We start from the raw sequence: 288,358 nt of genomic DNA on the forward strand, positions 1-288,358 counted from the left end.
CTCAGATCAGGTGCTCTACACCCCAGGCAGAGGTGAGTGCATCCTGTCAGTCTGTCTGAAGCTTGGTTCTGCTCAGTGAAGCGTAACTCACGAGAGCCCCAGGTGTTGACGCTGAGATGGGAGGAGCCCAGAATGTCATTCCAGCTGGCTGCTCAGAGTCACATTGAATTATAAGTTAAAATGTGTGTTAATAACCATTACCTTCTGACATAGGCACATTAATATCTTCTGGGCTGCCTCTGGCAATGCTTGAAATACTGTGCGACGTATTTACAAGCCCCTTGCTCCACCCGTACGTTACTTTTCCCATGTTAAAAATGACAAAAAAGTGGCACAAGGGGCTTGTAAATAAGCCCCTGAGTTTGAAGGCAGGTCTCATAGCTGTCGTTGTATAATAGTCCATCATTGAACATTTCTCAGGAGTGTGTTCCCCAGAGATGGCTGCACTTCATTGCGATGAACGCTGAAACACCACCAAGGGCGTGGCTCAGATTTACTAATATTTAATGCAATGAAGTGCAGCTTCACACAGCAAAGTGCAGCATCTAAATTGACTCTGCTGCATTGTGCAAGGGGAAGAACACAGCTCTGCATCATATCTACAAGACTGGCCTGCTGCTGGTGTTGTCCCTTGCGTCAGCACTGAAGCAAGGCTGCCTTGCATGAGGCATAGCCTGCCACCATGGTGCAAAGGTGAGTGTGCGCTGTCTAGCATAGGATTTGTAGTGGAGGACTATCATTACAGTACATTTTTGTAAACATAGACAAGCTCAGAAGGTTCCCAGGCGTTGAACCTGTGCTATTGACTACAGCCCACATGCATCACTTTTTTTGCATTTGAACACATTTGTTTTTGTTTGAGTGTGCTGCCATTAGGTGTTAGTTGTGATTCAAAGCTTGGTCTGGCTGTCTTAGTAGTTCATGCTTTGCGTCAATACATAAGAATATTGGCGCTGTTCCATTCCAATATTGCCCCTTGACACAAACTAGTGTGAAGAGGTTTATGCACTGTGAAAAGTGCACTTTTCCGTTGCAAAATCTTTTGTACTCTGTATCAGTTCTTAATTTGAGCCAGTGGCTTCCGGTGCTCAGCACCAGCACTTAATCATCAACACTGGTACTTTTCATGAGCTCCAGTTAAGGACACATTTATTTATAGGGAGATTAAGTGATTTGCCCAGAATCACAGGATATTGAGCCAATGCCGAGACTCGAACCTGATTCCCCACGTGCAAAGTCTGCAGCTCTGGCCATTACACCACATCTTCTCCCCACTTTCATGGTTAGTAATTGGTTCTGTTTTAGGTGGCACTTACAGGAGAAATGGGCTGGTGCAAGCTACCTCCTGATGAAAGCCCTGGCACTTATTTATTTTACAAATTAACCACTGCTCTGAATAGAAATGAGCACGCTCGCCTTCGTGTCGCACTAACACCACCGGAAAGCGTTACTTATCTGGGCAAAGGATTAAAAACAAAGGGCTATTGATTACAGAGAGGTGTGAATGCACAAGATACACACCATCCTGCCTCGTTGCCTTAAAATACTACCTAGCCTAGCACTGTGACTAATGCAGAGACAAACTAAACGTCTTCAACCCATAACAACAAGCCATTGTCAAGCAGTCTGTGTTTGAACAGGCACACCTGTGGAAACCTCCTCCAGGCCCCGGATGCAAAGAGAAGCACTGAAAACTGCCAGCTCCTACAGGTGGTGACACCTTCTAATTACAGGGGTCTACTTCTGCCTGGGGAGAAACCGTGCATATGTTCTCTCTTTTAAGGCCTGCTGTACCTTCATCCTAACTTCTCCTCTTCCTCTCCTTTTTTTAGAGTTCTATATAGTGCGAACTAGACCCGAAGGTATCAGAGCGCTTTACATGAGCACCAGTTGCGTTACAGACAGGCACATTCATTTTTTTTGTTAGGCACGGGGAGATTACGTGATTTGTCCAGAATCACAGGATGTTGAGCATCCCTGCTGAGACTCGAACCCGGTTCCCCAGCTTTGAGGTTGACCACTCTAGCTGTTAGGCAACATCCTCTCCCTTGGCAGTCTGATTGTGACTGCTGCTCCAGACTAAGTTGTGTGCCTCTCAGCCTGTGGCTTCCGTCAACTGAAAAGGTAACAATATCTGGGCCATCACAGCAATCCTACCTGGTACTCATGGACTGTTCTGTAATTCTGATCTAAAAAAGTCCACATGCTAAGGTGCCGGCACCAGGGCCTGTAAAAAAGCATCAACTGTTCACTAATTTACCAACATTTGGTTCAGTATTGGAAACCTGGGGATGTTCTAGAATAAGCTGCCTTAAATGCAACAAATTTACTTTGTACACCAACAAAAAGTTTGTAGTTTCACAGAGAAAGCACTTCACTCCAGATGTTCTTGAGTTTGCACTTCTGGGGGCATAATATCCAAGTGCCCCAGGCAGCAACAGGCATATTCACCCGCATTGTGCCCCCTTCCCCAGGGTACTTTGGTGTCACAGTTGGGGCTGATGAAGTGTGTGCAGACCCTTCCGTAATACTGATACCGCTGGTACACATGTAGCACCAACGTAATCTCTTTATGGCATTACCTCATTTCCTCATTTGCATTGGGGTGTGGCCTCATACAAACGAGGGAGTCTCTGCCTTTGCGCCCAGGTCTTAATAAGGACGTGGAAGTAAAAGAAAGAATGAGGAGGTGCACTGAGAGTGTGCCACAAAAAAAAATGTGGTGCCCTCTGGAGGGGCCAAAGGTGGCCCCATGCATCCCCCAGACAACACTCTGCAAGCGGGAAGTCACTTGTTGCACCCGCTGGGAGCGGTATCTCTGTACCCGCTCTAAAGCACAGGTTGGTGCCGCCTGTACAGTGGAAAATGGAGCAGCTGATCACTGAATGCCCTTCCCCAAGGGCAGCCCCGGGTTCACGGTTGCCCTGAGGGCAGCACATTCATTGCAATCCAGCTCACTGTTCATGTTGACGCCTGTTCGCCTTTGTAAAGCCGCACCATGGTGCAAATATGAAGTGTGCCTGATATATAATATGGGCCCTAGTGTGGTCACCCTCAGGAATCGCGCGGACAAGGGGAGAAAAGTGAAATCCAGCACCGAAGGGACTGAGGGCATCAGCCCTTTTTTTAACCATCCAAGCACCCCATCTATCCACACCTCCTGGATGAGCATACATCTTTTTACTTCCCCTAAACCCCGGAGGAGAGGCATAGAAATAACCCCGTATGTCTGAGGAGAGGATGATTTACTACTCTAACTCCTGTCCCCAAATATTTGGGGTAAATGTTTGCGAGCACTGCCACACCTTCGCGAGATTGAAACGCTATCACATGGTTAATGGAGTCTTTAGGGTGCTCCCTACTGGGAGCATAAACAGAGGGAACACCAGCGCTGCTTCCTTCTGAGTGGTGGTACAAAAGGGGGTGGTGATGGGCGGAGCATCTGAACCAATCAAACACTCACACCCAGTCAACAGATCTGGGTTTAATCCATCACCGTTCTTTAGCCCACTCTGCCACCCCAGTTCAGACATGGCCATATGCAAATCAGTCTGACCCTGTGCCTCAAGGGAACAGTCCAGCCTGAACTGCCAAGCCATGCCTTCCCTGGACCGGAAACAAGCTTCCTAGGACCGGTTTCTGGCATTCCAGCCGTCTTCAGCCAGGTTTGCATGATTCCAGTGGCAAAGTGAGCAAGGGACTCACGTCTGAGCATACCCTGCCAACTTATGGCGAACAAAGCGGTACAAAAGGGGGCGGTGATGGACGGAGCATCTGAACCAATCAAACACCACCCCCTTTTGTACTCCTTCTGAGTGGTGGCTGCTTGGCTACTGGTGTCTAGCCATCTAGTTTACAAATTCCCAGCCCATGTCAGAGCCTACAACTGATAGTTAGCGCTTCAGTTCCACAAACAAACACCTTAGATGAGCTAGCAATATCTGGCATGTTGTAGACAAGTGGTTCTTAACCTGTGGTCCGCGAAGCCTCCTCAGGGGGCCCCTTACTGCTTAGAAAACTAAATAATATTAACAGATAAATAACGTGTATATAAACGAAAAAGCAAAGTGTGCAATTAAAACATTTTTTAGATGTTCAGTAATCTGAAATTAGAAGCTCAAAATTAAGTTATACTCCTCAGATTGATTTGTGGGTGCAGTTGCAAGTGCATCAAAAATATTATAGTATCGACGATTAGCGGCCACAATTGAATGCAGAAAAGCTCCAACCTTCCAATCAAAATAAAAAAAAATATTATTTGATATTTTTTCATGAATTAGATAAAATATGTAATCATTTGTGTATCCGTTTGATGAATGTTTGTTTCTATATATTTTGTGTTTTGTTTTGTGGTTCAAATCATTGAACATTTTTAAGTGGGGGTCTCTGGCTTCCAGTAATGATTAAGTAGGGGACTCCCGGATTCTTAAAATGATTCAGGGTGGGTCTCTGGATTCCAATAATGTTTAAGTGGGGGTCCACAGAAGTCAAATGGTTAAGAACCACTGTTCTAGATGGCACAATTGCATTTTTCTGGCTGCCTCCACACTTGTCCAAATGGGCAGAGAGACCTGTGCACCATCAGAAGTGGAGATAAAGGAAGGCCAGGAGGGCCTTATGCACTGAGGAATTAGGATAGCCTGGCATAGTCTCGCTTCTATACTACTGCATGCCCTGATCACCCCCCCCCCCTTGTTCAGAGGAATGTCTAAAACCCTGCTAACATTCTGCCTTTTACCTGAATGCAGTCCATCACCTCTCTTGTACCTGGACAGTGGCGGTTGGTGACGCACAAAAATGGTGGGTAGACATAAATAACTTTAGAAAACATAAAAACAAACATTTACATTTATAAATGGAAAAGAAGTTTCACTTTCCTTCTTAGCCTGCAGCACGTCCTCGGTGTTCTTCCGCCCTGGCTCCAGAATCCTCCAGCATGAGGTCTCACAGATCCCTACCCAATCCAAACACTTCTCTCATGTTGCATGAGACAACCATCTGGATTGGCTGGAGCAAGCGGTCTCAGAGCTAGAAAGAGCACTGAAGGCCTGTGCCTACTCTCCAACCTGGCAGTCTAAGACAGCGTAGTTGGAGAGTTTGAATTGTGCATGTCGATTTGGCCGTAGCAAGGTAGCCGGTCAAACCGACATGCGCACTTCATACTGAAGGGGCCACTCGTCATTACGGCCAATCAGCAGCAATGACGCACTGGTCCTGCCCTCTCCGTTCGGCAAAAAGCCGTCAAAATAAAATGGTAATATAGTTCTTTTATTATATGTTTCCAACTTGTGTGTGGGGGGGGGGGGCTCCTCCGATCCCATGGAGAAACAGCTGCTGTATCTGGGGTTTCTCTTCCGCCTGGCCTGCCCCTGTTTTAATGCTCCTCAAATGGATGAATTCTGGGTCCGATCCCATAAGCTGTTCATTAAGACAGTAACAGCCTGATTCATCATAGTGCCCTTTTGCGAGTTTGAAATAGCGAATCATAAGGAATCGCTATTCCAGACTCGCAAAACGGCATTCATGTAGGAACCGCAAAAACAAAAGTGATTCCTACATATTCCTTGTTTGTGATTAGCAAATTGCTAATCGCAAATAAGGAATAACTCCCCATTCATTCCTATGGGCCAAAAGGCCCATAGGAATGAATGGGGAGTATTCCTTATTTGCGATATAGGAATGAATGGGGAGTATTCCTTATTTGCGATTAGCAATTTGCTAATCGCAAATAAGATTGCGATTTAAAGGGTGCCAGGGGTGTCCAAAGGACACCCTGTAGCACCCCTGCATGGAAATGAACACAGGTGTTGCACACACACATGTCCAAAGGACATGTGTGTGTGCAACATGCAACTTAGAAAAATGCTTTTAAAAGCATTTTTCTAAGTTTTCGCTATTTACCACGAGGTTTGACCTCGCGGTAAATAGCGGGCCGAAATTGTGAATTCGCAATTTTAAAATGGATGATGAATTGCATTTAAGGAATCTCAAATTGAGATTCCTTAAATGTAATTCATCGCAAAATAGCGAAATCGCTATTACCGATTTTTGCATTTGGGATGATGAATCCCAAATGCAAAAATAGAGCTTGCAAAGGGCCAGATTCTCAGAATCTGGCCCTTTGCGAGCCCATTTCAGCTTGATGAATGAGGCTGTAAGTCCGTCCTTCACAAATCCAAAGCTGAGACCTCCAGGCCTCCCGTGCAGCAGATGACAGAAGCGGTGAGGTCTCTCTTTCTCCCTCTACAGATGAGAGAAACCGAGGTACCCCTGCTCCCTTGCAGAAGAAGCAAGAAGCACTGATCTCTCTGGCTCCCTTGAAGTAGAAAAGTGAAACTGTGGTCTCTCACCTCCAACTGGGGAAGTTAGAAACAGATCTTTCTCCCCCTCCCCCCTCAGCAGGGAGGTGGACGCAGGGATCTCTTTCTCCTTTGATCAGCTTCTTTTTGCCACCGCTGCACAGCAGTTACACTGTTCCAGGAGCCTTTCCACTTATATCTTGAGGGTCTAATAATGTCCTTTAGCATTACTGTGTGGTACATGAAGCTGCCTCACACACTCTTGCAATGGTCTTACCGTCCTGCGTTCCTTGCACTAAATAACAAATGCTAAGGTGCCTGTGGTACCCAGTGCTTTGCTAATCAATGCATTATGCATTTCTAGTGCTTGAAATGGAAAAGAGAAGGGGGAGGGGGGACTCTGTACCAGAGTAGCTGATTGTTTCTGAGAAGTTCTGGTACTCTCCAATTAAAGGTATTATGCCTCTCTTGAGAAGTGCATGTACTCTCCCTATCAAAATGAAAAAGTGCCGGTACTCGATACCAGTCCATTTAAAGCACTGTACATTTCACATCATTAGAAGAATAAAACATTTAGTGACTCTTGTCTAATCTTTGGTATGGGCAGATTAGTAAAACTCAGTAAACAGGGATCATGTATTTCTATCGTGGAGAAGTGTGGCTCACTGGTTAGAGGAGGCAGACCTGGAAGCAGAGGTCAGCCCGGGACCAGGGTTCAATTCCTGGCTCGGCGGGGTCTTGAGTCCTAAAATGTCCATGGACTCGACAATTCTCGCTCCGGTGCCTACTCGACTCACGGGTTCACACTCTGCGACTCTGGGCAATAGCTTGCTTAATCTCCACAACGGCCCCTCGCGGCGGGATGCCTGGCTTTCACCTTGCGGATACCCTGCCGGGGTTATCTCACAGGGGATACCCTGCCGGGGTTATCTCACAGGGGAATACCAGGACGGGTTCCCTAAGCAAGCGCTTAGAAACCAGTGGTGATTTGCGCTATATAAATTCCTGTACATTTACATTTACATTATGTAAATCCCAGTACTGTATAAAGGCAAGGATACCAATTTAAGTTACAGGACACAGACAGCAGTTTCGGGTTCTTCGATCACATCACCTATTAGGCCCATTACACAATTCATGTACACTTTCACAACAATCCCATCATTGATCTAATGTGCTTGCCTAGATTTACAAGGCCGCATAAAGTCACCCTGCGTGGCTTTTCGTGGCCTTGTAAATGTGTGCCGCTTTTATGCAATACTCTGTGTGAAAGGGCATTCCATGAGTGCTGCTCTGGGTGTTCCCACGCAACATCCATGGAACCTGACATATTCACAGATTTACAAAGATTTGTAAAGCAAGGAATGCATCAGAATCCTACGCCTCCCTATGGGAGGCATAGAGAGTGGCGCAACGAGGAGAAATACTTTTATTTCTCCTCGTTTTTTCCTCTTTCTATGTTTGCTGCATTCTGCAGGATGCATAGAAAGAGGTAAATACCATAAATTATTGCTTTTGTGCAGGAAGGTGTCCCTTCCTGCACAAAAACAATCATCCCCGCAATGCAGACACCCTTGCAACGCAAGGGTGCCTGCACGAGCGCAAAGCAGTCAATTGTGTGCCAGCGCAGGGGACAGCATACAGATGCGTCATATTGTTGTTGATACTATGCATCCCTGTGCTTTTAAAATGACACCGCTTGGCGCAGCAAATCGGCTTTTATTTATTTGATTTGTTTATTTAAGATTTGTAATGCGCATGACTGCCTCAGCAACGAGGCGTCCCAGCGCAACCAGAACCCAAAGACAGAAGCATGAAAGACCAACCTAATGATTAAACATCGGATAAAGGGAACAACCAGGTTTTTAGGGGATTTAAGGAACGCCAAAAGATTAGGAATATCTCATTTTTTTGTAAATAAGTTCAATAGTTTGTAAACAATTTTTCTAGGACCCAAGACAGAAATACCAATATTGCCTTATTTTATAAAAAAATAAATGCAGTAATATCTCTTAAGAATATGCAATTCATTAAATAAGAACTTGGCCTCAATAACGGGGGATTCCGTTCATTTTTTCTGTGGGCCTCCTCTAGGTATTAAAGGGTAACTCTATTGTACCTTTAATGGGTAACTTTTAAATCATGCAAGCAGACTTTCCTTGTAGGCTATGCCTAATGAATCACACATGCACACTTACAATGTGCAAGGACCCAGACTCATGGGGTTTAATTAAAGGTATATGTATGGATAGCGCCTTGGCTTGTGTTGCCTCCACTAACCCTATTCTCAAGAGTCAAAAATGCGGTGACAGGACCAGATCAGTTTGCTTTCTGTACTTCTCCTCCTTGCTCTTTCACTAGTCACTGAGAAGCAGATAAGAAGCGTTTAAGGGGCTGTTGAGGGGATTTGGGTGGAAGAAAGTGTCAAAACCATGATGTCGTCCAGGGGGTTGAAGACTGCATGGGCTCAATTCAGCTACCCCTGGCTTTCTGTTGAACTGATGTCCATGCCAGGGCTTGGATCAGGTCATTATCCACCCTGCCTGGGACTTAAGATATAAATTATTCCTGCTCCTAGACAGTACCCCCAGTTATCGCCTTTTTGAGGATGTTATGTTAAATGGTTTGTAAAGCGCCTTAAAAGGTGTCTTGGTGCTAGTGGCCATTACTGATGTATGTACGAAGAGCAGCACAATACCTCAGGTAACATATATTTATATATAATTACACCTCACAAACATTCTCCCTGCCCATTGCTAGGCTGCCTCTTTGTTTGGTCTTGCTTTCTGGTCTGCTAGAGGGCAACCAGACTTGCAAAGACTATGGCGACAGAGGAAGACAAGACTACTGAGTAACGACATGGAAATGCTAGATAACGGCATCTTTGAACACGCGGGACGCCAAAAGCAAAGCATGCACAATGACATGCAAATAAAGAAGGCAGGGCATGCACAGCCACGGACGGCCATGTTGGCTGATATGAGAATGGACTTAAAGGCATATAACCTGGAAACTGACACCCACAGAAGGACATCATGTCAATGCTTGTATAGGGACATGTAAGCATGAGGAGTTACAAAGATCTGCAATATACATCCAGACATGCGAAAAGTGCATGAACAACAACACAGCAGTAGCAACCCATGGAGAGCCGCTACCGCTGCAACGAAGTTTGTTTTATTTATTTTATTGTTTTCTTACCTCCAATCATCCATATTCTGGTGTTTCCTATCCCCCACCCTGTCCCTCCCCCGCCCCGCCTTACCGCCCCATGGAACTCCCTCCTCGGGCTGCTACTGCAACACAGACGTATAAGGTTTGGGCATTGTTGCTCATAATGGCACATGATTAGAGTATGGGTGAAAAGTAAACACAAACAAAGGATAAGCAGATGGGTATTGAGTTTGAAATACTGATATATAATCAGCATGGCGACGAGGACAGGGATAAGGGTCATGTCAGTCAGTAGGACATAGAGACTTATGATCCAAGTAGTGACGATGGCTGAAGAGTAGATGATCAGAGCATGCATTAGGACTGACGTCACGCAGTCCACATGATGATGATAACACCAAGATACGAGAAGGAGGATCACATGGTCAGAGTAGTGCAAACGACAGAGAGATATGAGCTCAGAGGATTTATAGAGTCCTAATAACAGGAATGACAAACAATATGAGGAAAGACAGTATTGTGGTTAGGCTCATTATGCCGACAGAGAGATGAGAGTTAAAGGATCTTGGGTTCTGAGGAATGAAGATGGCCGTGAGGTATAACAAAAGAGTGTTGCGTGGTCCGGGGAAAAACAACGACAGTGAGACGGCTCTCTCTATTAAACTCCAAGCTCAGCCCACTGCTGCAACCTGTTGTGGGCTCTTAAAATCATTAAGGAAATTTCTACAATATCTACCACTAGCCTCCTGTAAGGGGATTGCAATGCGTTAATCATCTTCAGGCTGGATTACACCAATGCACTCTATCTGGGAGATCCCCAGAATCTGCTGGCTCGGTTTCCACGCGTACGGAATGCTGCAGCTCGGCTCATCTTGAACATTCCAAAAAGACCCTCTATTAGGGAAGGACTCAAGCAACTTCATTGGCTACCGGTCAAACCCAGAATCAAATTTAAAGCACTCACGATCACACAGAGAGCGGTCGATCAGAAGGGCCCTAACTACATTCAAGACAAGCTGAGAAATATCTCCCTTATTGGGCACTCTGCTCAGCCAACCGTAACTTACTCTGTGTCCCTAAAATTTGGAGATCCAGATCTGGGGTTAGAGCTTTCTCCCTCCTAGCTCCCAGTATCTGGAATGCCCTATCATCTTACCATCGCTCTATCCATAGCAAAAGTCTGTTCAAGGCTCAGCTTAAGACCTTTTTGCCTTTTTGTTTGGTTAGGTGTAATTCAGCTCTTACTCTAACTTAAAGTGCCAGACACTTCTTATGAAGCAGCCGTCGTGATTTATAAATTTATTTTCATTCATACATTCATAGGAAGACCTATGGTCAAGAGCGTCCGAGTTACGACGGTGACATAGACATGATGACAGAGTCACAGGGTTCTAGTAATAATAACAATAACATTTTAGCATAGCTGAAAGTCGTGGCACGTTTTAAGATAGAGCGTCACATGGTCAAAGTACTATCAGTGACAGAGCAATAGGGTGACAGAGGGTCAAGGGGCCTGAGATATGACAGTAGCAGAGATATGAGGACAGGCCTGTGTTTCTAGTAATGACCAATGCCAGAAATGGTCAAGTCAAGCCGAGCCGTAAGACATAGGGTCATGTCGTAAAGGTATTGACAACAATAGCGAAACATGGTCATGCTGATGGGTATGAGATTTGATGCCAGAAGGTCACACATTCCAAGTAATGATGAACAGAGGGTTACATAGTCTAAGTGAAAATGATGAAAGAAATAAATGAATACATACAATAATGGGTTAAAAAAAGATAATAATAGGACATACTGCAACTAAAACCACCATCATCATCCTAAAATCTGAATTCGGTTGCACAAAGGAATGTATGACGATACTACGCGATAATGTTGATCGCTGTATCTTACAACAAGGGTTTTACAACGCAAGTCGTTTCAATGACTTGCGCTGGAGGGTGCTGGACTTAGGGACAGTACGATTTACTATTCCAACACCAGTCTACGTACAGTAGGGAAGGTGTTGGATAGTAAATCGTACTATTCCTTAGCTCACAGCGCCCTCCAGCGCAAGTCGTTGAAACGACTTGCGTTGTAAAATCAGCGGTGTAAACCTACAGCGGTGAAACTCCCGCGTAGTAAAGGTCGTCTCCCTGTACACAGCATCCATAAAACAGCAAAATAAAATATCCATAGTAACATGCAGATAAAGCACATATAGATTGGGTCCAACATAAGAATCCAAAATAGCCTGTATCACTCATTGCATTTATTATTTGGACTTTTCTTGTGTTTAAACTCCAATAAAACTATTTTAACACTAAAAAAAAGATTAAAAAAGAGACACCAGATACATAGACACAAGTTCATTCACAGACACATGATACAAAGGCCCTTTTTAGAGTTTGGCAGATTCTTTCACAGACTTGGCAACTGTCCTGTTTAGGAGCGTAACGGGGGGTCCTTGGAGTCCTCACTGTGCAGGGGGGTGGGGGCAGGGTTCCTTGTTTCGGAGGTGGCCCTGATGGAGCAAGGATTTGCACGTGAAGCGCCTTGCCCCGTGCAAGAACCTCGTCAAATGTATAACATTACTAAAAATCATTATTGTCGTGTATTTCACGTTTTTCCAAAACACACGGGTGTCCCCGGATGCTTGCCTGTATGTCTTTTCCATATTAACGAAGCTTGCGCTAAGGAAAATGGCTGCTTCGCTGAAATTCAGTCTGCGCATGCGTCGGTCATACCCATGTGATGTGACGCACTCGCATTCTGGAGGGAGTTCTGTGCACATGCGCATTGTTGCTAAAATGGCCGCTTGACTCTCACCACGCTCTCTGCTATTGCTGCTGCTTCAGCCTATCTGTCCTTTCGCACTAAAACAGTAACGCTATAGTCATTATAAAATAAGGGATGTTTAGAATTTCATCATGGTATACAGTGTGATCATTCTGGATGTGATATTAATTTGTTTTCGCTTACTTTTCATGTACCGCGTCTTTGTGGGCTGGGGCATACATGAGCAACGCCATGCTGAGGCTCCTCTGAACCCCGTCACGTGACTGGGGAAATTCCTAACTGCGCAGAAGCTGAAACCAGCCAGCTGGCTCCTGAAGCCCGATGCGCCTGGGAACCCGTCCCGAAGATGCAGTCTTGCACCTTGAACTATTATACACTGTTGCTATATGCTGTACACTTGTATTGTATTGTGTATTCCTATGCCTGGGAACGTGAACCCGGGGGGCGGGTATGCAAACCTGAATATTAATGCTGGGAAAGCTGAATTTAGGAGGTAGTAATGATCGCACCACCTCTCCTGACCAATCAAAATATGGGAAACTGTCACTTGCAACATTAGTGGGTGGTCTGAGGGTCCCCAGAACTGTATAATTACTCTAGTTTAGCTTATGGAAATTGTCCGACTTGTCCGAGTAGCAGACCTGTCACTGACCCTACGATCTCAATAGGTGTCCAAACTGAAAGTGCTGCGGAGCACTTTGTCCATATTTTCCACACGCTCCTAAGGGGTGGAAATTCCTAAGTGCTGGCGAAGCACTTTGCTGGGAGATTCGAAAATCCAATCGGGGTTTCTGGCGGATTACTTGCAGAAAGGGGTAACGCAGGCGTTGCTGGCCGAAGCTGTGGGTGTTGGTCGTTCCCTGGGAGGCCCAGTCCTTTGACCCGAACCTGAGGGGTATCCTGTCCTGATCTGTCCGTGGGTTGTACCTGTTCGCATTCTGGTGTTCCTTTTCCGAGGGTCCTTGTCCCCGTCTTCCCATCTGACCCGTGGCCAGGGTTAGACTTCAAATCTGAATTAGGTAAATATTGCTTGTGGGTTTGCGTATTTTCTGTAGACTGTTTTCTCTCTCTCTCTCTTCTCTCTTTCGTATGATCTATTAAAGCACTATTACCTGTGATATTGTTCTATTGCCATTGCTGATTTAGTTTGTTCCTTCTCTCTCCCCCTTCCATTAAGAGCTCATTGTGTTTATCATAAATAATAGTATGTTCCCGTTTTTCCCTTTCCTTTAGTTGATTGCAGTGAACTTAGAAAGAATAGGTTAAGAATTAAGTACATGTTTAGGTCCCAATCATATACCTCGTGTCCTAGTATAACGTTGCAGTGATTAGTTCTGTTTCAAACCCTACCTCTAGTCTTCCCATATATCTTAATGGTCGTGATTTTCTTTGTGCAAAGTTACCTTTTGATGTTGATATTAATGTTTGACATAGTGTTCTGCATATCACTAATTGTCTTGGCATCTTCCTTTTAAACTTTCTATAAAGAGTCAAAACTTCATCAGGTGTCTGTGGTCATTTTACAGAAAGTGGATAAAATATATGGAAGTAAAGAAATGTTTTAAGGTCCTGTCTACTATTTTCCCTTTTAGCTCCAGGTCCATCGAAAGTTTGTGCCTGTGGTAAGTCAGGTGCATGGTAAGCAGAGGTAATTCTGAACCATTTAATTACTCATAAGAGCGTGCCAGGATTTCACCCGGTTCACGAGAATCACTGATTGAAAACTAAAAAGGCACGCCAGGGCCCAGTGCGTGTAAGAAATTGGTGACCCGGGTGAACTGCGCGCTCTATCAGTAATTTTCTGGCAGCCAGAGGATGGTTTGGACTAGTTAGATTAGGTAGACAGGGAACAAACCGTGAAAATTAATGCACTGCTGACTTTTACTATATTGTTGGAAATTTTTTGAAATGTTTTAAATTTTTATATGTAAATGTATATGATTTTACATTGCTGCTATAAATGTTGAATTAACCCAGAAATTGTTTGTGAATGTTCAGTGTAGTCCGAATCCCCGGGGAAGTATTTTAGCTAACGGTGAGCAGAATCCGGTTAGCTGTTGAAGTCACTAGGGTCTGAAACGTTAGTGCAGGGTTAAATGAATAACTGGAAGCACTAATTAGGATCTTTGTTATATCTGAATAATTGATAGCTACGAGTCCGGTATAAAACTTTCATTGCGATATCACCTAGTAAGGGTCGCATACGGAAGGAGTAGTAGGGTCTCCGAGGCTTGTCTGGTAAGTAAAATAGTTCACTGGTGAAATCCCGGCTCAGTACATATCCCTGACGACAGTGGATGAGTCGGAAGAATAACGGGTTCTATATTACTCGAGTGTGAGGATAGGCAAAGAAGTCTACCCGGAGTGAATGAGAAGTAGACAGAAGTGGTTTACTTGCAGTGAGAGGAAGTCTTTCTATCTTTTTAGAACACTCAGACATAGTGGCAGATGTTGTGTGTTGGTAACTAAGTTTTTCAATCGCACTTTAGGAAAAGTTAAAAGTTTCCGTTACCTTGTAAAGGAGGGAGTCAGCCGGAGAGCTGCTCTGACGTCACTCCGTGCCGCGCTGGTATTGGTCAAGACAGCGGGCGTGTAGTGAAGCTGAATTTGTGAAGGAGGGGTGAGTGCCGCAGAGTGAGACTTTGTCTCGCGAAAAGGCCGCGCACCCATTGGCTAAGAGTTTTGTATTCACTGACCTGATTGGGTAGTGAGAAATAGAAGTCGCGCTAGCATTGGAAGCACAAAGGTAAACAAAATTAATCAAGCCGAGTTCGAAGAGAGTCCCGAAGATTATATGTGGTATCCAGATTTTATACCAAATCCAAAGTACCTAGGATTTTATAAGGATCAGCTTATGCGAGGTAGACCACACATGATGTACGGAATAAAGAGGAAATTGTCTTTTTCTGACAAAATAAAGAATTTTTTCAAAGCCGACAAACCCATTAGAACGAGGGAGGGTGTGCTCATTCCCCCACCAAATACCCCTGCTTCTTTCATGATGTTTGATAAAGGGTATCATACTTGTGTCTGGTTAGAAAATTGGGCAAAATATACAGTAGATGACGGAGTTCTAGCATTCCCTGCTGAAGGTACTTTTAATGGTCGGATCCTGTTTAACCTAAGGACCCGCATGAATGAATTGCACCCTAGACCTAGGTTGACCCAGTACGAAGCTCTGGAGGAATGGGAGATTGAGGCTGCAGAGCGAGATAAACCCAGGATGGATAAGGGAGTGAGTAAATGGTATCCTAAGCTTCCAACACCAACTAAAGAGCAGAAAATGAAACAGTGGAGGCAGTCTATGATAACTGAAGGGCTGTTCCCGATGATGGGGGTGGTTGAGGAAAGGAAAGGAAAATGCAAGGAAAAGACCCATCACCTAGCTCCTATGGGGGACTTGGATGATGACCACTTGGAAGATTTACTAATGAAAAATCCACCTCCCTATGATGCAGACTCAGAGCCTATGCCCTCTCGAAATCCCTTTGCAAAGTATCCCAGATGTAGGAGGGATAGTGATACGGATGGAACCGGGACAGACAGTAAAACCAGTGAAAGGGACGGGTTTTGCAGACCCAAACCTACAGTTCCGAATTATCAGCCGTTCGGAGAAGATCCTCCGCGACTGGTCACTCCGACCGCTCCGAATATTTATCCGTCCCTAGTACCCCAGGTATTGCATGACAAATCTACTGGAAAGATATTGGGAGAAAAAGAGAGAGAGGTCCTGACTAAACAGCGAGATGAATTAATTCGAACCATTACCCAAATGCAGCCCCATCCTGATTCCTTGACTATTCCAGTAACAATTGGTCCAGCTATTCCTCTGTATAAAAGTGACATGACCGGTCCCCAGCCTCCTGTTTTCCCCTCGATGCTGCCTACTTCTAGCATTTTGACGTCGAAAAAGGAGATATACATAGATGAAGATCAAGAGAGTGAGTGTGAATCGGGGAGTTTGATGGACCTGCCCATAAGGGAATCAAGGGCCAGCATAATAGGGACTAGAAGTCAACCCAGGCCAAAGGAGGTGGGAATTGAAAGTGCAACGGGAATTAGGAGTGCTACTTTAGTTTCCCCTGAAGAACTAGATAGATGGACAAAAGAGCTAGAGAAGGAGGCCACTCCCCAACCTAAAACATTGGAAATATATAAATTGAGAATAGAAATAGAAGAAATGATGGCTGGGAACGTAGGAGTTGAGCGCCTAAGCTCGTATAACGAAGAAGAGTTGCTGTTTATCAGTAAATATCTGACCCGGAATGCTAGGTCGCTCCATGAAAGGATAATGGATACAGCAGAAGAAATGGGAATAGATGTTAGTCGCTCCAAAATCCTTCAGAAACCTTACCGAGTGGATTTTTCAGACAAGGATTTAGAAAGCCTGAATGTAATGGGAAAACAGATCCAAGTCAAAGAATTGTTGAAACTCCTGCAGAAGTGGGGCGAGGTGGGGAAGTGGAGAACCCGGTGGGCAAAGAAAAAGGAAAGCAGCAGGGCTGGGTCAGTGACTTCGGAACTCTTATTAAAGGAAGTAACACCAGCCGAAAAATTGTGCCCCATGAGGGAGGTCCCGGGAGGAAAATATGTCCATGTCCCTTGGTCCCGACAGGATATTGTGTCATTTACAAATGACTTCCCGAAATTACGGGAGAAGCCTGTTGATTGGTACAGGCAGGTAGAGCGCTTCATAAAAGTTCAGAAATGTCTGCTGAAAGACTTGGATGGGTTTTTCGACATTGTGGTCCCTGTAGATCTGTGGACCGACTGTAAAATTGAAATTGATTGGCCCAGTGAGGAATTTCCCAGAGATGAGAAAACAGGTGCGCCTGCACCTGAAGTAATGAGGAAGTATGAACAAGTCATACAATATCTCAAGAAAAAGGTTCCCGCAAAGGAAACAGACTGGACCCGAATAGATAGAACCACCCAAGAACGTGATGAAACTGTTCACTCCTACTATGAAAGGTTACTACAAGTGTTTAAAACATACAGCGGTATCGACAATGTGGACCTGAAAGACATGACACATTTCAGTTACAGGTTTGTGCTAGGATTAAGGCCTGAAATTTCCCAATGGATTAGGGACAATAAAATCAGTTGGCAGGGAGAACCCATAGATGCTGTCCTGAAATATGCAAAGTATTGTGAAGATGAAATCGAAAACAAAAGAAAGGCCCTCAAAGAGAAAGTTATGTGGGCACAGGTGAAATTAGCCGAACAGCAAGAAAAGCAGTTAAGTAGATTGACTTCTGATAATAATGCTCAGAATGCCACTGCTGGGGGAGGAGGGAAGCCCCGCACTAAAATGAGTAGAGAAGAAGCCATGAAGAAATTCCCGTGCCATGGGTGCGGCCAGATAGGGCATTGGAGAGACGAGTGTCCACACCTGCAGGCCGGTAATGCCCCTGTAAATGGTTTAAATCCACAGGTGCCGAAAGAGGGGACGAGAAGGAACCAGCAACAGGTAAAGCTACCCCCAGTGCCTCGCGCTCCTAGACAGAATTTTAAGAATCAGGGTCAGCAGAATGAAAGGGCGGAAGTATGGGAAGTTGAGAGTGAAAGAAACGCAGTCATTCCACAGTATTTGCTAAATGATACGTTCCTTTGTGAAAATCAAGATTGACGGGGCCTGAGAGGGGAGGATGAGGAGTGTGTGCTTGGCGCCTCCTTACCGGTAGACCAGACTGGACCATACGTTGAAGGAAAGGTTGAAGGAAAAGATGTCACCTTTCTGTTGGACACTGGTGCTACCAGATCTACTGTGAGAACAGTGGATGTTCCTAACCTACCCCTCTCGGGAGAAGCAATCCAAGTAGTGGGAGTCTCAAATCAAATAATAAGTACTCCAGTAACTGAACCCATGGAAATTTCTATAGGGAATTTCAAGGAAATGCACAGATTTGTGGTCTGTGATTCCAGTCCTGTAAACCTGCTAGGACGTGATTTGTTGTGCAAGATGCGTTGTACCATCTATTGCACACCAAATGGTGTCGAAATTCAGACCCCCGATGAAGATGGCCTATACAAACTGATGTTAGTTAGACAAGATGCCGATATAAAGACTTTGACAATTGAAGATTTACCTGAAGAGCTCCAATTAAGAGTAGTACCAGAAGTGTGGGATTTCACAGGAAAAGATGTAGGCCTGATGGCAAATGTGGACCCAGTTAAAATAGCCATAAAAACGAATGCTATATACCCCAAAACCAGACAGTATAAGATGAGTGCAGAAGTGAAAGCAGGAGTGGCGACTGAAATTACCCGGCTGCTCGAAGCCGAAATCATAGAAGAAGTGATGAGCAGCCCCTGTAACTCGCCTATCATTGGGATCAAAAAGCCTAGTGGAAAGTACAGGGTAGTGCAAGATCTGCGCAAGGTAAACCAAATTGTCGTACCTTGCTGTCCTATTGTACCCAACCCTGCAGTCATTCTCTACCAGATTCCCTGGAATGCAGAATGGTTCACCGTCATTGATCTGTGCCACGCATTCTTTTCTATCCCATTGCATCCAGAAAGCAAATTCCTTTTCAGTTTTGAATTCGACAGCCATATCTATGTCTGGAATCGTGTCCCTCAGGGGTACACCGAGAGTCCCTCGATTTTCAACCAGATACTGAAAAAGTGCCTTGAATCCCTAGTGCTACCAAAGGAGTCTGTTCTGGTGCAGTACATAGATGACCTGTTAGTGGCATCTAAAACCCAAACTGACTGTGTCACTGACACCATTGCCTTGTTGAATCACCTAGGAAAGGGAGGACATAAAGTGTCGCCTGACAAATTACAGTTTTGTAAAAACTCAGTGAAGTATCTGGGGCACCAGATAGAAAAAGGAATCAGGAAAGTAACTACTGAAAGAATCAAAATAATTAGAGCAATGGAACTGCCCAAAACTCAGAAAGAAGTGAGAATGTTTCTAGGAGTTGTGGGTTACTGTAGACAATGGATTGTAGGATTTGCCGCACTGGCCAGGCCCCTGATAAACATGACCAAGAAAGGAGTAGAAGACCCCGTCAGCTGGGACAGAGAAAGCATGAATGCGTGGGTAACATTGAGAAATTGCCTATGTACCGCTCCTGCATTAGGTATGCCGGACTACTCTAAATCTTTTGAACTGTTCTGTGACACCAGAGAAAATTGTGCTCTTTCAGTTCTGACTCAGGAGCACGGATTAGTTAGACGCCCAGTGGCCTATTTTTCGGCCACCCTAGATCCGGTGGCTGCTGGATTACCGGGGTGTCTGAAGGCAGTTGCTGCTACTTGTGTCAGCCTGGAACAGAGTGAGAACATTGTCATGAAACATCACGTCACTGTATATGTTCCTCATTCTGTTGTAATCCTGCTAACTAGAACCAAGACTCAGTACCTCACACCTAGTCGGCTGACTAAGTATGAGAGAATCCTGATTGGTGCTGAAAATGTCACCATCTCCCGGTGCAATGTCCTAAACCCAGCGACACTGTTACCTGTCCCCCTGGATGTAGAATCAGAAGAAGAAGGGGACCATAATTGCGTTGATCTGACTGAGTTCAGTACAAAGCCCCGTCCAGACATTCGTGAAATAGCATTGCTTGATGGGGATGTGACCATGTTCGTGGATGGCTCATGTTTAAGACATGAGAATGGGGGCCTGAGTGCTGCCTATGCTGTGGTTACCTTGACAAAGACCATAGAGGCATCATACCTGAGCGCGGTGAAATCTGCACAGGTGGCAGAGCTCATCGCGTTAACTAGAGCCTGTAAGAGGGGGAAGAACAAGAGAATAACTGTATACACCGACAGCCAGTATTGTTACGGGGTTGTTCATGACTTCGGCCAGTTGTGGTTGCAAAGAGAATTCATGACTTCCTCCGGCACCCCTATCAGAAATGGAAAAGTGGTGCATAACCTACTGGAAGCTATCCAATTGCCCAAAGAATTGGCTGTGGTCAAGTGTGCGGCTCACAGGTCAGGAAATGATGATGTGACCGCCGGTAATAGATACGCTGACCAAATGGCACAGTTTTGTGCCCGACATCACATGTCTCTCCAAATTGCATTGTGGAGTGGAAACAGCTGCCAACTTATGTTGTTTGAGAATGTGTCAACGTGGGAAGAACTAAAGGAGTTGCAACAGGCTACAGACAGGCAAGAAAAAGGAAGGTGGGCAGCAAATGAATGCGAATTGAGAGAGGATGGTGTGGTGGTAAACTCGGCTGGGGTGCCTGTACTGCCTGATAGCTTGGTGGACCCCATGGTCAGAATGATACATGAACCAACACATATGGGAAGAGACGCTATGTGTCGGGTGTTTGAACAAGTGTTCTGTAACTCAAAGTTCAGGAACCAGGCGGAAAGGTTTTGCCAGAGGTGCCTAGTGTGTCAGCAATTTAATGCAGGCAAGAAGACTGTAGTAAAACAGAGTACCATTGGGAAGGCAGTAGGTCCCTTTGTAAGAATGCAGGCAGACTTTGTAACCATGCCAAATTGCAAGGGATATAGATACATCCTAGTCATAGTTTGTCTGTTCTCCAGGTGGGTGGAGGCTTACCCAGCAAAGAAAATTGATGCCTTAACTACAGCTAAGCTATTGCTTAGGGAATTGATACCTAGGTATGGAATCCCAGAGACTATCGAAACGGACCAAGGTGGGCATTTTGCCAACGATGTGCTAGAAGAACTCTGTAAAGCATTCAAAATGAAGAAAAGAATACATTGTGCCTACCATCCAGAGGCTTCTGGAGTAGTGGAGCAAATAAACGGCACCCTGAAGTCCAGGTTGGGGAAAATGTGTGATTCCACAAAAATGAACTGGATAGAGGCTTTACCCCTTGTGCTGATGAGTTTGAGAAGTATCCCGAACCGAAAGACTGGCCTGAGTCCCCATGAAGTGTTGATGGGAAGAGTGATGCGGCAGGCATGGGTACCCGGACACAAACTGCTAAGCATTTCTGATGATATGGTGCTAGAATACTGCAAGCAGCTGGGTGACCAAGTGCGTTCTCTCTCTCAGCAGATTGGAGAGACAGAAGACGAGTGGCCAAAGACTCCAGCACACAACTTGCGACCAGGAGATTGGGTGGCATTAAAGAAACACACCCGGAGCAGTTGCCTGAAACCCAGGTGGGGAAAGCCACGACAAGTGATCCTCGTCACTACCACTGCTGTAAAGTGTGCTGGTGTACCGAAGTGGATCCACGCCAGCCACACGAAGCGGGTAGCTGGAGAAGACGCGACTGTAGCTGAAGGCAGCTCAGCTGAGGAGGCTTCCGAAGAGGAGAGTCCAGAACTAGCTGACATCGAACTGCCGAGCACCAGTCGAGACGTTGAATGGTATCCCGCCGACGACCCGGTTCATGATCCAATACGAACCAGGAAGTATTCCTATTTAGACAGTGAGTGGGATAGTCCAGGTGAGCTAGAAATAGACGAAGCAGATCAGGTCCGCGAGAATCACATCACACCTGATCAGGAAGTAGGCCAAGTAGGGTCAGATCAAGGCATCGAGACTCCTCCTGGAACCCCGGAGTCTGGAAAGGGACAAATAGTAATTAGAGCTGACGTTCATGCAGAAGAAAACGAAGAGATCGAAGCGCATGAACAGGAACAGATAGAAATAGATCAATGTGCTCAGACATCGGAAATAAAATCGACTAAACAGAAAAAGAAAGTGCGGTTTGAATCTGAGCAGGGTCAGACTAGGGACCAGGCAGAAGAGATAGATGAAAGACCTGGAACTAGCCAGTCAGGTAGGGAAACAGAAGTGCCACAACAAAAAGTAAAAAGAGTGCACGAAGAAGGGCAAGTTTCCTCAACTACTGGGAGGAAAGGAGGCAGAAGTGCACCTCGATACGTGAAAAGGCTGAGGCTCAGACTAAAGACAGCCGCAGACAGCGACAAAGACCGAAAAAGGGCTCAAAGTGAAAGAAGGACAGCCCAAGGAAAATCGCTGAGAAAGAGCGACAGAATAAAGAAACAGAGCAAACAGTATCGAAGCCCTGAGTGGACTTACTATGTGTTGGAAGAAATAGACGAACCACACCACAGTGGCAACAGTGAAGACGAGTCCATTGCTGATCGGAGCTCTGACGAAGACCCTCCTTGAGAGAGCCCAGAAGTGAACCTTTGGTACAAGGAAACAAAGAGGGGTAGCGAAAGCCACCTGTAAGCTAAAATGTCTGATCCGAGTGTCTCTGGGAGATCCAGATGTGGGTGTCTAAAAACTTGCTGTAAAGTATGCTTATGTAGCGTAGCTGTGCTAATAGTTATATGGATAGGACTAACAATCTTCTTACCATTTATGATAAGTAAGAATCCTAACCTTTCCCCTACTGAACCTGAGGCAGTAGATGTAGGGGCTGACCCGACTGCAGAAACACCACGAAGCTTAGAAAGACGCGACAAGCTAGTAGGCTTGACACACACACGACCTAAATTAGAAGCATCAGATGAGGATGGACTACATTTTCACAAAATGAAAAACAGGACACATCTAAATGTCTTTGCTAACTTGTTAGTGCATTACGTAGAAGCTATGGAAATAGAAGACTGCTATGTCTGCATGAAGCTACCTACCTCAGTAGCTGAAGGTGTGACATATCATCACCTACCGTTAACCTATGGAATTTCCTGTAGTATTTTAGCTAGCTTGTTCTATAGAAGCACCTTGCAATATTATTATTCAAATGATGACGTAGTTTTTTCTGAACTTCCTGTTAGAAAACACTTGAACCGTGTACATACTACAAGTGACGTGACCCGTTATATGGGAGAATATTTTCTGACTATAGGTAATATAGACTTAAATGAGGCAAGAGAATCTAATCTGACCTGTTCTCTGCAAGAGCAGGAAAAGATGTTCATAAAGATGGCAGACAGAAGAAGAGAAAAGTTTCAAAAGAAAGCAAATGACGAGAAAGATAGAGTCCCTAGGTGGGCTGAACACATGGATAACACCTCGCAAGGCGAAGCTAATCCTGCCTTGTTGCTGGATTTTGAACGAAAAGGGAAACTTTGTATCCATAGGGAAAAGACAGAGTACTATAACAATGAATTCATCGGTTCCAGCGAGTGTGAACATAATTACAAGGTAATTGGAGGTTGGGGTTTCAAAAATGGGTCAGAACCTGTGTTTCCCGGAATATATTATATATGTGGGAACAAGGCGTATTTCAAATTGCCGGATCACTGGTATGGAAGCTGCTACTTTGGCATTGTTTTCCCGAAAATATACCATGTGAACAATGCAGCTGGAAGCGATGAAGAAACTAATGGCTTAGTGCGTAGTAAGCGCGAAAGTGTAGGTGAAGTTATAGGTGATATTTTCAGTGCACTGATACCTGGAATGGGGGTAGTTCTGAACACCCATAGAATCTGCAAATTGTCTACAGTAGTGGACCGGTTATCAACGGACACTGCTGCTGGATTCCTGCTGGTCAATACTGAAATGGTTGCGATCAGATCAATGGTTTTACAAAACCGTCTTGCCCTTGACACCCTATTAGCAAAAGAGGGCGGAGTCTGTAGAATGCTGAAAGCGCAACATTGTTGCACTTACATTCCAGATAAAAGTATCGAATTAAAACAATATGTGAAGAACATAACTAATTTGGAAAAGGAACTCAAACCATTGGAGGTTGACAGTGCCTGGACAAGACTGACTGGAGGTCTCTCCTCTATAGGTAGTTGGTTTGCTAACCTAGGTAGAAACCTGTTGTGGAAAATAGTGATGCCAATAATTGTGATAGGTGTAATTATATTGATTATTTTTATCTGCTGCAAATGTCAGAAGTGCAAAAGGAAATACACAGTAAATCAGAGAGGGGTGAAAAGAAATATTGATGAACTGGAATTAGAAGAGGTGAAGAATTCCATCTATAAAAAGGCGAAAAATCACCACTCTCATAGAGAAGCTGAAAGAAAACTGAACAATAAATTTATTGAAATTGACATGAGTGATGTGGATGAATGAGAAAAAAAGTTGACATCTGTTTCCATTATGTAGTGATGATAGTAAATATCATCAAAGAGGGGATTGATGGAGCAAGGATTTGCACGTGAAGCGCCTTGCCCCGTGCAAGAACCTCGTCAAATGTATAACATTACTAAAAATCATTATTGTCGTGTATTTCACGTTTTTCCAAAACACACGGGTGTCCCCGGATGCTTGCCTGTATGTCTTTTCCATATTAACGAAGCTTGCGCTAAGGAAAATGGCTGCTTCGCTGAAATTCAGTCTGCGCATGCGTCGGTCATACCCATGTGATGTGACGCACTCGCATTCTGGAGGGAGTTCTGTGCACATGCGCATTGTTGCTAAAATGGCCGCTTGACTCTCACCACGCTCTCTGCTATTGCTGCTGCTTCAGCCTATTTGTCCTTTCGCACTAAAACAGTAACGCTATAGTCATTATAAAATAAGGGATGTTTAGAATTTCATCATGGTATACAGTGTGATCATTCTGGATGTGATATTAATTTGTTTTCGCTTACTTTTCATGTACCGCGTCTTTGTGGGCTGGGGCATACATGAGCAACGCCATGCTGAGGCTCCTCTGAACCCCGTCACGTGACTGGGGAAATTCCTAACTGCGCAGAAGCTGAAACCAGCCAGCTGGCTCCTGAAGCCCGATGCGCCTGGGAACCCGTCCCGAAGATGCAGTCTTGCACCTTGAACTATTATACACTGTTGCTATATGCTGTACACTTGTATTGTATTGTGTATTCCTATGCCTGGGAACGTGAACCCGGGGGGCGGGTATGCAAACCTGAATATTAATGCTGGGAAAGCTGAATTTAGGAGGTAGTAATGATCGCACCACCTCTCCTGACCAATCAAAATATGGGAAACTGTCACTTGCAACATTAGTGGGTGGTCTGAGGGTCCCCAGAACTGTATAATTACTCTAGTTTAGCTTATGGAAATTGTCCGACTTGTCCGAGTAGCAGACCTGTCACTGACCCTACGATCTCAATAGGTGTCCAAACTGAAAGTGCTGCGGAGCACTTTGTCCATATTTTCCACACGCTCCTAAGGGGTGGAAATTCCTAAGTGCTGGCGAAGCACTTTGCTGGGAGATTCGAAAATCCAATCGGGGTTTCTGGCGGATTACTTGCAGAAAGGGGTAACGCAGGCGTTGCTGGCCGAAGCTGTGGGTGTTGGTCGTTCCCTGGGAGGCCCAGTCCTTTGACCCGAACCTGAGGGGTATCCTGTCCTGATCTGTCCGTGGGTTGTACCTGTTCGCATTCTGGTGTTCCTTTTCCGAGGGTCCTTGTCCCCGTCTTCCCATCTGACCCGTGGCCAGGGTTAGACTTCAAATCTGAATTAGGTAAATATTGCTTGTGGGTTTGCGTATTTTCTGTAGACTGTTTTCTCTCTCTCTCTCTTCTCTCTTTCGTATGATCTATTAAAGCACTATTACCTGTGATATTGTTCTATTGCCATTGCTGATTTAGTTTGTTCCTTCTCTCTCCCCCTTCCATTAAGAGCTCATTGTGTTTATCATAAATAATAGTATGTTCCCGTTTTTCCCTTTCCTTTAGTTGATTGCAGTGAACTTAGAAAGAATAGGTTAAGAATTAAGTACATGTTTAGGTCCCAATCATATACCTCGTGTCCTAGTATAACGTTGCAGTGATTAGTTCTGTTTCAAACCCTACCTCTAGTCTTCCCATATATCTTAATGGTCGTGATTTTCTTTGTGCAAAGTTACCTTTTGATGTTGATATTAATGTTTGACATAGTGTTCTGCATATCACTAATTGTCTTGGCATCTTCCTTTTAAACTTTCTATAAAGAGTCAAAACTTCATCAGGTGTCTGTGGTCATTTTACAGAAAGTGGATAAAATATATGGAAGTAAAGAAATGTTTTAAGGTCCTGTCTACTATTTTCCCTTTTAGCTCCAGGTCCATCGAAAGTTTGTGCCTGTGGTAAGTCAGGTGCATGGTAAGCAGAGGTAATTCTGAACCATTTAATTACTCATAAGAGCGTGCCAGGATTTCACCCGGTTCACGAGAATCACTGATTGAAAACTAAAAAGGCACGCCAGGGCCCAGTGCGTGTAAGAAATTGGTGACCCGGGTGAACTGCGCGCTCTATCAGCCCTCTCAGAACTTGAACCATGGCATTGCATACCTGGCAGAATGTGGGCAATGGCCTAGAAGTGCCTGGATACCCTCACGGGTGACAAGTAGCGCTCTACAAATCTACTGATAGAGTGATAGAATGAGAAATACTTAAATGCTCAGACAAGCCAATCTGCTTTCCAGAGCAGAGACAAACAAAAAAGCAATACTTTTAATTTATTATCGTGGGAAGACGGAGGACCAGCAAAAGGTACCCCATGTCCTTGATTGTCCATGGCAGGGTGTAATGCAGAACCCTTGGTGGCCCCCAACCCTTCAGTTGGCCAATGGGCCGGTGCCTAAGGATCACCAGGGGGCCGGTTTTTGTCAACTTGCCCACAGAGCCTTATTGTCTTCCCCACTAGGCCACTGTAATGGGGGGAGGGGGGGTGCAGCTTCATGAGCAAGGAGGCTCTGAGTGGGTTGCTTTCAGCAACTTTGCTAGGCCATCTGCAGACTTTATCTTGGCCTACCGTGGGGCCGGTGCAGACGCCCAGAAGCAATGTCTTACCCCCTGCTGTTGGCCATCATTACCTTGGCTCCCCTGCTTTTGTTCACCCCTCCCCTGCCAGGCCATCACCCTGAGGCTCCCTTTGGCTGGGCGGGGATGAAAAGGTGAATGGTGTTGCAGAGGGCCTTTGCTTGACACCTCCGCTACAGTGTCTTTCAGGCTTTGGTGGTGGTGGTGGGGGGGGGAGTAGTATCTTTGCATAAACCTCGCTATGAACACCTTTCCTGGAGAAGAAAATTTAGATAATATAATGTTAGGGTCAGAGCTGCTGAATGTGGAACTATGGAAATAAGTTTGAGTCCCAGCGTCACCACAACATCCTGTGATTCTGGGCAAGTGACTTAATTGCGCAAGGCCTAAAATAAAAATGAAGTTGATCTTCTGTAGTGTATCTGGTGCTCATATAATCGCGCCCTTTGGCCGAGTTTACGCTATATAGAACTACAATTAAAAAACATAACCTGTTTGCTCATTTTTTAAGAATCTGCAAAGGCTGGAACTTAATAACGAGAGAGGATTCTTTATTCAATAATAAAAAAGTCTGTTTTCCTTCTCAACATGAATTTTCTTCCTTTGTTTAATTTTAACTATGAGTCACGGACCATTAAGGAAGCTTTAGACCACATTTGTATCTGCTTTCCCCTTACGTACATATCGATCAGGGGAGAAAATACCAGTTTTAGGTGTTTTTATTCATTTTCGTACTGGCAAAGGCATAAAAATACTGGTAATGCTGGTTAAAAAACCGTGCAGGTGGCAAACATTCCCATATCAGGAGTTCTGGCATTTGGGCCACTTTATTTCACTTCGCCAGCCCCGCCAAAATGTAGTACTTCTAGTTTTCACCAATGTTTGTGGAGCTTTAAAATACATAATTTATCAAACATCTCTAAAAAAATTAGCCCTGTGAGACTAGCCAAATGCTGTTTCGTGAACGGGCGTGATCCAGGAATTTGGCCCACTTTTTTGGGAGTGCCTGGGCCGAATTGTGATCCCAATCCGACCCTGAGCACACCCGTCAGGCATGTACAAAGGTTAACGCAGCAGGACCAACAGTTCCGAGAGGAAGTCCTAATTTTGGAGTTACATTTCACAGTTTTTATATATTTGTTATCCTTCCTTCTGAGACATGCCTTTCAACGATATTGAATACGTGCCTGCTGTAACCCACAACGGGCCCCTCGCGATGATTTGCTGTTGAAAGGTGTGCCAGCATAGGAATGCATACCTTTTAACCGGAAATCCAAGGGCATAACCCGAGTGAGGTCACAACACACTCCAGGTGTCCACGTGCCTGAAGATGGAGCAGGTGAGGGCGAGGCTACGACACATCGGAACCAACCGTGGATAAAGGTAGGGTTCTTGAGAAGTATTTTTAGACTCGCCCACTCCCTCCCCTCCCGATGATACCGTCCCTTCAGCCCTGTTTACGCGCGCAGCCCGGCGGCTTTGAACACCTGGGGAGGGAGCGCTCAGCAGGTCACAATGATCACCCATTCCCAGGCACGCCCTCCAGCCCTGGGGCTGCACGTGCAGCCGAGCGTGCGCAGTAAGGCCCATCCCGGGCACTCCTGGAGGCTGCCCTGGGAGCCGCCCTGACACCAATCCGGGGCCATGTTGCTTGTTTAGTAAATGTGTGAACCTGCACCTCCTGCCAGCACCGAGCTAGCCCCTGAAACGTGAGAGCTGAGGGCCCCTGCTGCTCTGATGGGCCCGAGCAAGTCAGGGAATGCAGAGGCTGCAACGGGCATACCTAAAGATGCGCCAGCCAAAAGTGGTGCTTCTAAAGCTCAAGAGGAAAGCACCTTAATAGGGATTTATGACGCGGAGTTTGTAGAAAGTAGAAAAACGTGAAATGCAACGTTTGTGTGTATGTGTGTGTGTGTATGTGTGTGTATGAGTGTCTGTGTGCGTTGTTGGGTTTTTTTTTGCATTGGTGGTTCCACAATTAAGTTCTGAAAGAGCTGGATTATGCTCCACTCTGCTGATATCTCAACAATAAAAAAAATCCCTCTTTTACTGCTGCACCCAAGCAATCTGGATTTATGGAGCATCTTTGGTTTGTCAATTCTTGTGTAGTTCTGCATTGGCCCTTCTTAAGCAGTATCACGGATGCAGCCCAGCCAGCAGTGCTTAATGTGTAAAACAATAAGTGCTGGGGTCCATAGCTTTGATCAGAAGCCCGCGGCCGACGCTATCGAATGTCGGGTGGCAAATGCCAAAGCTGGTAGTCTTGATCCCAGCTGACGCCTTTTTAATCCGCCACCAGACACTATCTGTACTTTATCACATACTTTTAGGTTCTTTTGAGTTCCAGCTTTCTGTTTTTTTTTTTTTACTGTTTTCCAGTTTTCTTCTTCCTCCTTCTTTCTCCCATTTGCATTTTTCACTTTCTTGATCTGGGTTAAAGTCTGAAAAACTCCCAAAAAAGAGTGCCAGTGGGCCCCACCAGCAACCACCAGCTCAAATTAAGCTCCGCCAGCCTGTGACTAATAAAGGACATCAATCAATCAATCAATCAATCAGTGACACTTATAGAGCGCGCTACATACCCGTAGGGTCTCAAGGCGCTGGGGGGGGGGGGGGGGGGTGCCGCTACTGCTCGAACAGCCAGGTCTTCAGCTTCTTCCTGAAGGAGAGGTGGTCTTGGGTCAGGCGCAGGTCGGTCGGGAGGGAGTTCCAGGTCTTGGCGGCCAGGTAGGAGAAGGACCTTCCTCCTGTAGTCGCTCTTCGGATGCGGGGGACGGCGGCGAGGGCGTGGTTGGCTGATCGGAGGTGGCGTTTGGGAGCGTAGAAGTTGATCCGGCTGTTGAGGTAGCTCGGGCCTTGGTCGTGTAGGGCTTTGTGTGCGTGGGTAAGGAGGCGGACGGTGATTCTTTTGTTGACGGGGAGCCAGTGAAGGTCTCTCAGATGTCCGGTGATGTGGCTGGTTCGTGGGATGTCGAGGATGAGTCTGGCTGAGGCGTTCTGGATCCGCTGGAGTCTCTTCTGGAGCTTGGCGGTGGTACCGGCATAGAGGGCGTTGCCGTAGTCCAGTCGGCTGGTGACGAGGGCCTGGGTGACGGTCTTCCTGGTCTCGGTGGGGATCCACCGGAAGATCTTCCGTAGCATGCGTAGGATGTTGAAGCACGCCGAGGAGACGTTGTTGACTTGCCTGGTCATGGAGAGGTGAGGTTCCGTGACAATTGTAAGTGGTGTTTTCGACTCACACGAATATGGTCGAGTCTAGTATCTATGAACCGCAAATGACGAGTTTAGCAAGTGTGCGCAGTTTCGCTGTGCTAACTTAAACCGTTCGTTTGTTATGTGGGTTTGTCATCTGTACCCACGGGTTCCATCTTAGATACGGCATCCATTTTGTCTCTTGCCCTCAAGTAGCCAGCGAACGGACGCTGTCCGCTTCGCGACCCTGGGACTCCCAAGATATTTGCGGAAGACACATGTTCTTTGAAAGTGTCTTTATGACGAGGGGGATGCTACTGTAAGGCAGATGGCGCCGCTCGAGGCTCATCTTGCCGCACGGGCTTATTGTCTCAGCCGTGCATCTCATTAGGCACGTCCCTTTGATGCCTGTATCTCGTGCTTCTCGACACTCCCCTTTTACACCCTTTCCGATCTCCCCACTGTTTCCGTCTTCCTTTGCACCTGTCTTCGTTCCTATTTCGATCTACTTTACTGCTGATTGGAATTTGCTAATGGTGGGAAGATGGGTTTTTACAGTTGGGAACCGCCAAATGTTTCCGCACTTATGTTCCGGATCTTGTGTGTTTCAAAGTGATCTAAGCGACCCCTCTGAGAGCGACTTGTGGGAACCAGGTTGTAAACTATTGTGTATCATGTTATCCTATGGGTAGAAACTGTATAAAAGGAGCGATCCACAAATACAATTTGAAGCAGTCTCCCCGAACTACACTCGATGTACTTCTTGTGACTTCTGTGTTCCCTGCAGTAAATAAACCTTGACTCTTTGACGCCGAAGGAAGTGTCCCGTGTCTCTGTGATTTGTACGCCGGAGCAGGTTACCCACGAAGGTTTCAGGTGTTGTGCCCTGGCACCGCTGGGTCCAAAGAACCCAGTCCTTCAGTTGGCGCCCAACATGGGGCTGCATCAGTGGTACCGGTCCAAGCCTGACGATCGTGAGGAACTTCGTGTGAAATCTCCGAGGGAAGGTGCACCCCGCTTCATCGATCCTGTTGTCGAAATAAGTGGCCCGAAGACTTTTCCCGCGAAGATTCCCGCCTCCTAACGGCTGCGACGGACTGCTGCCCTGACTGTAGACCTGTTTTGGCGCCTGGCGTAGACCTTGGTATAGCGAGACGATTGACGGGCCTTCCTGAGGACGCCATTGATCTTTGAGTTAAGTATTTGTGGGTCGCTCCCAGAGTTCTTGGTTGTAGACACTTTAGCGAGTGTCTTTGTTGTAAACACTTTAGCGAGTGTTTTTGTTGTAGACACTTTAGCGGGTGTCTTTGTTGTACACGCTGTGTGAGTGTTTTTGTCGGTGACACTTTGCTAGCGTACTTTGTTGTTGTTGTATTTGTTTGACGACTGCAGCCGCCAAAGACCGAGGGTTTTGTTCTTGCTGGGACTTGGTAAATCCCGTAACCCTTGAAGTTTGTGAAACTCGGCTAGTGTGCAAGATGCCTGGTCGCAGTACTTTGTTCAGTTGCTTTAGACCTTGTGGTGCGGATTCCCTGCTGGAGGACTCGTGTCCGATACCTCCGGTTGGAACTCCTACATATGACTTATATAGCAAACATGGGCTAGGCCCGATTGCTTTTAACGATTATTGGATCAAATATACAAAGAAAGACGGCGATCTTCGTTGGCCACCTCACGGTAGCTTCGAAGCGTCGATCTTAGATAATTTGGAAATAAAGTTGTTCGAACGCAAATCTAGGCCGGCCATGTTTGATGCCTTTCGGTTCTGGCGCAAAGAAGCCCGACAGAAAGAGATCAGACAAAATAAACGTAGTCAGCGAGATACTGTTGCTACTATAGTGAAGAAAGCTGAGCAGTTTCAGCGTGATAAGGAGGATAAGGATAAGGAAGTGTTTGAGAGATTACAGCGTATGTCCATAGACAAATGCTATCCTGTTTTGCCTACGGAGTCGGATAAGAAGGAAGAGGCAGTTGAGGATTCTTTAATGTCCTATCTTATGAAGTCGCCACCTCCGTACGTACAGGGTACCGCACCTCCTGTGGTCCCTGCCGTACCTGTTCCACCAGTTCCTCAACCTGCACTTGCTCTTCCGACTGTTCCTGCTCCTTTGCCTCTTTCTATTCCTACTGCTCCTCCGCTTCCACATACTCCTGTTCCCGCTACTGCTCACGCTACTGCTCCTGTGTTGTTAACCCCTGTCGTTGCTAACGTCTCTACTCCTTCTCTTGTTAGTCCTGTGTCTTACTCTTCTCCCTCTACTCGTAATCGTGATTCTCCCCTTGCGACAAACTTCTTTCAGTCGCTCGGACCTGTTTTTGGGTCTGCAGGTTCTGATGGTCCACAGAGACGTAGCCAGCTTCCTGGTAATAGAGAACGTGTTGCGCTATACAATATGGCGATGGGTTGGATGATAAACCCTGTTAGAAATCCACCTCGTGTTGTCCTCGAAACGTTTGATCAATTCAACATACCTACTCAGAGATATGTGTTTGATGAAATGTGCAAGTTCTTACATGATCAGATAGCGGACAATGCGCCTGACGAGGTGCTGACCGCCCTGTCTGAACTCCGGCTTCAGTTCGCAACTGGACTGATAGTCGACACTAATGTCCGACGTGCTATTGAACGGTTGCTATCTCTTCGTCCCGCTCCTATTCCTCATGCATTGTTCGTTGAGGACATTGAACAACGAGATGGGTCTGGCCAATATCCTATGCGAGAAGTTCCGCCAGTTTGGGTACCCGCTGATAATACTAATGCTAATGCTCCAATACCAGCACATTTCCAGAGAGTGTAGATACACCTCCCTTGGAAACGATCGGAAGTGCTTCAGGTGAAACAAACTTTGCCTGATCCTCGCAAAAATCCTGCGGGGTATTACAAAGAATTATCGCAGCTCGTAGACGCTACGATAATGAATCTGGCCGATATCGACATGTTGTTTGGCAATGTCGTACCGCAACCGGTATGGGCCAAGATTCGTCACCAAGATCACGCGAATGAATTAGGTGGTGATTGGGCTGCCATTACAGCGGCAGACGCTGGACAAGTGGCTGCTACTAAACCCGATCAGTTGATTGAACTTCTTCCCCAGCGAATCATTACGTTAATGAAAACGCTTATGCCAGCTATGAGGGTAAATTGGGACAAGTTGTCAGCCTGTAAGCAGAAGAAAGATGAGAGTGTTTCAGACTTCTTTACGAGGTTCGAGGAAACATTCGTCGATCATAGTGGGCAGGATATGGGTACTGAGGGTGGACAGAGGTTGTTTGTGGATAAATTTGTATCGAACTTATTGCCCGACTTGTGCAATAAGTTGAAAAATTCAGAAAGTTCATGGGCCGTTTCTACCTCAGCTCAGATTCTGGCTACGGCACAATATTACGAAAATAGAGAAAAAGAGGAAAATGACCGTGCCGATAAAAAGACGAAAGAGCTGAAAACTAAAGTGTTGTTACAACAAGCATATCCGCCGCGTTCTAATCAGAATGCGCCTCAGCAGAATAGATCGCAGTCGCAATCGAATCGATCGCAGCCGCGTAATGATTCATCTTTTCAGAGATCTTCGTTGGGGTACAATCAATGTGCTTATTGTAGACAGGAGGGACACATTAAATTTGATTGTCCTGCTTTAAATGACCGTAGTGGTGGTAATTCGTCTAGAGGAGGTCGTGGTGGTTCACAGAACGCATCACGTGGTAGAGGTCGTGGTGCTCAGAACGACCGTTCTGATAACTCGTCAAATTCTAATAATTGTTTCGACCAACGTGGATCATCGCAAGGACGATCTGCGCAGTACAATGTAGACGATTATTACGTCGATCAGGGAACTGACGATAGTAATTACTAGGACAGCCAAAGACAAGGAGAGGGAGTGGTATCAGTTCCGGTTGATCAGAGAGGGCCTTACGTCGCAGTTGCTACATCGGGCGTCGTTGAGCCTTTTCTGTTGGACACTGGTGCAGCGAAAAGTTCTATCATGCATTCGAAACTCCCTGGCGCACCTTTGTCTGGCTTAACAAATGTATCCGTTGGATTCTCTGGCGCCCCCGTTAGCAATCCAGTTTCGCGCCCTTTGCCCCTTAAAATTGGGCCACGTGAGCTCGAAGCTCCATTGATTTTGTCTATTGGTTGTGGTGAAAATCTTTTGGGTCTGGATTTGCTTAAACGCTTGTATGCGACTTTGTATTGTTCTCCTGCGGGTATAAAGCTTACGTTAGGAGAGAGGGTAGTCTCTCCCATGTACTTGTCCCTCGATAAGCTTCCACCGGAATTGAGTTCTCTTCCTGCATCTTTGTGGGCGACGGGTCCAAACGACGTGGGCCTACTTGATATCTCCCCTTATGTTGTTCAGTTGAAATCGAATGTGCGATTGCCACGTATTCCCCAATATCGTATCTCCCTGGATGGTGAACGAGCTTTGTTAGCGATCATCTATGATTTGATCGAGAAAGATGTCATTGAAGAAACTCGGGGAAACGTGTGCAATAGTCCTGTACTGCCCATTCTTAAACGTACTGATCCTACCAAACCGCCTGTTTATCGTTTTGTTATCGATTTACGGGAGGTGAATCAAATTGTGGTTCCTCAATTCCCTGTTGTGCCTGACATTACGGCGCTACTGACTCTGATTCCAGCTACAGCTTCATGGTTTTCGGTGATTGATTTGAAAAATGCGTTTTTCAGCATCCCGATTGCCGAAGAGAGCAGGGACCTTTTCGGTTTCTCTCTTGGTGGACGTAGCTTCCGGTTCAAACGCGCTCCTCAGGGCTACTGTGAAAGTCCATCGATTTACAGTCAAGCTTTGAAGGGTCAACTAGATGCGTTTAGGTTGCCGGTTGGTGCGGCTTTAATCCAATACGTCGACGACTTATTGGTGGCTGCTGATACTCAGGACATTTGCAAACTTGCTACAGTGTCGTTGCTGCAACATCTCTGTGAGTTAAATCACAAGGTGTCACCTTCTAAACTCCAATATTGTTGTCAAGAAGTAACCTATCTAGGTCACTTATTGTCAAAGGAGGGAAGGAGATTGACCCCAGAGAGAATTGCAGCGATTGCGCGCATGGCTGTGCCACAAACCCAAAGAGATGTGCGTGCCTTTCTAGGTATCACATCGTACTGCAGGCAGTGGATTCCTAATTTTTCATTGCTAGCGAAACCATTGGTGGCTCTTACGTGCAAGGATGTTTCGACTCCTTTACCATGGACGGAAGAATGTCAGAAACGTTTTTCTGAATTACGTGATTCATTGTGTTCGGCCCCTGTGTTAGGTACCCCTGATTACAGCAAGCCGTTCACGTTATATGTTCACGAGAGGGAAGGTTGTGCTTTAAGCGTCTTAACGCAACCTTTTGGTGGTAAGCAACGTCCATGTGCATATTTTTCCTCGACCTTAGACCCAGTAGCTAGAGCATTGCCGAGTTGTTTGAGAGCAACTGCGGCAGCTGCGGTCTCCATCCGACAATCAGCAGGATTGGTCATGGATAATATGCTTACGGTGATGGTTCCGCATGCAGTCGATACTCTTTTGAATCGAACGAAAACTCAGCACTTGACGAGTGCGAGGTTATCTGGGTACGAATTGACGCTCTTGGCAAGCCACATTCAGATAAAACGTTGTAATGTCCTAAATCCGGCAACTTTGTTACCAATTAGTGCAGAGTCAGATGCAGTAACAGAACATGACTGTTACTTGCGTACAGAGGAGGAAACAAAAGGTCGTGTGGACCTTAAAAACACCCCATTGGAAGACCCGGATGGCACCCTGTATGTGGATGGGTCATGTTTTAAATTGCCGAATGGTGATGTGACTACTGCTTATGCTGTGGTGACATTGAATACTGTTGTTGAGACTGCGAGATTGAATCAGAATTCTGCCCAAGCTGCAGAGCTGATCGCTCTTACTAGAGCATGTGTATTAGCAAAAGGTAAACGTGTGAATGTGTACACCGATAGTCAGTATGCTTTCGGTGTAGCGCATAGTTTCGGACGATTGTGGCGAGAACGTGGTTTCTTGACGTCACATGGCACGAAAATACAGCATGGCCAGCTTGTGAACGATCTTTTGGATGCATTGACTTTGCCTGCTCAAGTTGCAATTGTTAAATGTAGTGCGCATCGTAAAGTGACGGATGATGTTGGTCGTGGTAATGCGTTTGCAGATGAGATTGCTAAGGAGACTGCCCGGAACCTTAGCACTCGAATGTATGTGACGAATTCGGTTAGGTGGCCTACAGAATCAAGTATGTGTGAGAATACTATAGAGAGTGTGAAAGCAATTCAGAATGAGGCCACCGACACTGAAAAGATGAAGTGGAAAGAAAGTACGGGAAGGTTGGATGTGAATGGTTGCTGGATTGATTTGTCAGATCAGAAAAGATGGATGTTGCCTGATGCGTATGTACTGGCCGTTGTGCAAATGGCACATGGGTTAGCACATATTAGCGCGAAAGGTATTTGCAAGTTGTTGGCTGATGTGTGGAAGAATGATGGAATTACTAAGTGTGCTGAACGTTTGGTGAAGAATTGTATGGTGTGTATAATGTACAATCCTGGCAAAGGAACCCCAACTCCCCCTGGCAGTTTTGCTCCTCCTTCGTATCCCTTTGAGGTGATCCAATTGGACTTCATCCATATGGAGCGATGCAATAACCTGAAATACGTTTTGGTTGTGGTTTGCGCATTCTCCCGATGGATCGAGGCCTATCCCCTCAAAGATAATACTGCCTTGTCTACTGCGAAAATCCTACTGAAGGAATACTTTCCTCGGTATGGAATGCCTAGAGTCGTGTGGTCAGATAACGGAAGTGAGTTTGTTGGAAGTGTGATGAGGAGTGTGTGTAAGGGCCTTGGAATTAATCAGAAATTCCATAGCGCCAATCATCCCCAGTCAGCTGGATTGGTTGAAGGGTACAATGGCACCCTTAAACTAAAATTAGCGAAGATCCAGGCTACGACTGGACTTTCGTGGCCTGACGCTTTGCCTCTAGCATTACTGTCAACTAGGGCGACTGTACACTCCCGAATAGGGCTTAGTCCCTATGAAATAGTGTTCGGCCGTCCTGCGAATGTGTGGGGGGTTCCTAGGCCAGGTATATTCGTTGATCTTGAGTACCCGATGTTGATTGACTACTTACATGACTTGACTGCTAAACTGAGGTTAATTCATCAACAGGTTTACGACGCCTTGCCGACGCAGACGGAGGGTCCAGGCCACCAGCTCCAGCCTGGTGATTGGGTTGTCACCCGAAATTTTTCGCGCAAGAAGAATCTGGACCCCCGCTTTGTTGGACCTCACCAGGTGCTTTTGGCCACGAGGACTGCCGTTCGTCTTGAGGGACGGAAGAACTGGGTACATGCTACCCATTGTAAGCGAGTCCCTATTCCTTTGCCGGCAGACCCGTGGGTGAGGAAAGGCATTGCGTCAACAGAAGCAGAGACATTGCCGGCGTTTGTACCTTTTAGTGACGCACAACTTGTTGGTGAACACTCAGCGCAGCAGAAAGCCATTGTTGGAACATTGTCAGCAAGAGACTCAAGACCAGACCAACGAACTGATCAGCAGGACGCTGTCTCTTCGACAGATCCTTTGTTTGACGAGCAGACACGTCCCGGGAAACATCGATATTCTTTGCGTTCTCATACTAAGGACAAATAAATTTTTTCTTGCTTTGCTGAAACTGATAACTGCAATATCTTCGTTTCCCCTGATCAACTGTGAACAATTCGTATCACTGAAAATTGTTTTGTACATATATCAAGATTTTTTTCTTGTATCTTTTTCCTTCCACAGCTGAATTATTTGTGCTAAATAAAATACATATTGTGTATTGAGGGCCGTAGGGCCGCGCGCGTACTTCCTTCTGGACAGTAGGTCTTGACGCTAGGTTAAAGGCCGTCGGTTCCTAGGAACTCCTGGGAATTGACTATTGCTGCACAGAACGAAGTGCGTCAAGAAACGTTGCGGACGGTCGTAGGGAAATGGCATTTTTGAAGCTGAACGATTTGGAAGGAACGCAGGCGTATAGAGTCAAACTGCAGAAACTTAGTCGTACTAAATGTTTTGTATTCCAATTGTTTGTACTGTTTTTAACTGCTTCTGCATTTTTGGCGGGTGGGGTGTATTACACTATGTCTCACTTCTTACTTCCTACCCCTACTCCTACTCCTTACCCTAACATTACTTCTACTGTTTCTCCTCATTCCTTTCATATGTTACCAGAACACGAACAGGCTAGACGTGTAGAATTCCGCAACAATTCCTTTATCCAGCTCCTCCATCAGCATCAGTTAGTGGTTAACACTACTAATTGTTGGGTGTGTGGGTTGATGCCACATACTACGGGTAAGGGAATTCCATATCTGGTGTTACCGTATAGTTCCCAAGGGTCAGCTCGAGCATACCAAACAATGCTTCGAAGCGCACTAGGTTTCCACCCCTCTCCAGAACGTTCCCCCAAACCGGGTCCTACCTCATGGCAGTGGGTGGTATCGATGATAATACAGGATTTGGAAGATGAGATCCATGATGCTTATCTCATCCCTAAGGCAGAGGTACAAGCCTATAGGGCACCGAATAGAGGGGAATATAGTACGTTCACTAATGAAAAGCAGCTTAAAAGCTCGTCTCCAATATGGGTCGTACCCCACACTGGTAATCTTTGTCTTGTGGGTCGTGGCTCGCAAGCCTCACTTGGAGTAAGTGCTTGCACTGAAAGTTACGTTCTGTCAATGTCCCCGATCCCTGTGCTTCTGGCTGCCAAGGGTACGTACTTCATCTGTCATGATCGTGCATACACATGGTTGCCCGCAGACTTCATGGGCTCATGTTTTGTTGCAAATCTGTTGCCTCCGACGTTCACTGTAGATGCCGATTACCACAAGACTAGAGTTGTACGAGGCGTAATTAGTGAAGAGGATACTGCCGGTCAAGAGGCAGGAGACTTTTTCAAGGGTTTCCTCCCGTTTTGGGGACCTATGGTTAATAGTAGGAACCTGAGACATTTGACTCGAGTGGTAGAATCGACAGCTAACATTACTGCCAGTGCCCTTGGTAATATCACCACAGAACTTCAGGCGGAGAGACTTATGACATTACAAAACCGTATGGTTTTAGATGTTGTCTTAGCAGATCGCGGTGGGGTATGTAAAGTGATCCATTCGAGCTGTTGCATTTTCATTCCAGATAATGCTCCTACTGTCTATCAAGCCATCTCGAAGTTGCACAAGATCTCCGAATCCATACACGTGGATATAGGGGATTGGACGCTACTTGGTTGGTTTTGGGGCCTGGTGTCGACTTGGGGTTGGAAGATTCTGACGATCATCGGGGTTGTGGTAGTGTTTCTGTTCACGTGTTGCCTTTGTGTGCAGTGTGGTCCTGCCTTATGTGGCCTCTGTGCTACAACGTGTATGAGACAACCATCTGTTACCAAGGGGACTCGGTTGGACAGAGCAATGCTACAACGACATCTTGATGGTCTGATGAATATCGAGTATGATTCCGACTAGTGCTTGCCTACATGAGGGCAAAAGGAGCGTCTGAGGTTCCGTGACAATTGTAAGTGGTGTTTTCGACTCACACGAATATGGTCGAGTCTAGTATCTATGAACCGCAAATGACGAGTTTAGCAAGTGTGCGCAGTTTCGCTGTGCTAACTTAAACCGTTCGTTTGTTATGTGGGTTTGTCATCTGTACCCACGGGTTCCATCTTAGATACGGCATCCATTTTGTCTCTTGCCCTCAAGTAGCCAGCGAACGGACGCTGTCCGCTTCGCGACCCTGGGACTCCCAAGATATTTGCGGAAGACACATGTTCTTTGAAAGTGTCTTTATGACGAGGGGGATGCTACTGTAAGGCAGATGGCGCCGCTCGAGGCTCATCTTGCCGCACGGGCTTATTGTCTCAGCCGTGCATCTCATTAGGCACGTCCCTTTGATGCCTGTATCTCGTGCTTCTCGACACTCCCCTTTTACACCCTTTCCGATCTCCCCACTGTTTCCGTCTTCCTTTGCACCTGTCTTCGTTCCTATTTCGATCTACTTTACTGCTGATTGGAATTTGCTAATGGTGGGAAGATGGGTTTTTACAGTTGGGAACCGCCAAATGTTTCCGCACTTATGTTCCGGATCTTGTGTGTTTCAAAGTGATCTAAGCGACCCCTCTGAGAGCGACTTGTGGGAACCAGGTTGTAAACTATTGTGTATCATGTTATCCTATGGGTAGAAACTGTATAAAAGGAGCGATCCACAAATACAATTTGAAGCAGTCTCCCCGAACTACACTCGATGTACTTCTTGTGACTTCTGTGTTCCCTGCAGTAAATAAACCTTGACTCTTTGACGCCGAAGGAAGTGTCCCGTGTCTCTGTGATTTGTACGCCGGAGCAGGTTACCCACGAAGGTTTCAGGTGTTGTGCCCTGGCACCGCTGGGTCCAAAGAACCCAGTCCTTCAGAGGGAGGAGTCCAGGATGAATCCCAGGTTGCGTGCATGGTCTGTCGGTTTGGGTGCGGTGCCCAGGGCGGGAGGCCACCAGGAGTCGTCCCAGGCGGAGGGGGAAGAGCCCAGGATGAGGACCTCCGTCTTGTCAGAGTTCAGTTTCAGGCGGCTGGTCGTCATCCACTCGGCTACCTCTTTCATCCCTTCGTGCAGGTTGGCTCTGGCGAAGGCAGGGTCGTTGGTCAGGGAGAGGATCAGCTGGGTGTCGTCGGCGTAGGAGATTATGCTGAGGTTGTGTTTGCGTACGATGGCCGCGAGGGGGCTCATGTAGACGTTGAAGAGGGTGGGGCTCAGAGATGATCCTTGAGGGACGCCGCAGATGACTTCGGAGGCCTCTGACTTGTACGGTGGTAGGCGGACTCTCTGTGTTCTTCCGTCGAGGAAGGAGATGATCCATTCCAGCGCTTTGTCCTGGATTCCGATGTTGCTGAGGCGCTTTACTAGGGTGCGGTGGCAGACCGTGTCGAATGCCGCGGAGAGGTCTAGGAGGATGAGGGCCGCTGTTTCTCCATTGTCCATCAGGGCTCGGATGTCATCGGTGGCGGCAATGAGGGCGGTCTCGGTGCTGTGGTTGGCTCGGAAGCCGGACTGTGAGGGGTCGAGGGATCCGTTCGTCTCGAGGAAGGCGGCCATCTGCTTGTTGACGGTCTTCTCGATGACTTTGGCTGGAAACGGGAGGAGCGAGATGGGGCGGTAGTTCTTGATTTCGGTGGGGTCCGCTGTTGGTTTCTTGAGCAGGGCGCTGAGTTCGGCGTGTTTCCAGCTCTCAGGGAAGGTGGCGGTGTCGAATGATGTGTTGCTGATGTCTCGCAGGTGGGGTGCGATGACAGCGTCGGCCTTGTTGAAGACGTGGTGAGGGCAGGGGTCGGTCGGTGATCCGGAGTGAATGGAGTTCATCGTGCGGATGGTGTCTTCGGTGCTGATCGGGGTCCAGGCGTGAAGGGTGGTGGTGGGGGGTGGTTGTTCGGTCATGGTGTGCGTTGGTTGGTTGTTGAAGCTGTTGTGTATGTCCGCGATCTTGTTGTGGAAGTATGAAGCGAGGGAATTGCAGAGGTCTTGCGATGGGGTGATGTCGTTGTTTCCTGCGCTGGGGTTGGAAAGCTCTTTCACGATGTTGAAGAGTTCCTTGCAGTTTTGTGCGTTGTTGTCCAACCGTTCCTTGAATGCTGTTTTCTTGGCGGCGCGGATCAGCTGGTGGTGCTTCCGGGTGGCAAGCTTGAAGGAGGTCCTGTTGTCCGGTGTGGGTTCCCTTCTCCAGACTTTCTCGAGGGCTCGGCAGTTCTTCTTGGAGCTCTTGAGTTCGTCGGTGAACCACGGGGCTTTCTTGCTTCCGGGTCTGCTGGGCGGGGTCCTCAGCGGGGCGAGCTCGTCCGCGCAGATGCTGATCCACTTCGTGAGGTTGTCGGCGGCCTGGCTGGGGTTCGCTGAGCTGGCAGGAGGGTGCTGGCTCAGGGAGGTGGCGAGCTGGTCTGCTGTGATCTTGTTCCAGCTTCTGCGGGCGGCCTGTTGCTGGTGGTGGTGGGACGTCGTTCTCTTGAAGGTGAAGTGGACGCAGCTGTGGTCCGTCCATTGGAGCTCTGTGGCGTGGCTGAAGTCGATGTCTGTGCTGGAAGAGAAGACTGCGTCGAGTGTGTGTCCGGCGAGGTGGGTGGGGGTGGACACCAGTTGCTTGAGTCCCAGGTTGGCGAGGTTGTCCAGCAGGGTGGTGGTGTTGCGGTCGTTGTTGTTCTCCAGGTGGAAGTTGAGGTCCCCCAGGAGGATGTAGTCAGCGGAGGGGAGGGCATGCGGGCTGACGAAGTCGGCGATGTCCTCGCTGAATTGTGTGCGTGGTCCAGGGGGTCGGTAGATCAGGGTGCCTCTGAGGGTAGTGTTCGGGGTGGTGTGGATCTGGAAATGCAGGTGTTCGGCGGTGGTCAGGGTGTTGTCGGTGCTGGTCGTGAGACGGATGGTGTTCTTGTGGATGATGGCGATGCCTCCTCCCATCTGGTTGGCGTTGCGGTCCCTCCGGACGATCTTGTAGCCCTCTGGGATAGCGATGGCGATGTCGGGAGCTGAAGAGGCGTTCATCCAGGTCTCCGTGAGGAAGGCAACGTCAGGGGCTGTGGCGTCTAGGAGGTTCCAGAGTTCGATGGCATGTCAGTGGACGGAGCGGGTGTTGAGCAGGATGCACTTGAGGTGGGTGCTTCTGGTGTTCGACTTGGCGGGTGCTGGTGCGAGGCAGGTCCGGATGCAGGTGAATTTGCAGGCGTGGCAGCTGAAAGGTCCGTGGGTGCGTCGTGGTGTGGCTTGATGGCATTCTGGGAGTCGGCCGGAGTTGAGAGCGATGAGGGTGGCGGCGGAGTACGTCAGGCGGGTCGGTCGGGGTCTTCGGGGGCCAGGGGTCCTGGCGCTGGTCGCGATCCGGTCGCGGACGGGCGCAGACGGGCTTACCTTTGGCGCGCCTTCGGCGCACAAACGGCGCGCCCGCTGCGCATGACCGCTGCGCGTGACCGCTGCGCGTTCGCACGGTCGCCATATAAAGGCGAAGTGCGCGGGTGGGCGGAGCAGCTGGGAGGCGGGAGCGGGGAGGGAACAGAAGGAAAAAAGGGGCGGGGTCTGCGGTGGTGGCGGGAAGCAGGGAGCGGGGAGGGAAGACGGAGGGCGGCGAGGTAGGCGGGCAAGCAGGAAGGACGCAAGCTAAGAAATAAACAAACAGGCACTAATGGGAGACAAAACAAAGAAAAAACGCTAACACGGGCAAGAATACAGTTGGACAAGCACAAATGTCGGACAAAACAAAAACAAAACAAACGGCAACGGAGTCAGCCGGCGGCGAGGCAGGCAGCGCGGCAGGGACAAGGCTGAGGGGCACACGCAGCAGCTGGTGGCCGTGCGGCGCGGGGGTGTCCCACAAGTGGGTCACACTTACCTGTGTCGCACGGTCGCCATATAAAGGCCAAGTGCGCGGGTGGGCGGAGCAGCTGGGAGGCGGGAGCGGGGAGGGAACAGAAGGAAAAAAGGGGCGGGGTCTGCGGTGGTGGCGGGAAGCGGGGAGCGGGGAGGGAAGACGGAGGGCGGCGAGGTAGGCGGGCAAGCAGGAAGGACGCAAGCTAAGAAATAAACAAACAGGCACTAATGGGAGACAAAACAAAGAAAAAACGCTAACACGGGCAAGAATACAGTTGGACAAGCACAAATGTCGGACAAAACAAAAACAAAACAAACGGCAACGGAGTCAGCCGGCGGCGAGGCAGGCAGCGCGGCAGGGACAAGGCTGAGGGGCACACGCAGCAGCTGGTGGCCGTGCGGCGCGGGGGTGTCCCACAAGTGGGTCACCATTGCTGCTTTTCTTCTCCTCCATAATTATTTATCGCTTTATTACCTTTTTCTATATTCTATCTAAAATATCTATCTAAAGGAAGTGATCACTGTTCTTGTTTTCTTTTCCTCATCTCAATTTCAGCATACAGAGCATGTGAAGTTATTCCAAGATCTCTCGACTTCCTTCGATACTGTGGAACACTGCTCCCCCAGCCCACAAAGCACACCCTAAAGTGTCAAATGAGATTCACAGGAATTATCCTTCACTGATTCTCCTCGGACCTATCCAACTTTGACCAGTTCCTACACATGGCCACCTCCAGGCACCAGAACATCAAGCTCACTTGAAGAGTTTCCAAGCGAGCCATCTAGACCCCTATCATCTTCAACCTCTACATGGAGCTTCACGGGGCTCTCAACACCGATCACTTAAAAATTCACCAATTCTCTGATGACACACAATTGTATTTCAAGGCCTCCTCTGGTCCAGATATGCAGTGCCTCAAACATTGCTTGTACCTCATATACACATATTCATCTTAACCCCGCCAAAATAGAATTCCTGCTGTGACCCATTAACCCCTTTACTGCGGGGCAGATTCCCCTGCTGTGCTGGGGGGCGCACGCGCACAGCGCCCCGGTGCTCAGCCACGGTTCTCGTGTGCTCATGACGAGCTGGGCTCCTCATGACCACGCCCGTTCCTTAGAACGCCCAGCACAGTAGGGGAATTAGCCCCGTGTGTGAGCGTTCTAACGGTTATGAAGAGCTGAGCTTGTCATGAGCACACGGGACCCGTGGCTCATGACGAGCTGAGCTCGTCATGAGCATGGGATGGGTTAACAAGTCAACAACTAGTGTAAACTTTGCTCAACACTTCCAAGTCTCTTGGATTCATCCTAGACCCCGATATCACACTCAAGCAACACGTTGCCAAGAAAACAAATACAGAGAGAAAATACATAAAAGTGCCACACAAAAAAAACAGGTCGTGAACTTTATAATTGCATCAGGAACAACATAAACACATCAGCATCACAATCACATGACATACACCATGTTATACAGGTGTAAATGAATACGCAACTAGAGGCTAGATGTACGTATAACTGGTCGCAAAATACTGGTTTTCAATTTGCAACTAGTATTTTTGCAGCCAGCATGGTAATTTGCAAAGCAACCTAAGTAGTGATAGGTCAGTTTGGAAATTACTGATTCGAACTGGGCCGCAATTTAACCTACCTCATGAATATTAATAAGGTGGCTCACAAATTGTGAACCAATAGGAATGGAAGCCATCACAGGGGTTGTGGCCTGCTGAGGTCAGCAGACCACCATGTATGTGACTGCCCCATCCAAATACCAAATTGGTATTTGGTCGCAAACTCAAATTTCTCTTTGGATTGGGGTTAAAAATCCTTTTTGCGTTTGCAAATGACCCAATTTTGCAAATCGGGCCGCGTGAGTCTGCAAAAAAGCTGGCCCTAGTTTATTCAAAAAATTTTAACTTGACCAATCACAACTTTCATGTAATGTTTTGTTAAATGTTATTTTTTTTTAAAGGGAACATGGTTTTCAGTAGCCTCAGCCGGCCACTTTAAGCTGGTCAATAAAATTCAATTACCATGAAAGTCAAATTGAATTGAAATGGTTCTGCAGATTCTGAATGTCTTGAAATACTGCCCATATTTTTATGTTTAGGTCAACAAAAAATTAACTCTCAGCACTGTGGTTCCTGCAGCATGTGCATATCTTGATCTGGGTGTCACCATTATTGGTTCTAGAATTTTTTTAAAGTTTTATATGAATATGTGAAATAATAATACACTCTACAGATGTCCCTGTTTCATGGATTCACAGGATTTAATTTGACCGTTAAATATTAACGAAATTAAAATCGAGATCCAGTAAGAGGTAAATTTACGAAGGCTGACAATGGCAGAATAGGTTCCCCTCTTGTTATAAACATAAGGCCAGTTTCATTAGTTCCATTGGCTGTACTCTGCGTGCTGTCAAGATGTTTTAACGTCCCAGGTCTTTAATTTTCAAATTGCACTCTTTTCTTTGACAGTGATGGCTTTTGCATATGGAATACAAAGGCATTTTTCAACATTCACTGGCATAGCCAATAGGTCTCACATTTAGAAGGCAAGCGCCTATCTAACAGCTTTGTCGAAGCTTGTTAGATTGGCTCTCAGTATGCATTTTCATTTTTACATTCTGTCATGGCCGTCAGCCATGTTGGAGTAGTAAAAGTAAAAATGGTGACAATGGCTACTGCCGATTGTGACATACGCGTGCACTTGCTATGTAGCACATAAGTCAGAGGTTGCGAAGCATTCTCATGCATGTGTCAGACATGGTTGCCATCATGTAACTATTATAAGATAGGTGCCATGTGCTCATGCATCTCGACATGTGTGTGTGCGTAGCACAACACTTCTGCATGTATATATCATGAAGTGCAGCAGTGCTTTTGCATTTTTTTACTTTACCATTCAAATGTGGCCAGCGGTCACAGCGGAACAGTAAGCAAAAAATACAGATGTTAAGCATTTATGGGGCATATGTATGAAGCCATTTTCCCGTTCGCAAATGGGCCGATTCCCTTAATCGGCTCGTTTGCGAACCGGAAAAAAGCCTTTTGGGATGTATCATCCCAAAAGGCCCTCGCATAATAGGATATTGCAAAATTTGCGATTCCCTATTCTGCGAATGCATTTCAGAATCGCAAATTGCGATTCCTTAAATGCAATTCAGGAAACACCCAAGTTGTGTGATTTTGCCTTTAGAAATTGCAAATTACCACCAACTTCAAGTTGGTGGTAATTTGCAATTTCTTTGAAAAAAATTTTTTTTTGCATTTTTCAAAGTGCCATGTGACACACATACATATCCTTAGGGCATGTATGTGTGCATCATATGCACACATGCTTATTTCAGGGGTGCAACAGGGTGTCCTTTTGACACCTTGCACCCTTGAAATTGAATTCGCAATTTGTGAGTACCTAATGGGTACTCGCAAATTGCGAATGTCTTCCCATTCATTCTCTAGGCCCATAGGAATTAATGGGAAGGTATTCCTTAATTGTGAATCAGAATTTGCGATTCTCAATTAAGGAATACGTAGAAATCGCAATTACTATTGCGAATCCTACCTACATACCTACCATAGTGCAAGGGTGTCTGTGTGCAAGGGAGGATTGTTTATGTACAGGAAGGTCCCCCTTCCTGTACATAAACAATCTATAAATGTCATTTCGTCTCTTCTATGTGTGCTTCTTACAGGCACATGCATCAAAGCTTTTTGCGATCGCAAACGGTGCGAATCGCAAAAATCGGCTGTTTGCAATCGCAAAATCAGCTTTTGGTATGCATGAAGGGTGAAGGCCCTCCCAATTTGAGAATTTGCAAATATTTGCGAATTCTCAAATTGCGATTGCATTTAAGGAATCGCATTTTGCGATTTCTTAAATGCAATGCCTGACACTTTAAAAAATAGCGACTTCGCACTTAGGGGGAGCAAATTACCCTGAGGTTGAACCGCATGGTAATTTGCGAAAACTTAGAAAAATGCACTTTTGTGCATTTTTCAAAGTTTCATGTTGTGCACACACATGCCCTTAGGGCATGTGTGTGCACAACATATGTGCACAGATTGATTTCAGGGGTGCAACAGGGTGTCCTTGGACACCCCTGCACCCTTGAAATTGCATTCTCAATTTGTGATTCGCTAATTGCTAATCGCAAATTGAGAATGTCTTCCCATTCATTCCTATGGGCCTCTAGGCCCATAGGAATGAATGGGGAGGTATTCCTTAATGGCGATTCGCAATTTGCAAGTCGCAATTAAGGAATTTTAAGAAATCGCGACTTTTCAGCGATTTTTTCATGCATAAGCTTTTGCGATTTCTTAATTGTGATTCCTTAAAAATAGCAATTAAGAAATCTCAAAAGCCAACAATGATGAATGTGCCTGTATGTGTGCAGGGTTAAAATCAATGGGTGTTGCGGTGGAACGCCCACCGCAACACCCACTGCCCCTACTTTCACGCTAAGCATAGCCTGAAAGGGGGCCTTATTTACAAGCAGGGCTAAGCCATGTTAAGTGGTTTAACACTGCCTTTTAAGTAAGACAATACACGTATCACCACCACAAAGTCGTAAAAAAGAACGCTGTGGTGGCGATAGGTGCTTGTATATATGCCCACTAATCTGGCTGGAGTTGAAACTCGAATTTTACTTATATATCAGGATGACATTATCACATTTTGCAGGAAGCATGAAACAACAATGGAAATTCATGAGCATAATCAAAAAACCCTTCTGATAACATTACTTTAAAAAGTGCCACATAACCAGGGGGACGATGAGCTGTTTTAAATCAAGGTGTTTATCAGGTGCATCTATAACTCATCCAGGCCAAAACTGAGGGGACAGAAATCTGGCCCACAATCCTGAGCCTATAAGCAGAAATGCCTAGCCAAAATTGATAACCACTCCTTTCCAAACATCTGTCCCTTTTCATAGATTGATGTCATGTTGTTAAATGACACTTCACTCCAATTCTTTTCAGCATAGTAGAAAAATACTGCATAATGAAATTAAATCCAGGCTTTCAAACAAGCCATAATCAAATTGGGTGATCACTCAAAGGCGACTTCTTGTCATCGAAGCATTTTCCATACTTTTTCATAATTTGGCGATGTCTATCCAGGTTCCTGCTCTGCAAATACACTATACATACATAAATAAATACATACACACATACAAACAGACTGTCTAGACCAGTAGCTGCGTTAAGAATGGCGTGAAGCAGACGTATATGCGATGGAAAGATATATGTTTGCATACACTTACTGTACTTATTTTACCATACTTACATCAGTTTATCTTATGTTGGCTGTGTAGTTAGAACTGGTGATGTTACAACCTTAGGAAAATAAATATTAGAGGTACATGGGTCCAAGGATCCACCCAGGAGCAGGTATGAGGACACACTAGAAAATCCAGAGACAACGCACGTTCATGGATATATGCGGCCCATCCATGTGGGCCCATGCTCAAATCCTAGTAGATCAAGAGACACCAGATATGTAGGTATCGGTATACAACCTTTACAACGCAACTTTTACGATGACCTACCATTACAACGCAACTTTTACAACGCAAAAACGTTTACAACGCATGTATTTACAACGCATTTTTTTACAACGCAGGTACCTTTACAACGCATACCATTACAATGTAAGTATTGGTAAGTATATAATTATATTTTAAATGTTATATGTTTGGGGTAAAGGGATATTTTTAGGGTTCAGGGTAAGTTTTTAGTTTTTGGGTAAAGGGGTATTTTTAGGGTTCAGGGTCAGTTTTTAGTTTTTGGGTAAAGGGGTATTTTGGGCGTTCAGGGTCAGTTTTTAGTTTTTGGGTAAAGGGGTATTTTTGGGGTTCAAGGTCAGTTTTTAGTTTTTGGGTAAAGGGGTATTTTTGGGGTTCAGGGTCAGTTTTTAGTTTTTGGGTAAAGGGGTATTTTTAGGGTTCAGGGTCAGTTTTTAGTTTTTGGGTAAAGGGGTATTTTTAGGGTTCAGGGTCAGTTTTTAGTTTTTGGGTAAAGGGGTATTTTTAGGGTTCAGGGTCAGTTTTTAGTTTTTGGGTAAAGGGGTATTTTTGGGGTTCAGGGTCAGTTTTTAGTTTTGGGGTAAAGGGGTATTTTTAGGGTTCAGGGTCAGTTTTTAGTTTTTGGGTAAAGGGGTATTTTTAGGGTTCAGGGTCAGTTTTTAGTTTTTGGGTAAAGGGGTATTTTTAGGGTTCAGGGTCAGTTTTTAGTTTTTGGGTAAAGGGGTATTTTTGGGGTTGAGGGTCAGTTTTTAGTTTTTGGGTAAAGGGGTATTTTTGGGGTTCTGGGTCAGTTTTTAGTTTTTGGGTAAAGGGGTATTTTTAGGGTCAGGGTCAGTTTTTAGTTTTTGGGTAAAGGGGTATTTTTGGGGTTCAGGGTCAGTTTTTAGTTTTTGGGTAAAGGGGTATTTTTGGGGTTCAGGGTCAGTTTTTAGTTTTAGGGTAAAGGGGTATTTTTGGGGTTCAGGGTCAGTTTTTAGTTTTTGGGTAAAGGGGTATTTTTTGGGTTCAGGGTCAGTTTTTAGTTTTGGGGTTAAGGGGTATTTTTGGGGTTCAGGGTCAGTTTTTAGATTTTGGGTAAAGGGTTTTTTTGTGGGTTCAGGGTCAGTTTTGGGGTTTGGGGGTACAGGGGTACAGGGTAAAAATAAATTAAAATTAAATTTAAATTAAATTACATTAAATTATATTTTTTTTTAATTAATTTACGATTATAAAATTAATATATACTTACCAATACTTACGTTGTAATGGTATGCGTTGTAAAGGTACCTGCGTTGTAAAAAAATGCGTTGTAAATGCATGCGTTGTAAACGTTTTTGCGTTGTAAAAGTTGCGTTGTAATGGTAGGTAGTTGTAAATGTATGCGTTGTAACGTCATACATCTATAGGATCAAAGCAGGAGCAGAGAAGCCGAACCCCAGGAAATCCAAAGACAACACACAGACATAGATCTATATGGTTGAACCAGCAGGGATCATGCTAAAGCTAATGGAGACCAAGAGACGCCACATATATGGGAATATAAAGGGTCAAATTAGGAGTAGCAATGCAGAAACCCTAGGAAATCCAAGGACGTATTCCCATGCATCTAAGGTGTCCACCAAGAAGGGACCGTGATCAAATCCTACGAGAAGAAGAGATAATACATATGTAGGGATCTAAAGGGTCAATCCAGGAGCAGAACCCCCAGGAAATCCAGAAACAACACGCACTCATAGATCTATAGGGTTCCCCCAGAAGGGAACACCTTGAAACTCTAGGGAACACCTTCAAACACTAGGAGAGATGAGAAAACTCACAGTGGTTTTTATTATTTGGAACTGGAATAATTTCCTGTCGAGCAGTAATCCTGTTGCAATAATGTGGCTGAAACAATGCTGTTATATTTACAAAGATGAGAGTGTAGAAAGGACGATTTAGAAGGAAGAAAATGCATGAAAGAATGGGGCAGGGGCTCGGCCCCCAGCCCCTCCCTGGTTGAATCTGTCCCAAGTAATGAAGATATCACAGGAAGACTGCTTTAAGCTCTCCACCAATACGCTTGATGAGATGTCTCAGTGGAAATATTACGTGATGGTTGGAACCAGCAGATTTTGATCTCTCATGATTATACTCATCATTGGTTGCCTTACTAACAGTACAGTATACAGTTGGTAATGAAGCTCCCAAGAGTGCAGCTAACCAGTCCCTTTGCTTCTACAAGGCCCAGCGACTGTCCCTCGAATGGGGAGAGCTGGCCTTGTGGCGTGTGCAGCATCGTCAGACGGGGCAAGATTGCGGGCTAGGAGGGAATAGCCTACTTGGTCCTGGACTGCCACCCTTCCTCACTGTACCTCTCCTCAAATTGTGATCTCACTATGGCTGGGGTTGGCGGGGGCGTCGTATCACCCACCGTCTGTAAAGGGCATGGCCGGATAGGGCATGGACTTTTTGGTCCTGCTGCCCTCACCGTGCCACCACTCCCAGCCACTGAGACCCGGCAGCCCCGAGCTAAAAGCCATTGCTGGTAGGAATCCTTTTTTTCCTGCTCCAGTATCTGCTGGATCCCACAGCTCCTGAGGCCTGTCCTTTCTGCCACAGCAGGGATCTCAAGCGGGCCCAGAAGACTTCTTGGCAGAAATCCACACAAGGGAGACTGCAAGCATTTTGTGCTTTTGTAAGTGTGGAGTACAGTGCATGCTGAAGGGCCTGGCTTGATTCTGTTTCACTGAAGCCCCTCGGTTGAGCTCGATGACCGGGCGCCCAGTAAATTGAGATTTTGGTGGTACGGGATGCAGCATGCACCGGGGTAGCAATTTTAAAAGTAATTCCTGGTTTTGGCCTGGGTTGTTAGCACACTTAAAACCCTTGTTGAACAGACAGAAGAGGAGCAAGGTTATTTAAAGAGGAGATTGTGCTGGGTCATGCTACAGTACTTGTTTCCCCAGGGCATCCAGCAATTGTAGTCCCCCTTACCCCTGTGGTCGTGCCACGTTGGAGGCTGCAGATATTTTCCTTGGACCATTCTTTATTAACACATCCCTGAATGTCCCCACCTGCTAGCCACCAATCAGTGCATAACCAGAGAAGGTAAGAAGTGGGGCTGTTTGAATAGTTTGGCTGTATTTCTTTTATGGATGGGTATAGTTGGTTGACGTTTTCAATTTTCTGTGGCATGCCACTCATTTTAAGGGTGTTTGTGGGGGGTTTGGTAGGTGTGGGTAGGTGTTGTCTGTCCTGCTTTACCAAGCAGCTATATCTTCCAAGGTAACTAAAAGGGAGGCAAGCTGCACTAGAATGAATCAGAATACAGAGAAATTCATGAATAGGATGGACTCAATGGAGAAATTGTTTGCTTTATCGAGGACTGCAAACCTGGCTAGAAAGGTTGGTGTGCTGCCCGCTACCACCGCGGTTGCAGACTAACCATAATGGATAGGGGTGCCCCCAAGGGCAGATTTCTTTCTTGTAGCAAAGAAGCACAAGCAAGGGCAGGCATCACCAGAGACTGGTGTTGTGCTCTAGACCAGAGGCGTAGCGTAGGGGGGTCCACAGGATTGGTTGCCCCGGGCGCAAAATTCTTAGGGGCACAACATTTTAAAAGCAAGTATTGTGGACCCTGGTCAGTGGACTGTTCGCTCTTTCTGAGCTAACGGTTCATGGGTTAGGGGGCACAATACTTTCTTTCAAAATGTTGCCCCAGGCGTTGGCAACCCATGCTATGCTGCCGCTCTAGACCTACAGGGCTTGTAGGTGGTCCTAGTAGAGCAAACTCTGGCATGATAGCAGAAGGGGAACAAGGCTCTAGGGTGGTCGTCTCTGCACAGTAAGTGGGCATAACCGGTGGACTGGTCTATTACTGATAGCATTGCAGAGAGTGACAATAGCTGCATAGATGTGAGAGGGATTGTTCCTTCTTCACGGGTGGTGCATGATGGTGTTGGGCAAGAAGTAGCCTCCACCTCAGCACCATAGTCTGATTAAGTAGCCAGTTTAGAAAGTGTCCTGCCATGTCTGTACAAGGGGGTGGTTGTCAGTGGCCCTCACAGGTGGTATGTCTTCATAGTTACCTGCGGAGGATAGCTTGGCAAAGGCTAGGAGATTGGTGACTCTTTATGGGAGCAGTGCTCATTGATTCCCCAGCTTACCGACACTCCAGGGATTGGGTCTACACTTGCGCCTGCACCTTAACAAGCATCTCAGGGGGTGGGATCAGGGGCAGGGGTTGGCTCTGCTTCTAGTGTGAAAACTGCTCTAGTTGTAGCTCCATTTCAGGTTATTGTGGCCAAGGAGGCGGGATTGAAAGGCATTGAAACTCCCTTGCTTAGTATGGGCCTTGGTTATGTGCGGTCCAAGTGGGATCAGTCCGGTGTGCCCTTATCGATGGAAAAGAACAAAAACACTGTAAAAAGCTCCTTCATTCAGATTGTTGACTTGCTTTTGGAACCCCCAATGGGGGACAATGCTAGGCGTTGTAAAGAGTGTTCACATCCTAGGGATTGTTCATAGAGGCAGCACAGATCCAAAGAAGATGAAACGTAGGCAGAAGCTTTTACATTTTTTCCATGCAGCATTTGTTGGGAATTGCCCGAACTGGTGCCGCAGCTGGCTTGTTATTAAAATAAGACTGCTTGTGTACATGAGGAATTTGGGGGTAGCTGTTGGAAGTAGTGAGATAGGGCCTTTGGGAGGAAGAAAACCACATGCCTGAGTTTATGTTGGGATTATGCTAATGTGAATGATTGGTAATGCCACAAATGCTGAAAGAAACAGACATCTCCCCACACAAGTCCTTCGAAGTGAGGTGGAGGAAGAAAAGAGAAGCATGTTGGGTACCCAATAAAAAGAAGTGCAGCAGGCCTTCAGGTACCTCGAAGTTCAACCACAATTATGGCTTTTTTTTCGCCCTCTCAATATGAATTTACATGTTTTAAAAAAAGGAAGAGATAAAAGTCCACAAAAGCACTAAGGAGCAACCTCTCTTCAAAAAAACTCTTTCCTGATTGGTTTGCAAATTTGTATCCATTGGTTGAGTAGCAATGACAATGTCCAGGAAAGAATATTGCTATATGATGGTTTCAGATTTGACTTCAGGATTCCAGCACAGGGCACCCACTGTTGGTTGTGCCAATGTGAAAGAACCAGCAGACCTTGCGGTTTAACAAGGATGTAGTCAGGCGATGGATTGAGATGGGAAAGAGTTTGTCAGAGAAGATAAAGTGAAATTTGTCAATCTGGGAGACCTTTTTAGAGGAATTCAATGGATCTGTAGTCAGGCCTGCTTCACCTAAATTCAGCCAAGAGTTCGGCCTATTCACATTTGCGGCTGGAAGTGTGGGTCTCGGAGCGAGCTTGGACCAGGAACGGTGTTCTCAGAAGTGGCCGTCTGGATGGTTTGCGTCTGGTTTGGTGAAGAATTTGGCTTCTTCTGGATTTGGTTCCCATTTTGGTAGCCATGACTCTATGGGCAACTCATTTTTGTGATCAAACAGTGATATTCTGGTCAGACAACATGGCAGTGGTAGAGTCCATAAACCAGCAGCACGCAAGTTGCAGGATGGTGCAGCTGGCGTGGTAAATCATAGGGGGTGCAAAGCAACCCAAAACGTTTGAGAGCAGGAAAAATGGTGTATCAAATACAAACCCTACTCAGCTCTAAATGACCTATGGAGCGGTCCATTGAAAGGCTAAAAAATTATGTCTCGGAAAATACCTGGGTCACTGGGCCAACGCTATACATAGCTAAACACAGTGAGAATATCAGTGGCATAGCTAGATCAACTTTGCCACTGGATTCAAGCTAGCCTGGCTGATGAGGGCTGTTAGCCCGAAACTGGTCCCAGGATGCTTGATTCCGGTCCAGAGAGGACCTGGCTTGGCAGTTCGGGCTGGACTGTTCCCATGATACACAGCACCACGACTGATTTGCATATGGCTGTGTCTGAACTGGGGTGGTGAAGTGAGCTAAAGAATGATGATGGATTCAACCCAGATCTGTGACTGGGGTGAGTGTCTGAAAAGGTTCAACACTCCGTCCATCATCTTCTTGTGTTTGCATAGCTAGAACAACTGCCACCCGGAACAGACCCTAACTTTTCCGCCCAGTGCAGGTAAGAGCGGGGTGGGGGTGGCATCTGATAAATGACGTTTTCCCACGGGGGTGGGGTGAGGGAGAGGGTAGTCTTGCGGCCGACTGACAACTTATTATTCGGGGGCAGGGGGATGGTGGTAGCTGACAGACACAACTTGCTCACCTTCGCTGCCCCCAAAAACATTGCCGCCCGGCGCACCACTGGAGAACATTGGACATTTATACTCTGCATCGCCTTCGTCAGTTTCTCCGCAAACAGGTTGACATATGGGATGGCAGTTCCTTTCACTGACATCTGATGCAATTACACTGCAGTCATGTTCTGGGGAATGAAAGGTTCATTTTAATGTGTGCGACGACTGTGTCAAACATTCTTCAATTAAATAGATATCACTCCAAACTGCAGCTGCCTGTCACGTGTATGATTGTGGGCAAACATGCAAAATGTGTTAATAAATGTGTTTGTAGTATTTTTTGCATGCCAGACATGTGCATATGACACCATTCGAACTGTGGAAGGGGTGTTATTCACAGCTCCTTATGGGGCTCTCATCAACATCATTAAAATCCACACAGATATGGTTGCAGTGGCAATAACTGGACACTTTTAGAGCAGTGTCCATCAGGCAATTGTTTTGGGTTGTCAAGTGATATCACAGACTCCTACTCAAAGTCCGTTGGCTCACACATCCACACAATCACTAAATATTACATTTGGAGAGCTGGTAAATTGTAAAATATCGGTACCTTAATTCACAATACTCAAAATCTAAATAAACTTGATTCGATTTTAACAAGAAATCCATAAAAGCATATGTTTAATGTCAGTTGTGGACAACCACATATATTGCATCAAATTTACAGCCAAATAACAAATACATAAAGCAGCATTGACATGTTTTACAAAGTGATGGAAGCCTTTGACTTAGAAAAGCAAAAAAGCAATGGGTGGAATTTGAGACACTAATAGGCCCGCATTCTAGTCCATCAGTTTTTGGTCGCTATGCCACACCTGACAGATATCAGCCCTGTGCTTAGCAGTCCCGGCCTGCATGGATTGCGGGTGGGGCTGTGGGGGAGGGGCGAGGTCATGTGCGGGGGTTAATTAAAAATATATATAATTATTATTTAAACTTACCTTGAGGGTGGGTCCTGCGTCTTCTCGGCTCCTGTTCTCCTGCCTCCGACAGTAGCAGGTAGTAGGCAGTCAGGCTCCCTCCCTTAAGCCAATCACAATGCACAAATGAAAATGGAAGACAGTGACACCTTCTGACAATACCAACAGTTGAGTTCTACAACTGGAATTTATCAATTTTGCAAATCTTTAGAGAACTCTTGGTGGTACAAATATCTCCTCCAACTTCATTGTGCGATGCTTATTGACTGGGCAAGAGTATCAAATATGCAAAAGAACTTTCACTTCAATGATTCACAACAAGTCTTGATGAGGCACCTCTTTGCACCACTGGTACCAAATTAGTCTAAATGGCCAAACCTAACATGCATGTTTTTTTCTTAGTAATTGACACCAAGCGCATCACATAGCACAAGGCCAGAAATACTATAAAAGCCTTGACAATGCAATGTGCAAGTTGATTTTGTACTTAATAATTTAAAAGAACTGCTCTGATTTAGAACAGGAAAACCATATGTTAACCTTGCTCTTAAAGGTGCGAAGGGAATTAAGGAGTCAATGCGATGTTTGGGGGTCCCACGAGTAGTGCTCCTGTGAGCGGGTGATCGCGTAAGAACCACACTCCACACTGTTACTTGAAGCGTAAAAGGCCATTTTATTAGGACAAGGTTGCAATCATTTAGTCTTTATTAAAACAGTACATAACTGCAATAAATATACTTTTCCCCACCCATACCGACTCATTCTTCATTCATCCTTCTCAAAACTATCTCACCTGTTTGACTCTTCCCCATTCACTCAGTGACCTCCTTCTTCTACCAATTCTCACCTTCACTTTCCCTCCAAACATCCTCTGTTGAATTTCATTCATTGCCTCCCACGCCCCGCTATCAGTCACCCGTGTACCGTTCTCAGCCCACCCCGAGGGGTCAAGTCAAGTCAAGTCATAACATTTATATAGCGCACTACATACCCAGAGGGTTTCAAGGCGCTTAGGAAGGGGAGGAGGATTATTTGTCAAATATCCACGTTTTAAGCTGCTTTCTGAACGCTAGGTGATTCTGGGTGAGGCGAAGGTAAGGGGGGAGTGAGTTCCATGTTTTGGCAGCCAGGTATGAGAAGGATCTGCCTCCCATGGTGGTCTTGTTGATGCGAGGTACAGTGGCGAAGGCTTGGCTGGAAGAGCGAAGTTGGCGGGAGGGGGTGTAGAAGGACAGTCGAGAGTTGAGGCAATCTGGTCCGATGTCGTAGAGTGATTTGTGTGCGTGGGTAAGCAGTCGGAAAGTAATCCTCTTATTGACGGGTAGCCAGTGGAGGTCTTTAAGGTGACCAGAGATGTGTTTGTTGCGTGGGATGTCTAATATGAGCCTGGCTGAAGCGTTCTGGATGCGTTGGAGTTTTTTCTGGAGTTTTGCGGTGGTACCTGCGTAGAGGGTGTTTCCGTAGTCCAGTCGGCTCGTGACTAGAGCGTGGGTGACTGTTTTCCTTGTTTCGGAGGGGATCCAGCGAAATGTTTTTCTGAGCATGCGAAGAATGTTAAAGCAGGAAGAGGATACGGCGCTGACTTGTCTGTTCATTGAGAGTGAAGAATCCAGGATGACGCCAAGGTTCCGTGCGTGGTCTGTCGGGATGGGTGCATTTCCGAGGGCTTCCGGCCACCAGGAGTCGTCCCATGCAGAGGGGGATTTACCCAAGATGAGGACTTCTGTTTTGTCTGAGTTCAGTTTCAGGCGGCTTTGTTTCATCCATTCGGCGACTTCTTTCATTCCTTCGTGTAGGTTAGTTTTGGCGGTGCTGGGGTCCTTGGTGAGAGATAGGATCAGTTGAGTGTCATCCGCGTAAGAGATGATGTTGAGGTTGTGTTGGCGGGCGATGGCCGCGAGGGGGCTCATGTATACTTTGAAGAGGGTGGGACTGAGTGAGGATCCTTGTGGTACGCCGCAGATGATTTCAGAGGCCTCGGACTTGAATGGTGGGAGGCGGACTCTCTGGGTTCTTCCGGTGAGGAACGAGGTGATCCATTCCAGTGCCTTTCCTCGGATTCCGATGTTTCTGAGGCCATGTAAAAGGGTGCTGTGGCTGACTGTGTCGAAGGCTGCAGAGAGGTCGAGGAGGATGAGTGCGACTGTGTCTCCATTGTCCAGTAGAGTTCGAATGTCGTCTGTTGCTGCGATGAGGGCGGTCTCAGTGCTGTGTTTGGCTCGGAAGCCAGATTGTGAGGGGTCGAGTGATTTGTTGGCTTCGAGGAAGGCGGCGAGCTGGTTGTTGACAGCTTTCTCGATGACTTTGGCCGGGAATGGAAGAAGCGAGATGGGGCGGTAGTTTTTGAGTTCGGTGGGGTCTGCTGTTGGTTTTTTCAGAAGGGCGGTGAGTTCAGCGTGTTTCCAGACTTCTGGGAAGGTAGCGGAGTTGAAGGAGCAGTTGATGACGTCTCGGAGGTGCGGAGCTATGACGGAGTCTGCTTTGTTGAAGATGTGGTGAGGGCATGGGTCTGTGGGGGATCCAGAGTGGATGGAATTCATCAGGCGGATGGTGTCCTCAGTGGAGATTGGGTTCCAGGCGTTAAGGGTGTTAACGGGGGGAAGATGGTCAGCTGATGGTAGGGTGGGTTGGCTTCCGGGTTGGTTGTCAAAGCTGTTGTGGATGTCAGCAATCTTGTTGTGGAAAAAAGAGGCTAGGGAATCGCAGAGGGTTTGAGAGGGGGTGATGTCGTTGGAGTTGGCCGAGGGGTTGGAAAATTCCTTGACGATGTTGAAAAGTTCCTTGCTGTTGTGGGCGTTGTTGTCAAGTCGATCTTTGAATGCTGTTTTCTTGGCTTTTCGGATCAGTTGGTGGTGAGTACGGATGGCGCTTTTGAAGGCGTCTTTGTTGCTGGTGGATGGGTCTTTTTTCCAGGCCTTTTCAAGGGAGCGGCACAGTTTCTTGGACTTCTTGAGGTCGTCGTTGAACCATGAGGCCTTCTTGATGCCAAGTTTGTGTTGACGTTTTTTCAGTGGTGCTAAGGTGTCGGCGGTGTTGGATAACCAAAGGGTGAGGTTGGAGGCGGCTTCGTTGGCGTTAGAAGAGAGGGCTGGGGAGGTTTGAAGGAGCGATGTGGAGATCTGCTCTGTGGTGATTTTGTTCCAGTTTCTTTGTAGAGTTGGTTGGAGGTGGATGATGGGTTTCGGCTTGTTGTAGGTGAAGTGAACGCAGCTGTGGTCAGTCCAGAGGAGATCCTTAGTGTGGCTGAAGGAGACATGGTTGCTGAATCCGCCCGTATGTGACTCACCACCCCTCCAAAGAAATGCTAACCAGGGAAACCCCCGTAGGGCGGTTCACTGCTTCACCCCCAGTTTCTTGGCACCTTTCGCTTCTGCGGCACCCGGTGGATGACCAATCCACCACCTAAATTCGTGTACCTTAGAAAGTGCTATCGTTGAGACAATCATTGGTCGCAAAAGGTGCCAACTCCTCCTGACACCTTATATCCCCCCCCAGCTTTTGCCCCTTTCTTTGCCTTTCTAATCCAAACCCCAACTTGTCCTTCCGGTCGTTGCAGGAATACCCCAGGGGAAGACTGGTCTGCGACCTTTACTTCCCCTGGGGGCCGCATTGTCGTTGGGGGGGCGTCAGTGTGAGAGACGTAGCCATGTTCTCTTCAGCAGCGAGCAGGAAGTAAAAGGCCCTTAAAATAGGGGCGAGATTTGGACGGAACTACCCTGGAATTACTTTAATGCTTCCGGGTCAATGCTCCACCTGGCCCAATCACTGCCGCCCTTACAATCGGGACCCAGGGTGAAAAACGCCCAGTCCGCTGCATGGCCATCTGTTAAACCCAGGCACACTAACTGCACTGAGCAAATGGTGAGACATCACCAAAACTTCCCTGTAGTTGGTACTCATCTCTATCTCCATGTCCAAACTATTAGCATTCATAGCCTGTCATAAAATATCCAATACAGACTGAAGCAAAGCATTCGTCCAACTAAACCTTCAGTTCCAATCTTTGGAATGCTAATGGTGTAGCTGGACTATCTTGCAGTCATTTGGGCCTGTTTGGGCTTTCAGTTTTGTTGATAACTCAAAATCGAGGTATTTTGCGAATGGTAGACGTGTAGTATGGGTAGTACTTAATGTGAGCCGATGGTTGCCGGTGGGGGGACCGGCACAATTTTTGGGGACCGTACTTATTGTTTTGCATCAGAGATCAAGAGACAGCAAAATTAACAAAGTGGAAAGACAGAAGAAGAGAAAAATGGAACACATGTAGTAAAGTGAGAAAACAGGAGCCTGTAAGAGGGAGATAAAGGGTCAGGGAGTGTCTGGCAGGAGAATAAAGAAGCCTGAGGTTGGTTCAAGACCAGCAGCCTTGGCATTCGATGTGCCGACATTTAATTTAGAGTCCGTGGGTTTCAAAGCAGAGTTGTGGGCACCAGCACGTATTCTGTTACAAATTAAGCACTGAACTGGACTAGGAGAAATTCATTAAACAAAAGCTGACACCGTTGTAACAGCTAAAGGGCAACATTTTTCACTTGTTGCAACCGGTGTATCCCACATGTGATGAACAGCTTATTTAAACTGTGCTTAATTTGTAAAACAATCAGTGCCTGTGCCCAAACGTTTTCTCAGAAGCCTATGGCCAGGACCACAGATTGTTGGGGCTGCCAAATCCCAAGGCTGCCTGGTCTCAATTTCACCTTATGTCTCTTTCTTCCTCCACCCTAGACTTCCTGCCATCCTTTAAATCTTCTCCTGAGATTTTCATCTCTCCTTTCTCCCTTTGTCACTGGTTTCCCGTCATTCACTCCCCCCGTTTCCCTCTTCTCTGCCATTCTCTCTCTTAATCTACATCAAACTCTGGTTATAAACATAAGTGTCAGGTCCAAAAATGAGTGCTGTTGGGCCCCGCTTGCATTCACCAGCTCATATCTAGCACTGCATTACTTGGCTATTTAAAATATTTATTTATTTATTTAAGAGTGAGAGAGCGCAATTTGAATGCAAAATACATCGTAACCATATTTAGACGTATATGTTGTAAATGTAGGAATGAAACGTATCTCGTAATGTAAAGTTGACAATTATAACATAAAAGCCAATGAATATGATAACATGCTATAGGAAATGTAAATGTATTCACATGTTAAAATGCATTAGATTTAGAAGGCCTGTATACATGATGGGTAATGTAGAAATGCTTATGAAATGTAGAACGTACACAGTAGAATTCGCGTATATGTGTAACTCTAAATAGGAGAAGCGGCGAGAAATGTAATGTGGAAAAGCATAAACGTAAAGAAATGTAGGGAACATATATGATAATGTAACCAAGGAGAATGCATAAGTTATATTCTATATATTATATATTTTGATGTAGAATGTATTCAAGTATAATTAGGGCGTTTGTTAAAAGTACGAATATATAAATGTAGGCCAAAGGTTATACTGTATAGAGAGTTTCTGTAGGAATGCTGGAAGAGTTTAGGTCATTTGTGTTTGTAACCTGACTGACCAAGAGTTCGAAGGAGCATAGTCACAAGAATGTAATTTAGAGGGTTTGTAAAAGTCGTAAATAGCTTGATGTGGACGTGAGAGCCGAGAAGTCTAGCACTTGTTAGATTTAAGGTGACAATGCCGGACGGAACTTGTTGCTCGAACGTGAGGAGAGGCATATGTTGAAGTGGACTATGTTTTGACAAGACCATTCACATGATCTAGAAGGTTAAGAAGTGTATAGATAAGTTAAGGCCTTGTCCAAGTTTCTATGACACTTGAGCCGAAAGAGTCAATAAATGTCAACGATGAGATGATGAAGATGACATCGAAAGGAGAAGGGTCAACTTGACGAACGACGCAAGGAATGGACCAATGGAAGAAGCAAGAAGTTGACATCATCGGGGGAAGTCCGTGGTGGGCGTCAAGGGGCGTTCCACCCACACTGTGATTGTGTATTTTAGGGACAGCACCCCGGGGAGGAGGAAGCAATCAGCGCAATCAGAGCAATCAGGGAAGAGCAATTTAGCAATTGGGAGATTAGGAACAGCGAGACGAATTGCTCAGAACAAGGGCGAAGGGTAGATGCCTTGAGCAGATGCGCAAGGACATCAGAGCGCAAGGGAGCAGTAGGCCGAGGACCCTTAGAGAGCGGATGGGTAGGCAGAGAGGGTACTGCTCCTGAAACTTAAGATTTCCTTTAGAGGCTAAAGAGAGTTTGAACTTCTTTGGAAGTCAAACTGCTGACACCTTTTTAGGGAAGAAACTTGCGAAGTAGGGTTGACATAGCATAGAGTAGGGACAGATTAACTTGATGATGTTTTTATCTTACTGCAGATGACGCAGAAGGAACCACTTCACACCGAAGCTTAAGAGGCTGATATTGAAACTGATTTTGTATTTTGTATACTTTGAGGTTTTATCCTGAGTGGATTGTATCGCATCCAAATTAATCTTTATATAAACTCTTAAAACTTTATCAGTTGTAAGTGGTTCTTCAGAGTGGCGTCAGTTAATGGGGTTTGTCTAACCAAGGCGGGGGTGGTCCTTTCCTCAATGACAGATACGAGCGGTCCAAAACAGATGAATGGGATTCTTTATTAAATTTATCATACTTATAAATTGATATCAAAATCTCATTCCCCGCAGTTGGTAGCAGAGGATGGTTATCTTCTTGAGGAAGACGACCTAGGCCATGTTAGTTTACCCCAAGGTCCCTAGTCATCGTCGACCAGAAGAAGAATCGCAGCCGAAGACGGTGCTGATGGTGCGTCGAGAGAAAAGCAGCAGAATCGGTCGAGAGTGAGTATAAGGGTCATGCGTTGTAAGATTGCGGTGTTTTATGTTGTTCCTGTGTTGTAATGTCAAGCGGAGTTGAATACCTGTAGTGTGAGTGGGGGAAGGTTGTGAGCGCGCGCAACCGGATGAAATCTTATGTCCAGAGGACTTAAGTGGTTCGGGTGTATCGAACACCCAGAGTAATTTGTCTACCATTTAATGGGGGTCATGAGGTACCATTGATCGCCCACAGACCGGTGATAGGGGGAGCGTTTGAGTGAGTGTATGAGTAAACGCATGCTGGTCGTACGTTTACTGTGTGTAAGTAACCTATCAGTTGAGGCAAGTGTCCGACCGTAAGAGGAAAGACGCTGTGCCAGTTGAGGTAGCAATTACAGTTAGACTGTGGCCGTACAGTCAGAGAAAAGTGATCGCTTGGACGGAAGTAGTCATTTTTCGGCGCATGAATGAAACGCATGTGATAACGTGAGATAAGTTGACAAACGAAGGTAACTGCTGTAGAGGGAACAAGTGACGTCAGCGTAAAGCGACGCTGAGATTGGTCGGTTAGCATAGAACTGTGCTGGGATAGGCGGATTAGCGAGAGTCGTACAGGGATTGGTGGTTGTTATCAAGACGCGAATAAGTAAGAAATATTATACGTGATCAAAATGAAGTGTTTCAAGGGTTTAGGAAAAATCTTTAAAAGAAAGAGGAGAAATTTGTATACCGGAGAAGAAGCTCCACCAGAAGGCACACCAGCATATCATATGGCAGTCAATGTAGGCTTACACTCGATATTATGGATTTCCGAGTGGCACAGGCTAACTGAAGGGCAAAAAGAACTGGCGTTCCCAAGATTTGGAACGTTTAAATTAGAAGTGTTGAATCAACTGAAGGCGACGATGCTTTCAATGAGACCTCTACCGAGGCCAACACAATTCGAAGCTCTTGGTGTGTGGTTTAGAACAGCACACGAAAGGGGCGTAAAGAGGCGCCAAGAAAGAGTGAGAAGATCGGTAAAGGCGGTGCAGGAAGCTAAATGGGACGATGAAGCTAAGAAATGGAGGGTGCAGAAGATAGAAGCAGATAAACTGTACCCGATGTTGGAAGTTGCGGGAGAAAAGAAACCTCTAGAACAGGAAGATGAGGAAAGCGAGTCGGAGGAGGAACTGCTAGAGAGGCTATTGACAGACAGACCACCTCCATACAGTGGGGAACTTGCGAGTCCCATATTACCGCAGACAGACGGAACTAGGTGGGGGGAATATAAGTCGATCCCAGTAACAGAGTGGGACGCTACCAAGGCTGAGGAGATACCCCAAATTAGTTCAGAACAGAGAGTAGTGGGAAGATTTGTGGTCCAGAAGGCTCCAGAGACGCAATGCGCTAGGTCGTACCAAATGCCGGACGCTTTACAGGTCCCGGTCACCATAGGCCCTATTGTGTCAATATACAACCCGGAAGGGGTCCAGCAGGATGAACAGGCACGATGGGACAGTGAAGGAGCAGAGAATAGGAATGCCACAATGAATACCCACAGGCAAATACGAGCACCAATCAGTCGGAGTACCCCATTAGATTCTGCAACGGGTCCCAGAGTAGAACAGCGAGGTCGAAGAGGGTCAATGGATTTGAGGGGTCCTAAACCGAAAACCCATAAGGAATTAAGGGAATACCTGAGAGAATGGGACGCTGCCGAAGAAGCGCGGAATAGAAGTTTAGAAACGGGATCCGAGTGGAGAGAGCAGGATAACAAGATTCTCTCTCATTGTGGAGCGGGTGAAAGCAGCCCCGAGTGGGAGAGAGGAAGTCAAGAAAGCAGAAGAGACATTTGTCCTACTGATAACAGCAATAGGCTAATATGCGAAGATAGAAGTACAGGGTGTGGCGAAGTGCCTCGCGTCACCTTCAGTGAAGGGGAACGTAGGACACAGGAGTACCGGAATACCTTTAGGTGCACACACCATGCCCCGGGTGAGGAGGCAAGACATTGGAGTCACGGAAACATGGAGAGTCGCGAAGCGTCTCGACATGCATCTGGTGATAGCGGACGGAGTCATGAAAAAATAGGGAGTCGCGAAACGTCTCGCCATCCATCCGGTGATCACGAAAGAGATCGCGGGAGCATGGGGAGCCATGAAGGTCCTTATCGTTTATTAAGCGACACCAGACAACCAGCAGGTTATAATGGGTTAGAGCAGAATGGTGAATCCTATCTCATAGCTGGAGGAACCGAGCCTAGAAGACGGAATGTAGGGTTGGAGGATAGAGCATTATTCCACCATACCCCACGTGAAGACGGAAAGGCTTGGGATCTCGAGGGGTGGGAACGAAGAGAAGGAAGCAGAGCTCCTTATAACTCACCTGTGCTCAGGCGTAGGGCGCATAGTGGAGGTGAGAGAGATATGAGAGAAGAACACAGAACTGAGATGCTGAAAGCGGAAATAAAAGCAAAACGACTTGACGTAATGAGTTTGAAGGCAGATCTGGATGAATTGATAGATGGTACAGTGTCATTAGAGAGATTAGCCTCGTATACACCAGATGAGATACTGTTCCTATCCAAAGATATTACTCGAAGAGCGAGGTCAGCTCATGAGAATTTATCTAATTTGGCAAACAGGTACATGGTAGACCTGTCACGAACTAGGGCTTTACAGAGCAACCATAGGCTAACATGCACGGATCAGGATTTGGATGACCGTAGAACGATCGCGCTGAAGGTACACATAAGGGAACTGATCATAAGCATCAGAATATGGAAAGATCTGGATAGATGGGAGGAAAGATGGTCCAAGAAGAGCTCTGTCAGACGGAGTGCACTTGGGAAGTCCCAGGATGCAGACTTGATGCGAATGGAAGCCTTCCCTTTGCGAGAAATCGCGAATGGAAGCTACGTTCATGTGCCCTGGAGTAGGGGGGATTTGGCGGCATTCACCAATTCCTTCCCAAAGCTTAGAGAAAATCCCGTCGAGTGGTACAAACAGGTAGAGAGATTCGTGAAAATCTCAAAGGTACTGTGGATCGATTTGAACACTCTGTTCGATATCGTAGTACCCGGAGATTTGTGGACGGCGTGCAAGCTTAGTGTTGACTGGCCCACTTGTGAGCCAACGAGAGAAGCCAGGACGAATGGTCCATCTCATAGAGTCATGGAAAAATACGAGAGGGTAATAACATGGCTAAAAGAGAAAGTGCCGGTGCAAGACATAGACTGGGTAAAGATAGATCGAACTACTCAGGAGCCGAAAGAGACAGTTCATGAGTTTTATGAGCGATTGCTGAAAGCATTCAAGCAGTACAGCGGGTTAGATGTGATGGATCCAAAGGACATTGGACAGTTTGTTTCAAAGTTTGTCCTCGGATTGAGACCAGAAATATGCCTAATGATCCAGCAGCATCTGATCTGTTGGCAAAACAAACCTTTAGACGAGATTTTGAGATACGCAAGGTATTGTAGTGACGAGATAGACTCTAAGGCAAAGAAGCTTAAGGAAAAGTTAATGCTAGTGCAAATGCAAGCTGCTGGGAAGGATAAACAGCGGCAGCAGGGAACAGGAACGCCGGCAAAGAAACAGAATAATCAGAGCAGAGATGAGGAAGAAAGACCAAGACCGAGAATGGATATCGCGACACTGAAAAAGACAACGAGATGCCATCAGTGTAATGAGGTGGGACACTGGCGACGCGAGTGTCCTTACAATGTTGAGTCAGGGGAATTAGAACAGGAGGAGGAGGAGGTTCAGCACAACGTGGTTAAGGGAGCCACAGTCCCGAAGGGCAAGTTTGTCAAAGGGGGGACTCAGACTCCTCGAGCCCCGTTTCCTCAACCACCTCGCATCTCAAACGGAGGGAAAACCTACAGACAGATGCCATTGTTTGTAGGAGGAGAGGAATGCTACTACGTTGATCCTCTTACAGGGCAGCGGGCGAGTAGGGAAGAAGACTGTACTCTAGGAGCCGCCCTGGAAGTAGATCAGAGAGGACCATACGTAGAGGCGGAAATAGCGGGATGTCCTACAACCTTTTTGGTGGATACAGGGGCCACCCGATCCACGTTAAGATCTGCGGTAGTCCCGGGTCTGCCAATATCGGGAGAAACGGTACAGGTGGTAGGAGTCGCGAACAAAAGGATGACAAATCCCTTGACCGAACCAGTGTCAGTAAGAATAGGGAATTACAGTGACGAACATCAGTTTGTGATCTGTGATTCTAGCCCTGTGTGTTTGTTAGGAAGAGATCTGTTGTGTAAACTGAATTGCACAATACATTGCACACCTGAAGGAGTAGAAGTACAGACCAACGATGAGGATGCTGATTTTAAAGTCATGAAGTCGCAGGAATGCGTGGAACTATATCCTACCTTAACAGTGGAGGAGCTTCCACAGGACTTGAGGGAGAAAGTGTCAGCTGAGGTGTGGGATTTTACTGGAGAAGAAATAGGACTGATCAAGGGGGTAGAACCAGTAAAGATCTTGGTAAGACTCAATGCTGAGTATCCAAGAACACCACAATACAAGTTGACACCGGAGACGATTGCAGGAATAAAGCCTGTGATCGAATCCATGATTAAGCAGGGAATACTGAAGGAGATCGTGGGTAGTCCATGTAACTCCCCGATCATGGGTTTGCAGAAACCTAGTGGAAAATACAGAATAGTACAGGATCTTCGGAAGATTAATAATATCGTTGTCTCATGTTGTCCAGTGGTACCGAATCCATCAGTGATATTATTTCAGATACCGTTCCAAGCCGAATGGTTTACCGTGATAGATTTGTGCCAGGCTTTCTTTTCGATACCGTTGGATGAAGAGAGCCAATATCTTTTCGCTTTCAAACTGGAAGATCGCGTCCTAACATGGTGTCGTATCCCTCAGGGGTATACAGAAAGCCCGTCGATCTTTAACCAGTTATTGAAACGAAATCTTGAGAGTCTAGTACTGCCCAAGAATTCAGTTCTGGTCCAGTACATAGACGACCTCCTGGTTGCGTCAGAAACTGAGGAAGCTTGCAGGGAAGACACCATCACCTTGTTAAATCACTTGGCCGAGAACGGACACAAGGTGTCTCCAGGTAAATTGCAATATTGTAAGACTGAGGTGCAATACTTGGGCCACAGGATTGAAAAGGGAAAGCGGAAGGTGTCTCCAGACAGAATAGAGGCGATTATGAAAATGAACGCGCCTACAACACAAAGAGAAGTCAGGATGTTTCTAGGCATGGTCGGTTATTGTCGACAGTGGATAGCAAACTTTTCACTGAAGGCTAAACCGTTATTACAACTGACGCACAAAGGAGTAAGTGATCCGGTACCATGGGACAAAGATTGTTTGATGGCATTTTTGCAGCTGAGGGAGGACTTATGTCGTGCCCCGGCTTTGGGGATGCCTGATTACACAAAACCGTTTTTGCTTTACTGCTGCGAGAGAGAGGGATGCGCTTTAGCGGTATTGGCACAGGTCCACGGAGATGCGCGCAGGCCAGTGGCTTACTTTTCGGCTACATTAGATCCAGTAGCCGCAGCGTTGCCCGGATGTCTCAAATCCGTAGCTGCAACGGGTGTCAGCATTGAAAGATCTGAGAGCGTAGTTATGGGTCATCAGTTAGAGGTGTATGTACCACATTCTGTAGAACTGTTAATGACCAGGACTAAGACTCAGCATCTGACGAATAGCAGGCTCACACGCTACGAGCAGGTCATACTGGCTGCCAAGAATGTGACCCTGAAGAGATGCTCTGTCTTGAATCCTGCAACTTTGATGCCACTTCCGAAGGATGTGGAAGATGAAAATTGTACAGAACATGACTGCCTCGATGTGACTGAACTATGTACCAAACCGAGACCTGATATCGTAGATGAGCCATTGACAGACCCAGACGAAATTTTCTTCGTTGATGGTTCATGCGTAAGAAACGATGTCGGTCAGCTGAGAGCAGCTTATGCAGTATGCACGATTACCAGAGTTATAGAAGCCGCTTGCCTGGAAGGAGTCCACTCCGCACAGGTAGCTGAAATTGTGGCTTTGACTCGTGCTTGCTTAGCAGGCGACAGACTTCGAGTCACTATATACACCGATAGCCAGTATGGTTTCGGCGTAGTTCATGATTACGGGCAGTTGTGGTCTCAAAGAGGTTATATGACCTCCTCGGGTTCTCCGATTAGGAATGGAGAATTCGTGAAACTTCTGTTAGAGGCTTTACAAAAACCTATGGCCATAGCTGTGGTCAAATGTGTAGCACACACAAAGAATACGGACTTTGTATCACTAGGAAACAAATATGCAGATGAGGTAGCGCGTTACTGCGCAGAGCAGGGATATTCTCACACTAATGCAAGAGTGGGGGGAATCCAGGAAAGAACTGAATTGACCATGTTGTTAGACACTGTAGATACGTGGGATGAATTGAGAGCAGTACAGGAAAATGCACCAGAGGATGAGAAAAAGGTCTGGGAAGCAGCAGGGTGCGAAAGGAGTGAGATGAACTTTTGGGTTTCTGCCGACGGAAGGGCAGTTTTACCAAATGAACTCATTAGTCCAATGGCAAGAAAATTGCATGGATCAGCACACATAGGAAGGGATGCTATGGTGAGAGTATTCAGACAAACGTGGTTCAATCCTAAGTTTAGAATAGCGGCAGAAGCAGTGTGTCAGCGATGTACGATCTGTCAGCAACTAAATGTGGGTAAGAGAACACCAGTTACCTTGAGTCATATAGGAAGGTCTGGGGGGCCTTTCAATAGGATGCAGATTGACTTCATAGAAATGCCTCCATGCAACAGACTCAGATACGTTTTAGTGATTGTCTGCATATTTTCTAGATGGGTTGAGGCTTACCCTACACGTAGGTGCGATACACTTACAGTAGCAAAATTGTTGCTTAGAGAGTTGATACCGAGGTTTGGGGTGCCATCCTCTTTGGAATCGGACAGAGGAACTCATTTCAATAGCGAAGTGGTGAAAATGCTGTGTTCAGCTTTGAATATTGATCAAAAGTTACACTGCAGCTATCGACCAGAAGCTTCAGGGATCGTAGAGCAAATTAACAGTACTATCAAGTCCAGACTGGCTAAAGTTTGTTCGTCGACATCCCTGAGTTGGCCAGACGCACTTCCAGTAGTTCTTATGAGCATACGTAGCACACCTGATAGAAGAACAGGCCTCTCTCCACATGAAGTGCTAATGGGGAGAGCCATGAGATTGCCATCGGTTCCGACTGCAGCGCTAGTGAACATCACAGACGATTTGATCTTGGACTACTGCAAGGGACTATCTGATGCCGTTAATTCTGTGTCCCTCCAGGTCCAGGCTGCAGAGGTTCCGTCAGTACAAGACTTGTGCCATGACCTGAGTCCAGGAGACTGGGTCCTGGTGAAGAAGCATGTCAGGAAGAACTGCTTAGACGTGCGTTGGCGAGGACCGTTTCAAGTCATACTTGTAACGAATACCGCAGTGAAGTGTGGAGGTCTGCCGAACTGGATACATGCCTCACACACCCGAAGAGTGCCAACACCTCCAGAAGACACAGCTCCTCTCTCGGATGAGAATCCGGCGGGAAGCGGAGAAGCCATAGAGGGGAAAAGCCAAGCTGTGGAGGTGATCGAAGAAGCTGAAACTGTGTTGGAACAGGACGACGAAGGTCAGGACACGAGTGGGACCGAAGTCGCCTCAGGAGAAGAAAGTAATTGGGAGTCCGACACAGACATCGAGCAAACTGAGAGTGACCAAGAGACGGGTCCTGGAACAAGGAGCGGAAAGACGGAAAGCGACAAAGCCGTTTGGCCGGAGAGAAGGAAAAGGCCAAATTCGGAAGGAAAGAACGAAAGAACTCTTGTTCCTGTCGCTGAAGAGTCGGATCAGGAGGAAGAAACGACAGATTCAGGAACTGAGAGTCCACGAAGATCAAGAAGGGTACGTGTGCCCTGCAGAAGGTACGCCACCCCAGAGTGGACTTATCTAGCAGATGTATTGGGGACAGAAATCTGGGAGAGTGAAGAGCGTGAAAGTAATCGATCTCGATCCATTTGTGGCAGTGGAGATATGGATGTTGGCACCTGGACTCGAGACTGAGGGGTTACTGACTTTCACACTTCCCATACCCCCACGTTTGAGTAAAATTCAAGATCTAGTGCTAAAAAGATTACAGTTTCCAACAGCTGGTCAACAAATGACAGAAGAAGAAGAAAAAGTTATTCGCTTTGAACTATTAATAATTGTTGTGAAAGCTGCAGGTCCGAGAATAATTGTTGATGCATAAAAGACTTTTGTACGTATGTTATAAAGAAGAAGATAACCTAGCACCGAGTGGAAAGAAGTATAAAATTAGGGATTACATTTAGAGGACGGAGAAGGGCTAGGGTTGTCTGCTGCTAAGAAGAGAAAAGACATTGTTGCGAAAAGATACCTGTTGATAAAAAGCACTTTAAAGACTGTGAAAAAAAAAAGCAACTGAAGAATGGACAGAGAGAACTTTTGCTAAAGAAGCGAGGTACGCTGTTTTGATAACATGGAGAACGGCAACCCAAACAGGAAAGCTAGATGTATAGTAGGTACACTTATAGCAATAGTGATATTCCTTATAATTTTAGTAGTAACGATATCCTACTTGACAGGACATGAGCATGATAAGGAATTAGCGAATCTAAAAATTGTAACGACTTTGAAACCTGCTCTTGTGGGAAAGAAGGAGGAGAGCACTGTTATACGTGAAAAGGCGTTACTTGCAGATGAAGCTCGTAGATTACATATAGACGAGTCACAGGGAAATTTTAGGTCAAATGCATATGCCAAATTATTGTACGAATATATCGATGCCATGGAGGCCAAAGATTGCTACGTTTGTATGCAGTTGCCGGCTTCTGTAGACGAAGGCATTAGGTATCACCATCTCCCATTGACTTATGGGATAACATGTAGTTTACTGCTTAGTATATTTTATGGTAGAGAAGGATTTGAGTACTACTTTTCAAATTATGATTCGGTACTGCCTGAAGTTCCGAATTATAAACAAATGAATAAGTGGGACTACTACAAAAAGGAGGATAGACTAGCTAAATTCTTTCTTCCTTGGGACACATTAGATACATCATATGCACGTAGAAATAATCTGACTTGCAAAGTATCAGAAGTGGAGAAAAGATTTATAGCACAAGTAGATGATCGATGCAGACGGCAGAAGATTCTAAAGATGTCAGGACAATGGAAAATAGACTGGACAGAAGAAGAGAAGGCACATAAAAAGAAAGGTAGCAATGGTCCAATAGCATTGGATAGAACGCAGAAAGGAAAGTTATGTTTAGCTCGAAGCAAGACGTATTACGAGAGTGAATTTGTAGGTGAAGTTAGTTGTGAGCACTCTTTTAAACTAGAGTATTACACGAAAGATTTTATGAAGGGAATGCAAGCTATTCCGAATGTGTATTTTGTATGTGGGAGAAATGCCTATGTAAAACTACCTGACAATTGGTATGGTTCGTGTTACTTGGCAATTGTCTTCCCCAAAATATATCATGCAAAGGATTTAGCGATTATAGAAGGAAAGGCTTCGAGGAGGACGAAAAGGGAAGCAGGAGATGCAGAAGTAGTAGGAGATGTATTTGGAGCGATGTTTCCATTGTTAGGTTTGATTCTTAACGATGTTAAGATTAGAAGGTTAGCGACAGTCGTGGATAGATTGTCTGCTAGTACTGCAAGATCATTAATGTTAGTAGAAGGTGAGATGCAGTCGATTAGAGCAATGGTTTTACAGAACAGACTTGCTTTAGATGTAATATTAGCAAAGGAAGGCGGAGTTTGTAAAGCTTTGAAAGTTCAGGAATGTTGTACTTATATTCCTGATAATTCAAAACCACTTGAGAAAGTCATACAGAACATTACACAGATTCATCAAGAAATTGAAGATTTATCAAAAATAAATGTTTGGGAAAAAGTAGGAAATGGAGTGGGAAAAGTTGGAAGTTGGTTTGCTAATCTAGGCAAAAGTATAGTTTGGTATATTTTAAAGCCTGTATTAATAGTATTAATTTGTATAATTACATTATTAGGATTAGTAAAACTGTATAAGTGGTATAGGTCGAACAAGTTACAAAGATCAATGAGAGACCAAGAGAGGAGACTAGCTGTCCTACAAGATCAGCAGTATAAAAGTCTGAGAACGCTTGAATCGATAAAAAGAGGAACTGATGTAACTAGTTCAGTATAAATGATGTATTCAAATTGCTTTTAGTGATGACTCCTAAAAGTCATCAAAGGGGGGAACTGAGAGAGCGCAATTTGAATGCAAAATACATCGTAACCATATTTAGACGTATATGTTGTAAATGTAGGAATGAAACGTATCTCGTAATGTAAAGTTGACAATTATAACATAAAAGCCAATGAATATGATAACATGCTATAGGAAATGTAAATGTATTCACATGTTAAAATGCATTAGATTTAGAAGGCCTGTATACATGATGGGTAATGTAGAAATGCTTATGAAATGTAGAACGTACACAGTAGAATTCGCGTATATGTGTAACTCTAAATAGGAGAAGCGGCGAGAAATGTAATGTGGAAAAGCATAAACGTAAAGAAATGTAGGGAACATATATGATAATGTAACCAAGGAGAATGCATAAGTTATATTCTATATATTATATATTTTGATGTAGAATGTATTCAAGTATAATTAGGGCGTTTGTTAAAAGTACGAATATATAAATGTAGGCCAAAGGTTATACTGTATAGAGAGTTTCTGTAGGAATGCTGGAAGAGTTTAGGTCATTTGTGTTTGTAACCTGACTGACCAAGAGTTCGAAGGAGCATAGTCACAAGAATGTAATTTAGAGGGTTTGTAAAAGTCGTAAATAGCTTGATGTGGACGTGAGAGCCGAGAAGTCTAGCACTTGTTAGATTTAAGGTGACAATGCCGGACGGAACTTGTTGCTCGAACGTGAGGAGAGGCATATGTTGAAGTGGACTATGTTTTGACAAGACCATTCACATGATCTAGAAGGTTAAGAAGTGTATAGATAAGTTAAGGCCTTGTCCAAGTTTCTATGACACTTGAGCCGAAAGAGTCAATAAATGTCAACGATGAGATGATGAAGATGACATCGAAAGGAGAAGGGTCAACTTGACGAACGACGCAAGGAATGGACCAATGGAAGAAGCAAGAAGTTGACATCATCGGGGGAAGTCCGTGGTGGGCGTCAAGGGGCGTTCCACCCACACTGTGATTGTGTATTTTAGGGACAGCACCCCGGGGAGGAGGAAGCAATCAGCGCAATCAGAGCAATCAGGGAAGAGCAATTTAGCAATTGGGAGATTAGGAACAGCGAGACGAATTGCTCAGAACAAGGGCGAAGGGTAGATGCCTTGAGCAGATGCGCAAGGACATCAGAGCGCAAGGGAGCAGTAGGCCGAGGACCCTTAGAGAGCGGATGGGTAGGCAGAGAGGGTACTGCTCCTGAAACTTAAGATTTCCTTTAGAGGCTAAAGAGAGTTTGAACTTCTTTGGAAGTCAAACTGCTGACACCTTTTTAGGGAAGAAACTTGCGAAGTAGGGTTGACATAGCATAGAGTAGGGACAGATTAACTTGATGATGTTTTTATCTTACTGCAGATGACGCAGAAGGAACCACTTCACACCGAAGCTTAAGAGGCTGATATTGAAACTGATTTTGTATTTTGTATACTTTGAGGTTTTATCCTGAGTGGATTGTATCGCATCCAAATTAATCTTTATATAAACTCTTAAAACTTTATCAGTTGTAAGTGGTTCTTCAGAGTGGCGTCAGTTAATGGGGTTTGTCTAACCAAGGCGGGGGTGGTCCTTTCCTCAATGACAGATACGAGCGGTCCAAAACAGATGAATGGGATTCTTTATTAAATTTATCATACTTATAAATTGATATCAAAATCTCATTCCCCGCAAGAGCTTTATATAGCGCTAGCTAGACCTGAGGGTATCAGAGCGCTTTACAACAGTAAATGTTCACATCAAAGATATCAAGTCTGTAGAGTCAACAATCTCGAAGAAGCTGTTCAGCGCTTGAAAGAGAACTTTTTTGTAGCAGGAACATAACAAACATATAGTTCCACACATGGTTACAGACTCCAAGATGTGATGGACATTGGAATCATTTTATATTGCATTTTTGTCCGAAATCCTCACACAGCAACACAGCACTATATGTACTGATGGCAGGGTCACTGGAATTATGCAATAAAGCACCCGTGGCACTTTGTGTGTATTTATAAATTTACCGTACTTGACACATATTTTTCTCTCTGCTGCTTAAGTTGAGGCTTCAACAAATTATGTTGTTTACAGTTTACGCGGATTAAGATTTCTTAATTTCAGTTGCTGATTGCTGTTTTCAGGTGTTAAAATCGTACTAATGGGGCGAAACTGTTGCCAGACAGTATTAACCAGTGCTTAATTTGAGCCTGTGCATTCCAGTGCTCAGCACTGGCACTTAACTGGTTTCTGGTGCTTGGCACCGCCACCTAGTTGTCAAAACTATTCTTAAAACAGTCCACCACATAGTGGCGCTGCTCATCTAATTTAGAGATGAACAGAGCAACAGTAGTTTAGGACTACAATATACATTAAAATTGCTAATACCTGCCTCCCCAGCCATTTCTTTAGCCAGTAGCGTCGGTGGTGGGAGTAGCTGCCGGGCGGTGATGTGGGGAGGGGGAGGAGCAGGGTGGGGGGTAGTAATCTATGGATTATGGAGGATTACAGGTAAGTAAACATATAAATAAATAAAACAAATTTCGTTGCTCGCACTGCATCCCCAAATGTGATGCATGGCACGCAACGAAATTCGTTTTATTTATCTATATGTTTACTTACCTGTAATCCTCCATAATCCATAGATTACTACCCCCCACCCTGCCCCTCCTGCTCCCCACATCACCGCCCGGCAGCTACTTCCACCACCGACAGCTACTGCCTTTAGCTTCGGAGACCTGGAATAATCTGAACTGTCGCATTTACATGCGAGAGAGATGGTTAGTAGTTGTTTTGGCAGCGATGACAAGGCCGATGGGAGGTGCAAGCTGCAGTGGCCTCCTGGTCTGAGCCCCGGCACTTAATATTTTACAAATTAAGCACAGGTATGAACATTCCCATTTGTTGGGCGGGGAAGAGCTTTTGGCTCAATCCTAAACAAAATATTTACATATTTAAATCTAATTCACAGATGGTGGAGACAATAATTTCTGCTTTGTCATGAAAAAGATTTAGGCACTTAATTATGAGGGCTTGCGCCGCTGTTGTGTCACTTTTTTGTGACATTGCAGCAGGATAAACAATGTGCCACACTGCGGCCTATTTACAAGATGGCGCATCTATGCAGATGTGTGACATTGTAAACCCATGCCGTACATTATACCTGCGTCAGGTATAATGTATGCAGTCTGGGCGTTCCCACATAAAAAGCCTCGTAGGAGTGGCGCAGTGACTCCGTCACAATCCTTACGCCTGCTTCAAGCAGGCGGAAGGATTGACACAGGGCCTTTTACATGGGACTCGTCCCATGTGTAATGACACATTGCTAGAATTGCGTCAGTGTACCGACACACTCCAGCAATGTGTCATTACTGTGCCATCAGATACGTCAGGATCAGGATTCCTGACGTATCTCTGTAATCCTTGCGACATCGAGCACTGTACTTTAAATATGCCGCATCCATAGTGTCGAAACGATGACGCAATGAAAAGTGCTGCATCGCTGCTTTTCCCCAACGCTGCAACACTTTTCATAAATAAATGAGGCCCATAGTTTCTTTATTTGTGCTAAATCGTGCACCCCAGATACTGTTCTCAGAGTATCAGTTATTTCAAGAGAGAAAGCCCAGTACTGAACAGGCATTGGTAATGCATCGGTTTCACCTATGTGATGAATACAGATCTGTTTTTATCAATCATCGTCCTGGACGAATGAAAGAGCTCCATGACATACAACACGGGAATGGAGAGGATGTGGCGCAGCAGCCAGAGCTCTTGACTCGAGAGCTGGGGATCCTGGATTGAGCCTCTGCTGCGCAACATCCTGTGATTCTATGCAAATCACTTAATATCTCTGAGTGATAAATTGTTATATAAATCTGCTGCAACAGTAAAAAGCAAAAAGAGGCAAAACTTTATGAAAAGATTGTTCCACCAAAGGGGATGCTAACAGTATTTTGGCTCCGGGAAACTGATAAGAGAAGCCGACGAGGAACAAGCATTGGTAAATGCAAGAAAATATGCTACAGCCAGTAGGACTGGAGGAAAAGCAAGTAGCACGCACAGGAACCAATGAGAAGCCAGGAAAGAGAGGAGGCCAGCTGTAAGCCCCTTTTAAGTTTATATTATAAACAATAGATTTCTCAAACAGGCAAAACCTAAAAATGACAATAATATTTTTTCTTTCCTGTTCAAGGTCTTCTGTCTTGAGTCTTACAGTGCCTCATATGGAGATATTGACCCCATCCTCTTTTAATGGGAAAACACTAAACCAGAAATTTAAGAAAACATAATTTGGAATTGCAGAATAAAAGGAGCACAGCTTTTATCACAAGAAGCGTGCTCACCTAGGCTTGCTGTTTGCTGAGAGCAGAAAACAAGTGCACATGTTCACACTTCTTGAAACACACACTATATTAATGTTGGAGTTAGCAGGCATGGTGTTAATAATATGGGGGCATATTAGCAAGGGCATTATCGCCACTTTAGCGGCGATTTTTTTTATCGCCCTATCAGCAACCTGTCACTAAGAGGCGTTAGCAACAGCTTTCTGTCGATAGTGGCAGGTTTTCCTATCGCCTTGCATGCCAGCGATGATTATCGCTAATGACATGCAAGGTAGGCGTTCCCAACTAGAAGCGACTGAAAACTGTCGCTAATACAACTTCCCCCTATTAGCAACGCAGGCGAAGCGATAAAAAAAGTCACGCTAAGCGCGACTATCGCTAGTATTTAACACCTGCTGAAAACCTGACTTACCTGTATCCTCAATGGGAGGTGGATTTTCAGGCTAAATCCGCCATGGTGTTAATGCGTGAATATCGTTGGATTTCCAGTGATATTCAGGCATTTTGCTGCTATCGCTGGATATTTTATCACAGTGGAGATAAACGTTGCTAATAGCATGTTTTCTCCGCTAGAACATCCAGCGATAGGCAGTGATAAAAATAAACGCGCTAAGCGCATTTTGCAATAAATATTGCAAGTTCTTGCTAATAACCCCCAAAGTGTCCTCAGCTTCCACACAAGACAGCCAGTGTTTGTTAATGAATTAAACATTTACAAAGGATCTGGTGAATGTATATATCCCCCCCCCCAGGAAAACTTTATATTTAGCTAAGAGTTTCATATTTTTTTATAATTTTTTGTTAACATAGTGAGATAATACTGTAATAGAATGTGCTGTATAATATTGTACAGTTTGCTTTTTATTGACTTATAATTTGCCTTTCTGACATCATAATTCAGATATCCTTGCCAAATAGTTTTATGCTCCATCGCCGCATAATTCTAGAGGCCCTGTTCACAGGGCAGAATGGTTCCACAGTGAGGCAGCAAAGTAAATCAATGAGGAAGTGTGCCAATATCACAAACAATAAATAGTGCATTACACAAATTTACAGTTTTAAGCACCGAGGGAAGCAACCACTAGCAAAGTAAATGCCTCGTGTGACACTTTGTGTTTTAGGGTTTCAGCAAAACTCAATTATAAAACACAAATGAAGCAAAATAAAAAATTGCTCAGACAAAGCAAACAGAACACAATTGATTTGAAACATTGATTTCTTATTCAAAAAGCTCCCTTAATCAGCCGGAATTCCGCTCGCTAATGTGTTGTTAACAAGTATTTGAGGCGATAAGATGCTTCGGAAATGGTTTTTATCTGGAGGCGGCTGCAAACAGCGCAACCGCTCCAGTCTTTGCGGACCGGGGGCACCGCCCGAATGACTAGCGGTGCACTCCTTTCCATTCTCTTGGTAAATCATCAGCCATTGATAACATTTGATTAAAAAAAAATACGCTCCCAATATCTCCGAAATAGATAAAGTTGCTACAGAACTTCCTGTCCTGTAATCAAGGTAATAAAGGCAGAAAGTCGTTTTTACTGTGTTTGCCTTCATTGCGGCGCACAGACAATTGCATACATTATGCTAATTGCCCTCCGACAGTTACATGGGCGGATCCCTCAATAGTGCAGCAGGTGCAGTGGCACCGAGGTCCCAGGATCTGATGGTCCTTGGATAATCCCAGGACTTTAAGTGGGCCGGGTCCTGCCGGTGCTCAGCACCAGCAGTTCTAAAAATCAGGTGCTGAGAGGGTCCCTATCGGGATCTACATTTTCGCCCTCAACCTTAGGGTGAGAAAAAAATCTTAACTCTGCAGCAGCGCCACCCTTCAGTGCCTTTGCGGTAACCTCAAAGTGAGTCGTTATAGTTCTTTCAGTCTCATCGCATCAGAACTGAAGCATTTTCAATATTATATACAACAAAGCCATAGTTGTTGCTTATTTATCTTATGCGACTAGCAACCATTGCCAAAGCCAATAGTCCTGGCTTGTTGTAGGTGTAATGTTACTTGTTGTTTCATATATCTGGATGCAAGGACAGAAGCAGCAAAGTACCAGTCCCGTGTCACACTGTGCTAAACACAGATTTTTAGCTTATGTTTTAAGCCACGCCCTAATTACATCACCCATGCAATTTGAGAGACTGTCCCCCACCCCCAATTTATTTCATCCTACTTAAAACCCTGGGTAATCTGATTATGGCTGTACCTAACCAATGGAAGGCGGCGAGGAGATGGGGTGAAGGGGGTAATTGGAGGGATGACAATATGTTCTTCACTGCATGGGCCCCTGACATATTCTCTATAGGCAGGGTCTCCCAAAACCAACTGCATGGAATGTTTGAGGTTAGACAGCTCAGTCCTGGATTAACATCTGAGACAACTATAAAGAGGGAGTAAGTAATGAATGTGTTAATGGGGGAGTAAGCACGGAAGGTAGGTAAAGCACTATGTCACACTACACCCCAGGCTTTAAGTGTGATAAAAAAGGTAGGGGCAGTCTCTACATGGGTTGTGGCCCAAGTAGCTATAGGCCTGCCTTAACCTCCTAAAATAAATGTCTGTGTTTTCTGCAGTGTGCTATGATGGTGTCTCTCTGAGCTTTCTGTTACTGCATTTAAATATATAACACAACAACTGACTTACAAAACCAGCCAGGATCATTGGCTTTATCAATGGTTGTTGTCTGTGTGCACTCTGCTGAGAGGCCAAGGATTGGATGATCATACATTCTGAACATCTTTTTGATGCACTGCGAAAAACTGGCGTTGCCTTCAGCCTCAACTCTAGACCTCTTAAGTATGGCCGCCTTAAACGCCTGGAGGCGTTTCAAAGCTGCAACTCGTGCTTTGGAAAGGACTAGGATTACAATTTCTGTTTTTTTGGCGTTAAAGGAAAATTGGTATGCTTGGGCAGTCCATCACCAGACTATCTGGTTATATGTAATGTGAAATGGTTACTTCATACTAGTTTTCATTGCAAATAGAGTATAATTTGGCTCTACAATTCTTACAGCTGGCACAGCACATACCACACCCTCCATGACTTTCCTTATAAAGATTATGGGGTCTATTACCAACAACTAGCGATAATTATCGCTATGTTGGTTTAGCAGCGATTTTTTTATCGCCGAGCTGCGGCGATTTTTATCGCTTAGGAACCTTGCTATTATCAGCCGAAATGCATGAATGTTGCTGAAAAGTCAGCGATATTCATGTATTACCGAGCTAATGCTCTTAGCCATGTTATCCACCTACCATTGGATAACATGGCTAAGAACGGCTCAGGGCAGGTGTTAGCTTTTGGAGATATTCGCGCTTAGCGCAAATATCTCCAAAAGTTGGTAATAGGAGATAACGATGTTATCGACTGTTTCCAGTTGCTAACATCTTGGCACGCCCACTTTGCATGTCATTAGTGATAAATATCACTGACATGCAAAGTGGGGCCCAAGATGGTCGCTATCTCCTACTAGCAGTCGCTAACTGGTGTTAGCGACAGCTAGGTAATAGGGAGATAATTTTAACTCTGCTTTCTTGGCTTTTAAAGCCAAAAAAGCGGAGATAAACCCCCTTGATAATATGCCCCTATGTTTTTATAGTTTGAAGGTTCCAGCAGGTCAGCCTCAAATTTTGGGGACAATATTGCTTGAAATAGATCAGTCGGTACTGCTCCCTTTGGAGTGAATCATTTATCATTTTTGTTACCTCTCAACCAAACGCATGAAAATGATATTTTGTTGATGACAGCCAGGCAGGAGTTATCTGGAATGTCTGAGGCTTTTAGCTGACCTGCTGGTTTGTGCACTTGCATGAGACTGGTGTTACAGATGGTAAAGGCAACATTTGTTGGCAGGAAGTTGATGCCCAAATACCTGAATCAGATCAGTTTCCTGGGGCTTATTAACCTCATATTTTCACATTGATGTCTGAGGTGACAGGGGTTGTATATAGCAGAGGTTGTCTTTAGCAGAACTGGCTCTGTAATTTCCGAGAATATTCTGAACACTTCTCAGGAGTTGCCTCAGTCATGACTGACTGAGGTTGCAAGAGTACACCTTCTTTGCCTTGGCTGCTCTGTGGTATTCCTTCATGTGGACTTTACACTTCTTTCTGTTGTCTACTGCTTGGCTTTTCCTACTTAGTCATTCCAATTTCCAACCCAGTATTTTCAGATTGGCCTGAGAGAAACTGAAGCATTTACTGGCAGATGAGTTACATTTTTGGATCTTCCTTGGGATAACTACTTCGATTGTTCTGGGTTTTTTGTGTCGCAGGTTGTTGAGCAGCACCACTGGGTTATCTTCAGCTGAGATAAAGGGAATATCAGAGGGGGGACAGTTCATGAGATCTGGTCAGCAAGGATTTCCTTTGGAGCCTGTTTTGGATTAGTTTGGTCTTGTGGCTGTTTTTTTTTTACTTGAGTGGTTGCACTCAGACTTTGTGAATGGTGCAATCAGTCCATCATTAGAACTTAACATGTATATCCTATCTTTCTGGTGAAAATAATTCTTCCACAACTAATGGTGAAGAACTGCTACAGCCATGATGTTAAAGAGGTGAATGTCAGGCTTTAGGAGAAGAATACCCCTCTGTCCATTTTTGTGGTGGTGGTGGTGGGGGGTACACCACCATATTGATCTTGAGGGGCTGGGGACAACTTGTGAGTGAATATAATGGAAGAGAAACATGACAAGAAAAGTCATACAAGTAGGACAGGTTGCGTCCCATTCTGAGGTGCAAAATAGCACTAGGAAAAGAAATACTGCTGGACGGATAATAATAATAAATAAATAAATATTTGTAGAGCACGCTAATCACCCCAAAGGGTATCCATGCCTGTATTCAGATTGATATATTCAGGCGGGGGAGGTAGGCCACAGAAGAGATAACATATGAGGAATGCTTGAGGGTAGAAAATCTTTGCAAAGTGTCTGCAATATGGTGAGAAGTTAAAGAATGAGTAACTTTTTCTTTTTTATTTCCCCAAAGATTCGTTTTATATGTTACCAAGCACTGCCAATGCCAATAGGTCTGCCTTCAGTCAGCGATATGTAAGAGTCGTCATATATGCATTCTGTCGGTCATCCCTGCAGTCAAGCATCCTTTCATCAAGCCACTGACTCATTGTTACATTCGCCCACTTACACAATCACAATTAAACACACACACACAACTCCCGCAACATAAAATAAAAGAATACAAGTAGAAAAAATAAAACATGCTGCTTGCAGGAATATGCTTGCAAAAACAAATAAAACTAAACAAAGCAGCAGGTGGCTTTCTGGAAATGGTATTGTGCAAAGTGTATCTTTGTTTCAATGTTCCAATATGGCCGCCACGCTTAGAACCAATGTGTTGTCCATCTTGGAATGGTGACACAACTATATTTATTTATTTATTTATTTATGGTATTTATAGAGCGCGACATTCATCCCAAGGGATATCAAGGCGCTAAAAAGAAAAGGGGACTGCTGAGGTTGTGCGGGGGAGTTAGTTTTTAAGGAAGAGGTGGGTTTTGAGTTTATGCTGGAATTGGAGGATGTTTGTAGTGTGTCTAAGATCCATAGGTAGTTCATTCCATCGTTTGGCCGCCAGGTGAGAAAAGGCTCGTCCACCTGTCCTTGTTTTGTAGATGCGCTTAGGTTTTGCTAGGGCTGAATTATTGGATCTTAAGTTCCTATTTGGAATATAGAACTCGATTTTCCCTTGTAGGATTGTAGGACCTGTTTTGTGGAGGGCTTTGTGCGTGTGACAGAGCAGTTTGAATGTGGCACGCTGGCGCATTGGCAGCCAGTGAAGTTGTTTCAGGCATGCTGATGCCGAGTCTCGTTTGCCTTTATTGCATACCAGTTTGGCTGCCTGGTTTTGAAGGACCTGTAGGCGGGAGAACAGTTGCTCGTTCATCCCTTCGAATAGGGCATTGCCATAATCCAGGCGGCTGACTAGGAGGGCCTGGGTAATCGTACGTCGGCAGTCCAGTGGGATCCAAGAGAAAATTTTGCCTAGGAGTTTCAGGATTGCAAATCCTTTACCCCAGAGTATGCGTACATGATCTTTCATGGACAGTGCGTCATCCATCATAATGCCAAGGTTTCTGGCGTACTGTTTCGGGGTGGGGGCTGTTCCCAGTGACGGTGGCCACCACGTATCGTTCCACGATAGTTTGGCTCCTCCGAACAGTAATATTTCCGATTTTCCGGCATTGAGCTTAAGGCAGTGGTTGCGCATCCAATCTGCCATTTCGGAGAGGCAGCTGTGTAGTTTGTTTTTGGTAGTTTCCGATCTTTCCGATCTTTCGTCCATAGTCACCATCAGCTGTGTATCGTCGGCATATGAACATATGCCGATGCCCCACTTTCTTCCAATGTCGGCCAGAGATGAAACGTAGACATTAAAGAGAGTGGGGCTTAGAGAGGCCCCTTGTGGGACTCCACAGCTGATGGGACGGGGTTTTGAATGGAATTGGCCCATGTGCACTGCTTGGGTGCGGTTGCTCAAGAAGGATGCAATCCATTGTAACGCCATGGCTTGTATTCCTTTGCTCCGGAGGATGTTTAGTAGGCATTCGTGCGACACCGTGTCGAACGCTGCCGACAGGTCTAACAGTATCAGAGCCACCGATCCCCCTTGGTCAGTGATGCATCTGACACTGTCCGACACTGCCAGCAGCGTAGCCTCGGTGCTGTTGTTGGATCTGAAGCCGGTTTGGGTGGGGTCCAGAAGCGAGTTGTCCTCCAGGTATTTGGACAATTGTAAGTTGACCATTTTCTCCAATGCCTTGGAGAGGTAGGGGAGCTGTGAGATTGGTCTATAGTTCTCGAGGTTGAGGATATCGGAACCGGCTTTCTTCAGGAGGGGGGTTACAGATGCGTGTTTCCAGCAGTCTGGAAAGGACGCGGAGGCGAGGGACTGGTTGAAGAGTTTGGTAATGAGGGGGCAGAGAGTCGGTGCAATTTCTGAGAACACAAAGTGCGGGCAGGGGTCTGCAGGAGAGCCGGATTTTATTGCTTTAAGAACTGCTAACACCTCTTCTTCGGAGAGTGGTTGGAAGTTGGTTAGACGTGGGGAGTTGGCTACGTCTAGGTGGACATTGTCTTTGTCGGGTGTAGATGGACATACATCAGAGTTGTCGTAAGGGGTATTGGGATGGGAGGGGGTGAAGGTGGAATAAATTTTGTTAATTTTTTCGGAAAAGAAAGTGCTAATCCGTTCGCATGCTTCTGTTGAGGGGGTGAGGGTTTGCGAAGTGCTAGATGGGTTGCTGAGCTCTTTCACGATTTTGAACAACTCCTTTGCGGAGTTGTGGTTTTCGAGAATTCGTTGCGTAAAAAATGCTTTTTTTGCCTCTCGAATGGCAAGGATGTATTGTTTCCTTTTGGCGGTATAGTTGGCTCTGGTTACGGAGTCTTTCGTTTGTCTCCATTGGTGTTCTGTTTTTTGGCATTCCCTTTTAAGGCTCTTGAGGGTGGGGGTGTACCATTTTTCGTTAGTAGTTGTTTTTTTCCTGACTTCTCGTAAGGGTGCTATTTTGTCCAACGTTTGGCGGATTCCGGTTTCTAGCCGGATGACGTTGTTACCAATAGATGCATTGTCTGGTAGGGAGACATCTGTTTCGTGAAAGTGATTTTGGAAGTTGGAGTCGTTGATTAGTCTCCAGGCTCTATTGGAGGTGAGGGGGGTGGGTCTGGTTTTTACGGGTTTGCCGAGAAATTTGAGCGAGAATGAGAGCATGAAGTGGTCGGACCATGACAGGGGGAGGATTTCCTTGAGGGTGGTCGACTCGATGTTCGTAAAAAGGAGATCCAGGGTGTGCCCTGCTATGTGCGTAGGGCCATCGACCAGCTGCTTAAGTTGGAGGATTTCCATGTCGTATTTGAGCTGTGTCGCTCCGGGGGCATTGGGATTTTCGTAATGGACGTTAAAGTCCCCAATGACCATGTAGTTTTTGTGCTTTAGGCACAAGGGGAGTAGTTGATTCAGGAGTTTGGCGCTGAGGTTGATTTGTTGTCCTGGTGGATTGTAGACAACTGCGCCCGCTAGCATAACGAAATTCTCAGCGAGAATTTTAAATGATAGTAGCTCATGTTCGGGATATGCATTAATTGTATCCGTGAGACATGTTAGGTGGTCCCTGAAAATCACAGCGACTCCACCTCCTTTTTTCTTGCTTTACACTATGAACAATGCCATCTCATGATGATCGTCTGGTTAAGATACAATGGTCGAGTGGGATGTGGTGCACTGCAGAGGAAGGGGTATCGAGGCGCTAGATACCGTGGGACGTGTTTTTTGTCTCGATGGGTTGTAACCTGCTTAGAGATGGTTAGGTCAAAATGGCGGACATTGAGGCTCTCAGATACCAACTAGGGTGCAAGGTGTTAATCAATAGACTCCTTGGCCTCGCAAAGCTTTCGTGCCACCCAAGTCCCACCATTGTCCTGGTATATTTTCTTTGAGGTCACAGAGTAACATTAGTTGGATGGGAGCTGGAGGTGAAAAAGCAGCGCATCCTTCTTTCAGGCATCACTTGGTTGGGCTTGGAGTTTGTTTCCTCTTCAGAATGACAGTGCTTCTGTGATGCTCTCTAGTTAAAAGATGCCTTTTCCAACCCACGCTCTGTCACCAAAGGTAATGTCACACAATGAAACGCATTAATGAAACATCTCGCAGTCTCAATGAATCAGGCTGAACTGAATGCTGGTAATTACTTTATGTCAGCCAGAGGGTGAGAGACAAAATGTATATTAGATGAGAGCTGTGCAAGCTACTTATTTTAAGAACACAAACCTGTACCATTTTATAGTGAATTTTGATATAGACTGCATGCTAAAACTGCATACTTCTTGAGAAGGCAAGCATAACATGTACTCTACTGGGAAAGCAATATATAAGACTTTATGGGCCAGATGTACAACCCTACATTGCAGTCGCAAACAGGCAATCAGCCCGTTTAAGTCTGCAATTTAGGGCATGGCCACGTACAAACCTCATTTTGCGAATCAGTAAATGTTACCAATTTGCAAAATGAGGTTTGTGACTCACTATTAAGGAGGGGCATGCCAAGGGCGTCCCTTCCTAATAGCGACTCACATTTATATGTATGAATGTTTTGAGACCGCAATTACGGTCGCAAAACACTCGCAATTTACCACCTACCTCAAGTAGGTGGTAACCCATTTGCAAACAGGAAGAGGTCCCCAGGGGAGCCCTTCCCATTTGTGAATAGGTCAAAAAATATTTTTTAAGGGCAGACGGTGGTCCCAGGGACCACTGCCTGACCGTAAAAAATTAAACAGAAATGTTAAATTTTTTCTTTTTTTTAAATTCATCCCGTTTTCCTTTAAGGAAAACAGGCTGCATTTTAAAAAAAACTGCTTTATTTAAAAGCAGTCACAGACATGGTGGTCTGTTGACCCCGGCAGACCACTGTGTGTGCTAGCCATTTCTAATGGGGTAGCAAATTGCACCTGCCTCATTAATATTCATGAGGCATGCAATTTGCGACCCCATTACTAATTGCACACAGTGTCTGAGACAGTGTTGTACATCCCAATTTGCGAGTCGCAAATTAGTGGGTCATACATCTGGCCCTTAGAGCAATAAAACAAAAAATACCTGCATTAAAAAATAGCTGTTACTTATAAAACTGTAATTTAGAAGGACATTTGCAGTCTAGCAGATTGGACACCAAACCACCAGTATAGTGGAGGCTCCGCCCCCGCAAGCCTCGCAGTCCCCCGCAATACGCCGCAGGACCCCACAGCACCATACACCCTGCTCAACAGAGATCTCTGCTGCTCTGGCAGGGAATTATTTGGCACACTCAAACCAACCAAGCCGACATTCAGTTTCAGACTTCCACCAAGGCAGCTGGATAATTCAGATTGATTCAGTGCACTCACATTGGCGGACGGACTCCATCATTTATATTTAATAAAATGCCTGAAAATCATTTCTACCACGTATTTACTTTGAAGTTAACTCATCCAACATTCATTGTCACCATTGAAAAGACTACAATGAATTTATGCTCCTTACACAAACCACTCTGACCAGATGAAGACCTTCAAAGGGCTAAAGGTTGAAACACCATCTACATATATTGAGCTTAAAGGCAAACTTGTTAAGAAAACAGTTTGCAGATAGTTTCTTGAGTGTACATTTATTTTCCCTATTAAATCTGACAACTTGTGACAGTCTATCAGTAAACTTCCTTGCTGCATTCACTTTCAGGCCACTTTCCTTCACTATTTCACTTCATGTTAATCTCTTTAGCACTAAGCACATATTAAAAAAAATTCAAATTCTATATTTATTTATACTTGAATGAAGTCATTTGCTGTTTAAACGATTCTTTATTTATTTGTGTTCACACGTATTACACTTTATAGGTATATAAACTATTTCATGTGATTCATAGAAAATACATAATTGAACCTCGTTGGAACACTCTTGAACTTTGTGATACCGTCTGACCCTGATTTCACAAGAGGTATATGGGTCTATCCCTGTACTCTCAGTACTGGCAGGGACTTATAGCAGAATGTTTCCCTGCCACCGGGCACCAGCACATTTAATAAAAATGTTAATGCCAGGCTGGGCTCAATGTCACTGCAGAGTGGTCGTCATTTACATTGTTTTGTATTTAATATTATATTTTATTACTTTTTGAGTTTTATATAGCGCTAGCTAGACCTGAGGGTATCAGAGCGCTTTACAAGTTGTGTGATTACATTTACAAGATGTACATGAGGGGATTCATAAGAGTCAAAGAAAAGTGCAATACGTCATTAGGTGGTTAGTCTCAACTGTATGATACAGGGATACATTAACCCCTTCACTGCAGCTGCAGCTGCTATTTTCCGCAGTGCTAAGGGGGCGGGGGGGCCGTGCGGTGGGTGCATGCTGGTGACGGAACCGCTCCGTCACCAGCCGCGGTTGCACTGTGCTCATGACGGAGCAGTTCCGTCACGGCCCCCCCTGCTCAATACAACGCTCAACGCATGCGCGGGATCCGCGCCGCGCAGGCGTTCCGAGCGGGCCGTGATGGAACTGCTCCTTCATCAGCACAGCGCAACCGCGGCTGATGACGGAGTGGTTCCGTCACCAGCAGGGGAGGGGTTAAGAAATGGCATTAGGGACAGAATAGGAGACTGAAAGAGTCATGCGGCCCTCTTGAGGGAGGCAGTCAGTGATGGAAACATAGAGCAGCTTGTGCGCATGTTGAAGTAGTTGTTGAGAAGATGAGATCCCAGGCAGAAAAATGTAAAGTGTCAGATCGCCCAACCTTAACCCCTTCGATGCTTGTGACGGAACCATTCAGTCACGGTTGAGCTGTGCTGATGACGGAATGGTTCCGTCACGACCACACCCAGTTATGGAATGTCCAGCACCGGGGGGAAATCGGGGCAGCACGCAAGGTGTTAAGAGACAGCTTTTTGACTCCGGAAAACGCCAGAGGCCCTGTGGCAGATGAGCACAGGTGATTAAAGTGAAGACAACAGATGTTATGCTGTTAGAATCTTAACTGTAACAGTAGAGGAGAACCGCAAGGCTGGAGGAAGATGCCAATGTATGGTAGATATCCCATTACCACATACTTCTAAAAGGATATCTTACTCTTTAAAGTTGATATTTTATGGATACATATGATAAGTGCTTGCATCTCAACTCCATCCTCTCCAAAGCACCATCAACTCCCCATTTTCTGCTAGTATTACCCACTCCCCAGTGTATCTTGGTTCCTCGATTCCCCTTCCAAGTCCTAACTTCTCCGTAGACCCCGACTCTCATTATTCCTTCCTATTCCTAAAACCCTCTGACCTACATAGCAGTTCTCCGACAATATCACCAACAATTATAAGCTGCCAAGCCCTCATCCCACAACAGAAAGAATAGATAACAACACCAACAGCGCTAAGGAGCTTTTCTCCGTTATAAATGAATTCACTGTGCCCATGGCCAGCTCCACCACCATCGCCCTCTCACGTCTGGGCATACCTTTCCCTCTTAGGGCGACATAAGCAAAAGGAACAATTGATGGCTGGAACGCTGACAATGCAAACATTCACCCTCGCCCTTAGTGGGATGGGCATGTCCAGACGTGAGTCCCGTGCTCACAGCGCCACAGCATTCAAGCTATCCTGGCTGATGAGGGCTGAAAGCCCGAAACCGGTCCTAGGATGATTGTTTCTGGTCCAGGGAGGACCTGGCTTGGCAAATCAGGCTAACTGTTCCCATGAGGAGCAGGGTCAAGACTGATTTGCATATGGCTGGGACCAAACTGGGGTGGCATGGTGAGCAAAAGAATTATATTTTAAACCCAGATCTTTGTGACTGGGGGTGAATGTTTGCAATGTGCAGCATTCCATCCATCATCTGTTCTTTTTGTCTTTGTTGCCCTAAGTTGGCAGGGAATGCCCAGACGTGGGTACCGTGCTCACTGCGATACTGGATTCAAGCTAGCCTAGCTGATGAGGGGTGATACTCCGAAACTGTTCCTAGGATGCCTGTTTCTGGTCCAAAGAGGACCTCGTTTGGCAGTTCGGGCAGGACTATTCCCATGGGGAGCTGGGTCAAGACTGATTTGCATATGGCTGGGTTCAAACTGGGGTGGCGTGGTGAGAAAAAGAACAATGGATTAAATGCAGATCTTTGTGACTGGGGGTGAACGTTTGCATTGTTCAGCATTCCGTCCATCATCTGTTCGTTTAGTCACAATAAAAGGCAACAACTGGGTTTTAGCTTCCTGGATTGTTCTGTCTACAAAAAAATGATCGACCATCCTCTTTCCATCTATTCATCTTGCAAGAGCATCTAAAAATGACGCTTCATAATATGTCTGCACATGGGGTAACGTCAACCCACCCTGGCTAATATCTAATTGAAGTACAGGGAGTTTTACCCTAGGAGCATTCTTATTCCAAGCAAAGTGCCTGAAGAGTGCTTCCAGGTCTGTAAAATAGCTCCTATTACCTTTTATAGGGGCATTTGAAAATAGAAATAGCAGCAAAGGTAGAATAGACATTTTAATAAGGGCTATTCTACAAATTAACAAAAAGGGAAGGATTGCCCATCTATCTAGAAAGCCCTTGATTTGACGTTCTTCTGTATTGTAACAGAGTTTTATTGATAATGCTGGGAGCAATTATTCATTACAAGTATCCCCAGATAACATTTCGGACTTTGGGAGCAGGCCTGCTGCTGAAGAGAAGAAGGGATTCAATTCAATTCAATTTATTTATTTTGGTTTGGAACTCCATCGGAGGTCCACAAAAACACACTAACAATTTAAAAAGACAAACATTGAATACAGTACAAAATTCCTTCCTTGTACATTACTATAACATGATTTCAAATGTAATGGGAAATGTGCAAATAATGCTATAATACGTAAAAAAAATCACATAACCAGCCAATAGAATTTCTTATATACATACTAAGTAATGTGCAAATGATGCAATGAATACATGGAACAATTAAATAGCCAACCAGTTGATATTAAATCGAAACCAGAGTACTACTGTTAGACAAAATTCTACTGAAGAGGCAAAAATGTTCTAAAAAATTGGTATATCTTAAAACAAACCATTTCATTCGGGGGGTGACAAGTACAGAGAGCGTGCATTCTGAGCAGAGTAAATATTAAATTTGATAAATACTAGTTTAAAAAAAAAAAGAGAAGAAGGGAGATTGCTAACTGAAGTATTGAAAAGAAGCAGCTCAGTTTGATTCTGGTTAATTGTATATCCCCCAAGCCTTTTAAACTGCTCAAACTCCTTCAAAAACTCTTTGAACAATCTGTTTCTCTGGCCTGAGATACAGGATATTATCATCCACAATATTTTAAAATGTTGCCTTTCCCAGTACGTGGGGCCTCATTCCCTCATTCTCCTGAATCCTTACAGCAAAGGGCTCTATAAAAGGTAAATAAAATCGGCGATAGAGGACAACCCTGAGAAATTCCCCTATTAATATCTACTACCTCCAAAAAGTTGGAATTCACAAAAACCTTTGCTTGAGCTCCTTGATATAAATTCTGCAGCATTAGGATAAATTGAGCAGGTGCGCTAACCCTTGCCAGTCCATAAAAAAGTGCCTCCCAGTTAACCGGGTCAATTGCTTTCTTTTCATCAACCATTATTACTGCTGCACTAGTCTAGTTAGCAGAGAAGTAGTCCAACGCATGAATTAAGAAGTCCGTGTTAGCCGACATCACACGACTAGCCACAAACCCCGTCTGATCATTATATATTAATACCTGGGCTGCAGGAGTGATACGAATAGCCCATATTTTCATTAAAAGCTTATAATCAGTGTTTAATAAGCTAATCGGTCAATATGAGTTGTCATCACTTGTTTTTTTTTATCGATCTTAAAAAAAAAAACAACCCTCGACTCCTTACGAGGACAAGAAAACCTCCCACCCTCTTTAATAAAATTAAACAGCTTGTTCAAAAATGGTATGAGTTCACTTGCAAGTCCTCAATAAAACTCAACCGGGAACCAATCATTGCCACATGCCTTCCCACTAGGCATTGTGGCAAGGGCTTCCTGAATCTCTGCTCCTGATATATTTGAGGCCATTCTTTCCACCTGAGAATTTGGACTGAAAATATTGGGATACAATGGCATGCGGGATCTAATATTTACTTTCATACAAGATCCTATAATGCTGCAGGACAATTCGGGATACTTCAGCCTTGTCTACGAGCTAATTTGCCAGTATCTGACTTCTGTAGCTACATTATGAATGCGGCATTGCGCTTGACTCATGTTGACCATGCAAGAAATTTTCAATATGTCCGCTGCTGAAAAGCCCTCAAGCTATTAACGTCCTCCATAATGAAGAATTCCCTCAAGTCATACTTAGCTTTTTCAGTATGGTTCTCTATAGGGGACTATCTATCCTAAGGCCTGTTCTTAGCCTGAAGGGCTACATCGACTGCCGAATTTATTTATTTATTTATTTTTATTTATGCGTTTTTATATAGCGCGGACTTTACCCGAAGGCGTCAGAGCGCTTCACAATAGGAACAGAAAAATTACAAATTAACAAATTACAAAAGCAGACGATAAGTTACATGAGGTAAAAGTGACAATTGTGAGCAAACAATACATGAGGTAGCAAACAGTGCAATACAAGAGGAAAGAGTGACAAGTGTGCAGGTTACAAGAAAAAACAAAGTACATTTAGAGGTAATATACCCAGCTATCTGCTCTGCACATGGTTTGGATTGCTGGGCCATTGAGCTGCAGCCTTAACCCGTTAACTGCGGCGGGCGTTTCCGTGCGCGGGTGGGGCGCCATCGGCCAATGGCCGACGGCAGCACTGGGCAGATAGTGCTGCCGTCGGCCATTGGCCGACGGCAGCAATTAAGGGGTTAAAGGCTTCCCATACTGCAAACAATGATGCTGTATCCCTATTCAAATGAAACAAATCTTGAATAAATGTTCTAATTACTTTAAGCCATTCTTGGTTGGTAAAAAGGTTCCAGTCCAACTGACACCTGGGCTTTTCTCCTCTAGTTGTACCTATCTCTACTATGATGGTGGCCAAAGAATGGTCGGAAAAAGAGTTATCCAAAAATCTGAGCTTACCCATTTACGCAAGTGGGAAATTAAAAATAAAATCAATACCAGAGCCTGAATGAAGGCGGTGCAAGAAGCAAGTGCATTGTGACATACCAAGATGGTCACTGCGCGATTGATCGAGAATTTGAAAGTCTTGCTTCAACACGTCCACCACTTTTTAGGTCTTGGACCGGAAATGCTGGCTTGCCAGCTTCCGGTCAGAGAATTAATGATTTTGAGTACGGAGCTTGAACCCGCCTCTGTACTCGACCTCCCCTCAATTGGCTGGCTTCCTAAACGGAGGCCAGCCATTGGAGGAGAGATCCATCACTCCGATGTAGCCCCGTCCTTTTCGGATTTGGGGGCGTCATTTTTGCTGTTCTTTAGACAGTGACGTCGTCCGTCACTCAGCACAGCAAAACACGCCCCCAAATCCGAAAATGTGGTAAGCCTAGTTGCCGCCATTGTTGCCCAGCCAGCGCCGAGTAAGGTGATGCAGCACACATGCTCCGGTGCGGATGGGGCTTCCGCCCAGTGCCTCGGAGCCCAGGTGCAGTCTTTTCCACTTCCTGATGTCCCTGGCCGTCGCCGACATGCTGAACGTCCTCTACAGTGAGTTTGTCCTTATTTGCGCAACTGTGTGATCCTGAACAGGCCGTCTCCCCCCCCCCCTCCCTCCGCCCGCAGCTCTCCTGTGTCCGTCTCCCCCCCTCCCTCCGACAGCAGCTCTCCTGTGTCCGTCTCCGCCCCCTCCCTCCGCCCGCAGCTCTCGTTGGGGTCTGTTTCAGTCCCCGGTGTACCAGCAAGCAGTCCGTCTGCCCATGCTATAAAGTTAATCTCTTTTAGTCCCTCGTCTATATTCATTATTGTTTACACGGTGAGTCCGTCTTCACCTTTACCGTGTGAAGTACATCCTGATTCCGCTCTGTAGTCCCCTATCCACTTCCTACGGGATCACAGGTGTGCCTGCTTATCTGCCAGCTTACGCTGTATTTATACATCCACTTTGGTAGGTGAGTTTGACCATTTATTTGACATCCTGACAGCACGGTGGACACAGACGCTATATCGCCGGACGCTATCCTGCCGTTCTTCTTAGGGCACCATCCTGCTTTAACTACTCGTGAAACTTCAAGGTAAACGTTGCCCCTGCAATCCCCGTCGACGTGCTATTTAACCTACTTGCGCGACTCAGCTTTTTAATTGAACATTCACTCTATTCTTTTTTAGTGGCCGATCGACTGACGGCTTGACTATCAGACATACACGGACCTTCCTTACTATTGAACCCTGAAATGTAAGCGCCGCTGTCACACGCAGCGCTTTGATAGTTTCCCTTATCGGAGGTCCTTTAAAATTCCAACTTACCATTATATTTATACAGGCATCAGTCCTTCAGTAGCCGATCTTTAGGCATTTCACGTGAAAAAGGAATTTTCTCGCTATCACGGGCCGTTTTTATCACTTACAAGCCTGTTTCTATTTAAGGTAATTACAGCATTCATTTATATGCACGTAGTACCTCGACACTGCATTGTTATACGAACCTCATACTATGCGGGTCTCTCTTTCTCTTTTGCGTAGCTGGCTCCGAGATTTTAATTGTTCTACACCATCCTCTTATGTGGGCTCTCTATCTATATAGCGTCCTGTAGCCCTCTGAAGATTTTATGGAAGTTATGTAAAGGTGTTGGTTTATTCGCCTTGTCATTTTATTTGTCCACGTATATCAGCCTCTACGTTTGGCTTTATTCAGTTATGTGTCGGGCCTGATTTGTAGGTATTGCCATATCATTCTAAATCAAAGAAACAGTTTAGTTCTTTGGTTCTATTCAAGTATAGCCTTTTTGTGTGTGTGAATAGGGAATATCATTGTGCGCATTGTCCTGTCACATGTTTCCTTCCCCATAAATTAATCTCATCATTTAACTAGTGCCTTTACCTATTGTCTCTCAATTGATCCTTGAATCTGATCCTCTGTCTCCACATGTCGATGTTATCCTATGTGAGATTAATCATTAATTTTCTTTTAAAAGAATGTCTAGTGGTCATGTGGCCCGGAATCGATACTTCTCTTGATCATTTGATAATTTATATGCTCTAGGAATGTCTATGACGTGATGTCCCAGAATTAATGATTTTGAGTACGGAGCTTGAACCCGCCTCTGTACTCGACCTCCCCTCAATTGGCTGGCTTCCTAAACGGAGGCCAGCCATTGGAGGAGAGATCCATCACTCCGATGTAGCCCCGTCCTTTTCGGATTTGGGGGCGTCATTTTTGCTGTTCTTTAGACAGTGACGTCGTCCGTCACTCAGCACAGCAAAACACGCCCCCAAATCCGAAAATGTGGTAAGCCTAGTTGCCGCCATTGTTGCCCAGCCAGCGCCGAGTAAGGTGATGCAGCACACATGCTCCGGTGCGGATGGGGCTTCCGCCCAGTGCCTCGGAGCCCAGCTGCAGTCTTTTCCACTTCCTGATGTCCCTGGCCGTCGCCGACATGCTGAACGTCCTCTACGGTGAGTTTGTCCTTATTTGCGCAACTGTGTGATCCTGAACAGGCCGTCTCCCCCCCTCCCTCCGCCCGCAGCTCTCCTGTGTCCGTCTCCCCCCCCCCTCCCTCCGCCCGCAGCTCTCCTGTGTCCGTCTCCCCCCCCTCCCTCCGACAGCAGCTCTCCTGTGTCCGTCTCCGCCCCCTCCCTCCGCCCGCAGCTCTCGTTGGGGTCTGTTTCAGTCCCCGGTGTACCAGCAAGCAGTCCGTCTGCCCATGCTATAAAGTACATTGCTTTCAGCACGTAGTCGCATTTATTTTTACAGTGCCCATGCTTTTCTGTATTACACACATTACATCATTTGGCATGTTTAAATTCCTCTTTATAGTGCTGCGTTCATGTATTTTCACACAGTTTCAAAATGTCCGCTGTAGTTTCCTGTTCACGTGTATTTTAGTTCAGGAGTTCAAAGCGGGCTCTGCAGCCAGAATGTGGGCCACTTTTTTCGTCAGTGCCCGGGCCGAATTGTGATCCCAATCCGACCCTGATGCCGGGTACTGTGCGCATTGAGCAGAAGGGCTAGCTTTTCATGTGGCTCTGTGGCCCCTGGCACCGCCGGTACAACAGTACGACACATGTCCTGGGGCCCAGCCTCGCTTTTGCTGCTCTTCGTTCGTTTGATGAGACAGGATGCTGCTCTCTGCAGTGAGTTGCGACGCCTTGCTGTTTTTCCAAAAGGGTGTTGTACATCGATTTGGATATGTGTCATCGGGTGATATTGATATTGGGAAGGTCAGTTTCACGTTCAATAGAAAGAATTCCTGCAGAACATAAACAACATGTCTTTATATCGAGTTTTTACTTCACTGCCGCTCTTTCTAATCGCTCTAAATGGCAGATGGCAGTACTAACCAATGCAATGGTACTCATCGACCTCAAAAGGCTGAAGAGCTAAGTTGGTTTTGAATTATTCAACCCCAGGACTCACAAGTACACAAGATGACAGCAAAATGTAATGTTTGTAGCGGGTTAAGCTTCATTTACATACACAAAATCGTTACCCTAAATGCAGAAGGAAGTGAGGCTGACCGAAGGAGGGAGGAACAGAGAGTCCACGCTGAGGTGGAGGCAGTGCTTTAAATGGGCCGGTACCAGTACTTTTCTATTTTGAGAGGGAGAGTGCCTGCACTTCTGAAGAGAGACGTAATACTTATTTGGAGAGTACCCACCCTTCTCAGAACTACGCAGGCGCTCTGGTACAGAGTGCCTGCACTTCTTTTTTTCCCATTTCAAGCACTGGTGGGAGGAGGAGAGAGTCAGTGGTGAGATGGAGAAGAGAGGGTGAGGTGGGGTGAGTGTTATAAAAATGTCTTCTCTCTAATGCTCTCCTATTGCCATTGTAAATGACAATACCATTTATTTATGTTTGAAAAAAATGTTTTAAAAAAAAAATGTAATGAGCAATGCCAATAGCTCTACCTTTAATAATGCCGAGAACATTGCATTGTAAATGCTTGTTTTAGTTTGGGACTTAAATCGTTTCTTTTATTTGCTGTATCCAATACCAAATCCTGGATATAGTAAATCACCCCTTACATTATCACATAGCAATATTGTAGATCTGTCTTAACGAATCTGCTTCGTCAAAAACAAAGGCATAATAATTAAACCTGGGGATCTATAATAACATCATTAACCAGTCAGTCCAGCCCTCTACCTAGGCAAACTGCAACCCTCCCCTTACAGCCAGACCACCTGAAGCAAAATAAGCGATTGAATAATACTTTGGAAGAAAAAGCTCAGTGAAGTTGCTTTAAGATGGGTCTCCTGTAAAAATAGATCTTCCGGAGAAAAAAAGTCAACCATCTAATCAGCCCCCATGTTTCCGCTTATTAGGCAAGTCATTGACATTGCAGGAAATTAATCTAGCTTTCAGACCCATTACATAGATGCCTTTTTCTCATTATTGACGTTCCTGCATGACATGTCACTGAAAATCCAAAATCTGTTCGATTCTGATCCTTTTCAATATAAGGGCTCTCCACCACCCCTGCAAACCACCCCTGAGACAACCCCATCCCTGTAACCCCCCCTGCATCCCCACGTGTCCCCCAAAAAACCTGACCTCTGCGAGGGTGGAATCGCCCACACAAACCCCTTTCGCTACAGCACCAACCCCACGGGGTGCCATGTACCTGCACCCTGGTAGACATGTGGCCCTCCCTCCACACCCTCCAGCACCCTCATCAGTATCACTTAGGCTGCAAGGGTAGCTTGCCATTTTATGCATTCTTATGCAGCTCCTAGCACAGAGCATCCCCTGACAACATCATCAATATAATTGGCCTAGCCAATCCTCAGAATATCAGCCTGTACACAAATAATGCTCCTAATCAATTAGAAATCTTCTGCAGGAGCTCCTGAGCCTCTGTTAAGTTGGTAAACATATGGAACTGCCTTCTAAGCAAGACCTTTAACTTAGACTGTTGCGCAATAGTAGGTTGAGCACCCTCCGCCCTAATCAAATATAGCATTTTTACAAAATCTTCCCAGCGATGGGCTGCAGAGACTGACATATCAGCAAATATACGACAATGAGATATTTCTAGTGTTGAAAATACTCCTCAATAGCCTTGACCAACATAAGCTCTTTAACACGATAGTCGGCAAAGTTTACCAAGATGGTACTTGGCAATTTCGAGTTTTGGAAAAGGTTGCTCCGGGACCCAATGCGCTTGTATAATGTCAAATCACCTGAATGTTCCAGCAGGACATGGGTCTTAATGAAAGAGTCCACCCAGTCAATGAAGGACTATCCATAGGTTAGTGGTACAAAAGGGAGTGGTGACGGTGTTACATTCTGTACAGTACAATTTAATATGCTTTATCACCATGTATCTTTAAGTGCATGAGCCATGTTAGTGTTTCCAGTTACTTAGCAACCATCATACGCGAAGCTGTCCTTAGCCTTCGTTTGACAATATTTTTACAGCGTTTCATTTTATCAACAATATTTTTCGTTTTTAGTAAAATCTTCACAGCGCTTGCATTATTTACAATTTCCTACATCCTGAGGATCTCTTCATCGCCTAACCAACAATTTTCAACCGTTTTCCTGCTACTTCAGATGTACTTTTTCAGCCTTTTGTCCTCTCCATTTCAAGTACTGTGTTATTGGATTGTCATTTATTAACATTTGTTTTTATTTTAACTTATTTATTTATTCTTTTATTTTATTGTGTATTTTACATTTTCTTAACATGCAGTTTGATCCTCCAGCTAAATTTTTACAGGTCAAGGGTGATCCTCCTATTCCCTGGTCAAGGTGGAAGGAGGAATTCTTTAACTACATGCGTGCCATTGATGGAGAGCGTATGGGTTCTGAGAGGAAGAAGAGTATTTTATTACATTGTTTAGGATCTGAAGGTCAAGAAATCTTTAGAACTTTACCTCATGTACCTGTTGCTTCTGGTAGTGGTGATACTATGAATGTTTACACAGAAGCTCTTACTCGATTAGAGAAAAGGTTTAAAGCCTACGGCCAACATTGCTTTAAATCGTTTTAAATTTTATACTAGGGCACAAAAGCAAGAAGAATCATTTGATGATTTTCTAACTTCCTTAAGAGCATTAAGCATTCATTGTAATTTTGGAGCCATGTGTGACGAAATGATTCGTGACCAAATCATAGTACATGTTAAGAACAAAAATGTACAGGATAAATTGTGGTGTATAGGTGATCCTAATTTAGAAGAAACTATAGCTATTGCCAAATCAACTGAAATGTCAGAGAAATGGATGGACATAGTTGATAAACAAGGTTCTCATCCCAGTAAAAATAATACTGATGAAGAAGTGTGCATAGTTAAACCTAAGTTTGATACTAAGAATTCGATTTCTACTCAATTTAGAAATAAAAATTTTAGGAGAACTGATACCCCTAATTCTAATACCTCTCCTTCATGTTACAGATGTGGCAGCAAGTTACACATTGCGTCTTTCCAAGGTTGCCCTGCTATAGGAAAAACTTGCAATATTTGTAATAAAGTAGGGCATTTTAGTAATGTCTGTAGGGAAAGACGTTTTAATTCTCAGTCTCGTTCAGGGCAACAAATGGTTCCTAACAACAGTACTGCCACTAAAGTATCTGCACTCAATGTGGTTAGTGAGTATATGCAAGATTTGGATCGTGGGTATGTTGTTTCCATTATTCAAACTGGTTTTATACTATTTACGTGCAAAAAATCTCCAAAATGTTTATTTCAAGTCTTTACTACTGATATTGAGCTTATGGTAGACTCTGGGTCCCCATGGACTATTATTACCAAAGCATATTTTGATGAAAAACTACAGTCTGTATGTGATATTACTACTCTACAACCTTCAGATATTTTTGCGGAAGGTTTCAATGGAAATAAGATTGATATTGAGGGATTTTTTAATGTTCCATTGAGTTTTAGAGGAAGATCTGCTTTCATTAAGTTATATATTGCTATTAAAGGGGTTAATGTACTAGGCTGGCATGACCAATGGGAGCTTGGGATCACTTTAAATCCTAGAGCCAAAGATCCAATTTCCCTATACAGTGAACAGGATATGATTAACTCTATTTGTTCCAATGATGGAAAGGAAGATGTTGTTTCCTTTTGGAGCAATAAATTTAACAATGTCTTTTGTGAACGTTTAGGCAAATTAGAAGGTTTTTCACATAAGATCGTGTTAAAAGAAGGTGCTGTACCTGTTAAGCAAAAGTTAAGAGGAGTTCCCCTGAATGTGAGAGAAGAATTGAAAGAAATGTTGAATGATTTACTAAAGGACAATATCATAGAGCCCATTGAATCATCTGAATGGGTTTCGCCCATAGTTTTGGTGTGCAAACCCGACCAAAAATTGAGAGTTTGCATTGATTTAAGAGCACTCAATTCCAACATTATCATTGATTGCCATCCTTTACCTAATATCAATGAACTGGTGTCTCTTTTTGATGGTGCGGAGATTTTTTCCACTTTAGACCTGAGATCTGCGTACCATCAAATTGAACTTACTGAGGACTCTAAAAAGTATACTGCATTTATCACTCCCATGGGCCTGTTTCAATACAGAAGAATGCCTTTTGGCTTAGCGTCGGCCGCTTCTGTTTTTCAACGTGTCATGTTTCAAATTTTCAGGGATCTTGACGTGTTCGTTAAGTGTTTTCAAGATGATATATTAATCTTTTCCAAAGATGAAGTTGAACATTCTACACATTTGAACGAAGTATGTTGCAGGTTAGAAAAATATGGTCTTACACTAAAGGCACACAAATGCAAACTTTTCAGAAAATCTGTAGAATACTTGGGACATACATTATCTGGAGAAGGTTTAGTTCCCAAAAAGTCAAACGTTGAAGCTATTCTTAATGCCCCTGCCCCGAGCAATAAGGAACAATTATTATCTTTCTCGGGCATGTGTGAGTACTACAGTAAGTTTGTTGTTAATTTTGCCACCAAAATGGAACCTTTGAGGAGGTTATTGAGACAGAGTAATGAGTTTGTTTGGGAATCTGAACAAGAAAAAGCATTTGCTGATATTAAGTGTGATATTGTTAATTCACCTACTCTTAAACCCTTTAGAATTGGAAAAAAATGCATCATTACCACTGATGCTAGCTTGTATGGCCTTGGTTGTGTATTATCTCAAACTGATGGTGCAATGGAATGGAATGTGGCTTTCTCATCCAGGACATTAAATGAGACAGAACGTAGATATGCCGTGATTGAACGGGAACTACTTTCCTGTGTGTGGGCAATTGAGCACTACAGAATTTACATTTGGGGCAGTGAGTTTGTATTGAGAACCGACCACAAGCCTTTAGTACACATCTTATCGGTTGGTGGAGGTTGGAACTCTACTGCTAGGATTGCGCGTTTGGCATCCAAGTTACAAGAATACCATTTTACTGTGGAGTACATTCCGGGGAAAAAAAATGTCACGGCTGACTGTCTTTCACGTCTTCCTTGCAAAGATCACGAAGACAAAGTTAAAAAGGTCAGTGAGGTTGACTTTGTTTTAAATTTGTCTGATGTTGTTACTCCCCAATATCAGGACATCACAGAACAGTTGTGGTTAAAGTGTCAAGAGGAAGATGAGAAATTTGGCATTCTTAAGGATTATATTTTCAAGGGCTGGCCCAATAAGACGAAAGTCAGAGATGATTTGCTTCCGTTCTATAATGTTTCTGAGGAGCTGTTTTGTGAAGGGGACTTAGTTTTCAAATCTGGAAAGTGCATTCCACCTGTAGGTATTCAGGAGATCATTCTCAAACTGGCACATAAAACACATCCTGGGATTTCGGCTATGAAGCGTCTAATAAGGTTAGATTTTTGGTGGCCAGGGATGGACAGGTATATTGATCGTACTGTCAGGGAATGTAGTGAATGTTGTACTAAGGACAAAATGTTAAAGTTGCATGTTCCCCCACTTAAACCCGTCAAGTGGCCTGAACTTCCTTGGAGTAAAATAGCTTTTGACATCTCAGGTCCGTTTCAGATATTACCTGAAGCCTCACGTTATGCGCTGGTCATGATTGACTACCACTCTAAATGGCCTGAAGTGAAATTTGTAGCCAGAGTTACTTCTGAGGTAGTTATTACGTTTTTTAAGGAAGTTTTTGCAAGAGAAGGTTGCCCATCTGTATTAGTGTCTGACAATGGGGTACAGTTAGTGTCCTCGGAGATGCAATCTTTCTTGCAAAGTTGTAACAACAAGCACTTACGTACATCGCTTTATGAACCACATGAGAATGGGCAGGTTGAACGCTTCAACCGAGTTTTGAAGAGTTTTGTTGTTGATGCTATTAAAGAAAGGAGTAATTGGTTGAATGTGATTAGGGAAAAGCTGTGGACCTATCGCATAACTCCTCATACCACGACAGAAGTTAGTCCTTTTAAACTGCTCAAAGGCAGGAATCCTGCGTCCAACATTTGTCCTTGGTGGTTTAAGGAGAAATGTAAAGAGTTAGGAGAAGATGAGGTGGATATCCACAGTGTGGCTAATAGGGTTGATTGTAAACAGAGTAAGTCGGCTCTGTGGTACAATAAAAAATGGAAGGCAATAAAGTCTAATTTTTGTGTTGGGGATTGGGTTAGGATTCTGAAATCTTTTATGGTCAACAAAGGTTCCAGCAAGTATAGTAGACCCATTCAAATTAAAAGAGTTTTTGATAATTCAGTAATCACTCAAGATGGCAAAGTTTGGAACTTAAGTAAAGTTGCTAAATGCCCTACACATTCTGTTTTCCAACCAGACCAACGTGATAATTCTGACAGCAGTTCCCTTCCTGGTCCTTCTCCTGATTCTGTGGCTTTTAGAGTCAAGGATGATGTGCGTATCAGAAGGAAGCCTACTTTGTTACATGATTTTGTTTAAACAGATTTTTCTTCTTTCTTTTAATAGGGGAGATGTGTTACATTCTGTACAGTACAATTTAATATGCTTTATCACCATGTATCTTTAAGTGCATGAGCCATGTTATGTTTCCTAAGATGTTCCATGTTCTTAACAGAGTTTTCCTCATGCAGCATTCTGCTGCTATTGTCAGTTGTAACCTGGACATCTATGTGCCTGGACCAGATGCTGTGCTGTTAATAAATCTACTTTAAAGATCAACCTCTCCTTGGATTATTACAGACGGCTTGCTTGAATCCAGTGACAAAGTGAGCAAGGGACTCACGTCGAGCATACCTGCCAATTTATGGCGAACAAAGTGGTACAAAAGGGGGTGGTGATCTGTTGACTGGGTGTGAGTGTTTGATTGGTTCGGATGCTCCGTCCATCACCACCCCCTTTTGTATCTATAGGTTAGAGCACCCTGAATGGTTTACTAACTCCTCAATTTTATACTCCAGCATAGACTTTTGCTTTCTGAACTGCCTGCCTTCTTCCTGAATCAGGTTGACTTGATCCTCCATCTGTGATATTCTAGATCCAGCTTCCTGCAGCCTTTCCTGGAAATTGTGTCCATTTCTCCAATTGTGGGTAGCCTCTAAGGTAAGGCTGCTATTTCAATTGCCTGAAAGGCCTTAAATTCTCTGGATTTTATCCAGGCAAATATTGAGCATTGTTTTGATATCGCATTGCAGAGGGACCGTTGAGCACTCCTGAACTTTCTTCTGGGCATTTTGCTGTGGCCCCTCCTGGAACCAGGATGTCATCACTGTCTGTAACTGTGATTGCAAATTTGCGTCTGGAGTAGAATCAAAACTAGGCGACAGAGATACCGGGCAATCAGTAGCCTCCGCCTGGGATAACTCCAGAGTCAATCTTGATACAGGGCCTTGAATAGATGAGTGCTGAGGTGACCCATTGGTGGTTAAGCAGTGAGGTCAAGAGTTTCCTATAGTGGAACCAACCGGAGCTCTTCCATTGAAAACCATAAGGTCCTACCACTTCTTAGTGGTGCATGGGAACTGCAAGTTTGCCAGGAGTAGTATTTGTTATTGTTTGCCAATGTCATCCCATCGGCCAAGCTTAACCACATCGCTGCTTGAGAGATTCCTCTGCTCTGCTGGACAGCAATAAAAACGGGTGTGGTCATGACGAGCTCAGCTCATCATGAGCACAGGAGCACTGGGCTGCACGACGAGCTGAGCTCGTCATGAGCATGGAAGGGGCTAAGATGCCCCCCAATGTGTTTACATTTTCAGAGTTACATAAGTCATAGAAACACAGTAGTAGAGATGCTAACCCAGTGTGCAGTATCCGTGCCTCTTATCTGGATAGTCTGAGTGTCTCCACAGGTTTGGGTCATACTGCAGTTCCATTTAGGTTCATTGAATGGGAAATATACATTTTGTATGGGAAATTAGTTATTTTCCCTGGATAGGGCAGCCAATATTTCAGAAAAGTCAATTATTTCCCTTGGCTCCTTCTTAACAGTTGAACCAGTGCTTAATTTGTAAAAGAAAGAGTGCAGGTGTCTGAAGCTCTGCTCAGAAGCCCATGGCTGGTGCACTTCAACATCAGCGCAGTGAATAACAAGGCTAGTTGTCTTAAAACTATTAGCTCAAATCAGCTCTGAATTGAAGTACATGATGTAACTTGAAATCAATTACTTTTTTGGGACTTTGTTTGGTCCCTTTAGGGCAAAGGCATCTCCCTTGTCCTACATTTACAGAGGAATCTGCAAAACTTTTATGCAACACTGGGCAGCAAGTAAAGTAGACGTCCTGCATGACCTGAAAGGGAGAGAACAGAAATGCTCCATATTTACAAAGATATAGAATATTTCCGTTCGCTCTTTGCTCTGGTGCACTGTGTGTACCTTAGCATCAACGTAGGTACCCTTGCACAGTGCATGCATTACAGGCAGAATTGTTTTTGTGTAGGCATTGTCCACTTTCTAATTGTACTGCAGGACGCAGCACACATGGAAAAGGGAAATAACATAGAGAAATAAAGATTATTTTCATTATTACGCCTCACTTGGGAAGGCTTAGCATTTTGAAGCATTCCCAGGTTTATAAGTCTTTGTAAATGTGGGGATGTGCCTAAATCTATAGGGGGTGCATGGCAACACCCATGCTCCACCCATGAAACGCCTCCCACGTTGAAATGTTAGGTAACACAGCACATGCAGCTGCCTTGCTTTACATTTCTTTACAAGTCATGAAAGACCCCTCAAATCAGGCCTTGAGTGGCTTTGCAAATAATGCTGAGGCCTTTGTGTTATCCTTACATTGCATTGCGTGACTCAAGTACAAGGCAAAGGCTTCATAAACATGGGCCATTTAGTGTCTGGTGGGTTCAAGTGTCCCCGGTTAGTTGCTGATGGTGTGAGGTCTGCCGGAGGAAAGCCAAGGAGCACTATTTTGAGAACTACTGGATATGCTTTAAAAATACCAATGCCTGTGAGCTCTGTGAAGCTTATATCATATATTAAAGAATGTTGAGACAGTGGGTGTACCTAAAAAACAGCTAAGAGGTCTTTTAGTTTTCCAGAATTACTGGGCGCACTTCCTTAGTGGCCGCAAGGTAATGTATATATCGGTAATCAATTTAGGCAATGAGGCGAGCGGTAATACCTCTGAACCGCTCCAATGTGGACCAGCAAGCTGATCCACTCACAATAGAAAAACAACTATGCCCCTGCACTTAAAACTGTTCTCTGTCACTGTGGGCATTAAACATATCTCTTACCCACAAACATCACCAATTAAGTTGATATGTCACCGCACTAAGTCACATAAAATGGCATACTTTTGTCACATTGGGTTGACACTATCAAGTCACTATCTAAATGTGTTTACGAAAAGAACATGTTCCCAAAAAATGTATTTTATGTTTTTATCCAGCCCTGAAGATTCGCAGTTTGTTCCCTGCGATGAAACACGTGTTGGCTTTTGAAATGGAACAATAAACAGAAGTGTCCACACCAAGAACAGACTGTATCTCTACCTGTGTATCTCCATGCACATATACTCATTCTCGGAGATTTACTACATGTTTAGATTTGTCTTAAATGTATTAATTGTTAGAATTAAAAAAACTTACACTATAATCACAATCTACACAGGGTGTACCTGTAAATAGTGTAGCAGGTGCAGTGGTACCTCGGCATAGGGGTGTGAGGGGCCCTCCGGACCCTGATTATTGCTACAGTTTGCTACTAAACTCTGGCTGGGGCATGTTTTCTTACTTGCATTAAACCCCTTTGGACCCTTGATATGGACTCTGAGGGTATCTTCACAGCGCACTAAGGATCTCAGGATAGGCGCTTTACTTGGTGCTCTTTGACTTGTGATTGGCTGTAAATGCTGTACTTAATCCAAACAATGGTTCAAAGTGCTTGAAAAATTACAAATACACAAACATCAACAATAATCAACAAATTAAGACAAAGTAATATGTACAACAGTGCGCACAGAGGAGTGAAGATAATGAGAACGGCCCATAAAGGAGGAATCTAGAAAAACATACAAAATGTATTCAATAAAAATATATATTATATAATATCCTGGAGCTCAGAGATATAAGCTGGTACACATAACATTTGATAAACATACAAAACCAAACAGGTGGCAGACAAAAAGAGGTTACATAGAAGAAGGAGTTTCAGAACAACACTGAAACTTCAACAACCAAAACAATGTGTCCTCCATTAATTGCAGCCATAATTGCGTCAATGACGTTTCGACCTTTGTTATTAATACACGGTCATCTTCAGGGCATAACATTTAAGCTCCTCTGCTTCTTAAGGCAACTTCTTCCGCAGATATTTAGGGAGGGCGCACAAAGAATCCCCCCCGCATCCCCTCGAGTACAGATAGTGGTGGATGGACAGCATGCAGGTCACTAGGCATGTTAATCACGGCATAGAAAATTTAAGCAGCCCTTGTTTGTTGTAACTGTATATAAGAATACAATTCAGACACCAGTGGGTTTATTGATCGTGGACCTTAAATGTTTTACTGAATGGAGATCAGAAGGAGCTCCAGCTGTCACTCGACACCTTCACAGCCAAATATGGGGAGGTCGACCTCGAATCTTGGGAACTGGGTTCAAGTCTCTGCAACGACGCTGAAAATCCTGTGATTCTGGGCAAATCACTTAATCTCCCCGAGCCTAACCTTTGGGTAAAGTTCGCGCTATACAAAACTCCGTAAAAAAAAATCAAAAATAAAGAGATCTCTTTAGAGGGTGCTCACTTTAGGGGGGGAAAGTGTCTTTCTTTGATGGTGCTTGAACAGCGTTTTGTTCTTGATGCTGTGTGTTCAAGTGAAGTTGTTCAGCTGATAATGGCGACATAACCAAAAAGTGTGTGTGGAAAAATACTGCAAAGTGACTTCCAAATGAGCTGTCACTCACCAGACTGGCACCCATTGTCCATAGGGGAGGTTGGTCCCTAACAATGAAAGGAGAAACACATTGGGTGCTTCTCTGCCAATGCGATTCTAGCAGTGTCTTCTGGCACATGAGAGGTGGCAACTGGGTGGGTTAGTGCTGTCTTTTTTGTTGTTGGCATCATATTATGTTATTTACGCCTGAGGCACGGTTGAGTTTTTCACAGGTCTTTAAAGACTATTTGCACATTGACAAACCTTTGTAAACTGGTTACAGAGGCTTAGTTTTTTTTCTTGTTCCAGTACCCCCTTGGCCCCACTCTGCATTTGTTTTTTACATTTACTGCCATAATGTTCAATGAAAAGGAATATAAAGTAGGGTTGCCAAAAGAAAAATGCCAGCCATGTGTTGTTTAAAGAGCTTGCAAAGACCTCGTTTTTACACTAAATTGGGTTATAAATAAAAAGTATGTATTCATTTGTAATATGACATTTCTGTCTATTCACTTTAATTATCAGTCATGGATCATTCTGGCAGCCCTACAACTCAATAAAAAGGGCTTTTAATTTACATTTGCTGTTCGAAGTATGCACAGATAAGTGCTGAAAATATGGCTTTAGGTGACTGCTTATTTTTTACCATCTGGGACATCAAAATAATGAGCTAGCAACCCTAATCATAAGACTGAAAGTTTGTTGCAGGATCAGCACATTATTTATTTGCTCCACCCTCGATCCCTGATTAATGCCATAATAGTAATAGTTTAACTTATATCTGAAACCCTACACCATCGTCAATACCAAGCTGAGTTACTTCAAGTGTCTGGGAATGCACCCTGCATTCAGACAACTCACTCCTCATTCTTGCCCTTCACATTCATGCTCACCCTGCACTCAGTGCGATCACAATTCACTCAAACTAATCACCATGCACTCACATCATTCACCCGCTCACTCTGCACTCACAGTGATCACTCTGCACTTACAATGCACTTGTGGTGTTCACCCTGTACCTCATCCTGCAGACACACGAGCACACCACTCACCCTGTATTCATGTGACACTTCACTCACCTGTTCCCCTTACTGCTCAATATGCAATCTCACTCAAACAAGCCCATCACTAACCATGTACTCATTCATCACACTTGTACTTACATCCGCACTCAAATTCATATGGTCACCTCACTCATCCTCCAGTCACAACTCTTACCCTACTCTCACACTGTCGCATTGCTCACCGTGCACTCACGTGGGCACTCCTGCCATCCACACAGCGCTGAGGTTACATGTGCCTGCTACAAAGAACGTATACCATGCAGATCACAGAACTGAGTGTGAGTAAATTATGAGTAGCGCTATAAAGAAATGAAATGTTTGTCAGAAAGGTGCTATAGAGAGATGAGGTGCATTGTTAATGAGTGGTAGGGAGGGAATTCATGGAGAAGGAGGAAATGGGGTGCCAAAAAAGACGGTTGCACCGTGTGCGAAAAGTGCTAGGGCCAGCCCTGCCTGGGAGTGTTAGCTCCCCCGAAGTTCGAGTGGATCCAGGAATCATAGATAAAGAGAGTGGGGGAGAGACAGAGAGAGTGTGTTCGCGTGAGTGTGTGTACCTGTGTGCATGTGTGTGTGTGTGCACACATGCTTGAGTATACACTATCATACTTGCAAGCATGCATGTGCGTGCATGAACATCTTGCATGTAATGCTATGACGCTGACAAAGTGGTTTGAGAGTTTTTAGGAGTATGTAGGCCTCATTGGTGTGAATGCTTCCCTTCTTCCCAGACAATTACCTGTCTTGGGTGCAAATGAGAGACTCTGTAAAGCCTGGACTTCCTTTGCGACAAACATGAAGTCATCTGCATGTCCCAGGTCACATTCCAAACAGAAGTATACATAGTGGGAAAGAATGCACAGATGGGCAGGGTGGACTGCACTCTCCAGTGCGCCAGGTAACACAGCCTTCCCTCCATGTGACTGCGAGAGCCCCCGCTGAGCCGCAGATAGCCTGACACGGATGAATTGAGCCATATGCCCGCTATGAATAATGCATGTGCGGGGAGTCCTCCGGTAGCCGCGCTGTCAGTAATTAGCACATGAAAATGTAAGAGGTGGATTAAGGTCGCATTGCAAGGGAAATCTGTGCAGATGGTAGCGCAGCCTGAGAGCCTTGCAGTTCTATGAGACACATGTTTTACACAGTTTATTCATCAAACAAACCCTCACTGCCAGTCACCCCCACCTCTGCATTCACAGGAGGACTGGCCATTGCCGCACACACCCATCCACCTTTGTAAGGCTAAACATGTCCTGTAAGTTAGGGAAAGCCAGGGTCAGATTGGTAAGGAGGGAACTTGGGCAATGGCTGAAGAACCGGTATCCGAGTTCCAGAAGTGGGCGGTATCTGTACTGTTTGGATGCCGCTAGCGGCCCAGTGGGGCCTCAGTGCCTTTCTGGAGGCAGATGGGCCTCTATTACCTCCCTTTTACCAACGGGCGGAGGTGTCACTCCCTTTCTCTCGCTGAGCTGGCATATTGAGAGGGGCAGGGAGCCTGAGCAAAAGTGGCCTCGTGTATTCAGGAGTAGTTCACCAGTGTGAACTTCCTTGCCTTTTTAGGTCTCGCTTGGCGAAAGCAGCGCATGCGCTGCTCTCCCCATTGCGAGTACCTTTTGGAATCAATTCTGCGAGGGCTCTCATGCACAAGTCTGTAATTTGTAATTTGTCCATTTCAAACAGCATGCACGTTCCCATGGGACTGTGGACAGTCCCACGCCATCTTGTATTTAATTACAGTGTCAGCGCATTCGGTTTCACTTGCACGTTCGGTTTCACTTGCGCGTTCGGTTTCACTTTCACCGCCACTAGCGCAATGCCGAGAGCTTGTTGGAACAAGCCTCAGATGAACATGTGACAATCCTGCCCATGCCCACCTCCCTATTGTAACCGGTCTCACCGTCACGCACGCAAAAGAACAAACACACTGCTACGATAAAACAGCCATATAAACGATACCAGAGCGTCGCATAGAACCAACAGTCCTGTCAACGTAATAGCAATGAGTACCGCTTGATCCAATAAGAAGAAACATGCACCACACCAGCCTCAATAAGAGGCAACAACATTTAATGCAAACTCTCCACAAACAAGCCAGGTCTACTAGGCGCATGCTTTACCTCCAGCCAGACTTAAAACCAGAGTTCCTCCACTTTTACCCGCAACTTAACCGACTTCAATGAGCGAAGGCAAAAAGGAGCAATTGTGAAGCTACTTTATACCGATTCATAGAGTAAATGACGGTATAAGGTGGGCGTGGATGTCTACACTTCTCGTACGTTCCTATGATTGGTTTGACAAACGTTTGCCGCCCCGTAAAAGACGGCCCTCTCACCTAGGAAGAAACCTCCCTTTAAAAGAGCTTGCAGAGCACAGACATCCACACATGGTCTGGTAACTCAGGCAGCTAGGGATCCGTAAGCTTCTGTGCAAGTTAAAAAATAAAACAAGCATTTGCAATGTAATAGGTCTCGCAATTGCGAGATTTTGACCTATTGGCATTGTAAATGACAATGCATTTATTTGTGTGTTTAAAAAAACACCTGCAAAAATAAAAGGTATTGTCATTTACAATACCAATGGGTCAAAGTTTCTAAAATACGAGGCCTATTGCATTGCAAATGCTTGTTTTTTTTAATCAAAGTGAATTAATTAAAACATGTCTCTGTCAGAGACCCCACCCCTTCTTTTCATAAAACTTCCCAGAAGCAGGGTTTTGCAGAAAGGCAATCCGCAATTGTGGGCCTCTTTTCTTTTAGTGTTCCCGGGCCTATTTTTGATCCCAATTCAGCCCTGGGGAGAGCCACACTGACAGACCCATCCCAATGTGAAGACTGGGGACCACCTGGCATCTCGGGGGACAAACCTCGGTGCCAGTCACCCCAACCTCTGCATTCACAGGATAGCTGCCCATTTCTGAACACACCCACCTTGGTAAGGCTGAACTTGTCCTGCAAGTTAGGTAAAACCACACTGACAGACCCACCCTAAAGTAAAGACTGGGGACCACCTGGCATCTTGGGGGACAAACTCCACTACCAGTCACCCCAACCTCTGCCTTCACAGGAGGACATGTCATTGTACCACACACACACCTTTGTAAGGCTGACATATCTGGCAAGTTAGGGAGAACCACACTGACAGACCTACCCTAAAGTGAAGCATGGTGCCACCTGGCATCTCGGGACACAAACCCCAGTACCAGTCACCCAACCTCTGCATTCACAGAAGAACTGGCCATGGTGGCACTCACCCACCTCTGTAAAGCTGAACATGCCCTGCAAGATAGGGAGAGCCACACTGACAGACCCACCCTAAAGTGAAACCTAGGAATCCCCTGCCATCTCAGGGGGCAACCTACCTGGGCGCCATCCACTTCTTTGTTTTATTTATTGTGGTGGGTGGCTGGTGATGTCTGCCTGAGCTTGGGCCTCAACAACAGTTTAGCAGATCGTTGCTCTCCCTGGCGGTCAGTGGTCCATAGAAGACCAGATATCCTGAAAATAAAACTTTCCTTCTTCGTTACACCTGCCTCGAAGAGGCATACATTTTTGGCACAAATCCCAGTCTACAAATGCTATTAGAAAAGGCTTAGCATCCAAAACCACAGATTGAAATGTTCTTGCATCACCTATGAGACACTCTATTAACACAAAATGACATATAGCATTACTTTGCATTTCTTTTAGGCAAATATTCAACGCAAAACAAGTTTTGCAGTGGAAGGTAGATTTCAAACAAAGAGGTATATTTACAAAGAAATGGTGCAATGTTGTAAGCAATTTAGCTGCGCCGCTCTGAGTCACTTTAAAAAATGCAGGGATGTGCCGTATTTACAAGAATACTTCACAACCCTGTGTTTTCCCTTGCGCTGGCACAAAAAAACGGTACAAAAGGGGGTGGTGATGGACAGAGCATCTGAATCAATCAAACACTCACACCCTGTCAAAAGATATGGGTTTGAGTGTTTGATTGATTCAGATGCTCCGTCCATCACCACCCCCTTTTGTAAATTAAACCCAGATCTTTTGACTGGGTGTGAGTGTTTGATTGATTCAGATGCTCCGTCCATCACCACCCCCTTTTGGCACTAAAAAACGGCACTAAAAAAGATGCCTGGCGCTAATGCAGGCACCCTTGCGCCATGGTGCAAGGGTGCCTACATTGCAGGTTTGATTGTTTATGTGCAAGAAGGGACACCTTCCTGCTCATGAAAAATCATGAATGTAAATTTGCTCCTTCTATGTGTGCTGCAAAATGCCTCGGTAGCTCTATAGGCTTGTATCAATGCTCCAAAGAATTTCTGCTGGTTTGCATTACTTTTTAATGATTTTGGTCAGTGTAAAGTGTGGATAAATCTGGCCCACTATCCTGGTATGAGAAAACTTACTGAATCCCTAAAGGTGCAGGGTAAAGTTAGTATGACTATACATAGAAGCTTGCATGCCCAGCTGCACCGCCCTCCACTGGTAACTAATACAATTGCTAATGGTAACCAATATTAAAGAAGAGATGAGCTATATCCTTACCCAAGTACTTAAAGCAATAGCATGATGGTACCCAGAAAATGTATTAGATGGAGGTTTAGCTTGGTTCTCGGTAACAATAATACTTTATATAAAACAAAATAAAGCACACATACAGTATCCTGGTGTCACTATGTCTCCCCAGCCACCATGCAGACAGATGTTTTGACCACCTCTGGCCGCTGCTTTGATATGTAGCTGTATTACGAATTATCATAGTGAGGCAGAGAATATACTGATACAAGTTGCTCTATGTCACATCGAACATATCCCAGTTTGTGCTTTGCTTTATTGTTTTCGGGGTCTTAACCACAGCTCTCAAGTTTTCAGATTCTAAGTGTTATTAGAATATTGGAATGTTGAGCGCTCCATTGAAAACAATACAGTGCTCTGGGCTTCTAATGGTCGGTAGAAGCCCGGAGCATCAATATTTCAATGTTTAACAAAGGCCTCACTGAGCCCGAGGGGATATCAACCCCCTCCGGCTTCATGATGCATTTGTTTTACAAATTAGAACATTCGGCCCTCTAGGGGTTGAGTGTTCTAATATCCTTAGAGCCCTTCGTAGCGGGCTCTACCGGCCATTAAAGGCCCTCACCTTCGGCTCGGGCATTTAACACTGAAGAAGATCTAAATGGCCAGTAGAGCCCGCTATGGCAGACTCTAAGGCTATAGTCGCTCAGTTGTTCCATGTTTTTTCTATTCAATCTTGTGTTTGCAGTCCTGCATTTATAAAGGATGAACAGACGTCAAGTACTAGACGATGAAAAAGAAAGGAGCACTGAGAGTTCCTTACATTGAAGAGAACTAAAACCGCTACTGCCAAAAGGGATTGGGCTTTAAGACCGATGCCAAGGGCTGACACGTATGGTCCTGTGTGGCATTCACCAAGTGGTAAAGTTGAAGCATGATATGACGTGGCATGGCACCCCAAGTAGGGTGGCCACCTCAATCCAGTGTCCAGTCCTGAACGTTGCCCCTACAAATCACAGGTTTTAGGTGCGTTGGTCTAATTAGTTCAAATGCACCAAAACAAGACTTCCACAACCAGAATGCTTTAGGCTATCACACAAAAGTCCATGACTTGTAACAGCGTCTGCAATGAACCGGAGGGAGGGGGTCACCTTACTCGCACTTCCAGGGACAGAGATGTGCTGTGAAAAGAAATCTATGTTAGGGCTACCATACAAATTCATCTCACAAAGAGGAATATTTCTAAACCTAGGTGTTTCTTTTACAAATATTCTTTTCAAGAGTGATAGCCCAATTTGTTCAACTGAAGTAAACTAAAACTACAAGTCCAAATCACAAATATTTTGCTGCAGTAAGTGTGACTTACTTTTATAGTACTCCTGGCTTAACAAGAGCGCTGCAAGAGTATCACAACACATTTGTGTAACATGAATCTAGGGTTTTCGGTTACATTGTTGCAATAAATGAGCCAATGCCTACCACTAATACCATGTGATGTATCCTGTTTTTCTGAAGGGCTTGTAGAACTGAAGTATAATCAGTCACTTATCACACAATTATCTCTAGCACGTTTCAAAAACGAGGCCAAAACCTTCCTCATGGGTAAATTCCTCGTCTAAGGCCTGCACGCAACCACCGCATTGCCTGACTAATCCAAGACTACCGCTTTCCCAGATCACCAACTCCTCACGCCAAGATCATATTGGTTCTTGTGCTATTACAAACTTTCTTAGTGATTGTAACGCTACATGTTCATCTTGTATATTTCTGCACTTTAAACCTTTTGTTTGTCTCACTGTATACCATGTAAAGCGCTCTGATACCTTCACAGGTCAAGTTTGCGCTCTATAAAACACAAAAATAAATAAATAAATAAATAAATAAAAGTCCTGTAGGGCTGAGACTTAGTGAGTCACATTTTAGGTCAGTGTCACTAGAAGGTGGGTAAAGTTGGGGGAAGAGTCAATTATCTCTCTTGTATTGCTGAAAAGTTGAGAAGTGTGTGGCAGAGGCATGAACATCAGATAAAAAAGAGATCTGTTGGAGCATGCTATGCACTTTAAAGTCGAGCCTAACAGACATCATACATAGTCTATTTGGGAAAAGCCAATGTGAACTTACAGTAGGCTTATAGCTTGCCTTTGCCTACCATTGGTTGGCTATATTGTCACTCTCATTTCTTATTTCTTATTGGATGGCTTGCCTTCCTTTTCCTGTGTTTGACCCTCTCCTGGAGAACAGTCTCTTTACAATCCTTTTGATTGGCTGACTTGATCATTTTTTTCCATTTTGTATATATTCATCATTCCCTATTTTTTAGGAATTTTTCTTTTTATAAAGTTTTAATTTGTAAAAATACAGACATTTCTATTTAGAGATCTCAATGTGCAAAAATACAAACGAATGAATAGCAAGCATTTCATTTTTACCATGTGCAAGATGTATTATTTAAAAAAACTATACATGGAAAGACATATGTGTACATTCTGTTGATTCGTACCTGTACCCCCAATGGAAACAAATGCTACCTCAAATCAGCCAAACTCACCAAACAAACCACATTCTCCCAAACAAAACAATTACACTCAAAAGAAATAAGTGGGAAAGAGAGCCTCTGTTTATTTGTATGATATACACTGATATCCATCAAGCGGACTGAATGAATCATAGTGTATTCCACCTTGGTGTTATCTTTGAGGGGTTTCCCATAATCTGGTCAGCAACATACATTTCGGTGGATGTACATGACTACCATCTTCATCAGGACCACTCTTTCTGTATATTTTCAGGTGAGTGGACGGCGGTCCTCTTATTTATCGTACCCGGGAGTTTCAGGTCCCCACTGTTACAGCCCTGTTAGCATAACGGTGGAATGCAGACAAATTTGTAGCGACTGGTCAAGTATTGTGCATTCTCTGGTGGACAATTCCTTATTGTTATCGATGGAGAGTTTACTTTTGATATCTCTGTATTTAGGCAATAATATGTAAGGATGTTAATCCCCTTCAATTGATGCTTTCCCTTTTTATTGGCAGAGATTTTTTTATTTTATTTATTTTAAAAGTTTTATATAGCGCTAGCTTGACCCATAGGTATCAGAGCGCTTTATATACACACTGTAAAAACAGAAGGAAATTGCATTACATAGTAGGAAGGCAGTAAGGAAGCAAAACAGAGGTAAAAAAATACAACATGAAGAAATAATTAAACAGTGCAGGGGAGGGAGAGAAAACAAACGAAGGTGGCTAACACAGTCCGGTCACCAACTAGCCTTGAATGTCAAGAGAGAGAGGAGTCAACTCCGATATTGAAGTCTAGGGGGCATATTACCAACGTTTAGCGATATTTATCGCTAATGATGCTTAGCAACACATTTTTTAACGCTAAGCATCGCCGGAAATTATTGCAGAGATAACTTGCTGTTAGCAAGGTTTATCTCAGAAGTGATAAAAATCCTCACGCTAACTGCCAATTGAGAGATTATCACTGGAAAACCAACGATAATCTCTCGAAGTTTGGCGTTAGCTTGATGATAGGGGCTCACAAACTTAGCCATGATATCCACCTTCCATAGGATATCATGGCTAAGTCAGGAAAATACCAGGTGTAAAAAAAAGCAGTGTTATCCGCGGTTAGCGCTGCTTTTTTTTATCACTAACAGGGTTAGCGAAATCCTTGAAAATAGGAGAAATGTTGCTTAACAACATTTCTCCTATTATTTTTCTCTGGAACGCCCCCTTTGCATCTCATTAGAGATGCAAGGGGAAGCGTAGAGAAAAAGGGTGCTAACATGCAAATTTGCGTGTTAGCACCCTGTTGCTGATGGGAAGATAATTTTATCTCTGCTTTCTTGGCTTTAAAGCCAAAAAAGCGGAGATAAATCCCTTGATAATATGCCCCCAGGTTAGTTGACGTTGGTCAGGAATGTATTTGTTAAGGAGATGGAGTTTCAGGTACCTGTCCTCATCTTTCTATTAGTTATGTGCTTCTAACTTGCGGGTGTCCTGCCCGTCTGTTTCCTTGCCTGAACGGACATGCAGGCTACTAGTAAAATGACATAGGTCTAACAAGAGTACTCACATATGTGATTTTGACACATTATGTAGGAGCGACCAATTGGCTTTGTCAGTGCTTGTTTAAACACCTGTACCCAAGTGTGTGAGAGAGAATGAGATTTGATTTGATTTGATTTGATTTTAGGATTTATAAAGCGCGACAAATGCCCATGGGCGTCTTGGCGCTGAGGTAAGAGTACGGGACCAAGCTGCTCAACAGAAGAAGAAATTAGCCCGAGATGAAAAGCCATATGTTTAACTCTTTCCGAAGGAAAGTAGAGAGGGGCTGTTTTTAATTGTAATTGGAAGCTGATTCCACGCCTTTGCTGTATGCAGCAGGAAGCTTCTCCCTCCCCACCTGACCTGTTTGTATCTTGGGACCTGGATCAGTTTTAAATTGGTAGATCTCAACGACCTGGTAGGCTGATACCTTTCTAGGTGAGTTTTTAGGAACTGCGAGCCTCTCCCCTGGAGGGCTTTATAGGCCAAGCATAAGGATTTAAATTGTATTCTGTTTTTAACGGGGAGCCAGTGCAGAGATCTCAATCTGTGAGCTATTGGCTCATGTCTGGGTATGTCTAGCACCAACCGTGCGGCTGCATTTTGTAGGCGTTGGAGTTTTGACAAGTGTTGGGTCTGGATCCCGGCATATAGTGCGTTTCCATAGTCCAGTCTTGATAAAGCCAACATTGTGACCACTGTTTTGCAGGATGTCAGAGGAATGAAAGGTAGGAGTTTCCTGATCATTATCAGGATGAACCAGATTGATGATGACAGCTTATTAGCTTGTGCTTCATAGGACAGTGTATTGTCAAGGAGCATACCTAAGTTTTTTACCTTGTGCACTGGAGGTGGACAGTGACCTAGACTATCTGGCCACCAGTCCTGGGACCATGATTGCAAGTCGGAACCTAACAGCATCACTTCACTTTTCTCTCCGTTCAACTTGAGGCAATTCGTCTGCATCCAGCAATTGATCTGTTCCATACAGTGTTTGAACCTGGTAGCTGTCTCTAGCGCATTATTTGAAATTGAGACCACTATTTGAGTGTCATCTGCGTATGAAACTGGGAGGAAGCCACAATTCCTGCAATGAGAGAGATAGACAAACATACACACATGCAGGTCTACACAAAACTTGATGACGTCAAATTGTTAACAGCTGCCAACCCGGGGAGATTACAACTAAGCATGGGCGAATTTTGCGAATTTGCGATCCGCGAATTTGCGGATTTGCGAATTCGCGATCCGCAAAATTCGCGAATTTGTGCGAATTTGCGGATTTTTGTTTTTTTGCGTGTTCGCGGGGATTTTTGCGTCTTCGCGAGCCGCTTGCATAGCGAAGTTACCCATGCAGTCGTTTATGGGAGAGGGAGAGAGAGAGAGATAGATAGATAGATAGATAGATAGATAGATAGATAGATAGATAGATAGATAGATAGATAGATTGATAGATAGATAGATAGATAGAAAGAGAGAGAAAGAGAGGGAAAGAGAGAGGGAGAGAGAGAACAATATAAAGAAAGAGAGGCCGGATCTCTGAAGGGCCAGATTCCTGAGTTGCCCCTTCAGAACATACAGCTTTTTATTTTTATCAAAATGCATATGAAAATTGTGCTGTAAAGGTCTCTTTTAGTTTAACCCCTCCTGACAACTCAAAATGGGTGTATTTGCCATCCTCTCCCTTCTTCCTGTTTTTTATATCTGTAAGTGCTTCCTGATGAGGTTTAATTCCTTGGACAGGTGCCTCGTTGCCTACTTGTAACTATTCTCTGACCCTGCTTCAAGGGTCAGAGCAGGGTCAGAGAATAGTTGCAAGTAGGCAACGAGGCGCCAGGAAGCAATTAGCAGCAGGTGTCCAAGTTGAAGTTAATTTGTTTGTAACCCTTTTGTAAAAGGTTACAAAGAAATTAGGTTCAACTTTTGCACCTGCTGCTGTAACCCTTGCTTGGCTGAAAATTCGTCCCCGCTGATTCGCGGATTTTACCGCGATTTCGCGAGATTCGCGGATCGCGAAATCGCGGAAAATCCGCAAATTCGCCCGCGAAACGGATTTTACGCCCACCCTTAATTACAACTCTGCATGACCCTACAATTTTGAGACTGACCCAACATCTTAGATATGCACCCTAAACCACACAGAGCAACACGCAATACTCACCAGGCTATAAACAACGGGCACATGCTTGCCTCGACAGCTGGCACATTCTTTGAAGAGACAAGCTGTGCCATTGGGCACAGAAGGCAGGCTTGACAGTGTGTGTCTTACCCCTGGCAAGGATGGCAGCGGGGTTTGGTGCCTTGCCCAACTGTTAAGCAGCAGGCCTCTGAGATCTCACAGCACTTAAGAATATGGAATTGTGCCACCCATCAAAGGAGAAGCCAGGGTTGGCAAGGTGGGCATCTGGTTTCAGCTGGGAGGTGAGTTTGGAAGGCCAAGGATGCCAGGGGAAACAGAGGGGCAGAGAGAGACAGGAACAGCCGATCGAGCACCTGTTCAAAGACTGCTGAAAGCGTGCAATGACTCACCTGTTTACTTTTAGTAAGTGGGTAAATATTGTGTCATTTATAGAAAGCAAACATCTATTCTGTTTGAAATATTTCATTTTTCTCCTGAAACTTAATGCGAGGCGCATTTCAAAAGAGAAGCTCGCCGCCGTCTCCAAAGAGGTTCTAATGTTGGCCCTTCGTGGCCTGCTGTTTGCTTTGCAGTACTGGGAGAGGGGCGGGGCCTGGTGATGCAGCAAGGCACCTCTGAACAAAGCCAGTCACGCAACAGCGAGAGGCCTCTCCCTGCACCTGGCTGGAGCCTCGCTGTCACCCCCGACTGACCCCCCCCGGCGTGGGCAGGGGTAGCTTCCTCCCTCCGCCCCGGGCCGTGCCCAGAGGTTCACTGCAGGGCAGCGGGGACACACGCAGGACATGCAAAGCATACTCCCACAATGCATTGCAAACATGATGACACCAGTCGGATATCTGGGCCAAGCTGTGACAAGCTGAAATATGCTCTGACTGGCCCAGAACACGGCACTGCCACACAGAGGTGACGCAGTGCTTAATTTGACCCTGTGGTTTCCCATGCTGGGCACCGCATTTAATTGGTTTCCGGTGCTCGACAACGGCACTTAGGGGCTCAGTATGATGGCGGGCGGACACCATAACTGTAAAAGGACCGAGCGCCAGACATGCGGCGGTCCCACCGACCCAATTAGGATGCGGCGGGCGCATCCTGGTGTTTTACCATTGCGGACAGTGCTGCTGGCTGCAGCACCTTCCTCAATGGTAAAAGGGCCTGCCTGGCATTTTCCTGCACCATGTGGCAGGCACCATGCGGTGCTTGCCACTTGGTGCACAGAAATGCAGAGGGGTAGCATGGGTACCCCCCAAGTGCACCCCCCCACCACTCCATCCACCCCAGGGGCCCGCAACGGGCCCCCAAAGCCAATCCCCGCCAGCCCTTGCCGCCATGGAAGGGCCTGATTGAAACCCACGCCATAAAATGGCTGGCAGTGCCTGCTGGGCACCGCCACCATATTACTGCCGGGCCCGCAATCAGAACATTTGCCGACTGGAGGAAAAGCGGCGGATGGACTTTGCGCCGCCGCAATACCCCCGCCATCATAATATGGCGGGATATTTCATGTTATGATAGCATAACGGTAGCCACCGCCGGCTCGGCGGTGGCTATCGTTACGCCATCATAATATGCTCCTTAATTATCAACACTGCACTTACAACAAAATGGTGTTGCTATTCATCTAATTTAGAGAAGAGCAGAACAACAGTTGTTTATGTATACATATACATTAAAAATGACTATTACCTGCCTCCCCAGCCATTCTTTTAGCTTTGGGGACCTGGAATAATCTGAACTGTCGCACTTACAGGCGAGAGAGACGGTTAGTAGTTGTTTTGGTTGCAATGAAGGCGCAATGAAGGGGGCAAGCTGCAATGGCCTCCTGGTCAGGGCCCCTGCACGTATTATTTTACAAATTAAGCACTGACTGGTGCAGCCACGGCCTGTGCTGGTAAGAGCGGTGGGCGGTGGGACTGGTTAGGGGGATTTCGACATACGATGATGGGGGGAATAAATTATTTATTTAATTTTCCCTCGTCATCGCCCGTTGAAATCCCCCTCCACCCGGCCCCACCGACCTACCAGTCTTACCTGCACAGGCTGCGGCTGCTGAGGTGACATCACTTCCAGGCCACACGTTCGTGGTGTTTGCGAGCTTTGGAGTAATAGAAACACCTGGCACAATCTATGGCTCGCGTGGCACATGGCTGTCCCCGACACTGAAGGGAGAAACTTGTACTGTGAGAGTCTCAAGCACAAAAAGGCACTCACTGGATCTAGCTGTAATCTTGTGATGTGGTGAGCACTGAAGGCACTGCCTGTGAGTGAGATATGAAGGGCAAAGACCATAGTCAGCTGAGTGCTGGGCACAGGGGCGTACAATAGATACCATTGGTACAACAGGTGCAGTGCACCTCGCCCAGAGCCGCGAGCAGCCCTTTGCAATCTGATAGTGCTGTATTTTACTATCCCAACAGCCGTCATAGGGGCCATTTTCCTTGTTGGCACAAGGGCCCGGGGCATCCAAGCTACACTTCTGGCTGGGCTCTGGAGCCAACAGCCCAGGGGCGAATACTGTGCTATGCTCTGTAGCACAGACTGCCAGCAAGTGAAGCGGATTCCAGGCAACGAAGCCCAATGGAAAGGCGTTTGCCAAGCATTAATGGGCACTGCCTGCTAGTGAGGAACTAAATGAATCTGCTTATAAGCAAGTTCTGCGATGGACATTGAAGGGCATTTTGTTGTGAATGGCTGGGGCACTCCCGGAGACACCTAGCAACTTAGTAGCAGCCAGGGTTGGATTGGTAAAGCAGGCACTCAGGCAATGGGTCGGTGCCTGAGTGGCAACTGTGGGCCGCTTTCTTTGGGTAGCATGGAGGCCGATCTGGGCTGTGTCTGTGCAGCTCAGACGCCGCCACCCAACATTGGGGGCCTAAGCGGTCTTTCTGGAGGTAGATGGGCCTATATTGCCTCCCTTTTGCCGAAGGGGCGGAGGTGTCAGTCCCAGTCTCTCGCTGGGCCGGCCCTTTAATGTATGCAGAATGCGCAGGGGGCAAAAGTGGCCTCACTTATATTCAGGTGTGGTTCATCAGTGTGAACTAATCTGTGCACAAAGCGTGCAGGCAACCTTTGCATGTTATTTGTCATCTCTGTGAAGTTAAAAAAACATGCCTCTTGCCTCTTATAGAGCACCCCCACTCATTATTTTCACAAAACCTTAAACACTGAAGCAGTGTTTTGCGGAAAGGCGCAATCTGCAAATGTGGGCCACTTTTTTTTAGCTTGCCCTGGCCTATTTTTTAATCCCAATCCAACACTGGTAGCAGCCATGAAGGTACCTGAAGTGAGGTGTGCCCAGTGGTCAAAGTGGGCGGGATGGGAGGAGCACGATGTGCCCCAACTTTTTTAATTTAAGGAAAACAGTTCCCCTACTTTCCGTGAAAAGATAACCATTCCGCAATGGTTAATTCCCTGAGCTGAAATGCTTCAGCTGGAGGGTAACAATAATGTATCAAACAAGGACCCCCTGAGCAAAGAACTATCTGTGCTGCTAGGCCAGGGATAAATCATATGTGTAAACAACAACCAAGGCAGACATGATGTTTTTCAAGTGAATATTATAAGGACAAGGGACCATTCTCAAAAATGAAGCTAAAATAAGTTTTATTGGCAACACATCAATAATTCATATAAAACAGTTAAAAATAATTATTTAATAAAGCAAAAATTAATAAAAAAGTCCAAAAGAACTATATACGAAGTATCAACATACAATACTATCAGTATGCACAAGAAACAGTTAAAAATAAGTTTCACAATATAAAAAACAGATATTCGTGGCACAGAAATGATTATATTCACTTGACAAGCATCCTGTCTGCCTAGGTTGTTGTTTACACATATCAGCTGGAGGGTAAAACAGGGGGTTTCCTGTGCTTCGTCACAGAGGAAGGGCAGACAGCTAAATGAGCCTTCTTGCCAGGGTGCCTGCTTACCTGAAAGAAATGTAAATGTGGGCAACTCGTCAATCTGCCAGTTTAAAGGGAGCTCAGAAACAGGTATAGGCTTTAGTTAATGGAATCATGTGACGCTTCCTGGTGACTGAACTGTGGAGTGTGTCCTTTTGTAAGGGACACAACAAAAGCCTCCTAAGTATTCTCCACTGCTCCAACCAGGATTCGATTATGAGACTCTCTGGTTACAGACACAGACCTCTGCAGTGCATTAACTAATAAAGGTTTCATAAAGTACGATAGTGCATTTCCCACTGATTAACTTAAATTGCATTTATTTGACATTTAAGCTGTGTGTTATTTTATATCTACATACCTGAAGGTAAGACCGAAAAAAGTTACAGAATATATATATATATATTTTTGCCACATCTTCGACCCCGTTCCCATCGTGCACAGCATCAGAGTTTCCTTTTTTTTTTAATGCACTTCAACCGCTAGGTGTGCCAGGCACGGAAAGGTGTGGGGCATAAAATAGAAGGACTCTGATAATCTGAGACGGTTGTGCCAGGCACTTCGCGACAGTAATTATGAGAGAGAAGCAAACCAGGCCCCACTGTAGACAAGGGCCCAAACATGAAATGAAACCATTTGAGAAGACTTATATTTCAGAGTAACTCTAGGATACACGGTCCAACCACAACCCAGTTATTTTAGTCTGTGGGATGGAGGTGCTTTGCAGGACTCTATCAGGCCCATTTTTTTAGATCTCAAATGCAAGAGATATTGTGTTGTACAAGGGCCTTGGAGACTGCCCATTTCTTACCATTCCTGGGCTTCATTATCATTCTCTTCTAATTGGGCAGCATAAGCCAGCTTCACTTCCGCTTCTTTCGGCTGGAGCATGGACCAAGTACTGATTGCTTCATCTGGATTAGGGTCATTCCACTGCTAGAGCTGTGATTGGGGCACCATTTTAAAATGTTATTGCTTCTCCCACCCCCCTCCAAGGTGTTCTTTCTTTCCCTCCTACCCCGTGTTGCCTATTCCCTCCCAATTCTTGACCACGTTGCTCCCTGTCCGGTTCATTTTGCAAACCCAATCTAGGGCCTCATACTTGTGTCAGTTTTGTGCTGCGGATGCGTCACTTTTTGTGACGCATCTGCAGCGTAAAACATGCGCCTTGTTGCGCCATATTTAAAAAGTGACGCATCTAGGTAGATGCGTCACTTTTTAAACCCCTGCGCCACATTATACCTGCGTCAGGTATAATGTATGCAGAGGGGGCGTTCCCCCGCAAAAAGCCTCGTAATAGTGACGCAGTGAAATCTATCAGATTTCACTGCGTCACTTTTAGGATGCGGTTGCGTCAAAATCTTGCGCCTGCCTCGCAGCAGGCGTAAGACTGATGCAAGCCCATTCACATGGGGCTTTCCCCATGTGAAAGGACGCATTGCTGGAGATGCGTCACTTTTGTGACACACTCCAGCAATGCGTCACTTTTGCGCTTACAGATGCGTCAGAAATACTGACGTATCTGTAAGTCCTTGCGACATGATGCGTCATACATTAAATATGACGGATCATTGGTGTCGCAAGGAGTGCGCAGTGAAAAGTGACGCATCGCTGTTTTCACGCAGTGATGCGTCACTTTTCATAAATGAGGCCCCAAGTGTTTTACTAGATTGAGCATTGCATCAAAACCTGTTTTTTTAAATATATCCGTGCCTAAGTACCACCACAGTGACACAATATAGCACATAGTGCTTCTTGCGCTGAGAAAAGGACAACTATCTAGTGGCGTGTGACATGTACATCTGAGCACGATCTGTGACAGAGGAGTGCTCTTAACACTAAAGATGAAGGGGCACATTTATAAAAAAAATCACACAGTGCATCACAATAGGTAAAGGGCAGGAATGTGCCATATTTAACATTACCTGGCGCATTATTGTCTTTTCCCTTTGTTGGTGAACAATATGCAGCCTAGACCAATGCTGGCACCCTTTCAAAATAGTGCGAGGGTGCCTGTGTTATAAGCAGGAAGGGACACCTTCCTGCACAAAAACAATCCCTTGAGGATTTTTCTTCTTTCTTGGTGTTTGGCCGAATGCTGCACACATAAAAAGAGGAACAAACACGGAGAAATGAAGTTATTTCTTCTTGTTACACCTCTCCTCAGGATGCGTAGAATTTTGATACATTTCCAGGTCTAACAATATTGGTAATTCTGTGAATGCTCCAAAATGTATGAGTGGATGCGTGGGAACACCCACACTTCACCCACAGACCACCTCCCTGGAGCAGAGTAACGCAACACAATGATTTGTGCTGTATTTCTTTGCTCTAGATTTATCAAACCACTTAAGGCCACGCAAAGTGGCCTTGCATGTTTTGATAAATTTAACTTTAGAGTTATGTGGCTCCTGCACCCCATCGCATGACGGAGGGGTAACACAGCTCCTTGATAAACTTGACCCTAATACTCAGACAGGACAACAAGAGGCCTCCTCAGGCTCTGACTGTGAGAAGGGCATGCTGGACACTAAGGGTCTCTCTCTCTCTCCTATTCTCTCTCTCTCATCTCTCTCTCTCTCTCCCTTCTCTCTCTCTCTCTCCCCCAATCCCTCCTTCTCTGCTTCTCTCTCTCTCTCTCTCTCCCTTCTCTCTCTCTCTCTCTCCCCCAAACCCTCCTTCTCTGCTTCTCTCTCTCTCTCTCTCTCTCTCTCTCATGCTCTTCATCCCTCCTTCTCTGCTTCTCTCTCTCTCTCTCTCTCTCTCGTCTTGCTCTCTTGCTCTTCTCTCTTTCTCTCTCTCACCCTCCTTACCTCCCTCTCTCTCTCCCTCTCTCTCTTTTCTTCTCTCTCTCTCTCCCCCTCTCCCTCCCTCTCTGTTTCTCTTTCTCCCTCTCTCTCCCTCCTGCCCTCCCTCCCTCTCTCGCTCTCCCCCTCCCTCTCCCTCTTCCTTCCTGTCTCTCTCGCTCTCTCTCTCTCTCTCCCTATCGCTCTCTCTCTTTCTCTCTCTTTTTCGCTTTTGCTTTCTCTCTGTGAAATAGGAGTGCGCCAGGCATAGGAGCCGTTGCGTCTTGCCAATATAAAAAAGCATTGAAAAAAGTATCTTTTTTTTAGGTATCAAAAGCACACATTGTCTTAGTAGTTCCTGCCAGCAAATGAAATGACTCTGTGTGCAAGGGTAGCTGCGTTGGCGCATAGCAGCCTATTGTGCGCCGGCGCAAGGGAAAAGGACAGGAATTCACTGTATCACATAGATACAGTTCATTCCTGCCCTTTTGTTTTGATGCAGGGCAGTGCAGCAAGATTTCTTGTGGCGCTGCCCTAAGCCAAAACCCCAAACATGAGGTCCCTAGTTTTTACCCCCAAGGTGGTGATGCACTGTGAGCTATCTAGCCCAAAAGCATAAGACTATTATTTTAACTAATATTAAAGCATTTTGCTTTATGAACATTTAACTGCTTACAAACTGACACTGCTAGGCTCTTCTGATGAAAAACTTACTTACACTTGCATTGAAGCAAAAGTGAGAAAATGTTCTCTCCATGAATACTAATTACATGAGCCACAATGCATTTCCAACCTGCATCTGTGAAATATAAAACCTTAAGGTCCACAATGAAATGAGTCATCAGTAAGAGAGGGGGAGCTGATAATGCCAAGGTACCCATTCAATGTCACAATACACAATATTAGATACACATTTATCTTGCAAAGTTCTTTTCAAGTGATGAGCATATTTTTAACAATATGATCTAGAAACATTGCCTGAATACATCTCTTTTTTTTCCAAGTAAAAGTTGGACTTGAAGTTGTCTATAATTGGCAATAGCATCACAGTTTCCAGAGGCGGACCTGATTTTAAATGGCTTCATCAACATCTTCCATTTTTTGATATCTATTCTGCACTTAATACAGGACTTGGCTGAATAGACACTGAAATAATCTGCAAAATTGTAAGGTTGTCTCCAGAGGCGAAAAGCAAAATGGCGGGCCCCTCCTGCAGAATTTGAGGAGGGGCCTCAGACTATCCCATGTCTCACAAATGTGACTAAGTGGGTGTTCCTTAAAGGGTGGGGGCCGTGGGAGGTTGGGGGCTAGGCTAAGCCACAGAAGTTGCAGGGGCCTGTGTTACACCCTTGATTGTCTCTTTTCAACCATTAGGACATATTGGAGCAACATTTATTGAAGGTATTGACCCCAGAAATCCTTAAGGCTTTCCTAAGCTCAAATCAAGGGAAGATTGTAACCTAAGTCAAATGTGCTGGGAACAGACAATTCACTGAGATTAGCTAGAGAGTACAAACCTAGGCAAGTTCAAGGCTCAGGATTGCCCTTTGAAGCTAAATCAGGACCCTAAACCTACCACATTCTCTTACTGTGATAAGACACAAGACAGACCCTTGGATCCTCTTCTGGAGACGCCCCTTCCAGGTCCAGTGGCAAGTGGATCAAGGTACCCAGATATGTAAATACTCTAGTTATTAAAGCCATAGTTGTGACTGGCTTAGCAGCCTTCACCGTGGATCAACATTTTTTTTGTTTGCCTCGTTTGTGTTCCCACTCGTTTTGTTTTTGATTCCCACATGTTTATTTTTTTAAAGAACCTCTTTTACTTTTTAGACTATCTTATTATTCATGTCTTCACATTCATTTTATTTTGTGTTTTATCTTTATCAAATGGCGAAACTTTAAGGGGCCGATTATGAATTTTCAGCAGAGCGGCGGTGCAAACCTCCGTGCAACCACCTCACAAAAGGTCACCCCACCCGCCAGATTATGACTTATAAGTAGTCTGGCAGGCAGACGGCATAGTGGTCCCTGGCGGTGCCTCTTTTAAAGGTGGCACTGCTTTTGAAAAATGCGAGGGGTCTTTTGCCGCAGTGGGATAGCACTCTTGCACAGCAAGGACTCTAAAGTTCATGCTGTGAAGGAACCTATGTGCATGCACACAAGGGGGCACATGTTATGCCCCCTTGTGTGCATCCACATACGGTTGAGGCACAGGGGGCCCAATAGGGCCCCTTTTGTTTCCTCTTCATCAGGGTTTTCATGGTGGTGCAACCGTCATGAAAACCCTGGCAGAGAGGAAACTCGTAAAATGCTTAGCGGATCCGTGGCGGGCCCGCCAAGTATATTGGGGCCTCTGACCGCAGCTCCAACACCAGCGAACGTCAGTTCCATGGTGGAGCTGGCTTTCCCAGGATGATCCAACTACTGCCCAGGTCGTAATCGGGTGGTCGGTCCACCGGTCGAGCGGTGGCTGGATCTGCCACCACTGTGCCACCACGAGTTTGGCAGTCCCCGGACAACCAGCATCGTAATAGGGCCCTAAGTGTAAGTTATGTTATGTTATGTTAATAGCACTTCTAGAGCGCACAGCTGCCCCAGCAAAGGGGCGTCCCGGCTCTTCTGGAAGGGAATCCAGACACCATCTCCATTCATGGTCAAAAAGATGCTGGTGCTCTACATACTGCCCGTTGTGCAAAAAACCTATTGCCTTGTCAGGAGCCCCAACATCATTCATTGATTCCGGACCGCGGTCCACCCCGTCCTATGTTCAGTTGAATGCATGTTTCAGGACCCTTGTTCCATTGACTGGGTTGTCTCCTGCATCCTAGTGGACTCAAGAGCCTTCACTTCTCATTGATTTTTCTGTTTCCTGCTTTGAAATAGTTAAGCTCCTCTGCTAGGAACCAGCTGTTTGAACTTTCTACAGAAACGTTTCTGGCAGCATAAGAACAGAACCTTAATCTTTATGAAGAAGTATTGCTTCCCAACACACTTGTTTGCTCATGTTCTTGAAGAATTTTATGCACTGTTTGAAGTGTCTTCACTAATAACAACAAATCTCCTGGTTTGACCTAAAAGGATACTACATCAATTTTTTTTTCTTTTTTTCAGTGAAAATAGATATTATTTGTGTACATTTGTTTTTATAATGTTCCCATGCCCCCACTACACTGACTGATTCTTTTGTCTAATATGTATGTTCTCGACACTTATATTCATGCAACAGTTAAGTTGTTCTTTCTTTCTGGTTAATACGAGGTATATTAACCATCATTGTGATCTCTCTGTTTAAGACTCAGAGCCTTATACAAGAGCTCTAGAGATTATTACTACCAGAGCCCTGGTATTGGTAGACTTAAGGGATGCACATACTGTCTCTGGTCTGTTGTATTGGCCGCCAAAATACTACATTTATTCTGATAACTACATTTACATTTCTTCATAACTTTAGTAATACGGTCTCAAACGGCAGCCCAAGGTAGGGCTGCTACGTTGTGCAGGCAAATGTTGGGGGATACCATAGGTACCCCCCATGTGCACCCCACCCCTCCCCCAATTCCCCTGGGGGCCCGCATATTGGTGAGGATCTGCCCGACATTCTAATAGACCCCTAGGTATGCTATTTTATTGATATAAAGGGCACTAACACTGCTTTGGTGTTGTGTAATATAAAACCATTAATTAATTCAAATAAACTATTAAGCCATGTATGCTAGAACACTGGATACAACTACTCAATCAAAGATTGCAATTCCTAACCAGCTGTGATTTCCTCCAATAAAATCAATTAGGAAATGTATTTTGCTCTAAAAAACTAGCAACAGAGTGAAACAAAAATGGTTTAAATGTGTTAAAAGGCGATTCTTGTGAAGTGGTACTTGAAAGCAATCGCCCCAAAGTTTTTATCAGATCAACATTATGGCCCTAATCACGATGGCGGTCGGTCAGACCGCCGACCGCCATCGCATCAGGCAGAAGAATGTCCTACATTTAGTAGGCGGACTATTACGATGAAACCACAAGCACAGTGGTCGGAAAGTGTTTTTTTCTACTGCGGCTTGTGCTGCGACCTAGAAAAAGGGTACGCAGCCCAAGCCGCAGTAGAAAAATCACACTGTGCACATCCATGTGGTGCCTGGCACATGATGCATGGATGTATGGGGGGAACTACATATATCCCAGGGCCACTTAGCAGTGGGGGACTGGGCCCTGCTTGGGGACCCCAAAGCCTGTTTCCTTCTGTCTTTTCATGGCAGTGAGACCGCCATGAAATGGTAGTCGAAAGGGACATCCTAATCCTACGACGGTGCCTGTGCAAACACATCCACCATTGAAGAGACAGGATTCAGACCGCTGCCCCGATGGGAGTCTTTCCCTCCAACCCTGCGGCGGTCCGACCGCATGCATTAAAATGCGGTGGTCGGACCAATGGCCTCTTTGTCGGGTGGACTGCCACCAATGGCCTTTTGGTGGAGGTCTATCCGACATCGTAATAAGCCCTATGTCCAAATTTGTGGACAAAAATGAAGTATTTACCTATTGCTATTACTCTGAGAAAAATCTGAAAAGTACATTGGGTGTCACTGAATGAGTAAGGGATTTGTCCAAGAAAGATAATTATTCTACCAATTTGTGCAGCTTGCAGTTTAATTCCATGAAAATGCCTTGACAGATTTCTTCAGAGGCGATGCTCGTGGTGCTGCTCTGTGGTTGTGGAAGGCGGATGCTTCAACTGATTAACAAATGCTCCTAATTCAGTATAATTAAGGCTATTCTCCACTTGCTTTTCATATTACAACATTTTATGCTGAAACCTTAAATTTTCTCTACACTCAGAATGTGTTCCCTTTGATTGCTAAATTCTACAAACACTTTATGCTTTATAGAGGATTTGGAAGGCGAGTAATTGGAAGGGATAAAACATCAACATCATTAGAATGGCTGGAGCACACCACGTGACAGAGTTCTCTTAGTTCATTATTAGCTGGTAGATTCTTTATGCCTGCATATTGAGCACAGGTTATTTCACAGAGCCAAAGATCACACCATATGTTTCTCCTGACTGAGCTACTCATAATCGAAAATATTACACAGTCTGCCTGCGTCTTTTAGAATAGTTACTATGTATGTTACTTGTATCCTTCCTGAGCAAAGTAGGCCTGCGTATGAAGTGACTAAATATTAAATTCATAGGGAGCCACTCATAAAGGTAATGTATGCTTGTAAGTATTTAACATGTGTTATTTACTCTTACATGTTTGAGTAATTTTACTACTTTTGGCTAATTACAAGTGTAAAAGAAACAATAGAAAGTCTAACACCACACATGGCCAACTACTGTTACTACACCACTCACACTAGCAAAATAATTAAGTGGAGGACTTAATGGAAGTAATGTTAACTTTAAGTTCCATGAACTTTTAAAAATAGTTAGACATATAAATGAATGTAATTTAATATTAAAAATATCTATAAATAAAACATTTATTATTTAATTGGGAAATATTTAAACAACCGATTTTGAATTTATAAATGAATGTAGCGTGCATTTCTATTAAAAAATAAAAGGATTTTTAATTCATTCATGCTATTCAACAGTTATAATTATTATTACTACTTAATAAAAAATATATTGACGTTACATTAGGAAGTAATTGATTTTCTTATTGGTGCCAATTTTTAAAAACAATGATTGCCATGACCTGGGTTGCTACCGTCCAATATCATTATTGGATTCTTTAATCAAAGTAGTAGGACGAATACTATTCGTAAGATTGAAGGATTGGGCCGAAAATAGTAAGAGAATTTCAGACCTGCAATTTGGTTTCCGCGAGGGTTTAGGAACTGTCGAGCAGAGTCTAAATTTGAATATCGTTATTGGGAAATATACAAAAGCAAAGCAGGGTAGGCTGTCTTTAGCATTCTTAGATCTCACAGCGGCTTTCGAGTGCGTAATTCACAATAAGTTATAGAGGATATTTGAGGACATAGGTGTGGAACCTCCAATAATATACAACCTAAGGCAACTATACACCGAAGCAAAGGCGAGGGTGCAGTACGGCATCGGGGAGAATGCACGGCTTTGCTTTAGATACAGAGGCAAGGCAAGGCTGCGTGCAGGCCCCATTGTTATTTACCCTATATAATAATGGTCTAGGCAAAGCACTAGTGAACCATAATCAGGACCTTCCTCAAATTGATAGATGACCTATACCCTCCCTACTGTGTGTGGATGATGATGTTTTGATGTCACACACTCAGGTGGAACTACAAAAAGTAGTGACTTGTTTTTTTTTCATTCATGCATGAACTTGGTTTTAGAGTAAATACATCAAAGACTTTTATTATTGAAATGTGGTGCTGGCAGCTCTAAATGCAGAGACATTTTTATTGATGGAAAAAAGGTTGAATTTACAAAAAAAAGATTCCTACCCAGGTATTTTGTTTGAGCAAATCGGAACTTGGGCCCAAGCAGTACAATCAAGGAAACTAATGTTTATGAAAGCCACCTCCTCCTTAGTTAAATTTACAAGGAAACTGGGCAGACGTCCGCCGGTAGAGGTACTTTGTATGTATCAGGCCAAATGTGTTTCAACACATATGTATGGCTCAGGTGTCTAGGGTTATACTGATATGCATTCATTACAATTAGCTTAAAATGTGTTTCTAAGATTCTTACTGTCAGTTCCTAGTAGAATTAGGTGTCACTTCCGTTTCATACCTTATAAAATAGAACCCATTTTACTATGGCATAGGATCTGGACGTCATCAAAAAACATTTTTAAGTTGGGACATTTTAATGGATAGCTTTGAACTAGAATGGGTGGATAAAGTATGTTAAAAACTTCAGTCACCCTGACTTCTATAATGTGCCTAGTACAATGATTGCCGTATCAAGAAAAGCTCTTAAGGAAATGTGCTTGTCATTACTGGCAGAGCTCAGACTATCCACAGAAATTGTAAAGTCAACAGTTATGGCAAATCAGATTATTTTAACATCATATACTATACAGCTTTATCTTAAAACTGTTCATGGTAGCTATGATAGATTTTTTCTGACCTGATTTAGATTGGGAATCCTATATAGATTGATAAGTTTCCCAATAATTAATGATTGGTTGAGTGTTATGAATAAATGCCCTTGTGATGATGTGTCTGAACAGTCAACCTTACATGTTGTTTTATTCTGCAAATTATACTCTGTGCAAAAAAAGAGATGGGCCCTATCGATTTTAAAGTTACTTGATTTTAGGCAATGCCGCACTGCACTTAAAACCCCACAATTTTTGTAAAAATGAATATTGCTAAGGAACTTATCGCAGTTTTTAAAAAGTGTACTGAAGTGCAGAAAAAGTATTTTAATGTGAACACATAATTCGAATACAATTTAGTATTCATTTATTTGTACAGATTTTTTCCTGATGTTTTTGAACACATATACATTGCTCTGTGATTATAATGATGTGTTACACTGTATGCTTTTATGATTATCTAAAAAGAAATTGAATAAAGCTGAATTTGATTTGATATGATTTTCTTATTCAAACTTGAGAAAAAATATTTATATTTAGATTAAAGAGTTTATTCAAAATTAAGTTAATAGTGATGTATCATTTTTATTTAGTTCTACATTTAAAATAAAATGTTAACATTAATTATTACTTAACATAAAAAATATTAATTATTTATTATAAAGTTAAATACATTCCTAAAATGTTCCCTATTATTTACCATAAGGAGACCTCCACCATATGGAGATAAATACCCCAACTGGAGTCTCCATAATGTCAAGTATAGGGAAAAGTAAAAAAAAGTTTGTTTAACACAAAACAATGGGTAAAAATATTTTTTTGCTACATTTTCCTTCAAATACATTTTATTTATTTATTTTAAATGTAGAACAAAATGAAAACATGCTATTTATCACTCTTAAATTAATTTGGACTTTTATATTTAATTAGCTTAAATATATTACATTAAATAAAAAATATGTTTTTGATATTTAAATGTGATGATTGTAATTAATTAAAAAAACAATTTAATGACATTCATATAAAAAAGGTAAATTTATTTTCCATTTTGTTCTATTGGAGTATGTTGCAGTACTAGGGGTTTGTCACGTGTGGTGCTGGGCTACTAGCAGGAGTTTCAGGTCCTTTTTTGGTGGTAGTAACTTTAGAAGCGGAGTTTGTGAATGGCAACAGTCTCACTTTTTTCTGTGTGGGTACCTGGTCCACCCACCCCTGCCAAACCTTTGTAAACCCCTCCTAACTACTCCCCATTTAAAATTAAGGGTCTCATTACGACGGCAATCGGGCGAGTTTTGTGCATGATATTGTCCGACATGGAGTCAGTGGTCCTGATAGCCCAGTTACGATACGACTGCCATGCAGACAGTTGTACAATGCTGAAACGGGAAGTATACAGTCAGCTGATCAGTCCTACTGCCTGGCGACTTAAACATCATTAACCACTAGTTCAACCTGAATTTCTCATTGATATGTTTTAGACCATGTTCAAGTACTGAAGAGCAGCGGCGGATTCTCCATTAGGGCTCTAGGAATGCACCTCCCTGAAATTATTACCTTCACATTCCTGCACTGGCTGCTCCTCCGTTAAGGCGGAGGAATGTCACCCCACTGCTCTGCAAGCAGTTTAGAAGGAAAACTAAAATAATAATACCTAACAATATTATCGTTTTTTCTTTCCTGCTTAGGTGCGTGGAGGTGCAGATGGGTTGGGCTGGCAAGAGCATGTTGCAGTGAGAGGAGTATTTGGCACACTCTAAAAAGCACAGGATGATTTGGCCGGCCCTCTTGGGCCGGGCAAACCGTCCTGCGCACTTTGCATGTTTCCCACCAGGCTGCGTTACACAGCCTGGTAGGGAACATGCGCAGCCTCCCTATCCCCATCTGATCAACGAACCACGTAACTCAGACCAATAACAATGCTGCATTGCAGTGTTGTGATTGGCCAGGGGATTCTAGGCAGTATTGTACTTCCTGTTACGGCACTGAGGCGGCAGCGGGAGACACCCAGGTAAGTCATGTTTTTTATTTTTTGTTCTCCCCTGCCCTACCACCACCCCCGTTCAGTAGCAGCCGCTACTGCATCCCTGAACAAACATTAATTAGATCAATTTATTTAGAAATGCAATCGTATCTCTAAAGAAATTGTGCATTTAAGTCTGGGCTGTGTGTCCCAGGCTGCCTGCTCCACCTCGCTCTGAATCAGGAGATGGACGCCAGGCAATTAATCAACCTTCTGAACTGTGACGCCCGACGCAGGGCTTACTGTTCTAAAGCCCTTCATAATGAATCATTGACATTGTAGTCTATGGCAGTATTCTCTATAGGCCAGTGACGATGCTAGCATCATGGTTTGGGGGCATTGGAGTCTCCGTCCCTGCATGAGAGCAGCTGTCTGTCATTCCCAGTCATAGATCACACACCTTTCCCATACTTCACATGTAGGAGTGGATGCAAGCACCGTGAACGTTTGTTTTGGTACATTGCCCTCGGTAATGGTAAGTGTTAGAATGCTAATATTCTGTTATGTATATTGAGCTAAAACCCCTCACAAAGCTAACCTCCACTACTGTGACACCCCAGGCCCTGTCTGTATGTTGCTGGCTCCATTGGAAGTGGAGCAGCAGCATTTATTTCCCCATGAAATTGAGGCAAAAGACGAGCAGGCCAGTGTTCTTGTTCCCTTGTGAAGTAGATCCAAATATCTGAGTCAAGGGCAAAGCAGAGATATGTGCTTAGTAGACTGTTATTTGCTGTATGACATTAAAACTGGCTTGATATTCACACCCTTAACAACATTATTGCCAAAAGCCCGGATTGATTTATGATCAATGAGGGGTAAAAACTTTAAGTAAATGCATGTCAGCAATTTAGTTCCTCTCTTATTTCAAGTTTTTCTTAATCTTGTCTTCCTCAAGAGTTAGCTATTGAATCATGTTGTGTTTCTTTCTGTATTTTGTTTCTTTGCTTACTTAGAGCCATGCAGATATTTATGAGGGGCTTTGGTTGAGAGCTCTGATGCTGACGCTGAAGCCAAAGCAAAGTGCCTGTCAGCTGGTTGGCCACTCTGCAGAGCACACTGAACAATGGTCAAGTATTCCATTTGTAATTGCAATTTTGTGAAAATGTGTGTGAAGGGGGTGCACAGATGGCAAAATATTTACAGGGCAAAAGCAAAAATTAAATATATTGATTAAATGTGAGTGCAGTGTATGTTGAATGTGGTGAAGTGAGGGAGATGCAGGAATTGCATTTGTGAAAGAGTGAAAAGAAGGTGCTGAAGAGGAAAGAGAGGTGTTTGAAGACGTGCAGATCTTTTTTTCAATTTTTTTGCCTGGAGGAGGATCCAACCTGGACCCTACGTTTGTCCATTAAGCGTGCCCGGGTCGCTGGCTACATAAAAGTCATACCAAATTTTTACGCCGCACCACTTTCAAATGTCACCAGCTGCCACTGGGGTACCATGAGTTGAATAGTCATATAGATCATAAGACTGCCATTCTACTACGCTCAAATAAGCATTCCTTGAACCTGGCATAACTCACAGGCAGTGGCAGCTCAGCTCCTCCGTTAAGGCGGAGGAGCGTCGCTCTTCCCCCCCTGCTGCAAGCGTAGCAGGTACATACTGAATAATACAATGGTCATTATCATTTTTCTATTCTGTACGCCGCCGGCCGTGCTAGCAAAGGTGTTATGGTGGGAGTGAGGCAGATTCCTGTGTATTCCAGAATGACTGTTCAGTGCAAATGACAGATTGGCCTGCTGTCTACAGCCGGCCAATCTGTCATGTGCACTTCAAAGCCTGCAAATCCAGTGAAGTTAAAGAGAAGAGGGATTGCAGGCACAGGCCCCTAGCCTCAAAATGAGCACTGGGTTAGCCTGCTCCAACCAATCCTGGAGCTTGTTTGGATTTGTTTGCAGGAAGTAAACCACATTCCTTCCTGCTCGTCAGGAGAGGGAGAGGAGAAAGGCAACATGTCGGGGAGTTTTACGGCACACAGAGCCTCAACAATTTTCCCAGTTGCTAGCCCCCCCTGCTGAAGAGTCACAATAGAAATTGTAAATATTAAGGCACAAACTACAGGCTAAGAGGTGGCGTAACCATCCAACTGAAGGCCAGTTGCTGTCTTATCAATTACAAAACAAAAGGGTTCAATAGGATGTGAACTGTGTGTGAGTAGTAGTATACAAAATATTAGCTAATATCTCATAGATGTAATAGAAAAAAAGTATCACCGAGAATGAATCATTTCACCAGTAGGCATTTCTAAGACGATGCATTTAAATGAAAATATTTAACAGACTTTTTTTCATTGAAAAACCAAGATCAAATTCACAGAACCATATTAAAGAAATGTAAACAGAAGATTTATATTTATCAAAAATGAGTACAGTAGGTCAAAGGTTATGGTCACAATAAGGGTTATGACAGACATAGCTTCAGGTTTAGATTTAGGGCAAGGACAAGGACTGAGGTCAAAGTTAGTGTAGAGGTAGTGGTGAAGGTTAGTGTTAAATGGGTGAAAGTCTAACGGCTAAAGATAAAGATTTCTGTAGTGTCTGGGTTAAGCTAAAGGTCACGAGTAGGGTAACTGGGGGACACTACTACTAGAGTAACTGTAATTTGTAAGGTTGAGGTTACAGTTAGGTTTAAAGTAATGTAGGGATAAGGGTGAAAGTTAAAGTGAGGATAAAGTAAATGGATTAGGAGTTCTTGAGGTTAGGTCAGGGTTGGGTAAGAGTTAGGAACAAGGATTCGGTCCCGCCTGGTTAGGTACAAATTGGAATAGGATTTGTATACCGTTCAAAGTTTAAGGTAAATGATGGAGTTAGTGAAAGGACTGGTTTCAAGGTAATTGAAGAAACCATAAAAAAATATGCTAGAAAAATATTACAAAAAAAGGAAAATGTCATGGAAAATCAGAAATTTTTATGAAAAATCTTTCAACCACTTACGTTGTTTTGTAAAATGTTATTTTCAATGCAACATATAGAATAACCACTTTTCTTTTTCTATGAACTGATTTCAATGGCCAGGTTTCTCTAAAATTGTTTGACTTTATAGTGTAATGAGATGAAAACAAAACTTAAACCTGGGAAAATTATTCGCTTGAACACAATTAGATGAAAAAACATTTATCCTTAATACTTTGCAAGTATGGTTGTCAAATCGGAAATTCCATAAAATGTACTGAAAGATGGCTAGTTCGGAGTTACATATTAATTATGATAGCTGATGCCATTTTTTCTGAAACTTCAGAGATGGGAGTATAACATGCTCACTGGTAACAGAGCCTCCACCATCTGTTGGAAAAGCAAACAAAGAAATGTTAGCTCTACTGAAAAAAAAACCAAATTGATTCTGTAGTTCTAATTGCGATTTTATCCACCATTTAGTTAAAGTACATACTGTAGTGATGTTGTTATGTGCTTGCAGAATGGCCCCAGAGGCTCCCAGAGCTGCTTGTCACACAACAGTGATGCTTCTTGTGGGATTGGAGCCAGAGCTGTCCATCTGGTGTGAGGCAGCTGTCGCTGCAGTGGACGCTCACAGTGATCAGCATGGACTGCTTCTGTTGCCTTACACCACAAGCAACCGGGATAGGAGCCAGGGGCGGCTCCTTCATTAAGGCGGAGGAGCATAGCCCCACCCAAAAATTGCTCCCAGAGATATCAAAATAAAATCGTTAGTTCATTTATTCATTTAAAATTCATTCAGATGCCAGTCAGGCAGCAGCAGAAAGCAGTGATGGGCAGGGCACCTTAAGTTTAAAGTGCACATGCCTTTTTGGCCAGCGGTCTTGCGACTGCCATCCAGACATGCACATTTTAAACCTCTCTAACCCAGCTGTCTAAGACAGCTCGGTTTGAGACAGCATAGGGCTCCAGTGTCCTCGGGAGATCCGAAGTAGGCCACTCCCTCCAATCCTGCCGCATCTTTCATGCTGCAAGAGAGCAGCGCCAGGATTGGTTACTGCAGTTTCCTGGGTCCTGGAGCTTGCCTGCCAAAGACCCAAGCAAGGAGGAGGAAGTCGCGCCAGAAAAGTGTTGGAAATTTCTTATTTGCTTTTTTTTAACTTTTACTTTGGTCCCCCTGCCTCACCACCCTCCTTACATGCCAGCCGCTACTGATAGGAACTACGGGCACAGCACATGGGGATTATCAGGGGTGTGGTGCTTTCCATCAGAGCATACTTCCAACAACAACACACTTAAATGCATACCACAATGGCAGGTGGTAATACCATGCAGTCAATCCAAGCTTGCCCAGACCACAATTTATTCATAACTAGCAGCCCGTCCCGACCTTGTCCGGGAGCAATTAGGCTTCAGGGCCCCCGCCCCCACCCGCCCCGACATTGTCCGTGGGTACCCCGGAGTAGCAGCCCGTCCCGACCTTGGCTTCAGGGCCACCGCCCACCCCCACATTGTCCGTGGGTCCCCCGGAGCCTTACCTCATCCGTCGCAACTCCCCGCGCTCCTGAGTTCACCGGTCCGCCGCTCCTCCCCGCCTGTCCGCCGATTCTCACCGCTCCTCCCAGCCTGTCCACCGCTCCTCCCCGCCTGTCCGCCGCGGCCGGCGCTACTTCCATGGGACTACTTTTTTTTTTCTCGTAAATTTTTTAAATAACGTATATATTTTTAATTTAAATAGCCTTTATCCATCTGCACACCCTGACAATTACAACGATGTATCGGGTGTGTGGATTGGCGCTGTGGTTCCCGAGTTTACCCGCCTCAAAGGTTCAAAGTTCTTCCTTTATAATAGTAGTATAGATAGGAGATGAGGAAAGTCATCTTCGGGCCATCATGCAACAAAATTGCAGAATACATTCAGAAATGTACTTCCCTAGGGTTACATAGGTATTTGGGGTAAATGTCTTACTTAAAAAAAAATACACAAAAAATGTCATGAATAGCACTAGAAATATGTGACTGATTAAAATCCCAGGGGCCTCATTTAAGAGGTCCCTTGCGCCATCGGAACTTCACTTTTTGTGAAGTTCCATGGCGCATAAGCCTACGTGATATTTATCAGCCAGCACTAAGCCACTTTTCTTGGCGTACTGCTACCTGATCAATGTCAATCCCTTTAGTGCGTTGTTCTGCGTTAAAGGGGCTTACAATGGGTGTAGCTGGGGGCGTTCCCAGCAACATCCGTGGCCTTTTTTACACTGCCCCAAATTTACGATAAATCGTAAATCTAAGGCAGTGGCAAAAGCTTACGCCTCCCCAGGGGAGACGTAAGGGAGGCGCAACGGGGAGAAATATCTTTATTTTTCCATTTTTGCAACACACATAGAAAGAGGAAAAGCCTCTTGCGATTATTTTTGAACAGAGAGGTTTCCCTTTCTATACAAAAATAATCATCCCCGCAAGGCCAGCACCCTTGCACAACTGTGCAAAGGTGCCTGCGCTGGCAGCCCATTGTGCGCCGGCGCTGGGGAAAAGGACAGGAATACTCCGTTTCTTATAGATACAGCGCATTCCTGCCCTTTTCTTTTGCTGTAGGGAAGCGCAGCGGGAAGGCCTGCTGCGCTTCCCTACGCCCAAACCTCATAAATGAGGCCCCCAGGAGTTTTTAAACGAATAAAAATAAAAGGACTAAAATGGAGGTGGTAACAATATCTATTTCCACTTATGGGACAGGTGCCCGTTTCTGAATGTCCAAATGTGCTGCAAAAGGACATTTGCACATAAAATGTATTGTTTTCTTTTTTCATGATTGAAAATAATCATTGTGTTAAGAGAGAACCCACTTTCTCTAGATGTATTCGGCAGTGGGGGTGATGTGACAAATGCACTGATTTGTTGTGCCTGTTGTTGCTTTGAAAACCAATAAACGTGAGTATTAAAAAAAAAAAAAACATTGGAGTGTTTCCTGTGCCGTACACTGCATATATATACAATAGCTCCTTCCCTTCACAGAAGTAAATAAAGAACTGTGGGGCATATTATCAAGGGGGTTTATCTCCGCTTTTTTGGCTTTAAAAGCCAAGAAAGCGGAGATAAAATCATCTCCCTATTACCTAGCTGTCGCTAACACCAGTTAGCGACAGCTAGTAGGAGATAGCGACCATCTTGGGCCCCGCTTTTCATGTCAGTGAAATGTATCACTAATGACATGCAAAGTGGGCGTGCCAAGATGTTAGGGACTGGAAACAGTCGCTAACATCGCTATCTCCTATTACCAACTTTTGGAGATATTCGCGCTAAGCGCGAATATCTCCAAAAGCTAACACCTGCCCCTGAGCAGTTCTTAGCCATGTTATCCAATGGTAGGTGGATAACATGGCTAAGAGCATTAGCTCGGTAATGCATGAATATCGCTGACTTTTCAGCGATATTCATGCATTTCGGCCAATTTTTATCGCTTAGGAGATAAACCTTGATAATAGCAAGGTTCCTAAGCGATAAAAATCGCTGCAGCTCGGCGATAAAAATATTGCCGCTAAGCCAACATAGCGATAATTATCGCTAGTTGTTGGTAATATGCCCCTGTATTTATAGAGATAAATTCAGCAAATTGTTGGTGTATACCCGCAAAATATCAAACCTATGGGGTATTCACCAGGTTGTGTTAGTTGACTCAGCCAGATATGACTAAAACACACCTCCACTTTCAAATTTTCTCAAATAGAAATTCCACCCTACATGTGAAATGGGACTAATGCTGTCTGAGTGGTTAACAACCTGCCTTTCCAGATTTTGTAATTTAGTAATGGAACTTTACTGGCACTAATTAAATTATTTTGTGCACCCAAATTAAACTATTGTAAAACTTATTATGAATCAGGCACTTTGTACTTCAGCAAAAATATCCTGGCAGTTTTGGGATGATGTTCCTTTATGTTCCAAGTGAACAATACACTTGCAAATGTAAGTTTAGACAGTAAAGATGAAGGCTCAGCTCAGCTAAAGGTCAAGTGGACTTTCTACAAAAAAAGACCACTCCAACAAATTTACAAGTTCCTTTCACCACCGGAGCGTCACTTTTTTGATGCTCCAGTGGCGAAGCACCATTTCACATACTTACAAGGTGGCGCTTAGCCATTTAACGTGGCTTAACGCCACCTTGATAATATACCCCTTTCTGCCACAGTCCTCTGTTGCAATGGGGTGTGCATTGGGTTTTCCACCTCAACACCCATTGCTTTTTTTACTATGCTTCAGATTTTCAAGGCTGAGGCAGCGCCAAAAACGAACGCCATGGAATACTAGGCACTAGTATGGCGATACAAGGAGAAATTATAAATTTCTCCTCATTATTTTGCTCTTTCCATGTGTGCAACATTCTGCAGTATACATAGAAAGACCAAAATGTGTCCCTTCCTGCAGATAACCTATCATCCCTGCAGCGCAGGAACCCTTGAAACATGGCGGCAGGGTGCCTGTGCTAGCGCTAGTCTGCTTTTTTTTGCACCAGCGCGAGGGGAAACATAGGGGTGCGCCACATTCTTGTCAATACGACGCACCCCTGCATTTTAAAAATGTCGGAGCTCGATTCTTCCAAATATGGCGCAGCTCCGCACTCCTGCTTTTTTATGTAAATATGCCCCAAGGTGTTTTTTGGCCTTACATGCTTCCCCCTGATAGAGCTTTTCTCTATATTTTAAATTACCTTTATATGAATGTATCAGTTAAAGATGCACCACAGTGCATGATTCCTCTATCAGAGTAAGGAACTATCAGGATCACGCGTCAGGCGCCTGGTGAATGTTCTTGAATGAGGAAGTATGGGGCATATTACCAACGAGTAGCGATATTTATCACTAACTAGGCTTTGCAACGATTTTTTTATCGCTAAGCATCGCCGGAAATTATCGCTGAGATAACTTGCTATTAGCAACGTTTATCTCAGAAGTGTTAAAAATCCTCACGCTAACTGCCAAATGAGAGATTATCGCTGGAAAACCAATGATAATCTCTCGAAGTTTGGCGTTAGCTTGATGATAGGGGCTCACAAACTTAGCCATGATATCCACCTTCCATAGGGTATCATGGCTAAGTCAGGAATATACCAGGTGTAAAAAAAGCAGCGCTAACCGCGGTTAGCGCTGCTTTTTTTATCACTAACAGGGTTAGCGAAATCCTTGATAATAGGAGAAATGTCGCTTAACAACATTTCTCCCATTATTTTTCTCTGGAACGCCCCCTTTGCATCTCATTAGAGATGCAAGGGGAAGCGTAGAGTAAAAGGGTGCTAACATGCGAATTAGTGTGTTAGCACCCTATTGCTGATAGGGAGATAATGTTATCTCCGCTTTCTGGGCTTTTAAAGCCAAAGAAGCAGAGATAAATCCCTTGATAATATGCCCCTATGTGCTTGCAACCAGACGTTCCCGGACCCACCTTGCTCTCCCCATTGGCAGTGTTGAATGAGACACTGTCGCTGCTGTGAGAATGCTGTCCTAAAATGGCGGACTCTTTTAAAGTGAGGCTCACAGAGCTTAGTTCCATTAGAGGACTTTTTTATGTGTAGTCTCTAACGCCTCAGAAAAGGCGCTGTGGCGTGGTCCAGTTGCGCCAATCAAATGCAACACATAGCGGCCAACTTATTATTCACCAGGGTACTCTCCTTCTGTAGTTTGCAATTGACTACATTATGCATTCTATCAAAGACATTCTGTACTACCTCCATGGAGGAAATGAAGGAAGACCTATTGTTAGACTTCCTTGTTATCTGGAGTAGAATGCTTCATCCCCTCTCTACCAATGTAGGCAACTACGAAACCTTCCTCTCTCACTACTGGACAATTTCTGCTCTCCTTTCTGATGTGAACAGTAGCATTAAGTTTCTCTCTAGTTAGGTTTGTAGGTTAAAATCCATGTAATTCTTTATTTTATGAATTTATTATCTGGTCTAATGTACAGTGAAACAGATCCCAGAGACCATTAGACAGCTTTACAGAGAATACCAAAAGATACACATTTAGTATACCATCAGTACAGAGAATTAGTGAATGCATTGTTTCAATAATGTACAATAATAAATATTGCATTCATAGCATTTCCACTATTTACAAACACAGGTGCAGATTTACAAGCCCTGTGCGCCACCTTTGTGCCGCCGTTGCATCACTTCTGTCCTGCGTCAGGTTTCATGTGGGCGTTCTGGCGCAGAGGGGTGAAGGAACGCCTCGGAAAAGTGCCTGAGTGAAATCTACAAGATTTCACTCAGTCACTTTTCTGACCCCGCTTGGTCAAAACCTTGAGCCTGCTTGAAGCAGGCGTACGGTGTGACGCACCATGTGCAAGATAGGCCGGGTTGGCACAGTGCTGGTGTTGCGTGGCGCCTGTGACACAACTCCATCACTGCGCCAATGTTACGACAGCAGATGCGACACGCATCTGCATTTCCTTGCGCCATGATGCGCAGCATTGTAAATGCGGCGCATCCGTGGTGATGCAAGGATTGTGTTGCGTGTCGCAAGTTTCTTCGGCACATCACTGCTGATTTGCAGGGAAGCGCCAGGAATTGTAAATCTGCTCCACCGTGTTTGGATCAAGGCATAAGTTTTAGAGAGTGAATTTCCCTGATTTTCAGTGGTGCAACAACTTAAACAAAAAGGATACCAACCTAGATACCTGTTACAAGGCTAGGATATTAAGGGTGCCCAGACAGGAGAGGTCTCTCAAGAAGGAGTTTTAGGTCTTGAAGGTAGTATGGGAAATTGATAAGCTTAGTTTATGGGGAAAGAGTGACGTTAGCTTGGTGCTCATCCTGAGAAAGGGTCTGTATGGTTCTGTGCTTCGTAAAATCAGGCCTGGGGAACATTTTAATTATGCCAGCAATTTTTAGATTTTTTTCTGCTGCAAAATGCATGAAATGTCACAAATTTTGCGTTACTCAATTTTGCATAAATTTCTACATGTTGTATGCTTGTTCGTACAAATGCCCTCGTAGAAAGACATTTTCTTCTTGAAGTAGTCTTAGGCCGGTATCTTGTCAGTCTTTTTTTTTACACAAAGTGTTTGCTTGCATGAAAAAAAGTAATGGAATATCGTGAAATATTTCCCCAAAATATGTGATTTTGCACAGCCCTACCTCATAATAATAAATCATTCCTATTTGTAAAGCACAAATACATCACCCCCTTAAGGGTTTCAAGGCGCTGGGGGCTGTCGGGGAAATTAAGTGAGGTATTGCCTAGAGTCACATGGTACTGAGCTGAGCTACTGCCGGAACCGTGACACCTGCGCTCCGGAGTCAGACACTTTGGCCACTGTGCCACACCTCTCTCCCTTAAACATGGTTTGTCCAGAAATTTTGCAGAATATAGAGCCCCCTGAGATGTTCAGTGGTATAGTGAAGGACTTTATTCTGTGCACCAAGGAAACCATTTCCTAAATGCATTTGTGCCGCCTTACATATAGGGCCCACTGTCCTGGCACACCTTTCACTGGGTGCACCTGCCTCACACTTGGACAGTATGTTCTATTAAGAGAATACACTGTTTGTGGGGAATTAGTGCAATATGGCCCCTGGTGTCCATGAGTAGGCATTAGGGCTGTAATAATGGGGTTATGTGGTTAAAGACATGGCTGCCGGATGCTAAGTGGACTGCAATATGTAGGGCGGATTTGGATAGGGCAAGATGGGCTTTGGGAACTGTTGCGAGCAAGGAGTTTGAGTAGTCTAACTTGACATCCTTAGGGACTAAATCAATAATTTGAGATGATATTCTAGGAGATAGAATGATATTCCTCTCAGGAGCCTACGTTGTAAATGGGTGTTTCTTAGGTTATTAGGTATAAGCTAGTATGGATTTTAAGTCTCTTGTCGCGAATGAAACCTAATAATCTGGTTCAGTCATTGAGGGTGGGATTGCATTAGAAATTTGTGAGAAAGTGCAGCCACATCATATAGAGTGATTTGCAGAGGCTCGGGAGAGAAGGACAGCAACTCTGATTTTATGGATTTAGCTTTAAATATTGCTGACCCAATTCAAGAAGGGCCTTAGGACCTTGCTCTTAAAATGATCCTACACCCAAAGGGACCAGCAGCCTCCCCCCCATGACCCAGACATTTGAAGTCCTCATGGGTGAGTAGCCATGCTTTATAAGCCCCTGATGGAGCTCACCCTGGCCTAACTTGCAGGTCATTATGTTTGTTCGGTAGGGGACAAGGCGGTGTCCCATTCCCTTGTCAATCAGTGCTGTAGTAGGTTCAGTGAAGTGATTGGAAGGGTTGAGGTTCTTGCACTAGGATGCCTGATGTGGGTCTAAGACAATGTCTTAAAAACAAGCAGTTGGACAAGGGTTTTCTGGTGAGGACCAGGAGATGATGGTTTCACTCTTTTCTCAACATTGGGGCCTGTTTCTTAGAAATAATAAGGTCCAGGTTAGAGGCCAGGAAAGCCTAAGTGTAGAGTTGAACCAGGGCATTATTTAGGGGATGTGCAATATGGAAATGTCACTGCTTTGTAATTTGAGAAATCTCCACCAAATGTCATTTATAGTCAGAAGTAAATATGTTGTCATATGCTCAATGCATTGCTCAGTATATGTGGAGTGCCCACCTGGAAATGGTATAAGAATATGGTTTTCGTGGATTTAGAGGGACAAGTTTGAGCTCCGCTGACAACCTTTTTTAAGAGGAGTCAGATTCTTTCTTGCATTGGGGGAGTTTCTGTGTATCACAATGATCACCCTGGAGGTTTTCATCTGTGGTTGAGATGATGGACGATGGCTTCCTTTTCACCGGTCTCTTTCAGGAATGGAAGTTCCATGTCATGCGTAATAATAGGGTAAGTTACCTCAAACTTTGTTTCACAGCCTTACAGTTGTGCACTGAAAAAAGGAACGTTTGCTAATATAAATGAGGGTGAGAACGAGATGCATTAGGATCTGGATGAGATGTTTGTGTTCAGTCTTTCTCATGGGATGAATTTCACAAGAGGGCCAGCAAACTGAGATGATGGAACACAAGCCCTTGTCAGAAGTCCTGATTGGAATGGTTGCTCTTCAGTATAGGTTGATTGGCTGAGGATTTTAGAGAGGGGGCGTACATTGGGATGACTGTTCATAATCGGTTGCAACGTTTAGGTGTATAGGTCAAGGCCTCATCTCTTGAAGATGAGGTCACTAGAGACCTACTTCAGGTGCTTGAAAGTTCTGTTCAGTTTGAAAGAGAAGAAACAGAGGTATGAGGGCTTAATCAGATCACTGGGGAATTTGTAGTTCTGGATAGCTAGGGATAGTAGTCCCAGTAGCATAGCTAGACCTTTTGTCCCTAATAGCGGCCCCTACATTTGCTGCACCACGGTGTCTGCATCTAAGAGCGTTGGGGCTGCTGGCGTGTTCTGCGTTTGCAAGTAGGAGGGGCGGGAGGCTGCTGCCTCCAAAACTCATGCCAGCTGGGGCTGTCCTCCTGTTGCTAGACCACTGAGTAGCCCTTTCTGTCTGATGAGGGTTGCAGTGACATTTATGTGGGTGAGTGTGCTATAGTCTCTATGGAGAGAAGGTCTGAGAGAAAGGGGACTCAAATGACATGAGTTACAGAAGCTTAAGATTGGCTGCAGCTAGTTTGAGGGTGTGAGGGGCAAATCATTGACGTCTATGCAGCTGCAGGTAGAGGTAAAGGGAATGAGAGATTGATAAACAGGCAAGAAATGCTAGTGGTAGATTTGGGGATGGAACAGTAATCATCCAAAGGTAGGTGGTGGTCAAAATGGGAAAGCATATATTGTAGGTTGTTTGACCTATAGATTTGTCTTTTGGTGGAGAGAGACGGAGATGAGTGTAGAAAAGGTAGAGGAGGAATTTGGAATAGAGATTTTGTTATACCAATGCTAGTCGTCTTAAACTTTACAAGAAAGATGCCTTTTGCTCTTAAACCTTTTTCCTCCACATTTGAAAGATTCATCTAATGAGGCTGGAATGGAAAGTGGAGGATGGGATAGGTGACATGGAATTAAAGATAAAGGGTACATGAATGGGTAGAAAAGAAGGATAGGAGAATATTTTGGAACCTGTGTCTTTCTCATTGAATCTTACATGTTTTTTTCACCTTCTGTTCAAAACAATATAATCAATGTATATCATTCAGATAGAGCACAGTGCTAAAAGGCAGCAGTGGATAGAATATCCCTTCATCACTGGGCTGACACTCACCTGTGTTTACGGTTTGTTTTTCAAAGTAGAGCAGGAAAGGAGAAATCTATTGTGGAGGAATGAATTATTAAGATGCCTGAAGGCACATTTGAGACTCCAAGGGTAATGAAGAGCTGTACGAATGATACTCAAATCGAAAGATTTCGCAAAATGAAAGCAGAGATAGCATTCTCAAAGGGATAGCACCAGTCGTTAATTTGTGAAAGAGAGTGATGGTGCCTGAAGCTCCGCTCAGAAGACAGCGGTCGATGCAATTAAACACTGGCACACTGAATAAAATGGCTGGTAGTCTTAAGTCCACTTCCAGACACTCCCTACCCCTTTTGTAAATCTTGCAGGTTCCTGCTTCCTCCCTTTGGGGCAGTTTTCCATCTTTCTCTCCCTCTGTCTTTCCGATCTGTGTGTTTTTCCCTCTCTCGCACTCGGCAAATATCTGATGTGAAAAAATAAGTGCCAGTCCCCAAAAAGTACGTTCCGGTGGCCACCACCGGCAACCACCATCTCAAATTAAGCACTGGATAGGACATTACCACAGACACATTTCCCCATTTTCTGCATGATTTTCCTAATCACTTGTGAGAAAGGTATTAATGAAATATGGTAATTGCACTTAAGTATGGATCGTATTATGCGGTTGCCATGTGTACAACAGAATAGGTCTTGAGAACCAGCAGGACGTTCTTGGACCTTGTTGCAATTCCATTTTCAAGTCACTAATTTGCTCTCGAACCTTTGCCGCTATAGGTTGGTAGTGTATTGGCCTAGGATAAGCGATGTGATGTGCTTTTTAGAATCTTACAAAGGCTCATCTTTACCATTGCTCTTGGAGGATTAAGATGACTTGTGGTCAGGTGACCTCTGCCAGACACTCACTGCTTCTGAGTGACTCATTTCAAGTTATCTGTGTTCTTCTTAAGAGTTGGGCAAGGACTAGGGGGCAGATTTATGTTGTATGGCGCATCTCTGCAAATCGGCAGAGATGCGCCAGGAAAGATACAGCACGCATGTTTATCATTGCGCCACCCATGATGCGCCGCATTTACAATGCGGCGCACCATGGCGCAGGAATGAACAGATGCGTGTCGCATCAAGGGGGTGAAGTTGGCGCACTGCTGAAGTTGTGTTGCGTGCGGCAAGTAACTCCAGCACTATTGAACTTGCCCTATCTCGAACGTGGTGCGTCAAGCCTTACGCCTGCTTCAAGCAGGCGCATGGTTTTGACGCATCAGGGTTGGGAAAGTGACTCAGTGAAATCTTGTAGATTTCACTGAGTCACTTTTCAGGGGCGTTCCTCCGACGGAACGCCCCCCCCTGCGTAGAAACGCCCACATGAAACCTGACGCAGGTTTCATGTGGCGCAGGGCCTTACACCGTGACGCATCTCCATAGATGTGTCACAATGTAAGTATGTCGCAACGTGGTGCAGGGTTTACGCCGCAGCTGCGTCACAGAAGTGACGCAACGGCGGCGCAAAAGTGCCGCAAGTCCGACATAAATCTGCCCCTATGTGTTTCTCACCTCACCACCATTTTACTGGTCAGCATTATTTATTTATATATTCATTTATTTCCAGCTTGATAAATCTTAGACAGGTGCTGAAAAGATGAGAGAGAAGAGAGTTCTTACATAGAATAAATAGAATCTCAGGTACCAGGAGACATATATTGCAAAAATACATACTGAGTAATATATAGCTAACTTTCAAAAAGTGCATGATTTAGAAACAACGTTTATAATAAAATAAGTTTAAGAATGTGCAATGTATGGTTTAATGCAATTCCCTGTAGAATTGTGTAGAGGTTCTGCCCAGGAGTTGTATTTCAGGATAGGTCTGGAAAGGATACCGGCGTTAGACGAGGAGAAGAGGGTGGAGAATCCCGCAGTCGTGAAATAAATTCTCCAATCCTTCTTGAGGTCTTAAACATGTTTATTGAGCACAAAAACTCAATATAAGCCCTCAGAGACAGCACCTCTTCTCCCCAAAACAATTAGCACTCAATGCTAATCCCTCCCACAACTGACTTACCTTATACAATTTATAATCATAAACTGCAAAGGAAAGGGTACACGTGACAGAAACCGAAACTTTACACAGTGGGGGTAGGCAGTTGCAAGGATGCTTCTCATGAGGAAGATAAAAAGAACATTCAAAAGATACAGATAACACACAGTCCCAGACGCTGAGCTAGTCGGATTGAAAATCCTCACTTGGAGCTGCCAACATGAAAAAGAAGCTGAACTCATCTGAAGCGGGAAGTCTGAGCAGGCCTAAGTATAACACTGGCGAACAACATGGCCGCAGCTCAAACAACACAGGCATATTTAGAAGGGCATTGTGGCTCCTGAGCATCACTTTTTATGACGCTTCAGTGGCGGAATGCCCTGCTCCATATTTACAATGCAGTGCTAGCCACCTTGCATGGCTTAATGCTGCATTGTAAATATCATACCCTTTCACACAGTTTTCTGTGTAATAGAGGCAAGCAAGGGTGTTGCTGTCGGCATTCCACCTCAACACCCATTGCTTTTTTTACACTGCCCAAGATTTACAAAGATCTGTAAATCTGATGCAGCGCCAAAAACTAACGCTATTTACAAGCACGCGTTAAAGTGGCGCAATGAGGAGAAATAATTTGATTTCCTCTTGTTTCTTTTTGCTCCTTCTATGCGTGCTGCAGAATGCAGCACGCATAGAAGGAGCAAATTGACATAAATTATTGTTGTTGTGCAGCAAGGGGTCCCTTCCTGCACATAAACAATCATCCCTGCAATGCAGGCACCCTTGCACCATGGTGCTGCTGGTTTATTGGATTAACTGTCTGGCTTTGGAGTGACAGGGGCTGGGGATGTGCATTCTCTCAGTCAGCCACTGGGGGGGTTAAGGTGTGTCCTGCCCTTCCTGATTGAGTCAGGGCTGGGCTGAATAGACCTGGGATGCATTTAGAGTAGTGGGAGGAGATGGTCCTGCACCTTAATAGGCCTGGTCTGCCTTACACAATGCTGTCTTCACCTCCTGTCGCGAAGCTGGGCCAGAGAGGACTGTTCTGGGGTGGACTGAGTGCAGAGCCTCTCTGCCACAAGAGAACAAAGAGAAATTGATTATAAATATTGGGGCCCAGACCCCAGGACTTTAAAATACTTCTGCACTCAAGAGGACCCTATGCCAAGAAGAAGAGCTGGAAAAGTTGAAGGAGAAGTACTGCCCCCTTGCTGTGTGCTGTCTAGGGTGGGCCTGTAGTAGCTATTTCTGCCAAGGAGAGGACAAAGACTTTGCTGTATGCTGTGCATCCTACTTGCAGAAGATCTCCAAAGGCTTGAAGAAGAGTTTGCCTCCTGTTCTAAAGTCTCAGGGACACAAAGACTTCACCACTAGCTTCCATGAACTCCATTGCTGGGAATTCTGAGCAGCCAAGAGCTGTCTGTTCCTGCGTTGGGCCTCTGGAGGATGTTCCTGCTGCTGTGAGCTGATAAAATGTGAAGCAACTAAAGAAGTGTGATGCATCCACACCTGTTTCCAACGCAACACCACAGTGTGGGAAGAATTCCCTCACATCGCCGCCTTGCCACTGGAGAAACCGATGCATCGCCTGCCCGCGGCTAAGGAAACCCCCGCAGGCCAAGCCTCGTGCACCAATCTCCAAAGTCTGAGATCACAACACCGACTCCAACGCAGGCCCTGCTGTGCAGATGCAAGAACCGATGCATCAGGGGACAACGGCTGGAGAGGTTGATGCAGCGCTATTGCCGCTGTTGATTCGATAGCCAATGCCTTCTGAATCCCCAAGCATCGGGGTGCCATGTCTACAGCCATGCCGTGGCCACAGAAAGAAACCAATGCATCACCTCCCCGCACAGTAACAAAACCGAAGCATCACCTCCTCTTCAGTAAGGAACCAACGCATTGCCTCCCCTGCATGGCAGTAAGGAACCGACGCATCACCTCCCCTGGAGCAAGGATCCGATGCATCACCTTCCCTGTGCGTAATGAACCGACGCATCACCTTCCCTGTGGCTGTTTTTGCTTATGATTTTGACGCATCCAAGGTACTTAGTGTTGAAAGTGTTGTATCTGTAGTTTGCTATGGACAGAACTGTTTTTACCTTTTAAGTCATATCTTGATAACTGTATGTTGGATTCTTGTTTTTTTGGTCTTGTTTGGTTTGCATAAAGAGTACTTATTTGTATAAACTGGTGTGATGTCCACTTGTAGTGTTTTCACTGTAATACTGTATGTGTGCACAAATGATCTACTCACTGCTTCTGAGATAAGCCTGTCTGCTCATGCCAAGCTACCAAGGGGGTGAGCAGGGTTTGTCTAAAGGCGTAACTCCCTTATTCTGACTAGAAGCAAGGGTGCCTACTTGGACAAAGGTGCAAACCATTGCCAACTAGAGACCCCCATAACTAACAGTAGGCAAATGAGTGATTGGGCCTATGATAACAAACAAGACACAAGCCTTCCAAAAAAATTGCAAAAGGTCTCTGCATTGAGAGGACGTAAACTTATGTGGGTGGATCGCAGCAATATACCATTTACTAGTAGAGTACTAGAGAGAGAAACACACAGTCATCCATTAGTGGGAGAAAGAAGTGAATATTTGGGCACGAGCTGGTCAGAAGGAAGGCTCAATATACCTCAGTGACTAAGCAATAAGTATTTCAGGGACCATTCAAGAGGAAAAAGAAGTAGAAAAAAGATGTGGCAATTAAGTTGGCCACCCAACAAAGATAGTTTGTAAGCCTTCCAGAAAGCAGGAAAGGCATAGAGGTGGTGATAGAATGGGTAATGCCAAGGATAAGGGTATACCGTGGACATTTGCAGGGCAGTCACTCCATGATCCATAACTTGGGCAGTGGCCACCTGGTTTAGATCTTGGACGATGCTTTACTTTGTCACAACAGTGACGGTTATCCCATCTGCCAAATTACAAATCCCATAGGATGTAATGGGATTGATATTTCAGTAGACGCGATTTCCATTACAGTTGTAACCCGTCCACCAAAATCTAAATTCAGGCCCTCTGCCTTTTAAGTGAACTACTGAGGTCTCAGGATCTCTATTTTGTACACGTGTGCATATGATTGGTCCATGCAATGCTAGATGTTTTGGCAATACCCTTGAACAGTTGTCTACCATGACAATCTGTGGTTGTATGCCAAGTTTTCTTTGTGCGTATGGAAATTGGTGTTTATGTGTTTGTGTCTGCTCACCTTTGTGGGTATAGATGCTTGCCTCTGAGTCTGACAGTGATAGTGTTCAAGCCTTGACCATTACATGTAAGTATCTGTATTTTAGCATATTTATCCCTGTATAGGCTGAAAGATTCGATCCTGCAATTTCATTCATTGTGATTGGCTCTAAATCGCTTTTGCTCGGTAGTCAGAGTGCATGCTTAAGTTGCAAGCACACACATGGGCTGGTGTATTTTTCTGTTCTGTCTGTAATGATACCTATTCTTCAGCTTTGCGTCATCACATTTTTTGTGTCTATGAATATCTTTTGGGGTTGTTTACTATTATGCTTTCTGCAATCCGGGAAGGGTTTGTTTGACTGAACGTGTGCCCACTGTGTACTCTGCATGAATGTGGAATGGAGGCAGGAGAAGAGAATGTGATTGGCAGATGATCACAGAAGTGTGATGAAGCCAGCAGGGCCTGGGTGGCCTGGCTGCAGAGCCAACACCTGCCCACCAGGTGGTGGAATTAAGTGTTGGAAGACAGAAGCGTCTCGCGTCTCAGTAGAGTGGCGGGTAGGGTGGGGCGGGAGGGGGGTAGGGTGGACAGACGACAAACAAAGGAGAAACACAAAAAACAAATAGTAACTTACCTGCCACATCGCCGCATCTCCACTCTTCTGTTCCATCCTCTCCAGCTCAGGCTACCAGATTCCCCTGCAGCCAATCCTGATGCTGCATTTATGCTGCTGAAATCAGCATCAGTTTTGGCCTGAGTACCGATGATTTGCGCTCCCAGTGAGACTGAGAGCCTGTGCTTTCTCTCTCCAACCCACAACACAACTCGGGTTGGAGACAGCTTCAGTGTGCATGATGGTTTGGTCGCCCTCAGACGGCTGGGAAAACTGGCATGCGCACTGACAACAGCGCCCTACCCACATTCCCAAACCATGACGAACCCGCCCCAAAGCCTCTGCTTTTGAAAGAAAAATAAAATGATAATAAATACTTTTATTATTGTTTTATTTTTAAAGTTTTGAGGATGATGAGGAGGACTCTCTCCTCCACCATAGCGGAGGAGCCACTGGTGTTGAAAGACTTAGTGGCATATTTAAATAAAGTGGCGAAGAGAGGCGCTAGCCGTCATGGAAGTGACAAAATGGCTATTTTTTATTTTAAGGATTGTTTATGTGCAGGAAGGCGCTTTGCTTTGTCACATGTAAAAAGAAAAAACATGGAGAAATAAAGCATTTCTCCTCATTTGGTCAACTTAAGACCTGGTTTTTCCTGGTCTTAATTTTGGCGCTGCCACCTATTTACGCTGCCCTTGTAAAAAGGGGTCAGCATCAAAAACAATGGGTTTTGCGGTGGAACGCCCAATGCCGACCTTTTCACGCTAAGCATAGCGTGAAAGGGGGCTATATTTACCCCCCCCTGCTGGTGACGGAACCACTTCGTCATCAGCCGCGGTTGCGCTGTGCTGATGACGGAGCGGTTCCGTCACGGCCCGCTCGGAACGCCTGCGCGTCGTGGATTCCGTGCCTGCGCTGAACGTTCTATTGAGCGGGCGGGGCCTTGACGGAACCGCTCCGTCATGAGCACAGCACAACCGCGGCTGGTGACGGAGCGGTTCAGTCACCAGCATGCGCCCGCCCCACCCCCTTAGTGAAGGGGTTAAAAGGCACTGTTAAGCCACGTTAAGTGGCTTAACGCTTCTTGGTAAAAAAGGTGAGGCCCCTATCGCCACCACAACGTTGATAAAACTGACCTGTGGTCATAGGAGCTTGTAAATATGCCCCTTAGGGTGGAGAAGGCACTTGTTGAAACCGTGGAACTGTGAGAGTGAGTGCAATATCACTATGAACAACAACACAGCAGGAAATAAAACAATGAGCAAGAGGAAGAAAACAAGGAAGAGATTGGCAAACAGGGTCAACAATGAAATGAAGATATAAAAGTGGAATTTGATGACATCTAATGATGCTTATCTGAAACCTTTTACAACGCAGACACTGGACGTAAGGTTTATGTTAGCAACAGTAGGGTGCAATGTTTATTTTATGCATTTATTGCGATGTAGCCAAGATAAGTCTACACTGAAATACTGCCTAGTGTAAAAAATTCTCATGTGCATCTTATGATTACCGGGACAGACCATCCCACTCTTTTGGTGATTGTTGCTCGTTCAGTTCTTGAGTTGCGCCTAACTTGCTTATCCTGCTTACACCTTGCTTGTCTTTGATTGGGCTGTTTCGAGATTGATGATTTGCAGCAGTATCTTGTGATATGTAAATTTATCATGATCTACTGTAAGAAACAAACACTGCCATTGGTTGATGGATAAATGCGGTTGGAGGAGATTGTAATAAGGGTACTAGAGATACAAGATGGTACACAGAGAGGAATAAAGAGGTAGAGAGTGGGCAGAGGAGGAAGAGACAAGGTCACCCGGAGAAGAGACATGAAGGTAAAAGACAACAAGGATGAGGGAGACAGCAGGGCTGGACTGGGAACCAAAACTGGCCCTGACAAAGAGCTCGACCTGCCCCCCTGGGAGCGGCCGAACTGTTGATTTTGCAGCTATGCTGCAAAAACGGCCCTGTAACAAAAACGGCCTCCAGGGGCCCTAAATCGGCCCCCAACCTAGCGGCCTACCGGGGAAACGCCTGGTGCCCGCTACGGCCAGTCCGGCCCTGGGAGACAGATAGAGAACCGGATGAGGGAGGGAGCTTCAGACATCTGAGGCTGACCCTCCCTCCACTCAGCTGCTCTTCTCTTCTGCAGATGACTCTACTTTCTTCTTGCCAGTCCACTACGCTGTAGTGCTGGGGAAAATGCTTTGAGAGAAATAAAGGGAAAAGGGAAAGTGCTGTGTGCAGAAATAACAAGGTAATAAAGCTGCAAGCTCACAATGTTCCAGACCACAACAAAGAGCTCCGCGAACAGAGCGCTCGCAGGTGGAAATGCATCAGGTCTTTTGATGGAGTCCGCAGAAGGAAGCGCCCTGGAGGGCCGCTCTGTCAGGGAGAGAGAGGACTCTCCGCGTAGAGAAAGCGCTAGCAGTCTGCTCAGTCCTCTTGCGCTAATGATGCCCGAACAATGACCAGATGGCGCGTCCTTATCGGTGAAAAGAGGAGCAGTCAGTTGAAATCCAGGACACTGTCTCCTCACTTCTCTCTGCTAATGAAGCCCAAACAGCGTCCTGATGAGCCATCGTCACCTGTTGGCGGTGGCGGCTGGCATCTAAAGGGGGGGGGTCAGGCGCAGATGCGTGCATGTGCAAATTAAACTAAAAATAAAGAAAGCGTACAGAACGCTCTGGTCCTCTTCTTTCCAGAGGAACGGGATGCAGCAACTCCCTTGACCAATCCTGGCACTGGCCTCATGCGGCATGAGAGGAAGGCCCTGATTCGAGGGAGCGGCCTTACTCGGCGTTACACAGGGCTCTGGAGTCCTGCACTTGCTCTACCCCAGCTGCCTCAAGACAGCTGAGTTAGGGATGTATAAAATGCACATGTATGTCTGGCCGTCACAAGACAGCTAGCCAAAAAGACATGCGCACTTTAAACTGTGCATCGACAGCCCACCCTCCTCCCTGCTGAGGTCAATCAGCAGCTGCTCTGCCCCCATCATGTCGCACTGTCCGGGACTGGGGTGAAAAAAAAAATGGAAATAAATTGCCATTTTATTTTTAATTTCGGGGGTTTTGGGGGGGTTAAGTGGGGCGGCGCTCCTCTACTACAACGGAGGACCCGCCCATGCCTGTTGGATTAGGAACAATTAGTCCAACTCTGTCACTTACGCTCTGCTCACTCCTCTCGGCTTATGAAGCCCAAACACTTACCTTACGAGCCATCTTCATTTGTGGAGGTAGGAGCAATGAGGCATTCTCATTGGTTGACGTAGGAAGAATGGTTTTGGGGAGATTTTAAGTGGGGTGACGCACCTTCAGTTCAAAGGAGGAGCCAACCCTGGACTGGTGTCCTTATAAGTGCAATGAAAGACTATCAGCGCGAATTCAGCATTTATACTTTGATCTCTCCTCTTTGCTAATTATTGTCCAGGAGTGACCTGATGGGTCATCCTCCTCAGTGGGAGAGGGGACAAGAAGCCTAAATCCAACACACGCTCTATGCGTCCCGCACTCGGCTAATGATATCCAAACACTGGCTGCGTGTGGAACGGGGCAAGAGTCACCCTGAATCCAAAATCCAGGTCACTCCTCTAGGGTAATATTGCACAACACATTTTGGGTGAGCTCTCTCATCAGTGGAGAGGACATTGATAACCGCAGATCTAATGTGAGCTCGTCACTGCTCCTGGGGGATGAGTTTCAAAACAATGACCAGGTGGACCTTCCTCATCTGGGGATCCAGGGACAGTCAGCCTGAAGGTTCACCCATTATCCCACTTGCAATGTCTCAACTAGACTATACAAAACATCCTTACCTAGGGGTCTTACTCTTCCTATTAAGAAGATCCAAAACAAGGCAACAAAACTGAGGTTGCCCCAAAACACACATCCTACAGACACAGGATATCAGTATGAGATGCTGGTTGGGCTGCTTAGGGGGAGAGGGTGCATTAGCCAAACTGTTCTGTACCTCATAGGCAACCCCAAGGCTTGCTTTAGATGCCACAGTTGCCACCCATATGGTGTCTCTGCATCCCTTAAGCCAGTTTTTGATGCAGCTGAGACTTTCATGTGCACCCTGTACTGAGTATCTAGCCTGCATAGCATAGGTCTTATGGCTGGAGGGAACTAATGGACAGACTTTTTTGGGACACTGGATATTATGGCAGGGTCTTGATTTGGGAGTCTTCAGGGTTGCAACCCCTGTGAACACTGACATTACTGTGATCATAGGGGTATATTGAGCAGCTCCCTTATTCCAGACACCACGATTATACACTTAGCAGTACCGAGATGTTACTAGCAGCACCTCAGACAGAAGGTCTGAACAGCATCTAAGTATCAGGGGCGGCTCTTCCGCTAAGGTGCTTTCAGAGCAGTGGAAAAGGGAAAAATAAAATTATATTACCAACGTTATTATCATTTTATTTGTCGTAGCTACAGGGGCTAGCTTAGGGAGGGGCTGCTGTCACCAGGAGGCGGAGTGGTTTCTGCACTCGAAGTGCGTATGACGGTTTGGTCGGTCGTCTTGGGCCGGCCCAACAGTCATGCGCACTTTGCTTGTTCTCCACAGGCTGTATTGCAAAGCCTAGGTGGAGAACATGCGCACTCTCCCACTCCTTGTCTGAGCGCCGCTCAGAACAATCATGATGCTGCTGTCATGGTGACAGCAGCGTTGTGATTGGCTTAGGGGATCCTGTGTGCTTCCTGCTTCCATACTCGGAGTCAGGAAGAGAAGCAGAGAGATGACGGAAGAGAGACGGCGGAAGAGGTAAGTGTTTTTTTTTAACCCCTTCAGCGCTGATGACAAAGCCAGCTCGTCATGGGCGTTACCTGCGCTACGCGCATGACGAGCTGGCTTTGTCATGTAACGCGGGTTTTTTAAATTTTCAGCGCACAGCGGGAAAACCGCTAGCGCGCATGCGGTTAAATATGTTGTTGTTTTCAAACCCCTGCACCTCCCTGGCCCCGCCACCCCGCTCCCTACTAGCCACCACTGCTGGATATCTGAGGGCACCCCGAAGTATGAATGCAGTATCATGGTATATGACGCAACATATACATTTGCACTTGCATTTTGCTCAGTTTACATGGAAGGCTCACCTATGTTTATGTTCCATTCTCGAGAAGTGTACGGGAACCTGAGTTTCATGACATTAGTTAGGGCATTGGGTGCTCCTTCCAAGGATCAATTCCTTAATAAAGGCATTATGGGTAAGTCCATTCTAAGTAGGAATCCAGCCCATGTCTCTGGTGCAGCACTTTCTCTGTTAACCTAGGTAAGTGCCAAATAACCTAAATCTCATAAAGTTTTTCTTGTGTGGATTTTATTAACCTGTCAGTTTTAGTGCTGGATCGTGCTCTGTGTTCAGTGTCACCAAAGCTGGTCCGCACTTTTATTGCCCCTGACATTCAGTTTTGGCTTCATCATTGGATGTTCCATAAACTTCCCTCCTTCAGCCATGCTTGCAGATTACTTTGTGAACTGTTAGACAGTGTTTAATTTGAGCCAGTGGTTTCCAGTGCTCCACACCAGCACTTAATTGTCAGTATCAGTACCAATGACAGTCTACCACATGGTGGCACTGTTTTGTTAATTCAGAGATTAGCACAACATTTGTTGTTTATTAATTCAATAGACATTAATAATGAATAATGTCTGCTGCCAAAGCCATTCTTTTAACTTTGGGGTCCTGAAATTGTCAGAATTGTCACACTTGTAGGAGTGTGACTTATTAGTTATGCTGTTACTGTAATTGACAGCGGCAACGGGCAGTGCAAGTGGAAGTGGCCTGCTGACTAGATCCCTGGCACTTATCTTGTTTTACAAATTAATCACTGCTGAGGGATTACATTAGGATTTGTCTCGACAAAGACATTTTGCTACTAGTTTCGAAGTGTAATTTTGTTTTGTTTCCTAGCATTGGTGCACTATAAGTGAAACACTCACCCTATACTCTCTAGATATAAAGTAATGTGTATTATGTCTGTTCCTGATGGCATTGGTCTGTTACTAGAAATATTTATTAGGTTCTCTTTCAGAGGTCCAGGTGTCTGAAAATGGGACTGCCTTTTCTATCAAAATAATTCAAATTCTTTTTTGTTTAAGTTTGTCAGGGCTTAGAAACAAATGTCCTGGTGTTTTGATACAGATACATTTATTGAGCATTGCAAAGAACAAAAAGAAGTATTGGCAAAGCCCATTGGTCTGGTTATGGCAGGCTGAATCAATAGAAAGAAAAACAAATATTGTCAAAGTAAAGTGTTGGCTCACCAGCCCTGGCATTAAAGTATATTTATTTTTGGTGGACATGCAAACATGATCAGTTGAAGTGTTGTCACTAACCGTGGTAGAGAAGCAATGGTGGTAGTGGATTGCCCTATCGACCAGGCGCGGCCTGCGCTGGTAGGAGTGGTTGGGCCTGGTGGGGGTGGTGGGGGATTTCGACATACGACAACGAGGAAAAGTGAAATAGCTAATTAATTTTCCCTCATCGACTGTCGAAATCTCCCCCCCCACCCGGCCTCACCCCGCCACCCCTCCTGCCTGCATGGGCCGTGGTTGCCATCAACCCATGCTGACTGCTGTGGTGGGCAAAAGCAAAATGTGATTCATAATTAAATAGACCAATAGATGAAGAGGGATGACCCACAGCCCCTCTTTGTATACATTTATGTTTTAATTTATAATTATTTTGTTTACTAGAGGCTGCTAGACAACTAAAGATGCCTCTAGGCCAATTTAGACCTACCAGGTCTATTACCCCTTTAAAATAAGCTTGATTTTTCCTACCAGGTCTATTACCCCTTGTGGAAAATTAATACAATTTTGGTGAACATTATCTACGCCATCTTGCCTTTCTCCGATGCCACACTTTCCGTCATGCACATCTGCCATATTTTAGCCGTCACGATCAGAATCACCCTCACGTAAGACCCCCCCACACCGGTCACTCTCACATGCCTTGCGCATAGGCAGCAGCCATTTTTGAGCATCATGGTCTCCCGGCCCCTCGCTGATAGCCAGCGCGTCTCTCTCTCTCTCTCTCTCTCTCTCCTAAACCTCGCAAACATCCCCCGCACGTTGACAACCCCCGCTCTCTCATGCCTTGGGTCATAAACCCCTCTTCAGCGCAGCTCCGCCACAGAATCCCATCCTGTCCCCAGCGCGACACCTCCCTTCATTCCTTTCATGGTCTCAGATCCTTTTGATGCAAACCCCCTTTTCCTGTGTCCCCGTTTGTCTTCCTTATTCCCAGGCCGCCACCTGGCCCTGCGGATACTGTTTATTACCCCGTACAGTAGGAAGCTTCCCCTCCCCATCAAAAGACCCTCGAGCCGATCAAAGCCCCCACCCTATGAGATCCGATCAACCCCATGCATTCCGTGAATCGGCGGAATGCCCTGCTGCGTGACAATCATCACCTGTTGTGACCGGGGTGGGGAATTCAACTGTAAATGTATGTGGGAACGGGCCTGTAGGGGAGATTCCGAGGATGTTCTTTCAAATATCAAAGTGTTGCGAGAATGTGTTACGTGCAATAAAGGTCATAAACCCTAGTATAAGAGGCCAGGCCTCAGAAATGTGGTTAGAGCACCTCGTGACGATACTTGCTGTCTGAATTGATGTGTTCTCCTCCGGAGAGAATAAAATCCTCGTTTCCTGCCTTCCAGTCTCCAGCGCCTGCTTCTTCATTGATTAATATTGGTGGGTCATAGAGGCGACACCGCCGGGCAACAGAAAAGGGTCTTTGGTTACTCGTTGTCTTTGTACCCCTTTTTACACCCTTTAAAAAAAGCTTGATTTTTCTAGTTCATACTTTCCACTTGACAAGTCAATAAATACATTTCTTTGTTCGTAGTTTTCTGAATGTCTTGTAATGTGTCCTAAACAAACCTCTAAGGAAAATAAATTGAGGAAAAAAACAAATATGGTTCTCTTCCAACTATATTGAAACACAATGCTTTGAAGGCAAATATGAATGAGTCTGAACAAATGTGAAGTATTGTAATGTGATTAAGGTACACGAACACTTTCTATGACAAGCCAAACTTGTCACAGAAGGAAAAGATGAAACTATGTGAATGGTTGTCTGGGAGGAGGGGCCTCTGGCAGACACACTGAAACTCCTGAGCCGTTGCACAAGAACAAAGGGAGAAAGGACTCCTGGCCATGCACGACTTGTGTAAACTGTAATAGTATCATCAAAGGTGAGAACTTTGTCAGTCAGGTACAGGAAAGGATTGGGGCTTAGCTGTGTGCAGCATGTTTGGACACCTAGGCGGTGTGTGTGTTGAAATGCCCAAGTGGGAAGTCAAATGGAGGTGAAACCACAAGAATGCACCAGACAAGAATCAGCAAACTGGAGAGCTCACTTAGGAGAAGAGAAAGATCCAATCTCCCATCAAAAACATGTTTTTGAGGGAGGACATGGCATCTCTCCGGGCCGGTGTCAGATGCCTGATAGCAAGGAGGAAAGGCGGCATTGGCCAGGAGACAGGAAGCGGCGCGTTGCCTCAACATTCAGGAGAGAGGCATTATAAGAAGCTTAAGGAAGAGCGTGAGGTGTCATGGTTTATCCAAAGTATTATGTCGCTGCAAAGAGATGTTTGTGACCTCAGTGCTCCACAAGTGTCAATCAAACCAGAACAAGATCACAAGAATACATGGATCAGGTGCCGGATGATTTTAAGGCGGCACTCAAATTTACACAAATCGGAAAAACAGGAGCCAGGCCATGGACGATGTTTAGGGTTCGCCCGAGGTTGTCGCTGGGACCCCTGGCGTGCCCCTTGTAACCCCTGGCACTGCCAATGTGACCCCTAGCTTCAGCAGTGGCAAAATCAGTGCCAGAAACAGAAGGCGCTGGTCCTTATGGACATCGGTGGAGGCTTCACTCACCACATTTTTGTCAATTTTTTTATTATACTAGTAATGAGTAATATTACATTATTTTCTATTAGTTTATTAAAAAATAGAGTACAAAAGGCTGGAATATGATTTTCCCTGGCAGCTGAGGCAAGTATGAAAAATTATTTTAAATGTATGTATGTTGCGTGAATGCTTGCAGTTGTGAGTGGGGTTATGTAAGAGAGAGTGTGTGGATGTGTGAATGTGTGCGTATGTGTAGGCAGAGTATGTGTGTGTGAGTGTGTGTATCTGTCAATACTTGGATATGTGAAAGCGTTTGTGTGTGTAAGCATGTGTCTGTGTGAGTGAAAGTGAAGTTCAAAGGACATGTGAAGTCACTTCCGCTACTCTAGCATTTTGGTGAATTGACATCCATGAGCCAGGCCTAGTTCTACTTCTAATTGCACAACAATTCATTAGAGTTTGCTCCAGCCGAACATCTGGGTCCCTGTTGGAGCAGAAGCACTAAGACGGCTCCAGTAGTCACAGTCAACGATCAATGAATGATGCCACTGGCAGCAGCAACCGAATATTCCACGATTTATCTGCACATTTGTCACAAATTGATCCTAGTGTCCTAGTGCGAGGCTTCATGAGATCAGCCTGAGAAATCAAGGGCTTCATTTACAAGAAACTGGTGCATCAGCATCGATGCGTCAGTTTCCATGCGCCTCCGCCTATTGTTCTTGCTCCACCATGGATGCGCCTTCTTTACAATCCAGTTCTCCATGGTGCAAGGATTAGTAGATGCGTCAGAAACTCTGACTTATCTGTTGGCGCAGAAGTGACACATTGCTGGAGTTGGTCATAAAACTGATGCAACTCAAGCAATGCATCAGAACACATAGCCGAGTCCCTTTGTAAAAGACCTGCATCATTCCTTCATTCTGGTCTGAGCAGGCATAAGGATTTTGACGCAGTGTAGTCGTAGAGTGACGCAGTGAAATGTAAATTTTACTGTGCCAATTCTATGTGGCTTTTTGCAGGGTAATGCCTACCCTGCATATATTATACTTAGTGCAGGTACAATGTGACACAGGGCTCTACAAACTGATGCAGTGGAACCAAAGCATCAGTTTGTAGCTATGACGCGCACTGATTGCACCACCGATGCGTCAAAATAAAGTTTTGCAGGCGTGGCGCAAGGCGCTTGTTAATGAGGCCCCAAGCCCCTAACTCAATTACTTCATTTCCCTAATCTCAAAAGGTCACCCATCCCCTATAAACATCTAAAAGTCACTGCTAGCTCATCCCACACCTTTTATATTTCCATGTGGTGCCATTAGATGTCCCCATGTCCTCCAGTTGTACATGTATGCTGCTGATCTGAAGATCCGCCTGCGTTTAGGAGGAGGAGGATCCGCAGCATCGGTCCCCAGTGGGAGGGCAGATGTCCGGTTCCCATGCTCCTAGCCTGAATCTATGGCCAGGTGCCATATCTCTGCTAAAGCTGAATAGCATGGGCACTGCGGGTGATGCGAAACCTCAATTAGACAGACACACATCTGTGTTTTTGTCTCTTATGCCACTCATCTAAGAGATTTAAGAAGAATTAGCACATTAGTCACCACTGAAGGCTGGAATGTGTTGTCTCTGCCTGATGAGATCAAAAATTGGATTACTGCAGTGTGGTCTATCTCTGTTTGCTTGAACCATTCTTAAAAACCTGCAGGCCAAGCAGGTGGTTGAAGCTGCACTGCCCTTTAGGCGATACCTTTACTTGGGAGGGCAATTAAAAAAAACACAGGTTGAGGGAAAGGCGATGGGGCAAAAGGGAAGAAGAGAAGAAAGACCAATTAACTTTGAGCAACAAACATAGAAAACCTAAAGCAGGCTGAGAAAACTTGCAATCTTCTGAAAATGTAAATGATGCAGGGTTCAGGCAAATAGAATCAATGACCCACTCTCCCTGCCCCTTGCCAGCCTTTACCATCAAAACCACTGGTTATTCCTCATTATTCTATAATAAAATCACCAGCTGTAGTGCTCATACCAGGTGGAAACACAGTGCTGTCGCGCAGCTGGGCCACATGGCATATCTGGAATATATTATATTACTTGCTATATGGCTTTCAGTTTGCAGACACCTCAAATAATTAGTTCCCTTTTTGTCTGTCTGCACCTAAAAGTGGTTTTGCAGCCTCGGTGACACATTGTTTTTTTTTTGCTTTTTGTTCTGTCCAGATCTGGATTCATAGATGTTGCATTCTATGGGGACCTGTCTCCCTCAGGAGAGAATGGCCAGACAATATCAGACCAGCCAAATGTCACAGTGTTCATGTTAAACCCTGGCAACAGAGCACAGTTTCACTAACATCATTAATCAGGAGGCCAGCAAAACATTGCTATGTAAGGGGCATATTGTCAAGGAACTGCGTTATAATTATCACCTCTTTCACGGCAGAAAACTGCCGCTAAAGCGGCGATAATGGGCTTGATAATATGCCCTTGTGAATTCACATAGAAGCCCATGTTCTGGTGTGAACATGGGCTTCTATGGGAATTCTCTACGGCATACTATGAAGCCCATTATCGCATCTTTACGGCAGTTCGTTATTTTTGATTTGTGTATTTATGTTTAGCTGGTATTTTTAAGCTCCACTTTGTGACTTTTTGGTTAATCTAGGCTGTTTCGAGACAGATAGCCTGCATGTAGACACAGCAAGGAAGGAGTGAAACGAAAAGTAGGTAAATCAGATTAAAGATGAGGAGAACAGATAAACAAAGGGCCTCATTTACTATATTTTGACGCACGTCAGCGGAGCAAACCTTCCTGATATGCTGCTGTTTGTCAAAATAAATGGGCAGGACTGCACCGAATCTACAAGATACACTGTATTCCTGTCCTTCTCCTCTGCACCGGCCAACAAACACCAGCCGTGCGCCAATGCAGTTACCTTTGTGTCATGTTGCACGGGTGCCTGCGTTGCGAAGACGATTGTTTTTCTGCAGGAAGGTGTACCTTCCTGCATAAAAACAATCAACCACGCAATGCATTTTCCTGTTTCTCTGCATTCCTGTTTCTCCTCATTGCGCCACTCCTACACCTCCCCCGGGGAGGCGAAGGATTCTGATGCGTTCCTAGGTTTACGACCCTTTGTAAATCTGGGAGTGGGTCAGGTTCCACGGATGCAGTGAGGGAACACCCACAGCAACACCCATGGAATGCCCCTTTCATTCAGAGTAATGCGTGAAAGGGACCTATATTTACAAGACCATGATAAGTCACGCAGGGTGAATTTACATGGCATTGTGAATGAGGGAAAGCCAATTGCGCTGCCGGTGCGTCAAAATGAGTGACGCACCGGCGGCGCAATGGTCTTGTAAATGAGTCCCAAAGAGTTCAAGTGTGAATTTCAACTCACTGAGAGGCAGAATACGAAAGGATCAAAGGAACTTCATTCAATTCTGTACAGGCTTGGAGGAGGAGACACTGGTGGAGTAAGCATGCGGTGATATGTTGAAGGCATTAGAGGTAACATAAGGAGGTAACAGACGTTTTAAAAACTATGGAGAGTGGGGTGGGAGAAGAGGCAAAGCTTTTAGGGTAAGATAGAAGGGACGGGACTCTGTGAGACATCATTTACTGAGAGCCTAATTATGAGTTTGGCGGTCCTCCTATCGGCCAGCGACTGCTGCGCCAACAGGAGGACCGCCAAACCCGTAGTGCTCCTGCTGGATTATGAGTTAAATGCATGGCGGGCAGGCAGTGCTGCGGCGGTCTCTTGATGGTGGTCTGTTAGGCTCATTGGAGAGCCTTAACAGTAGACCGCCATTGTGGCAGCACCTGAAGTATGTTCCTGCACGGTGTGGCAACTGTGCAGGAACGGGGTGCAATTCCAGGGGGGCACAACATGTGCCCCCCTGCATGCACGCCCAGGCCCAGGAGTGCCAGGGGGCCTTGTTAGACCTGGTGGTCGCTCAGGTATTTAGTGAGGTGTCTATTGCTTTTCTTTAAGACCTTGGCCAGGAATGGTAGCATGGAGATTGGTCTGTACTTGGCGGTCGTTGAAGGGGTCTGAGTAGGGTTTCTTCAACAATGGGAGGACAGCCACATGTTTCCAATCATCTGGGAAGGTCACAAAACAGGTCAAGGCATTCATAACGGGGTGAGCATGGTTCTGATGTTATAAACGTTGGGGCAGGGATCTGATGGGGTCTCTAAGTTCTGGGCGGCAGTTTCTTCTGGGATGATGACAGGCCATGTGGTTAGCATTGGTTCTTTGGATCAGATCGGGAGGCGTTTTGCCAGGTCTGTCATATCGAGTTGCATATCGAAGTTGCTGTAAATGGTGGTGGTTTTGTTGCACAAGATTTGACTGTGATTTTTGTAGAGGTCCTGCAAGGGGGTGATATAGTTGGTGGCGGCCACTGATGAGGTGAAACTCTTCACAATGGCAAAGATTTATTTGCTTCTGTTGGTGCTGGCATCGAAGCTGTCCACCAGGGTGGCATGTTTGGTGGTTCAAAACATTTGGTGGTAGCGTCTCAGGATGGATGTGAATGTGCGTCTGTCTGTATTGTCCTGGCTCTTTGTCAATGTGTGCTTTAGTTGTTTGTAGTGGTGGTTCATCAGTCTGAGTTGATTTCAGTACCAACTGGGCTGAAGTCTAAATCTTTTTGAGATTAGTCAAGCAGTGTGTGTTTGTGGGTAAACATAGCTGAGTGTGAACTCATTGACAAAACGGTGAGCTTTTAAAAACAGCAGGGAAAGGTGCAGGTATGAGGAAGTCTGAAACCTCTGAAACAATGGAGAGTTTCTGAAGGCAGCAAGAGGAAGTGTCTGTGTAGGGGAATGGGAATTCACTGAGACAATGGTGACCTTCTAAAACCATGAAGCATAATTTGTAGGTACACAGAGTAGAGTAAATACATTGAGAAGAAGGTGAGCTTCAGAAAGAAGTAATCAAATCTATACTACTATTATAAAGGAAGAACTTTGAGGCTTTGAGGCGGGTAAACTCGGGAACCACAGCGCCAATCCACACACCAAATACATCTTTGTAATCCTCAGGGTGTGCAGATGGACATAGGCTATATAAAGTAAAAAAATATGTTATATTTAAAAAAAATTACATAAAAAAAGTAGTCCCTGAGAAGTAGCACCGGCCGTGACCTGCGTGCTCACGTCAGGAGCGCGAGGAGTAGCGGCGAACATGGCGCGGGGGAGGAGCGGTGACGAGCGGCCGGTGAGGTGCAGCGGACCGGGCGGACATGGCGCAGGGGAGGAGCGGTGACGAGTGGCCAGTGAGGAGCAGTGGACCGGCGGGAAGAGAGGTGAGCGGCGGAGCGGTGAACTGAGGAGCGGCGAAGAACAGAGGTGAGCGGCGGAGCGGTAAACTGAGGAGCGGCGGCTGAGGTAAGGCTCCGGGGGACAATGTCAGGGCCGGCAGGGGACTCAGAGCGCCTCAACACGGACAACGTCGGGGCAGGCGGGGTCACGGCAGGCCGGGAACGGGGACTTACGCACATTCTGTTGACAGGCTGTGGTAGAGGCCTTTGCATAGTGGTAAGTCTGTCACCCAAGCAGGGCTGCGTTGATAGGTTCACCGGATTTCGAAAATCAAACACCGGAACATTGCATAAAAAAGGAAGTAAGACTGCAATTTATCATCGATCAGTGGGCACAGAATGATAACTAAAAGTGATCAGCATCATAGAAAACACTAACAGTGAGTCACTAAAAGGAATTAAATGCAACGTTTATGTCGGGGCAGGCGGGGGACTCAGAGCGCCTCAACACGGACAATGTCGGGGCAGGCGGGGGTCGGGGCAGTCGGGGGATGGGGACTTACGCACATTCTGTTGACAGACCGTGGTAGAGGGCTTTGCATAGTGGTAAGTCTGTGACCCAAGCTGGGCTGCGTTGACAGGTTCACCGGATTTCGAAAATCAAACACCGGAACATTGCATAAACAAGGAAGTAAGACTGCAATTTATCATCAATCAGTGGGCACAAAATGACTTAACCAAAAGTGATCAGCATCATAGAAAACACTAACAGTGAGTCACTAAAAGGAATTAAATGCAACGTTTACACAGTGTCCTCTGTTTTATACTGCCATAATTGTGTACTTTTCAGCATTTCACAAGGTAAGGCTCTGGGGGACAATGTCGGGGCAGGCGGGGGTCGGGGCAGGCGGGGGACAGGGCGGCCGGGGGCCCAAAATGCTGGACAATGTCGGGGCAGGCGGGGATCGGGGAAGCCTGAATGCTCCCGGACAACGTCGGGACGGGCTGCTAGTATGTATATAAAGGGAAACGTATAGAAAATGAGCTGACAGTGAACTTCTGAAAGTAGAATTTACAGTCATAACCACAGTGATTTAACACAACGTGGCACCACACCGCTGAAAAAGTGTTTGATGGGCCCAGTGCTGGAATGGCACGGGAACCGGCCAGATCCCAGTTTCATCATTCATTGGGGATGAGGAACTGGGTTCCACACCTGGTCCTAGGAGTTTCTCACACCTGTGGTCCTTCCTGATACAGTGGCAACTCTTGTCTTGGGCGAAGGCAGCAGTGCCTTCACAGTGTGTGGGTTTTCGTGGGAGCAGCTTTCCCTGGAGTCGGCTTCTTCTCCCTGTCCAGTAGGGCAGCTCCCATGTTGACATATTTAACGCCTTTTCACTCTGATCTGGTCGTTCCTGGGCTGGGTCACTGCAGTGTTCAGATAATTAATTTAATTTGTTCAAGTTGTTCCTGGTCTGCCTAGTTCACAGGCAATTCCTTTTCATAGATCCTCCTTGGATTAGGCACAGGTGGCAACTGTCACACTTATTTTCCAAATCGAGGTACCAATAAGAGGTGCAATGAGGCATCCTATCTGTTACGCTGCCTAGTATGTCTGTGTTTATTAATTTGTTTTCTTTTGGTTGATTGCATCTGTAATGACATAGATGTGTGAAAGTCTGGAGTGTGTGTAATCTCATTAAAACATTTTCTTTTCAGGGTTTTTACTACTGCAGATTGGACCTTTGACCCAGAAATGCCTACTATAAATGCTTCAGGTCGATTTAGACTTAGCCTAAATCAGTGCAACATTTGAGGCAAATTTATCAACACTTTGCACCAGGTTTACATCACAGAAGTTAAGTAAACTTGTATAAAGTGTTGATTTAGGGTTTTACTTTGTAGCACAAACTAAAGTAACACAATGTAGCTACTTTGCTTCAAGGGGGCATACCACGGACAGTATATGTGTGGTCGTGTGCAAGCACTCATACAGCCTGATTCATCAAGCCGAAATCGGCTCGCAAAGGGCCAGATTCTGAGAATCTGGCCCTTTGCGAGTGCTATTTTTGCATTTGGGATTCATCATCCCAAATGCAAAAATCGGTAATAGTGATGTCGCAATTTTTCGAGGAATTACATTTAAGGAATCTCTATTTGAGATTCCTTAAATGCAATTCATCATCCATATAAAAATTGCGAATTCGCAATTTCGGCCCGCTATTTACAGCGAGGTCAAACCTCGTGGTAAATAGCAAAAACTTAGAAAAATGCTTTTAAAAGCATTTTTCTAAGGTGCATGTTGCACACACACATGTCCTTTGGACATGTGTGTGCGCAACACCTGTTTCAATTTGCATTTAAGGGGTGCTACAGGGTGTCCTTTGGACACCCCTGGCACCCTTTAAATCGCTATCTTATTTGCGATTAGCAATTAGCTAATCGCAAATAAGGATTGTGTAGGAATCGCAAATCTTTTTGCGATTCCTACATGAATCCCGTTTTGCGAGTCTGTAATAGCGATTCCTTATGAATCGCTATTATAGACTCGCAAAACAGGTCTATGATGAATCAGGCTGATAGTTTTTTATGCAAATCCCTATCTACTAACTTTGGTAAAATGGGATTTGCAACGAAACAATTACTCTACGCACGTGTAGATTGTAAATATTGCCAGCAAAATATCGACGGAACAGAATATCACGCCAACAATATCAAAGGATAATATATTGATAGGTAGGTTTGCCATTCAGTATATCTATGTAACTCCACATAAACGTCCCTTGGTGATGATAAGTACACACATATCTTCACAAATCTTTACCTCCCTCAGTGCACTTACCTGCTCGGTATTCTGTTCAGTCGATATTATTGTAACGATATTCTGTTCAGTCGATATTATTGTAATAATATTCTGCCATTGATATTTCGGAGTTAAATCAATTGGGCATTTGGTATTGCACTCTAAGGGTCCTGACCAGGGCTTTAAGTGGGATAGAAAAAAACTGGGGCATATCTCCAAGGGGTGTTGCCGATGTAATTAGGGGCGTGGCTTAAACCACATAACGTAAAAATCTGTGCTTCCCATAGTGTGCCCCCGACTAGTATTTTGCTGCTTTTGTCATTGCTCCAGATGTATAATACAGCACGTATTATTACACCTACAACAAGCCGGGACTATTGGATTTGTCAATGGTTGCTAGCTGCATAGGATAAATAAGCAACAACTATGGCTTCGTAGGGGAAACATTGTTTACAACGCAGGGATTACATGACGATGCTATTACATTGCGGTTTTCACAACACAAGTCGTTACAATGACTTGCGCTGGATGGCCCTCTAGGACAAGGAATAGTATAATTTACTATCCAACATCTTCCCTAATGTAAGTAGACTGGAGTTGGAATAGTAAATTATACTACTCCTACGTCCGGCGCCCTCCAAGGTAAATAGTTGTAACGACTTGCGTTGTAAAAACCGCAATGTAATTTACCGCAATGTAAATGTACGCGTTGTAACGTCATACATCCGCTTCGTAGAATGGCATATTGAAAATGTTTCCGTTTTGAAATAATGAGACTGTGGAAGAAGTATATTGATTCTCGTGGTAGTGCTGCAGAGTTAAGATTTTTTTTCACCCTGAGGATGAGGGCGAAAATGGAAAGACCGATAGAAACCCGTCCTGGGCACGAGTCGGGGGTACACGCAGGTACATGGCGCCCACCCACTATTTTCACAGGGTGTCCCCTCTGCCACGAAGTCACCGGACACGTTCAACACCGCCTGTATGCTGTCTGCTTTCTATTCCCAGCAGCAACATACAGGCAGCCAGCAGGGGAGGATTGGCAAGGCGGGCATTCGGGCATCGGCCGAAGGGCTGGTGTCTCAGTGCCCTCTGTGGGCCGTTTTTTTCTCCCCTTTCCCAGTCCACAGAGAGTGGACTAGGAAAGGGGAAAAAATAAAACCGGCCCACAGAGGGCACGGAGACAGAGACAGAGAAATGAAAGCAGCCTCGCTGTGCGGCCAGACAGCGATTGTCAGCTGTGGCCTCTCCTTCACCCCCTGCCCTGCCAAGCAATCACGCTGAGGCTGGGCTGGGGAGGGATGATTGCTGGCAAGAATCGGCCTCCCTGTGGGCCAGGTGTTGCTCAGGCCTTTGAGCATTTTCACCTCGCCCCCACTGGGGCCCACGTAGCCCAGAAACAGTGTTACTCTTAACACCTCGCCCACAGCCCTTCACATTCAGGGCATATTGGGCGAGGAAAAATGGGTCTCCCTGTGTGGGCCAGGTGATGTTTGGAACTCAGGCACCATCTTCACCTCGGCCTCCCCCTGGCTACTTGGCTATCATGGATGACCCAGCGCTGTGTTTTGTGCTCCCCTGCCAGGACATTGCCCTGAGGCCTGGAGGGCTGATTAATTTACTAATTGCAGGGGCCTTACCTCTCTTCATGTGCTCCTAAGCTGAAGGGCTGGGGAGGGCTAAGTAGGTTAGTAATAGCAGGGGCTTTGCTGCTTTTTAGGTGCTCCTGCGCTGGAGGGCTCGAATAATTTTGTGACAGAAAGGAGCCTTAATGTTTTTTTAGTTGGTCAGCATGTAGGCCATTGTCATCTTGGCCCTGTGTCCTACGCAAGAACAGTGGGGCATATTATCAAGGGGGTTTATCTCCGCTTTTTTGGCTTTAAAAGCCAAGAAAGCGGAGATAAAATTATCTCCCTATTACCAAGCTGTCGCTAACACCAGTTAGTGACAGCTAATAGGAGATAGCGACCATCTTGGGCCCCGCTTTGCATGTCAGTGATATTTATCACTAATGACATGCAAAGTGGGCGTGCCAAGATGTTAGCGACTGGAAACAGTCCCTAACATCGCTATCTCCTATTACCAACTTTTGGAGATATTCGTGCTAAGCACGAATATCTCCAAAAGCTAACACCTACCCTGAGCAGTTCTTAGCCATGTTATCCAATGGGAGGTGGATAACATGGCTAAGAGCATTTGCTCGATAATGCATGAATATCGCGGACTTTTCAGCGATATTCATGCATTGCGGCCGTTTTTTATCGCATTTGCGATAAACCTTGCTAATAGCAAGGTTTATCTGCGATAAAAATCGCTGATGTGCGGCGATAATTTTTGTCTCTAAACAAGTTAGAGACAAAAATTATCGCTAGTTGTTGGTAATATGCCCCAGTATTCTCCCACTTTCATTCCTTGTCTGTGCAAATGGTGTTTCATGAAAGAACACACCCCTTGAATGTGGGCCACGCCCCTTAAATATGGGCCACGCCTCATGAATGTGGGCCACTTTTTTCGTCAGTGCCCGGGCCAAATTGGGATCCCAATCCGACCCTGGCAGTCAGGGGGCCTTTTCCCACCTCCAGCTGGGCCAAAGTTAAGAGGCCATCGGGCCTCCTTTTGTTCGAATATGCTGACTGGGAGCCACTTGGAACCTCACACTTAAATGGAAATGCCACAGAGGGATACAAAGGCACAAAGATTGCCTTCTCTTCATAGGTACTTAAGAGAGGAATGCGTGTGCCTTTGTTTTGTTCCTGTTTATATAAGTGCAGACTCTGTAAGACTGTCAGATGGGTTGGTCTGTCCCAATATTTACACAAATAATTTAAATAACACTATTTTATTTCTTTTCTAGCGCTACGTTGTGATGTCATGTGATGTGATGGCAAGCATCATGATGTCATTAGCATACTGTCTTACTTGGTCGGTGCCCCAACCTCTTTTTCTAGGATTTTAGTCCTGGGCCCGTCTCAGCACTTACTTTTAGAACTGCCCTGCTGAGCACCGGCTGGACCCGGCCCATTTAAAGCCCTAAGCCTGATCTCCTGGCATAGTAGCTCACATTCCCACACTTGCATGACAGAAGCCAGGCTCGCGCCGCTCCCCCGGGCTGCAGGAATCCGGAGAGTGGCGTAACGAGCCTGCTGTGCCTCGGAGCGCGTGGGCTCCTGTGACACAATAAGCTGCTGCGCTTTGATTCATGCGCGCGCTGCTGTTTCTCAGCATCCGAGCAGGTGACGCAGGGGTCACGTTCTGATTAATGGCCAATATTTAATTTCTGGAGAGCAGGCGCAGGCTGCCCCAGCATCACACGATGCCTGCTCTCAAAAGGTTCACGAGGTGCCAGGGATTGACTGCGAACTGGCTGGGAAGTTTTGGCCAGTCTGGGAATGTCTCCAGGAATTTGGAATCTGAGTTTAATGAGCTTTCTAAACTCTTCCTTTTCTTCTTTCAAACGCACCATTGTCCAATCTTACTGAGGATGCATTAACCTGCATAGAGACGATCATTACCTGTATTTATTCACGAACCACCTGCTACAGAGAAGCCCTGCTCGCCCTGCCCAAAGCCCCCTTAGCTGCCACGCCCCTTTTCCCATTCATAAATAGACTGAAATCCCACGTTTTAGGCCCTGCCCTAGTCTTGCTGGCTTTGGTCACTGAATGGCGCCAATGATGAATACCCCTAAGTTTTAGGGTCAGATTGGGAAAGGTTTTAAGTCGGATTTGCGTTACTTTTTTAACACAGACACTGCACTAAATCTTTATAGTTAACAACAAGGGGTGGTGATGGACAGAGTCTCTGAATTAAGCAGAATACTTTCACCCAGTCAAGAGATCAGGGCTAGATCCAACAGTGTTTTTTAGCTCACTGCACCATCCCAGCTCAGAACCTGGCTATATGCAAATTAGTCTGTTCCTGTCCCAGTGCATGATGGGAACAGGGCAAACCAAACTACCAAGCCAATTCTTACACTGGGAAGGAAACAAGCTTCCGGGGACCGGTTTCTGGCATTTCAGCCATCGTCGGCCCGGCTTGATTGAATCCTGATGGTGCAATGAGCAAGGGACTCACATCTGAGTATACCCTTCCACGCTTAGGGTGGACAAAATATTTAACAACAAGGGGTGGTGATGGACAGAGTCTCTGAATTAAGCAGAATACTCTCACCCAGTCAAGAGATCAGGGCTAGATCCAACACCGTTTTTTAGCTCACTGCACCATCCCAACTCAGAACCTGGCTATATGCAAATTAGTCTGTTCCTGTCCCAGTGCATGATGGGAACAGGGCAAACCAAACTACCAAGCCAATTCTTACACTGGGAAGGAAACAAGCTTCCGGGGACCGGTTTCTGGCATTTCAGCCATCGTCGGCCCGGCTTGATTGAATCCTGATGGTGCAATGAGCAAGGGACTCACATCTGAGTATACCCTTCCACGCTTAGGGTGGACAAAATATTTAACAACAAGGGGTGGTGATGGACAGAGTCTCTGAATTAAGCAGAATACTCTCACCCAGTCAAGAGATCAGGGCTAGATCCAACACCGTTTTTTAGCTCACTGCACCATCCCAACTCAGAACCTGGCTATATGCAAATTAGTCTGTTCCTGTCCCAGTGCATGATGGGAACAGGGCAAACCAAACTACCAAGCCAATTCTTACACTGGGAAGGAAACAAGCTTCCGGGGACCGGTTTCTGGCATTTCAGCCGTCGTCGGCCCGGCTTGCTTGAATCCTGATGGTGCAATGAGCAAGGGACTCACATCTGAGTATACCCTTCCACGCTTAGGGTGGACAAAATATTTAACAACAAGGGGTGGTGATGGACAGAGTCTCTGAATTAAGCAGAATACTCTCACCCAGTCAAGAGATCAGGGCTAGATCCAACACCGTTTTTTAGCTCACTGCACCATCCCAGCTCAGAACCTGGCTATATGCAAATTAGTCTGTTCCTGTCCCAGTGCATGATGGGAACAGGGCAAACCAAACTCCCAAGCCAATTCTTACACTGGGAAGGAAACAAGCTTCCGGGGACCCGTTTCTGGCATTTCAGCCGTCGTCGGCCCGGCTTGCTTGAATCCTGATGGTGCAATGAGCAAGGGAGTGATCTGCTTAATTCAGACACTCTGTTCATCACCACCCCCTTTTCTGAATCTAAATCTTTATAAGGCATTTACAAACTAACGCAAATCAATATTTGTGGTGGTTTGTAAGAAAAAGTAACACAAATCAGTGTGAAGCGCTGCATTGCGTTACTTTGCATCAAGGGGGCATTCTATGGGTGGAAAATGGGCGTTCTTGTTATTCCACCAATTGTTTTTGACACAAAACCCTATCTACTAATAAAATTAGACATAGTTTTGCTGCAAAAATTAACTCAATGTTATAAGGAGAATTGCTCAAATTTCTCCTTTCTTTTCCGACTTCGCATGTGTGTTGCACTGTAGAGCACACGGGCAAAGTAGCAATCGTTTTAAATTTAGTTTAAGCTTAGTATTTTATACTGAAAGGGTGCCCTTCCAGTACAAAACCTATGCTAGACTCACGCACACACCTCTGCACTATGGTGCAAAGATGTGTGTGTAGCACTCGGCAACAAAATTATGTGCCAGCTTAGACAGAGGGGAGGAGAGTGCCATATATCTGTAGATATGGCATTTTCCTCCGCTCTCCTTGTCACGCAATGCAGCAATTTTGGGTGGCGCGCTGTGTTGTTTGACAGATACCTAAATCTGGACCTAAGCAGTGTTAATTTGAGCGGGTGGTTTCCAGTGCTCTGCACGGCACTTAATCATCAACACCAGCACTTTTCGTGAGCACCAGATAAACACATATTAATTTATGGGGACATTAAAGTGATTTACCCAGAATCACAGTATGTTGAGTCGACGCTGAGACTCGAACCTGGTTCCCCAGCTCCGAAATCGGCAGCTCTGGCCATTACACTACATCCCCTCCCCACTTTCATGGTTAGTAGTTGGTTCTGTTTTAGGAGGTGCTAACAAGAGAACCGGGCTGGTGCCACCTGCCTCCTGATGAGAGCCCCGGCACTTATGTTTTTACAAATTAACCAATGGCCCTAAGTGTATAATGACTGACTGCCTTTACATGTGTGCCCTGATCATTTGTTGCAAATGCCATCTCAGCACAAGTGGGTAGGTGCAGATGTTGTTACAAAATGTCATTGCACCCATGCAACATTAACACCGTCATTGAGACCCACACAGAAGTTGAAAAACAGGCACAAATCATAGTCAACATCGTTTATGCACTAGGCACATTTTGAAATAGAATTCAAATTGCGCTCATTGCTCCCACTAGAATTGTGGTAGTGAGAACAGTATGTGTAACATATGAACAACAGGCACCATAAACTTTGTGCATGTTATTCCCTATTGATTTCCCCCAATCTTAATGACCCACTAAATTAAATGTCAATCCAGGGTACTCTCCAATCCTGTATCTGTGATTCGATGTTTCTCAAGGCCAGCATTAGGGCAGTGCAACCGGTGCAGCCGCACCGGGCGCTGACCTGGAAGGGGACACTGGTCTCAGGTAGGGCGCTAACGTATGATTTAAAGGTACCTGCTGCAGAGTTCCTTGTGCGTCCAGCTTTCAGACAGCAATAAATATGCCATTATACCTCTTGTGATTTCTGTTCCTGCTAGAGAGAGAGATTGGAGTTTAGTAGGGCAGAGGGTTAATATGCCTGCTGCAAAGAACAGATATGTATTTTATGTGGATAGCTGAGTGGATTATTAAAGAAAGCCTTTATCAGCACTTTAAAAGAAATGAAATATAGTTGAGAGCGGGGCTATGGAGACATGAGAGGCACTTTTGCCGGGTGGAATTGAGGGAATCCAAGGATGGGGACATAGGCCTAGATGTAGGTAATAGTAAATTACCGAATGGTAAATACCGAATTTTACCGATTCGGTATTTACTGTTCGGTAATTGCTATGTAGGTAAAACATTTGGTAAAAATACTGAATCTGTAAGATTGGTAACTACCGATTCGTTAATTACCGAATCGGTATTTGCCATTGATTCCTATGGGCCTTGAAGCCCATAGGATTCAATAGCAAATACTGATTCAGTAATTACCGAATCGGTAAAATTACAGATTTTACAAGGGGGACAGGGTGTCACTTTGACACCCTGTTGCACCCCTGTTACTGGCTTGTGTGCCATGTGACACACATACATGCCCTTAGGGCATGTCTGTGTGCCACATGGCACAGGTGTACATGCACAGATGTGCATGTACACTGGAATTAGTTATTTACCATGTAATAGTATTACATGGTAAATAACGAATCGGTAATGGCCTGTGGCACTGTTTCCAGTGCCACCTACATCTGTATTTACCGATTCAGTAAATTTACAGATTCAGTATTTTACAGATTCTGTAAATTCAATACCACCTGCATGTCAATTCCCCAATACCGGTCAGTAACTGCCGAATTTGGCCGTTACCGACCGGTAATTGGCGACCTACATCGGGCCCATAATTCCCTAAATCTGTAGATGATTACTTGAGAATATGTTTCATTTCATGGGATTCTTAGTGACATCATAGATACCAACAGCAAAACCTGAATTGGTTGTGATTAGGGGAATGGATAGGGTTATACTTCACCAGTGAGGACAAAGGGGTTCATTAGGAAGACCGCCAACCTTACGGTGCTGGGACCGGCCGCCAAAAGTGCAGCGCTCCCGCAACATTAATTAGGATGTGACCGCCACCATGGCGGTCGTACTACGCATTTCTAAAATTGCGGCGGGTGCTGCTGTAAGCAGCACCTTCCGAATTGTTGAAATGGCATGTTGTGCATTGCCATGCACAAAGTGGAAAGCACGGCGCGGTGCCTGCTACTGTCTGCATGGCAATGTAGGAGGGTACCATAGGTACCCCTCAAGCGCAGCACTACACTCCCTGGGGGCCCGCAATGGGCCCCCAAAGTGCATGCCCGCCAGCCTTTCCATGGTGGCATCCCCACCATGGAAAGGCCCTGATTCCCACCCATCCTAATATGGATGGCGGTGCCCACCATATTGAGGCCCAATTCCACCCGGCCGCGATCTGAACGATTGTCGACCGGCAGAAAAGCTATGGATGCACTTTGCGTCCGCCGCGATACCCCCCGCCATTCTGATATGTCGTGGGGGGGATAAATCGGGTTGCGATGGCAGGTTTATTGCAACCGCCAGGCCAGCGGTGGCGATCCGCCCACCATCTAAACAACCCCAAACTTGGGAAACTTCATACTTCATGAAGGCAGGTGAAGGCAGGTGAAGGCAGGTGAAGTTCCTGACTTTGTGAAGCTTTGCTTAGGTTATCCCATCTGACTACACACAAATTGCAGAATTTCCAACCATGACGTGCCTGACCAATGCAGGGCAGAGCATCTTTGAGCTGGGGATAGGCTTGGTAGGAGGATGTGGCAGGGTGCGGGTTCCGACGGTGGCCACAGTCCACCCACAGACACTTGCAGCTCCTTATGGCCGCAAGAACACTTCTCTGATGCCCTGAAAGGCAGCCAACCTTTTATTCTTTTGCAAAGTTTGACAAACTAGGTAGCGTGTTGCTTAACCAAAATTGCTGAATGGTGCAACATTGATTTGTCTTCAGTTCCCTGATTCTTTGAGAGCTGAGAATCTCCTGTCATCATTATAACGCCGTAGGGATGGTAAGGATCACTGGCATTATTGACTGGTCCCTATCTTCCATTGCCCTTTGTTTTATGAGCACCTTCTAATGAAAGCTAAGCAAAGCCTACACATCTGGGCACATTTACAAGGTGTTGGCACAGGGCAGTACCTACCACAAGGAATCCTGCTGCGCTGCCCTGCCCCAAAAGAAAAAAGCAGGAATGTGCTGTGTCTATGAGACACAGCACATTCCTGTCCTTTTCCCCTGGGCTGGCACACAATGGGCTGCCATGCGCCAATGCAGGCATCCTTGTGCCATGGTGCAAAGGTGTCTGCATTGTAGGGGTGATTGTTTTTGTGCAGGAAGGGACACCTCCCTGCACAAAAATAATCATAAGAGGTGTTTCCCTCTTTCTAGAATTCTTGCAGAATGCAGCACATATAGAAAGGGGAAAAAAACAGAAATAAGGATGTTTCTCCTCATGGCACCTCCCTAGTGACACCCCTGTGATGGCGTTAGAATCCGACACATTCTTCGTAAATCTGGGATTGTGTCAGGTTCCATGGGAGCTGCGTGGGAACACCCACAGCAGCACCCATGGGACGCCCCTTTCACGCAGTGTTCTATGTCAAAGGGGCACATATTGACAAGGCCATGAAAAGACACGCAAAGTGGCTTTGGGTGGCCTTGTAAATATGCTGTGGCACATTGCGCCACCAGAGCTTAAAAAACGGATGCTCTGGCTATGCAAAAGTGCTGCTCGCGCCCTATTAGGTACGCTATTTGCAGCCAGAGTCAACTGCTGTAATGTATTTTTAACAAAGTAATGAGTATTTCTCTCTCTCTCTCCCTCTCTTTCTTAGCACATAGTGCATCCTCGCATCCAAATGGACGTGGGGGTGTATTTTGCACTAAGAAACAGTGCTAAATGCAGCAGAACACGAATAGTGAGAGCCGGCAACCACTCACGCTCGCTAAATATGCTCTTGCGGTAGGATTTTGGGGCATATTACCAAGGGCCTTATCGCCGCTTTAGCGGGAATTTGTTCCGCTAACGCGGCAATCATTTTTTCGCCCTATCACCTAGCTGTCGCTAACACCAGTTAGCAACAGCTAGTAGGAGATAGCGATCATGTTGGGGCCCACTTTGCATGTCATCGTTAATTATCGCTAATGACATGCAAAGTGGGCGTGCCAAGATGTTAGCGACTGGAAACAGTCGCTAACATCGCTATCTCCTATTACCAACTTTTGGAAACATTCGCGCTAAGCGCGAATATCTCCAAAAGCTAACGCCTGCCCTGAGCGGTTCTTAGCCATGTTATCCAATGGCAGGTGGATTACATGGCTAAAAGCATTAGCTCGTTAATGCATGAATATCGCTGACTTTTCAGCGATATTCATGTATTTCGGCCGATTTTTATCGCTTAGGAGATAAACCTTGATAATAGCAAGGCTCCTAAGCGATAAAAATAGGCGATGCACGGCGTTAAAATAATTGCCGCTAACCAAGCATAGCGATAATTATCGCTTATGCTTGGTAATATGCCCCTTTGTCCCTCCAGTTACTCTTAATTACACAAGCAGGAGTAATCAAGTCATTTTTGGAAATTCCGTGTCAAAGAGTAACACAGAATTAACAACATTTCTCTTATTTCTCCGGCGTAATCGAAATTCTGCCCGGGCCTAATATAAAAGCTCGGAGCACAAAATAATATGACAGTCTCATTTTTGCCTTACTAATGCTATCAAAGTGAAGGGGGGTGCACAGTTATCCTCTGTTCATTTAGAATTAATTTTAACACTAATACTGCTCAGTCAGTTTGAGAAATCTTGCGAGCAATTCAGTGTTTTTGGCAATCTGGCAGTTAAAACTATTAGAAAACTTGTGACTGCAGCATGTTATTGAACTGTTTACTAATCAGACAGTCAAGCACGCACAGACACAATGTAGGAGAAGCTGAAGGCAGGAGAACAGTAATCAGATTGTTTAAATTACAGGGTTTGCTAAACAGCTTACGAGGCTTGCAGACAGCAACACAGGGGAGTTAATTGGTGCCCCTAGCTGCCTCTAAACTGTGTACCTACTCCTCTTCAACTTAGCCTTTCATCAGTCCTCCATAGTTTTACTTTGTATTTCTTTCTGAAGTATACTTACCCATCCTCCCATTTGTATGTATGTAGGTATGCATGTACATAGTATCTCCATGGTGCAAACCTAGGGTCTCATTTAGAAGCTCATTACGCCGCCCGTGCATCACTTTTTTTGACGCACCGGTGGTGCAATGTGCCTGCCCATATTTACAAGGCCCCGTAAAGCCATCCTGCGTGACTTTTCATGGCCTTGTAAATATGGGCCCTTTTCATGCATTACTCTGCGTGAAAGGGGCGTTCCATGGGTGTTGCTGTGGGTGTTCCCATGCAACATCCATGGAACCTGACCCATTCCCAGATTTACGTTTTGTAAGAAATGCGTCAGAATCCTACACCTCACAACGGTGCAATGAGAAGAAATACTTTTTATTTCTCCTCGTTTTTTTTCTCTTTCTATGAGTGCCGCATTTTACAGCATGCGTAGAAAGTTGAAAATGCCATCAATTATTGTTTTTGTGCGGGAAGGTGTCCCTTCCTGCACAAAAACAATCATCCCCAGAATGCAGGCACCCTTGCAACATGACACAAGGGTGTCTGCCTTGGTGCACTGCTGCCTTTTGGGCACAGGCGCCGTTGCAGAGGGGAAGGACAGGAACACGCCCTATCTACAAGATACAGCGCGTTCCTGCCCTTTTATTTTAACGCATGCCAGTGCAGCAGGAAGGCTTGCTGAGCTGCCTTGCGTCAAAATATACAGTAAATGAAGCCCCTATTGCTTAATTTGTAAAAGAATGAGTGCCGTGGCCCAAAGCTCTGCTGAAAAGCCAGTGGCCGGGGCTACTAAATGTTGGTGCATCGAATTCCAATGCTCTGTAGTCTTGAATTCACCTCAGACCTCTTTCATCCACCTCCACACACTCTTGCCCCTTTATGTCACTCTTTCCGGTCCCTGCATTCTCACTTTGTAAAGGTTTTCCATCTTTCTCTTCCTCCTTCTTTCCCGTTTGTGTGTTTTTCCCTCTCTTGCTCTCAGTCAATCGGCTGAAAACCGGGCCTTGGCAAAGAGCTAGGTCGGGGGGGGCCGTCCGAGCACTTTGCCAGGGCGGGTTTTGGTTCCCAGTCCGGCCCTGGCAAAGTGCTCGGCCGGCCCCCCCTACCTGAGGGGGTGGCGGGCTTGGGGATGCGATCGATTTTTTTGCTGAGCCGATTTTTGCAGCTATGCTGCTAAAACGGCTCTGTAACAAAAACGGCCCCAGGGGCCCAAAAACGGCCCCAGGGGCCCAAAAACGGCCCCAGGGGCCCAAAACCGGCCCCCAACCTTGCGGCCCACCAGGGGATTGCCAGGTGCCCGCAATGGCCAGTCCGGCCCTGCAGTCAATATCTGATCAGGAAAAATAAGTGGCAGTCTCCATAGGATGAGTGCCGGTGAGCCCCACAGCAACCACCTGCTCAAACTAAGCACATGCAAACCTAACCAAAAGGCATTCAGCCACTGTACTGGGTCAAAGATTATTTCACCTCATTCAGCTTTTAGGACTTTCCACAATCCTTTTTCTTATGCTACAATATTCTGTTTTAACCCCTTTTTCACCACTGGCACCAGAATTAGAAGGACAATATTTTGTTGTTAACTTGAATGACTTTGAGGCAACACTGAGGTTGCTGACACCTTACTAGCAAACTGTAATCAGTTTTTTTGAGTATCTAAAATGAAAATGTGTGAAGTGAATTTACATAAAATGAACTGCAGTGGAGATCATTTGCATATTTGTAAATCAGTAAATGTAAATGTAAATGTATTGGCATTTATATAGCGCACTACTTACCCGTAGGGTCCCAAGGCGCTTCGACCGCTGCGAAACCCTTCCTGGCTTCCCTGAGAGATGGTCCCTTAATGGGTATCTCCAGGGTGAGGCCAGGCATCCCCGGCGGTCTGGTGGGGCCGTTAGTGAAGATGAGGCAAGCTAATGCCCAGAGTTGCCGAGTGTGATCGCTGATCAGAGTGGGCACCGAGGCGAGAGAATTATCGAGTCCGCTGACCCTGGTCCAGAAACCTGCCGCGCCGGGAATCGAACCCTGGTCCCGGGCTGTCCTCTGCTCTCGGGTCTGCCGCCTCTAACCAGTGAGCCACACTACTTCACAATGGTGGTGTCTGTAATAAGGGAGCTGCTCAATATACCCCTATGATCACAGTAAGTAAATCAGTTATTAAATCAGCAAGATGGAGAAGGGAAGACCGGTTGATAGTGGGAGGAAGATTACTGAAATAGCCTAGTAAGTGAAGATGAGAGTGGGTTAGGACATGGGAGGTCAATATTCAGAGTTATTGAGTGCGGATAGTTTATTGTTCATCAGGTGAAAGAAGTGGGTTTTTATTGACCTCCAGAATTTAAGGAGAACTTTCTCAGTTGCAATGGTAACCTGTTGCGCAGTGGGGGTGGGGGGGCGCTACACATGCTGAGATGTCCATTGAAATGTCCTGCATTTTATTATGAATACTTTTCAGCTGGCTGACCTTCTAGTTCTCGTTGGACGGGGAGGGGCAAACAACATAGTATGGGAAATTATCTGTCGCTCACTATATACTATAACATATTATAGTAAATGACTCAGAGTAAAGTGTCATTATCTTAGGCACACTGCTAGCTGATGAAAGCTGAGCATCTAATAAGATGCCAATCACTGACTTGGCACAGATTTAAGAAATGCAATTCCTTTATTTTACCAAATTGGTAAAGTCAATCCATGTTCGTAATGATAATCAATTGTGATTGTAATTGCCTTTATATAGCGCTTACTGCCCCTGACGAGGGGTCAAAGCACTTTTTCGGCAAGTAGCACGCTACTCCGGAACCCAGACAGTATTAGTGGGGAAATTAGTATAAATGAACATGAAATTTATTTGAGCGGTGGCCATGTGAGTTTGTCATTTGAATTGAAAAGGATAGTGGAGGGATAGAAGAGGGAAAGGTTTGCATTTTTATAACACTTGGTACCCCTGATGAGGTGTTGAAGCGCTTTTTTGGCAAGTAGCACGCTACTACAGAACCCAAAGAGGATTAGTAGTGAATTAGTATAGGGAGATATGAAATTAATTTGAGTGGATGACATGTGAGTTTGTTTTTTAGATTGAAAAAGGATAATGGAGGGATACAATAATTAACGAATGAGCAAGAAAGGTAGAAGTACCATTTATTTGATGAAGTTGGAAGATTAGTCTATGTTACTCTTCCTTTTCGGAAGAGTGTGAGTGAGTTGTTTTCTTGAACGCAATTAGATCATAATAATACATTGTATTGATAGGTAATTTAATCCATATCAATCACCATAATTGGAAACATCTAATGAATTTTAAAAATAGAGCAGAACAAAACTACGTTATTACATAAAAACATTTGGAACTAGAAAGGTCCTTTTATTTCCTTATGAAGCTCTGTGCAAATGGTCCAAGTTGCCAATTATAACTTTCATAAGCTTCACAAGCTGCTTAATAATCAGCCATGGGAATTGTTGAATCGCATCCACGATTGTGTATTGAATACATTTAGAGTTAATGCCTGCCAAATTAACATTGTGTTCCTATTAAAATGCGCTGATCTTTCCAATCTTTGATGCAATTGCCAAATGATCATTTTTTGGATGGACTTTGATTTTTAAATAAACTGGCTTCCTTTTGTATGACATCTTCTAAGTAGCACTTTCATTGTTAATGTGTAATGCTGTGCACTTAAACAGATTTAGATAGCAAGCCCGCACCACAAGAGGGTATTACATAAGACGCTCTACATTTAAAGCTTTATGGGCAAGTTGTACAATGGTTTTTGCATGCGCAAACGGGTTTGCGTACCCGTTTGCACATGCAAAACCCAATAGGGGTATGTACCATACCAAAATAGCGAATCACAATTTATTTGCGACTCACTATTTTGGAATTGCGAGTCGCTATTAGGAAGGGACGTTCCCTTCCTAATGGCGAGAGCAACCCCATGTACAAATGTTTTGCGACCGCAATTGCGGTCGCAAAACACTTGCAAATTATCACCCTCTTCATGAGGGTGGTAATGGGGTCGCAAAAGTGAAGGGGTCCTCTGGGGACCCCTTCCTCTTTGCAAATGCAGGTGAAAATATGTTTTAAGGGCAGGCAGTGGTCCCAGGCACCACTGTCTGCTCTTAAAAAAAGAAACAAAAACGTTTAATTTTTTTTAAAAATGCATCTCGTTTTCCTTTAAGGAAAACAGGATGCATTAAAAAAACAGCTTTCTTTAAAAGCAGTCCCAAACATGCTGGTCTGCTGAGCTCAGCAGGTCACCATACGTGGGAGGGCCTGCCATTCCCAATGGGGTCGCAAATATTCATGAGCCTCTCTGTGCGACCCCATCGGGAATGCTGTACATTCAAAAGAGCGCCTCGCAAATTGCGAGTCGCAAAAGACTCGCAATTTGTGAGTCACTATTTTGGGTGTCGTACATCTGGCCCTAAATCGCATAATAATAAAAGTGAAAACATTTCACAAAGTGTAGGCTAAAGTAGCAACAGTGTTACTCAGTTTGCTTATAACTTGGATGAATATCATTCAGTCACTAAAAAGATATATACATATGTATATGTATATATAAATGAGCAGTTGTTTAGTAGAAGACCAGCAAGTTCAAGAAGAGGCAAAAAGGGTTGAATCTTTAGGGATTTCTTAAAATAGAGGATGGGTTCAGTTCGGATATCAAGGGGAAGATAATTTCAAGCAGAGATTGTGGAAATAGAGAGTGGGTGTTTTTGAACAAAAGAATAATAAACCTTCTTCAGTTTACAGGAAGAACTGAGTTCCAATTCCCTCAGACTGCCAGTGATGGTGAGGGGTATTTTTCAGTACAAATGAGTTGCTTTGTAGGTGAGGCAAAGTCATTTGACTTTTATTCTTTTTGGCAGCAAATGCAGGTTGCATAGTATAGTGGTGATGTGATCATTTTTGTGCATTTGAGAAGTCTTGCCCTTAAGTGTAGTATGGCCCAGAGCAGGGGGAGTGAGGCTTCTGGGTGTCGAGCTTGGGTCACATTATGGAATTGTGTCTGGTAAAGACACACTTTTGGACTGCTTTTCAGAAAATTTGGGGAGATAAAGGGCATTATTTAGACTTTAGCAGAGTGTCCTGTCCTTTCAAATATGCATGTCTCTTGCCAAATGTATAGATGGGGTAAACTCCAGGCCCGTGATTTTCATAACAGTCACGGAACGCAGTGCAGCAGCCAAAAATGATGCAATGCGTTGCGTGGCGGGAAGGAGCAGCAGAACACCATATCTACAGAGATAAGGCTCTCTCCTCCCTTCTTCCTAGAGTTGGTGCAGATTTTAGATGCCATTGACTTGGCACACACCTTAGAGGCATAGTGCTAGGGTGGGTGCCTGAGTCTACCATAGGTTCTATACTGGAAGGATACCCTTCCAGTACAAAATACTATTCTTAGACACACTTTAAAAGTTTTCCTATTTTGTGTGTGTACTGTACAGTGCAGAAAACATGCAAAGACGAAAAAGAAAGGAGAAATAAAAACATTTCTCCCTTTAACACCTCTTTTCAAATTGCATTAACTTATGGCGCTAAACCCTGTCTACTATTGTTTGTAGATAGGGTTTTGCGTCAAAAGGCATTAGCGGTTGCATGGGAATGCACATGTACCACCCATATAATGACCCCCTTGGCCCTAAGTAACACAAAGTAGTGCTTAGCGCTGCTTTGTGTTACTTTTAGGGTACTTTCCAGCACAAAACAACTTTTGGACTGGAAAGCAAATTAAGAAAAAAAATGTTCCTGCTTGTCAGTGTCCCTTTTTTGATGCTAACCCAGCCCAACATATTTGTAAATCTACCCCATAGTTTGTACTGGCGGAGCAATGGCTAGCTTTACCATTGTATACCTGCGAGACGGCAGTACATCTCCAACAGGACGCTCTCACAGGTGATCTGCCCTATTTATGGTGCAAGACCATCACTACATTTCGCTGCCTGTTACCGGCATGCTAGACACGGCGGTCCAGGGCAGGCAAATGAGTCAAAACTCTTGACACATGCACAAATATTTCTGCACATCAGGGCCATCATTTTTTGCTTTCCTGCAATAAACCAAATGTTGGGAGTTTGTTTCTGGAAACAAAATACTTTGCCAAGCAGACGGAGCACACATGATGTCTGCTCTGAAAATTTGGTGTGAAGAGAGGTGGAACTTTTTAGGTGCACCAATGGGTTGTCATTCTCCATTTGAAAATGTGAAATGACCCTCCCACACTCTCAATATATGTCCTAAAAAGTATATTTACAATTCTTTCCCTGGTTAGAGGTATATATACACAGCTTTGAATAGTGTTAAAAAGCACAAAATCTGAAAAAAACAAAGCACAGAGTGCTGGATAAATGATCAGGCAATATTTACCTGGAATGAAGGAAATATGTATGAAAGAAAAAAAAGATAGAATGTAATAGCTGCTCTCATAATTAAATAAGAAACACTATATTTGATTTGATTAGACTTTTACATTGCTTAATTTGAGCCACTGGTGTCCGGCACCGGAGCGTAATTGTCAACACTGGCAATTGTTACAGTCCACCATATGGTGGCACTGTCGCTCTAATTTTGAAATGAGCACAACTGGTGTTTAATAATGTAATATACATAAAACATTAGTGCTATCTACCACCCACACCATTCTTAAAGCATTGGGTGCCCTGGAATAGTATGAATTCTCACACTTGTAGGAGTGTGATGGTTAGTGGTTTTGTGGGTGTTGTCATTGGCAGTGCCGACAGGGGCAATGGCTGGTACTATGCAAGGTGCAATGGCCTCCTGACGAGGGCCCTGGCACTTTTTTCTTTTTTTTTGCAACTTAAGCACTGCTTTTGTAAAATGAACAACTCTGAATATTTATTTCTATATCCCACTAATTTTTGTAAATCTCTTATATTTTACCATAAGGTTGGGTAAAATTGATGTAAATAGTCAATTCAAAGCTTTAGCCATGCCCTTTTCAAGATTTTTAAGGGGGAAAAAAGTTACCTAATTCACAAGCCATGTTTGGCCACAATAATGCTGCATTAAACTGCTCAAAAGGGGAGGTGAGTGGGTGGCTTCCCATAAAAGAAGTGATCAGATACTATTTTTTCAAGTATATGAAGTAAATGTGATTCCAGGTGGGAAAAAGAACTGAGAGCCTCATTTACTATCTGTAACATCCGGCAGTGCCGCAAGCCTTCCTGCTGAACAGCTGTGCATCACGATCAATGGGCGGGAATGTTCTGTATCTACAAAATACGGTGCATTCCTGTCCTTATCCCTTGTGCCAGCGCGCAAACAGCGCAAACAGCAGCTGTGCGCCAACGCAGACACCCATGGGTCATGTTGCAAGAGTGCCTGGGTTGCGGCGACGATTGATTTTGACCAGGAAGGGACACCCTCATGCACAACAACAATCATTGATGGCATTTTCCTTTGTCTATACGAGCTGCAGAATGCAGCACGTATAGAAAGAGGAAAAAACGGAAGGAGTATTTTTCATAGTTGCGCGAATCCTACACCTCCCCTGAGAGGAGTAGCATTCTGATGCATTCCCAGCTTTACAAAACAATGTAAATCTCCGAATGTGTCAGGTTCCATGGATGCTGCATGGGAACACCCACAGCAACACCCATGAAAAGCCCCTTTCACGCAGAGTAATGCATGGCTTTATCTGGCCTGATAAATATGGGCCGACACATTGTGCCACCGGTGTGATGAAAAAAGTGATGCACCGGCATCATAATGGGTATGTAAATGATACCCCGAATGTTGTAAGCCTTGTAGGGCCCTAACCCTTGTAGGTGTGTATAGAAGGGTTTTTCTTCCTGGGGGAAAAAATGCAATCGCACAATGGGGCTGGCGTTCCATGATGCCTAATTGTAGCGCCTGTACAATTATGCCTTAGAGAAATAATTTGTACAAACTACACTTGACATGGCCAGTAGTGTGTCTCGAGGCCGCTTCTTGTACAGCTTTCTAGGCATAACTCAGGCAATGTTTGTTAATAACTAAAATGTTTGGTGGTCCGGCTAGAGGGTTTAAGGCAAGAGGGGCCCATGGCAAACAAGATGATGCTATGTTATCTTGTCCAATGCACCCATGTGTGACCTCACAGGACATGAGAGGCTTTACACAAGGAAATATGGCCTGTGTTAGGCAGTAGCTTTATTGGCAGCAATGGGTCATTGGCACAGGAAAGACCCATCCTTCTCGTCCCACTTGCATCAAATCATGTGAAACATCTTTGCTACAGAATGATCAGTCAGCAATGTTAAAAGAGAAATTGATCAATAAACACTTTAAAATGAATGTCCATGAGGACAATTATTATCTTTATTTGTCTTATTTAGCAGCAGCGGCCAGCACAGGTAAACTGTTGAGGCGGTTGGGGGCGGCAGGTAGGGAAGTCGACGGAAAGGTATAATTAAATAAATAAAGAATACCTATTCCATCGTCTGTCGGCTTCCCCCTTGCTGCGCCCTGCCCCGCCCCACCGCGCTTACTTAAGCCAGTCGCCAATGTTATTTATGGACAACACCATTTATTTATGTGTTAACACCATTGCAAAACAAATCTGGCTTTCTGTCCTATATCTGGGTAGCAGATTTCTCAAGCTTAGAACCAGGGAGTGGGAATCTGGGCCCAGCAAGGGTAAATGGGAGCTTTGAATAATGTTGGGGGTGATTGCCAGCCTCTGTGCTTCTGTGATGCATGTGCCCTGGCACATTGGCTAGCATATGTCACAATAGTACAGCAAGAATGATAGCCTCCTGGGCAAAGGTCAGCCAAGTGGCAGGTGCTGATGGTCACAGAGTGAGGGATGCAGTTGGGACAACACCAAGTATTCCCAGCTTCCTCTTCAGTCGCGGGCTTCCAAAACAACCCGCTATATTGAAGCTGTCGAAATGCTTTGCAGACAGGCCTGAATCCTAGTCAATGATTTTCTTCTGTGCTTCCTGTGCCTTCTATGTAGTCAGTCCTCTGGGAAGTAATCCAAAGGTTTCTGAAAGCTCTAACTTAGGCAAAATTCCTCCAGAAGCAGAACTCAATTAAACTAGGCAGTGGTCAGCAGAGAGTCCCCCTTTCTCGATTCTTCTCAAAGCAAGGTAAGTCAGTTTTGCTCAGATACATCATTTAATCTCAGGGGGCACATGAAGAAGCAATGTTCTGAAACATATCATTGGGCTGGGACACTGGCTATCTTACGTCAGAAGAAAACATAGAATTTTCCTAATAGACATGTACCCAGTGTTAAATCATTCCCCTGAAGACTTTCAGTATCCCCGTTGGTCGACAGGAGCACTCCCTCCCCAGTGGTGCGCACGGCCAACGGCCGACGCAGCCCCGCCCACTCTTTAGAACGCCCGCACCACGGCGGAAAAACCGCTGCGGTTAAGGCTTCAAAGAAAGCCAGAATGTCCAGGTTGGCGACTGTATCCTCCAACTCACAGTATATTTTGGTGGTGTAACCACTCTATGTGAAACCATATTCACAACATCCTTAAAGGTCACATTGAACACAACCCCCTTTCTTGCAGCACAGGGAAGTGGGTGAGTATTCACCCAACTTCTTGTTTCCCATACATTGTATATAATTTTTCATATCCAACCTTTAATGGACTTGGACATTGTTGATACTACTTACATTTAAACCATGTCCACCATTTTAGGTGCATGGGATGAACTCTCTTTCCAACTAATGCACTCTGGATGTTGTAGTCTTGCCTTGCTTCCATTAAACGAATCTGATTAACAGACTTGTAAACAATGTTTTGTAAGTGAAACATTAAAGATTGAAGATATTGCCCGTGCTGTCTGGGAGTGAGGTAGTCTCTGTAGCCATGCATCAAAGATTTATAGGATGGAACCAAACAAACTTGTGAGCAGACACAAAGACGGTCTCTGATGATGTGGTCCTTTCTGATGTGCGTGAAATAACAAACACTAGGCCTCATGCAAAATCAGAGGGCATATTTAGAAGGGCAGTGTGTCACTGGAGCGTCACTTTTAATGACTATCCTTTGGTGCAATGCCCTGCTCCATATTTACAATTCGGTGCTAGCTACTTTGCATGGCTTAAAGCCGGTTTGTAAATATTGTACCCTTTCATGCAATTTTCTGCGTCAAAGGAGCGACCAATGGGTGTTAATGTCGGCTTTGCAATGCAAAACCCATTGCTTTTTGACGCTGCCTGAGATTTACAAGGATCTGTAAATCTGAGGCAGTGGCAAAAACGAACGCATTGAAAAGCAGGCGTTAGAGTGATGCAACGAGGGGAAATACTTTTATTTTTCCTCGTTTGTTGCTCTTTCTATGTGTGCTGCATTTTGCAGCACACATTGAAGGAGCAAATCACCTTTAATTATTGTTTATGTGCAGGAAGGTGTCCCTTCCTGCAGGAATGTGCCCCTTCCTGCAGATAATTGCAGTCACCCTTGCACCACAGCACAAGGGTTTCTGCATTGGAGCTAGACGGCTTTTTTAGTGTGGGAGCAAAAGAAAACACAGGGGTGTGCTGTATTCTTGTAAATACGGTGCATCCCTAAGTTTTTGAAATGACGCAGTGCTGCTATATTACAAGTCAAGTCAAGTCAAGAGATTTATATAGCGCGCTACATACCCAGAGGGTCTCAAGGCGCTTGAAGAAGGGTGGGGAGTTACTTGTCGAAAATCCACGTTTTAAGTTGCTTTCTGAATGCTAGGTGGTTCTGAGTAAGGCGAAGGTGAGTGGGAAGTGAGTTCCAGGTTTTAGCTGCCAGGTAGGAGAAGGATCTCCCTCCCATGGTGGTTTTGTTGATGCGAGGTACAGTGGCAAGGGCTTGGTTGGAGGATCGTAGCTGGCGGGAGGGGGTGTAGAAGGACAGTCGTGTGTTGAGGCATTCGGGTCCAATTTCGTAAAGTGCTTTGTGTGCGTGGGTTAGGAGGCGGAAAGTAATCCTCTTATTGACGGGGAGCCAGTGGAGGTTTTTCAGGTGACCAGAGATGTGTTCTTTACGCGGGATGTCTAATATGAGCCTGGCTGAAGCGTTCTGGATGCGTTGGAGTTTTTTCTGGAGTTTTGCGGTGGTACCGGCGTATAGGGTGTTTCCGTAGTCCAGGCGGCTCGTGACCAGTGCGTGGGTGACCGTTTTTCTAGTTTCGGTGGGGATCCAGCGAAATGTTTTTTTGAGCATGCGAAGAATGTTGAAGCAAGATGAAGAAACGGCGTTGACTTGTCTGGTCATCGAGAGTGAGGAGTCCAGGATGACGCCCAGGTTCCGTGCGTGGTCCGTCGGGATGTGTGCTTTTCCAAGGGCCTCTGGCCACCAAGAGTCATCCCAGGCGGAGGGGGAGGTGCCTAGGATGAGGACTTCTGTTTTGTCTGAGTTCAGTTTCAGACGGCTGTGTTTCATCCATTCGGCTACTTCTTTCATTCCTTCATGCAGGTTGGTTTTGGCAGTGTTGGGGTCTCTGGTGAGTGATAGGATCAGTTGAGTGTCATCGGCGTAAGAGATGATGTTGAGGTTGTGTTGGCGTGCGATGACCGCGAGGGGGCTCATGTATACGTTGAAGAGGGTGGGGCTGAGTGAAGATCCTTGTGGCACGCCGCAGATGACTTCAGTGGCCTCTGACTTGAATGGTGGAAGGCGGACTCTCTGTGTTCTTCCGGCGAGGAACGAGGTGATCCATTCCAGTGCTTTTCCTTGGATTCCGGAGTTTCTGAGGCGCTGTAAAAGGGTGCTATGACAGACTGTGTCGAAGGCTGTGGAGAGGTCGAGGAGGATGAGGGCGACTGTGTCTCCATTGTCCAGTAGAGTTCGAATGTCATCTGTTGCTGCGATAAGGGCGGTCTCCGTGCTGTGTTTGGCTCGGAAGCTGGACTGTGAGGAGTCGAGGGATTTGTTGGTTTCGAGGAAGGCGGCGAGCTGGTTGTTGACCGCTTTCTCGATGACTTTGGCCGGGAATGGGAGGAGCGAGATAGGGCGGTAGTTTTTGAGTTCGGTGGGGTCAGCTGTGGGTTTCTTCAGAAGGGCGCTGAGTTCGGCATGCTTCCAACTTTCCGGGAAGGTTGCGGAGTTGAGGGAGCAGTTGATGACATCTCGGAGGTGCGGTGCTATAATGGAGTCTGCTTTGTTAAAGATGTGGTGAGGGCATGGGTCTGTGGGGGATCCTGAGTGGATAGAGTTCATCAGACGGATGGTGTCCTCAGTGGAGATTGGGTTCCAGTCATTGAGGATGTTCAAGGGGGGTGGGGGTCCTGCAGAGGGTTGGGTGGGTTGGTCATCGGGTCGGTTGTCGAAGCTGTTGTGGATGTCTGCAATTTTGTTGTGGAAGAATGAGGCTAGGGAGTCGCAGAGGGCTTGAGAGGGGGTGATGTCGTTGGAGTTGGCTGAGGGGTTGGTAAATTCCTTGACGATGTTGAATAATTCCTTGCTGTTGTGGGCGTTGCTATTTAGTCGGTCCTTAAAAGCGGCTTTCTTGGCATTCCGGATCAGTTGGTGGTGTATGCGGGTGGCGTTTTTGAAGGCGTCCTTGGTGCTGGTGTTTGGGTCTTTTTTCCAGGCCTTCTCAAGGGAGCGACAGAGTTTCTTGGATTTCTTAAGATCATCATTGAACCAGGAGGCCTTCTTGCTGCCTAGTTTGATTTGTCGTTTTTTCAGTGGTGCTAGGATGTCGGCGCTGTTGGATAACCATTGGGTGAGGTTAGTGGCTGCTTGGTCGGGGTTTGAAGAGTGGGCGGGGGGGTTTTGAAGAAGCGATGAGGAGATCTGGTCGATGGTGATTTTGTTCCAGTTTCTTCGCAGAGTGGGTTGGGGGTGGTTATTGAATGTGGACTTGTTGTAGGCAAAGTGAACGCAGCTGTGGTCAGTCCAAAGGAGAGCTGTGGTGTGGATGAAGGAGATATGTTTGCTGGAGGTGAAGATAGGGTCGAGTGTGTGACCTGCGATGTGGGTGGGGGTAGTGACAAGTTGTTTAAGTCCGAGGTTGGCGAGGTTGTCCAAAAGGGTGGTGGTGTTGCGGTCGTTGTTTTTTTCAAGGTGAAAGTTGAGGTCTCCCAAAAGGATGTAATCCTCGGAGGGGAGCGCGTGTGGAGTGATGAAGTCCGTGATGTCTTCACTAAATTGTGCGCGGGGTCCTGGTGGCCTGTAAAGGAGGGTGCCTCTGAGTGTGGTCTTGGGGTCGATGTGGATCTGGAAGTGAAGGTGTTCCGTGTTGGCGAGATTGACGTCTGAGCTGGTTGAGATGCGGATGGATTTCTTATGGACGATAGTGATGCCTCCTCCTGTTTGGCCGGTACGGTCCTTGCGAATAATCTTATAGCCTTCCGGGATGGCAATGGTGATGTCTGGGGCTGATGTGGCGTTCATCCAAGATGCTGAAAACCTGAAACAGTATTGAAAGGCAGTTCACTTGCAGCTCGTACAATTGGCAATCTTGGGTACAGCAATTAACACCCGACATAAGAGGTTTTGAAGAAACAAGCTAACTCCCTCAAAACGACCAATCATGAACTCACGAGCAACACAGGCTGCTAACCACTGTAACGTTACTTGGCCTGCAGTCTCAAAATAACCTGGGGGCATATTATCAAGGCAGGCGATATGAGATTATCGCCGCTTTTGCGACCGTTTTCGTCCGCAAAGCGGCGATAATTTTATCGCCCTATTAGCAAGCTGTCGCTAACAGCAGTTATAGGTGTTAGCGAGCGGTTTGGGACCTGCTTTGCATGTCAGCGATATTTATCGCTAATGACATGCAAAGTGGGCGTACCTAACCTATTAGCGACTGAAATCAGTCGCTAACATTGCTATTGCCTATTATCAAAGCTAGCGAAGCGACAAGAAAATTCACGCTAAGCGCGAATGTCCCTGAAAACTAACACCTGCTCAGACCAATTCTTAGCCTGTATATCCAATGGGAGGTGGATATTCAGGCAAAGTCCCTATTAGCAATAATGCCGGAATATCGCTGGATTTCCAGCGATATTCACGCCTTTCGCCGCTATCACCGGATATTTTATCGCTTTGGAGATAAACGTTGCTAATAGCACGTTATCTCTGTGAAAAAATCCGGCGATAAAAAAAATTTGGCTAAGCTTATTTATCTCTAAATATCGCTAGTTGTTGATAATATGCCCCCTGGTATTTAAGCCACGGCCCATGCAGTTAAGAGCGGCAGTCCGGGTGAGGGGGGATTTTGAGGGACGATGAAGAGGGAAAATGAAATAATTAATCTTCCCTCGTCATTGTCCGTCGAACACCCACCCCCCACCCCCCCATCAATCTTACCTGCACGGGCCGCGGCAGATTTGACCTCATATTTAAATAAAAGTAATACAAGAATTTCTGATTCATTGTTAGTGAAACTGTTGTAGACAATTTTCTTGTATTTGTCTCACAAGAGAATATTTCTAAGGAAAGGCCAGGCATACAATAGCTGTTGAACTCACAACATTCCTAGCACAAACAACAAATTACATCAAACAAAAATAAAAGAATGCACAAAAAACAATAACGGACACAAATGCCAGTGAACAAAGGCTGTCTGGAGGAAAAAGGCAGACGTACATCAAACAACCTTGATAAGACCCGCAGCAGCCTTTTGAACAGGGAGTTTTTTAATTCTTGCTCAGGCTCAACAAATTGTTTGACTGCTGTGTTAAGTATAGTGTGAGTATGAAACCCATTTCAGACTAATCACGCATAGACAAGAGACGTTTTTTGATTGGAGCATGTCCAACTATGAGCAAGGTGTGACCCTCAGTAACTATGCGTTTTTACCATCTCAATATGGCGTCATGCCTGAAAAATGGCAAAAGTCTAAAACAAATTAGCCAGGGTGCCCATGGGACAGACAGCAAGGGCATTTACCAGTCGCTGCCAGTGAAGGTAAGCGCGGTCGGATGATGCAACGGAGGGGTCGCGGGGGGAGAGTCAACAGATTACAGAATAGGTTTCATTTATTTATTAATTTTACCTATTCCGTCGTCTGTCGACTTCAAACCACACTCCCACATCCCCACTCCCACCGAGCTTACCTGTGCCGGCCGCCACTGGCATTTACGTCATATGGCGAAGTGACTAAAATGGTAGAGAGGTGCATAGAGGTCAACTTACATAGTAAGGGTAAGATTTAACAAGTTCTGTTTTTTCAGCCAGTGGCCAGGGGCATAGCTCGGGCCAACCATAGCCACAGCGATGCAGGGGGGCCCAAACTTTCATGAAGCCCTCATTCAGCTGAAAGCCAATAAGTATCTGTGATTTACAGGAGTTTAGGGGAGGCTTTCACTACATTCTGCAGGTGATCCCGGTGGAGTTACCATTGGTTCTAAGCAGCCTGGAACTTATATGCCAAAAACATAGATAAGGAAATATGAAACTGCGGGCATATTTACAAGGAAGTGGGGAGCACGGCATAAGCCTCCTTGGCTTAATGCCGTGCTCCTCTACTTCTGAAACACCAGGCTGCACTGTATTTACAAGAATACAGTGCTTCCTTTTGTTTTCCCCTGTGCTGGAGCTAATTTAGCTGCCTAGCACAAAAAAGGGGCCCTTGCACCATAGTGCACACCTTTTGGCTTCATACCTTCTATTTTTGTTGATCTTGTTTTTGCTGGCCTTAGGACTTTGCACTCGTTACCACTGCTAACCAGTGCTAAAGTGCTTGTGCTCTCACCTTAAAACATGGCGAAATTAGTTTTTACCCAATTGGCACATTTAATTTACTTGTAAGTCTCTAGTAGAGTGGTATAAAGCGTAGCCAGTGCCTGAAACCAAAATACTACTACTGGGCCTGCAGCACTGATTGTGCCACCCATTTAAGCCTACTTTAATGGTGATGTCAAATTTTAATCACAATTCAGAAAAATGCCGCTATTAAAAGTTGGCATTTTCTTGTCCTAACAATTTGATGTCTGCTGCCTGCATCCTGGGTCACATGACCAGGTGTAGTTGGTAGTTGGTATTTGTGTATTGCCCCCAGACAGTGACATAAATGGAAGATAGGCGATGGCACGATGGGCCACACTATCACCTACCACACTAGCACATCACAAAGGTCCTGCCTGAGCACTCTCACAAAGGTTTGGACACTAGTCTATTGTGATCCCAGACAATCTGGGGCCAGGGCAGGGAGGCAGTAAATTCCAAGTACTGCTGATGATGGAATCCTCTGGAGCTTCTCCCATTTCAAAGTGGGCACCAGTGATATATATTGGACCTCAGACCCCTGAGTCTTCAGTACACATCTGAACCTGTTAAATACTGAGAAGGAGGACTTCTATGCTGCTTTATAGGAACGACTGCCATTCTGCTGCACTGCTGCCATTGTGCCTGATGCCCTGCTGCCTGAGTGACGGAGTGGACCTGCTTCTTGAACCCAGGACCGTGAGAGTGACTCCAAGGACCTTTTAGCTGGCCTTTTGATCAGAAGCCTGAGTGACAGAATAGGCTTCCTCCATCTTCTACCCAGCACCTGGACTCTGTCAGCTGTGAGTCCTACCCTTCCAAGTGGTGCCACCCCATCCTGAACCCTTGCAGGTGGGCCTGAAGGTGCTCTACGAGACCCAACCGTGGTCCCAGCAAAACCGACATAACAGAGTTTCAGCGCAACGTATCACCTCACCAAAATCAGCATCAGGAGCGCTGAGTGGCTTTTCTCATGTGTAGTACTTCCCTTCTCTGCCCTGAGCATTCCAGGAACTGCCGCTGCACAACGCATTCCTGACACAGACTGTCGCATTGCAAGCCCCTCATCGACTTCCCCACAGCTTCTTCGGAACCAGCAGGTGTGCGACGCGTCTCGACGCAAGACTTCACATCTCAAGCTCCTCGTTGACAGCATCCTTGACAACGATACAGGACCTCTCATCACATCTTAGCAGTTCCTTGGAATCGCCCCTGCGTGACGCATGCAGGTGCAAAACTTTGCATCGCTCCACAACCAGGTTTTAAGGTACTCTTGTTCAGTGGGCCTAATTGGGTCCTTGTAGCTGGCCCGTGTTTCATCACAGTTGACCTGAACCTGTGACTTTGTCCCGGTCTGGTGCAACAAGATATCCACAGTTGGCGCTTTGTGCTTTTGTTCACTCAAACCTTTAAAACTTCATATCTCTGGCTTTGCTCATTGGATGTTTGTTGTTTTGGTCTCAAATTATTTATTAGAATTGACTCTATTTTCCTACATCGGTGTGGGCTTTTTCTCGTGTTGGGTTTTCACTTTATTACTGTTTGATGCAATTCATAAATGTTTTACACATTAGCTCTAAGTTAAGCATGACTCTTGTGCCAAGCTACCAGAGGGTTGAGCACAGGTTAATTTGGGGTTTACATGTGAATTCACCCTGGCAAGGATTGTGGTTGCTGCTTGAATAGGGTTTTACCCCGTCTGCCAATAGCCCAATTTCTTACAAACATCTATAGATTGAATGACAATGGAGACAAATATTCTGTCTGTAGGATGATGTACTATTTACAAACCACAAAAAGAGGAACAATATATGCTGACTAAGATAAAAATGAATTATGATTTTCTCACGTATCACTGCACAAACATATTTTTCATGTCATTCTGTGATATTCACAGATTAAGGGATCAAAAGTCATTGGATCTTAGTCACAACAGTCACAAAGATTGTTGACTTTGAGAGCTGGTTGGGGATTAGTCTATGACATCACCTCGAAGTGATCCTTCAGGTATATCTTCACCTTTCTCCCAGGAATGCAAACTGAAGTTGTTTTTTTGAACAGAGATACAAAGCAATCACGTTGGGGACCTGGTATCAATAATGGTTGAGACAGTTTTTAAGACATCCTGAGTTTGTCAATTTTTTGTGTCTTAAACTCATTGGCTTACACCATTGTTTTTACCACAAACTATTGCAACACTTTCAACACTTGGTTTTGTGCAGACACTCTGGCATTTTTATCTACTATTTATATATTAATGTGTAGTTTTGTATAGCATGAATCATACCTAGCTGGGTACCAGAGTGCTTTATGTAGGAGCATGGGACGAGTAGACATGCAGATTACTTTACAAATATTCACACATATTTTTGCAACACAAAGAGGGAGTATAGCTAGGAAACTGTATGTGCAATTTAGGCATGGCTCTCTCCCTTTGCGCTTATTCACTAATAAATGGTCCAGCAGTGCTGCCCTGGGGTGTCCAGCCTGCAGCAGGGGAGAGGAGACTGAACTTCATGTATTCTTTTATTGTTCCTGATATGTCAAAATCAGACCTAGATGGCTGGTCCAATTGTGCAGGAACCTAGGCACACAACACTGTAAAGCAGCAATCAGGCTCCTAAAGTACAATACTGAACTCAAAATTGTTTATACTGTATCCCGTGTTTTTAAGTTCTATGTGGTGGGCATGAAAAGTCTTCTTAGGAACCAGCAATGGATCTAATATTGACTGATCTTTTTATTCTTTTAAGCTAATGCTATCTATTATCCAATCCTGTTTTATCTGAGTTTTAGCTCTTTAATCTGTTTTTTTTATATATTGTATATATTTGTGTATGTTCTTTTATGGTCCGTGGAAATAAAGAATGATTGGATTGGTATATTGTTAAAAGTTTAGACGTCACCGGTTCACAAATAACAATCATTCAACCACTAGTTTTTACATTGTTCGAAGCTTACTGTTCACTTGGACCCCATCATTAGTTTGGTATGAAACTAATTAAGAGCTTTTACATTATTCTCAGTTTCAAGTTCTTTCATGTTCTCAAGCTCTAATTATTAGTTCTTGCTGTCCTTCCGGTACTCAGTCATAATATAATGAGGTTTCCAGACACTAAGAATGTGCACCGCAGAGCAGTCTGGCCCCATGGATAATGTACGTTTCTGTGCAATATAGTTTTCTGCCTGTTGGTGCATGATTTATTTTATTATATATTCCAATTTGAACAAGTATCTAACCTCTATACAGTCAGTAATTTGAGGGAGATCACGATTGTCATGATATACCCAAATCGTTTGATAATAGAAACTCGTCTTGTCCCCCTACGAAAGGCTATTAATCATGGGATCAGGTGGAATCTGGTAAAGTTAGTCAGTAGAGTGTTGTTGTAATCTATCAGTGACAGAACTAGTGAGTGGGCTGAGGTTTTGAGGTCTACAAAGAGGTGAGATCAGGACAAATTCTACTTTCTGGGGTTTGTCTCAGATAGTCAGTCGGTCTGGTTTACCTCTTTATGTCTTCCTGTGAGGAGACATTCAAGTATAGCTGAGTGTTGTTGTGTAGAAGTGAAACAAGATGTTTTCATTACCTCCAGAATAAAATGAGTCCCATTATTGGATGAAGCGTGTTGGGGAGAGAATGAACCTTTTAGAACTCCTTGTCAGAGAGGTGAGGGTCTTGATCGGGCCTTTGGCAGCTTTACTTGATGTCAGCCACTGTACAGATAGGATTCAAATAATTTTCAAACTGTTACATAGATCTCTATCTGAGACTTTGGGATTTGTAGGAGGGAAGCATAGTCAACCATGTCGAATACTACTGAAAGGTCAAGAGGCGAATGGCATCATCCATTTATGTAAAAGAAACAATTGATGGACGTAATGCTGGACAAAGCAAACAACCACCCCCAATCACAAGGATCTGGGTCAAATTCATCATTCTTTTGCTCACCACCCCAGTTTGGACCCAGCCATATGCAAACCAGTCTTGACCATGTCCCTTGTGGGAACAGTCCAACCCGAACTGCCAAGCCTGGTCCTCCCTGGACCAGAAACAAGCATCCTGGGACTGGTTTCAGGGCATCACCCTTCATCAGCCAGGCTAGCTTGAATCCGGTGGTGTAGTGAGCACGGGACCCACGTCTGCGCATACCCTTCCCACTTAGGGCAACATATGCAAAAGAAACAATTGATGGACATCCATTTATGTAGCATAGCCTTTTGATGCTGCACTCCATTCCGAATTCCAGTTGTGATCATCGAGATGTTTTTTTCAATGCATGTTTTAGTTGTTTTGCTACGCAGAATTCCACCACCTTTTCTATAAAGAGGAGATAGTAGATGAGTGGAAGTTGTTGGCCTCTGATGTTTTTGAACAAGGAAATGCTGAGACCAACTTTTAGACACTATTGGACTATCTGTGGGTAGTATTGTATTAATTTCATTAGCTAGGTATGGAGTGAATGATGCATTAATTATGTCGGGGGGAAACTGCGCAATTTTGTCTCATGAACTTTCATGAAATTCCTTGAAAGTCTCATGAAATTACACTTTCATAGCAAAATGTGGTTTGCCAGCATCTTGCATCCCTTTTTTTTACCTGTGCACCTTGCATAGGAACGTCTTGTGAGATACAGGCAGAAGACTGGGTCATGTGGAAAATGTCTCCTTGTGGTATCTCATGAGACTTCTTAATGTGAGATGCACCCTTGGGTAAAATAAATAAATGTGTAACTTTGAGAAATTTCACAAATGTTACTGGTGCAAATACATTTTGCCCAGATTTAGTATTTATGTCTTTCCCAATTCTTACTAATATATGGTCCACAAAATGTGATGTTGACCATTTTTTATGGATTTTCTGATTAGGGCTTCATGCAAGGAAACTATATCATTGATGGAGGAAAAGAGCTCAATCTAATCCTTTTGATTGAATAAATGGAATATGCTCTCCACTTCCCTTTCGAGTTTAAAATAGCTAGCTTTGTCACGGTCCAGTGAATTTTTTCACAAACTCAAAGACTTCCTCAAGCATTTTTTCGCCATATTGATCTTCTTTCTGAGGAAGGCTTCTTTGGCTTTAGGGATATATTTTTTGTAAACCTGAGTTTAATGTGAAGATATTATAGATTATCTTTAGAGAAGTTTCGACTCCAAATTCTTTAGGAAGCTCTCAGCAACTTTCTTTCCTCATGTAATTCTTTTGAAACTCTTTGAGATGTTTTGTTGTTGCATCTTGTTTGTTTTAACGGGGCAAGGTCACAAGTGTCCTCTATCATAGTTGAGCTGCAATTTTCTAGAACGTTATTAACATCAGCAGTAAGTGATGAATTCATGTGATTGGAAGATATTTGTCTTTTTAACCCCTTAGCTGCTATGGAACGTCCAGCTCCAGTGCTGGACGTTTCATTGCGCAGGTGCAGTTGGAACGTCCAACGGCCGACGGCAGCACTCCCGAGGTAGTGGTGCCGTCGGCCGCTGGACGGTCGCAGCGCTTAAGGGGTTAAGATGCCTTCAAAGTCTCTAATTCAGAGGTTTCATTTTTTATGTGCCCATGGGTGTTGTGTTGTACTGTAGTGTTAATGGCATAAGGTAGCTGTTCAACTAGACTACAGGTATAGGGGACTAACTTTCAATCCATCTTTTGCTTGAAATTGTGAGGTCTAGAATGGCTCACTTTTTATAAGAGGTTGAAGTGCAAATTTGTTCTAGGTCATTCTTGTGTAGAAAGAGGCACTGTTGTGTTAATGCCTTTTCTCTTGGATCTTTCCAGTGTAGGTTCAAGTCACCTACAAAGATGTTGTTTACAGACAGGTTTACAGCCTTTCAGCTATGCTTTTTATCAATTGTTTAATGATGAAAGGATTTTCCTTCAAGGGTATAATTCATAATGTGGAAAACAACGCCGCGGCTCTTGCAGGTTAGAGCGGTGAGGCCGTGGGTCCAGTGCGGCGGTATTTCGATAGGCGACACTGAGGGTATATTAAATATTAATTTAATGTTCCCTCGTCGTTCTCTGTTGAAATCACCCTTCACCTGGTCCCACCTCCCTGCCGCTCATACCTGCGCGAGCTGCCGCTGCATAATGGGTTTGGAATTTAATGTTAGTATTGCAACTAACAGGCAATGGAAGGAAGAACATTTTTAATTTTTCAAGCTTTTACATTTAATGGAGGATCTGTGAATAATTACAATGCCTTTTCTTGTCTTCACATCTCAGTCTAGATGGGCAATTACATTGCCTGAGAAATCCAGGAGGTGGAGTAGAGATTGTGAGGCATTGATAAGTCATGTTTATTTTAGGTATAAGATATCTACGAAACATGTCAATTCTGCTATTTCACTTCTGTTTTTGACTGCTGATCTGATCTACAGTTGTGTAATTGTGCAGGCTGCAACTGAAGTTGGAGTGCTTAGTTTTTGTGTTTGATGGGGGCTGGTGTGGATGGGGCCTGAATATGCTTGGGTTAACTCTGTTTCTGTGCTATCAAGGTGGTATATATTCTCCGTCATGATGATAGGTACTGTAAAGAAGAGTCTTGCATCAGTCCATGGATCAGACATGTATGATGCAATCAGGTCCTTGATGTTGATTTCCAATAGAAATTGGGTGAGTATTTTTGATCTAGGTTTTTATCATTGCGGAAAGGTTTTGAATTGATACTTATACGTTAGGTTTGAAAGGATAGTAGTCGGAAGCACACATTGGGGCATATGTATGAAGCCTAATTCCCATTCGCAAATGGGCCGATTCTGTATTTTTCAAATGCATTTAAGGAATGGAAAATTGCGATTACTTAAATGCAATGCAGGATGCACCCAAGTTGTGCGATTTTGCCCTAAGAAATCGCAATTACCACCAACTTCCTTTTGAGAAACTGAATTGAATTTAGTGGATTATGCGACTACCAGGTCTATTGGAAGGGCTTGTCTATTGTATCTTTATTGATGTGGGTCCCGAATTGCTCATAGCTGCGTGGTTGCCATTTGACCTTGCACTTGCAAGTGAGTCAGCAACTTTGAGCTAATTTAATTACATTGTGGACTTAGATGTACAAATAATGATCCCTGGTACATTGACTCAGTTGTTTTAGCTTGATTTGCTTCTAGTCCATTTTTTTAGAAACAGATTTCAGTCAGCAATCTAGTATTGTCTTTTTCTACAAAAACATATTTTTGTGGGATAAATAGTAGCCTCTTCTTGATGGAATGTTTTTAGCTTGCTTTAATAACCTTAGTGCAGAAACACGCTTAATTGTATGATTGAACGATGTGTCCAATTAGGCAACATACTCCTAACATGATTGACAGGTATTACCATATAGATTGGGATAGGCTTGTTCCCTGGAGGTACAAAATGCAATCTAGCTTTCCCTTGTGTTCTCAGGAGCCATCATTGCACCTTTGAGAATTCATTTAAGGTCTCTTGCCTCACTCAACATTTCTCTCCTGTGCACCTGAGTATATTCGGCCCAGCGTAACCTTAAGGTATGTGGTTCTGAAGCCTTTTAAGCCTGAGATAACTCTCTATTTCTGACAATGCCTCTATTTCTTCGTCACTCATAGCCTCAGTTGTCGTAAATCCAGCTCCTGGGAGTAGATCTCTCAGTTCTCCAACATTGGGACACCAAATTATTTCACCTAGGTCAAAGTGTGTCATAGCCAAGGTTATTCTGTGGCAGTGATGCATTTCCCCACTCGTCTTGAAAACACCAACCATCTATGGTTGTCCATTGCCATGATCCCAAACTCCATCTCTCAGGACAATTAAATACACCATCAGTCATAGGAGGGTCTCAGAGACACAAGAGAGAGTTTTTCTTCCAGGAATGGCAACAGTGCTAAGGTGAGTTATTTGTTCACTAAAGGATATGAGTGATGTTGCTGTGGGGATTGTGCATCAGCTTGATCAGAGTACATTTACTCTGAAACTGTGATGTGTCTGTCACTTTCAGGAAATCACCTAGGGCCATATGTATGAAGCCCATTTCCCGTTCGCAAACGGGCTGACTCTCAAAATCAGCCCATTTGTGAACGGGAAAAAGCCTTTTGGGATGTATCATCCCAAAAGGCCCTCGCAAAATAGGGAATCACCAAATTTGCGATTCCCTATTTTGCAAATGCATTTAAGGAATCAGAAATTGTGATTCCTTAATTGCGATGTAGAAAGCACCCAAGTTGTGTGATTTCACCTTAAGAAATCGCAAATTACCACCAACTTCAAGTTGATGGTAATTGTGACTTCTTTGAAAAAATCACCTTTTGTCATTTTTCAAAGTGCCATGTGTTATGTTATGTTATGTTAAGTACTCTTATAACGCGCAACAGCTACTCCGAGGAGTGTCCCTAAGGGCATGTATGTGCACCACATGTGCACACATGCTCATTTCAGAGGTGCAACAGGGTGACCTTATGACACCCTTGCACCCTTGAAATTGCATTCTCAATTTGCGATTCTCTAATTGGTAATCGCAAATTGAGAATGTCTTTCCATTTGTTTGTATGGGCCTCCTAGCCCATAGGAATGAATGTGAAGGTATTCTTTATTTGCGAATCTTGATTTGTGATTCGCAAATAAGGAATATGTAGGATTCTCAAGCTTTTTCGCAAATCCTACATACATTGCGTTTTGCGACTCTCTAATTGCGATTTTCTAAAAATCGAATTTTGAAAATCGCAAAAGTCTTTTTTGATACATATGCCCCCTACATATTTATGCAGTTTTATATAGCGCGGACTTTACCCGAAGGCGTCAGAGCGCTTTACAATAGGAACAGAAATGATACAAACTGAGAACATTACAGGAACAGCAGATTGCAAAAGCATACGTTACGTTACATACGGTAAAGTGATCATTGTGAGCAAACAAAAATACATGAGGTAGTAAAAATTGTGAGCAACCAAAAATACATGAGGTAGACAAGGTAATAGTGACACTTCTGAGCAAACAAAATACATGAGGTAGTAAAAATGAGAGCTACCAAAAATACATGAGGTAGTAAAAAGTGCACAGGAGGAAAAAGTGACAAGTGTGCAGGCTACAAGAGAAAATAGAGTATAATTTGAGGTATAATACTGCAATATATGCTAGACACTCAAGCACAAGAACAAACGTTACGTAGGTGAAGGTGGCACTTGTGCAAGTATCAATGGTAAAAAACCTGTGAGAGGAAGCAAACCGTGTGTTGCAGGGGCAAAGTGGTGAGTGCAAGTTGCAAGAGGGTACCAAACACGAGTACATGGATAATACTGCAATAGAAGGCAAACACTCTAACCACAAGAACACACTGGGAAGGCACTTCCATGGACATGAAAAGTAGAAATTTTCAGTAGTGGGAGGTCTTCCTTCATATAAAAGAGAGGGCGTGAATTACTTTTGGAGGTGTCTCTGGAGGAGGAGAACTTTGAGGTCCCTTTTAAAGGCCTGGGAGGAGGCGGTGGTCCGGAGCTGAGGCGGGAATGAGTTCCAGATTCTCACTGCGTTGCCTGAAAAGGATTGGGCCATCGTTCTTTCCTTCTTGAAAGTGGGAGGTTCAAGCAGTAGATTCTCCGCATTGCGTGAAGGTCTAGAGCCTCCAGAGAGTTTCAGTTTATTCGCCAGGTAGCGGGGAGAGGAGGAGTGCAGGGCTTTGTGGGTGACATACTTCACAAGCTACACTGATATCCACAGGCATTGGTCAAAACTCTGTAGGTTGGATGCCCTAGGCTACTAAAGTAAGAAACAATCTGACTCAGGTTCGAAGAATCTACAATTGGTTCGAAAAATACTAGCAGAACTGTCTGGGAGAGGGGAGACTCCTCCTAGGCAGAGAGAAAATCAGTTTCTTCTGAAGGAAAGAGGGCTGACCGCAAGAATGTGTCTCTGGACCTTGTAAAGTTATTGCCTAATACTCAATTTGGAGATGCACCCATTTCCTATGTGTGTTACGTCAGTAAGGCTGGACGACTGTGAACTGTCTGAATAATATCTCAATTTCCTTTAGGGTTTTTTTTGGGGTGAATTTCGAGCTCATTGTAATTTCAATATTATTATTCATTGTGGAAGCCTCCTGACACATTTTCCCTTTTTTAAGGTCAGCTTCAGAGAACAGTTTTGCTTACTACGCATTCCAATATTGTGAATGTTAATTTCAAGATATTGGTTTTGCAAGGGAGAAGCCCCCGCAGGGCTAGTAATCAGGCTCAGATAAATTGGAATGCCCTGTGATCCTTTCTTAAGACATTCTCCATGTGATTAAATGTTACTAGCGAAGACCAGAAGCAGCTGTTTCAATAATGGTCATAACAGAGCCACATTGGCTCTAATTACTAACTCACAATCCCACGCTAGATGTGGTTATTCCAGTAACATCAGTAGTACAACATACAGCTCAAATATCTTTACATAAAACACTGCTCTATATGACACAAAACTCATGTACAAAACAAATACAAAGACATAACACCCTAGTGTGACACATAGGCCCTTATTCCGATGTCGGCGGAAGGCCATCTGACAGATCATCAGTGGCGGTTTGCCCGACATCTTCTGCTGCGGTCCGGCCACCGCATATCAGTGTGTGCGGTCAGAGGCAGCAGGCGGAGGGACCGTCCGTAGCTTTCCGACGGGCTCAGGGAGCCTGTCGGACCATCAGACTTAGAGTAATCCCCACAATAGGGGTGGTGCTTGCGTAGCACCGCCGTAGTAATTATAATGTCACTCTCCTTCTAGCCTGTCTATGGCAGTCTGACCGTAATAGAAAAGCAGAAGAAAAGAGACCTTGGAGGCCCCTAGCAGGGCTACTACACGGTGCAGGGATGTTTAAAAAGTGCATATTTCCTATTGCGACTTGTGCTGCAGCTCGCAGCACAAGCCGCAACAGGAAATGTTCACTTTCTGACTGCCGTGTAGGCGGTCGCATCATTATCAGGGAAGTGGGACCTCCGACTCCTTGCTATGTGGTCCCGTTTCCGACACAATGCCGGTCAGACGCTCATCCGACCGGCATCGTAATGATGCTCTAAATGTCTGCCATCCTGTTTTTCTTTCCTCCAGTACACACCAGCTCCTGGAACTCTCACCATAATCTCTTATAAGTCTGAGCTCCATTTAAATCAGTCCAAAGTGTGGTTCTACCTCAATATTTCACTACAAGCTTCTGTCTCTTTCGCTCTCTCTCTCGTGTACACAAACAAACCCATAAGCAGACACCTGTCACCCTAGGTATGGCAGGATTATACTTCAGTATAGAGACATCTTTAATTCCTTGGGAATGCAGTGGTTGCCAGAGAGTCAGTTCCAAGTTAGGCCCGTCGCACCTAAACCTCCATGGTGGCTCTTCAACTTCATGTGATCTTATACTTGCAACACATTCAAAAACCAGGCACATGCTTGAGTGAAACATGTCCTATCACCACTCTTCACTACCGCACATGCTCGCGAATGGTACTGTGATGACCCTGAGAGAGCGCAAACTGAACAAAATGCATGAGTGCATCATAAGTACCAGTCGGCCGCACACACTATAATAGAAGTGTTGTAAGTGTTGAAAATATATTCACCTATACTTAGATTTGTGTAGTTAATCTAGAAACCTCATATAGAAGTGGAACTAACACAGAAATGTGTGGAAAATATATAACCTTATTAGACGTGATTAATCATGATCCATGTTATGTAGCTGCTAATGGAAGAATGTCATGCTGCAAAGCACAGAAGGGAACAGGCCTCATGGCCAGGGCAGAGAGGATTGAAAAGGTACACTTATGCATAACCTGGATTGCACTAATGTTATTTAGTAATTCTGTTTTTCGATAGATTTATATTCTATAGACGTGTTTCGCATAATCAAAGAATAAAGTATTAACATGTTATTTTGATTCACGAAAGGATTTGAAGAGAATAAACCTCTGCGAGAATTGTTGTAGGCCTGAAGTGATAAAAAGGTTTCTGATTTGCACGTACTGGTACAGGCCGAGTTGTGTCGGGAAATAAGTTGCAAAACTTCTGTTAGAAGTCTATGAGAATTGGGATTCAAGTTGCGGATGTCTGTCTGCAGGTGCGAGGAGGGTTCCAATTAAGAGTTGAATGAATAGAGCTCTGTTCGAAGAGACTGGTACAGACATGGAGGAGGGTTCAGGAATGTTTGGGGGTATCAGCGGACTGGAGAAGAAGCCTGAGAAGCAAGGTCAACGCTAAACACGAGGCCCAAAGGAAGATCATCATGGAAAAAGCCAGAACCGACACCACGTGAGGGGCGTCTTGTGAGGGGCGTTTCAAATGTAATTGTGTTTTCGTATTAGGGACAGCACCCCTGGGTGGAGTTAGAGCAGACGCCTGAGGACCTTTCAGAGAGCGGATGGGTAGGCAGAGAGGGGTCATGACTGGAGATCATAGGTTTTCACCTAAAGACTAAGAGTGGGTGATCTTCTTAGGAAGTCATTCACAGCTGACACCTTTGATAGGTTGGGATTCTGTTAAGTAGGGATACCATCTAGTACAGGGCAGGGACAGCCTAACCTGATACCTTCCTTCCTTTGTAAATGACGGGGAGATTGCCGTTTGTGTCTACTCTTGCAACCTTGATGATCTTGGAGCTAGTCTTAGTGTTCTTCTTTGGTCGCCTGAGAGCTTTTAGAGAACACATGTATGTATTAGTGCCCATATATCTTTTGAATCTCGTTCTGAGATGCCTGTATTTGCAGTTAGCAATGACCTTATAATAAACTTTTGAAACTTAGAAGTAGTATGTGGTTTTTCAGAGTCGAGCCCATTATTAGTCAAACTAACCTGGTATTGGATGCACTTTCTTTCCTCAATGACAGGCAATAAAGATTCAGTCGACCTGAACGGGGTTTAGATCTGGAGTGGTAAAGTAGAGATCAAAAATCCCGCCCTCCCAGTTGGTAGCTATAGAGGACGGTTGCCTTCTTGAGGAAGGTGATCTAGGCCAGGTTAGATTACCCCAAGGCCCCTAGAGATCGATGATCAGAAGAACCGCCCGCCGAAGAGGGTGCTGACGGCGTGAGACAGAAAAGCAGCAGTATCGGTGGAGAGTGAGTATAAAGGGTCATGCGTGTTAGATTGCGGTGTTTTTGTGTTGTATCTATGTTGTAATGTCTGGCGGAGTTGAATGCCTGTAGAGTGACTGTGGAACAGGTTGTGAGCGCGCGCAACCGGTGCAAATCTTAAGTTCAGAAGAGAGCTTAAGTGGTTCGGGTGTATCGGACATCCAGAGTAATTGTCAACCAGTGTGAAGGGGGTCATGAGGTACCATTGATCGCCCGCAGGACCGTGATAGGGGGAACGTAAGAGTGAGTGTGTGAGTAACGGACGCTGGTCGGAAGTTACTGTGTGTGTAAGCAACCCATCAGAGAGACGATTGCCTGGAAAGACATTTCGTCAGGTGTGGTGACAATTACAGATAGACTGTGGACGTACAGTCAAGAGAAGTGACCGCTTGGTCGGAAGTAGTCATTTTTCGGTGTATGAATGGGACGCATGCGTGACCGGGAGACGAGCTGAGAAAGGAGGGGAGCTGCTGCGAAGGGGAGACGAGTGACGTCAGAAAGTGCCGCGCTGGGATTGGCCGGCCGGAGTGAGACCGCGCTGTGATAGGCCAGCTAGCAAAGCCGCGCTAGGATTGGAGGATTGTCACCAGGAAGTAAACAGAATAGCGAGGCTGGAAATTGTACGTTTAATCATGAAATGTTTTAAATGGTTAAGAGCGGCGTTTAAGAGAGAGAGGCGGAGATCTTTTGATGGGGAAGAAGCCCCGCCGGAGGGTACGCCGGCTAATTATATGGCGACGAATGTTGGGTTGCATACTATATTGTGGATTTCTGATTGGTGTAAGATTACGGAAGGAAATGAGGAACTGACGTTTCCAAAGTACGGGACGTTCAGATTAGAGGTACTACATCGACTAAAAGCAGTTATGACCTCAATGAGACCTCTGCCTAGACCGACCCAGTTTGAAGCTCTCAATGCATGGATTAGGGCGGCGCACGATAGGAACCAGAACAGGCGTCAAGAAAGGGTGAAACGATCGGTAAGAGCAGTGCAGGATGCCAAATGGGATGCGGATGCTAAAAGATGGAGAGTGCATAACCTTGAAGTAAACAAACTGTACCCAGTAATAGAGGTGGCGAGAAACAAGAGCCCATTAGAGGAAGATGATGAGAGCGAGACAGAGGACAGCCTGATAAATAGGTTACTAATAGATAGGCCACCCCCGTACAATAAAGAGACAGGAAATGTCGAGCCCAGCAGAGAAGGGGGGGCTGGCATAGGGGAGTATGGACCGCTTCCTACCACAGATTGGGATCCCACTGCAAGTAAAGAATTGCCTCAACCTAGTCCGGTGCAGAAGGTAGTCGGAAGGTTTGTGGTACAAAGGGTGCCAGAAACGGAGCGTGCCACATCCTATGCACTGCCAGACGCCCTGCAAGTACCTGTTACTATAGGTCCCATAGTATCGATTTATGACCCAGAGAGAGCCAGAGGGGAGGAACAGGTACGATTGGACAGGGAGAGAGCAGAAATGGCAAGGAGGAATGATACAATCAATTCCCCAAGACAGCTGCCAGGACCAAGGGATTGGAGCACCCCAGTACATACAGCAGTAGATCCCACAGGAGATCCGGGGGGCCCGAGATGGCCGATGGATCTGAGGGGATCAGAGCCGAAATCCTTCCAGGAGTTAAGAGAGTACATGAAGGAATGGGATGCGGCAGTAGAGGCTCGCAAGAGCCTGATAGCAGCGGAAGCTGAAAGGGAAAGCCAAGATAGCAGGATCCGGACTCACTGCGTGGCTGACGAAAGCAGTCCGGAGTGGGACGGGAAGGGTCAGGACAGTAGCGGAGATACTCGTCATACCAGGAGTGGAGGTAGACCAGTACTAGAAAACAGGAGCCCTGAGTGTAGGGGGGTGTCCCGCCCCGTTCACAGCGAAGGGGATAGGAGAACGCAGGAGTACAGGAACAGCTTTAAGTGCACCCACTATGCGTCTGGCAATAGTGGACAAAACGAGAGTTGCGAGAGGTCTCGCCATGACCCCTGTGATCGTGGATATGAACAGAATCCCGGGGACATGGGGAGCCGAGAAGGAGCTTACCAAGTACTGAGTGACACTAGGCAACGAGGGAATAGCGACAGGGTGGAGAACAGCAGAGTGTCCTATCATGGGGTCAAGGAGAACAGGCAGAATGGACAAAATGAAATTGGGGGAAATAGGCCCGTGTTTCATCACCCTCCAAGGGAAGATGGCCGAGCATGGGACTTAGAAAGATGGGAACAAGGGAGGACTCTCCTTAACTCCCCTGAGCCTAGGCGTAGGACTCGGAGCTGGGACGGGAGAGAGATCAATGAACACCCTAAGAAAGACATACTGCGAGCCGAGATAAAAGCAAAGAGACTTGATGTCGCCAGCTTAAAATCAGATCTGGATGACATGGTAGATGGTACTTTGCCTTTGGAGAGAATGGACATGTACGAACAGGATGAAGTACTGTTCATGGCAAAGGACATCACTCGAAAAGCGAGAGCAGCACATGAGAAATTAGTCGAACTGGCAGGAAAATACATGGTAGACTTGTCGAGGACCAAAGCATTACAGGGTAACCACAGGCTACATTATTCAGATCAGGACCTAGATGAGAGAAGAACAATAGGATTAAAAACACACATAAGGGAACTGATCACTGGAATAAGGACATGGAGAGCGCTGGATAAGTGGGAAGAAAGATGGTCCAAGAAAGGGACCGTCAGGAGAAGCATACTTGGGATGTCCTCAGAGGGAGGGCTGCAGAAGATAGAGGCATACCCTTTGCGTGAGGTTGCAAACGGGAGCTATGTGCATGTGCCCTGGAGCAGGGGGGACTTAGCTGCCTTTACCAATTCCTTCCCTAAATTGAGGGAGAATCCAGTGGAATGGTACAAGCAGGTAGAGAGGTTCGTAAAAATCTCCAAGGTACTGTGGGTTGACCTGAACACCCTGTTCGACATTGTGGTACCAGGAGACTTGTGGTCAGCATGTAAGGTTAGTGCTGAATGGCCCACATCAGAACCGGAGAGAGATGCACGGACTAATGGACCGTCCGAGATAGTAATGACAAAATATGATAGAGTGATGACTTGGCTGAAGGAAAAGGTGCCAATGCAGGACATAGATTGGGTCAAAATAGATCGAACTAGGCAGGAGCCCAAAGAGACAGTTCATGAATATTATGAGAGATTGCTGAAGGCGTTTAAACAGTATAGCGGGTTGGATGTAATGGATCCTAAAGACATAGGGCAGTTCGTGTCTAAATTTGTTTTGGGCTTAAGACCGGATATTTGTTTAATGATTCAGCAACACTTGATTTGTTGGCAAAATAAACCTTTGGACGAAATCCTGAGATATGCTAGATACTGCAGTGATGAGATAGATTCAAAAGCAAAAAAGCTAAAAGAAAAACTGATGGTGGTACAGATGCAGTCAGCTGGAAAGGGTGGACAACAGCAACAGGGAACAGGGACCGTGGGCAGGAGACAGAATAACCAGAACAGAGGTAATGAGGAGAACCCCAACTCAAGACCTAGGGTAGACATTGCGGCATTGAAAAAGACGACCCGGTGCCATCAATGTAACGAGGTGGGACATTGGAAACGCGAGTGTCCCTACAACGTTGAAATTGGAGAACTAGAGGTAGAGGAGGAAGAGGTTCAAAACACTCCAGGAAAATGGGTAACGGCATACCAAGGAAAGGTGGTCAAAGGGGGACCCCAGCTCCACGAGCCCAGTTCCCTCAACCACCCAGAATAGGGACAACGGGAAAGACCTTTAGACAGATGCCTCTTTTCGTAGGAGGAGAGGAGTGTTACTACGTTGATCCCCTAACGGGACAGAGAGTGGAGAGAGAAGACTGTACCCTCGGGGCAGTCTTAGAGGTGGACCAAAGGGGACCATACGTTGAGGCCGAAGTGGCAGGGTGTCCCACGACATTCTTAGTAGACACAGGAGCCACTCGATCCACAATAAGATCGGCTGCAGTTCCAGGCCTGCCAATGTCGGGGGAAACAATTCAAGTGGTGGGGGTCGCAAACAGGAGAATAACCAGCCCATTGACAGAACCAGTGCAGGTGAAAATAGGGAAATACAGCGATGAGCATCAGTTTGTGGTTTGTGATTCTAGCCCTGTATGTCTGTTGGGAAGGGACCTATTGTGCAAGTTAAATTGTACAATATACTGCACACCACAGGGAGTGGAGGTATTGACTAATGATGATGACGCTGACTTTAAAGTCGCAAACTCAAGAATATGTGTGGAGCTGTATCCCACCTTGACAGTGGATGAGCTACCATGGGATCTAAGGGAGACCGTGGCACCAGAAGTGTGGGATTTCACTGGGGAAGAGATTGGACTAGTCAAGGGAGTGGACCCAGTGAAAATCATAGTAAAACCGCATGCTGAGTTTCCGAGAACACCCCAATATAAATTGACCCCAGAAACGATTGCAGGTATAAAACCCGTGATCGAGTCCATGATTAAGCAGGGGATACTGAAAGAAATCGTGGGTAGCCTGTGTAACTCCCCGATTATGGGTTTGCAGAAACCAAATGGGAAATTCAGAATAGTGCAGGACCTTCGAAAAATCAATAACATAGTTGTCTCATGTTGTCCAGTGGTACCGAATCCATCAGTGATATTGTTTCAGATACCGTTCCAAGCCGAATGGTTCACAGTGATAGACCTTTGCCAGGCTTTCTTTTCGATCCCTTTGGACGAGGATAGCCACTTTCTTTTCGCTTTTAAGCTGGAAGGTCGCGTATTAACATGGTGTCGTATCCCACAGGGGTATACAGAGAGCCCATCGATCTTTAACCAGCTGTTGAAGAAAAATCTTGAAAGTCTAGTGCTGCCCCAGAATTCGGTTCTGGTCCAGTACATAGACGACCTACTTGTCGCGTCAGAAACTGAAGAAGCTTGTAAGGAGGACTCCATTACTTTGCTAAATCACCTAGCTACAAACGGGCACAAGGTGTCTCCGAGTAAATTACAGTACTGCCTGACAGAAGTGCAGTACTTGGGGCACAGAATTGAAAAAGGAAAACGGAAGGTGTCACCAGACAGAATAGAGGCGATCATGAAGATGAATGCGCCCAAAACACAGAGAGAGGTCAGGATGTTCCTAGGGATGGTGGGTTATTGCCGACAGTGGATAGCGAACTTTTCACTGAAAGCAAAACCCTTGCAAAAACTGACGCACAAGGAGGTGAGCGATCCGGTACCATGGGACAAAGATTGTTTGATGGCGTTCCTGCAGCTGAGAGAGGACCTGTGTCGTGCTCCTGCTCTGGGAATGCCAGATTACGACAAAATATTCTTGCTTTACTGTTGTGAAAGAGAGGGTTGTGCTTTGTCAGTCCTGGTCCAAATCCATGGGAATGCCCGTAGACCAGTCGCCTATTTTTCGGCTACCTTAGACCCAGTAGCCGCAGCGTTGCCCGGATGTCTCAAATCCGTTGCTGCAACGGGTGTCAGCATTGAGAGGTGTGAGAATATAGTCATGGGACACCAGTTAGAGGTGTATGTACCACATTCTGTTGAACTATTGATGACCAGGACCAAAACCCAGCATCTGACCAATAGCAGGCTCACGCGCTATGAGCAAGTCATTCTTGCTGCAGAGAACGTGACACTCAAGAGATGCTCTGTTTTGAACCCTGCTACATTGATGCCACTCCCAGGTGACATTGATGATGATGTATGTACAGATCACGATTGCCTTGATGTGACTGAACTATGCACCAAACCGAGACCCGACATCGTGGATGAGCCACTGACTGACCCCGATGAAGTTTTCTTTGTTGATGGCTCATGTGTAAGAGACGAAGTCGGGCAGTTGAGAGCAGCTTATGCTGTTTGTACAATTACTGGAGTTGTGGAAGCCGCATGCCTGGAAGGAGTACACTCCGCTCAGGTAGCTGAAATTATTGCATTGACGCGTGCCTTCCTGGCAAGCAACCAAATTCGAGTCACCATATATACCGACAGCCAATATGGTTACGGGGTAGTTCATGATTACGGGCAATTGTGGTCTCAAAGAGGTTACATGACCTCTTCAGGTTCACCCATTCGCAATGGAGAGTTTGTACGTTTATTGTTGGAAGCCTTGCAATGTCCGGCAGCTATTGCCGTTGTGAAATGTACAGCTCATACCAGAAACACCGACTTTGTGTCACAGGGCAATAGATATGCCGACGAGGTCGCAAGATACTGTGCAGAACAAGGGTACTCTTTCACGGAGGTGGAAGTGGGTGGAATAAATGTAAGGACTGAATTAGCTATGATATTGGAAACTGTAGACACTTGGGACGAGTTAAAATGTATGCAAGAAAATGCACCCGATTTTGAAAAGAGAACATGGGAAACTGCAGGATGTGTGATGGGCGAGGCGCATTTCTGGGTTTCAGCAGATGGAAGGGCAGTGTTGCCAAATGAGTTGGTGAGCCCAATGGCAAGACAAATACATGGTCCAGTACACCTAGGGAGAGACGCTATGCTGAGGGTATTCAGACAAACCTGGTACAACCCTAAGTTCAGAGTAGCCGCAGAAGCAGTGTGCCAGCGTTGTGTGACCTGTCAGCAGCTGAACATAGGAAAAAGAACACCAGTTGCATTGAGTCACATAGGGAGGTCTGGGGGTCCGTTCAATCGGATGCAACTGGACTTCATCGAAATGCCAAGGTGCAACCGCCTTCGATATGTCCTGGTGGTTGTTTGCATATTTTCCAGATGGGTCGAGGCATACCCTACACGCAGGTGTGACACCCTCACAGTAGCCAAGTTATTGCTTAGGGAACTCATTCCGCGCTTCGGGGTACCGGCCTCTTTGGAATCAGATAGGGGAACACATTTCAACAGCGAGCTTGTGAAGATGATTTGTGCGGCCCTGAACATAGACCAGAATTTGCATTGTAGTTATCGACCAGAAGCTTCGGGAATTGTGGAGCAGATAAACGGCACCATAAAGTCCCGAATTGCCAAAATGTGTTCATCAACGTCTCTGAGTTGGCCTGATGCCCTGCCACTGGTTCTTATGAGCATCCGTAGTACCCCAGACAGAAGAACGGGACTATCACCGCATGAGGTGTTGATGGGGAGGGCAATGAGATTGCCATCAGTACCAACTGCAGCATTGTTGAATATCACAGATGATATGATCCTGGACTATTGTAAGGGTCTGTCTGATGCCATTCATTCTGTGTCCCTTCAGGTGCAGGCTGCCGAGGTCCCGTTGTGCCAGGACTTGTGTCATGACCTGTGTCCTGGAGACTGGGTGCTGGTCAAAAAGCACGTCAGAAGAAGCTGCCTAGATGTCCGGTGGCGTGGGCCCTACCAGATCATCCTAATCTCGAACACTGCTGTGAAAGTGGGAGGACTGCCCAACTGGATCCACGCGTCTCACACGCGGAGAGTTCCAGCACCTCTGGAAGAAACAGCTCCTCTCTCGGATGTAAGTCCAGCTGCGGACAGAGAAGCCATAGAGGGGGCCAGCCAAGCTGTAGAGGTGCCAGAAGAAGCTGGGAGCGTGTCTGACCAGGCCGAGGACGGTCAGTACAACAGCGAAACAGACGACGCTACAGAAGGAGGAAGCAGCTGGGAGTACGAATCAGACACTGACCAAGCTGAAAGAGAGCACGAGCAAAGCAGAAGGCAAAGGAGCAGGAGGGTAAGGCGTGGAGAGGCCAGCTGGCCGCAAAGAAGAAGTTCAAGCCTGAGGTCAACTCCAGAGAAAACCCTTGCTCCAATATCCGAAGACTCAGACCCGGACGAAGGTGCTCTGGGCTCTGGAGCAGCAGATCTAAGAAGGTCAAGGAGAGTACGTGTGCCTAACAGAAGATACGCCACTCCGGAGTGGACATACCTGGCGACAGATGTCTTGGGAACGAGCGACAGGGAGAATAAGGGCGGTGATAGTGACCAGCTCTGAACCCATCATCACAGTAGAAATACAGCTGTTGGTGCCTGGAGTCGAAACAGAAGGGTCACTAACGTTCAAACTCCCCAACCCTCCCTACCTAAGCAAGTTAAAGCACATGTGTTTCACTGAATTACAATTCCCCGACTTTGGAACAACGATAACAAGCCATGAAGAGCACATTCTTCGTTTGGAAATATTGAACTATGCTGTCCAAGCCGCAGGTTCAAGCCTCATTGTAGATGCTTAAAGACTTTGTAAATAAACGAGAAAGAGAAGATAACCTAGCGCCTAGTGAAAGCAGAGAAACTTAGGGACTTTTCCTTTAAGTTGACGGAGAAGGGCTAGGGTCGTCTGTGTTAAAGTTCAAAAAGACTTTGCAAAAAGAGATTGCCAGCTTCCGATTGTGTGGTTCTAAAGACTGAAGGATCAAGAGAGACTGTAAAGGAACAAAGAGAAAAGAACTTTGTGTTGAATAGAAGGAAGGAATCATACTGTCTGAAGAACATGGAGGCCGGTAGTCCGAACCGCAGAGCCAAATGTATAATAGGCACACTAATAGTGGGAGTGATACTTCTTATAGCTTTAGTAGTTACTGTATCATATGTGATGGGACACGAGAGTGAGGCAAGGGTACCAGACGAAAAATCTGTAGTGACACCAAAACCCACTGTTGCTGGTAAGAAAGGGGAAACCATACAGGAGAAAGCGTTATTAGCAGCAGAAGCCCGTAGGTTACACATGGATGAGTCCCAGGGCGACTATAGGTCAAATGCTTATGCCAAACTTTTGTATGAATATGTTGATGCCATGGAGGTCAAGGATTGTTATGTGTGTATGCAACTGCCTGCGTCTGTGGATGAAGGCATTAGATATCATCATCTACCACTGACTTATGGCATTACATGTAGCTTATTGCTTAGCATATTTTATGGACGAGATAGTTTTGAATACTACTTTTCTAATTTCGATTCAGTGTTACCAGAAGTCCCAAATTACAAAGAAATGAATAAGTGGGACTACTATAAGAGTGAAGACAGATTGGCAAAGTTCTTCCTTCCTTGGGATACTTTAGATACTTCACATGCCCGCAGAAATAACCTGACTTGCAAAGTGTCAGAAGTCGAGAAGAAGTTTATAGGGCAAGTGGACGATCGGTATAGAAGGCAAAGGATTCTGAAAAAATCCGGACAGTGGAAGACAGATTGGACCGAGGAAGAGAAAGCACACAAGAGGAAGGGTAGTAGTGGTCCAATAGCTTTGGATCGAACACAGAAAGGGAAGTTATGCCTTCACAGAAGCCAAACGTATTACGAAAATGTATTCGTAGGGGAAGTCAGTTGTGAACATGCTTTTAGATTAGAATATTACACAAAGGACTTCTTTAAAGGAATGCAAGTGATTCCAAATGTATATTTTGTATGTGGAAGAAATGCCTACGTGAGACTACCTGATAACTGGTATGGATCATGTTACTTGGCAATTGTCTTCCCCAAAATATACCATGCCCAAGACTTAGAGATCATAGAGGGCAAGGTCTCAACAAGAGGGAGAAGAGACCTAGGGGATGCAGAAATAGTTGGAGATGTATTTGGCGCTGCATTTCCTCTTTTAGGACTGATCCTCAATGATGTCAAAATTAGGAGACTGGCCACAGTCGTAGACAGATTGTCTGCCAGCACTGCTAGATCCTTAATGCTGGTGGAAGGAGAGATGCAATCGATAAGGACCATGGTGCTTCAGAACCGCCTTGCGTTAGACGTTCTGTTAGCCAAAGAGGGCGGAGTCTGTAAGGCTTTGAAGGTCCAGGAATGCTGCACTTACATTCCAGACAATTCAAAACCTCTTGAGAAAGTCATTATGAACATAACTAACATTCACAAGGAGATCGAAGACCTAACTAAAGTAAATGTTTGGGAAAAAGTGGGTCATGGAATGGGTGAAGTTGGAGGTTGGTTCGCCAACATAGGGAAGAGCTTTGTATGGTACATACTGAAACCTATCATCATAATAGTGACCTGTGTGATCATATTGTGGGGATTGGTGAGGTCGTACCAATGGTACAGATCAAATAGGTTGGAGAGATCCAGGAGAGAACAGGAACGGAGATTAGCTGCAATACAGGACAATCAGTACAGGAGTCTGAGGGCTCTAGAAATGCAAAAACGAGGGGGGATCGCAACTAGTTCAGTTTAAATTTTGGTGATGACCCCGAGAGGTCATCAAAGGGGGGAACTGAGAGAGCGCAAACTGAACAAAATGCATGAGTGCATCATAAGTACCAGTCGGCCGCACACACTATAATAGAAGTGTTGTAAGTGTTGAAAATATATTCACCTATACTTAGATTTGTGTAGTTAATCTAGAAACCTCATATAGAAGTGGAACTAACGCAGAAATGTGTGGAAAATATATAACCTTATTAGACGTGATTAATCATGATCCATGTTATGTAGCTGCTAATGGAAGAATGTCATGCTGCAAAGCACAGAAGGGAACAGGCCTCATGGCCAGGGCAGAGAGGATTGAAAAGGTACACTTATGCATAACCTGGATTGCACTAATGTTATTTAGTAATTCTGTTTTTCGATAGATTTATATTCTATAGACGTGTTTCGCATAATCAAAGAATAAAGTATTAACATGTTATTTTGATTCACGAAAGGATTTGAAGAGAATAAACCTCTGCGAGAATTGTTGTAGGCCTGAAGTGATAAAAAGGTTTCTGATTTGCACGTACTGGTACAGGCCGAGTTGTGTCGGGAAATAAGTTGCAAAACTTCTGTTAGAAGTCTATGAGAATTGGGATTCAAGTTGCGGATGTCTGTCTGCAGGTGCGAGGAGGGTTCCAATTAAGAGTTGAATGAATAGAGCTCTGTTCGAAGAGACTGGTACAGACATGGAGGAGGGTTCAGGAATGTTTGGGGGTATCAGCGGACTGGAGAAGAAGCCTGAGAAGCAAGGTCAACGCTAAACACGAGGCCCAAAGGAAGATCATCATGGAAAAAGCCAGAACCGACACCACGTGAGGGGCGTCTTGTGAGGGGCGTTTCAAATGTAATTGTGTTTTCGTATTAGGGACAGCACCCCTGGGTGGAGTTAGAGCAGACGCCTGAGGACCTTTCAGAGAGCGGATGGGTAGGCAGAGAGGGGTCATGACTGGAGATCATAGGTTTTCACCTAAAGACTAAGAGTGGGTGATCTTCTTAGGAAGTCATTCACAGCTGACACCTTTGATAGGTTGGGATTCTGTTAAGTAGGGATACCATCTAGTACAGGGCAGGGACAGCCTAACCTGATACCTTCCTTCCTTTGTAAATGACGGGGAGATTGCCGTTTGTGTCTACTCTTGCAACCTTGATGATCTTGGAGCTAGTCTTAGTGTTCTTCTTTGGTCGCCTGAGAGCTTTTAGAGAACACATGTATGTATTAGTGCCCATATATCTTTTGAATCTCGTTCTGAGATGACTGTATTTGCAGTTAGCAATGACCTTATAATAAACTTTTGAAACTTAGAAGTAGTATGTGGTTTTTCAGAGTCGAGCCCATTATTAGTCAAACTAACCTGGTATTGGATGCACTTTCTTTCCTCAATGACAGGCAATAAAGATTCAGTCGACCTGAACGGGGTTTAGATCTGGAGTGGTAAAGTAGAGATCAAAAATCCCGCCCTCCCAACCCTGCAAGCTCCATCTTTTTCCTGTATGTACATGGGAGCACTTACTCGGGTCTACTGCAAATGCTCCACCTCTTCGGCATGAACATGAGGTGATTCCACTGGTAATTCAATAGTCCTCGTTTACACACCCTGGTCTTGACATTTCACCAAGGAAAATGCTCTTCCTCTGGTGACATTTATGTACAGAACGCCATTCAGGACATAAGAAGAAAACTGCACTGCATTGCAGTTTGAGGATTACGGAGGGCAAACTAATACGCCGTGCTACCCGAGGAAGGCATGCAGTAACGTTTGTGAATTACGCTTTTTTGGTTGTCACCTATCATAGTGATCAGAAGACATTTTTTAAATTTGGAATGTACTACACATACTGAACAGTTTGCGTCGTGTTTTAAGTGAACTCTCTATCAAAAGGGGGATAATAATTGAAAGTGCTTCCTGTGGCTATCTGCACTAAATGGATTGATGCCTTACAGATTCTTGAAGTATTGTGATATAATGATCCTGGGAGCGCAGTGACCAGTATAAAGATTCGTGTGTTGTGAAATTTGCTCTGAGGAAGCCCCATTTGGGGCGAAACGCGTTGGCTATATTATTCCATAATTTTACACCACAAGTGGTCCAAGAAGTTATTAAAGGATCACCTTTGAAATCACTAAAGATTCCGGATTGATTTATGTTCTGTGCATTTGTGCTCTGGGATATTCTTGTTGCCTCTCTGTGCATCTTGTACTGTTTTAAAACTGCAGAGTAATACTTATGAATCTTTTCAGAAATCACAGTCCTTGGACCATCACTACTGCTAACAAAAATCTATTTTCCTCACAATTATTCAAATCAACATTTATGCTAAAAACAGAAGTTTAGACACAACCTCTAGCTAGTGGTTCCACCAATTTCCAAACAGGCATAAGTTGATCCCCAAAGGAACATAAAGGGAGTTTTTGACCAAACATGAATTACTTTCTTCTTTGGCTTCGAAAAAAGATATATTCGAGGAGGTATGTCTTGCTTTATAAAATCACAGAATAACAAAATATTACCGCTAGATGTGATGCACTCTGATTATTTCAGAGAAGCAGACAAATATGTTCTTCTGTTGCTTTGAGGCAGATGTCTGACGACATCCCGATAGAATTCCATGTTACATTTGTGATTTGCTATGAGTAAATGCAAATTATAAATGATTCGCTGATTTAGTAAAATCACAAATCTCACAATATAATTAAGCATTTTTAATGCTGCATTTGGATGCATCAGTGATGGCAAAGGACTTGTCTCAAGGGTTGCAATTAAGTCAGATAGGAGCATACGGAGACATAAGCATGTTTCTCATAATAAAACAATAATAAATTCAATTGGCATTAAATTATTTAGAATGCTGGTGAAGCAGCCACAGTTATTAGAAAATCTAAAAGCCCTGGAAAAAGTCAAGAAGGAAAAATTATAAACCGTGACCCAATCCTAACTTCTGTGAATACCAAAAGTAGTAAGTTTAGGATTTTGCCTTAAGTTAGTTCTGTGAATCGGGCCCAATTAGCTGCTAAAGGACAAATTGCGTTCAATGCCCTAAATCTAAGCAGAATGGGAACTCTAGATTCGAAATCTAAATGTTACTAAAATTTCGTTTAAAAGAGGTTATCCATCAAATTTCTAGAGGAACAAATTATGTTGCTATTTGGGTTGTGGGTAAACCAAGGGATTGTCCACCACATGGGATGAGGTAAAGGTGTGAGGAAGAAAAGAGACAGAAAACATCATCAGATAAAAACATGTGGTTTCGTTTATGTTGAGTTTGGCTACCTTTCAAAGTAAAAATGGTAATAAAAGTATTGCTTTGAAAGTTCTGGACAGGCTATGGAGTATTTGAGTACCAGATAAAGTTACACAGTTCATCTCAGTTTTTGAGTACATTTATGAAACTTTAAAGGTATATTCTTACATTATAGCCTTAGTGCAATATACCTGCAGGATGTATTGTTAGCAATATGTAGTAATACATAAATAGCTTTCACTTTTTCCCAACCATATCACTTATTCTATAAAAAAACACTTTATCTTCATCGTCTGTCCATTTATTTACAATTAATCTACCTAGTAAATACTTGTCTCTCAATTCTTGTATAAATTAGAAATTTCTGCACATTTTCACTGTTTAGGTACATGTACTGGAAAGAATAGTGTAATTCATTTAAAAATAAAAAATAAAACATTGAAAATGTAATATGTCAACCATATATTTGGACTCACTCCAAACTAGACAACTCTCTTCTGTGAACTCTTCATGTATGATATTCTAGAAGCAGACAGGACGCGATCATGCATATATCCTCAGCAGCTTCCCAACACAAGATACATTTGCAAAGTTCTTATATGAAATACCCCATATTGATCACAGTATCTGAAGAAGAAAGGCATCATTGGCTGCAGTTACATTGTTGCACAAAGTTTGCACTTAATGAGTAGTGGGGATGGGCTTCAGAATTTCTCCAATTCAAGTCCCCGCCACCAGAAGTTGTAATACCAGGAGCATATTACACAAAGTGCTACGGGGTGCAACGGCGTTTGCACCCACTTTGCACGCCCCTGGGGCACTTGGGTATTACAGAAGGGGCCGCAGACGTTTGTGTGGCCCCTTCTGTAATACCAATAGGGCTGGCAGTGAGAGAGCAGTTCTCTGGAGTGGGTCCTATGTACCCCCAGACATCCCCTTGCAGGCGAGTGCAGTCACTGACTACCCCCGCCTGCAGGTCCCTTTCAAAGTGCAGGTGTGTGCCGTCTGCACAGTGAAAACACCGAACAGCTTCAAAGCAGCCGCTCCATTTTTCACATGAATTCGCAAGTTAGCTGCTGCGCTTGGGGCAGTGCATTCATCATAATACGGCACATTTTCCTTCATTGCTCTGGGCGCATCTTTTTAAAGGTGCGTCCAGCGCAGTGAAGGAAAATGCGCTGCATGTATAATTCGGCTCCAGTAGTTCTTAATGCAATGAAGGAGCACAGAGTGTCTCACACACCGAAACGAGAAAAACAGTCACCCAGGCCCTCGTCACCAGCAGGCTGGACTAAGGAACGCCCTCTACGCAGGAACGTCGGCCAAGCTCCTGAGACAGCTGCAACGCATCCAGAACGCCTCAGCACGACTGATACTCGACATCCCCCGCTGCAACCACATCACACCCCACCTGAGAGACCTGCACTGGCTCCCCATCAACAAGAGGATAACCTTCAAGCTCCTCCTCCACGGGGCACAACGCTCTCCACAACACCGGCCCAGCATACCTCAACAGACGACTCAGCTTCTACACCCCCACCCGCCAGCTCCGCTCCTCCGGCGTCGCCCTCGCCACAGTCCCACGGATCCGAAGAACGACCGCCGGCGGCAAATCCTTCTCCCACCTCGCCGCCATGACCTGGGACACCCTCCCCACCAACCTACGGCAGACCCAAGACCTACTGGCCTTCAGAAGACTCCTCATGACCTAGTTCTTCAATCAGTAGCAGCACCCCCTCCCCCCCCCCCCAGCGCCTTGAGACCCTAACGGGTATGTAGTGCACTTTATAAATGTCTTGATTGATTGATTGATTGATTGTTGTTGCACCTAAGATCCCACTCCAACTCAGACAGGATTTAGAAGGACGGAAGAACTAGATATTTGAAGTGACTTCATGCTAATACATGCTGCCTAAGTACACCAATGACACGCTAGTCTTGCACATTCTCCCTCTACTCACTTGATCATACAAGCGGGATAGCACAGGACACCTGGTGTAGGGCGATGTATCGCTTTTTTCTGCTATTAGGACACGTTTATCGAAGCAAGTGACTATGAAGCTGATTCAAACACTAAGAAAGATAGAGAAACAGGTGTCTGATGGTGGACAGTAAAGGATAGTCAGCAGTATTCAAGACAAACCTGCTGTATCATTCTGCTCTTACTCCTTAAATAAAAACAAGCATAGGCAAAGTCAATATATCTCACCTTTTATGACCTTTTGGCTTTGCCTTTTATGACCTGTTAGCGTTGCCAGTGCGTTTTCGCAATGTTGTGCAGCATGGCAAACAAGCTGTGTCTACAAAATTAAGTAGGTGGCATTTTTTTTGTTATATGCCAATCTGAGATGGCAACACAAAACCCGGAGGAGGCATGTAGTTTGTCAGGGGAGAATCCCAAAAGAGGTGTCCTTGCAACACAAGGGAGATATCAAAACGGAGCCTGGGGGAAGCAGAGTACTTGGTGGGAGCAAGAAAAGCACGCGAGGGAGAGAGCTGGAGAAAAACACATGCTCTCTCAGGGAGGACTTAAGCAAAAAGAAAACTGTAGTTCCCTAAAAGTGAACAGTGGATGGATAGCAGTCAGCCAATCAGAGATGGCAAAGAGGATATCCTCCAATAAGGGATAAACACTAGATGGACAAGCTGAGACAATAAAGCCATCCAATAAGAAGAAAGCAAACGAGAGTGACATAAAGCCAACCAACTGTAATAAGTGGGAGGGCTGTAAGCCTGGGAAACTTCTTGGTAAACCTGCTGAGGTCGTTCACAACCAGACAGCCTGAGATAATAAACACAAATATTCTCCACCAAGGGAGGTTTGCCTGTTAAAGACAAACACTAATGCAAAAAAATATCCCCGCTACAAGGCAATGAAGTAAATGATGATGACGCTGTTGATGACGCAGGAAGAAGGATAGAGAAGGAAAGGTGAAATGTGGATGGAAAGGCAAGGAAGATGAAAGCGACAAAGATGGGGAGATGAGACACATTTAAATGGTGAAAAATAAAATAAAATAGAACCAGAAAAAAAACATTTGAAGGGGAAAGCACGTGACCTGGCTGAAAGTTCGGAGATATAATAAAGGATTGCAGATGAAGTCGGAAAAAGTGGTGGCGATGTCTGATAGAAGGAGAAGATATGAGACATCTAGAAGATAACGTTGAAGGAATCAGACACGGACAAATCCACGGCGGGAAGGTGGGAAGCGGCGAGATGAGCGCAGCGGCAGACACTTTGACAGGTTCCGTGATTATAAGTAAACATTAATTAAACGCGCATCACAGCGCCTCGTCCCACTCTGGCTTCGGGCTAATCCAATTAGCGGGAGGTGCGGCGAGGTGTTAAAGTGTAACCGGGAGGTGATTGATGTGGGTGCTGGGGAGCCTGGCACGCGCAGGTGCCGGTGCCAGGCCGCTGCCGGGGGCCAGGGGGGGGCAGTGCCCGCGAGGTGCCAAGGCACGGAGAGAGCTAAATGTTGGCTCACCGAGCGGGCCCTCCGCCGTCCTCGGAATATTAAGCGCGGCCTGACTCTCCCCTCACAGCCGCGCGCGTGAATTATTCACTGCGTCACCCCAGAAAGAGCGGGAAAGGAGGCGGGAAGCATGAAGAGGGCAGACCAGGGGAAGACGGAGTAAGGGATGGGAGAAAGAACAGCAAGGAATGAAATGAGGAGAGATGTAATGTTTGTAGTTCTCCCCCAAGGACACTCTGAGTCAGGTATATGTGAGGAACTCAGGTTTATTTGGTACAACAGGAAAATATGAGCTAAGGGCGCCGAGCGTCTAACTGTGGCGAGCTCCGGTCGCCAACTGCCGTTTTCTCGCGTTCGCGCCTTTCCCTTTCACCTAGTGCGCATGCGCGCCTATCCGCTCTAGCCTACGGCGTAACGCGTCATCGCGTATACGCCCGTAGACTAGAGCGCATACCACATATCTCCCCCCTTTAATGAAAACAAAGTTATAACATTTCCCCCCCCACTGGTGAAGTGTCCTCCAGCTGTGAACATAGTCTATGTGGGGCACCAGGGGGCCGGCACCAAGCTAGTGTCCATCCATCACAAAGTCACTATAACGAGAGGGCACTACAACTGCCCTTCCGCTGCGGGTGTGTCTTACCGGCATGTTCTCTCTCACCTCTGTCTCTCCTTGGGACACCCCATCTTCTCTCACGTCTGTTCTCAGCTCTGCATTCGCTTGCACTCCTCCTCCGTCGGTCGGCCCGGCTCCCCGGACAACCGCTTCACTGTCATCGCCTGCACCTTCTCCTTGGTTGTCTATGCCGTGCTCCGCATGGGGTCTAACCTCCGGGTAATCCGTGTATCTTCCGACTTCCTCGGCCTTGGGCCAGACTAATATTTTGTTGACTCTGGCCATGCGATCTTGTGACCAGACCTTGCCATCACTGAGGAGGGCCGCCCTGCCACGCACCTCCTTGACTTGTAGCGGCTGGCTGAATTTGCTTTCGCCCTTCTTTTGTAGGGTGGGGAGTTTGATCCTAACCCACTCCCCTTCTTCCAGCGCCGTTTCCTTCGTGCTGCGTCGCTTGTCATAGTGTGCTGCATAGATCTTCTGGGCCTTCTCCAGATTGTGCTGCACCACCGCTGGGGACCACTTGCTGGTGATGGTCTTCTCCCTCCATGCTACGTTGTCCCGGGTGAAGGGATGCCGTCCTCTTAGCACTTGGAACGGACTATACCCCACTACAGAGGGCGTTATCCGGTAGGCCCATAGCATGTTCATTACTTCTACCTCCCAGTCTTTTCCTTGCGATATGGCTGCCTGGATGGAGCCCATGAGCACCCTGTTGAACCTTTCGACCTGGCCGTTGCAAGCTGGATGGTACACGGCAGTGTGTCTCCCAACGATCCCGTTCCTCTTCATGTATCTCCCCCACTTATCCGACACAAACTGCGGTCCATTGTCGCTGAGGATGGTTTTGGGTATTCCCTCTCTGAGGAACACCGAGGTTAGGAACTTCAAGATCGTGTCCGTGTCCATCGACTCTTGTATGTCCACTTCTGGCCACTTGGAATACTTGTCTATTAACACACAGATGTACTTATTCACACCTCTACTGTCCAGAACGGGCCCCAGAATGTCTATGGCCACATCCTCCCATGGGCCATGCGGGGTGTCGAACGTCCCCAGTGCTGGTCGGAGTGGGCGGAGCACCTTGTCCGCTCCTTGGCATTGCCCGCACTCCCGCACTTGTCTCTCAATGTGGGCATCCATTCCTGGCCACCAATACATCTGTTTGACCAACGCCTTGGTTTTCACTATGCCCAGATGCCCCTCGTGGAGCAGTTTCAGCAGTCGGGGTATCAGTGTCACTGGGGGCACCACTCTCTCTCCTCTGTACAAGAATATCCCCGAGTCACTCAGGGACAATTCTTCTCTTATTTCATAAAAACGTCGGACACCCTCCGTTAGCTTCTTCTTGTCCGGCCACCCCAACGTGAGATGTTTCCTTACTTCCATCTTCTCCTCATCGAGCTCGTAAGCCGCCTGCCATTCCTGCGCACTGATCGATGTTTCGTGATCGTCCATGCTGGCGACCATCTCCTCTGTGTCCGGGGTCTCTCCCGGCGCCTCTTCCATGGCTGATGCCCGGCTGAGGTAATCAGCTACCTTGTTCTGCGTACCTGGAAGATATTCTACATCGTACGTATAATCTAGCAGCTTCAGGGTCATTTTCGCTATTCTCGGGGTGGCAGTGTCATGGCCCGATGACGTCAACACTTTGATGAGTGGCTTGTGATCCGTTTGGAGCCTGAATCTCGTGCCCCATATGAACTGACGAAACTTGTTCAACGCCCACGTGACCGCCAGCATCTCCTTTTCAATTACGCTGTACCTTTGTTCCGTCGGGGACAGCGCCCGGGATGCGAAACTGATGGTTTCTTTGGTTCCGTCCTCCCTTTCCTGCGCCAAGACAGCCCCCAAGCCCTTGTCGCTTGCATCTGTTGTTACAATAGTCTTGCCCGTGGGGACATACCCCTGCAATGGGATGGCATGGCTGATACAGTCTTTAATGGATTCAAATTCGGACTGGGCCTCCCTGTCCCATTCGAATTTTGTATTGTGCCTGATTAGTTGCCTCATCCTGTACGTTCTCGTGGCAAAATGTCTGACAAACTTGCTGTAATACTCGGCCATTCCAAGGAATGACCGCACTTCCTCTTTGGTTGTTGGGGCTTTGGCGTCCTTTATTGCCTTCACATTTTGCTCCTTCGGCGAGATGCCATGCGTTCCTATCTCGTGCCCTAGGTAGGTCACTGAGCGAGACCCAATTCTGCACTTGCTCCATTCCGCCGTCATTCCTTTGCTTTGCAGCACTCCCAGCACTTGATGTAGTTTCTTGTCGTGCTCACCTTTGTCGGAGCCCATCACTAGGATGTCGTCTTGGAAGTATTGCACTCCCGCGATGTCCTTAAACAACCTGTGCATCAACTTCTGGAAAACGGCCGCAGCGGATGCCAGGCCGAAGGGCATTCTCCTGAATTGGAAGCATCCAAAGGGCGTTATGAAGGCTGTGTACTTCCTGCTCGACGGGTGCAGTTCAATCTGGTAATATGCAGACGTGAGGTCTATGGTAGAAAAGTGGGTGATGCCTTTTGTCCTTGCTAGCATCTCCTCTATTCTGGGGAGCGGGAACCTTTCCACTATGAGGTTTTTGTTGAGCTCCCTCAGGTCCACGCATAGCCTGACTTTTCCATTGGGCTTTTTGACTACCACCAAGGGCGATAGCCATTCCGCACTGTCCACTGGCTCGATGATATCTAGCTCTTCCAACTTCCGTAGTTCCTGGCGCACCGCCTCACTCGTGGATATCGGTATGTTCCGGACCTTATGCACTACTGGTACTGCTCCCTCCTTAAGGACCATTTTATGCACGAATTTGTCCAGTTTGCCTACCGTCCCCTCGAAAACCTTGGGGTATGCTGCCTTCCAGTCTTCCTCCTTCGAGAGGGGCCATTCGTCTGTTAGCAAGATCTGTTCTTTCCCTCCGGGATTGAGTATGATGCCGAGATCACCTGCGTCTCTCCATCCGAGTACCGATGGGCCCTTCTCCGCTACATACAGGGTGCACGTGGCCAACCGTCCTCTGAATTCGAACTCCAAGTCCCTGCATCCTACCAGTGGAATGGAATTCTCGGTATACGAGATGGGTCTGATGTCCGGCGGCATCAGGTCGGGTCCTATGACTGGCGCGAAGTCCTCTTCCCATATCGACCTTTGCACGATGGTCCAGGGGGACCCTGAATCCACGGCCACATGTACCTTGACGCCCCCGATGAGCATGTCGGTGCGGGGCTTATCCCTTCGCTTCCCGGATACGTCCAGCACTTGATCCTCTATGCACAGCACCAGGTCATCCCCCTCCGGGTCTTCTTCCTCACTTACGTTGGCCGTGGCTGCGTCGATGCACTTGACCGTGGACTTCGTCCCTTTCTTTCGACAGACCTTTTCGAAGTGACCGGTCAATCCACAGAATGAGCACCTGGCGCGAAACGCGGGGCAACGCCTGTCCTGGGCCGCGTGCGCTGCACTGCCACATCTGTAGCACGCGAATTTCGTCCCCTGGCTGGGGCGAGACATCTGCTTCCCAGACCCTCTTGTGTCCTTCCTCGGGTCTCCGTAAGCGCTTTTGGGCTTGCTGGATTGTGGTGCCTCATCAATCTTGTTGATCATTTGTCTCGGCCCACTTTCCCTTTTTGCCGCGTCTGCGCCTCTCTTCGACATTTCCGCCTTCTTGACCATCGCCACGACTTCTTTCAGGGTTGTCTCATTCATCGCCCATAGCTTGTCTTGGACTGCTCTGCTGGTGGTGTGCATTACAATTTGGTCTTTGATGTATTCATCCTGCAGGTTCCCATACCTACACGTGATTGCTAGCCGGCGGAGAGCTGCCACATAGTCATCGATGGATTCTCCTGCCTCTTGTTTTCTCTGTTGGAAGTTATAGCGGTCTATCGAGACGCAAACTGCTGGGCGGTAATGGCTGTCCAGGTCGTCCAGTGCATTCGCAAAGACATCCGTCTCCGCTGCACCCCTCTCTTTGGGCACCAGGTTCTTAAACACCCTTACCCCTTCTGGGCCTAAGTTGTGGAGCAACAGTCTCTTCTTCCTTTCCGGCTTGTATTCACCTTCACTTTCATCTTCAAGAGCCTCAATGTAATTGAGGAAATATTCTTTCCAGTCTTCCCATTTTAGTTGGGGTTCACCTGGTCTGGTTAGGAACGGGACGGGTGCCATTAGGGCTGACGCTTGATTCGCCATTCTGGCTTCGCTTCTAGGTCCTCCTTCCTGGGCTCTTTGGGTAGGCTCACCGGACGCTCCTGCGCTCTCTGCCGTGTCACCTTGGCCCCTTGGGCTACCCGGGGTATTGTCCCTCGTAGTGTGCGCTGTCTGAGCTGCCTTCCCCCCTTCCTCTAGTTCGGGGGTGTCTCCCTTGGTTGCCAGGTTGCTGCCTGGGGGCTCCTGGGGTCTTGGGCCGCACTAACCTGCCTTGTGAGGCTGGTGTTTTGTTCCTTGCCGTGCTGCTGCGCTGCTGCCACGCCCTTGCTCTTCCTTGCAGGATCTGTGCCTCGCTGGGGGTTTCTTTTATTTTTTTCCTGCACCTGGTGGTGTCCGGATCCCACCTTCGTCGCCACTGTAATGTTTGTAGTTCTCCCCCAAGGACACTCTGAGTCAGGTATATGTGAGGAACTCAGGTTTATTTGGTACAACAGGAAAATATGAGCTAAGGGCGCCGAGCGTCTAACTGTGGCGAGCTCCGGTCGCCAACTGCCGTTTTCTCGCGTTCGCGCCTTTCCCTTTCACCTAGTGCGCATGCGCGCCTATCCGCTCTAGCCTACGGCGTAACGCGTCATCGCGTATACGCCCGTAGACTAGAGCGCATACCACAAGAGAGAAAGAGTAAAAGAGCTAGAGAGAAAGGTGGAAGAAAGAGATTAGGAACATTGTGGAGGGAAAGAGGTGGACAAATGGGAGGAAGGAATGAAGAAGAGCGCGGAGGGGAAAGATAAGAGAAAAGGTCGGGATGTAGAGGAGTGAAAGCGAGAAGAGAACGAGTGAGGGAGAAGAGTAGCGAGATGGAGAGGTGGGTGAGAAAGAGTGGGAGAGAAAGAGTGGGAGAGAAAGCAGAAGAGACAAAAAGTAGTGAGTTGCACAAGAATTAGAAAGAAGGGGAGAGAAGAGAAACAGGCTGAAGAGGAATGAGATGCTGAGCATGTGCAAGAGTGAGTGAGAGAAAGAGGGGATGAAAAACAGCTGATGGAGAAGAAGGGGTAGTGAAGTGGTGAAAAGGTAGTAGAGTTGGAGATGGGCGAGGTGAAGAAGCGTGAAGGAGGATAGTTAGCATCAAAGGGATCATGAAGAGCAAAGAGGCAAAGAGACAGTGGTGGAGAAAGTAGAAGAGATGAAGAAGGGAAGATGGAGAAGAGGAAGTGAGGCGGAAAGAATGTAGCGGGGGTAAAGTGGATGGGGTGGCAAGGTGAAGAGTGAAACAGACGAGGAGGAAGAGAAGGAGTGACGAAGAAGGGATGCCGCAAAAAGGGAGTCAGTGATGGGGGAAAAGATGTATACAATAGAGGCAATTTGTTAAACTTTACTAAAATGTGCCACCATTGTGGCAGTGTAATAACAGTTTATTATTCCATTGTTGGGTTAATTTCATGACCATTGGCCTTGCAATGGGTTTTCTTTGCCAAATGACCTTGGTGCTCAATGGGACACTCAGAAGTGAGAGTGGATGGGCCCTGAGGTCCTCTCTGTATGCTCCATGCCGCATCTTCAGGGATTTCCTCTTAGAGACTCTCAGATCCCCTTTGGTGGGGATGGATATCGGAATCTGCTGGTATGACTGCATGCTCTTCAGAGGGAACTTTTCTAATGAGAGGACTGTTATGATATCTTAAGCAGGCTCATGGCAGTTTCCTCTTGACCGAAGTTTATTTAGGTAAGAAGTCAAACACAAAGGGCCCGATTCACAGAACTAACTTAAGACAAAATCCTAAACTTACTACTTTTGGTATTCACAGAAGTTAAGATTTTGTCTTAAGACAGACTTAAGACAGACTTAAGACAAAATCCTAACTTAAGTCTGTCTTAAGTCTGTCTTAAATCTGTCTTAAGACAAACTTAAGACAAAATCCTAACTTCTGTGAATACCAAAAGTAGTAAGTTTAGGATTTTGTCTTAAGTTAGTTCTGTGAATCGGCTCCGAACAGTCCTTCTCCAGACGCAGATGGACGCCAACTCCCAACCGCCACCCCAGAACTCATGACCTCACCCTAGAACCCTGGTACATCATAGAGATGGATCTAGCCAGGCTAGCTGGAGGGTTCTAAGTAGAAAACAGCACATCTCCCCATCTTATACAACAAAGAAAAACTAAGGATAGAAAGTACAACGGAAAAACAAAAATAAAGAGCGCAAGAAGGAAACAGGGAAAAAGAAATGAAAAGGAGAATTTTGAGACCGGATAAAAATTAGACAATAAACAAGATCAACCCAAAAGAGTGATCATCCTGGCAGAAACAAGGGTACATCGAAAACCATTACTGAACATAATCACCCAGATAGGCAAGAGGTCTTCTTTCCCCTGCCTCCCTCACAACACGAGGCACACACACCAACCCATCTCCTTCCCTTGGAAGTGTACCATCAGCATCACCACCCATTTCACTGAAAACTTCATTCTCACAATTCTCAGGCATCCCCAAGAACTCACGATCACTCATCAACAGCCAGGGAGACCTGACATTCATCAAATCGTCACACTCAACAGTAACACCCAATACATCCTTCACCTTGCAATAAAGAGCAACCTGCCTCAAATTCCACGCTTGGCCATTCTCCACTTTAACCCACTCTCCACCTACCGCCTTGACTTTGAATGGCCCTCTGAATATATTCAACAATCTTCCACACCCGCCTGGTTTCACCTTCACCAAGTAACCAACATCAATAAAACGCTTACAGTCAACCTTCACAGCATCCCTACTGTCAGTCTTGTCAAACGACAGCGTTTTTGTCCGCATCCATGACAGGACAAGTTTCGTACCAGGAGCCCTGCCATGCATAATTTCAAAAGGACTCTCGCCCAACTCAGAGTTCTTGGTGGTGCAATAAGACCAGAGCATTTCACTCACCGCTCGTTGTACAGGCACGCCAGCACTCATTGCCCATTACATAGTGCCCTTCACCAATCTGTTAACCCTCTCAACTAACCTGTTGCCCTGGGGGTTGTACAGGGAACAACAAGAGTTCTTGACACCAATAGTTTCCAAAAATGTATTAATCTCAGAAGAAGTTAACTGCGTGCCTTTATAGGTAAGGAGGACCTTAGGAAAACTCTCACTTTTAAAGACATCACTCAAAACAGCATTGGTAGAGGAGGTGGTAACGCACCCCATAAAAACAACCCCAATCCACTTCGATTTTGCATCAACCATGACAGCTGCAAATGTCTCTCTCTCAGGCAGAAAACTGAAAGGCCCAATGAAATCAAGACAAACTTTCTCCCAAACTTTCTCAGCATGCGAGACATGTTGGCCCACATCTGAACCCCAAGACCAACCCTCAGACGTTTCTCTGAATTCTTACAAGCCTCACACCTCACCACCCAATCCTGGCCCTCAATAACATTCACTCAACCTCTTATTGGTGAGATTCTGTCCCAGGTGTCCTTCATGGGCTGGACGAATCAACATGGGATGTAAACCAGAAGGTGGTACAAAGCGTACTTTTCGCCTTATCACAAGGACCTACTGCTCAGGGTTCTCTGATTCACGCTGGATGTCTGATGGAGTACCTGCAGTTGTACTGAGGGGACCTGAGGTGGGACTGCAGCGTGACGTCGGTCACTGCTCCCATTCTCCAGCTGTTGAAGCCACGGACCAATCCTACTCATCTAGCCAGACTTCATTTCTACTTCCTTGTTGTGTGAACATTTTAAAAACATGTTATCCTTTGCATCATGGAGCTGGGGACTCTGTTGTCTGCTGGAGACACACAGGGGGTGAAGACTCCTGTGTGGCAGTGGCCACCTATCTAAGGGATGGGTGATGTAGAGGAAGATCTTTCCTTTGAGGACTTTGTTGGATGTTTTCGGGTACGTCAGGACTCCGGAGGTAGGGGTGTTTATGCTCTGGAAATACTAAAATGTTTTTTTGACAAAAGGGTGAAATTGCTGTTTGAGATTTAATATAGCCAAACACAGTGCGTTACTCTCTCAGCAAGATAGTCACTTACTGTGCTGTGTCTGCATCACGTCTAGCATAGGGTTTGTACTGGAAGGGTAACTATTGTAAGTAGATAGGGTTTTACCTCAAAATCCATGAACGATTGCCTGGGAATGCCCATGTACCACCAATGGAACACACCCTTGATGCAAAATCATGTAAAGCAGCTCAAAGTGCTGCTTTGCCTTACTTTCAGGCAACCTTCAAGCTCAAAACAGGTTTTGCACTGGAATGTAAATTACAAATAAATATTTTACACAGTTATGGGCAACTTTTGTGAAGCAAACCCTGCACAAATTGCTAGTAAGCATGCACCTGCATCTGGCCCTATAATTTTGACACATGTATAGTTGATCTCACATGCTTTTCCTCCGTATGGTAACTTACACAAAATATATATTTTTCCTTTACATTGTTGACAGAAGTGCAGACATTAGGCATTTTTTTTTAATTTTTGGATGTAATGAGCTAGGTCAGTTGGCCTCCTCTCTTAAACTCTTTTGCACATCCATGTCCTGAGTCTCTGCTCACGTGCCCTCTCACTTTCAGGCCTGCATCTACCAATCCTAGGTTTGATATCCATTTGATGGATCCACTGGTCTCAGGACTAGCATCTCTACATTCTGACCAGAGACCGGCAAGTTTCCTCCAGTAGCGGACATCCTTCAAGCATTTTGTCACACAGTGAGGGACCCGTCATCTAATATAGAGTAGTCTGTTGTCCACAGACGTGTGATGTTTGATGTGCTGACCTCTCGAGAAGTGGAAAAGCAGGATAATTTAGATTTTAAAGAGGATTTGAGAAGGTTGTTCACAGAAGGACTCCACAGCAGACACTATTGATGTCAGATAGTTAAGATAAAAGTGTTGATGACTTAGAAGAGATTGATAGTGAAGGATGCAAACCAGATATTCTGTATTGACTTTCATCTTTTGCAGGCCTTATAAAAGATAGTGGATCTGGAACTCTAACCCTGGCTAAAGTTTTTAAATGGACTGAAATCAGTCCAAAGTGATTTGTCTGATCAGAATTATATATCAACCTTTACAAAGGCTTTGCATGAGGGCTTGGAGAAGCAAAGAAGCACAAAGTGGCGGAAGGTACCTACTATCCAGGGCAAGCATTTGCACTTGAAAGCAAACTTTTCACAATGCAAAAAACACTTTGAGATAAAGGATTGTTACTGGGGCATTGCTGGGGCAACTTAGACTGCAAACACCCATACATTTTGACGGTAAACCCAATCTACGGTAATAGCCTGATGGGTTTTAGGTCGAAGACTAGCGCCTTCTTACAGCAGGTGCAGGGATCTATGTTATTTTTAAAAAGATAACGCAGTGCATGTGAGCTGCAGTAGACAGCACACATCCACAAAATGGCAACCCTTTGGTTTGTTTATGTGTAGCAAATTGTACGGAAGGGGTATGCCTCCACTACAAATCCTATGTTAGAGAACATGGGCACATCTCTCCATCATGGTGCAAGTCTGTGCATCATGTGTGTTTTTTCACCATTACAGTGGACAACGCTAGGAGCAAGCCAGTTTTTGTAGATAAGGTGCTGTGCTGTGTTGTCTCGTTTGTGTAACACAGCACAGCAAATTTAGATTCTGCAATGCCTTGTTTTAAAAATACGTACTTCTAGGCCTTAGTCTTTGAAGAAACTTTCTCAGTATGATCTGGACAGGGCCGGACTGGCAGTAGCAGGCATTGGGCATTTCCCCGGGATGCTGAAAGGCTGGGGGCCGGTTTTGCAAGAGATGGGGCCAGTTTTGTTACTGGGGGTTGGCTTTATAGCGGTGTTGCAATATTGGCCCCACTAACAAACACTAGCACCTCAGGGCTGTCCCCTACCCCGGGTGTTGGTTCGACAAAATTGCCAAGGCTGCTTTGGGTTCTCAGTCCAACCCTGGATGTGGTATGATATTTCATCAGAGTACATTTCAGGGTCTGGTACCGATTGTAATCATGGTAGCAAAATGTATGTCCGATTACCAGCAGCGATTCCTGGAAGAGAATAATATTCCAGTGTTCCTTTTGTAAGGGCAATTAAATACTCATTTTTTTTCTCTCTTTGCTTTCTTGGTATTCTTTGCAGATAATGTCTTCTAGGTAAACTGTGAAGTTCTTCGCCACAGGCTTTCTTTTACTTTTTTCCTAAAATTTACATTTCATCGCAATCCAGTTGTTATTAATTGATTGTGACTTCTGGAGATTTTGTTCTTCTGCTCTTCTACCAGTTCCCAGAAGTTATTTTAATTCCCTAGCAAGAGTCTCAGGCAGCTGTCTTTGCTGTCATGTTCAAGAGCAAGGCTAATTTGTAAAATGCAGCAGTTATTTTAGTAACTCCAGGTGCCAAGAAGAACACATGAAAATATTCCTAGTTCCCCAAATCACATATTCAGTTTGGAAAGCATTCTTGACAGCTCTTTAGTTTGCTTTTCTAAATCACGCGAACATGGCACTTTTCGTTCTGAGTGCCAGGTAACAAAAAATGATTATACTTGTGAATACAAATCGATAGCCATAAGCAATTTATGGCAATTAGTAAAGTCCGCAGTACTGCTCAATTGTTGGGAGGGTTAGCTATCAATTTTGCAGAAATTGTACAAATTGTGCTGGAAGAAAAGTTTAATAGCAGGGTTTGGGTGTCGAATTCATGGTTGTGTACAGGTAAAATCAGGGCACAAGTCCTAAAAAAAGAAGTGGGGAGCGCTCCAAGTTAGGTGGTGTCACCGGAAGAGACGTCATGACAGGAAGTGACGTCACAAAATTTGCCGTCTCCGTCTGAACTGCCTGAATACATACAAGATACAAGTAGAGGTATAATACTGCAATAAGTGGCAGTCACTCAAAACACAAGAACACACTATACACAGGACCCATTCCTCGGATTATAGGGCTATTACAAACCCGGGCCGTAGGCACTACGGGCATCTGTCGGGGTCCATGGAAGTGCAAAAACCACAGTTGATGGACAGAATGCATTTTTGCACTCCACACCACCTCAGTTCAGACATGGCAATATGCAAATCAGTCTGACTCTGTGCCTCATGGGAACAGTCCAGCCCGAACTGCCAAGCCATGCCTTCCCTGGACCGGAAACAAGCTTCCGAGGACCGGTTTCTGGCATTCCAGCCGTCTTCAGCCCGGCTTGCTTGAATCCAGTGGTGTGGAGTGCATGGGACTCACGTCTGAGCATACCCATCCCACTCGGGGTGACAAATGCAAAAACCACAGTTGATGGGCAGAATGCAGAACAATGTCATACATTCACCCCAGTACAGAGATCTGGGCCTAAATCCATTGTTTTTTTGGAAGTGACATGCTCAGCGTGTTGACAGCGCAGCTCCTTGAAGCCTTGGTGTCTCAGCTGTGCTCTGAGAAAGGCTGGCAAGGGGAGGGCGCGAGGTGGAAAGGGTGATTAGTCTGAGCCTCGGGTGCATTTGAAAGGCTATCTTTCGCGTGCAGGTGCAGACTCGGGTAGCGGCTCCATCTTTTGGGCATGGGGTCGACGTCCACCTGGTAAAAACCCGGTAAAATAAGGGAGGGACGCTGTCCACCCGCGTGTTACCCCGACTCGAGCCCTGGGTAAAATATTTGGAGTGAGACCATCGCTGAACTCCCACCATACAACATTAACAATAGAATAATCAATGGCTGATAAATTCAAGTTACACTGGTGTGTAAAGCCTTTGGACCAACCATGCAGTCTTTCTAAAGCTGAATTAAAATGGGTAATTCAGTGGGTGCGGTAGAAATTGGGTCCCATCTATTGTTCACATGTCTGCCAGGGCATACCAAGCCCTCATTGAAGCTAAGAGGATTGTTTTATGGCTGGTTAAGGATTTTCACAAGATCATGTTATAGTTCACACTGCACTGAGTGTTGTATTTCCCCCTATCAACAAATCTTACGATTACCCAGATCACTAGTTATGGTATAAAGACTTTTGTAACGCGCTCTGTTACTAGCAAGTATCCTGGCGCGAACTGGTGTATTGTTTGTAGGAGTGGGAAGGGCCCAGTTCAAGGACCACATGATTAAAAGACAGGAGACTGTCATTTTGTGATTTGGAATCGCATATAAGGTCATATGTATTTCAGTATTTAAATCATATCACCTTTGAGTCTCTTACAACACAAATAAACAATGTGAGCAGCGTAACAGAAACAGCCTTGTAAGTGTCCCCAGTGTGCCTGACACCAAGAGAGTCCCACAGCTTACACTTGGTGTAAAGACAACCAATATTATGAAATTAGATGCTGGGTGGCAAGGTGCCACATCAGGGCTGTTATTACACTGGGCATTTCCTCAGTGGGCGGGAGCCCCAGACGGCCAGTTGCTTGGGCATTTGTCTGCCCCTGATGCCTCTGTCACTTTTGCCCAGCTCCCTGAGGTTAATTGCAGCAGGTACATGAAGACTTCAAGAGAGAGAAAGAGAGAGGGAGAGAGAGAGAGAGAGAGAGAGGGAGAGAGAGGGAGAGAGAGAGGGAGAGAGAGGGAGAGAGAGGGAGGAGGGGCGTAAGACAGAGATTAAGCAAAAAGAGAGGAAAGGGGAAGGCAAGACGAAGAAGGAAGTGGGTGGATGAAAAGAGAGACATTGAACGAAGAGATAAAGGGAGAAGGGCTGGTTTGAGAATTTTTGCCCGGGCTGCTTTTGATACCCCAGTCTAACCCAGGCTAGTTGTGGTGCAGAAGAAATCAAACAGTCATCAAACAACGTGTTGCCTAACAGAGAATGGTGGACACATCCCTCTAAGGCAACCATGAGGAATGGGCGTCCGGCATCTCAAGTTGAGAGCCTTCACTGGTCGCTGTTTAAATGCTTCACAGACTTATTCATTATTTCAACAGATGACCCATCCCTACTGACCTGCCTGGGGCAATGTAGGAGCATGCAAAACTGCCCCTGGAAGCTTCTGCCCAACCAAGAAATGTCTGCTACCTAGAGTACAGTAAGATCCCTTCTGCGAGATCCACTAAACTGTCCCCTCCAATCTGTAGGATCACAAGCAAAAGTTGACGCAAGCCCCAAGCTCAAAGTCATTTCAACAGCCATTTGACCAACATGAAGGCCACCAATGTTGTTCCATGGCTAATGAGACTTACCTATTGCACTCACCACTTAAAGCTATGAAACAACACCAGTGCCCATAAGAGTGACACTGGCAATCGACCATCAGACATAATACACAGGTATGAGAAAGAATAACCATAACCAGTATTGCTGCAGCATACTACAGGCAACCCCTCTATAAGCCATGCCTAAACACAGGCTTTAAATTAAGTATGGATGGAAGCACGCTTATAACAGTCACACACACTATTCAGGAGACGTGTCATCCTCTATTGTAAAGAATCGTGCAATGAAATTAGAAAGTTCAGAGTTAGGGTCCTTGCTATGGGTGTGAACAACTGTGAAATGCCCACCATACAGGTATTAGCAGAAGTTAAAAGAAAATGTCATATAATAAGGGAAAGGGCAATTATCAGCCGTTAATGGCTAACAGCATGTGTGCAAAACTGTTACGAACACCACTTCCAGAATCTCAGCCAACACAAGCCAGATTCGGTTTGCTTCAAAACAATGTCAGTGGACCTAGAATGCAGGCAACAACTGTACCTAGTGCCAACAATCTGATTAGCTGAGCTAATCTCAGCATTTCATACACAATACTAGTAGTGCCAAGCTGGATTCCCATGTCAGCTTTTGTTTTACAAACTTGAGCTGATAAAAGAATGAGGTTTGTTGAAGAAAGGTGCCTGGACTCCTTCCCCATTTCTCTCGACCAGAAGCAACAAGAACACCACTTATTCTGGCTGTGAGATTACTGGATCTGTCACCTGGTGGAAACCAGCCAAAGTCAACTCTTAGGCCGGCTCGCCTAACCTGTGATCTTTGCGTTGCTCCAACAACTGACTAAGAAAGCCCATCAATCATAGCTACAACACACATCTGAAGTGGACTTGAGCCAGCATGGTTAGCCTTCACAAAAGGCCTAATTGAATACACAGATAAACAAATGCATAGCAAAGAAGAACAGTATTTGCTGTTGATCAAAGTATGAACTTTGCATCTTCAAGCAAATATTTACCGTAACTGACTTCAACTTCACGGTTGACTGCAAGATGGGAGGTGACACGATCCATTTGGAATACAGTAGAACATACCCCTTAACGCTATACCCCCACTGGCTCTCTTGAAATCTGTTTTCAGCACTTCTGAGTATATCCATGAAAGAAAGATCGCGTTGGTTCAATCTTGACCATGAAGTCCCTTCAGATTGTGACATTATTCAGAACCTTTCTCTAGAACTAATGAAGATAGAAAGTAGCAGGTCCTCTTTGGGTGTTTGCATGCCCACTATTCGGTACTTCATTCAAAGATGAAAAATTTGATTAAGGGCTTTGTGGTGTAAGTATTTGATAAACATACAAAATCTATCTTCTCAGCTATGTGGTACATAGAAAGAAATGTTCCCTTCCTTTTTCTGTCCATAATATTTAAATTGAATTATCATTTTCTCTCTCTTTGATTTCAGGATCATACTTGAAGGACGGTAAGTCTATGTCTTTGAGACACTTTTTCTGCCCATTCCTTTATGTAATACATTTGCATCCTAGCAGAATTATATAGATGTCTTTTTATCATTTGTCTACACATTTGTTTTACCTATAATTAATGTATAATTCCGGAATATCATCCGGATATGATTGTGTTCTAAACGTGGCTGATAAAAAAATCACCCCATTGAAGATAATAATAGAAAATCTACTCACAATGGGACAATAATTTTGGAAACAATATATAGTACGCTGTTTACGTCAGACACTATTTCTGTAGGTAACATTCTGATATATAGCCATTCCTGTTTCAGTGGGAATGCATGTCTTTTGAGTCTTGCCTCTCCACTTCCCATCCAATTAATTTTACGCCTGCTTGAAAACTAAGCTCAAGCAGACCTTCTTTTCACTGATACCCGAGCAGTGTTTTTACTGGGAGAGAAGAAGTGGGGACTCTGAAGGTGGATATCTAAAATGCATATCTATGAAACTTTCACAGGAGGTGTGTCCTATGTAACTAAGAGTGTGGCCTAGTATCTGTAAAATAGTATCCTGTTCTTGAGGAATTCATGAACAGAGATTTACTGAGCAAAAAATAAACAAAATCAATAGCCAACAGCAAACGTATTTAACAATTTACATAGAACTATCCCCCTGTGCTATAAGTAATAAAATACATGAAAGGGTAATTTTAAAAGTAACTTGGTCATTGAGTTGGAAGGAAACAAGGACTGGCACTGGTAAACAGACCTATCAATTGCGACCTTGGTCCCGGCATCACAACAAAGACTTCCAGTGAATTTATGTTGGCATGTTGGCTTGAATAGGTAGGCAAGCACAGTTTATTTTTCAGTAAGTGTAGGCAATAAATAGAGGATGCTATACGGCCATGAATCCATGGTTCAAATGGCCCTCAAAGAAGACACACGATGAGACTGCAACATGAAAGTGTCTATATTTAAAGACCTCATCCACAAACTGACTACAGTTGTCACTCCCAAAGATTTCATGGTTCCCTCCAGCACAATAAGATTCTAGGTTAGGATAATTTGATGCATAGGCCTTATTAAAAGACAAAAAAAATACACTTCTGTGCTTTTTGTTGGTTGGACTCAGCTGTAGAATGTCCTGGCCTTCTTAGAGCACTGGGCATTAATGCCATCCCTTCACCAAGTTCTCTTCATTTTGCAGCTGAGTTTGACTTTCACTTTTTCATGTTTGGACTGCCATTACTTTGCTTTCCTTAATTTCTTCTGACTCCCACTCCAAAAGGCAGTCTCATTGAAGGCACTCATTGAGGTTCCTCTGATTATTCTCAAATAGCCGGAAATCTTTGATCTCCCTGCTGCAGCTGGATCTGGTGTTATCTTGGGGACCCGAGATTCGAAAACACAAGAGAGTCACCATTATTTAGAGAAAAGGGACAGGGCAGTATAAAGTCTAACAAAATAATTCCCTTTTCAATCCTAAATATGTATTATGTTTGTAAATGTATTTCTGTTATAGGGCAAAGGAGGTACAGAACAAATAATGACCAGTCCTGATGTAGATTAGGAAACAAGTGAGCATAGTCATACAACAATATTAGAAATAGTGATACATTTATAATATATTCTTATAATCAAGATACATCAACTCTTATAATTACAATATATCAGCTGGAGTTTAACACAGAAAAAGACATTAAAAAATTGAAATCATGTACATAAATGGATTATAATAAATGGATTATAACCTATGCATTCTCCTCTTATCAATATTAATAAAAATAATAAAAAAATCTTGGCAATTGATATTGAGTATCACAATTTGTGTTAAAAAGACATACAAATTTGTCACAAGAATGTAAACAGCTGCCGATATTCAAAACAGTTGACGCAGCGTTTCGGTGAAAAATAAATTATTTGTCACCTTCTTCAGGATGCACATTAGGTTACATGATTTATGATTATTGTTCCGAATACAGTACATTTCAATAACTAATATTGCTATACCAAATATATATGTTCACTTGTTTTTCCAAAATTATTATATAACAACTTAATTACAACTATTGCCTTTATTGCTGTAAAATTGAAAAACAGACAATAAAAGTAGTTGAATCTCCTATCTCTACAAAATAATATTATCCATATATTCAGTTATTATTTTAAATTTCCTTGAGAAACATAGTCCTAGTTTATTACCATCCCAACTCCATTTCCTACATAAGAATGTAGTTTTAATTAACATTGAATGCTGAGCATACCTTCTATTTATCAAATGGATTTCTCTTCTTAAAGAAGGATGTCTCTGAGGCTGAAATTGTGTGTAAAGCCCCCAAGAACTCTTGTTGGGACACTATATAATATGGTGTTCTTTTAAGAACCTGTGTCTCTTGCTGGAAATTCGAAATCTGTTGAACATATATACAGACACTAATTTTAATCAAGCCAGCAATGTGTTATTTGACTTTAAAAATCATAAGGAATGGTACTTGCTTTAAATATATTTATAAGTCAATGTATATGTTCCAGAATGGCCCCGATTATAAAGAAAATTTAGAGTTCCTATGCCAATCAAAAGAAAATCAAAGAAGGACCCAGTGATTACTTTTATCTGAACTATGAATATTTTATGCTTTAAAAACTATACCATATCTCACCTCTTAGTTCTAGGCCAAATTATAGGGCCTGTAATGATGGCAGGAGCCTAAGAATCATTTATTCATTCCCCCGTTCCATGTATTTCAATTTAATGGATTTCACTTGGGTTCAGGTTGTGATTCTAAAATCAAATAAAAATAGTAATAAATTAAAAAATGTACATTTCTTTTAGAAAAGTAGTCACAAAGCTTGTGATCAAAATATCTTTGTTGCTACCATTTGGTATAAATGATTTCACAAAAATGAGAAACAACTAATAAGATGATGCAGTTCACTCAGAAATCCTAAATGGAACTTGCGACCTGTGCCGTAAAATTTGCTGCATTTAATATATATACATTGTCATACGGGTGTCTCTAATTTAGAACAAAAATGTATTTTTCTACTTTCGTTTCTTCCCATAAATATAATAGTGCTCTGCGTTCCATATTTTCATATAAATGACACAACTAATAAGATGGTAATAAATCCACAAAGATGCCCTTTCGACCTATGGCACAAAATCACTACACTTGATATATATATGAAAACTCTTATGGGTATCTCTAATGGACAGATAAACACAGCTCTCTAATTTCATTTCTCACTGCCAGTGTTATGGTGCCTCACATGTAATTTGGGGTCAAGTTGAAAGACCCTGACCCCGACCAGCGTTTTCTTATGGGATTTTTTGGTGATAAGAATACAGTATGTGATGACGTCACCACAATAAACGCTGAACACATTTATGTTTCTTTATCTTTATAATTTTATTGTTGCTAATTTAAAGATTTCCATTAGGATATTGCTTCATAACAATATTAATAGAGTTGGACAAACATCCAACAAACTACTGATATTTTATTGAGATGTATCAAATAATGGGTCGCACCTCAAATCGGTGGCCATGTTGAAACAGTCAAACACATTTTTGATACAATGTGCACCATTGATCTTAGACAAGAATCTCTTATCAGTGCCATGAAAGCCTACAGATATGAATGCCTACTATACAAAAATTGTGTTATAGTACTGTTGTCTGAAACCTGATGCAACAGTGAAAAGAAAAGAAAACAGACTTTCCAGAAAATATGCATCATGTGCATATTTTAATTCAATTATAGCCTAATCTAATTGCAGGTATTTGCAAAAGGATGAGCATTGCAATGTGCCAAATCAACGATTAGTCTTTCTTGTGTGTTTCTGTGAACTGCTGAAGATACTGGCTGTCAATAGTCTTGAAAATTAAACAAAAAGGGAGAATTAATCTGAAAGTAAGTCTAAAATGCTTTAATCCTGATATAGATGCAGTCCTGCTTACATAGGCTGTATGTGGACCGTCAAAATATTGCTAAAATATTGACTGCCACAATATTGTGATGGTATAGATTTTCTATTTTGAACTCCATATCTACCTTGAAGATACATATACCACCAGTGTACACTTCTGTGGAGTCAAGAACAGAAAATCTGTACTTAACTTTACACACCTACTATCACAATATTGTGGCATTCGATAGTTTGGCCACAATAATTTGTCAAGTTGAGATGACAGTTGTGATATTCTAATGGGAAAATGCTCACCAAGTGCTTCGTAGTTTATAAAAATGGGGAAATGAGTCTATCATCTCTTTTAAGAGGTTTAAATCATGCCTTTTGCCAGTGTAAAGATTCAGATTTTTTTAAGTACTTCTGTGATTTTTTTCCCTTTATTTTCTGAAATCATTTTAAAATCATGCAAATAAAGACTAATAAGTTGTTACAGTTTATTTTACTAGCAGCATGTATTAATTTTAAATGCAATATACTGTTCATTGGTAAATAATTTTGCACCTGGTTGTAATTCTTGTTCTATTGTCTATGAGATAAAACCTTTTTACTTGTAAAAGTCATGCTAGATTTTTATAAATGCAAGTATGAATATTTTGTGATGACATAATTATTTCTTTACATAATTTTGTGTAATTGTATGCAAATTGTGAACCAATGTTTAATACAAAATAGTTTAGACATACTTGTATGTGGTCAATATTTGAAATATCCAGAACCACAATATAAATCAGATAAATAATGTATAATAATGTACCAGTTAGTTAAATTGCAATTAACACTCATATAAGATTCTCAAGAATTGCATCAGGAATGCATTAAGTTACCAACCAAAGATAGTTTGAAGAAATATCAAAATGTGATTATTAATTATACCTTAGAGCAATCTGATAAAAACCAATTATTATTATGAACTTACAGTGTGCACAGCTGCCCCAAGGGGTTTCCTGCCGCATGGCAGGAGGAAAAGATGCAGAGAGCTAAGTGAACGGGTTAGAGAAACCAGGTCTTCAGGCACCCGCGGAAACCAGGAAAGGATACACAGTTCCTCAATGAATCTGAAAGGAATCCCAAAGTTTCGCTTAAAAATTAGCGAAGGAACGGCCTTTCACGCGGGACAAGTGAAACCTGGGTACAGTAAACAAACCCCAAAGCATGACAATCGGACAACAAGACATCAACTTTATATTAGCTTATATTGTGTTAGGAAGTGGGCCCCTCTACAAGAGTAATCTTGGTGTTTTTCTCAGTGTGAAGGAAAGAGAACACAATTGCTCTTATTGATAAGTCACCTAAGACCATTTATTTTTAGCGAATCAACTGAAATACCTTTTTTAGTATCAATTCCTGGAATGATTACATAATGGATAAAATATATTTCCTCATGGTAAATATGAGTGCTGCTGTTTGAAGGATTCAAATATAGAAAGGGAGAAACAATTTTACAATACACAACTACTGTGTTAGTTTTAAAGTGATTGCAAAAGTGCTGACCTATTAACCAGACTCCTTGGGACATATTGCTCAAAGTACACTTCAACTAAGAAATGGCTTATGTATGTTTAAGAGTGAACACAAGTTGTGTTGGGGCACTCATACAGTTTCAATTGAGCCTCATGAGCTACATAAATTGTATATAAGGCTCCCAGTTTAACATTTTCACTGATTTTTACAGATAGACAGAAAACAATATGCTTACTAACTGTATTTATTTTTGAAAGCAGAAAAATACAAAAAGTTGTCCTTTTGATAGAGACTCTCCCGACCGCTGAGCAGATAGAAACCATGCGGAGATAAAAAGCAGGATGAGATTTCCTAAATATAGTCATTTGTTAGCATATATTTGCATATATTATACTAATATTTATCTGTGAGTGTAATATTTTGTTATATTTGCGGCTTAATTTGATAAAATGTGACAGGCTTCATAATTTGAGTGCATGTTTATCTTTTAAGGAAATATTGAATTATACAATTTTACAACTCCATTAATTCTCAAACCACTAAATAAATATGAATAAATATCCTTAAAATGATCAAAAATAAATTTGGGTAAATACAGACGGAAATGTTTAAAAAATAAATAACATAGAACTGTGAGCCCTAATTGTATATTTTCTAATTGATCACCATCGTTCAACAGGCAGGTTAGTTTACAAATATTGTATTCATTGTGACTGAAAGTTTCCTTAATTTTATAGCTAAAATGAAAACTACTTATATTCAAGTAATTTTTCAAACATTAAATTCCACTTAATTAGAAAACAGTTAACTAAAGGTAATGCAATGTCATTAGGTTCATGACAAAAAGCAAAGTAACTCAATATCAGTTAAGGGGATAACATTCACATGTTAATTATACAAAAGCCATTTTAATACATTAAACAGAACTTCATTTTGATTTGCCTTTTGCATCTCAGTTCTGAAGAAACTTTAAAACGCAATTTTCCTTTGAGATTCTGGAAGAAAACAGTTTTCGTATTCAGTAATACTTTAATTTGTCTTTCCAAACCATGAACTTCTGGCGAACAGCAGCGTGTAAGTTACTTTCTAAAACAGTAATTGTCCTGATTTTTTGCCTTAAAACGTTTTGTGAATTTTTTATCCCTGATTAAAAAAATATATATTTCATTTGAGATGTCATCAGTGATGTCACTGACCATGTCATGAATGATGTAATATGTGACGTCATCAGCAGTGCATTGCGGGGGCATGAGTTATAGTTAGCTGAACTAACTATACCTGGGGAATTTCTATGGTTTTGTACGAGTGAAATGTCCAAGTAACTATAACGTCCCTGAAACCTATGTTTTATTCAGTGAATTTCTAAATTTTTTCAAATGCTCATTTCCAACTATAACCTGCCTGAAACCTATGTTTTTTTTAGTGAACTTCAATGGTTTTTTAAATGCTAATTTCTAACTATAACGTGCCTGAAATCTATGGTTTTTTCAGTAAATTTCAATGTTTTTTTGAATGCTAATTTCTAACTATTCCTACAAAGTTAGGACATGTGAAGAAAGAGGAAGAAAAGCGCAGCAAGAAGCAAGACAAATGCAGAAAGAGGCAACAGAAGTCTAGAAAGATGAAGAAAAGTGCAGGAAGAAGCAAAGATGTGCCGAATGAACCAACAGAGGAGCAGAAAGTCCACCTGTGCCCCCAACTTTTTAGTGATAGGTACTGATGGTAACTGACTCTGACTAAACAGGACCGGAGCAAGTGCTATGCTAAAAGACACTTAGAATCAATGTTCCCTCTAATTTTTTTCCTCTGCGTGCGGCAGTGATGGGTCTCTGTGCGCTGCAAGCATGACTATGTGCGCCAGGATCCAAACCGCGCGTGTCTGCGGCGCCAAATGGCACTCAAAACATTTACTTTAAAAAGTGAAAAGATGGTGCATTTTCACACATACAGCGCCACAATAAGTGTCTTAAGGGCAGTTTGCAAATTTATTGTATTGCCTGTATTTTCCTTGTTGTGTCTATGACTGCTGTTGTCAGTCTTTCCCGCTGCCTGTATGTGGTCCGTGCCCCTTTTTCTTTCCTCTGTTGCCCGCGCTGTCCCCGTGCTCTCTCTGCCCGGTCTCTCCTTCTGTACCCCTCGCTGCCCGTGCCTCTGCCCAGTTTTCCCTTCTGTTCCCCTCGCTGCCCCGTGCCTCTTTGCCCGCTCTGCATTCTGTTCTTAGCTGCCCCTATATTTCTGTATTCTGTATTTTGCCTCTGTGCCATTCATTTTTTGTGCCCGACTGCCCTCTGTTCCACTCCTTTTTTGTGCCTTTCTGCCCTCTGTTCCACTCGTTTTTGTGCCCTTCTGCCCTCTGTCCCACTCGTTTTTGTGCCTTTCTACCCTCTGTTCCACTTGTTTGTGTGCCCTTCTGCCCTCTGTTCCCTCGTTTTTGTGCCATTCTGCCCTCTTTTCCACTCGTTTTTTTGCTTGTTTTTGTACCCTTTCTGCCACCTGTTCCACTCGTTTTTGTGCCTTTCTGCCCTCTGTTCCACTCGTTTTTGTGCCCTTCTGCCCTCTGTCCCACTCGTTTTTTGTGCCTTTCTGCCCTCTGTTCCACTCGTTTTTGTGCCCTTCTGCCCTCTGTCCCACTCATTTTTTGTGCCTTTCTGCCCTCTGTTCCACTCGTTTTTGTGCCCTTCTGCCCTCTGTCCCACTTGTTTTTGTGCCCTTTTGCCCTCTGTTCCACTTGTTTTTGTGCCTTTCTGCCCTCTGTCCCACTCGTTTTTGTGCCCTTCTGCCCTCTGTTCCACTTGTTTTTGTGCCTTTCTGCCCTCTGTTCCACTCATTGTTGTGCCCTTCTGCCCTCTGTCCCACTCGTTTTTGTGCCCTCTGCCCTCTGTTCCACTCGTTTTTGTGCCTTTCTGCCCTCTGTTCCACTTGTTTTTGTGCCCTTCTGCCCTCGGTCCTACTCGTTTATTTCCTTGTTTTTGTGCCCCTTTTGCCTTCTGTTCCGCTTGTTTCCCCAGCCGCTGTGCCCCCTGCGTCCCCCCCCCTGACCGCCCACTGTGGCCTTTTGTTTAAGTATTGCTGTTAATCAGATCCCCTTCACGGGCTCCGATTAACAGCAATACTTAAACAAAAGGCCACAGTCTGCCCCGCGCTTTACTAACAAAAGCGTAGAGACAGTTTTTAAACACAGCGTGTGCTAAAGTACGCGCTGTGTTTGGAAACTGACTACGCTTTCTGAACCGAGCTGTACCTTTTTGCTAAATTTGGGGTAATTCCGTTCAGCAGTTCGGCCTGTAGCCCGTCTCAAAATTTCCTATTGAAATTAAAATGGGAAAAACGCGTTTTGGGACCCCCCTTTTTTCTTAGCCTCCGCTTGATGAATCATCCCCAAACCTTCGGGATAGGAGCTGACCTGGATAGACTATTTTTGGAGAATTTTGTGAGAAAGTCATTAGCAAACCAAAAAATGCTTTTCCTATGGAAACTAGGTTCTAACTATATAACTATAACTACCTATTTGCGACCACCAGTAGGTAATACACACACACACACACACACATATATATATATATATATAGATATAGATATCAGCAAATTCCAACTCCCGCTATTTCTAACCTCCACACGGTCGCGGCAAAGAAGGAGACTCAGACCCAGCAGAACTTCTGCCAAGATGTTTTTATTTCTTGCAACAACCCACGCATGACGTGCTTCAGGCCACAGGAGCCCTAGTTCACATGCGGTTTTGCATTTCGCCATTGCATTTTTTTAAAATGTTTGTTTGGCAACCACCCACCTTCACCTCTCCATATCCCGTGATGATTACCATGGAAAACAGACTCACTGTGTACGGCAGCTTATGTAAAAGACCAATATAAATATACCTCGCCGGATGTTTATATATCTTGCCAGTAAAACCCACAAATTTAACACTCACTTTTGTAAAATCTATATGCACGGGTACTATTACGAATATATAAATAAATAAATATATTATTCATACATACATATATATATGTATACATATATACACATATATATATATTTATATGTATATATTTCAACAAAGAAATGTACCGCACTCCAGTAGAGTTGAATAACAGCTTTCCTTTTAATAAAGCACAATATCCACCACCACCATCACCTACGTTTTGACCAAGAAATGGTCTTGCTCACGGTTTATGTGAGTCCATCCTCACTTTCTTATTTTATAGTCTGGCCATGTTAGCCCATTATGAGGCATTGTGGGACTTGTATTCCATATTCCATTACAGATCACAAATGTCTCTGCCATTATTTCTGGTCATCAGATCCTTGTCGTAGATGTTTCATTTTAATGTCATTGTGCAGAAACTTATTGTACTTCTCTTATTCTCATCTCATTTTGTGTCGTCACACATGATGTTGATTTTTCTTTTTTGATTTAGGTTTTCTGGTTTTGGATTAGTCCAGTTTATTTTGATCATTGTTTCGTATTAGCAATTTTTTAACAATTATTTATCCATAGTAATAGATGCTGTCCCCAATTCTGTGTTTATGGGTCTTCATCAGCATGCATATCAGGCAATTTCCCAACTTATGTGGGTGATTTACGATTTAAACCCATATACGTTACTTTCGTTATACATAATGTCTTTCTGTAACCGAATTTCGATTCACTTTATGCATATGATACCATATATTGAATGTTACTCCTGATTCATGGATCGTCCTCAATGGTTTGTACCTATTGTGTTGGTTAGATTACATGCCTGACATTCTTTATTGATATCATTTAGTCTCATTTTACAAAATGTGTTAGTATTTCTTAGTGATCAGGGTGACTTTGATCATATAAGCTTAGTTTAGATGTTCTTGGCATTCCTGGAGCTAGTGCCAAATGTAGATTACAATCCACAAATGGAGTTTCTTTCCTCAAAGTGATGGAAGGGTACAGGAAATTCCACCTGTGGATTCTCCAGGCATAGGAGGACTTTCTGTTACTGTTTGCAGCAAAGCAATAAAGGGGACACATAAGAATATAACAGTAAGTATAGTACAAAGAAATTCAAGGGGCAAAGGGGCGGGAAAGAGGCTGACAGAAGACAGGAGAAAAAGGAAAGGTTTGCAAGACAGGGAAATTAAATAAAACTTCAAGAAGAGATATGAAATGACAGGAGGAATAAGGGCCTGAGAGATGTACAAATAACTGAAGCAAAAGCCCACAGACCAGACAGGATTGGGAGAGAGACGGGGATTTGTAGATAGAGAGAAAGGTAGGAAAAGAGAGAGGGGAAATGTGAGAGACTGAGTGAAGCACAGAGGCAAAATGAGAGACGCCAATGAGAGGAAAATAATTAGAGTATGAGGATGAAGAAAGAACTAGAGAGAGGGTCAAACAGTGATAGGGAGAACAAGAGAGGTGCACACAGCAATTAAGAAAGGGGTTTAGAGACGGAGAGAGAGAAATACATTTGAAGTGAATTCCTACAACATTTCCACATTCAGATAAAGTCTCTACCCACAATACAAAAGAAAAAGATATCAAGTATGAAGTTGTCTGCAATCCCAAGGACACCTTTACTTCAATTTATGGAATTTGGGTCACATAGTGGGAGCCCTGCACGGGGAAATGAATGCTCCAAATAGGAAATCTCAATGGAAGTTTCAGAGAAAGAGATAATCTCCACGTAGGACCTGTTCACTCTTCTTGCGTATGCCCCTCTGCCTGTCGATCTCCATTGGCCTGTTCCTCCCCTCTCCCATTCCTTTTCAATCTATATATGCCTCTTTGTTTCCTATATCATCCTACTTTCTCTGTCTGGCACTATCAGACTCCAGTATTCCTTTTCCATCATGATTCTGTCTTCTTCTCTACTTCACACTTTACCAAACATACCTTCTTCAGGCTGACCAAGTGTTTCCTCCTACTTTACATTCATTCACTCTCTTTTTTTATATCAAGCATGCCTCTGTTATCCTCCTTATTCTATTTTCTCCTTCTACTTCTCTTGTTCCCTATCCTGAATTTCAAATTCACCCATTGTATCACATCTCTTTGTTTTCTCTTTGTCTTCTTCATATCTTTCCTCCTATATATTACTCCACAGGTCTTTGAAATGTCCTCCAGAACTTATGGGTGCCTCGCAGGATAGTAAAAATCTCATGTAATAGAAATATTTTATCCAAAAATAATTTCCAAAAATATTGTCCCTTCTGGTGTAGATTCTCCATTATTAACTCAATGGGAGATGTTCTGGCTGATGATATTTTGAATCTGATAATCTGGTCCCAAACCACACAAATGCTAACCTACCTATGGTACGGATGTCATTGAGGTTAAGCTGGTGAGTGACATCCACATCTTGAGTTATATGCTACTAAGCAAGTTATTAAAAGTAATGCCATTTTCTCTGCAGTACTCAATCTGCATTTATTTCAGCTTTTAATATTTGGTCACAATTGTGTTGTTTCCAGCTCCACATCTCTTAGAGGGTGTGGGCTGGATAAGCAGCTTCAACAATTGGCCTTTCTGCATTCAGACCACTGGTGCCACTTGGCCTATTCCACTTTCCCCACTCCCCTGTGGACACAGTTGTGGACTTCCCTTTGAAATTTTTAAAGTGGGGGGGATCATGGAGCTTGCAAGAGCATCTCCAAGTAGTGAAGAAGATTAGTTTTAAGGCAAGAAGGAAGGTGAGCCTCAGAGCTCTGGGAAAATCCTATTCTTGGCCTGACTCCTCCCACTTTCTTAATATTACTTAAGGATCTTGGAAATCAATGAGACTTGGGGCATGACCATCTCTTAACCAGAGATGGAAACTCTCCATCCTTTTCCAATTAGGCTAGTATTGCTGTTTTGAGTGCAAATGGGGTTTGGTGCCTGAATTAACATTGGAAGTCTGGAACAAACTTTGCACTGACCTCAACGTGCTTTTTCAACACCGCTTTTGCCAGGTCATATATTGGCTTTGGAAATTTGGAAGGCCTTGTCATGGGTAATACATAACAGCCATAGTTGCAGTGCCCTTGGCATCAAGGTAATAATGTTGGGCCCGATTCACAGAATGAACTTAAGACATTTGGTATTCACAGAATGCACTTACTACTATCTGGTATTCACAGAATGCACTTACTACTTTCGGGATTCACAGAATGCACTTACTACTTACGGGATTCAAAGAATGAACTTACTACTTTTCGGGATTCACAGAAGAGACTTACGACTACTAACTTTACGTCCGCCGCCGGGCCGTAATTTCCGCCACCGGGCCGGATATTACGGCATATAGGCGGACTTTACCGCACACTTGCGTAAAATGCGATTACGGGCCGTAAAATGCGATTACGGGCCGTAAAGTACGATTACGGGCCGTAAATTGCGATTGCGGGCCGTAAATTGCGATTTCGGACCGTTTGCCATGTTAGTCAAGAGGAAACACCTGGCCAAGGTCCGCCCATCCCCCAACATGGATCAGCTGACACACAGCAGCCAATCCCAGCCCTGCAGCATGTATGAATGCTGAGCAGACACAAAAAACCCTTTTCAGGATGTCACTGAACGTGTTTGTAGCACTACCCCTTGCCATGCGGCAAAACTACTTGAGGAGGAGGAGGAGGAGAGCACAGAGGATCTACAGGCAGAGGATCAACCTATTTGGAATGTCCAGCCAGGATGTAAGGGCCAGGTACCGTTTCCCACCTGAAGTAATCCTGGAAATGGTATGTGAGTGGGAGCAGGAACTTGACTCTGTGACCTGCTGCTCACATGCTATACCAGCATACCTCAAGATCCTTTCTGCCCTCCACTTCTTTGCTACTGGCTCCTTCCAAAGGGTCACTAGTGACCATGTGGGCATTTCCCAGGCGAGCCAGTCGCGGTGCCTGCATCAGGTACTGAGATGCATCACTGAGAGAGCCCCCAACTACATCAAAATGCCATATACACTGGACATGAGACAAAAGGCAGCAAGAGATTTTTATCTCCTTGCACAATTTCCACGTGTGCTGGGTGCAATAGATTGCACCCATGTGGCCCTTCAGCCACCCCGCCACATTGCACACATCTTCTGCAACAGACACAGATGGTATTCCATCAATGTTCAAGCAGTCTGTGATGCCAGTGGAAGGTTCATCAATGTGCATGCAGCGTTCCCAGGCAGTACACATGACAGCTTCATATTCCGCATGTCACCTCTTGCTCGGCGTATGGATGCTGGAGAATTTGGTAACATGTGGCTACTGGGTAAGTACCAAGCACTGAAAATGGGTGATATGCGTCAAGTAAATATATGAATGCCCCACAATAGTAACGATTGTACAATAAGAAACATGGCCCAACAGACACTGCATGTATGAATGTATAGATCATGTCCTGTCAAAGTCAAAGAGTGAAATGTTAACAACTTCCCATTCTTCCCTCCTCAGGTGACGCTGGGTATGCACTCTCTCCACATCTCCTCACCCCTTACAGGCGTGCTAACACTGTACCTCAGCGTAGGTACAATAGGGCACACATACGTACTCGAGCCATCATCGAGCGCACTTTTGGTCTGTTGAAGTCGCGATTCAGATGTCTCGACCGTACAGGGGGTGTGCTTCTGTACTCCCCAGTAGTTGTGTGCAAGATTATACTAGCCTGTTGTGTTTTGCACAACATTGCTCTAATGCATGGCTTACACATGCCTCTCCACCCTCGACTAGCTCTGAATGTGGGAGCCCGGGCTATTGCACATGACCGACGTCAGGGCATGCAAGTCCGTGATCTGCTAGTTGCCACATATTTTGCATGAGCAACCTGTAGTACCACGGACAACATGTGGTTTGCTGTCTGTTGTCAATGATGAAATGTGGACAGACACAACAGTGTCCATAAATCCCACCCTGAGACGACTTTCCAAACCACACTAACTGCATGCAAATCACAGCTGCTGACAGAAGTCAAAAGGTGGATTGTGCCTCAGGTCACGTGCCCATGTCAGCGATCAGCGTAGTGGACATCCCTTAAACAAACTATTCACGCTGATGACAAATAATACATGTCCTGAGAGACATACCTGGACCTCATAAGGATGGGTCACCAAGTCACAAAAGGTTGCATACTCAGGCCTAAGACCACTAGAGAATTGACTCCCCCACAAATGATGGGCCCAGAATGTGAGTGATGATGTCATGTTAGAATCATGCACCATGGGTCAGATTTACAATAAGAGTTGCATCTCTGCATATCAGCAGGGATGGCCAAGTAATTGTGCCTCACAGCAGACATCCCTTGCGCCATCATGGCTGTGCCGCATGTACAAAGCTGTGCGCTGTGGACCAAGTATAGACAGAAGTGTGAAGCCTATGCTGTCATAAAGGTGAAGCACCACTGGAGTTGGGTCGCAAGCGCAACGCAGCTCCAGCAAGGCAAGCGGCGAGCCGATGCCCAACATGCAGCATCAATTCTCACGTCTCCTACAAGCAGGTGCAGGGTTGGGACGCAGCATGGCTACGAAAATGACAGTGTAATTTTGTACTTTTCATGCTCCCACTGTTTGGTGGCGTATGTGTGCTGGAAGGCCAACCCCCCCCCCCCCCCCCCCCCCTTGTGCAGGAACGCACAACTGCGGTGCAGGGCCATACAATATGACACATTTCACAGATGCGTCACGTTGAAGATACCCCACAGCATGGAGTTGGCGTAGCGCTGCTGCGCCAATAAACTTACGCTACTGTGGCGTAATTGGGGCACACAGCGGCCCCCATATGTATCTGACATATCCACACTTCTCCACACCAATGTTACATGACACGTCATGCAACTCTGATACTGAGTACTCAATATGAACTACATGTCCCATAATGCAAAGTATGAGAATAGGAAAGTCGGATGGATGTTGTCAGCCCCCTACCCCCTGTCAGTGCATAAATGACATGAAATGAACTGTTCCCCCTTTTGCTACATAATCATGCATAACACCTGCATTGTCCTTTCACTTTTTCCTACATCAGAACAACAGGATGGCAGTGGATTTGTTTACTGATTGTGGATGGCCCAGGATGAATAAAAATGGCAGCAAAATACTTCCTGTGATGTGTTTCCTGTTTCCCACTACCTGTATAACATTTCCTGTATGAAATAATGTGTTCTGGGTCATTTTCGCAAGTTACGGCGCAAAACCGTAGTTTCCGGTTGCGTAGCGTAGTGCGCGTGCGCGTAAACGACGCTCCGGAACCGGAAACTACGAAATCGGGCCGTAAATTACGAAAATAAACTAGACCACATCATTGCATACAGGCAAGGTGATACATCAAGTGGGAGACAGGAAATACTTTACAGGAAGTACTTGGCAGCCATTTTGTGGTCATTCAGAGTCATCCCCTTTCACTGATCAGATCCACAGGCATCCTGCTGCTCTCATCTTACCAATTTCCCCATAATGGCTGAGGAATATGAGGAGAGAGCCCGACCTTTCTCAGACAGGGAATTGGACATCTTGGTGGAGGGGGTGCTGGAGAAATTCCCTCAGCTATATGGGGACCCTGAGCAACAGCTGAGCACTGCAGCCCGGGGCAGGGTATGGGCCAACATCGCCGAGCGCTGCAGTGCAGTGGGAGTGTTCACCAGGAGGGCTAGGACGTGCCGCAAGCGCTGGGAGGACCTGAAGCGGTGGGCCCGTCACAAGGCTACGGAGCTGGCTGGCCTGTCCACCCAGCACCATGTACATCGTCCTCGCCTCTCACCACTGTACAGGAGGGTCCTGCGAGCAGCGTGGCCAACCCTCCATGCTCAGCTGGAGGAGCACGAGCAGCATAGACCTAGTAAGTTCATCATATGCAATATGAGTCTGGGAGTACGATGTGAGTGAAACAGTGCTGTACCATTGTGTGTCCCATGCCTCCATTAGCCAATTCCATGTCCAAGCAGCAGTCACCAAGTTTTGATAGGCACACTGCGGCATATGGACTATACAGGCCAGAGTGCACTTTGGGAGTTGTAATGTTCTCATGACAACTGGGTAAATGAGCCACACTCATGCATCCATATTGAATTCTGCTCTGCCAGCACCACTACAATTGTACCAAGTCCATCATAACGGATGTGTGCATTGGATGAGCGATGGTACAGAGACGGTCCAGTCTGCACATGGCAGGCCATGGGGGATGGGATGTTGTGATTAGCATTGCACCTGTAGCGTTGTGTTACAATTGAGACAGATCATCATGTGCCTTGGAGTCAAGACAGATATTGAGATCCTTGCATCACTCACAAGTTCTCATAGGTCTGCAAGGTGTGACCACTGACAGACGTCTGACCCTCAGTGGCCTGTATGACATTTCACATGCACAGATAGCTGACACAACTGCCCACCACTGTTCAGCGGTGATACTGCACTACCGTGTCAGTCAAGTAAGTCACTATGTGGCACTGGATTGTCTGAAGATGTGTGGGGACATCAAAAGGCTAGACACACAATGTAGCTAGAGGAGTACTCCAGACCCCACGTGGATGTGTGACCCACATTTGTCTTGTCCCATACAATGCTACAATGCAGATGACACTTGTCCAGACGTTAAATAGCTGCAAATCAATATCAATGGGCAATATCATTTATATCTGGACTCTTCATGTTCTCCTCTGGTGGACTTGTAGTTGAACTGGTACATGCAGCAGTGACACGACACACAGATCACAACAATGCCAAGGTTGAGGTTTGGATAATTCAGTTGCGCAAGCCACAATAATACACATGAGATGTCCATGTCAAACTCAAATCAGTATATGACAGTGTGCATACATGTAATGTAAGTGCATGGACAGAATGGGTGTTGGGAGCACACTGCCTCACAGTCCCAGCACGGTTTGTCCCTTTGCATCCTGGTAAATGCAGTACACATTTCAAAGTCACTTAGGAATAATCTGGAGTGATACACCAAAATTGCTGCTGACTTTGCTGTATATCCCTAGACACGTGTTCCTGGAATGAGCGCTTCATCAGTAGAGAGCTGCAGTTTCATGGAGAGCAAAGTAAATCATCTTGCTTTGCTGTGTTCCTGTGAGTGTTACTGTGACCTCAGAATAACTTGGCAGCATTCCCAGCAAACACAGATGAATCAGGAGTTAGTTAGTACTGTACACAGCATATACCCGGATGCAAAGGGGCAAACTGTGCTGGGACTGTGAGGCAGTGTGCTCCCAACCACCACTTAGTCCATAAGGACTGATGGGCAGATCAACAAGGCACTTGCGCCTCTTTGCACCGCCATTGGGTCACTTTAGTGACGCAGCGGCGGAGCACACAAAGCGCCATGCTGCTGGATTATTACAACGTGACGCATACGGTGCAGGATTGCATCCTAAAAGTGGCTGAGTGAAACTACAAGATACCACTCAGTCACTATTAGGGCCAAGCAAAGTCAAATCTACGCACCTGCTTGAAGCAGGTGTTAGGATTGCCGCAGCATGTTAGCGATCGTGCACCCCCGAGCCTTGCTGGAGGCGGCTCCGCAATTGCCACGCCACTACAGCAAAGCTCGGCTCTTCCACCGGGGATGCATCACACATCTGCCCACCCAAGCGCCACAGTGTGCCGCTTGGTACATGTGGTCCAACAGGGGTGACGCACGGGTGGGCTGATGCGTTACAACTCATCAGACACACCTCTGCTGATTAGCGGAGATGCGCCAGAAGTTGTAAATCGCCCCCTGATAACTGTACAGTGTGAATAGAGTTAAACAAATTTGGACCTAGGCTATTCTATGTATGTGTAGCGTCATGCATGGAACAACCACCACATCAAGATTTTGCTTATACTTCTGCAGGCACGGTTGATGAGACAGGAGATCCACAGGAAGAAGTCCGGAGGATTAGACCATCTGTTCGGCGACGGCTAAACCCTCTTTCCACTAGCGATGAAGGGGAGGAGGAGGAGGAGGAGGAGGAGGAGGAGGAGGAGCCATCAACATCTGCAGGCCAGAGGGTTTCACCCACCCGGGATAAAGACGAACACTACACCGGTACTATGTCCCAGGTGGAGGCTGTGGACAATGAAGGGGGGGGTGACGAACCGGACACCTCGGACCATGATGTGGGGGATGGCCCCTCACCCACACATACATCACTAGTGGGTCACAAAGAGGTGTCCCCGGGGAAGGCCAACATTCCATCTGGGCCTGCCATCTGCCCCACCGTACCTCTAGAGTCCCCCATGCCATCGGGGGCTCCTGCTCAATCCCCTGATACCAGTCTCCCTACTCTTGGCCGCCAAGCCAAACACATCGGCTCCGGATCGGAGGCACCACGTCCCTTCTGTGTCCCCCCCCCCCCAGTGCCGGTGCTGTTCCTCCTGTGGCTGTGCCAGGGGACTTGAGTTGGATGGTCGAGGGTCAACCAGACATGTCCGCTCGCATCTTGCTACAGGTGTGTCTGGAGATACGCTCGATGCGAGCGGACCTAGTCCGATCTATGGACAACATCGGCATCCAACTCCAGTCCCTGACCACAGCCATTACCTCTTTCATCTCCCAAGTGCCTTCCCATACCACCGTCAATGTGTCCCCCTGTCCGTTGGCCCACACTGGTTCCCCCCATACGCCTCGTGTGTCACGTTCCCGTGTGGTGCCTGTTCCTGCATCAGCCAGACGTGTGGATGTATCCGACCCTGAGGAGCTAGACATTGTGCTCCTGGATGATGACCAGAAAGACACTTGACTGTTGGACTGAGACATTGTTTTGGACGATGATTCATTTCTCCCCTTGTGAATAGACTGGTTCCCATGACGCTACCTGACGTATTATATTTGTTTTGCCCCACCCAAATCCAAGTTCCCTTCTCCTTCTGCATTAAGATCATCATTTGTTTTCCTTTCTCCCTTCCAAACCGACGGTTTCTTTGTGTTCCTACATAAATGACTTTGCAGTATTATACTTTGTCTGACTAGTTTCACTTCATTTTGAATGTCTATTGCCAAATATAGACACATATTTAGTAAGTCATATGCTATGCATACTACAACGTGTTGCCATGATGTGTTACACTTGTACCTGTCTCACACACACACACACATGCCTACATCGTCAGAAGAGACATACTACACAACAGAATATTACAGTAGTAGATATTTGTCAAAATACTCCTAAGGAGCCCAAAACAAATAAGCCATTTTAATGGCGGTCATGTTTGCGTTGCCGCAATCGTGGGGGGGGAGGAACGCGGTGAGGGGTGAGGTCGTCGCCTTCGTGTCTGTGGGTGTTGTCCAGGCTGATCAAGAGGTGCAGGTGCCAATGGTGTCTGCACATTAGGTGTCTGTGGCTGGACAAGGGCTGATGATGAGGTGGTTGAAGTGACTGTGCAGAGGTTGGTGGTGGTTGGGCAGGTGGTGGGGGTGGTGGGAGTGACTGTGCAGCGGTTGGTGATGGTTGGGCAGGTAGTGGGGGTGGTGGGAGTGACTGTGCAGCGGTTGGTGATGGTTGGGCAGGTAGTGGGGGTGGTGGGAGTGACTGTGCAGTGGTTGGTGGTGGTTGGGCAGGTAGTGGGGGTGGTGGGAGTGACTGTGCAGCGGTTGGTGGTGTTTGGGCAGGTAGTGGGGGTGGTGGGAGTGACTGTGCAGTGGTTGGTGGTGGTTGGGCAGGTAGTGGGGGTGGCGGAAGTGACTGTGCAGTGGTTGGTGGTGGTTGGGCAGGTAGTGGGGGTGGTGGGAGTGACTGTGCAGTGGTTGGTGGTGGTTGGGCAGGTAGTGGGGGTGGTGGGAGTGACTGTGCAGCGGTTGGTGGTGGTTGGGCAGGTAGTGGGGGTGGTGGGAGTGACTGTTCAGGGTGCAGGTGTGTTTGTGTACCTTGGCTGTGGTGCTGTGCAGTTTGTGTTACAGGTGTGGGGATGTGCTGTCCTACAGGCCGACATGATTGTCCCCCTCCCTGCGTTGGCTGTGAAGGTAGACTTTGGACCACTCTCACCATGCCCTCCATCATCTTCATGGCCAAGGCATGGTGTCTTGCACTCTCTTCCCTTTGGATGGATATCAGGTCTCTTGTATTTCTAGACATTTCCTGCCAAGTGCTATCCATCCTGTCCAAAGCTTGGCCCACCCTGTCCACCCCCTGAGGGAATTGGGCCATGTCCTGCAGGAACCCAGATATGTCAGACAGGGTAGCCCCTATGGCCCGAATGTCCTGCCTCACATCTGCCTGCTGTTGGAAGAAGTCCTGCTCCCACTGGCCACCATAGTCATGTGCAGGCCCCCTCTGCTGGTGTCTGCCAGGGATGAGATGAGCAGGTCCAAAAACAGGGAGGCTGGCAGGTAGAAGTCTGTGGGCAGGAGAAGGGTTCCCAGGGGATACCTGGTCCACAACAGGGCTGGCACTTCCCACAGATGGTGGAGAGAATGGCAGGGATTCACTGCGTAGGGAAGAGTGGGTAGGGGAACCACCATGTCGGTCCCGGACGTGAGGGCTGTGAGTGAGTGATGTCTGTGAGTGGATGTGTGGTAGCTGTGTCTGTGTTGATATTTGCCGTGGTATTGATAGTCTGAGAGGAGGCAGACGGGCGTTGCTTGTCAGAAGATGTGAGGCGGGGACGTCAGTATTGTCATCCCCGGAGTCTAACAAATTGTACTCATCATCCTCCTCAAAGGCAACGTCCTCTTGCTCTTGATCCTCCTCCTCTCGGGCATGAGTTGCAGCCGACATTGCTGCCTGGAGGATCAGGGGATTCTCCCCTTGGATTTCCCGTCTGCCACTACTGGTTGTCGGTCTGTCAGCCTCTTTAACAGCATCATCTGAAACACAGAGGTTGCAACTGTATTGGTGATTGACCAGGTATTACATGTGCAGCAACACCAGGGTTGTATTTACTGCACCTTGCATCAGCAGATGAGGATCATGTGATCTGGTTTGGATACCACCACAAATGGCCGCTCACACCATAGCCCTGAGGTGTTACACGGAGATCTACATGATACTAGCAAACTCACCAGTTCCAGCCACAACTCTCTGTCCCTTTGCGTTCCCTCCTAGTCTATCCTGCTGCACCTGTCTCACCATAGTAGTTGTAGACATAGCTGTAGAGGGTAGAAACAACATTATCAACAATCTGCCTCACCAAATGACAGACATGCATATGTGTCACTCCTGGTCTGTATTTCACTTAGTAATCAACAACTGTTGATTCCATGTAGAAGGGGATCTTGATCTATGTAATGGCTTTGTAATCTGAGCTGTTGACACTCCTCATGCCCAATTTACCTGAGGGACAGGTGCGTGACAGTTTCACAGCTGCAGCCAGGATGTCATGCATCCCCCGGGATGGTGTGCGCTGCAGTGGTCTCATCCTGTCAGCACCTGTGATGAGAAATACATGTCCATATTTTCGTACAGCAGATTGTAGCTATGAGAACAAATGACATTCTCATTAGCCATTTGTGGATAATCAAGGACGCTGTGCAGCATGCATAGCTCATTGACTTAACAAGTGGGCACCTGCTCACAAGCAGCATTTGCAACCTTACAGCCATGCGGCACTTACATCAATTAGATGACACATCAACTGACAGACTTGTATGAGAAGGTTACTGATTTCACCCTTACCATTGTGACTGACTATTTTCATGGGTGTAATGTTGTGTGTTGAGAAGTCAGAAAGGAGTTCATGTGTGAGATGTGCAATTGTCAGGGGCCTGATGTTGCCCATATGTGCTTCCCTACCCATGAGGTCACACAGCTCATTATTGAATGAGAGAACGCAGATTACTAATGTCCATCCTTTGAGTGTTCTCTGTTCCCATGCTCCATTTCCAACATCATGGTACTACTCACATGACAACAGATAGTATCTTGTGTGTGCAGCAGACATCCAAACCTCATATTTCATACACTCACCAATACATGTGGATATGGTAGAAGGGAGGCAAGCAGAAGACAACATTTGGATTTGATCACACATTGCAGAGGAGGTGAGAAGCTTTGAATCTTCGCACCTGCACTGGATTATCCTGTTGCTCTTCAGCAAAATGATTTTGCAGGTGTAACTGCATGAAGAATCACCTCAGCAGCCCCTACACCCATCTCACAGGTACACAACTGGCACCAGTGTGTGCCTCAGCCATGCCAATTTCATATTGATTTGTGCATGTTAATTTTCCTAGGTATTTAGCATATCATTGACTTGCAAGCCTGTTGTGTTGTGGAGGTTTCTCATGACACATTGTTCTATTGTATGTCCATTGTGCACACACTTGGCATACATTTTGTGTCAGCATCTCATTTGCCACCAGGGTCTGATCGGCCATGTGTTCAAATGCCCCATGTGAGCATATTGTGATGCAGGATAACAGTGTTGTACAACACATATGGTGGAGGTGAAAGGCACAGTTCATAGGCATTCAGCAAGCTTGACTTACCGTGGCCCAGCACCGGATCAGTCTGTGGTCCCTGGGCAGATGTGAAGTCCAACCTAGTAGCAGGAGTCAGTGGGCGTCTGGGGTTATGGGAGGACGGCATTGTACCTAGAATGATAAGTTTGTTTGGCAACTTTACATTCCTGCTGCCACATGTGATGCATTGGATTCCTGGCACAGGACAGGCACAAGCAGTCATGGTCACCACCGTTGCAGTAGTGTGTCATACATTATGTAATGTGTGATTCCACATATAACTTAGATTGGGCCCACTACCTTGATGCTACCTATAGCACAATGACATGCCTACGACTCCAGAGGTAAAGTCCACTATCGTGTTTTGTTGAAGTCCGAAATTTAGCCATCCAATGTACGCAGTACATGATCAGCTCTGTGGACTGTGCTGAACAAAGTATGTATGAAAGATTTGAAGTTGGACAGTGTATGCATTGTCAATACTACAGAGACTGCTATCTCCCCGTTTGGTCTTCATTTCCGTATCGGTGCAAATGCTACTTCTTGATTATGTCTACAAACACTATTACAATATGGTGTATACACCCTTCTGACTTGTTGTGGCCCTCGATTACAGGATTGCTTTCCCCGTTCTGGGTCTGTTGATGTAATACATGTTGTGTACCACATTTACTAAGGTATGATGAGGCAAGACATGTTATAATTTGTATTTCGCGGTTCACAAATGTCATAAGTAAACGGTGAATGTCCATTGACGTCTCCAATTGTCATGCAGCAAATGTAGCATAAATGGTTGTCTTACATAGCTGGGCACTATTTGTCCCTCTGTTGTCTACTGACCATGTATGCTTTTTGACCATCTCCTTTGACTTACCAGTTAGTGTGGTTGACATGCCTTCATCAGTACGTTGCCGAATCCTCCTATGCGATGCGGTGACCTCTGCTACTGAAGTTGTCGGTGCTCTGGCTGGATGTGTCAATGGGTGAGAAGAGAGAAAAGTAGACAAATGGAAATGTGCTTGTGTACAGTTTCGGGGATTTGCCCATATCTTCTGTGTGATAACAGTATTGCGTGGAACTGCCGCAGACTGGGCAGGTAGGAGCAGTGGTGTGTTGGGGATGTAATGGCGTGGCAGATTGGAAATTGGACAACAGGATAGGTGTTGAACATGTTTACATCAGAGGATACTCTCACCATCTGCTTTGTGATTTAGGCCAGCACAGAGTGATGTACTGTTTGGAGACTTTAGTGGCAGGTTTACAAGCCCCTGGGGAAAATAGATTTACACTGTGGTTGCATCACTCCTGTGACACAACAGTGGTGTACAACAGACAACACATTTAGGAGTATTTGCACCGTGACGCTACTATGGTGAATCGTCATGTTGTGAGGCCCTGCGCTACATCAGCTTGGAGGTGGCAGGGTGTGCACTCCTTTGGAGTATGCCGCATCCAAGTGAGTCAGTGTAATCTACATCAGTGGTTCCCACACTTCTGACTCCTGAGGACCCCCATTGAGTCACCACTGGAAGCCGAGGACCCCCATGCAATTAGTATGAGTTAAATTTCAATCATTTTAACAGTAATTTGAGAAAAATACACACGTGTGCACACAAAACAAATACTCAAAGTACTAAGTCTTTTGGGTCAAGATGTGCGACTATTTAATGTAGCGCCTCGCAATTTGCTACACTTTTCAAGTGGTAATTTGCGAGTCACTAAATGAAATGTACAACAGTGTGTTTGACACTGTCTGGGATTCCCAATGGGGTCGCTAATTGCGAGGTTCATTTATATTATTGAGCCGCTCGCAATTTGCAAGCCCATTGGGAATGCAAGCCCTCCCAGGTATGGTGGCCTGCTGGGCTCTGCAGGCCACCATGTCGGGGCCAACTTTTCAATATAGCAGTTTAGAAAAGAAAATGCTGCCTGTTTACAATGCATTTTGTAAAATCAATCAAGTAACAGTAAAGTTGTCTTTACATTTTGCTAAGGGCAGGCAGAGGTCCCTGGGACCACTGCCTGCCCTTAAAATAATATTTTGCTTGCTTTTGCTAAGGGGAAGGGGTCCCCCGGAGACCCCTTCCCATTAGCAAATGCATTACCATCTACTTGAAGTAGGTGGTAATTGTGACTGTTTTGCGACCACAAACATTTATACATGTTTTTGAGACTCGCTAATTGGAAGGGAATGCTGCTTCCAAATCGCAAGTTGCTAAACCTATTTAGAGAGTTGCAAACAAATTTGAACTTGCTAAATTGGCTATGTACATGGCCCCATAGATTTTTGCATGCACAAACGGGTTAGCGAACCCGTTTGCGCATTTGAAAACCGATCGTACATCTGGCCCTTAGTGTTTTATGTAGAAGTAATAGGCCCTCTGTCAAATGTATTTCATTTGTTTTATAGCATCTTTCATACCAATGTAGAATGTCAGAGCACTTTCCATCACACACATATAGAGACATAGAATCGTACATGTAAATGTGTGTATATGAAATGTTTTAAGAGTTCTTGGTCTGGAAAAGCACAAACTCAGTATTCAGAACATGACACAGGGGCTAGCATTGACTTTAGCATACAAAACGTTTTTCTACCCAATAATTTCTTCTTAGCAGCATCAGGATAAATAATAACTGGGAGATGTTTAAGTTACAAACTGGTACCATGCAATTTGCAAGCAGCTCTTTGATGACAGTTTATAGGTCCCTCTGCTAGATTATGATTGTCACTCATGAAGAGCACAGTAACAAATGAATCTCTGTGACAAAAGCAGTAACCACAATCCTAGGTACATACAATACTGCTTTTCAAGATGATTTTTATACTTTCTTTGCAGTAGGCACATTTCTACGCTGTGCTACATTTGTTACATTGCAGCTGCCACAGAACAACATTCTCCTCATGCTCCAGCAGGTACATTGATCACTGGCATTATCTTGACACGTTTATTGTTGCTGGTAAGCTGCTAATTATACAAGAAAATTTCTGTGCTTTAAAAAATGATGCCTATGGACCCCATGGTAATGTGTTACGGACCCCTGGGGTTCTGCGAAGCACAGTTTGGGATACACTGGTCTACATTATTTCACAGTATCACCTATCAGAGGCTGCTGTGACGCAACAATACGCCTGCTTGAGGCAGATGTCAGGAGTGGCACAGCACGTTAGGTATGGGCAGTACATGGATATTGTTGGAGTTGCAAAGCTCTTCCGACACAACTTCAGCAAAGCCCCCCCTACACACCATCAGATTCAACACACATCTGTCTATCCCTGCACCACAGTGCACAACCATATGTACACGACACATCAGTGTTTGCGCAAGGCTTGAATTGGTCACATGTCACATTGGTACTGGCGCTTCCCTGCTAATGTTTGTCTTTAGCTTATTTATTTATTAAACTTACTTTTAAATTTCCATTTGTCATTGCACATTTTCTGTCAATATGTACAGTTATTGAATTAGCTGGGTTGTGTATGTATGGCATCAGTACTGTGCACATGTTTTTAATTGGGTGGGGGGGGTATTAGCCTTTTCTGATGCAAAGCATTCTGGGACTTGTGGTGCTGCGTAGTGGGTGACACATGAGTCTCTGACTAACCATATTTTTATATGCACTTAGGACTATTTCCATGATCACTATGACAGTGTAACACAGACAATCTCTTCATGCACATTTTCTTTTCATTCCACTTACCTGGTACCACGTGGCGGACGTCACTGACAGGCAGCCCATGGACCAAGTGGGGGTGTATTGTTGTCAGGATGTCCTCCTCCTGTCGGGTGAGCTGGATGCGGGGTCCAGGGCATGCAGCAGGGAGGATTCTGCGCAGTTCTATCGTGGAATATTTTTCCTTGACCCTCTGCTTTTCGTCCTGCCACTTTTTTTTAATGTCCTGTATGGTTCGCCTCTCCACCCCCAGGGCTGAGACAGCAGTGGCTATCTGCTGCCATAGTTCTTGCTTCTGTGCCCCACTGGTGCAATATGGTGGTAGCCCATGTAGGCGATTGTGGTGCCTTACAATGTATTCCACTAGCATGGTGGTCTCCTCTGCAGTGAAATTTTTTTTCCGTCTCTGCTCCATGTTCACTGTCACTGGAAGCATTGTAGGTACAGTCTCTCTGTGTCCAAACCTGTTTCTTCACTGTGTGCTGCTTTTATGTGTTTTGTGGTACTGGTCAATTAGTGTTAATTAGCTTCAGCTGGAGCGTGGTGGGGGATGGTAGGCAGTGGCAGCATACACCATGGCAAAATGGAGCTGTTGGCTGGGATTGGCTGCTGTGTGTCAGCTGGTCCATGTTGGGGGATGGGTGGACCTTGGCCAGGTGTTTCCTCTTGGCTAACATGACAAACGGTCCGTAATCGTAATTTACGGCCCGTAATCGCAATATACGGCCCGTAATCGTAATTTACGGCCCGTAATCGCATTTTACGCAAGTGTGCGGTAAAGTCCGCCTACATGCCGTAATATCCGGCCCGGTGGCGGAAATTACGGCCCGGCGGCGGACGTAAAGTTAGTAGTCGTAAGTCTCTTCTGTGAATTCCGAAAAGTAGTAAGTTCATTCTGTGAATCCCGAAAAGTAGTAAGTTCATTCTGTGAATCCCGTAAGTAGTAAGTGCATTCTGTGAATACCAGATAGTAGTAAGTGCATTCTGTGAATACCAGATAGTAGTAAGTACATTCTGTGAATACCAAATGTCTTAAGTTCATTCTGTGAATCGGGCCCGTTAACAATAAGTCTCCCCAGTGCCACATGATTTATTATTCAATGGCAGATGTATATATATTTTGGAAATTAAACAATTTTCACCTAACACCTACTTATGAGTTCTGAAAATTCCACATTTTTGTCTCAAATACAGTCTTGGTAAACATACATTAAATAATCCAAGCAAAATCTTCTGAATTTCAAGGCTGGACTGCACACAGGAGAGCTACTTTCAGGTAACTGGAGAACTACCAGTAATTCACGAGCTACTCGTTGGAGAAGCCTGTTCTAGGGTTATCAAATAGTGGTAATGGAGGCAACAGCTGTAAACAAAGGCATGTTGTTTTGCAACCCCTGGAATTGCTTTTGCATCCGCTGGCTCGATGGGCATCAAGGTAGTGACAGGGACTGAATATATACAGGGGTCTTAGAAGCAGACTTATTTCATGTACCTTCCTCTCTGCATTATTCCCCCCTCCATCAGCAAAAACTCGGAGCAGTTGAAGAGTAAGTGCAGGACAATGGGGCAACTATGTCATTCCCTTAGTGTGACAACACTTCCTCTACCTCTTGCATTTTGATCAGTTGACGTCCATGTCCTCTTCAACTGATGCTGGGTCAAAAGTCCTCTCTGAAGGGTGAATTTTAAACATGTAAAGAGGCTTTAGTTTCCCTCCTCTATTGGATTTAAAAATGATGAGTACTAAACATGTCCAACATTAACTTCCTTGGGACGACATTTTTCCTGTGTTTAGCTTTTCTCTGGGTGTGGAGCTGCATGTCCGAGCAACAATAGTTTTCAGACAAATTACTTAACTTTTGATTTGTCACCCTATAAGGGCCTAAATACACAGCTTTGGCGGTGCAGCACCGGGTTCGACCCATCGCCACACTGCCAAATTTGAGGTCAGAGCACCCAGCAGATTAGGAGTTTCCTCCTGTCTGGCGTATTTTTTTTTATGTTCCCATGGCGCCCTGAAAATGAGCACTGCAATGGGAATGCAAAAAACTGTTCCTGCATGGCATGGACTGAAAACAACTAAAGGAGCTGTTGTGCAAGCACACAGGGGCACATGTTCTACCCCCCTGTGTGCATTCACATGCGAATGAGGAAGATGGGGCCCTGCAGGGCCTCCCTTTGTTTCCTCTCCGCCACAGTGTTCATGGAGTATGAACTTCCATGACACCCCCGGTGGACCGGAAGCTCATAATATGCTTGGCATGACTGCAGCGGGCCCCGCCAAGCATAATGCGGCCTACTGACCGACACAACACCACCAGGGGACGGCAGTTCCCTGGTGGCTGTGGAAGGGCTATGGCGGGCCATAGTAGGGCGGTCAGGAGACGTCCAATGCCGGGACCCCACAAGTCTAGCTTTCCGTGGACTACCAGACACGTAATCGGGCCCTAAATGTGCAAGTTTCCTTTTTCTGACAAACTAATAAAGGATTGTCTCACATCCAGAAAGATTGTTGCCAAAAAAAGAAACTACAAATTATTTAAAGAATTTTTTATTGATCTGCAAGTTAATATTGTTATGTTTGTTTTTTGTCCAAGTGTTATGACCATATTAACACCGATATACAGAGTTCCTAAACACCTCCTGCTTTCTCCACTCCAACCTTTTAAGACACCTTGGTACTCTTTCTTCCCTATTAAGAGTATTTACTTATTTTTGGCTGCTATTGCTTCATTCCCAAAAATATTTAATGCACAAGTTGCTTGGTTTCTTAACATGTCTCCGACTTCGGTTGCTTAGATTCGTAGCTTGTTTCGTACTGTCCCAGTTTAGATTCCAAACATATTTCGGTCTGCACTTGCTTAGTTACCTAGAATGTTTCATACTGTCCCTGTTCATTTTCCTAAGATGTTTCAGTCTGCACTTGCTTAGTTTCCCAGCAGGTTTTATATTATCGTTGTTCAGTTTCTTAACATGTTTTGGTCTGCACTTGCTTACTTTCCTTACAGGTTTCATATTGTCCCTGTTCTGTTTTCCATTATTTCAGCCTGCAAATGCTTAGTTGCCTAGAAGGTGTTGTACTGTCTATGTTCAGTTTCTTAACATGTTTCGGCCTGCACTTGCTTATTTACCTAGAATGTTTCATACAGTCCCTGTTCAGGTTTCTAAGATGTTTCGGTCTGTGCTTGCTTAGTTTCCTAGCATGTTCCATATATTTCCTGTTCACTTTCTTAACATTCTTTAGACTATGCTTGCTTAGTTTCCTAGCTTGTTTGGTATTGCTCTTGCTTAGTTTCCAAACATGTTTTGTACAATAAACATCTGTTATTCAGTGCCAAGAGACCTATGGGTGAACGTGCGCTTTACAAATACACGTTATGTTATGTTTACATTGTTTGCTTAGTATGTTAACCTGCTTATACTGCACTTGCTTAGCTTCATAACATGTTTCGTCCTGCATTTGCCGCATTCTTTAACATGATGTAAACTGCATTGCTTATTTAATATATTGTCAGTGATAATACTTAGCAATGCATTCTTTAAGGTTTAAGGACAATACCCTAAGGTCTTGCTGAGTTTCCAGACATGTTGCGTACCGACATTCCTTAGTTTCACATTTAACACATTTCGTACAGCACTTCCTTAGACTTCTAATATGACCCTAACAGGTTTTATACTTCTCTTGCTTCGTTTTATTATATGCTCTCTTCAGCTCTCCCGTAGATCCCAAAGAAGTCCTAACACATTTAATATTGCACTACTTTGGTTTCCTTACAAGTTCCCTATCAGACTTGCCTATTTTCCTCATATGTTTCATAGGGAGCTTCCTTATATTAGTAACAGGTTTTGTAAGGTGCTTGCTGGGTTTTCTTTGCTTTGTTTTCTAATATGATCTAACTTTTTCTTCCTTAGTTTGGTAAAATGTTATGTAAGACCCAGATTTAGTCTCCAAACATTTTTCTTACTGTGCTTCCTTAGTTTGATAGCGTGTTTGTAAGGTCTTGCTTTAGTTTCCTAACATGTTTCACTATACGGTAGTTTTGTACATCGCTTGCTTAGTTTTCTAACATGTTTCTACTGAACTTGCTGAGTTTACTAGCATGTTTCATTCTGTCCCTGCTCAGTGTCCCAAACATTTTTGTACTGCTATGCCTAATTTTCTTTCATACAAGTTTCTTATTGCGATTGTTTAGTTTCCCCAACATGTTTCGGACTGTGCTTGTTTAGTTTCTTAGCATGTTTCAGACTTTGCCTGCTCAGTTTCTAACATGTTTTGCACAGCACCAGCTGAGTTTACTAACAAGATTCTTAATGTGCTTGCTTAGTCTATTAGCATGTTTCAGACCGTCCCTGCTCAGTTTCTAACATGTTTTGTTCTGCACCAGCTTAGTTTCCTAACATGTTTTTTTACTGCACTTGTTTAGTTTTCTAACATGTTTCATACTATACTTGCTAAGTTTCCCAGCATGTTTCAGACTTTGCCTGCTCAGTTTCCTAACATGTTTTGTTCTGCACCTGCTTAGTTTCCTCTCAAGATTCTTACTGCACTTGCTTAGTTTCTTAGCATGTTTCAAACTGTCCATGCTCAGTTTCTAACATGTTTCATACAGCACTGGCTTAGTTCTTTGATGACAATTCACCAAAATGCTAGGGGTAGCGAAAGTGATATCACATACCCTCTGACTTTCACTTCTCACACAAGGACTTACGCATACACACACACATTAACACAAACACTCTTGCTCACATAAACACACTCTCACCCGCAAACACTTACACAACATACATTTAAAAGTGTTTCTTTACTTACCTCAGCTGCAATGAATGTCACATCACAGCTGATAGTAGTCCGTTTTTTAATACAATAATGGGGAATAATGTAATATTATTAATTACTAATGTAATAAAAAATTTAAAGAATACAAGGAAAGTGGAGTCCCAACCTACTCCATAAGGACAACGTGCCCCTGTGTTTCCTGGCACTGATTTTGCCACCTCTGGGACCAGAGGTCGTGAAGGCAGTGCCAGGGGTCGCAAAGAGCAAGCCAGGGGTTACAGCTGAGACTCCTGGTGACCACTAAATGATGTTCATGGCATAGTTTCCTAACAAGATTCTTAAAGTGCTTGCTTAGCTTATTATCATGCTTCAGGCTGTCCCTACTCAGTTTCTAACTTGCATCATACATCACTGACTTAATTCCATAACAAAGGGTCACATTACGATGGCTGATGGACTAACGTCCATCTGCCATCGATACGGATTTGGGATTGGCCGCCTATGAGCCGGCCTCCCCACAAACCTAATCATGATGCGATCGCCACCACAGCGGTCGCATCCACCGTGGCAGTTGATCTTTACGACGGCCACGCTTAACCAACGATCATAATATGGCGGGGCAAACAGAAATACGATGACGGAGGGCCCACCACCGACCGGTGGCGGGCCCTCCGCCATCGTAATGAGCCCCAAAGTTTTTATGGTGCTTCTTAGTTTCCCAACATGCGTAGTTAGTAATATGTTTTCTTAGACTCCCAACAATGTGTTTTTTCTGTGCTTGCTGAGTTTCCTCACATGTATGACGACACTCATCCGGTGACTTCCCTAAACACACCCTCCATACTCCTTATTAGCTCATGTCTCAGGGTCAGCTCCCTTCACCTCCCAATCGCAGCCCGGAGCACCTTGACTCACTCAGACATTGGACAACATCAAGGTCAGAATGCTCCTTTGTGTCCTTTTAAAGCCTGTAATTTACAAGATGTGAAAAACCCCCAGGTGTACTTAAGGGCTGGCTGCCTTCAAAGAAGGAAAGTCAGCTCAGCCTGTCTGCCCAGACAAGAAGTTTTGGATTGCCTTTTTCTCCTTCGTGTCCCTTCATTTTTAATTTGGGCTTGTTTCATGGACACTCTTTTGCAAACAGATATGAGAGGTAAAAACTCAGAGAGACACAAAGCACACACTGATGTTCTCTCTTATTCTTGGCTCTCTGTCCTGCCTGGAGATGCTCTGCTTCTATCAGGCTTCTGACAGAGGGAAGGAGTGACTGCCAGTACCAGGCCAGGGTTAGAATGCAGATAGTTTGAGACTGGCAACAGATACTGGGTCAGATTTATTATTTTTGGCACAGCACAGTACAGCAAGCAAAGCTGCAGAACTGTGTTGCACCCGTGGGTGAAAACAGTGCAGAGGTATATTTATTAACAAGCACTGGCAAAGACAATAGGTCCGGCATGCTCCGCCAACATTTTCGCAATTCTTGTATTGTTTTTTCATGGTTTTTGCAAAATGTTATTCTCAAGAAGCTGTTTGGCCCTCTTCAACCTATACAGAGCATTGGCTAAAGGCAAAACATGTATTTTGGTATCAAAAAAGGATGCATTGCCTTAGTACTCCCTGGCACTGACGGTAACTACTTTGGGCCTCATTTATGAAAGGTTTTGCATTGCTGCAGTAAAACAGCGATGCAACACTTTTCAGTGCACCCTCCTTGCGACACCATGGAGCGTCGTATTTACTGTATGACGCTTCATGTGGCAAGGATTGACAGATACGTCAGGAATCCTGATGTATCTGTCGGTGCAAAAATGGCGAATTGCTGGTGTGTGTTTGGAAATAGACGCAACTCCAGCAATGTGTCATTTCACAAAGGGGCAAGCCCCATGTAAAAAGGCCTTTGTCACCCCTTACGCCTGCTTTTAGCATTCGTAAGGATTTGACACAGTGAAACTGTAGAAGAGTCGCAATGAAATCTCATAGATTTCACTGGAACACTTCTGCGAGCATTTTCTGCGCTGTAATGCCCACCCTCCATCCATTATACCTGTGACAGGCATAATGTAGCACAGGGGTTTTGTTATGTTTCATATAGATGCCCTAATATAGGCATGGTTTGAGATGGCCTAATATAGGCATAATCTTTCACCTACATTTGTTCTCTATTCTCCACAATAACGGGCGCTGAGGGCTGAACCTTATCTAGACTGCGGTTTAGGTACAGAAGGAGGATTTTATCACGTAACAACGGCCTCCTATACCATCTGTGATGTGCTCATCCAGTATGATTAAATATTCATAAGAGTTCTAGGAAATCAGGCAGGGGCTAGAATCCACCTGCATAAACATCTATGTAAACGGTTCATCCCATAAGTCATCATCAAACCCAACAATGGCTAACACAAGACACAAGGGACAAAGGGACTCTATACTTATCTGTATAAATACAGCACCTCTTGCTATCAGTAGTTAGATGGAACTGGGACTTCCAGGCCGACACACTGACCAGAGATACTGAGACTCCTGCCTGCAGTCGCTCCAGCCGACAGTGGTTTCGCCATCGCTTGCGGGGTGTCCAACTCGAGACCAGGACGAGGTCCCACTCTCTCTTTACTAAGGTAATGGGCTTCGACTGAATCCTAGCTGGATTCTTGGCTTCTTATGCACCTACTCACATGCTAGGTACATTTAGGTACATCTAGACAGGCATTGTGGGAGTATGCACTTTATTTTATAAATGCATTTTATATTCCTGTATATGTTCATGACTATTGCAAAATGGTAGAACTGTACTATTCCTTTTTATTCACTGTACTGCTGATCATATATCTCTGCTACTGTTTAACAGTTGTGCCAGCACATATATTGTACACTAGAAGAACAACTGTGCAATCAATTGTTATTGTAAAACGCCCGACTGTTTCTTCTGTGTGACTCTCTGAGACAGAACTGTATTAGCAAGCACGAGTGACTGGGCGAAAAGTAGTACACTGTTTCCACGAGTCTGAGGAATCAGGCTTGTTGTGTTCTAAGGTTTCCAGAAACTAATCTCTCCTGATAAGAGGAGACACTAGTGGCACTGTGAGCTAGCTAACGCAAACAAGGCTAACATATGCGGTGGGGGTGCTCAGAGTCAGTCTGAAACCAGCCCTACAGTGTATGTTATCCAAACGTGCAGGTCCTGCAGAGGTACTATAGGAACTACACTACAGTCTACAAAGTCATGAATATGCCTACATGTGTCACTTTGTAAATATGGTGCAGTGTGGCACATTTATTACACCGCTGCAGCATCAGAAAAAGTGACGCAACGGAGGCACAAGGGCCTCACAAATAAGACCCTTTGTATGTTAATGTGCGCCTTGTGTAAGGGTATGAAGCCGTAAATCATAGTGAATTAAGCCAATGGCTGGAGTGGACTGACACATCGCCCCTTTATTCATGGTGGAGTTGAAAGAAAGACAGACAGTTATTGGTTGCAAAGATAGAGCACCATCATGAGCTTTATATTCATGTGAGCTGCTGGTATGGTGTGAAAAAGCTCAATCAAATAACAGCAGCTTCAAAAGGAATTTACAACAACATTGACAGGAGAAGGGAAATGATAAAGTTGGAATTTGCCCTGTGCTCCCAACTGGTAGAAAGGTCCTGCTATTACATCAAGCTTTACAAATCAAGGCAACACTAAAGTAATAATAAAGAAAAAAAACAAAAATACTGGCACTGAAGGGCACTACCTTTTGTGTGTGTTCTTTGTGAAAGGACCAAATGCCATCATTCAAAGTAAGGTTAGCCAGTGACTGAAGCCGGCTGAACCATTGCCCCAAGCTGTATGCTGTAGTGGGCAGAACCAAAATGTGAGTAACACAAGGACAGACCAATGGGTGGAGAGAGGTAGCTGAAAGCCCCTTTATGTAAATATATTGTACATAAAATCTTAGTAAAATCAAAAGGTCTTGGCTAACGCCAGATCTAAAAATGTCCTGTTGTTGTTGTCATCCCCTCCACCGGTGCACCAAAAAGAATAAATTGCGCAGTGCCCAGACTCTCACCAAAATCACAGGTGAGTATGCGCTGTCTAGCATTGAATTTGTTCTTCAGAGACAAACTCTGAAGCATCCCACACATTGCATATGTGCTGTGCACTACAGCACACTTGCAATGTGTGGGTTCCTTTTAGAAATGAAAGCATTACTTTTTTTATTCCTAATTCAAGGGGGTCTTAATTCAGATTACCTATCTTAATAGAAGTGACTTTGCCTCAAAGTATATGGATGGGTGTGCTGATCTGTCAAAGTTACATCCCAGTGCTGCCCCTTTTTATGCAAAGCAGCTCAAGGCACTTTTTGTGCTGAGAAAAAATGCACATTTCCAGCACGAAATAACTTTTTCTCCTGAAATATATTAAACTTGCAAGACTTTGTGTAGCTTTGTTCCACTTTACAAATCTCTAACAACTATGTCATTCCCTCTGTTTCGTTTGTTGGTGCTTTGCCTTTTCCTCCTATTCTTTCCTTTTCCCTTTCCATCTGCTTTCTCCAGCAAGGTTTTCCTGTGGACCATCAGATGCCTATTCCAGTCCAGGGCCCTTATTTATGAGGCCTTGCGTCAGTTTTGCGCCGCCGGTGCGTCACTTTTTGTGACGCACCAGCGGTGTAAAAAATGCGCCTCGTTGCGCCATATTTAAAAAGTGACGCATCTAGGTAGATGCGTCACTTTTTAAACCCCTGCGTTACATTATACCTGCGTCAGGTATAATGTATGCAGAGGGGGCGTTCCCCCGCAAAAAGCCTCGTAATAGTGACGCAGTGAAATCTATGAGATTTCACTGCGTCACTTTTAGGATGCTGTTGCGTCAAAATCTTGCGCCTGCCTCACAGCAGGCGTAAGACTGACGCAAGCCCTTTCACATGGGGCATTCCCCATGTGAAAGAACGCATTGCTGGAGTTGCGTCACTTTTGTGACACACTCCAGCAATGCGTCACTTTCGCGCTTACAGATACGTCAGAAATACTGACGTATCTGTAACTCCTTGCGACATGATGCGTCATACATTAAATATGACGCATCAGGAATATCGTAAGGAGTGCGCAGTGAAAAGTGACGCATCGCTGTTTTCACGCAGCGATGCGTCACTTTTCATAAATGAGGCCCCAGGTCCTTACTCAGACCAAAGCAGAGAGAGTTACTAACTGACATGGATTCCCAGGTAGTTCCAACAGAGTTGTCATAATGTTTTCCTAAGAACTTGTTGGTCTTGTCGCTCACATACCCTACTCCTATATTCTACTTAAGGAGGACTTTGTGTTTCACTCTTCTCTTACCCAGTTTTATTTCCCTGTTTCTCCTTTCTTATAGTGTGATGGACCAGGTAAGTATTGCAAACCAGTAACAGGTCTCACAGTGGTGGTGGTTCAAATCCAAATTACTCTGGTATTTTTTTTTTTTGTCAATCAAGAAAACTGTATTGTGGCCATTTATAGCCATAAAAGCACATTAAATTTACATCAATTATAAGTCCACGCTGGATTAAAATTACTAGATCACAAAGTACATTGGCGTCTAGGCATACAATGGAAAATAGTACATTTCATTAAAAATGTAAAATCATCATCATGGGAATTTCATGATCTTATCACATACCATAAAAATATAAATTAGATATAAAAATTCATAAAATTCTAAGAAGAGTCCCATAGTCGACATCCAAACCCAAAGTGCATGCTACTAAGGGGGTCATTAGGATGGCGGGCGGACTTTGCCCGGCCGCCATCCTGTCGGGGATTGGGACCGCCTGCCATAAGGGCGGGGGTCCCGTGGGTGGTATTAGGATGCGGCCACCACAGTGGCGGCCGTATCGTGCATTTATAACATTCTGGCGGGCGGTGCTCTCTGCACCGCCCGCCACAATGCCATAAATGAATGTATGTATTTGCATACACAATGCGGCAGGCACCGCGCGGTGCCTACCGCATTGTATATGCAAAAGCAGGGGGTACCACAGGTCCCCCCCCTTGTGCACCCCCACCCCATCCTTCATTTTGGGGGCCCGCAGGGGGCGCCCAAAGTGAAGACTGCAAGCCTTTCTGTGGCAGCATTGCCGCCACAGAAAGGCATTGTATAATTCTCATCATAATATGGCTGGCGGTGTCTGATAGACACCGCCACCATATTATTCCTTTTCCGCCCCGGCCGCAAGGCGACCGGGGCGGAAAAGCGGCGGACGGTGTTTCCGTCCGCCGAGTTCCCCCCCGCCATCCTAATATGGCGGGGGGAAAACGAGTGAGGATGTCGGGCGGATTGCCCCCTCCAGGCTGGCGGTGGCTACCGCCAGCCTGGCGGGGGCAATCAGCCCGACATCCTAATGGGCCCCTAAGTCTCAATCTAGTTTACCTCAGTCCACCTTAAACTAAAATTAGGGATCCCTGGATTGGTCATGATACCAGAAATAGAAAGAAAGGGTGTTATAGATTACTTGTGATCTGCTCCACTTTTAGCAAGTTCCTTCGAGTTAACCACATAGCAAACAAATGACTCTGTTATTGAGGAATCTGCAAAAATTCCCAATGGCTTAAATTTTTGGGAAAATACTTTTGGGAATGTAGAAAGTATCCAGGCTGGGGGTGTGCCTTAAATACAATCCATACTTTTTTAATGATTTTCCAGAATTTCCGCTGTAGATAGTGATGGATCTTGAATCTCTGGTGGCTGTTGTTAGCCAGAGATCACCTCCTTTTAGAAGCAATCAACTTTCTTCGCAGTCCCCGAGAGGGTGGATTTAATAACAGATCCAGTGCTAAGAAACTAATGAATGAGTGTCACCTAATAGGTTCAGTGCTAAGACAGTAATGATGGATGGTGTCACATATGGATTGCGACCTGTGGACTTTGGCAACACCAACTTCAGAGGTCAGGCGATTACCACATGCTTTGAGCATGTTGGTTGCAGACTTTTTATGTTGCTTCCAGTACTGCACTATCACCACTAAAATCAATAATTAATTTAAGCTGATGTTTTCCGGTGCTCAGCTCCTGCACTTAATCATCAACACCAGCACTTTTCATGAGCACCAGTTAACAACACATTTATGAATGGTAGGCACAGGGAGGTTAAGTGATTTGAGCAGAATCACACGATGTCGAGCCAACACCAAGACTCAAACCTGGTTCCCCAGCTCCAAAGTCAGCAGCTCTGGCTGTTACACCACATATTTTCCCCACTTTCATGGCCAGTAGTTGTTTTTATTTTAGGCGGCAGTAACAGGAGAAATGGGCTGGTGCAAGCTGCCTTCTGACAAGAGCCCCAGCACTTTTTTTTATTTTTTTACAAATTAACCACTGACTATAATAGCCTTATTATAACACTAGAGATTAATTTTAGAAACCTTTTTCTCATTGGCGCTAATTTTTTGGGCAATATAGCTTAGGTTGATATACTTTCTGCCCTAGATCTGCAGCATACGGTAGACTGAGCAGTATTGAACACACCATTTGGTACTGGAGGCGACGGTATGAAGAATAGCGAGAGGCGGTTTCTTTATTAAAAAAGGGCAATTGACTACCTCTGGTTCCATCATCCTGAATCCCTCCACTTCTGTTGCTGGAGGGTCAACGGTGCTCCTTGTAATGTGCTCTTTCTTTCTTGTTTCTGTGAAATTGGTGTGTAGTTTATTTATTAGACATCTGGGACAAATCTTGAGGAAAAAAACGAATATTACTGTGGTCAGACCACACCGATAGTTCGGTCTGTACCTTTACAGGCCAATGGTTTCTGCCGAAGACACAGCCCAGAGTGCCTTTATTATGAGTTAGAAAGCAAGTGTTCTGGAAGTGCAGTATCATAAAACTGAGTTGCAATAACACCTGCAACTTACAGTGCTTAGAAATGGCAGAAGTGCAGATGAAACACTTTATAAACAATGTATTCTGATTATTGTAAATTAAATTTAGCTGGGATAGGCAATCAAGGAAATGTGCAGACAACAGAAAGAGAATGGACGGTGAAAGTTCCGTATGCAGATGAAAGCTGCACAAAGTTGTGAGTCACATGCTTAATTTGTGAAAACATAAGTGCCAGAGCCTTGGACAGGAGGCCACTGCACCATGCACCACTAATTGCCCTTACCTGCACTGCCAATGTGATTACCAACACAACTACTAAGCATCACAATCCTCCAAGTGTGACAATTCAGATTATCCCAGGCCCCTGAAGCTATTAGAATGGCTTGGAAGTCATTTTTGAGGTATAAACAACTGTTGTTGTGCTCGTCTTTAAATTAGACAAACAGTGCCACCATGTGGCAGACTGTCATCATGCTGGTGTTGACATGTAAGTGCCAGTGCCAAGCACCGGAACCAACCAGTTCAAATTAAGCACTGGAGTCACCCAACTTCAAACAGCTTTAAGTGTATGCTCTAGGCCAATTCTATATTTCAAACTGCAACATTGCCCTCTCAAAATAATCTGCATAGTCCAGTGGTTCAGTTGTAAGTGCAGTACAAATCATTAATAAGACATTTTAGTTTCTCCAAAAATGTAATCATGTTTCTAGACACTCCTGAAAAGACATCTACATAGAGCACCGATGAGGAGGGCAAAGTGTCATATTAGCATAACTTAGCCCTTTTGTGCATATAGCCAGGGACAGCTCCTCCGTTGGGGCGCAGGACCGTTACCGGACTTAAATTCCCCCCAAAGCCGCCGAGATGAAAAATAAAATGGCATTTTATTACCAATTTATCTTTCATCCGTTGTCCTGAACAGAGATTCATGACGGGGATGTGCCACTTTTGAGTGACAGCAGCAGGGAGGAGTGTGGGCTGGCTGTGCACTTTTCAAAGTGTGCATGTCCCTTTGGCCGGCTGTCTTCCGATGGCCAGCCAGACCTGGGGTATTTGAAACCTCTAACCCAGCTGTTTTAGGACAACTGGGATATATTAAGGGCTGGCTTCCAGGGCACTGAGGAGCACCAAGGGAGGACGCCCCCAACAATCCTGGCGCTGCTCTCACAGAATGATTGGTTAAGGTAGTTCCAGCATCCAGTTTCTGTGGGCGTTGGAGAAAGAAGAGCTCCGGAGCCGAAGACATAGTAAGGAAAGTCTTTTTATTTAATTTTGCGGGTGCATATACCCGCACCCCCTATCCCCCCCCCCCCATTTACCGGTAGATGCCAGCCACCACTGCATATGAATTAATGAATGAATGAATGAATGAATGAATGAATACTTTCTTGTAGAGCGCATGGCTACCCTCGAGCATCCCAGCGCTGTAAGGCCGGAGGACATGAAAAAGACATTATTGAAACAAAAATGTCTTTAGGCGCTTCCTGAAAGCCAGATGGTTGGTTTCATGCCTGATGTTATCTGGGAGTTTGTTCCATCCCTTGGCTGCTTGGAAGGAATGCTGGCCACCGCCCATCCGGGCTAGCTTCACCCTGGGTACTACCAGCAGATTTCGCTGGTTAGATCTCAGAGGTCTCACCGATTGATGGCGACGAAACAAGGGACCGAGAATGGTAGCGCCAACATTGTGGATGGACTTATGTGCCAAACACAAGGTTTTAAACATAATCTTCTCCTGAATTGGTAGCCAATGAAGCGACCGAAGTGAAGCCTTTCCCGAGCATCGTTTAGGGACTTTCATGAGCAGACGAGCTGCACAATTCTGCACAGATTGCAGAGTTTTTATAGGGCCTGCTGGGGCCCCCATATAGACAGCATTTGCATAGTCCAACAGCGACAGAATCAGCGACTGGACCAGCACCAGGGGAAGAGCATGGGCTTATATTAGAGGTGAAAAATTATGCAGGACAAGTGATCCATTCCCCACTTGATTTTTTTATATTAGAGGTAGCCAGAGTAGTAGCCGCCACCCCTGGCTTCGTTGTAGTACTCCTAGCACTTTCATTTGAGACCCCTGGAAAACATGTATTGGTGCATTCCCAAGGATATTTCAAAGACAACCGCTTGCTGTGAGAAATTCAAATTATGCGCAAAAATGTAACATTGTAAACACTCGCCTTGTTCTTCGTCATGTTGAAAGCCAACATCAGACGAATTATATTCAGCGTGTTGTACTTTTGTTTAAGCGTATCGGGTCGTCATGGGGAAAAAACTGCTTGTCATTTGTTTTGCAGCGAACAGATTTGTTTTGATGTCTAGCTTGCATCAAAGTCAGACACATTGGAAACACAACCATGAAGTACATCTGCAATCTGCTGCTATATTTTTGAGTTATACCAGGCTCGAGGAATCCTTACTTGAGTGTAGTAGAATTGCAGTTTTATGATCTTTCTGGCTAATATTTATTTATTTGAAAAGTTTTATAAAGCGCAAACAAGACCTGATAGTGTATCAGAGCACTGTAGATATGAGCAAAACTATAAAGGGAGGTAAAAAAACATAAGGTGGTCATATTGGGTATAAATAATCAAAGCATTGCATAGCTGGAAGGTAGATCCATGCTGTACACATGATGTTATGTCCAGCAAATGCACCAAATCACCCTTACTTTTATCCTCAATCAATATTACTGCAGAGAAAAAGATCAAATTTTGAGGTTTCGTTGACAGATTTCCAAGCAATCCACAGTGATTGGTGTATCTTTTTCTTATTTTTTCTATGCAAGGAATATAAATAGAGTGACCTGATACACCAATCACTGTGGATCATTGCTTGGAAATCTGTCAACGAAACTTCAAAATTCGCTCTTTTTCTCTGCAGTAATATTGATTGAGGATAAAAGTAACAGTATATAGGTGTGCTTTGGTACATTTGCAGGACATTGTGTTCTGGACTGCATGTTTGTGGGTCCAGTGGACTTGTACCTAAGGTGGGTGGATACTTCAGCACCATGGGAGCACCCTTGAAAAGTATTGAGTTTGAAAAAGAATTGTCGTAACATGAGATACTGATTTATAGAGGTGCAGATCTGTCAGCACATCCACTGTTCGCTTGCTTTTGTATGAAGCAAATGTTAGTTTGGTGATTTAAGTATATTCCGATCATCGTACCCACAGCTAGGACGCCGTCGGACTGGAGACTATAGGCCCGATTTATATGTTGGCGGTAAGCGTTCTCTGTTGCAAAGTCACCCCATGGCAAAAGGGGCATTTCTTTTTTGTTTACAAAAAGAAAATCCAGCTTCAGGAGTTTCTTTTTTAACACCATCCATGCTTGTGACGAGCTCAGCTCGTCATGGAGTACAGCTGAGCTGTACTCGTGACGAGCTGAGCTCGTCACGGCTGTTGAAACGTTCGCACGCGGGGCTAATTTCCCCGCTGCGCTGAACATTCTAAAAACGGGTGCGGCCGTGAGGAGCTCAGCTCGTTATGAGGGCAGCTCCGCTGTGCCTCATGACGAGCTCAGCTCGTCACCAGCATGGGGGCGCTGCGCGCGGCCCCTCCCCCGCACAGCGGGGGGAAAAACACCCCACAGCAAAGGGGTTAAACAAAACATCTGTTTGATCCAGGGCTCTGTAATGTTGACGGAGCTCTGCAACAAACTACAAAAAGCAGTGACAGAAACCACTGTGACAGCTGTTCCTGGCAATGCTTTGAGAAAGGACTGCCTGTTGGTGGTCATTTCTAAATCTGGTGGATGGTACTTCTGTCAGGGCGACTGAGTCATTTACCCTTGAGCAGTTGGCTGACGAGCCTGGGATCCTGCACCTACGCGCCTGAGTGGTACTAAACCTGGCAGATATTTGGCAGCCATCGGCAACCCCAGAACACGGCCTATCCCTGCTGACCAGGGGTGATACCCCGAAACACGTGTCCAGGGATGGCGAAGACAGCGAAGATAGCAAAAGATCGAAAGATGATGCATCGCAAACACGTTACTACATTAACCAGAGTCCTTAGGGGCGACACCGCCGGTGTGTGAGTAGTGTGCGGCCCCACCCCATTTGAGTCATTTACCCCAGTGCCCTGATGGAGAAACGGGCCTTCTGCCCGATCATAAATCTGACCCTATGTTTCAAAAAAAGAAAACAACACGAAGGAGGCCTTCCCCAGTCACATCCAGAATCTACACCCTAAAGAGGCCTACACGTGCAACGAATCTTCTACAGCTACCCCCAGAATCTACACTCGAAACAAGCCTACACCACTGAGTCATCATTGACAAATGTGTCTTCTCACATAAATCTTTAAAAATACCCCCAGTCTGCCTCCCTGGCAATCGGAATGAAATGTGCCCATATGCATGAATGTTAAACTAGACGATTTAAAAAAAAAAAAATCCTGTGATCTTATCCTGGTCATAGGTCACATGATGTAATTTCCTGTGATATTATCGCAAAGTGTGTGTGATGCAAGAGATGCGACCTCCATACTCCAGGCAGTTTTGAAAATCCACCTTCAGAAGAAATGTGTAGAGATCTGGGAAACAATGGGCACTTAGCTCTGGGCAAGTGAAAATCGCGTGGTTGTCTTGCAGCATTGTCGAGGCTCACAATACCACTCGTTCTTGCAAAAACAAAACAAAAGACCGACTTTCTGTCCATGTACACCTACGCTTGAAAGTTATGCGTATGGTTCAATATTCATTGAAATAAAAACAGAACAAAATAAACATTATGGATATGTACAAGTAGGGGTTATATCACAACTTTAAATGCATTGAGCAAGGCAAGGTTTGAAGAAGGTCAGGAGAATGGCAGTTCTACATTTTCAAAAAGAGAATCTCTTGCTTTGGAGGGGCAAGAAGACATGTGAGTATGTGGAATTATGGAGAAGCAAATGAAGGGTGGAGGAAGAGAGAGACAGACGGTAGAGTAAAAAAGGGAGAGTGGGAGAGAGAGGTATCGCAGAGAAAGAGGGAGAAGCGATAGATAGGAGATATACACAGCAAGAAAGGGAGAGAGATATAGTGTAAAAAGAGGGATGGAGAAAGAGAGGAAGAGAGGGAAAGCGAGAGAAAAGAGGAAGAGAGCGATAGATGGAGTGAGAAGGGGAAGTGAGAGAGTAATAGACGTAGGAGATAGATTAAAAAAGAGAGAAAAACAGTATGAAGAGAAGGAGAAATGGAGAACGAGACCAATAAAAGATAGAGGGGAAGGTGAGGAAGAGAAGAAAGAAAGAGGGAAAAGAGCAAGAGAGAGACAGAGAGGCTGGGAAATAGAGTAAGGGTTATGGACAGGGGAGTTGGATACCGACAGATGAATAGAGAGAGAGGGCCGGGTGATGAGGAAGAAGAGAACACAATAGGAAGAGGCAAAAAGAATGCAAGAGGAAGCAAAAGAGATGAGGAGAGAAAAGAGACAGAAAAGAGAGAGGAGGAGCGATAGAAATATGAGTGAGAGAAAGTGTGGTGACAAGTAGAGAGTGACTAAGCAAGACAGGTAAAAAGAGAAAGGAGGAGAGAGTGTAGGAATAGTGAGAAAGAGTGACGGAGGGGAGAGAGGTAGGAAGGAGACAGAAGATAGAGAGAGGGAGAGTGGATGAGATAGAGATGAGAGTTGGAGCCAGGCAAGACAAGATTGAAAAGAGAAAGAGAGATTAAAGATGTAGAAATAGACACGGAAACAGAAGAATAGTAAGGGAGAGATGGGGAGACAGAGAGCGGAAGTGAAAGAGAAATAGCAAAACAGACACAGAGACCTAGAGAGGGAGAAAGCAATGTGGAAAAAAGAAAGGAAGATTGATTTAGAGGGGGTTAAGAGAAAAGGGAAGTGGGTTGAAAAGAGAGACACAGAGAGTGAGAACATTAGGGATAGAGAGGGAGAAAGACTCTGTGAAGACAGACAGGTATCGACAGGTCAAATACTGAGTTGGAGCTCATGTGATAGAGATCAAAACAGGGGCCATACAGATCGGCCTGGAGAGCAAGGTACATGGAGTTCCTAGAAAACAGAGTACTCATTCTGAAACACTGACACCTATAGGAGGAATGAGGAACTGCCACTGTGGGGAATCCGGCTCAAGATTAGTAAAACAAGCATTTGCAAAGCAATAGGTCTCGCATTAGGAAAGTTTGAGCTATTGGTATTGTAAATGACAAATTTTGTATTTATGTGTTGGTTTTGAAAATAGCTAAATTAATAGCTTTGTCATTTGTAATGCAATATGTGTTGTATTTACGTGTGCATGCATGTCTGGTACTTGTAATGCAGCAAGCAGGTAGCATGCACCTTTGATATTTCACAACAGGAGACCGAACGGGGTTGATTGTCCTACTATTTACTGCACAGAGTCTGGAGTTGTTGGGCAGCTGATTAGCTGCTGCATGGGAGGAGGGAGGATGAGGGGGGGGTGAGGTCTGAGGCTGGCTCAGCAGCCGATCCCTGTGGCTCTTGCGCCGTAGAGATGATCTCGGGAAACGATGAGCCCGGCCGATGATCAACTCTTTAACCTGGTAGCGGGGTGAAAGGAGAGTTAAATATGTTTTTGGAGGTGGGAGGCAGGGCACACTACGGGGAGATGGAGCTTCGAAGCTGAAAGCACAGAGCTCGTGCAATGGGTGCCGCGCTACAATGAATAGTTGTAAGTTATTAAACAAAACAGGCGAGCCATGCCCTGCAAAAGAAAGACCAATTTTTTATGTACCTTTAGATAGCGCGAAGTCGGCCTGAAAGTATTGGAGCGCCGTACATGAGTCAGAGGGACCCTGCGGCCCGCGCCTGCCTACCGTAAGGTTCAGCCTCTAAGTGACGTCAGGCAGGTGCACGCACTTCCGCGCAGGCGCAGAGTGTTCTTCGCCGCTTCTCCGGGTCCGCTTGCTGATGGCGTACAAGAGGCGATGGACGGCACTGGAGCCCCAGGCCGCGTCGCCCCTGCCCGCCGTAGC

Source organism: Lissotriton vulgaris, chromosome 11 (assembly GCF_964263255.1).
Source record: "Lissotriton vulgaris chromosome 11, aLisVul1.2, whole genome shotgun sequence".
Taxonomy (NCBI): Eukaryota; Metazoa; Chordata; class Amphibia; order Caudata; family Salamandridae; genus Lissotriton; species Lissotriton vulgaris.